Source organism: Cotesia typhae, unplaced genomic scaffold, assembly GCF_013202065.1.
Source record: "Cotesia typhae breed Kobodo isofemale line unplaced genomic scaffold, CoteBio_Ctyphae scaffold_13, whole genome shotgun sequence".
NCBI classification, from domain to species: domain Eukaryota; kingdom Metazoa; phylum Arthropoda; class Insecta; order Hymenoptera; family Braconidae; genus Cotesia; species Cotesia typhae.
In genome coordinates this window covers 4,583,724-4,827,516 of record NW_027423774.1, presented here as the reverse complement: position 1 = coordinate 4,827,516, position 243,793 = coordinate 4,583,724, and the positions used below count along the sequence as shown (strand labels likewise).

Genomic DNA, 243,793 nt, shown 5'->3' with positions numbered 1-243,793 from the left:
CCCATGTACATGTTGTGTGTTGCTGGCTCTCTATTCAGTATTTTCGTAAAATTTTCCCGGTGTCTCTGTTATCGTGTTGGCACCAGCAAGCACACCATCACCAGAGAAGCACACACACGGTGCCAGGGTAGACTATGTTCTACGTTTGTACCTCGTTCGTATTTCGTATCTCGTACAGTGCTATACAGTACATAGTATATAGAACCATCAGCCGACTCCTCGCTCGCTGAACCGGGTGGTTCGCCCTCTTCGGCCCCGGTTCCCCTGGCCACCATCTAACCTAGCGCAGCATCCGCGTTCTAGAGCTCTCGCAGCTCTCGTAATTGCATTTGACGTCGCTACGTTTTTGTTTCAGAGCAGTACGTGACGCTTCCGCCCCGTGAGTAGTGTAGTACTTTCGTACTTTCTCTTATACCCTCTTTCTCTTTCTCTTTATCCAGGTCTTTCTCCATCCTGCTCCTTATTTTCTTCCGAGAGCTTTTACCGAGCTCTCTTAGTTTTCCCGTCGTAGAGAGACTCTCTCGGATAAGAAAAAAAAAAAATAAAAATAAAAACGAGACATAATACAACCGTCCATTCTTCAAACTAACAATTCCAAGTTACTTTTTTTGGTTTTTATTTATCAATATTTTTATTTGTAAAAAAAATCAATTTTTTTTTTTTTTTTAATTTTTTTAGATTTTGCCAGCGATGATCAATTAGCTGTGTCGCATAAAAACAATCGGCTAAATGCTGTAAATAAAATGGTAAAATAGGCGTTATTATATCGAATTATAGTGACAATAATAATCTACTGTCGACACGTGTTGGCCAATTGATTCCACGGCACGTGTCTTCAATAAAACCGCACTTGTCGAAACATCAACTTCAACAATCACTTTTTTTATAATCTAAAGAGGCTATTCATTTATTTTGCCAACAAAATCAATTGTTATTTTTATTACGTCTTTTTAAATTTCAAATATAATTTACAAAGAATTTTTTTAGCTATACTAGCAACCTGCACTCACTATGTGACTTGTGAACTATTAATAAATAAAATTTTGCTTTAGTAAATAATGAATTGCTAAATTACAATGTACTTTCTTAACTATTGACATTTTTAAAGATATAAGCTCATCCCGATGTTACACTCATCAAGAGCTTTTATTTGAGTACCCACATGCATTTTCATATATTTTTCATATATTCATATATATATATAATATACATAAATATATAAAATATATGAAAAATTGATGTGGGTACTCAAAAGAAAGGTCTTGATGAGTGTAATGTCGGGGTGAGATTATATCTTTAAAAAAGTCAATAGTTCAAAATCGATTTTATCATATAACTATCCAGGAAAAAAAAATTTTCTTATTTTCTTCATAATATAAATTTTTTTTTTAATCTCAAATTTTATCATCAAAATTATAGATAACAAAATTATTTTAAAATGATGGAAGTAATTTAGAGAAAAAAATTTATTAATTATAATAAAATAAAATTTTTTAATTATTAAAAAATTTTTTAAAGAAAAGATCTAATTATTACATCACTAAAAATAAAATAATTGTTCTTAACTCTTCATTAAATAAAAAAAAAAAATTAATTTTTTAATTAATAAAAATTATTTGTAAATTTTAGTAAAAATATCTTAAAATTGAGACTTTTACAAAATAAATTTATAAAGTAGAAATTGACCCTTGATTTTAGACTCAAGCGGCGCTTCCATAAGTGGTAAGTAAAAAAATAGAAATTTTAAACAATTTTTACTGAAATTAATGTTAAAAAAAAAAAGAAAATAATTGCAGATAAAGATCAATAAAGCAATATGGAATTAGATGATAAAAGTTGGATTGGTTTTGCATCCTTGGATAGTACGCAGATCAAAGCTGTTCGTAAATTTCGACGAAGTATATATCGATGCACACACTACACATAACCCAGGGGTTTATTTGGGAACATGTGTGTCAGAGAGAGATATTAGCAGAGTACAGAGTACAGAGGTATAGAGTTCACCCAATGGACTCGGTATTTTCGACGGCGGGGGTGCCATATCGGTGGGGCGTGGTCCAAATCTGTCACATTCGCCACACGAGTTTATGCTTTACTCATATTCATCTGGAATACTTATTCAATCTATTGTGCTCTATAAATACGTATCAGTTTTTATTTTTTATTTTGTATTTTTATCAATGTATGCTCAGCATACCTTGCAAAATCTCCATTATATTACTTACAGGTAAACCGAGAATTTCATCAACAAGTCAACCCAGAATTTGTAAAGGATTGAGCGGCAATATGTGACCTTTTATCCTGGCACTTTCATCTAATCTATTAATCTACCCTCGTTCATATCTTTTACAATCTTCAGTCGGTGCATTAATAAACATAGACGGGTACTTATTTATTGATATTTTTATACTTTCACTCCAAGTCAGGGAGATGGAGATAAAAATTCAAGATCGAAGATTCAAGATTATAGGTTTTAGATTGAAGACCTTTTTTAATACTTACAAGCGCTAGACTTGTCTATAAATAACATCAAGTCCATGAATATCAATTCTTGTTATAAAGTTACGTTATTATAATGTCTCTAAATGAACTTTGCAACCATTATTTTGTGATAACATCTCAAATCTTTGCACTGATTTTTTTTTATACATACTTTAAATTTTTTGAAAATTAATGGAAATAGTTTGTAAATTTTGAAGCAAAAAAAAAATTAAATTGAAATAAATTATTTTTAACAAAATTTTCTTTTTAATCTAAAATTTTTATTGTAATTTATTTTTGAATTTTCGTAAAAAAAATTAATAAAAACTTTGATATTTTTTTTAATAGATTGTAAATTATTTTCAATTTAAAAAATTTGTATTTTTTAGTTAAATTTAGTGTCATTGCAAAGATCTTGACTTTCATTTGTGCCTTTTCAAGGTTTCACATCATTCTCACTGATAGTCAATTTATTATGATAAGTATTTAGGCTGAATTCGAAAATGCTCTATCTCTAAATACATAATTAAGAAATGACCTTATATCTCGAGAACTATTGACATTTTTAAAGATATAAGCTCATCCCGATGTTATACTCATCAAGAACTTTCATTTGAGTACCCACATCAATTTTTCATATATTTATATATTTTATATATATGTATGTATGAAAAATATATGAAAATGCATGTGGGTACTTAAATGAAAGCTCTTGACGAGTGTAACATCGGGATGAGCTTATATCTTTAAAAAAGTCAATATTTAAGAAAGTACAGTGAAATTTAACAAATGTCATTATTTAATATAGCAAAATTTTATTTATTAATAGTTCTAAAGTCACATAGTGACTGCCAGGTTGCTAGTTTTTATTAAAAACTTACAATTACTTTTAAAATAATTAATTTAATAAATAAAAATGATTTATTTAATAAAACTTAAATTGTTTTTTCAATAATAATTTTTTTTATAATCTTCAAACCCATAAAAGCCTTTCTAATATCAAACAAAAAAACTTCAGACAATAAAACCTCAATCGTACACTTTTGGTTTTACAATTGGCCGTGTTTTTTATTCAATACAATTTCTACATTGTCCTTAAAATTACAGCGTGGAAGTACGCGTGTCGATGGGCGTTCTGTTTTTACTAAATTTCAATAGATCCAAATTACTTTCATTGGTTATATAACACAATTGACACAACTATAAATTATATACTTCTCACCTCGTAAATTTTTATTGTCGTAAGTTAAGTCGAAAATAAAACCGGAGGACTTGTACAAATTTCATTGGACTTTCATCAAGTCAAATAAAATAAGTGCAATTCCTTACAAAAAAAAAAAATATATATATATATATATATATATATATATATATATATATATATATATATATATATATATATATATATATATATATATATATATATATACGCCGATCAGTCCTCTTAACCCATTAGAGAGCCTAAAAAAATAGTATAAATTATCGCTTCTTATCTCGCTCCTTTCCTACGTAACTCCTGACCCGTCTTTTATTTTTCGGCATAAAATTAACGCAAAAAAACATTCAGTATCCATCGAATGCATGATGAATAAAATAAAAATAAAAATAAAAATAAAAGCTCTTAAAAAAAAAATCAACAATTTTTTTTTCTATTTTCTATCGAGCTTTTTCTTGTTGCTCCGCGAAAAAACTGGTAGATCATCGTGAGGACGTCGAAGAAAAAAAAGTTACCGGGGCAAAAAAAGGCTCCGAGTACCTAAAGCATAAAAAGTAAATAAATAAAAGTGAAAAAGGTAAAAAAGTGAAGAAAATAAAAAAAAAAATAACGAAATGGCAAGACAAAAAAATGATAGAGGATGGGCAGAGAAGAAAATCGCTCGCAGGCTATTTTCCAGAGGAATTTTCATTGGACGACCGCCATATTGAGAGCCGGGATAAAGCACTGGCTCTTCTTGACGTTCTATTGGGCATTTCCATGGCAACCGTTCCCACGGAGCAACCAGTGAGGCCGAGGGTGGATTGACGGCAGTTCCAGGGGTCGGTACCGTACTGCTCCCACCCCCTGGTTCGACGCGCATCCCCCGACATCCTGTGCGGGATAACTACATTTCGCGGACAGAATCCCACAAGAACTCACGGCGAGCGGTGTCCCCGTCTCCGGTCATCCCTCTATTTATCCTCGGATCTCCAAAATACTTGGTATTAACACACTTAAAGTACGCCAGTTTGTTCGAATTGTTTTTTTGTTCGCGTTAAAAATTTTTATTCGGCGATTTATATTTCTCGAGGCCAAGTGCGCGATTCTGAGACTCTGTTGTCTGATGACAATAATAATAGTAGTTATAATAATCATAATAAATAATTTAATTCAATTGGTTACCTCAAACTCCCGCCAATTATTAAGATATTTGAATTTTCAAGGACGTCGCTCGCACTTGCACCCCTCTCTGACCGACTGAGGCGCCGTCTGAATTTAATAAAATTTTAATCACAATTTTTACGGTCACTTTTAGCTTTGTAATTTTTTTTTTTTTTTTTTTTGGATTGAAGTTAAACAATGGATTAAGTACCAAGTGCAGCCACGGCCAAGTGTCAAGCGATAAGTACTCATTACCAAGATATGTAATTGGTGTTTAGTGATGATGGTTGTGCGATTTAATAAATTTTTTGAAAAGTTTGGTTTATTATTGGTACTTTAGATTTTTGTGAGTGACTGTTGATTAATAAGAAACATTTATTATTATTGTGAAGACATTTTTTTCAAAATAATCTTTAAATTTTGGTTAAAAAGGAGAAATAATAATTTTTATTAGAAAAAAATTGTGAAGAGATTTTTTTAAATTAATTAATTTATAATTTTTTTAAAGAAGAAATAATATTAATTAAAAATTGTAGACATTTTTAAAAAATTATTTTAAAATTTTTATTAAGAAGAAATAATAATTAATATCAGTAAAAATTGTGAAAACATTTTTAAAAAAATTATCTGAAAATTTTTTTGAATAAAAAATAATAATTATAATAATTGTTTGAAAATATAAAAAAAAATTTTTATTAAAAAGAAATAATAAATAATAATAGTAAAAATTGTGAAGACATTTTTAAAAAAATTTTTTTGAAGAAGAAACAATAATAATAATTAATATTGATAATAATTGTGAACATTAAAAAAAAATTGTGGTAGAAAAACTATGTCCAGTTTGTAGAGCAGCTGATTAGTGTCTTCTGAAGAAGAAGAAGAAGAAGAAAAAAAAGAAGTGGCTTCCCAAAAGTTGGTAGATTTTTCAGCAGGGACCTCTTCCAGGGTCACAACGGCATCATCCTGGCTAACGACCTATCCGGTGGTAACGGCGGTGGGTCCGTCGGCGGGACCTCTGTAGGCGTAGGCGGTTCTTTGCCGACCACCGCGCTTAGTTTGGACCATCAGCAATTCAACATTTTTCCGGCGATATTTAGTCGGCAACTAAACTTCTCGGCCGCCGCGGCAAACTGCAGTCAGAACAAGCTCATGGATGAGCTCAGGCCGAACTTGGGACTCCTGGGGGTCGGCCTCGTCGAGAATGACACTTTTCACATTAATCATAATCAGGAGAAGAGAAAGTGCAGCAGTGCAAGCTCAAACGAACAGGACTTTGGGCTCTACGGAGTCCATCAGGGGCTTGAGGCCAGTCCTCCTACGCCGGCGGCTACTCCGGGGAGGAATAGCGTCGGGAATGCTACTAGTGTTGGTGAGACACTTTTTGGTTTTTTCCAATAGTTCGTTTAAGCTTTTAAAAATTTCTTCGATTAATTGACGAGAATAGAGTTCAACATTTTTGTGTTCTTTTCAATCAGAGTGATTATTTTAATTATTATTATTTAAAATGCGGGTGGAAAATATAATCTATACAATTTCTCAAATTTTATTATTATACACTTTTTATTTTTTTAAATTCAATTTTTTTAATACAATATAAAGAAGAAATAGATGCCGGTCTGACTATTGATACTTTTTACTACTTAAAACATAAATTTTAAGATTTATTCCGAAACTTTTCTGCGTAATCTTCAATTTTCAGTCTCTAAACAGCAAACTTCTTCACTTAAGCTTAAACTCAAACTTCTTCCTTCTTAGCTTAAAAATTGCAACGTTACTTTGAAATTAATTCTGTAAGAACAAAACACTTGAAATTATTTGAATTAAAATAAATAATTTATTTTTATAAAATCAGCGGGTGGAAAATATCATTTATAAAATTTTTAAATTTATTTCATCGAAATAGACTTTGTAATTTTTTTTTCATTTTAATTTTTTCTACAAAATAAAGAAGAAATACATGATGGTCTTACTATTGATACTTTTTACTACTTAAAATACATTTTTTAAGATCTATTTCGAAACTTTTCTTCTCAATCTTCTTACTAAACAGCTCATTTTTTAACTTAGCTTCAAAATTACAACATGACTTTGAAATTAATTATTTAATAATATAAATAACCATTTAAACTTATTAATTTTTTAAATAAACACAAATATTATCATAAAACAAACAGTAAATTACACTCAGTTTAAAAAAAAATTATTCCATAAATAAAAGCATTTTTTGCTCAACTTAGAACTAATAAATAATTAGTTTTACTATTTAAACCTTTTACTTCAAACAATAATTTCAATAATTATTTAAAATTGAAGTTACAAAAATATTTTTAATTTTAATTTTATTATTTCACATAAAAATTTTTTAAAATAAAAAATTGTGATTGAAAGTCTGACTATTGATCCTTCTTACTACTAAAAAATTTTATTTTTATTTATTTATCTATTTCAATCTTTTAAAAATTTTTTTGTACAATTTAGAATTTTTTTAAATTATTACGAAAGGGATTAAAATATTTTTTTGCAGCATAAAATCTTAATTTTTAACAACTTAGATCTATTTTAGAATTTTCTTTCACTAGATTGTATATTAAATTTATTATAATAATTAAATAATTCAAGAATTAATTTTTTAAAAATAATTTAAATAAAAAATTCTTAAATAATTTATATTTTTTAATTATTTTCTGTTAAAAAACCAATCACAAAGTACTTATCACCTAGATAAGTGTACATATTTATAAAAATGCACAACGAGTACTCGAGATGATGGGGAAATTTCACGGTCGTTGAGTCGGCAAGTGACGGTAGTCTTGTTGCGGCAACACGGGGGGTGTAAACTCGAGACCGAACAATGGGCCCGCGAGACCGACATATGGTTCTACCTGTTGTCGAGTATTGTTCGAGGATGGTCTCTCGCTCATTGAAAGGGACTTTTTTAAACTAATACTCCCCAGCTAGTACGCTATTATTATTTATTGTTGCTATTACTATTCATACAGTCTTCATCCTGTCATCAATCTCATTGTCACGCGAGTCATTTAAGAATCTATTTACTATTTACAATATCTATTTACAATTACACCTCTTAGTACTTCATTCTTCGAGTAGTTGTCAGTGGGATGTCAAGGTGTCATAATTATTATTAATTTACATTAATAAAAAATAATTCAGTTCTTTGTTAAACACAGAAAAAAAATCTAGTTGAATCAAGAAAATAATTTTAAAGAATTTTTCATCTTGATTGAAGACAATTAAAGTCTTCAAAATTATTTTCTTGGTTCAAGAATTTTTCTCTTATAAAAATTAAAGTAGCCGGTATCTAAAAATTTGTAAAATTTTTTTCTTTTCAGGAAAATCAATTCCAAAGAATATCTTTTTATCCAAACTAATTTTTTTTTATTAAGGTAAATTATCCAGTACTTGAACACTTATAAAAATGGGATCAGTAATTAAACAAACTTTTCGAATTATTGTAAAACAAAATCCGTATGCCTATTTATTATGAGTAGTAATTGATTTCTGTAAGTTTCTTCAATTATAAATCAAATCAATTATATTTTTTTTAACTTGAAGAGTTGATATGCCGAGAATAGCCGATAGATGCTATTTTTTCATGAAAAAGGTACTAAACCGTAAACCGAACGGTATCAGGTGTCTTGATCCTTCGACAAAATATACCCGAGAAAATATCAAACAAAATCCATGATAAAAGGACCCAACACGGTAACACGCTTGTAATTGTTTTATTAAAAAGTTTAATTATTTAAGATATTTTGTTCACGGATATTTATTTTGGGGATATTTTGTCGGAGGATCAAAAATCATATTTTTTGCAAAGTCATAAACTATAATTTTTATATTAAATTTTAGCGTCTTTATTAAACTATACTTCCAAATTTTCAAAACGGTACCCAGAACTTGAACAAACTGGGGCTTTATAATTTTAACAGCACTCTAATCTCTAATAGATTTATAGACCAGTGATCAGCATTGTAATTTGCATTAATTACTGCAAATTAAATAAATTTTACAGCTAAAGATTAGTGAAGTTAAAAATTATTAAACGCTATGAATTGAGTTTTTTTGATTTATAATTGAAACTTTGCTTTATCAATCATAAAAAATGTAATTAAAAAATTAAATACAAACCTTGTTCATTTTTAAATCATCATATTAAAGATTCACTGTATGATTTTTAATATTAATGTCATATATTTTATTAGTTCAACTACTGCGGCTTGTCAGAATTATTTGTTCTACTACTCCTCTCATAGTCTATCTTAAAAACGTCAAAATATAAATCTAAATTATTTGCTTTATTTTGCGTTTTAATCAATTTAAAATTGTTTATATTTTCATGAAAATCACTAATTTGAACTAATAATTATATCTTTGTGTCTTAAAAGTCGGGTCAAATACGTTTTACTTCGAAACCTGTTCTACTACTGGATACTTTACCTTAATTAAAAAAAAAAAAAAAAATAATTTTTTTTATTTTAAATCAAGACAATAAAATTTTTAAAAATAATTTTCTTAGCCCAAGAATTTTTCTCTTTAATTTTTTTCTCTATAAATTTATTTAATTTATTTAAAAAATTTTCTCAAAAAATAAATAATAAAATAACAATTTACAATTTTTTCTAAACATAAAATCCCCGAACAATAACCTCAAAGCAAAGTACCGACTGACTATTAGTGTCAAATGTTAGGCTTATTACTCCGCAGTCGGAATTATTCCCTTTGCTGTGACAGTAATGACGGATGTTATAAAAATGACAGATGGTCTTGTTGCCGTAGGCGACCCGCGGTGTCGAGTATCAGTGGCCCCCCGACTAAAATCGCACTTAACATCCCATCTACATACAAATACATACAATAATATTGATTATTATTATCATCAGCATCATCATCATCATTATTACCACCGCCTCCGTCTGGAGAACCGTCTACAGAGCTCAATAAGTGAATAATAAGACTGGATAAAACGTAATCAGGTGAACTTGACCGAGTTTCTGCTCGGGAATGTTTGAATGGGGTAAACGGGGGCAAGGCGCGTAAAGTGGACAGCATTCATCCTCGAACATTGAATCAGCATGTAACATGATTAGGTCATTAACGCCCTAACCAAGTTAGAGTACAGTGCGAGGGACTTGTTTGGCTGCTTGCTCGGCACCTCTATCTCTATCTTTGTCTATCTCTCGCCCACTCTTTATCGCCTCCTCCTTCTGCGCCGTCAACCTGATGACATGCAGATTCGCTCCTAGCTACTTCCGTTCCTTCAAGAGTCCGATGTCCGACCTCCGACCTCCGGCCGTTTGAATAATACATTTTTGTTTTAAGATTTAAATAAACTTTTACTTTTGAGCCGCGAAATATCTTTTGAGAAAAAATAAATTTAATTTTTTTTTTTTAATAATAATATTATATTAATTAATAAAATGTGGTTGTTGAGGTTACGCGGTGTTTGCAGGTGCAGAGGGTGCTTTCAAAAAATTGAAACCCGAGCCTTGTGCCTCAAGTCCGCATATCGGCCACACACCAACCACAGCAAGCTGTCCTACGCCGGCTAGAAGACGACACAGGACAACTTTTACCCAGGTATTTATTTTTAAGTTTGTATTATGATAATTCATTTTTTTATTACAACTCTGATAAGTACAGCTATCAACTCAATTTTTTAATTTATTGTCAGGGATTAAATGATTTTATTTAATTTTTTTATATTTATTAGAAACTTGCCGAGAATTATTAATTTTTTGTTGAAGAATTTTTTAATCAAATTTTAACATAAATTTTGATATTATCAATTATTTAATCAAAAAGGTGATAAACTTACAGGATTAATTAGAAAAAATTTATTTTCTTTTATTTAAGTGATTAAAAATATCGAAAATTTTATATGACACGAAATATTGTGCAAAAAAAATTTATTATCATTTCATCAGATTATTTAATAATAATAATAATTTTAAAAGCTTATAATTATCTTATATATAAATTAATAACAAATTAAATAATCAATATTCATAATTTTGCATTAAAAATATTTTGTTTTGTTAGTGTAAATTATTAATATAAATTCATAAGTGAAACACATTTTATTTTAAAGCGATTAATTATTTTTTAATTAATACATTTATTAGTTGTTATTAAATTTTGTATTTCTTTCCAACGAATATTTATTAAAAGTAAAAAAAAAATTGCTTATACTCAACAAATTAATAAATAGTTTATAAGTTAATTAATTTAGTAATAGATATTGAAATCTTTTATCTGACTTTATTTTTCTACTGTATTAAATGTTTTATATAATAAATAATAAATTACCGAGCCAAGAATCGAACCTGGATCTTCCCGAACACATGTTAAGTGCTCTATCATTTAAGCTACTGCTTTAAAATACGGCTGTTAATTAAGTTAGCATCGACAGAATTATTTCAGAATTAAACGACACTATTAACAATTGCTAAAAAATTAATCAAGTAAAAAAAATGTAATTAAAGCAGAAAATTTAACACTAAAAATAAATTTTTCTGATCTTTGCTTCTAGTGAGTTAAAATAAAAAGTTTTTTTAGTAATTTAAACCTTTAATCTTGATTAAAAAAAATTTTTATCGCATCCAAAATCATAAAATAATACAAAAAAAAAATTACAGGTAGTTGGAATTAATAGATGATGAAGAAAACAATCATGTAATTGTTATTATTGCAATAATAACAATAATATGATTGTTTTCTTTGTCATTTATTAATTCCAACTACCTGTAAATTTTTTTTTTGTATTAATTAAAATATCAAGTAGCCAAAAATAGTCCTAAGATGGCCACAATCGGTACTTTTCTAATAATTTTTTAATCCTGTCAAATAATTTTAAATCATATCTCTTATGGACATTTAACATTGTGAAATAATTTTTAATAATTTCATTCAATAAATTAATTTATTCATAAATAAATTTTACTTGAATAAATTATTTAAAAAAAATAGAAAAAGAATTTTTTGAAAAATGGGTGAAATTGAATTTGATAATTATTGGATTGGGTTGAGCTGTAGTTATCAAAGTTGTAAGTTAATGTTAATGAGGATGTAAATTAAACAGGAATAAATTAACGCAGATTTTATTTCACATTCCTCGCTGTTGATTACATGATTAACGTGTACGTGATGCAGACATTGAGTTAGATTTGTCCGTAGGTATGGACGAGTATGTGTGAATGTGTGGATGGATGTGGATTGTGGATGTGATGTTAAAGCGACGTGCCTTCAAATACGGTTTCCAATTGTTTCGCAGGAGCAGCTGGCGGAATTGGAATCGGCGTTCGCGAAATCCCATTATCCGGACATATACTGTAGAGAGGAATTAGCGAGGAGCACGAAATTGAACGAGGCTAGAATCCAGGTGAGTAGAGTATCCAACTATCCTATAACATTCCATTTAACTCTCATCATTCCTCATATATATATATATATATATATATATATATATATATATATATATATATATATATATATATATATATATATATATTAGTTTATTATTTGTCATCATATCATCCTTTCAATTACTTTGCAATCAAGAATTTTTGTTTTTAGATCAAATTTTTGTTGTTTTAATTTGCAATTTAAGTTAATGCAGTAATTATTCAAGCTTTGGGTTATTTCTTTATTCAAGTAAGATTAAATTTGATTAGAAAAAACTATATAAGTTTTCTATTCTATATTTCATTACATACATTTTAATGTTTTTACATTCTACGGGCAAAATATTGACAAAATTTAAAGTTAAATTTTTTGAGCAATATTGTAATGAATTATTGAGAAGAAATATCATTATAATTATTAAGAGTTTTGATTATTTAACACGTAAAATATAAATTTTTATCGGAAAAAAAAATATTGTTAAAATGACTATCCAATGTGTCCTCAAATGACGTTTCCTTAAAATAACGATCCGGTTTTCTGATTGAGTCAAATATGATTTTATTCAAATAGAATGTTACTGTTATTTTAGTTTTTTTTTTTTTTCTAAATTCAAATCCATATTTTTTATAAATGAAACGATTTGAAAAGTCATTATTTTTACCGGTATTATACATTTTTTTTTTTAAGGCTAATAATTAATTATGATTAAAAAAAAAATGATATGCCCTTTTGGCTTTAGAATTTTTTGGTCTTAGAGCCAAAAGGGCGTATATAAAAAACATTTTTTTATTCACTTTTCTTACAGATCGAAATGTTTTAAACATTCCTAGATTAGTTGGAGTAAAAAAAAATTTTTTTATACTCCTTTTAGTAACGCGATATGTAGTTTCCTCAAATCAAGCAACTGTTTTGTTAACGTGAGAATCTGTATAGTCAAATCAACTAAATGTAACGCCCAAAATAATGATACGGATTGTCATTTTGATGATCTGCTGTATAGCTGAATTTTTCTCTCGGTATTCTTTATAAATTTTTTATTTTGTATTTTTTACTTAAGAAAGGATTTAAATAATTTTTTTTTTTGGCGCGAGATGAAATTTTTATTCAAGAAAATAATTGTTAAGAAGTTTGTTGTTTTAATTCAAAAAGAAAAATTCTTGAATTGAGTAAAATTTGGTTGAAAATCGCAAGACCAAGACGGATTTTTCACATCAAGTTAAAAAAAAATTCTTTAAAATCATTTTATAGACTCAAAAAAAATTTTTTTTATCAAAGTTAATTTTTTTTTATCAGTCCACGGAAAAAAACTGACAAAAAATTGTAATAAATTTTTTCTAGCCTTAAAAACAATCAATTTGATTAAAATCTTAACTAAAAAAAAATAATTCTAAATAATTTTTTTATTTTAAATCAAGTAAAAAAATTCTTGACTCAAACCAAAAATTTTTTAGTTCAAAAACTTTTCTTCTGAATTAAAAATAATTAAATTTATCAAAATGATTTTCCAAACAAAAGATTGTATCTCTTAATTTTTCCACTGAAGTAAAACTTCTTAAAAGTATTAAAAATTAAAAAAATACCGAGTAACTGAAAACTTTTTAAGCAATAAATAAACAAAAAAGGACCTTTTGAAAATTCCAAACTCAGTGACACTGTAGAGTGCTCTTTGTCCTTCTGTCTTACAGTGGGTCTCGCGAGCGCACAGTGTGACTCATTTCGCGTAATTGAATGAAAGACGCGAGTGTGCAGGGGCGCTTAAATTGAATTACCAGCGCAAATGTCGATTCAAGATATATCTCCGCTTGGATATATATTCCCATTGCAACTCTACCCTCTTTCTCTTTTTCTATTTCTATTTCTGCACATCTGATGAGAGACTTTTCCCTCATACTCACCAATAATATTTCTCCTCCCTCTTCCCCTTCCATTTGTGTATCTATTGTATTTTTTTCTTTTAATATTGTAAAAAAATCAGAAAAATCAAGCTGCGAAAAAGCCTGGAAAATAATTGAATCGGGTAAAGAGTAGAATGAGCTTAAGGGCTCGTATAAAATATTTAAAAAAAAGGTAAATGTTAAATGGGATCTCAAAGAGAAATGGGTATTCAAAATAATTTAATGGTCGGCGTGGAGGCAGTCCTCTAGCTCAACCCGCGCTTCCTATTTTACAGTAATACGCGGATGAGAAATTGACAAAACTCCGTCGACGAGGCGGTTGGAGGTACATATTAAAGCAGTTGACGCAGCGTTCCCGCTTTTGATATATAATGCACGGGTGTTGTTTGCGTTAAAAGCCCGAGAACCGCCGTGACTTAACCCTGTTAAACTGCGATGCCAAGTAAAACGCGGTTTGCTTTTACTGATGCACCCACTACTGCCTATATAAGTTATGCACAAAGCATCACTTCCGCACTTCGTCGAGCTATTTCCTATATATTATCATCGTTATTATTATATGTACCTATGCCAGATTTTTAATATTCTTCTGTCCCTCTGCGTCGGCATTTAAAAATTTTTCTTCACTTTTAAATCTTCTTTTGCTTTGATTTATACGAAACCATACACGGAAAAAATTTACTTGATTAAACAAAAAAAATTCTTTAACTAAGAAAATAATTTTTAAGAGTTTTATTATATTTAATAAAATTTAATTTACTTAATTCAAAAAAAATTTCTTATTTTACTAATTTTTTTACTCCAATCAAGAAGATAAAATTATTTACTTAAACATTATTCACTTGATACTAGTTAATCTTTTTTTTTGTGAACCACCCTCGTCAAAAAAAATTTATTTATTTATTTAATAATGCTAAGGCAGTTGCCAAATGGCAAAGTTTACAAAATTATTATTGCAATCGTAAATACAATTTTATAATTTAATTTTAATATGATTTAATTAGGATATATACAGAAAAAAAAAATTTACTTGAATCAAGTAGATAATTTTGAAAAATTTTATCTTCTTAATTTGTGTAAAAAAATTCTTACACTGAGAAATTTTTCTTGATTTAAGTAAATTTTACTTAATTCAAGAATTTTTGGTCTTTATGCAAGACAATGAAACTCTTCAAAATTATTTTCTTGGTTCCAGAATTTTTCTCTTGATTCAACTTAATTTTTTTTTTCAGAGTATGAATTGATAAAATAATTCAAAATGACTGACAATGTTAATTTTTTATAATAAAAAAAATTCTTAAGAATTGGAAATATTCTGAAGTACTGTAAAAAATTCAATTTTTGTTATTTTCAATTTATCTTTTTATATTAGGGTAATATTAACTCTTATATCAATTATTATTCTTAAAATACTTTTTGAACCCGAGTGAAAATTTTTTTTTTAACTAAAAATCGTAAGAACATTTTTTAAATAGATTATTTTACACTTTTTTTGTAAATTTGCGAAATACTTTGAAATTTAAGCAAATTTTAACTGTAATAAATTTAATGTATTTTTTTAAGGTAGTATTATAAATACTACACGTGTCAAAGTCATATTTAATTTACTTAATTCATTTTCCTGTATGCAAAGTCATGATACTAAAATTATCCGACGTTCAAAAATTTTTGATTTTTCCAGATGACTAATTTAATTTTTATTAATTTAGTTTTTTATTAATTAGCGGGACAATAAGCTCTCAATCTTTACTTTTTATTGTAAAAAATATTTAATATGTAAATTTATTTTAAAATTCTAAAATTGTATTATAAATTTTGAAAAAATAATTTTTTTTTAGATATAAAAAATATGACCGGGTGTTTTTATACATTTTAATTAAAAGCTGATAAATTTGTAACACTGGCAATATATGTCTTCTTTTGATATAACACTTGAAAAGTAAAAAAGACGAAACGAAAAATAGGTCGAAGTAAAAGTAGCCTGATAATATGAATATATTAGCAGAATTAATAGAATAACGTTTGAAGTGTGTCATTAAATGAAAGGTAAAAATAAAAGGCGAGAGAAAATAGAGATTGAGAGCTTGAGATTGGCAAGTTCAAATGAAAACTCGACTAATTTGATATCATTGCGGGGCTACCGGATCTCAGTTTTTTTTCTTCATACTTTTTCCGCGTTATAATGAGATTTCTTGTGCGGTGATTCAAAAATTATTCACTCACCGCGGTTAAGTATTTTTTTTAAAACTTTCTGTTTAACTGGAGCTCAGCTAACCAAATTATCCTGATCAATTATTCCATTCGTTTTTTAAAAATTAATTCGGATTAACCTAAAAATTATATTTGCTGATGTTAGAAAACTCTAAAGTTGGAAGAAATTAAATGCCTGAATTTTCTCACTACCACAGATTTTAGTTTGAGCTTAAACCTTTTAATTATTAATATCAATATTTAAATTTTATACACAATAATAAATAAATAATCGTCCTTTAAAATTAACAATTATTTGGCTTCTCTGAATAATTTAACAATTTTAAAATAACTTTTATGGAATCTGCAATAAATAAGAAAGAAGAAAACTTTTTTTAACAACACTGTAGATACTTAGAACTTTATTAGTATCGAGTGTTTTACATATAATTATATCAAGTGCCGACAATACTTAATTTCTGGCTTTTTTGAGCATTAATGAAAGAAAAAAATGTTAAAAAAAATTAAAACTCCATTTTTTAAAAATTATATCTTATTTTAGCAATTTTATCTTTTAAAAATGCTAGATCTTGGTTTGATGGTTTAAAAAAGTCATTAATTTTTGCTTTGTAGCTTATCGCTTCAGTAATAATTTTTAATGAAGTAAAAAAAATTTTTCTTTCAACAATTACATAATAATTATGATTTAAGAACATGTAGGACAGGGAATATTTAAATTTAGAACAAAATACTGGGGCGCTTTTTGACCAAGTAATTATTGAATAAAAAATCATTAAACTTGGCAGAATTAAATAATAGTCCTTCGCAAATTGATTCTTTTAATTTTAAATTTAATCATTGAAAAAAAAATAAAATGATAAATAAATAGGTAGTGCTCGCGCGTAAAACTGCCTTATCTCAGGACCCATCACATAGTCAAGTAAATAAACTTTACTATAAAGAAATTACTAATAAACGTTCAACCAATATAATCTTTGAGAATGATTTAATTTTTTGGTTCTTCTTTATTTTAGTTTAGATTACTTATAGGACAGTTTTATTAATTATTAAAACGCAGCAAGATTAGGGTAGAAAACTAATTATCAACAAAAAATTTCATTTATTATACTTTTATGGAGGCCTCAAGAGAGTGCCAAAAGTAAATTATCTGCTTTAATTTTTTTAAACAGTGTTTGGAGTATTTACAGTCAGTCTGATGACCTCCAGTGCATTTTACATGTGTTTTAAATAAATAAATCGATATATTCAATTGGCATTTGTTTTTACTGGACCAGACTTAATTACTGACATCAGACAGACTGTACTACATTTTTTTAATGTAAATATTTATTTATTTCAAAATGAAATATTACCAAAAAATCAAGATTTCATTTCTTCTCTTCGTATTTTGTTCAAAATTTTTTACTCCCTGTAAATCTTTAGTCCGATCATCATCCGTGCAATTAAACGTACACCTACTGGTTCTTTTTTCCATCATCCATTTGTTGTATTCTGTTGCTCGGATTGGATTATTCGAGGGTGGCGTATCCATCGCGAGCTCGATACGAGCCGAGGGAAGATAAACTGGAGAAGAATCTCGAGTCCTGAGATAGAGATCTCCCTTTACGCGTCTTCTTCAGCTCTCGAGGCCGAGACATTTCAGAGATCTATCTAGGGTGGATAAAATTCGATTTAAAATGGCAGCTCAGATATAATGGCAGCCTCCGGTACATCATCGCCTACCCTTGACTCCCATCTCAATTTTACCATCCACTCTCACACTCGCGCACCGGCCTAAGGCCATTTTATTTATTATTATACGCTATATTTCTTCTTTTTTCTCAATTCCATCACATACTTTTCTATTATCACTTCTGAGTACGCTCTTCAAAATTGTTTTCAAGATTTGGTACTAAAATAAGAGAGAGGTTTCATCAAAGAGACAATTTTCTTTAAGCAATCTTACAATTTTTTGTACAAAATTAAATTTTATTCAGCCAAATAAAATTTATTTTTTCTACAAAACTATTTTTTTTTATTCAAATAAACTTTTCAATAGAATTTATAAAAATTGTAATATTTTTCTACAATTCTTGATTTAATTCAATAATTTTTCGTCTTAATTCTTCAAAATAATTTTTTTGAATGATTAATTTTTTTCAAAAATCAATTTGATACTAAAATAAGAGAACGTATTCATCAAAGAGATAATTTTCTTCAAGCAATCTTAAATTTTTTGTACAAAATAAAATTTTATTGGGCCAAAAAAAAAATATTATTCTTTCTAAAAAAAAATTGTTTTTATTCAAATAAACTTTTAAGTAGAATTAAAGACACAATATTTTAAAACTTTTGATATTTTTTCAATATTATTGACTTTATTTAATTATTTTTCATTTTAATTCTTCAGAATAATTTTTCTGAAAAATAAATTAAATTTTTCTTTAGTATATTTTAATTTCTTCATCGAAAAATGATCTAACTTTTGCAAATAATTTTCTTGTTTAAAGATTTTTCTTCTTTTTAATAAAGTTAATTTTAACATCAGTGTGAGAAATTTGCTTCCAAATGGTTTTCTTTCTGCATCCAACAGCAGTAGACGCTGAAAAAGAAAAAATCTAAAGAAAAATGTAAAACAAAACTAAAAGGTCTGAGTTAAGCTCTTAAAAAAAAAAAAAAAAAAAAAAAAAAAAAAAGAACATTTAAAAAAGTACTATATCTTTATATATTTTAGCAGTACTTTTTTTCTGCTGAAAACTCAGCCAGTATCTCAAGAAGTAGCAAGAGAGTAAAGAGAAAGAGAGTGGATACGGTTATTGAATTACCAACTCTTCTTAGCTTTTCAGTTCTTTCAGGATACGCGTCTCTCAGTACACTACAGACGAAAAAAAAGACTCTTAGGTGGATGTTTTTTACCAAAAAATCTTTATCATATTTTTCCATAAAAAAAATTTCTTCTCTTGTCAACTTTGAATTTTTAGCCGAAATTAAAAATATATTCCGCTTAACTGCGCCATGTTAAATTCGCGGTTCGCGCTTTATTCGGGGGCGCGTTTACGTCCAGAAATGTCAATAAAACGTGCCCGCCAATGGGATCTCACGGGATGACGTCACGCGTTTACTATCGTCCAATAAGCGCAGGGCAACTGAGCTTTTCTCTCTCGTTCGGGAAACTACCAGCCTCTAGTATAACACCCGCGGGCTTTCTTATCCGTCTCTGGTCCTGTATTGTGTACGGGCGATGGAGATGATAATGCTGATAGGTGATGGCTATGCACTGCCCCTCTTTTCGCGGGGGTGTTTCTCTTGGCAACAAAATGATATATAATAATAAAATTTGTCTGCTATGAATATTAGTAACAAAAAAATATCTTGAATTGAGAAATTAATTTTTTTTTTAAAAGAAGAAATTCATTTTTTTGAAGTTAAAAAACCGAAGAAAAAAATTTTTTTTTAATTTACATGAAAGTAAAAATATATACACCGAAAAAGCGAGATACAAAAATTACATTTTATGTTATTGTAACATGATGCTTATTAGAAAAAAAAAAAAATCTGGAATAATTACAATTTCAATATTTAAAATTGAATTTATAAAAATTTTATTTCAAATTGTAATTTTTTTAGTTTTTTATTTTTAAGCGCTTAGTATAAAATATAATTTTAAAATATTTATATTTTTATTTTTATTTAAAAATTTTAAATATAATTTTTGCATTTTTCTTCTTTTAAAATTTCTTAATAAATTTTTTATTTTTACAAATATTAATTTTTCTGTAAAACTTTTTTAAAGATTTCAAGATCAATTTAAAGAATTAGGGTAGAAGTACCGGTTAAGACTATTTTGGCCATTTAATATTTTATTAAATTTGTAAAAAATTTAACTATTTAAGTAGAATTTTTATAGAATTTATGATAAAGTACATTTATACGAATTGAATTTATAAAGTCTTGCGCTTATAGGAATATTCATACAATAATTTAAAAATAAAGTGACCAAAAAGGTACTTCTATTCTATATAAAAAAAATTGAGCTAAAAAATGCATTATTATTATCCCAGTAATTGTAAGTTAATTTTTTTGTTTGCAGGTATGGTTCCAAAATAGAAGAGCCAAATACCGAAAACAAGAGAAACAATTACAAAAAGCCCTGGCACCGATTCCTACATGTCAAGGTGCGATGATGAGAAATATTTATCCAGGTGCTGGAAGAGGGTATCAGCCTTACGCTCACCCGCACAATAGTATCAATGGGATAAATCGTTATCCTCAGGTAAATTTCAATTTAAATTTTATTTTATGAATCGTGTTACAAAATAATAAAAAAATTAATATGATTAAAAAGATGGATACAATAGTAACAAAAATTAAGGGGTATAAAAACGAGCTGTAACTCCGAGAAAAATGATCATATAGCAAAAAAAAAAAAAAGTAAATTGTAGCTTCAAGTGTCTTTTTTTCAGATATGACCATGAAAATTTTTTATCATGTTCGGGTCTGAAGAAATTAAAAAAAAACCACAAAAAAAAATTTTCCAAATTTTTTCTCGCCTTAAAAAAAGTCTACGGGCTTAAAAAAATTTTTTTCCATCATTTCGCTGAAAAGCTTTTTCAGAAAATTGAATGCTCTTCAATTTAACGTGATCAAAAAACCCGTACCATGATTTGCGGCGGAGTTATCATCAGTCAAAGCAAAAAAGTATATACAGTATAAAATAAATACATAAATTATTAATTAAAACTATTTATTATAATAATCATTGATTTAATTTCAATTTATTATTTTTGATTTAACTGAGAAAAAAACTTGAATTTTTCTATCGGTAAAACTTTTCAAAAATGATATACTTGAAATTTTATCAATAATAATATTAAATATTAAATGAGGAAATAAAAAAAATATAAATTAGCTTTCATAGATAATGTAAAATAAAAAAAATTCTCTATGAAATTATTCATCTTGAACCCGCATGGATTAAATATAATTGACGTAGTGTGGCATACACGTGGTTCATCAGTATACCCATGTAACTAAATTGCATTTGTAGGTAATTAGTAGAGCCCGCTTCGGATTACCGAGAGCCTGTCGCTTTAATTGACCCGATAATTTGTACCACCGATACGGATGCCACTGAAAAATTATTTTTCTTTCTAATAATATTAATATTAATATTAATGTTAATATTATTTAACAAGCTTTACAGATTCAATTAATAAATAATAATAAAAAAAAATAATTTATTGCAGATGGGAGCGTCGTCTTATCCAAGTATGCCTCAACCCTTTTCGATGTCGCACTCTGCGTCGAATATGTCGGCTGTAACGGGAATGCGACAAGATGCGATGGGTAATTATCTTCTATATAATTAGAATTTTTATAATTGTGTTTATTAATGCCAAGGCTCAGACCAAATGGCAAATTTCATAAAAGTAGTAAATATATTTGTTAAATTAGAAATTTTTATAGTTTTTATTACGACGGGACACTTCAGTAAAAAATTTTGCGTCAAAAGAATTTGTGTTAAATATTTAACATTTTTATGTGTAAATTTAACATTTATTGTGTTAAAAAATAAAATATACTATTTTTTTAAAAACAAAATATTTAAAATAAAAAATTAAAAATTTTGTAACTGGGATTTTTTTTTTAAAGCCAAAATTTTTTTTTTGCATTTTTCAATCAGATTTTTTTACTTTTATACATTCTCAACTTGATTATAGAAAGAAAAAATTTTTTTAAGCCCCCTTTTGGTTCTACAAAGCTAAAGCTTTTATAAAAGAGCGTATTTTTTTAGATACGCTCTTTTTAGAATTATTAAAGCGAAATCTGAAAAAGGAAAAAAAAATAGGAATTATTTAAAAGCGAGACACTGTAAAATATGTACCGGAAATAACAGTAGAAACTATACAACAAATTGAAGACGGGCTTGGAGAATGATATAAGATATAAGATTCACTCACTCGAAGACGCTCCATTTCCTTTAAAGCGACGTCTTACATCATTTCCTGTACAAAATGGCATATCGCTTTTAAATCAAATCAAGAGTATTCGAGAATTGCTTATCGACTTGCCCTTCTTCCTCGAATTTCCTCTACCCCTTTAGATATCTTCTTTCTTGCCTTTGTCATTATTCTTTATCACCTTATTAATTAAATTCAGTGAATTAATGGCCCTGATCAAATAATTACAACGTAATTTATTTTAATTTATTGGTAAATACTTCGGATAATTATTATTATTATTATTGTTAATATCAACAGGAATGTCTGCAGAAGATGAGTGGTACAACAAAAGCATCTCCGCGTTGAGAATGAACACGGCACATCATCCAAATTTAGCTGCGCCTATGCTTCAATACCAGACATAATTTCCACCGTTGGACACTAAAAATAATATAAATATAAATACAAATATAAATATTTAAAACTAAATAAATAATTGAAATAATACCGATTTGTTCACTGAAAAAAAAATTTTTTTTCGCCTAGAATACAAAGTACTATTAATTCTATTAATTATTATTAATTAATACCTGCCATTTTTTATTGTTTATTAATTATTTTAATTTTAATCTAAAAAAAAAAAAATATTACATCTGTCAAAATAATTATTGCCGACGGGATTAAATTTATGACACTAAAATTAACAGATATTTAAAAATTTTTTTGATTTTTACAACAAATTTATCATTAAAAAATTTCCACTTGTAAAAATTACAAGTGTGAATTTTTTAAAAATAATTTTTCGCAATTAATTTGTTATAAAAATTCTAAAAACTGTTACTCTGATTTAAGAACGTTCATAGACAAGAAAAAGACACCAATAGATTATGGCTATTGGTTTATTTCTCATGCACTAGTGCTGCCTCTATTTACAGACTATCGCTCACTTACTTCCACTCACGTAAAATATCAAAAGTCGCTAAGTTCAAACATTTTTTATAAAAAAATTAATACCGCTCGTCTATGCTAATTTTAATAAAAAAAAAATACTTGTTATAACTTCAATTAAATATTTGTAATTTTTCAAAAAAAAATTCTAAGGAAAATATGGTTGTTATTCTATAAAATGATCACTCTAACTACGATCAGGGTACTGAAAGAAAAAAAAAACTTTTATTAAGAAAATTTTTTTGATATAAGAATGTATGTTCTTGAAAATTTTCAAGAATATATATTCTTAGCTTAAGAACTTGTTAAATTGATTGAAATAATTTTTACTTAATTTAAATAAAGCTTTTTTTTTTTTTTTTATTTATTATCCAAAGATAAATATTGATGCTCTTCTCTTCAGAAATTAATAATTAATAATTGTTAATTGAGTAAAAGTATTTTTTTTCTCAGTGTAGGGAATTTATGTTAGATGTACGATTTTTAATTGATAATATTTCAAAAAATTAACAACGCAAGGAGGATTAAAAAAAATTTATTCGTATAGAGGACACTTAAAAGTACGCGTATACAAAAATTGAAGAATACTGTAAGAAAGGTGATTTTTCACAGGACATTCTTAAGGACATTTCGAAAAAAAGCCGTCTTAAAATTTTTTTGAAATTTTAAGCACTTATACTCATAAGTATCCTCTAATACGCTGGAATTTTTATTCTATATCTATTGGTGTCTTTTCTTGCCGTGGTACCTCCTTAAGCATCGTAAATTTTAGTATTTAAAAAAAAAAAAAAGTGGGAGAAAAAAATTTTTTTTTCAGTGTTCATTAAACATCAATTATCAGTTTGTCAATAAATTTTCTAATTAAAAAATATTTAGAGCGTATTCACCGTAGAAACTTCTACATGTCCAAGAAAGTATAATATTTAATATATAAAACTAGTTATAAAATGTATATTTGTCCCAGCAGCAGACCTCTCTTCTTTTCTTCAATTATTATTTTAGGTGCAATTAATTTATTTACACTTACTATTATTTATTTATTTATTTATTTATTTATTTATTTTAGTTGTTAATTAAAAGAAGAAATGAAGAGAGGCGAGGACTAAGACTGTTTCGTTATTTATTGAAACAACGAAGCAAGTTTAAATAAAACAAAGCTCATTAATTTGAGATTTGAAGCTAATCGAGAATTAATCTGTACATATAATAAATAAATATACACTACTCTTATATATACATATACAGCATTAGCACCCGCGGGTAATAATTTAATAAAATAAATAACAAATAGTATACGCAACTTTTTAAATATCTTTTTAAACAATATAAGACAATTTTCATGAAGAAATAATTTGTTTAATGCTTTCAATTTTTGTAAATGCTGAATTACAATTTAATCTTTTGAGATTATTATTATTGTTATTAATTAATTTGGTTGGATTAAGGGGGAACACCACTGTGACGATCGAAAAAAAAAAAGGAGGTGATTTTCGGGAATTTTTTTGACAGGGAAAATAAAAGAATTTGCGGATCGGATTTTTTTTATTTTATTAAGGGTATATTAAAGATTATTACCCTAAATTTTCATTAAAAAATATTTAATTACTACAAAGTTATTAACAATCTCGTAGAGCACTAAAAAAAATTTCCCCCTCCCTAGTCGGTTCGATAACTCAAAAACGGATCATCTGAAAATAAAAAACTAAATTTTTTTTTAATCAGTAAAGATGTAGTTATCGTCGCACGTACGGAATTTTGAAAATTTTCATTTAAAAAAAAATGGCGGCTGATTGAAAATTTTCTCAATATTCTTACTGTTTTTTTTTTTTTTTTTTTTTTTAACTTGGCTAAAAAAATATTTAAAATAAAAATTTTTTAAATTACGTACGTACGACGATAACTACATCTTTACTGATTAAAAAAAAATTTAGTTTTTTATTTTTAGATGATTTGTTTTTTAATTTATCGAACCGACCATGGAGGGGAAAATTTTTTTTTAGAGTTCTACGAGATTGTTAATAACTTTGTAATAATTAAATATTTTTCAATAAAAATTTAAGGTAATAATCTTCAATGTACTCTTAATAAAATAAAAAAATCCGAACCCTCAATTCCTTTATTTTCCCTGTCAAAAAAATTTCCGAAAATCACCTCTTGTGGTGTTCTCCCTTTAAAAATAAATTTTTAAGTAAATATAATGTGGAGTAAATAAATATACAGTGTGTATATTTATAATTTGTCTTTCCAGTCAGATAATTTACAAATATATCATCCAGCATTCACATTAAAAATATAATTGTTTAAGCAATATATCAAACAAAATACTTACACACATACGACATTAAAATGTTTTTATCAGATAACTTTAACGTGGAAAGAACAAATACAGTAAATAAAGTAAATAAAAATAAACGAGTTTAAAATTTTGATTATTAATAATAAGTTTGTAACATATCAGACACTTTAAATCTTAATAAAAAAAAAAATGCTCTATTGTTCTATTTATCGTTGTAAGTACGTTGAGATTCCCTAAAATTAAGGATTTAAAAGGATAAAATTGTATGAGACTATTAAATATAAAAAGGAATGATTGGGAAATAATAATTGGTATATTGACATATTATATGATTACTCTTTGGGAGATTAGAATATTTTAGATTTAAGTAAGGATCACGTATTGTATGTATGTGTTGTAAATAGCATAAATAAAATACGTTTAATGGTAAAATTATAAAATTAATCTTGTCTATAATCATTGATTTATATTTTGTCGCCTGTCAAAATAAGATAACGATGCTGAAAGTGTAAATAATCTTATCCAATAAATTATTAATAAATAGTAGTTTTAAAAAATATAAAATACGCGTTAAAAAAAAAAGTAAATTAAAAAAGCGTCGGACGATTTTTATCTTAGTTAATAAAAAATTTATTTAAAAGCCATACAATAAAATTAATTTTTAATAATACTCAAAATAGCACACTGAAAAAAATTTTCTTCAGGTAAGAAATAAAATTGTTTAAAATTTTAAACAAATTAATTTCTTGTCACAAAAATGTTTATTTAATTTTTATTTTTGTTTAAGAAATTTTTTTATTAAATTAATTTTTTCATTTTATTTTATTTTTTCGAAAGAAATTTTTTTCTCTTGGTAAAAATTACTAAAAATTTAATTGGTGTGTAATAATCAATTAAATAAATTTAACGAGAATTTTAAAGCTAATTTAAGTTACTTTGGCTTACTTTGGAAACGCAAGGATGTAACTTTAAAAATTAAAAATTTTATTACAATTTTTGAAATAAAAATAATCAAAAACTTTAATTATTTTATGGTAGACTAGATAAAATTTATGTAAAACCTTCTAAAATCTACGATAAGCTACGGTAACATTTTTTGAAAAAAAAAAAATTATCTCACTTACCGACGAATGATGAGATTGTGCTCTGTCCGACGATTACCGTGAATTTAATGGCAGTTTCTAAAAAAATTTCTTTCAGCGTACTTTTAATGAAAAAATTCTTCCACAATACATTATTGCTATTAATTTTTTAAAATAAATCCATCAATTCTATCAATTTAAGTATCAAGACGAATTTTTTACGGAAAAATCGACAAAAATTACCATTTTTTTCAGAGCTAGCAACACTTGAAGGTTGAAGGAAATTTGATGTACGCAATAATCAGAATTAGAGATCAAAGATACAACAGTTGTAAAATTTAAATAAATTTAACATCAACTTCAATGTATTTTTTAAGATTGACAGGAACTTCCTTTAATTTAAATTTTGGTAGTAGTTCGAAACTTACTTAATCTGTTATGGAGTAACATGCTCCCTCTCTGAGATAGTTTAACTGTGTCTCAATTTTTCCATAAGTTCCAAACGAGAGAAAAAAAATAACCGGTTCTATTTTATAAGAAAAAAAAGGACTGTAGTTGCAAATTCAAATTAAAAACTTCGGCTACTTGGCTGATGAAGTAAAATTAATAATTAATATCAAAGGAATTTGAATCAAAATTTTTTTATTGGATAATTACGAAATCTAGAAAGTTTTTCAAAAAATTTGAATTTTTATTCAATAAATTTTATGCAAAATTATTCCATATGTAAATTAAAAATAATACAATTAAAGAAGTGGTTTTTAACAGCAACGGCAAGCGCCATTTTCGCGGTATCCTCCGACGTATTTCTTGTAAATAACGCATTCGTGTAAACAGTTGTTCGCATCTTCAGGAGCGGGATCTCTTCGGTCGCCAACTAGGAGTCTTGCGCATTTAGCTTGATGTGAATCACCCTGCTGTTGGTATGTTCCTTCTTGATAGGAACCATCGTCATCTGTAATAAAAATTATAAAATTTTGATGTTAACAAATAAACTTTCTTTTCGATTAACTTTCGATGTTTGTTTAAATCTTCCGTGAGAAGAAATTATCTTGTGAGTTGAATGCCCTCACACGTCGCGAGAGGTCAATTACAAATAATAGAAACGCATGCGCTAATAGACTCTACAAGGAATTTTGTTTACGATGGAATATTCCATATGGAGAAAATTTTTATATAAAATTAAACGAAAAATAATTGAGGCATGATTTTCAAACTAGCTTTGAAGATTTAAAATACAAACGGAATAAAAAAATAATCAAGTCGATTTATCGTATTTTTTGAGAGTTATAGTGTTAACACCGCCATGTTTAAGCATAAAATTATGACACTGAAGTTTGCAGACGTCTAAAAATTTTTAATTTTTTTTTATTAATTAAATTACAACTAAAAAGATATTTCTAAAAAATTGCACTTATAATTTTTCAAATTTTTTTTTTAATTATTTAAGTGAAATTAAAAAAAAAAAAAATTTCTAAAAATTTTGAAATGTCGGCTAACTTTATTTTCATAGAAAATTTAACTTTTTTTTTTTATTAAATTTTATTTTTTCGGTATAAATTTTTTTCAATATTTAATCGAATCTAATTTTTTAGAAAAAAAAATTTTAAGCTGAAAACAAGCTTCCATTTTCAGACGAACGTAATCCAGACTCTCCGCGTTAATGGCGTCCAATTTATTATTTATTTATCAAATTTTAGTAAATCTATTTTTTTTTTGGAAATTATGTCTATACCTTTACCTCGGGCAGACAATACTGCAACAGCGAAAGTGACCAAAAGTAGAAAAACTAGTAACTTAGCCATCGTAAAAAAATGCTCAAGTTCCACGAAGGTAAAATCTCGAAAGGTTTCTTGCAAGGTGTGATTGCAAACTGACTCAAAAGTTTCTCATCTCGTCCTTATATATTAAACTCGTTCCCGTTATGTGGTATTATAAATGGAGACAGTGTAACTAAGAAAGTAAAATGAGAAAAAAAATCAAATGCCAAGAAAAAAAATATTTCTCAGTGGTTAACAACCGGAATTCTTTTTGTAATTGACGTGATGAGTATTCATAATAAATGAAAAAAAATAAAAATAATAAAAAAAAAAAATCGATGTTATGTACAGCTATTTCTCGTAATTCGAATTGGAAGTTATGGAAATTATCCATTATTTATGATCGTATGCTGATGAAAGACTCAGGGGGGACTATGAAAATTTTCCATTACTTATTTTGAAGCCTTTTAATGCGCAATAAGCAAAATTTTGTTGTTGAATAATTTTTTAAAAAAGTTTGTAATTTTTATTGGAATCGTTGGAAGGATCTGACTACTCGTGGCAATGACAGATTCTTTTTTCGTGCTCTTATACACTGAAAAAAAAAAAAATTTCTTTTTAATAAGAAGTAATTTATTGAAAATTTTAAACAAGTTTAATTCTCAGCTGTAGAAATAAAAATTTTTCTGTTTAAAAAAAGTTTTATAAATTTGGACACAAATTTAGGATGGTAATTAAAATTGTCTATTTAAAATTATTTTTTTCAAATCAAAAATTTTTTTTTTTTTTTAACAAGAAAGTAAATGTGAGAAAAATTATATTTTCTTTAGCTAGGAAATAGAAATTGTTTAAAAATTTCTAGAAATTATTGTTTTGAGACAACAATGCTCACTTTTTTCAAAAGATATTTTTTCTGTCAGTGTAGTAGCTTGCAGGAGCTCAAAATTTCATTTAAAACGATTTAATTTTGATGATTTTGATGATTTCAAGAAAATCAAGAATGAAATTATGATTTTACAATAATTAAAAAAATTAATGAGGCTTGCAAGGTTCAGTTAAATCTTATAATTTTTTTTCAAAATGATAGATCGCTCTAGCAAAATATTGGAACTCTTTTAGTTACTATTAAAAATTTCTTCTGCTAAATAAATCTAATTTTGAGACCAGAAAATCATCGAAAAAAAAATTGTAACCCCTTAGCTTTTGAGAATCTAAAATATCTTCGTGTATGATAAGTGGAGAGAGCGCAAATCACAACACCCCGCGAAGTTGTGTGAGTAAAGCACGAAGTAGTATCATGATTCATGATATTGTGTTATACTACCGCGAGTACTTTTCCACTGATCTTAGCCTCACTCTACAGACATTTACAGGGCCGTAGGTGAAAATGTATCCATATCGAATTTCTGTGAATTTTTTTATACTTTTTGTATGTCCTTACTACACGTGCTGTCATGGTATGGTGAAGAGTGGGGTTTTAAGACTAAGCGCTGAAGGGTTAAGCTTAGATAACCCGTGAAAAAATTTTCTAATCCGGTTATGTTATGTATAATTGACATTATTAAATCTACAGTGAAAAAAACAAAATTAAAAAAAAAATTTTTTGAAAATTTTATTTTTTTATTTTTATTTTATTAACAACCAAACCCAACAGCCGTTTAACCATTAACAGGGTTAATAATCTTTGCAAAGTAATTGTTCTTAAAATTATTTTTGTGATACCAAAAAAATAATTAAATTCATATTCGCATTGCAACAATTCCTTTATAATAACTCGAGTAGGTAAACATTAAAATAAAATAACAAATTTGTGAGAGAAAAAAAAATTTGAGTAATTCTAGATATAATTTATCGCCATTTTGCAATCAAGTTAACTAGCGTTATGTAAAAGCTTGAGTTATATAAAAAAAAACCCTTTTTTCGAAATCTCTTAAACTAAAATGATCGGTACAGAAGTGCAAGAATTATTTAAAAAATACTCTTTTGGAAAATTTTATTTTTGATCCAAATGCGGATGAAATTAAGACTCATCAACAATTCTGTGAATTTATTTTTAATAATTTTAGAAAAATTGAATAATTATTTAAATATTTAAGTTCTACCTATATAATAAAATAAAAAATGATTCCGTCACTTTGGAAAAGAAGCATAATACTTAAACTTGATTATTTTTTATTGCCCGCGACTTTTGATTCATAAAAAATAGTAAAAACACCTTAGTCCATCGGCTGAAGAGGGAAGCCCGTGTACATTTTATGTCCATGGAAAATTCCAACGAATTCTTACGTATTTTGGGTCAGGGATTACGAATATCGTATTTAATTTTATGGAAAATGGTGCAAACAATTGTTATTAACAATTTAATTGTTTAAACCGGTATAACTCAGGAACGGCTAATTTGACGGGGAAGTTTATTTGAAAAAAAGTGTTTAAAATTAAAAAACCAATAAAAAATGTTCTAATCGATTTTTTGATAAAGTTAATATTTTCGAAGATATCGCAAAAAACGATGAATAGCGGTAGGACCTCTCTGTCGCGCGCACGCAACCCGTGGACTCAATCAGCTAACGACGAGTAAAAATAAAATACAAAGACGAAAAAAATTAGAAGCTCGGTGTAGACAAGAGATTAAGAAAAGAAACTTATGAGAGTCATAAAGGAGACTCTACAGAAGATATCTAGACCCATTATCAATCGATCCACCCCATAGACACAGAAAAACAGCCCCATAAGTGGCTATTTTTAGCTAATTTTAACGGAATTTAAGCTTTAAAAATTCATTCCTTAGTGTCCACGGGAGATTAAGAGAAAAAACTGATGGGAATCATAAAGTACACCCTAGAGAAGATTTTCAGGCCTATTATCGATCGATAAACCCCATAGAAACCGAGTAACAGCCCTATAAAAGGGGTTTTTAATTAAATTAACTGAATTTCGACTTTAGAAAATTCAATCCTCGGTGTCCACCTGAGATTAAGGAAGGAAAATCATGGGAATCTTCTAGGACACTATACAGAAGATTCCCAGACCCATAATCGATAGATTAACCCCGTAGACACCGAGTAACAGCCTCATAAAAGTCGTTTTTAAGTAAATTGACAAAAAATTGACTGTTAAAAATTTATTTCTCGGTGTCTACGAGAGATTAAGGAAGAATCCTCATGGGAATAATAGAGTACACCCTAGAAAAGATTTTTAAACCCATAATCGATCGATTTACCCCATGGACACGGAGGAACATCCCCATCAGTGGCTATTTTTAGCTAATTTCAGCGAAATTTCAGCTTTAAAAATTTATTTCTCAGTGTCCATGGGAGATTAAGAGAAAAAAAAACTTATGGGAATCATAGAGTACACCCTACAAGAGATGTCCACATCCATAATAGATCGATCAATCCATGAACACTCAGTAACAGCCCCATAAAAAAACTTTTTTTAAAAAAATTGACAAAAAAATGATAGTTTTTGTTGGTTTTTTACTTTTAAAATTTTTATTTTTAAACAAACTTATCCGTGATAAATCAGCCGTTCTTGAATTATATCGGTTTAAATAATTTAATTGTTATTAACAATTGTACCTACTATCAACGAGCAAAATAACCTAGTTTTCCGTAATCCCCGGCAAATATTGCGATCATATCAGTTATCTGAACCCGGGGTCCTAAAAATGCATACGGGCTTTCCCCTTCAGCCTTAACAATTCTTTCAGTGAGAGTGCACCAAACAGGGTCTATACATTAAGTAGATCCTTTTTTTTTATATATATATCTAAAAAAGTTTTCCAAAATATTCGCAATAACTTGCTCTTTTCCTTCTTTTTAACATTTAATTTTTTCAAACTATATATATTACTATATTTTTACATTTAATTTTTTTAATTATTGTTTTATATATGCGTTTTGGAATGATTCATTATATTTCTAACAAATGTTATTATTATTTGAACTACTCTTTCTTTCAAACTTTTGTTGAAGACAAAAGAATTGAGATGAAAAAATAAAAAATGCGAAACTTTCATCGCCCTAATTACTTAAGTCAAATAACTTTATTTTATCAATAGACGTACAACAGTTGGATCTGGGAGATATTCTTAAAGCAGCTGAAACCTATCTAGTACGGGTTTTATATAAAAAAGAAACATGTGAAACTTTCAACGACTTAAGGGTTTCGTTATTTAAATCAGGCAAAATTACGGTAATAACAGAATTACCTCCATGTAGTGAAGAGATAACATACCATATTCGAAGAGCTTATTATATCACCTACAGTAAGATGTGGATGTTCAGTTCGGAAAAAATAACCTCGATCCTGTAGACTTTGGCTACGAACAAAAAGATCAAAAACTAGTACCAAAGCGAAGCGTATCACTTTATCCACCCATTGACGAATTACCCCCGCCATGTCATTGCAAAAATTGTTCAAGAAAATGTAATTGTATAATTAACGGAATGTTATGTTGCTCTTTTTGCAGGTGTGTAAATGAAAAGAGCTGTCAAAATTACATATTTTGCTCAACAGAATAAAAGCTAGTTTAGTAAAAAAACCTTAATTATTTGTGCAGTTACATTCTCTTCTTTGTATTATTTTTTTTACAGTTACAGAGTCGGTCAGTTGTAAACTAACTGAACTAAGAAGAATATTGGAATACCGAAATTCTGACTTATAAGCTAGAAACCGCTACTTTTGGAGCTGTTTCTCCATAGATATGGGAAGAATCCATCAATTATGGGTCTCGAAATCATCTGTGGAGTCTACTCTATGATTTCCATGAGTTTTCTTCCTTTATCTCCCGTGGACACCGTGGAATAAATTTTGAACAGTCGATTTTCGTTCAATTAACTCAAAAAACGACTTTTATGGGGCTGTTACTCGGTGTCTATGGGATTAATCGACCGATTGTGGGTCTGAAAATTTTCTGTAGGGTGTATTTTATGATTCCCATAAGTTTTTTTCTCTTAATCTCCCGTGGACATTAAGGAATGAATTTTTGAAGCAGAAATTTCGCTGATTTTAGCTAAAAATAGCCACTTATGGGGCTGTTACTCGGTGTCCATGGGGTTAATCTTTTAATTATGGGTCTGGGAATCTTCTGTATAGTGTCCTAGAAGATTCCCATGATTTTCCTTCCTTAATCTCAGGTGAACACCGAGGATTGAATTTTCTAAAGTCGAAATTCAGTTAATTTAATTAAAAAACCCCCTTTTATAGGGCTGTTACTCGGTGTCTACGGGGTTAATCTATCGATTATGGGTCTGGGAATCTTCTGTATAGTGTCCTAGAAGATTCCCATGATTTTCCTTCCTTAATCTCAGGTGGACACCGAGGATTGAATTTTCTAAAGTCGAAATTCAGTTAATTTAATTAAAAAACCCCCTTTTATAGGGCTGTTACTCGGTTTCTATGGGGTTTATCGATCGATAATAGGCCTGAAAATCTTCTCTAGGGTGTACTTTATGATTCCCATCAGTTTTTTTCTCTTAATCTCCCGTGGACACTAAGGAATGAATTTTTAAAGCTTAAATTCCGTTAAAATTAGCTAAAAATAGCCACTTATGGGGCTGTTTTTCTGTGTCTATGGGGTGGATCGATTGATAATGGGTCTAGATATCTTCTGTAGAGTCTCCTTTATGACTCTCATAAGTTTCTTTTCTTAATCTCTTGTCTACACCGAGCTTCTAATTTTTTTCGTCTTTGTATTTTATTTTTACTCGTCGTTAGCTGATTGAGTCCACGGGTTGCGTGCGCGCGACAGAGAGGTCCTACCGCTATTCATCGTTTTTGCGATATCTTCGAAAATATTAACTTTATCAAAAAATCGATTAGAACATTTTTTATTGGTTTTTTAATTTTAAACACTTTTTTTCAAATAAACTTCCCCGTCAAATTAGCCGTTCCTGAGTTATACCGGTTTAAACAATTAAATTGTTAATAACAATTGTTTGCACCATTTTCCATAAAATTAAATACGATATTCGTAATCCCTGACCCAAAATACGTAAGAATTCGTTGGAATTTTCCATGGACATAAAATGTACACGGGCTTCCCTCTTCAGCCGATGGACTACCTTGGCCAGTAAAAAGTAAAGCCTCAGACCACATGTTTGTTCACTTTTTTTATTTTACTGGCCTAGGTATCTAATCCACAGATTCGGTAGAATCTGGCGCCAAGTTCCGTTCAAAAATTCCGTTGTAAACGGAGCACCAGACTACCGACTGTGTTTACTGTTAGCATCACGTTTTTTAGAGGTTGCAAATTTATTTTTAATTCTACGGTCCTTTTTTTCCTTAAATTAGTATTATAACGGTAGTTCATACCTTATTTTCCTGATATTAATTGATTATATGCAATTATAACAATTAATCTGCTTAATATTATTAAATTTAATCAGCACAAACTATAGCAACGCAAAAATTTCGATCCTGACTTTTTTTCAATGGGCAAAGTGATCTGCCACAGACTAAATAATTCGAGAATGCATAGTAATCCTTTGATAGATGGGAAACTACAGTTAAAAAAAGATATTTCGCAGCTTGGATCTACACTCGCCAGGGTGCACTGGTTCTTTCTACATATACTGTAGCTTCAAGTAAACTCCAATCTTGAAGGGACTCACACACATATGTTCTAATGAACTACGGTGATTCGCTTACAATTACCTTCTTATTTAATTGCTTGGATTTACTTTAAACTTTTAGCGAGAAAGTATTAATAAATTCAAATTGAATGTGCCTAAAGGTACGGCAAATGAACGATACGGCTCCGGATGTGTACGGAGCAATATAAATTCCCGGGAAATTCAAATTTTACTCGAAAAACTTCGCATGTATACGGAGCCGTATAATAATAATAATAATAATAATAATAATAATAATAATAATAATAGTAACGATAATACTGAAAATAATAATAATGGTAATACTAAATTAATGACAAAAATAATAGGAATAAAAATATTTATCTCTATTCTTATCATGATTGTTATTAAATCATTAATCATTGAATTATTAAATTCAAAGTTACTTAATTTTCTTTTAAAATTTATCTGAAATGGAAAGCTTCTAATTGATAATTTAGTTCATCAATATAAACTATTCTTCATTTCATACTTATATTTTTTCGTGAAATAAGTTTATATTTTATTTTGAATGATAAGTATTCTTCTTATCACAGAAATAAAAAATGAAAAATAAAAAATTATCTTTTTATTACAAAAATATAAAAATTAAAAAATTAAATTCATCTTTTCATTTTTCAATAGCAAAAGTGCTAGGGAGAAATTTTTTTATGAAAAAATGATTTATTTTTATAAATCAGAATTATTTCGATTCAGACAACGTTGAATATAACTGTTTAAATTAAATTTTTTTATTCAAAAATCTCTGCATAGAAACACTTCTTAACTAAAAATTTAATTTCCAATGTTTCATATTTTTAGACTACACTTAAAAATCAGTGTGATATTTTTAGTCGCTTTCAGATGTCACTACCTACGTTGTCATCCACAGATTCGGTAGAATCTGGCGCCAAGTTCCGTTCAAAAATTCCGTTGTAAACGGAGCGCCAGACTACCGACTGTGTTAACTGTAAGCAGAATGGTATTTCGAGGTTGCAAAATTTTATTTAATTATATGGTACTCCTTTTTCCAAAATGATATATCATAAAAGTAAGTCATACTGTATTTTACTGATATTAATTAATTATAATCAATTATAACATTTAATTCACTTAAAATTATTAAATTTTATCAGCACAAACTATAGTAAGCCCAGAAATTTCGATCCTGACTTTTTTTTCATGGAGAAAAGGAGAAAAGTCACCGCCACAGACTAGATAAAATAAAAATGTGTAGTAATCTTACTATAGATACGCAACTACACTGAAAAAAGTTAATTCACAGCTTGCATCTACAACCACCAGAGTGCACTGGAATTATTTCTACATAAACTGTAGATTCAACGGGATAGCTCATTTAGGTCATCAAGCCTGTATTTTTGATTGTTCATGTATATTTAACATTTGTTCCTACTTCATATTTTTTATTTGTTGTTTAATTAACATTATTAATTAGCTGTATGTATGCATTCTAAATATTTGCACTGCGCATGCGTCAACTTTACGTATATAGACTTTTAGCGCGGTCTTTTGAAAATTATAGTGACAAGCACATCTCATGTGTAAAAAATTAAAAAATTTACGGGTGTAATTTTTTAGGAATTACTATTTAATTAATTCAAATAATTAAAAAAAAATTGTTAGACATCAGCCAATATCAATGTCATTAAGTAAATAAATAAGTAACTAATAAATATTCATTTCATTCTAGATTTTTAAAAATATCGAGAGAATTGTTAATCAATGCATGTACATTTTTTTTTATTTTCATGAATACTACGAACTATTAAAAAAAAAAAAAAAAAAAAAAAAAAAAAATCCATAACAATTAACAAAAATTTCAATACTTTATTAAAATAAAACTTATAATAAAATTATTAAAAACTACACGTTGCCCTTTTGTCCTGTGACCTCTATAATTGAAATTACAAGAAAAATACACTTACTCTAATCACTGTGCTGGTCAATATAATTTTCAAAAGTCCGCGCTGAAAGTCTAAACATAAAGTTGACGCATGCGCAGTGCAAATATTTAGAATACTAATATTCAGCTTATTAAAAATGTTAATTAAACAAGAAATAAATAATTTGAAGTTGGAACAAAGGTTTTTTGTACATGAACAATCATAATCAAAGGTTATTCCCATTAGATAGTGTACCATTCTATGATTTTGTGGTCATTGACGATAGGTTGCATTGTTATCCAATCAAGTGGATTTCAAATAATTGTAATCTTTAGGTGAAAAGTCTTACAATTATGCGCATGGTGTATTGTGTCATTTACTTACAACAATGTCATAATAACAATAACACTAATAATAAAAATTATGAGACTGAAATTAATTATATCGGTAATACCAAATTGAAGTTAAAAATATCATTATCATTATTATTACTGAATGAATTATTGTTATTATTAAATTAATGTGTATTAGAGTATTAAATCCAAATCAACAACTTTTTTAATTCAAAAAAATGTTAAAATTTTTAGTGTATATAAATAAAAATGTAAAATCCCTATTAATAAGATAGTTAATCGCTTTTAACCGCGGAGTTTACGCGGATCAGTCACGTTAAGTTTTTTAATGCTACTAGCTACTATGAGAGAAACAGAATTTCAATTTTTTTATTCGGATTTGATTATCAAAATTAATGAATAAACAACCTATCATATTAGAATAGCTTTGCCTGCATTAATTTATTCATTTATGAATTTTCAATTTTGCGCGGGAAAAATTTAATTTTGAAATTAAGAATGTTAAAATACTTTATAAATACAAAATTTCTAGAACAAACTATCAAACAACTTCATATGTGGATGGTTTTCAAACCTATTCTTTCTATTGAATTTAATTTATTAACTAGACTAAATGCACAACAGGCTAAAGATTGTTTGAGTTTTACTTTCTTCCTTCAGGCCAGCAGTTCAAGATTTAGGCAATTCTCATTGGATAGTGTACACATTCTACGACTTTGTAGTCGTTGCCTGTAGGTGGCATTGTTATTCAATCGAGCGGATTTCAAATAATTGTAATTTTTAGGCCATAGGTATTACAATTATGCGTATGATACATTCTCCCCTTTATTAACAATAATGTCATTGTAACAATAACAATAATAATCATTATAAAAATGAAATTTATTATATCGGTAATGATAAATTGATGTTAAAAGTATCATTATCATTGTTTATCAATACCAAAATAATTATTGTTATTGTTAAATTAATGTGTAGTAGAGCATTAAATCTAGATTAACAACTTTTTAATTCAAAAAAATGTTAAACTTTAACTATATATACATAAAAATTTAAAATCCCCATTGATAAGCTAGTTAATTAATTGAAACCGAAGAGTTTACACGGGTCAGTCACGTTAAGTTTTTTAATGCTACTAGCTACTATGAGAGAAACAGAATTTTAATTTTTTTGTTAGGATTTGATTTTCAAAATTAACGAACAAATAACCTTTTATATGATAATAGCTTTACCTGCATTAATTAATTTATTTACATATTTCTAATTTTGCGCGGGAAAAGTTCAATTTTAAAATTAAGAGGCGAGCAAAAATTACACTTAACAAAAAGATATGAAATCCGAACAAAAACAGTTTCACTGTAAAAAATTGCGCCAAGTCCACGTTCATAAAACTCATCTCAATAACATCTGCACTTTGCAAAAAAATAAGACTCGTTACAATAATTTTCATTCTATACAAAAAAAGTTAAATACAAAAAAATACCAAGAAACCGTCATAATGTTGAAAAAAATTTGTTGAAAATTTAAAAATTAAGAAAAAAATTTTTTATCGTACTTGGCGCGCGTCATTGAGTACCCCAAATTTTTTCGAACGAATTTCAACCCGAGAAAAAACGATTTCGCTTGAATTTATGTAATGTAAATATGTATAATTATATAACATATATATATATATATATATATATATATATATATATATATATATATATATATATATATATATATATATATATATATATATATATATATATATATATATATATATATATTATATCTTATCAGCTCTAATTATATAATATATGATTTCATACATTGTTATGTTTATAGATTCACATCAGTGAAGTATACTCAACGAATTAAAAACACTGCTTACTGGATTAATATCAGTTTCAGTGAAAAAATCCGTTTCGAAAATTTTTTCAGATTTTTAGTGAATATATCTGTCAATATGGTAGTCTGGTGAAGATATCTGAAATAACACAAAATTTTTTAATTCAATTTTTTCAGTTCCGTCATTAAGCTTTCATGAAGAAACTTGATCATGTTTCGTTTAATTGTAATTAACACATTTTGATTGGCAATCACACCGCATTTTCTCAATTTAGTCGGCCATACGTTTTATTTTTTAATCAACTCAATTTTCGCAGTGATTCCACGACAGAGTCAATGTATGCAGGCGTATTCACTTGTAAGCAAATTGCATAACCGAACAGGAGAGGGCGTTTTATTGAAATCATAAACGATGGGCGGAGAATTTAAAAATTTCAAATAAAATACGTATGCCATGTTGATTTTACCTAACTTTTGTTAAACGTATCATAAAATAATATTTCATTAATTACATTTATGCATTTTATAGGTTGACTTACTTATAAATGTTAAAACATTAAAAGGATGTTCATGTATCTTGAAAAAATTTGGGGTACTCAATGACGCGCGCCAAGTACGATAAAAAAATTTTTTCTTAATTTTTAAATTTTCAACAAATTTTTTTCAATTTTTTCAACATTATGACGGTTTCTTGGTATTTTTTTGTATTTAACTTTTTTTTGTATAGAATGAAAATTATTGTAACGAGTCTTATTTTTTTTGCAAAGTGCAGATGTTATTGAGATGAGTTTTATGAATGTGAACTTGGCGCAATTTTTTACAGTAAAACTGTTTTTGTTCGGATATACTATTATAAAATACAGTACATAAAATAATAGCAACATTCTAAATGATAGAAGTAATACCGGTAATCATATTCAATGTCTTGCACGTTTAGATAATTTTTATTTTTTTTTGACTAATCCCAAACTTACACGGTTAGAAATATTTCCACTACTCTATATTTGCTTACATAGCGATTCTTGCTATATAAGCGATCGTTTTCTAAAATGCTCAAAAAAAAAAAAAAAAAAAAAAATTACCAGCAAGTAACTGTTAATAATTATTTCGTCTTAAAATGAAGATCTTTGTCGTGCTTTTGATGACTACTCTTGTGTGTTTCATACAAGCGAGTCAATTCGATGAATCTTGCAGTGAACATAAAGATTGTCAGAGAAAGGACTTGGGATGTTTTGAAGATAAGTGCCAATGGATCCAAAATTACCTGAACAAAGAAGAAGTCCGCGATTCCTACTACGCCACAAGTGAGTGACATACACAAAAAAAAAAAAAAAAAAAAGTTCAAGTCCTATCGCAATACGTTCAAGAGTATAAGCTATACACTTAAACGTATTGCAATGGGACTTAAACTTTTTTTTTCAGTTAAATATTTTTTGTAATATTTCAAGCGCTTACATTAATTACAAAATTTTTGCATTTATCAGAATTGGGTGATCCTTGTATCACAATCAAACAATGTAGCCATGTACCTACGGATGCTGACAAATATGCAACCTGCTACAGTTTGGAATGCATTGCAGTCCAAAAATAATGAAAATTCGTTATTTTAAAATATAACTATGAAATAAATATTCTAAATTCTAAATCACTTCCCAATTGCAAAAATTTAAAATTCTTCTTCCAAAAAATTCAAAAAAATTTTTTTTTAATCTATAGAAATATAAAAAGTATTTTTTTAAAAGCAAATGATTTTTTTTTAAGGGATAGAAAAAATTATAAATTACTTTCCAATTTCGAAAAATTTTAAATTCTCCTTCAAAAAATTCAAAAATTTTATTCAAGAAAAATCTAAAAGCTTTCTATAGTCTTCTTTTCCATGCAAAGTAATTTTTTCCAAACCTGCTCTTCAAATAATCTCAATCGACTCGATCTTTCGTAGTTTTAAATACTTGTTTTACCACTTATCTATTCGATCATTCGATAACTATCTTTAGTCCAGCAAGCGACAAACTTTAACTTTAATTATAATAATTACAAAAACAAATAATGATTTAAGTTGAATTTAAATATATACAGATATGATAACTTTTGATATGGTGTGGTAAAAAATATACAACTTAATAAAGCTTGCTGTATTATTATTATTTGAGTTTTTATTTGTATACCATTTCTGGCTTTTACAAGGCTGATTGTCTCAGCGTCTCCACATATAGTCTCTCTCTATTATCAACGTATGCTCTCCGCTTTTATATTATCAACTCAATCTTTCAACTCTTATTATCAATATATTCTCCACTTTTTTATTATCAACATATTCCAATATATTCTCCACTTTTTATTATCAACATATCTTTCATTATTCTTCATGCGGCTGTGGACCGACTTGTGCTTTCTGTACTGGATTTACCCTATTCCTCACCCCTTTCGATCGGTTGTTGGAATAGTGACGATGGGGAAACCACAGAGAAAACCCATGCCAGTACACAGTTCGGCTACCGGAGCGACCCCCGACGGTTGGTGTTGGAACTATTCTAACAACCGTCGGGGCTCGATCCCTCGCCTCACGGCATGATGTGCGACCGAACTAACGGGATAATGACTTAGTCCGCTCGGCCATCATGCCGCTTAATAAAGTTTTTTTTTTTTTTTTTTTTTTTTTCATCACATATTTACTTACTTAAATAATACTCACTGTATAACAGGAATTTTCAAGTTTATAATATTTTTAATACAACTGTTTTTTAGAGAGACGCTTCATTTGAAGACTACTAAAATATTTAAATAAAAAATTAGTGAGTAAGTTTTATAAGGTATTTGTTACTTAATTATGTAAAAAGATTAATAATCAAAATAAATAACCTTTTTCAAACCAAAAAAAAAAAAAAACCGCTTAATAAAGCTTGCTGTATTTTTATTGTGATAACATACAGGATAATTTCTTCAAGCAAATTTTATCTTTCACTTAAATTCTAATCTATAAAATTTATTATTTAAAGAAGGTCATTGTTAGAATATCCAATTGATATTATTCGCCAATTTTCATCACTGGGGTTTTGTGTCGGCATCATTCTGAAGATCCAAAACTAACTACGGCAGTGGCAATCTCCCTGTTCACACCAGCCACCATCGAATCCCTTGACTGTGCAGTGGGCCGTACAAGCAGCGTCACCCGCTTCCACTGCTGAGAGATCACAGGTATCCCGCGGCAAACGAAGATGCTTTTCTTCTAGCTTCTGCTGAATCTGTTCTTCTGAAAAAAAGAACCTTAAGTTTCTCTAGATCGTAATATTTTAAATAATTAAATTGATGACAAGTAATATAAGCAAAAATCGGCTGCCCAATTTCAAAACACAGTGACAATTTAAAAAAATTTTTTTTATTAAAAAAAAGTTTGCGTGAAAAGAAAGGCATGAAAAACCAAATTAATTATTGGATAATTTTGTAATAAAATATTGTGCGTACCTTCAGCAAGTGCAGAAAATACAGCGACTGCAATTGCGATCAAAAGTAAGAAAACCAACAATTTAGCCATCGTAAAACTTTGAAAATAATATTTTCAGGTCAGTAAAGTTTCTTATGAAGCTCGATAGTTAACTGATTCGTAAGTTCTAGTTTGCCTTTATATATGAAATAGATTTTTGTTGTTTTTTTCCATTCATACATCATAAATCGATTACGGTAATAGTTAAGAGGGTTCCCTAAATATTCAACCTCGGAGCCATTTAGAAAAAAAAAAATTGTTGTTGAAATTTGTTTATTCAAATACATTCCAGCTACGGACGAGGCTAAGAAGTCTCTGAATTTTTGTTTTGAAATAAAATTCCTTATCTTTATAAGTTTTTAAGCGCCAGAAATGAACTGCGTATATATTTTTTTATTTAATTAACTATTTATATATCGATACTGCTATTTTAATACGTCGTATCCCAGAAAATTTGACACATTGAATTTTTTTGAAAAATGGAATCATGACAATATTGTGCAAGTCGTATTAAAATTTTAAAGGTCAAATAGTTTAATTACTATTTTTAAATAAATATTTTCGTTAGTCGAATCTCATTTAATTAATGTTAAAAATAAATTGTTTCTACCGTCTGCTGTAAAATTTTCTAAATGTGGGATACGACGTATTAGAATGGCAGTATTGATATCTTATAGGGATCTTGAACAAATACAAGCTCATCGATGTCATGAATGTGTTTTTTATCGAAATAAAAATAAAATTTGTTTGAGTAATCGCAGGGGGGAAAAGCGATTGCCTTCTTAATATCTGTCAATCAATTGTTTATAATTATGTTTATATTTTATATTATATAATAATTTATTTTTTTAATTTATAAAAATATAAAAAGTATTTATTTAAGAGCAATCTAGCAACCTTGCAGTCACTATGTGACTGCTGTAACTTGTGAATTATAAATAAATAAAATTTTGCTTGAATTAATAATTCAATGAATTGCTGTTAAATATTTTTTCCAACTAAAAAAAAAAAAGAAGTTCATTTATTCAACGTCCATGTGAAATTTTTTACATACTAAATGATGCAAGTACAATTTTAAAAGATCAGACTGTTATAAATCACATCCCAATTTCGAAAATTTAAAATTCTCCTTCAAAAAATTCTAAAATTTTATTTAAAAAATATCTAAAAGCTTTCTATATTCTTCTTTTTTATACAAAGTAATTACTTTAAATAATATTAATATATTTTCCAAATCTGCTTCTGAAATAATACATATTGACTTGACCTTCCGTCGTTACAAATCCGTGTCTTACTACTTACTCATTCCATCAACCGATAACCGTATTTAGTCTAGCAAGCGGCAAACTTTAACTCGCTCTTATCAACTGCAACCCAAAATAATAATAATAATTGCAATAAAAAATAATAAATTTAATTAAATTTAAACTCCGATTATAAACTATAGTATCATTATTTAATATTTAAATAACTTGTTAATTAGCGATTTATTTATCGCTCTTTTTTTTTGTATCAGTCGAGTTTTATCCTCAAGAAGCATCCATGGATGATAACAACGAACTGTACAAAGCTAAATTCACTCTTTTTTGTCAGTATTACAAGTTATAAGCTTATTTATCATCATAAATTTAAAAGTAACTCCCAAATTTTGGTGTGAGTAAAGTAAAATTGAAAATTTTAATTTAAAAAGTTGTCAAAAAGCTTAGAGGTGGAAATAGAAAGATTTGTTCTACTTTTTAGGACGATAATTTATAGTTAAATAAATTTTTAATTAATTTATTTTCTTTAAAATTTGACTTTTTATTAAATTAATGTCATGTAACAATAATTATCTAGGAAAAATTTTACTCTAGAGTGAGAAAAAATTATGGAATATTGTTATTCTTAACAGCAACGGCAACTTCCATTTTCGCGGTAACCTCCCGCGTATTTCTTGTAAATCAGGCATTCGTGTGAACAACTATACACATCGTCAGGAACGGATCATGGATCCCGATCGAAGATTTTTGCACACTTAGAAAAATGTGAATTCTGCATATGTGGCTTTGACTGGGCTGGATTATCATCTGTGATAAAAACCAAAAAGTTTTAATTTATATATTTTCATATAATTTATATATTTTATATAATTATAATTTATATATTTTTCTTTGATCAATATTCCCCCTCTTACACAATAACAAATTTTGCGTCATTGCGTCAAAAAATTTTGTGTTAAATATTTAATACTTTTATGAGTAAATTTAACATTTATTGTGTTAAATTAACACAAAAAAGTTTTAAAAATTTGACATAAAAATTTTTAACACAAAATTTTTTACTGTGTACAGAAAAAGTATAAATTTTTTAAATTCATATATATGTAAAAAATAATCAAAATTAAAAAAAATTTTAAATTGATATTTTAAAAAATCAATGAGACTTAAAATATTTTCGTCGCGTAATTATAGTTACGCATTTAGTCCGCTTGTTGTGGAATTATTTATTAAAATTCTTGATATTTATTAGCTTGTAATCAACATAAAATATAAATATAATGACATTCATTTCAGGGTTAAAATTTATCTATACAATTTCTTATGATCTGTCAATAAGTTCAAATATCATTATGTTGATTAAAGTGAATAAAACATTTAATCAATGATCTTTTGACGTCAATGCATTTTATTTTACATGAACTTTTTAGTGGCTAACTTTATTCGCTCTTTAATAAATAAATAAATAATTTAAGATAGTCTTACAGAGAAAATAAATTGTAAAATCTCTAATTTGAAACAAATCAACAATTTACATACAAAAAAGTATTGTATTTACCTGTAGTTGGTGCAGTCAATACAGCAACCGCCGTTGCAATCAAAAGAAAGAAAACCAAAAACTTGGCCACTGTCAAAAAATTAAGATTTTTTTATAATAATCTCAAATTAAACTAATAATGTTTCTTCCGAATCCCGATTGCTCACTGATTCTTAAATTCTTCTTTGTCTTTATATATAAAATCGATTTCCGTTATTTCTCAGTAATAATAAGTTATAAGTTATAAGTTTGTTGCAGAACGAGAATATCAGACATCGAAACAAGCTGCTTATCCTTGTCTTACTACTGTACATAAAAATAATTAATTTCTAGGAATAACCCCAGAATATCGTTATCAATTTACAGACTTTTAATATTTATAATGGCAAAGAATCTTGGACAGATACTTATAAAAAATTTTGAACGTTTTACTCTTTGTAATTATTTTTATCTAATTAAGTTTGTTTTTCCAATATTATATTTTTAAGTATTAGATACGTTTTTTGATTAAAGAATCAAACAACAGGTCCAATCTTTTTTTCTCTTTGCAGATTTATGAATTTTTTTTAAACAAATAAAACTTTAATAAAAAACGCTTCAATAGAAAAAATATAATTAATTAAGTAATCTATCGAATAGAATTTTTTCTAAAGTTTTTCTTCATTTAAAAAAAATTTACAAAGCTGCAATCTGGTTCTTAATTAAATACTAAAATATTTGTTGATATTGAATTACTAAAGGTGTTAGTAATAAAAAATATACAAATTAATAAATTGCTCTGCATTTTTATTGTGATCAATTGAAAAATAATTGACTGTATCGAATTTTATCTTAAATTTAAAATATAATTCTGAGTATATTTTTTTTTTTTTAAAACGGTCATAGATATATAAATTATCCATTAAATGCTATTTGCGATTTTTTATCACTGAGTAAATTCTGTGGACATCATTACAATGATCTGATTAATGACGGCAATGACAGACTCCTTTTTCACACCAGCCTCCTTTGAATTTCATGGATAGGCAATGGACCGCACAAGCAGAGTCAGCTACCCCGAGTCCTGAGAGAAGATCACAGGTAGCCCGTGGCAAACGAGAGTGCTCTTCTAGCTCTTGCTGAATTTGTTCTTCTGTGAATTTTTAGAATCAAGAAAATTTACATTCTCATTTCTTTGAATTACCCCTGATTAGAAAAATTAATTAAAAACGACCGACAATTTTAATTCTCCATCAAAGGGAATTAAAAAGTATTGCAAAAAATTCAAATTTCGTTTTTTCCAATATTTTTTAATTCGTTTTAATTTTTTTTTTAATCGGGAACATATCACTAGGCAGATCGAAAAGTATGAAAAACCAAATTAACTATTGGATAATTTTATAATAAAATATTGTGTTTACCTTCAACAGGCGCAGAAAATACAGCGACTGCAGCTGCGATCAAAAGTAAGAAAACCAGAAATTTGGCCATCGTAAAACTTTTAAAATAATATTTTCAGATCAATAAAGTTTCTTATGAAGCTCGATTGCTAACTGATTCGCAAGTTCTTACATTCGCCTTTATATATGAAACTAATTTTTTCATTTACATTAAGGAAATGTAAGTTTGCAAAAGAAATAGTGACTGGGATTCCCAAAATAATCAATCACGGATGTAGTCACAGAAAAAGAAAATATAAATGTTGTAGTTTATTTATTGAATAACATTTTAGCTACGGAAGGGGCTGAGGAATCCCCGGATCTTTGTTCTAAAAAAAATTTTCTTATCTTTAACCGTTTATACATAGCGGTAGTTATTAATAGCGACTGAATTTTTTTATTCAGCCGTTTATTATTATTGAAAAGGAATCCCAGACAGACACAAGTTCATCGATGTCATTAATATGTCTTTTATTGATACAATGTTTGTGTGAGGAAGCGCAGTGGGGAAAAGTGATGACCTTTCAATATCTGGCAATTAATTATTTATGATTTATAAGTTTATAGTTTATATTTTATCAACATATTGTATAATAATGAATTTTTTTAATTTATAAAAATATAAAAAGTAAATATGACAAAATAAATTATAAATTGAATAAAATATTCAATAAATTGCTGTTAAATATCTTTTCAAATTTAAAATTTTTACACATTAGATCGACTCGATGAAAGTATAATGAGGATAAAAGATAAAGCAAAAAGAGAAGATGAAGAGCTGATAGAGAAGTCAACATATTGCAAATTATATGAGAAAATAAAAATAGACAAAGATAAAAATTACTACTGGGAAAAGGATAAAATAAGTGGAGAAGACAAGGAAACCTGGGCGAGGGTACGGCGTGGAAATATAGGGATACTGTGTAGATCATTTAAGAGAAAGAAATAATTTAATTTAAAGTCATAATTCAACATAAAAAATAACATTTTAAATTAGATCAAAAATGAAAATTGCAATTATTAGTTTTCATGTTAGAAAAAGTGATTGAAAGTACGATTTTGAAAGATCAGACTGTTATATATCACTTGCCAATTTTAAAAATTTCAAATTCTCCTTCAAAAAATTCAAAAATTTCATTAAAAAAAAAAAAACATTTTTAAGATTTCTATAATCTTCTTTTTTATACAAAGTAATTTTTCCGTATCTGCTTCTGAAACAATCCCAATCAACTTGACCTTACGTCGTTACAAATCCGTGTTTTACTACTTACCCACTCCATCAACCGATAACTGCCTTTGGTCTAGCAAGCGGCAAACTTTAACTCGCTCTTATCAACTGCAACCCAAAATAATAATAATAATAATAATTACAATGACAAACAACAAGTTTAATTAAACATAAACTCCGATTTTAAAGCGTAGTATTATTATTCAATATTTAAACGACTTGTGAATTAGCGATTCATCTATCGCTCTTTTTTTTATCAGTCTATTTTTATTCTTAAAAAGTGTCAGTGGATAAAAATGAGCTGTTGGGTGCTAAATTCACTTGTTTGTGTCACTAGTAGAGGTTAAAAACATATTTATCGTTTAAAAATTTCAAAATTACTCCAAAATTTTGGTGTAAAAAATTTGTTCTTTTTAAAAAAAATTATTTTTATTTCACGTGAGTTATTTAACAATTTCTTCCATTAAATAAATAATAATAATGAATGTAATGATAAAAACTATAAAAAAAATCAACAGGTTCCACTTTGACTTTCCAAGAACCGTAAAAATGTCTTCTCAAATTTCATTAGACGATCGTATGTTAAAGTCAGTCCGTAAAATAGTGCCATCTTTGACCACAACAAAGTACAAGGGCCAGGACGGCAGGATAGGAATTTTCGGGGGTAGTATGGAGTACACAGGAGCGCCTTATTTCGCAGCAATGAGTGCATTCCGAACCGGAGCCGACTTGGTCCACATTTTCTGTACAAAAGACGCGGCAACAGCGATAAAATCTTTCAGCCCTGAGCCAATCGTCCACCCGCTTTTGGACCACACGGACGCGATCCGGCAAATCAAGCCATGGCTGGACAGACTGCACGTGATTTTAATCGGACCGGGTCTGGGAAGAGACGAGAAAATTTTCAAAATAATCGCGGAACTGATAAGCATTTGCCGCGAATTGAAGAAGCCCTTGATATTGGACGCGGACGGTTTGTTCCTGCTCTGCCAGAAGCCGGACTTGATCCGCGACTACCCGGGAGTGATAATGACCCCGAATGCGATGGAGTTTAGCAGACTGGTCAAGGCTTTTCTGGATCGCACGGTCCAGCCGGCTCCGGTTGTAAAAATTTCCGAGCTCAAGCATCTCGCGGACTCGATTGGGAAAAATGTGGTGATAATCAACAAGGGCGCGAAGGATGTCATCGTGGATGGGCAGAAGGGCAGCGAGGCCATAACTTGCGCGACCTCCGGCTCCGGAAGACGCTGTGGTGGTCAAGGAGATCTTTTAGCGGGCTCGCTGGCCGTTTTCTGGTGGTGGGCAATCACTGCTGGGCCTAGTGAGTGCACTATCTCCACTCCGGCTATCACTGCTGCCTACGCGGCTTCCAGGCTCACCAGGGAGTGCAATGCTAGTGCTTTCAAGGACAAACAGCGCGCTATGCTCACTACTGACATGCTAGAACACATTCATCCCGTTTTTACAAGACTTTTTGAAATTAATAATAAGTGAGAGCTTTTTCCCGAGATTTCAAGTTATTTATTTGTCAATTATTGAATTTTTATAAACTTATTGTGTTTTATTGGTTTAATAATTTTTCTCTTAATTCAAGTTATTTTTTTTTTTTTTCAATTTAGATTTTAATTAACAGATATTTGACGATTTTTATAATTTATTTTGACAGATTTTTAGTCTTACGGTTTACAATATTTAAACCAATACAAATTACATTTAGAATTTTTTTTTTTTTGGTAATTTTTCCTAAAATTCATCAAAAATAAATTTTTTTACAAATTTTTTTTTTTTTTCAATAAAGAAAAATTATATTAAAAAAATGAAAAAAATTTTTTAGTTTGTTTTACGCATTGAATACAAAAAAAGAAGTACTGAAAATTGGAGAACTTATGTAGACTCACTTTATTTAAAAATTTCGATTCACAGAAAATTTTATTTAACATTGAAAGTTTTAAAACTCATTAAAAAATTCATTTTTTTTTTTAAATGTTTGTTATAGTAAACCTGTTATTGAATAGAATTATTTGAAGAAAAAACATTAGTTTTTCAATTAGAAAACTAAACAATTGTCTGAATAAAAATTTTTACATAAAGAAATTGTAAAAATTTATAAATGCAAATCTTTTTCAATTTTTTAGCTGTAATTGATTTTCTATCATTAATTATTATTTTGATTTTATTAAATTATAGAAAATTGTTTTTACTAAAAAAAAAAAAAAAAAAATGTGGTACTGAAATCAGTAGACATGCGAGAATAGCAAATTGTCAACTATTTGTTAGTTTAAATATCATAAAAAATAATATTTTTATTTATCTTAATTTAGTCTAGACATTTCTTATTTATTTATATATCTCAGACTCACAAACAGCAATAATAAAATTTTAATCATAATTTTTTAAGCCGTTGTCAATATTGTGTAATTTAGTACAATCAAATTTATATTTTGTAAATATTGTGTAATCTAATAATTTACTAATTATCACGTTTTTTTTTATTTAGCGAAAAATGAAGGATCTATATAACTTTTGAATTGAGGCTTAAATACATTATAAAAATATTAACGCAGATTTTTGATTTTTCTGATCAGAAAATTTTTTTCAAAATTAAATTAATTATTGATGAAAAAACTTTTGAATAATTGACAAATAATTTTTGTCACTTTGCACTTTTATAAATTTTTAAAAGTTAAAAATTTTTGTAATATTATAAATTAAATTTTTTAGATTACCTTCTAATGGAAAAATACCTCGGATGAAGAGTGGAGAGTTATAAAAAAAAAAATAAATAAAATCAAGTCGTTGTTACTTTTTTAAAATTTATTTTTTAGATAATACAAATAATAAAATATTTTATATATGTGGTACAGTTTATAATATATGTTTTTAAAAATAAGAAATACTGGTTCTTTATTTACTTTAGTATATGTAAGATTTTTTAACTCTAAAAATAAAATAGTCTTATAAATTATAGGATTTAATAATAGTAAATAGTAATTCATCAGTTCATTGAAAAATAAGATACTTATTTAAATAATTGTCGAGCTCGTTATTTTAAAATGACTTCTATTTACAATCTGATAAATAATAAATAATTAAAAATTATTGTTGTGATTATATGACAGGTGTATTGTTAATTAGCTCGATATTTTTCCTCACTTTTAATGATTATTTTTTTAATTTTTAAATAGCTCGCATCTAATTATTCTTCAAAATTTTTTATTCAATTAAAAAAAAAATTAAAAAAATCACAAAAGCGATGAAAAAAAAAATTAATTTTTTTATACTAGACTCTACCATAAATTTTCTCATATTTTAATAGAGAGCGTGTCGTAAATAATTAATAATTAATAATTAATTATGACGTTTGTTCAAATAAAACAAATATTGACATTTTTTAATTTAAAAATCGTTCTAGATTTAAAAAATATTAAACTACTTAAGAGTAAAACGTTAATACAGAAGCATGATTCCCTCGTATTAAAAGTGTCGGCGGCATATCATGAGTTAAAGTTTCTAACCATGCCATATACAGCGGGGCCGAAACAGCTCCTTTTCTTGGCATCGGTAAGGACCTAAAAGTAAGTCGTTATTTGTTAAAAAAAAAAAACTGAAAAAAAAGTTCGAGTAAAAAATTTTGAATTTAACCCTTACATTACGACAAGAGTTGACTTGCTGGAATTTTCCAGCAACAGCTCTCTGAGACGCAACTGCCGATTTGTTTTGTCTTTTAATGTTTGTAATTCTAGGTCCGTTATCACGCAGTCTGTTGTGTCATTATCGTCTTGTCTTCTGAAATCAGTGATGAGTTTGTCGAAGAAATCTTGCGTTTCTTGTTTCGGCGGGATACTTATGTCGTCGACTATTTTTAAACTTGTGTATTTTATACGGAATTTGGCCATTATTTCTGCCATTCTGAAAAATTGATAAATATTTTTTTTAATATAATAATTTTTTCTATAATTTTTCGTAATTGTTAGCCTGTATTTCTCTCCAGGCATTGTTTGTGTCTGGAGGGAAAAAAATTGTTGTATTAGACTGGACACACGGAAAGAACAAGATGACACTGAATATCATCCCAGATTATACTCAGTGATATCTGTGGTGAAAAAAATTTCAAATAGTAGCTAGAAAAATCTAGATTATACTGAGTGATATCTGTATTACACTCATTATAATCTGGATTATACTCATTATAATCTGGATTACACTTATTGTAATCTGGATTATACTAGCTACTATCTAAAAATTTTTTTCACTCAGTATAATCTAGGATGATATCCAGTGTCATCTTGTTCTTTTCGTGCAGCCAATAAAAACTAAAAAATTAATAATAATAATAAACTCACTCTTTTTCTTCAGCTGAGCTTTCCTGTTTATGATTAGCTAGGGCAAATATTCGCATTTTACAATACTCCCAATTAGATCTTGTACTTATAATATATGGCAACAATATCGTCAATCCTAAAAAAAAGTACAAAAATAATTTCATTTTATTTTAAGTTGTAAAATAGCCAGAAGTAAATTATTAAATAATATTACCTCCATCATCATAGAGCCACCAAACATCAATAACCCCATTCTTGTGTTTCTTTTCAAATACAGTTATCATTTCGGGCCCTGCTAATATTCCATTCCTTTTTTCACTAAAAAAAAAAAAAAAAGAAAAAAAAAATTTAATACAAGTTCAAAATAATTTTTTAAAATTAAATAACTTACTACAATAATTTATCAGCAATGTGTTTCTTTTTATTCCTAAGCTGATCTCGAGCGCTTAAATTTGTCGGGGATTCCCGGACAGCAGGTCCACTTGATTCGCTGCCTGGTAAATAATGGGACCCAATTACAGGTACACTTTGTACCCTAGTAATCCGACTGCTCATCGACAAATCGCTGTCAGCGTGCATTAGAGTGCTGCCCGCTAAATCGTAGCTGCTTTGTACCAATTGTTCTTCTTCAACGTGGTTCAAAATATTCGATGTGTTTATTCCGTTTGGAAGGCGCAACATCGCGACAGCTAATTTTTGATCAAATGCATTGCTAAAATTTTATTCATAAGTATAATTGTTAACACAAAAATAATATATAATACACTTTTTAGTACATCGCTTGTAAGAAAAGATATAAAATTCTAAAGTTTAAAAATATTTTTTTCAATGTTGGAAAAGAAAATGAAATTTATAAATATCAATATTAAGAGCTCGAATTTTGACTCAATTTTTCTTTTCTTTAACAAAATTAAAAGATCATTTAAAAAGACTTTTAATAATAATAACAATTATTAATTCTGAACTAAACTTACTGAAGTATATTAAAGTACTCCTCGAGATCTTTATGGTTACAAGCGGCCCAGTCGGTTTTAAAGCCCATCAAAACGACATTAGGCACCAATTTACCAACGCCAGCCGCCTGCATCAAAGCAGAGGCTCCTTTTTCGAAGCTCAAATTGCTGATCACTTGGTAAAAACCCTTGATACGATGGCGATTCAGCCATTCATATCCACCGCGTAATCTTGCGAGTCTTGCTCGATAAGATATCGATGCCTATTTATTTAAAAAAAAATAATGTATCGTTATAAATGAATTTTTCAAGATTAATTTCTGTTTAATATAAATTATTATTTTTATTCGATTATCTTTTAGAAAAAAATGCAAGAATTTTTATCAAATGTTCTAATTGAATAAAAAAGCGGTCAGTAGAATTGTGTAGAAAAAAAATGATTAAGATTTATCAATCTTGGAAGATTAAATTATTTATTTTAAATTGAGTTGTTAAAGAACTTACTGTACAAACTTCTCCGGCAATAAGTAGCGAATTATGCTTCGTTATCAGATTCGCCAGATGCAATAAATCAGAACGTTTCTCTGGGAATCCCGAGAGACATAAAATTTGTGGTGCGTAATTTTTAACATGCTCATCAGTTACATTTAACCTGAAATATAAATTCACGTTCAAGTTTTTTATTAAAAAAATTAAAAAATTTAGTCTTTTATCCCCTGATTTGTTTTTCGTTTAAATAAACTGTTTTTTTATTACAATTTTTTTTTGTGTTAAATAAACTTTTAATAAATAAAAAAACAATATTCTATAAACATAAAATTTATAACTTTATCAGTATATTGTCTTCAATAATCCCAAATAAAATTTTTATAACTTGAATGTAATAAAACTGTAGAATATTTTCACTCTTCTGAAGTTAAATATGATATAAAAAATTTCGGTTTTTTAATAACCAGGACTAGAATATTTTAAGCCCTCCTTAATTATATAAATGCCTGTAGTTTAAATTCATTTATCGTCTACAATCATTTTTTGTAAATATTGAAGCTATATACTTTAATTTATTTTATTTAAAAAATAAAATTTTATGTTGAATATTAAATTTAAAAAAAAAAATTGATTTTTTTATAAGATTTTGTAATATTTAATGAAATTTTGGAAATAAAATTTCATACATTTTTTTTTATTTTAGGATTAAAATTTTATTAAATATTCCAAATTTTTAAAAAATTTAAAATAAAGAAATTTTTTTTTTTTAAATTAAAAATAAAAATAATTTTTTTTTTTTTAAATTTAAAGACAAAAATAATTTACCGATAAACAACAGATAGCGCAGTTTTGTAAATTTGCGCTTGAGTACTGCTTCCCCAATTGACATCGGGCTTACTGTAAACCACGATCAAATAGAGCCCAAATATAATAACCAGTGTAATGATAGAAGTAACCCAGTCAATTAAAAACATAAACGCTACGCAGAGGATAAAACCCAGGAGCGACAGCCACGTGTTATAATACTGCAAATAAGTATAAAAATAAAATAAAATACCAAGAATAGTATGAAGAGAAATAAGAACGAAGAAATAAGGATCTAAGTGAATGATTCGATAAAAATGAAATAAAATAAACTTATCAGATTACCTTGAATGTTGGTCTCCAACCAAGAGGTCTAATCAAGCCAGCATGGAAGGTACAGAAGTTTATCAGGGCATAAGAGGCTAAGTAGAAGTTTGAGATAAGAGGAGCCACTGCATTAAGATTCGCTGCAATAAAGTAATAACATTACGTCAATTTTTATTTAAATCTTATTTATCAACGTAATCTCGGTCTAGATTGATCTTGAAAAGATTGCTTAATGACATTGTCTGATTTTATTTTATTAGATAATTAGAGTTGTGTAGAGTAAGAGTTAAATAATCTTACCGATAAGAAGAAAGACCGCCGCGACAATGAATGTCAACACGTAACCGCGGTACGGCTCCCCAGATTTTCCGTATCCCTTGCTGAAGAATATTAATCCCGGGTAAATTCTGTCGCGCCCCAGTGCTTGAATCAGCCGCGGAACTGATAATAAATTCGTTAGAGCTGTTGATAATGTCGCTGCGAAGCATCCAGCATATATAAATGGTCCCCATATTGACATCAATTGCATTACCTGATTAATTTAGTTTATTATTCAAAATATCTTTAACAAAGGCTGCAAATAGATCCTGTCCTTGAGCTAAGTAATCTGATTTTCATTATCAATGTTACTGTTCATTTCATAGACAAGGCTGCCAAATTTTGAGCCGGTATTCGTCTTTTTTTTTAAGGATACACTGAGAGAAAATTTTTCTTTTTAAAAATCTGGGAAATTTTAGACAATTTTATTTCTTTGCTAAAGAAATACAATTTTTTCTCACAGTAACTTTTTTTTCTTGGAAAAAAGTATCTTTAAAAAAAATTTTAGATAGACAATTTGAAAATTTTCATCCAAAATTTTTTTTTCTCAAATTTAGACAACTTTTTTTCAACAAAAAAGTTACTGTAAGAAAAATTTTGATTTCTTCAATTAAGAAATAAAATTGTTTAAAATTTTTTACAAAATAATTTTTTGTCCCAAAAATTTTCATTTTTTCCAAAAAAAATTTTTTTTTCTCAGTGTATAATTATTAAAAAAAAAATGTATCGCTTTATTTAAAAATGTCAGATATTTTTTTCAGTGTTGGCTTGTCTATTTTGAATTAAAGCGACTGACATTTATTAAATTGTTTAAAATTTGCGTTAAAAAAAATGTTTACTCTGTTAATTGATTAAAAATTTGACATAGAAGATATACGAAAAAAAAAATTTTGATTGTTACATTGAAATTCAGACCTAAATATTATTTTTACACTACAAAGAAATTAATCTCAATAAAAAAAGTTGAAACAAAAATTCTACAGATTTAATTAGAATTTAATTAAACGCTTGCATATATATATGTCAGCCTGAAATTTAGTAAGTATGAATGAGTAAGCCGTAGTAACTCCGATAATAAAAAACACACTGAAGTTTTTATTTTATTTTTAAAATTTTCAAATGAGAACTAATTAGCATTAACATAAAAATTATTAAAAAATGTTTAACTTACAGAGAAGCTATTGTGAAGGCCGTACTGACAGTCGATCCCGGGAGTACAATTAACAATAGTATTGTTCACAAATCCACCGGCATCACGTAGAGCCGCGCCGCCAGCGAACAACACAAATGCAACGTAGCTAATCATGGAAATTAGCAGAGACAATAAAGTCCCAATTGGAATACTTTTAGCGGGGTCTTTTAAATCACCAGAAATATTAGCGCCCGCTTGGATGCCCGTTACCGACGGGAAAAATATCGCGAAGATCGAGAAGAAATTGTGTGTCGTGTTTTCAAAGTACCGGTAGTCTGAGTTCCAGTTTTTTTGGAAGACTTCGGTCGAAAACCCGATAAATCCTTTCGCTTTTGCGACTTCGTCGCGCGGGCCAATAATCGTGCCGATCATAAAGTCGAACATTGCGATCACGATTATTGCAATCAGGAAATTTTGAGCCTGGAAATTTTTAATTGTTTAGTTTTAAACAAGTTTCTGGTTTGTTGTTTTGTTGTTTCAGTTTTTGAACTTACTTTTGACTCCCATTCCATGCCGACGGCGCAAATTAGAATCATTACGAACAAAGCTATCGCTCCGATAATTCTTATGTCGTTAACGCCGCTGTCTATTATCTTGAGATCGTGACTTCTCAATAAATCGTTCATTGATTCACAAAAACCGATTGTGTTCATCGAAGCTGCTACTGCGTTCGCAAATGCGAAAACTAGTCCAATAGACGCTCCGAATTCTGGGCCTAACGATCTTGAAATAATGAAATAAATTCCTCCTGAAATATAATTAGTGCATTGAGCAAGCAATGTTTTTTTTTTTAAATAATTAATTGAAATTTTTCTAATTAATTTCATTAGTATAGTATTTTAATTACAGTTATTATTTTGTTAGATATAACCAACTAGATTACGTCTATTGGAAGTTTTTTTTTTTTTATTAAAAAACGGTATTATTAAAATAAATAATAAAATTTAGTCATTAAAAATTTTTTTGTATTTATTTAATGAGTTTTAGAGTACTAAAAAATTTTTTAAGATTTTTATTAAATTATTCAATGATTTGATACTTGATTTTTTACATCGTTCAAAATAATTTTTTCTTCTAAAAAATTTCCGAAATTTTTTTTTCGTAAAATAAATTTCCAAAAAAAAAATAGTATAAGCTCATCCTGATGTTACACTCATTAAGACCTTTCATTTGAGTACCCACATCAATTTTTCATATATTTTATATATATATATATATATATATATATATATATATATATATATATATATATATGTATATATAAAAAATATATGAAAATGCATGTGGGTACTCAAATGAAAGCTCTTGATGAGGGTATGATCGGGATGAGCTTATATCTTAAAAAACGTCAATAGTTATAAAAGTATAGTGTGATTTACATTATTTGATAAAGCAAAATTTTATTTATTTTATAGTTCACAAGTCACGGCAGTCACATAGTGCTAGTTATGAATAAAAATTTTCTGATTAACAAAATTTAAAAAAATTTTCTGAGCTTCCGTCAATTTTTTCCGATTAAAAAAGATTGTCAACATTATATGACGGAATAAAAAAAAAAAAAAAAAAACAGTAGCTAATTATCAATAAAAATTCCGTCATTGAATTCCTATAAAAATGACAAATTGAGCAAACAATAATTGATATATTATTACTGCCCGCGCAAAGCCGTTAAAAAAACATGAAACCGAGAGGAATGAAGAGTAAAAAAAGTGTGTAAAAACAACGAGGTGGAAGTATCGTGAAAATATAAACGAAGCGCGCCTTAATGTAAAAATAAAATAAAGAAAAATAAGAGAAAGAGAAAATAAAAAATAAAGTAAAGATAGTTGTATCAACACACCTCCCTTTACTTCGCCATTAGTACTAATTGCACTGAGACTGAGTGTTGTTATAACGCAGACGAGTGCTGATATGCCGATAATTAATAGCGACCATGATATCCCAGCCTGTGCAACGATCCAGGATAGCCGAAGAAATAACATAACACCCCATATATTAAGAAGACACGGAATCAATACCCCTTGTATCCATCCTAATTTTATTCCTGCGTGGATCGCTTGTCCTGGATTGACAATAGCCGCTTCAACGTTGGTATCCTACGCATTAAAAAGCATACATTTATTTTAAGGATATCCTTACCAGTAATAAAAATATATTTATTATTTTTTCTATTGTTCTGGGTGTTGAAATATTTATTTTTAAATTGGTGTGAAGGATGACTCGATTAAACTCAAAGATTAAGAGATTATAAGTTTATGCGTGAGTCTTTATAAGATAGGGACAGTTAGAGTTAATCAACTCTGTAAATTACCGTACGGTTAAAACAAATAAACGTAAATTCTGTTTATGTTTAAGTTTATATTTAATGGATATATGAGGTGTTACTATTACGTAGGGGAATGAGATTGTGTAAATGTGTATACAGAAAATTACCGGTTAAATCTGACGATATCTAGACACGTCGGGTTTTAACCGGCAGGATTACTTCTTTTTAGTTATTTTCAATAACAGGTTAGTATTCGAGAGAATAATGAGTGACGTGCTAAATTAGCACCTTCAAGCTTTGAGATATTGATTAATTTTTATTAACATTTTATATTGACAAGGATAAATTATTCAATGATAAATTATCAGAGATAAGTAATATATAACTTACTTTTACTGGGTTTCCGTCGTGCAAATCACTTAGAGATGGCCGCTTGGCACGTTTGCTCATTCTGTTTTTGATAGAAATTTTTTAAAATTATCTATACCATTAAAAAAACATGAAAAATTTGATGTTCAGGATAGTCATGTGATAAAATTAAATTTTTTAGTGAAATTTAGTGTCATTGCAAAGGTCTTGATTTGAAATTGTGCCTTTTCAAGGTTTCATGTCATTCTCATTGATAGTCAATTTATTATGATAAGTATTTAGGCTGCATTCGAAAATTCTCTATTTCTAAACACATAATTAAGAAATGACCTTGTATCTTGAGAACTATTGACATTTTTAAAGATATAAGCTCATCCCGACCTTACATTCATCGAGACCTTTCATTTGAGTACCCACATCAATTTTTCACATATTTTATATATTTATATATATATATATAAATATATATAAAATATATCAAAAATGCATGTGGGTACTCAAATGAAAGGTTTTGATGAGTGTAACATTGGAATGAGCTTATATCTTTAAAAACGTCAATAGTTGTAAAAGTACAGTGCAATTTAACAAAAGTCATTATTTAATAAACTGACAGCAATCACATAGTGACTGTAAAGTCGCTAGTTATTATTATTATTATTATTATTATTATTATTATTATTATTATTATTATTATTATTATTATTATTATTATTATTATTATTATTATTATTATTATTATTATTATTATTATTATTATTATTATTATTATTATTATTATTATTATTATTATTATTATTATTATTATTATTATTATTATTATTATTATTATTATTATTATTATTATTATTATTATTATTATTATTATTATTATTATTATTATTATTATTATTATTATTATTATTATTATTATTATTATTATTATTATTATTATTATTATTATTATTATTATTATTATTATTATTATTATTATTATTATTATTATTATTATTATTATTATTATTATTATTATTATTATTATTGACCATCCAGACTGTGATTTAAAATCATCGATGTTTTTTATTTTTTTGGCAAATCTAATACACTTAATTGACCAAAAAAGGGTTGAAAAATTGATTAATGAGCCTAATAATTATTATTGATTTTATATTTGTAAATTTCATTATAACAGTACCTGTAGTATTCCATACGGGGGACCACATCCCACAAGCCGGTTACGCTTAACGACATCGAAGACTTTTTAGCATTAATGTGATTTTGATTATTAGCTTCGTCAGATCCATTTTGATTTTGAAAGCTGTCCTCCATTCCAGTGATCCTGTAAATTTATTTTTTATCGGCTTTAGTATGCTAAGCCTCTACTTATTTATGATTTAAAACTCATCCGTCAGTTTTTTAAATTTTTATGCGCTTATACAAAAAAAAAATTTTTAATAAAATTTGCATTTTTACCAAATTGTCTTCAGTATTTTAAATCAAAGTATTTTACTTTCTTACAAATTCTCTTAAATTAAAAAAAACATTTAAAATATTTGTTAAAAAGTTGAGTTCAAAAATCTTTTCCTAATTTTTTTTTATGACTAAATCTGTAACAGTATCAAATAATTTTGTCTGTTAAAAAAATATATTTACAAAAATAAATAATCACTCGATTATTTATTTAATAAAATTAAAAACCTTTTTTTAACTCTTATATATTATTTACATTATAAATAACATTTTTTATATCGTAAAATTTAAAAATAAATCCCCGAGAGTAAAAATATAAAAACTTTATAACTTCCTTGTCCATAAATTAAAAAAATGATGATTTACTTGCTTTCAAAATTGTCAGGAGAACAATAACGTGCAAATAAATACGTAGACATTGAAGCTCATAATAAACATTAAAGCAACAGTTAAACTTTAAAATAATAAAAAGTAGAATTGTCTGGTTTTGATCCAACATACGCGTTAGTATCGAAGCTCACCTCAGAGACGTGTTTATTTTCTTTGGAGTAACTCAATGTATATTACTGATAATATATGATAATATGATTGATAGTGTTTATATTATTTTACCCATCAAGCTTTATTTATTGTATATTATTTGTTCTGATTTAAAAAAATAAAACAATGGTCAAAAATTCAATAATTTTGTCTGAAAAAAATAAAATTAAAATTTTTATTAATTAAGAAATTTAAAATTTTTAAATTACTGTTTTTTTATTGGGTCTAAGGAAAAATTACGAGACATTTTTTTTAGAAAATTAAACGTTGAACAATTTTTAGTTAAAAAAATTTTTATACGACAAATATTTTCGCGCTAATATTTAAAATTTGGCGCCATTAATTATTAATTATTATTTTGAATTTAAGGCAAATTTAAAATTTATTTTTGTTAATAAAAATATTGTAAAATAATCAGGAAGTTAAGCAATCTTTAAGTGAAATGTCTGCCAAAATAAACAGCTTATCGATAATTTTAATCATTAAATTAAACTCGAAATTTATAATTAAATAGCGGCAGATAAATCTTCCTTTAACGCAATGAATTTAATTAGAAAAAAAGAAATAAAAATACAATAGCGTCTGGATTAATGGGGAAAGATCTCTCAATATTACAAAAAATTAGGGTAATGCAAGGCAAGACCATAAATATTTTCTTTACTTAATATGTATACGCATAGATGTAACTTTTATCTATAAAATAATGAGATGACTGTGTGGCTGTAATAAAAAAAAATATAAATAGATGAGATGTAGGTGAAAAAAAAAAAAGAGAGAAAATATTATACTAAAGTACAAGTATGAATTTATATTAAGGATTTATATGGTAAGGGGCGTATTCTCTTTTGTACTTTTGTCTAAGATACCGATCGATCGATGACGAAAAATTACTTGGTCAGGAAGTTGAGAGTCAAATACATCAACATCAAAGTCTAACACTGTTTTGTTAGATGCGTATATGAAACTGTAATAAGTATAGTGCGCAAACTTTTATATAGATATGAATCACTTTTTGTTGTGGATAAGATGTCAAAATTTTTTTTATTATCGAATATTTAATATTATTTATGGAATTTTTTTTTATTATCAACGTTTAGATACACAAATTTTGGGTTTAATTAATTTTAAAGACAGTTTAATTCATGTATTGAAAAAAATCTGAAAAATTATCCAAAAAATTCAAGTCAATATTTTTTCAAAATTTTTGCAAGAAAATTAAAATAATTGTATAAAAAGTTTTTTATAAATATTTTTTTTTAATTATCAATTTAAGGAGCAAGTTCGTCATAACATAAAAATTTTTTTGCACGGAAATAGTCTCATTACTTATAGCCCGTGCTTTATTGAAATTTATTTTGAATTCTTAAGATATTAAAGTCTTAAGATATGTTATATCAGAAAAAAATTCTCTACACTATTAAAAAAAATTAATTTGATTAAAAAAAAATTTTTTTTTATTTTTTAATCAAGCAAAATTGCACAAAAAAATATTTCTTAAAAATTTCTCTTCTTTACTTAATTATCCTAACAACAAAAATTATTGAATAAATAAATATAATTTATTTTTTTTTCAATTTCAAATCAATTCTTGGTAAATTCTTCTCCGTTAAAAAAAAAAAATTCTTCTATAAAAAAAAAAATTAATCTGTCCTTGCAAAATTCTTCAGATTAAGTTTTTTTTTTTTTTTTTTAAGATTTTACAGGAAGATCTATAAAAAATGCACTCAATATTTTTGTTTTTACGACCTTGAAGATATTTTTATTAATACGTAAAATATAAAATTTCATAACAGGATAATTTTTTTTTAAGACGTCTCGACTTTACGATCATAAAAACTGACATTAATTCCAGACATACCGACTTTGTTTTCCGAAATTTTATTTGCTACTCAACATTAAAAAAAATTTTTTTACGATTATTTTCGATCGAAAAATATGATTTTTTTTTCCCCCTGGGAGTATAAATATTTACAACTTATTTAAAATGAATATTCTATGTACTAAAAATATGCATATATTTATTTTTAAAGAAAAAAAATTGACTTGAATCAAATGAAAAATTTTTGAACCAAGAAAATAATTTTGAAAAATTTAATTGATCTTGAATCAAGACTCAAATAAATTTTTCTTTCTGTGTAGTATATAATAAAAAATGAAGTGAAATTTGAAAATAACTCGATACAATTTAGCCGTAAATTTATTAAATAAACTCCGCAAAATATTTGGCATCAATTCTAAAATTATTTCCACTGCAAGTACATAATATATGTTTGTGTTATGTGATGAATCAGTAAAAGCTTTCATTCATGCAATATTATTCATCCCCCGTTACGACGATGAAGAAGAACAAGAAGAACTATTATATTATATTAAGTAAAAATGAAGAGAAGAAAAAGAAGGATAAAATAAGGAAGAAATAGAGAGAATATAAGGGTCAAGAAACGTCTAATGGAGTTTAGTAATAAAACAAAAGTCGTTAAACTATTTTTTACTGACAAACTTGGTGGTTAAAATTTTATTAAAATATTTCATTTAATTTTTCAAGATAACTCACGTTTTTTCCGAGTCGATTTTTTTTGAATCCTTAGAAATAAATTTCAACGATATTAATAATAATTGACACTTATTTATCACATAAGGCAAAACTTTAAGCTCACTATCGATTTTAGTGGATCGATCCGACCGGAGATTTTTATTAAAAATTTTAATTGTAATAATTTGAATTGTAATAATTAAAGTGATGGAAAATTGAAGCAAAAATTAATAATTAAGCAAGCACTGTTTATGTTGACAATTAATAGAGACACAATATTGTAGGGAAGATCAATGACCGAGAGAAGTTGCGGCGAGGATCTTAAATGTGATCCTAGTGGCACGAGTGAAGTCTGTGATCATGAAACCTCCGTGTTTGTGCTCTGGTTCTGATTCACCCACGAATAATGTTAAAGAAGCATGCGTCGTTGAATTTCCCTTTCTCCGTGTAAAAAAAGGGAAATTCACTATTCACTATTCGCTGTTTATAGCTTGTGATAAATAATAAATAATAATAATAATATTGAAGAAAAAGAAGCCACTCATTTATTGGAAATAAATAACGCTATAATAATTGTAATTACCGACAAATGTAAATACACGTGCGTGGTATTATTTATGGACTCTAAGTTAAACTTTGGTATGCATATGGTATATATTTATACTTGTGCTTATATTCTTTGCCTCGACCTCTACCTCCAACGCTAGAGTATGCTCTTCTTATCCCTACATCCAAAAATAAGCTTATAGTTTTATTATTATTTTTATTTATTTAGACTGGCAATTATTTGACATTGGAATTTTAAATTTCGACAACCCCCGTGATGTCATCAGATAGTTGGGGTTTTACGTCGATTAATTATTCATAGAGTTTTTATTTTGAAGATTTTTTTTTTTTTTTTTTTTTAGAGAAAAATTAATCTCTTTATTTAAATTTATTGATAATTTGAAAATTATTTTAAAAGGTTAATCGAAAGCAATTTTAATGAATTATGAATGGTTACTTTTTTAAGAAATGTTACTATTTTAGAATATGGATTCTCTAAAGATGTATCATAAATTTAATAATAATAATAATTTAATTTCGAGATAAAATTTTTTGTCATAGGAAATTATTCAGAATCTGAGTCAGATTTTTTTTTTATTTACTTATTTATTTTCAGTATTAAGATGTACTATTTTTATAAATTTCCGAACAAATTTTTGCCTAGAATCTAGAGCAAATACTTAGAAATTTTACTCAGTAAAAATTTGTTGAGATTTTTAATTAATTTGAAATTTCCAAAGTTAAATTCATTCCAAAAAATTTTATCTATATTGTTAAAAAAAAACTTCCACGAAGTGAATTCTTATTTTTTTTTAAATAAAAATAAATAAATAATTTTTTATTATTTAAAAATTAAAAAATGCATATTTAGAGATTATTAAAATTAATATAAATTTTTTTTTTAATTTAATTTAATAAATAAATTTTAATACTTAAAAAAAATGACATTAATATTTTTGTTATTTTTATGAGTCCCTGAAAAAAATACAAAAGTAATTAATTTTTGTAACTAATCATTATAAAAATGAAGAAAAAAAATATTAAAATTTGGTTCAATTTTTTGAAGTCAAATTTTTTTTAAAAATACGATTATTATTTACAAACAAACTTGAGATAAATTTTTTGAAGTATTTGTTTAGATTTTTTACAGTTTACATAAAAATAAATTATGAATTTTTATGCAAAAATAAAATAATTAAATTTTCAATTCAATAAATGACAATTGATGAAAAATTTCTCAATAAAGAAAAAAATATTTAAATAATTAGAAATTTATTTATTATATAAAACTATTTCTTATTTATTAAAAAATAAATTCAAAGTCTATAAAATAAATAAACAGTTAGCCTTAAAGTAACTCACGAGCACCACACGAAGGTCTTTAATAATTAATTAATACATTCAAAAATAATTCACAACAATTAAAAAAAAAAAAAAAAAAAAAAAATTATTAAAATTTAACATAACTTGAACTTTAGTTAAAAATTCGTCACCCAAAAAAATTACAAAAAAAATCAATCAGAATTAATTAATTAATCATACCTGCGTAAAAGAGAAGGTTTGCGCTTTTTATTAATTTTATTCTCCATTTTGTCAAAGTGAACAAAAAATTAAAAGCAACAATCGAGAAAAAAAAAAAAAAACAATAACCGAACCGCGGAAACGTGAAATCACGTTCGTGTATCGCGTTTCAAGCTCGACTATCACCTTTTTCAACGTAAACTCTCCAATATATACACTGTTGAGGTAACTTAAAAGACATACATGTACACACGTACAAAGATGTCATTTAGCTGACGATGAGGAAATTCTTTATCGTATCCAGCTGGCCGCTAGGTAATGCACCATCGTTCGTCGTTATAATTTTTTTGTACATTGATACTACTCTACTTCTTCTCAATTTTCCGTCCACGTTTTTTTAGTGTGTATGTACCGTGGGTATTTTAACAATAAACACTTAAAAACATCTAAGAGCCTCATATCACCTTGGCTCTTTTCTAGGTATATCTACCGAGTGATAAGTGCTCTTATTTTTATTTTTACATACTCGATAAAGTAAATTAGATGAAATACTTTGTGTACAAACATAACAGACGCAAATATATATCTACTCACGGGTATATAATTATTTGCACGCTAATTTTCTTATCGGGAAACCCATTATCTGTATTAATCCATTTTCGTTGTTACGTCGTTACGTTATTAAAGGCGAATGTCTGTTTCCCGATGAGATATGTGCGATATTTTTTTATGTAAACGCAAATGTAACGTTAAAATTTTTTTATTTTTGTTTACTTTAAATAATTTTCATTTTTCCGATTTGTAATAGCAAAAATAGTCTTTTTGTTTATTATTTATTTTTTTTCTTTTAAATTTAATGAAATAATTTCCATATAAGTTTTGTTAATAAAAATTGAGTTTTTTTCTTTAAAATAAACTAGCCTTCGATTTAATTTTTCAAATTAAATCCTTCTAATAATTGCAATCAGCCCCTCATATAAATTATAAGTAATTGAATAAATAATCTGCACAACTATTAAATCAACAAAGCTTACAATAACAGGGAAAAGTTACCATTAATAAATATTTTTCTAAGTTGAAAATAAATTTTTATTTCTTATATAACTATTGAACGTACTAAGTGTAAGCTAAAAGTAATAATAAATTTGCGTAATACCCACTAATATTTAAACTCCTAATAAAATGTTTAATTTATAAACTTTATGGTCCAGGTTAATTTCAAAAAAAAATTTTAATATAAATGTAAGTCTTCACAAATAGCCTTAGTTCATCTCTTTTTTCTAGTTATTAAGCAACTTTCTTAATTTATTGTTTTTAAATATAGAAATTTTGGATTATATAAAATCATATTTTACTTAATTATTGTAAAGACGAGACTTAAAGACAAAAAATAAGACTAAGAATCAAGACAAAAGATAAGACAAATTTTAAGACAAAAAAATAAGACTAAATTAAATTTCAATTTTTTGTTAATATTTTTATTTCTCAACCAATAATCACGGTTAACTTCTCCAGGGTTGGTCTTGGGGCAAAACACTTCAAAACTTCTTTTTAGAGAATTTTATTCTTGTCATATTTTTTGTCTTGAATTTTAGTCTTAAAATATGTCTGATTTTTTGTTTTAAACTTTTATTTAATTTTTTGTCTTAAAATCTGTCTTAGTTTTTGTTTGGAATTTTAGTCTTCTTTTTTATTTTGAAATATTGTCTTAAATTTTTTTCTTAAATTTTAGTTTTATTTTTTGTCTTAAAATTTATCTTAGTTTTAGTTTTGAATTTTAGTCTTCTTTTTTATTTAAAAATTTTGTTTTAAATTTTTGTCTTGAATTTTAATCTTATTTTTGTCTTAAGTCCAGAGTTAAAGACCCTTTGGGCTATTGGGCTTAAATAAAGGCAATAAATAAATAACTAACTAAATAAATAATCGACAGTATTAAATAAATAATAAGCCGATACCAAAAAATACCAATATTTACTCGTGAGTATCCAACTTGAAAATAAATAACAAAAACAAGAAAAAAAAAAAATAAAAAAACCAACAACAGAAATGTTGATGGTTTAGTGTCACTCTATTAACTAAAATATATCCATCACCAAATCAGACATTTATACCAAGTGAGTAGAAGCATTTAATAAATAGCCGACCCCCTCGCCGATAAATTGCCAGCACCACTTTTAAGTTAGTTAACCCCGTGGTGAACTTGTACACATAAACAATGGCGTAAGTTTCTTAACAACTATTATCAGAGACACCTTCTATCCCTTACATCATCTTCGCATCTTCCATAACTGTCTCTCTTTATTTTATTCCTAAGTTGAGTATCATCGTACAATATACAATACGTTCGGCGTCTAATTAATTGTCTGTTACAATTACTCACTTCACATCAATAATCGTGACAGAGCGTCCTTAAATGTAAGTCTAAGTGTCATTCGATGATTAATAATTTTCATTTTTATTACTTCCAAATAATCCGCTGAGCTAATTAGTCAATTAATCAATTAGCGCTAACAAGATAAAAAATTTATTTATCTTGATTACATATTTTTAGTCGGCGGGTTATTATTGTTTCCATGATCTCGTTGACTCGGGTTTATTTATCGTAATTTTAAAACACGTGCTGGATAAAATTGGAGTGTCAGAAAAACGTGAATCATTATTGTGTGCTATGGACACTGTACTAGAAATTGCCAGATATCTCAATTGTTGACGCGTTTCAATTTAAATATAAAGACCAAGACGGAGCCGGATGAAACTGCGTCGAGTGACCAATCTTAAGCTTTATAGTGCTTATGTACTTAATCTACATTGTGGAGAATAATATGATACACGCTTATGTATCTACTTATTTTACAGTTACTTCACTTTTATTAGACTCACATTTGTCATTATTCATTATATTGTCTATCTAGTCATTTAATATTTGATTATCTGAGGCAGATTCAACAGAATTTTTTTATCATATATGATAAAAAAAAATTAACTTGAATCAAGACAAAAAAATCCTAAGACAAATTAAATTTACTTAAATCAAGTGAAATTTCTTAGTTTAAGAATTTTTTAACTCAAACCAAGAAGATGAAATTCTTCAAAATTATTTACTTGATTCAAGTAAATTTTTTTTTCTGTGTACTGAAATTATTCGACACTTCACTATTTTTTTTAAACAATAACTGATTGTTTTTTGTAATTTTTACACGTGAAATTTTTTTTCTACAAATTTACTTGTTGAAAAAAAATTTAATTGTCTTAAATTTTGGTAAGATTTTAGCAAGATTTCCCTACTGAAATTTTTAGTAAAATAAATAAACTATATTTTTTATTACTCACCTTAAGTGATTCATGTTGATCAAACAATTAAGTAAATTTAATGCCACTACCAGGAAAAAAACAAAACATAGTAATTATTAAGAATATATTCCATTTAGAAGCTTTAAAGTATACTAAAATGACATTTTATTTGGTATCATAAAAATATCATTCAGTTATTGAGTTATCAAAGACGTATTTAAATGATTTAACGAGATAAGTGATTAGGCGCGTGATAGAAGATAATTTTATTGATTAAAAAATTTTATTTCCCGCGGGGAAAAGAAAAAGTATTCCATACATCTACTTTTTTTTATTAATTACTTAATTATTGATACTTACTACTTATTACTGATATTTTTAAGGTCAGTATTTGATAGTTAATTTCCATTAATTTTTTTCTAGTGTTAAAATAATTTAAGTAATAATTTTATAGATATTTTACACGCTTAATAAACTTGAATGCAAATTTTTATATATTAACATGTAAATTAATGTTAAAAAATTTTTTTCTTGACATTTTTAAGTATTACAACAATAAAATAATAATAATTGCATTAAAATCCTGAAAAAAAATTTTTACGTAATTAATCTTATTATCGATAATTATTATAATTATATTGATAATAACCATGTTTTCAACATAATTAAAAAAAAACTCATTTAAAAAAAAAAATTATTTTAATTAAAATTTTTTTACATAATTATTATAATTATGAATATCATGCAAAAAACGGAAGTGATAAAATGTTAAAAGTTATCATTACCTAAAATTGATGTATTTGCACGGAAGAAATACAATATGACGACCGACTAGTACATGTTAAATAATAAAAATTGAAACAACGCTTCAAATACAAACAATATTAATTCGAACCATTAAAAATCATAGCAATCAATATTTTTATTTCTCCTTTTTTGCTGTAAGATTATTGCTATCATATTCAATTGTTATTAGTTATTGCTTATTACTCTTATTAGTATCATCACTGACTCATAGATCTTGATCAAGAAATTGAAGCGAATTTGTCGCTTTATTCCGATACTCTCTAACACGTTCTATCGTTGCCGTAGTTTATTATAACAGTATCGAATATTCATAAATTGTGATTCAATCGATCAAACTACAGTATCAATTATTAATTAACATGCACGTTATATTGAAATAGAAAAAAATCATTACTTATTTTTTTACATTTTCTTTATTGTTATTATTAATTATGATGATGTTGCAATGCAACACTGTTACGCGACTGAACACGTGGCTTACTTAGATTTTATACATTTTTGAGTGAGTTCTATTTAAAGACCGCAATTTTAGTACTGAATAAATAATAATTTTCTTAGCTCTAGATTTCATGAATAAAGCCTTAAATAACCTGAATAATAATAATAATAATAATAATAATAATAATTTGTTAAAAAAATTTTATTTTTCAAGTGAAACTTAATTTTTTAAAAAAATTTATTAGAATAAAATTTTTAGTAATAAACATTTTTTTTTAGCTCTAAATTTAATAAATAAAAAATTATTTAATATCCTAAATAATGTTTTTTTGTAAAATATTTCAAAGTATTTTTTATTTGAATTTTTTAAGTTCATTGTAATTGTTTTAATTATAATAATAATAATAATAATAATAATAATAATAATAATAATTTGTTAAAAAAAATTTTTTTTTTTCACGTGAAAGTTAATTTTTAAAAAAAATTTATTAGAATAAAATTTTTAGTAATAAACATTTTTTTTAGCTCTAAATTTAATAAATAAAAAATTATTTAATATCCTAAATAATGTTTTTTTGTAAAATATTTCAAAGTATTTTTTATTTGAATTTTTTTAATGTTTTAATAAGTTCATTTTAATTGTTTTAATTAATTGTATTATATTTTACACATAGGTTAGCTGATGAAGTTAGAATTATGCTGACGAAACGTTGTAAATTTTGGAATAAATTTATCTTAACAAGAAAAAATAAATAAATTTAAAAGAAAAAATTAATTAATTGATTTGGTCTACTGTATCCTGATTTTATTCTTTAAAATCCTAAATAATGATAATTCAAGCTGCTACATATATTTAAGAATAAATTAATTAATTAAAAAATTTTCTACAAGTATAAAAATAGCGAATAAACTACAACTTGTTAATCAACTAGGACAATAAAAAATATATTGTAATAGATCAGAACAATTGGGTCTAAAAATACTTGATTATCTTCAACTTCATGAACTATTATTAAACTATTTATATTCTAAAATGTCTAAATAAAAAAAACAGTAAAATTTTTTTAAGCTCAATAAAAATTACAGAATTTAAAATGCTAAACAGTAGATCATAAAAACCTACAATTAGTCAATCTCGGCATTAAACACGAGATCATTAAAAATAAGAAAAACAAATGACGATCGTGATCGTTAGCGTCGCATTAATTTTTCTTCTATTTATCTTCCGTTTTCATTAAACATTTCATTTTGTGTTCCTTGAAAATTAATATCGTATGACGCGATTAAAATACGCTGTATCTACTAACTAATATGAAGACAGCGATGTTTGATTACTTCTGACGAGTCTCGTGATGATAATGACCTACATGTGTAGTCATTTGTATGTCGGATGTAACCCACAATTTCACCTCGTGATTGTGATATTTTATATTAAATCTTTGTCGTCTTCAAAGTTTAAGCATTGTTATGAATTAACATTATCAAGATCCTTGTGAGGACTGCGGTGTTTCATATGTAATAAATATACAAAAAAAATTAATATTATTTTCTTTAATTTAAAAGAATAAAGTAAAATCATTTATTTTTAATTTCCATTTAAAGCTTTCACAAAATATGTCGGGATAAGAATTCAAATCTCTCTGCGCTAAGGATAAAAACTTAAGGACCTAAGGATGTTCTTGGCTCGAGACAATTTGACAGAAACGTTGCCTCAGAATGTTCAGGGTTCGAGTCCGGGCTTGGGTATCCTGTAAAAAAATATTTTATAATAAATTTATTCAATTTTCTGACAAAAATAATGTTTGAAAAAATCACCGAGCCGAATTTTATGGATTTATTTTTTTATAATCAAAATTAAAGAGATTTTAAGCTTTTCTATGCGACAAAAATTAAAAAAATTCAGAGAAGTAATTCGTAATAAAGTTTATAAGGATTATTATCCAAATAAAATGGTTTTAATAATTAAATAAATATAAAAATGATCTAGTGTTTTGATAAAACAGTTAACTTGATTAAAATATAAAAATTTCGAACCAAGAAAATTATTTTGATGACTCAGATCGTCTTAAATAAAGAAGAAAAATTTTTTTCTTGATTAATAATTATGATTTGTAAAAAAATTAATATTTTTTAATATAAAGCCAAAAAATAAATTAAAGTTACTTTTTAAGTTAAAAAAATAATTAATTAAATTGAAAATTAATTTACTTTCAAATAAAAATGTTTTTTTATTGTGATAAATTTTTTTTTCAATGAAAAAAATTAATTGAAATAGAAAAAATGGTTTTTTGAATCTCATAAAAAATTTTAAAACGTTGTTGGTTAAAATTAATTGTTTTTTTGTGTATTGTAAAGAAACTGTGTTTAAAAACATTGAATAAAGAATGACCTCGTTGGATTTCTGTCAATATTTTGATCATAAGCTTAGCACTTTCCGAATATTACAGCTTATATATTTTTATTGTATTCATACTTATAAATCACAAGTTACAAGTCATATAATATAAATATAATTATGAAGACAAATCCATTCCTCTTTAACTGGCCATGTAAAGTAAATGGTAAATGGTAACTGATGCTCAGAACAGAACACTCAGGATTCAACAGCTCTAAGCCAGATATATCCAGTTTAATCCAGTGCCTATACATACGCTATCACCTGGATTCCCCTGGTGTGCAATCCGACATTCATTTTTATTTTTTAAGCCTATTTAATTGTAATATAAATATTATTAATAATAGTACCACCAGCTGTAATGATTATTATTAATAATTTATAGAAAAAAAACCCATATATGTTTATTTCATTAATTCACGAATGACGCACGATTTTTAAGTGCAGCCGCGGACTTCTAAGTATTAGACGCTGTTTTTAGTTTTGGGAATATTTATCAGATTGTTGGGGATTTTTCCGGAAATTACGGAAGTGATATGATTAATTAGAAGGGCTGAAATTGTTAAAGTTAAAGACATTTTCATTATTTTGATAAACATCTTATCAATCTAATGAAATATTAATATTAATAATTTTATAGAATTTTATGAATGGAAAAATTTTATAAATGATTTAATTTGATAAAAAAAAGTTATATAGTTAATTTTTGGTATTTTTTATTAAAAATCAATAAAAATTTGTGTGTGCTTGAATAGTTTTAGTAAAATTTATATAATTGTATCAATTGTGAATGTCAAGTCGGTAATTTAATTTCTGAGATGTGCAAAGTGTGTAGCGACATCTATTTAAAAGACGTATTACTTTTTCACGAAAGATAAAAGACCCAGTTATTGACACTTGCAATTTTATTTTAATTTAAAAAAAATGTCAACTTTAATAAATTAAGAAATATAATTTTTAAATTATAAATTTTAAGATAATTGGTTTTTTGAGAATATTTTACTTTTTTAATTAGAATAAAATTGCAAGTGTCAAATAATTGTGTCTTTTACCTTATGATGATTATATATCATTAGTTAATAAAAGAGATTGTGATAGAATATTTAGAGAGGATATATCTTACACTGAAAAAAAAAAAAAATTAACTTGAATCAAGAAAAAAAATTTCTTAAGCCAAGAAAATAATTTTAAAAAGTTTCATTGTTTTGATTCAAGACCAAAAATTCTTGAATCAAGTAAAATTAACTTAAACTAAGAAAAATTTCTTAGTTTAAGAATTTTTTTACTCAAATCAAGAAGATGAAATTCTTCAAAATTATTTACTTGATTCAAGTTAATTTTTTTTTCTGTGTAGGGTATCTTTTTTAGACACGACAGTAAATAAAGAAGATTTTTTTTAGTACCTCTGTGGATAAGTGAAATAAATCGGACTAGTATCTACTGGGGGTGTACGAATTTCATAAAGTTTATTATTTCAATTGATTAAAAAAATATAATCTTATTCGAGTGTAAGATTTAACAATTCGAAGGGTCCAAATAGTTAAAACTATTCGATGTATTTAAATTTTGAGTCAATACCTAAAAAAATGGATTAAAAGCTTTTATTACGGTTTAAAATTGTAATTATGATGTATAATTGCACGCCTCATACTGCGAAGCGTGTAAGGTAGCGTTTTACTCGCGATTCGTTGAGATCGAGCTATTTTGGGTTCTTTATAAATGTATAGATCATTACTATATTGTACTTATAAAAAAATATGAGCAGATGCACTTCGAAAAAATTCTTAAATTTTCCAAAAGATTCGCTCAAAGTTAACGTTAACTTTACGTCAACATTTATAAGTATAACTGTTGCTCTACTGTTAGCGTAAACTTTACGTCAAATTCCGGCCGCAGGTTTACGTGAACTTCATTTGGCTCGTGCTAATTGGGTACAGTAGTTCCAAACCTAGAAAATAGATGAGGATAAGGGTAAATGCGGTACAGAAGGCACAAGTCGGTTCGCTGCCGCAATGTAAAGCCAGAGCGATTGTAAATGCAGTAACTAAGCAAAATGATAATGCTTAGGGGTGTAAAGGGGCGTTATCATGCCTATACACTAGAAATCCGTAACTAACGACTTAAATTAAATTATCTTACAATTTTTTAAATCATTTTAGAATAAAAATGAGCTCTAATAATTAAAAAAAATATAAAATACTCGGTAAGAGTTTTTTTATGGATTTTTTTCGGTATGTATTTAAATTAAAATTTATTTATTTAATGAATATATACATGAATATACATTTTTATCAGATCATCTCATTAGATGATTTACAAATTTTCTGAATAATTACAATTACATATTTATGGCTACAATAATTATTGTAATTTTAATCCTACATCCTTAAATATTTTGGCAAAGGTGTCTCTTCACTTGAAATCCATTAATATTTATCAATTTATAAATAATACAATGTTAAAAAAAATATATTCATTGTCCGTATCCTACAAATAAGTTCCTAATAATTAATAATTCATATAATATAATACATAAAGATACAATTTGACAATTGGAATAATAAATATTGTATATTTATTGTAATTCAATACTGACGACGTTCAATTTGTATAAATAGTCGTTATGAAAAAACAAAATTGCTATTGAGTATACATTAATTTAATTCTAATGCACTGTAACATTAATAGGCATTTATAAAATACTTTTTCTAATTTAACAAGATAACTAAAGTTCATTTTCTTCATAAATTTTAATCGATCAATACTTAACATACAGTTCAATCTTAGTCGGTAACTTTCAACTTAATTCAAATATTTTATCTTTATATTGTTATTCTATTTGGAAATTAATTTATTCATTAAATATCGCCTCGGCTTTTAAAATTTTTATATTTTATATTTTTTGTTAGAAAATTTTTAATTGAATTTGAAAAGTTTTTTAGTTTCTTTTTTATTCTATTTTAATGTATTTAAAATTTATTTATTTGAATTAATTTATTGAAAAACTTAAAAAAAAAATTATCTTATATTTTTGAAAGATTTTTTTTTCTAAAAATTCATAAAAAAAAAAAATATTAGAAAATATTTATTAAATTAAAAGAAGAATAATTTGATTAAAAAATTATTTTTTGCTCGAATTTAAACTTAAAATTTATTAATATTTTATCAAGTATGAAAAAAAAATTTTTTAATAAATTTTTTATTTTAATTCTGAAAATCGTTGAATAAAAACTGGTTAAATTCTGCCGCATTTAATTATTCAGCGACTAGAATTTAAGCCGACTACGATGAAAGCCAATTAATACTTTTATTATTCTTAATAAAAAAAAATAAAATTTTTTTTTAATGGGACAAAAAAAATAGTAAATTATTAACACGGCCTTGATTGAAATATTTACATAAAAAAAAATAGAGAGTTAAAAAATATGAATAATAACTAAAAAATTAATTATAATTATAATCAATAATAACAATAAAATATAACGAGTATTATCGTTACTTATAAAATCGCTGGATATTTTTTTTCTAATTAGGAAGAACTATCAAAGTTATTAGTATTATTATTTTTACTGTTCAAGTGTTTGCTGTGATTATAAAATAGGCAGTTGGTCTTAAAAATTATACATTTAATTGTATCGCAAACACTCGAACAGCTCACTAATTTTTCACCTATATTGCAATTAATTGGTCAAATAAATACAAAAAATTTTCCCTAATAAATCTCTAATTTAAAAAAATAAATGAAACAATTGAAAAATTGTTCGTAAATCTCACTTTTTTTCTACTTTATAAAAAAGTCATTGAATTAATTAATTTTTAATTAATTACTTTTGTTCTCACAAATTTAATCGTCAAATATTTATGATTGTTGTAATAATATTTTTTTTTCGCAAGTGTAAAATATTTTGTAGATTTATAATATCAGTTTTCATCTTACGGACACTCGATACGCGCGTATATTAATTTTATTAACTAATTTGGCATTGCGCAATGTCGCATAAAATATAAATCGCGTTCTGGAAGCAAAAAAGATCATACCTCAAATTTTTTTTTGCCGAGCAAAAAAAAGGCGTACGTAGAAAAAAAATTTTTTCAGTAAATTTTTACTTTTTTCAAGGTTCCAATTAGAGTAAAAAAAAATTTTTAACGCCCTTTGTACATTGCAAAGCAAATGAGATGTATCTTTTTTCCTTTAAAAACGCGATGTGTCAATTTTAATTTATGTATTATTATTATTATTGGTAATTATATTTAATAGATAAGGTACCCGAGGTAAAAAAAATTTATATTAAATCAGTAAATTTTCATGATAAATAATAATTAAATTTACTTTCTTTTGAATATAATTAAAAAATTACTTTCGACATAAATAAAAATGAAATTAAGTATTTTACTGTAAATAAAAAAAATTAATGGACAAAATTGTATTATTGTCTTGAATCAAAACGAAAAATTCTTGACTTGAAAAAAAATTTTTTTTTATTGATTAAAAATATAATCAAACTTTTCAAAGTAAAAATTTTTTATTTAATTAATTTAATTGTTTTATTTTAATTATTAATGTCTCATATCTAGGCATAATTGCCTGTGAATACCTTATCATAAAAATAGTGTCGGTTTATAACCGATAGAATCGAATTTTATTAATTATTGTTATTAATTAATTAATAATAACAAAAATAATATCAATATTAATCACTTTTTTTATATATTTAATAATTGGTTGATTATTAATAACTTATTGACTTAGATCGTGGCTTCTTGACGCAGGTAGATTATTTTTCATAAAATAAAACTCTTCGATGTTTATTTTATAAAATAAAATTGTTGTTTTCATCAAGTTGATTCTAAACCTCCTCCTGCGAGTTTTGTGGCATATAAATTCAATGCCTAAAAGATAATAAATGTAAAAAATATTTAATCAACAGTTAATTAATAATCAATAATTTATAATTAATAATTAATTAATTACCTTGTAAATAAAAGCGTATTGTTCTTTAGTTTGCACAGCGCCAGCTCGATCCCGCCGTATTGTATAAACAACGCGGGGGACATCGACAGTTCTCGTTATTTCGTACTGCCTGATACCCAGATCTAGAGCAATGAGAGTACCCGTCCTGCCGGTTCCCGGACTGCAATGCACAACAATAGGTCCAGGACCGCCTCTTTGCAAAGCTCGTGCTTCTAGTAGAATTGCTATCAGTCCAGCCGCATCTGTTTGTACGCCATTCGCGGGCCATAAATACCAAATGTGGAATACTTCCCGATAAGTATTATTCTCCAAATTCTGAAACAGAGACATAAATCATTTACGTGACATAAATTTTCATGCATAAAATAGTTTGAATTTTTAAAAAATTTATTTTTTCTTCATTTTTAATAAAATTATTTTTCAAATTATGCTTTGAAATTTTAGTTAGTTTTTAACATTATTATAAACACTGAGAAAGAAAAATTTTTTTTTGGAAAAAATGAACATTTTTGTGATAAGAAATTAATTTGTTAGAAATTTTCAAAAATTTTATTTCTTATTTATTTATTTGTTTAAATTTTTTTGAGGCCAAGGCATGGGCCGAATGGCAAATATATACTAATATATATTAGTACTAGAAATTCAAATTGCGCGCATACGCGCGCGCTCTAATTTTAAACCAATAAGGAATCAGGGTCCATGTTTTCGATACTAAGCTAACTTCATTGTACCATCAATTTTAGTATAGAGGATATAAAATATAAATAATATAAATCAGTTGAAAAAATCAAAAATTTTTTTCACAGTAATTTTTTCAATGGAAAAAATTTTTCTATCTTTGGAAAAAAAAAAAAAAACAATTTTAAATAGATAATTTGAGATTTTTCATTTAAAATTGATTTTTCCTAAATCTAGACAATTTAGAGAACAGATTAAAAATTATTAAAAAATATTATGTACACTGATAAAAAAATTAATTTGATTTAAGAAAAAAATTTTTGGATTAAGAAATTTTTTTTCAAGAGTTTAATTGTCTGAAATCAACAAAAAAAATTGAATCAAGTAAAGTTTTCCAGGTAAAGAATTTTTCTACTCAACTAAAAATTGATCAGCTGTTAAAAATAATTTTTTTGGTTCAAAATTTTTTGTTTAATTAAATAATCTTCTTCTCAGCGTATTATTACGATAATAAAGAAAATTTTTTTTTGGAATGTTCTGGTGCTAGAATATATTTATTTTTGTTAAATTTTTGGTAAAATTCTTAATAATTTGTTGCTTTTATAAGTTTGTCCATTAAATAATTGATAATTGATCCTATGACCGCAAAATTTATTAAAAAAGTACCGAAATTATGTAAATTGTGATTAAAAGTACCAATAAATAATAAATTCCCCGCAGTCATACAGTCTAGTAATAATTATATAATGAAATAAATAAATAATAATGAAAATAAAACAAGTATTAATATATTCCCAAGAAGTATTATAAATAAAATCATAATCATGATCTTAATACCATTAAATAGAAGTATTTAAAAAGCGCGTTAATAAAAACGATCTTCTGGAATGTGAAATGAATAAAAATTATTCATATTAAAAGTGATAGTTGATAATTAAATACCAGGGAATCATTCTCAGGCAGCATAACATAATTAATTATAAATGCACCATAAGAACTCCTATTATCTATAATGGCAAGTATCCTCCTCATGTTTATCATTAATTATGTGAGTTTTTTTAATTACCAAGTGTTAGTTTAATGGACAATTTTACTGGATAATTTTTAAATTGTACAATGACACTCGAAATTTCCTCCGCAATTAGTAATTACTAAATAAGCTTGTTAGCTTAAAACAAAAATATTCACAAAGTTAAAAAATAATTTAACTGTCTCGTGAATAAAATGATGATAAATACCGTTTGTATAACGGAGAAAAAAAAATAGTACCTTCAAATGTATCGTGGAAATAGCGTATTTCTCTTTGGTCTCACGTTTTTTCAACGTCACTTGATAGTCCCCGTAAAGACGATGGCAATCGGTAATTTCTGAGGGAGGAATATACTCGGAACATTTTTCCACCCCGTTCTCGATGAGATCCGTCAGCATTATTATCACTTTAGACTGCTGCTCCCAAATCATTCGCCAAAAATCAGTGACCGTGGACTCCATCGGCGCTTGACACGCAATGTAGTACTTGGTAGCGTTTTTGGGACCACGGACGTAGCTAGCATTTATGTATTCACTCAGAGGATCATTGTTGCTCTTCATGAGTGACACACGTGTCTCCGGTAGAGGCACTACATTTGCGTATCTATTTTTAACTTCCGCACCATGTGGTAACTCATCTATACGTGCTGAAACCTGTGGTATGCTTGTGAACTCCTCGTATATTGCATTTTGTTCATTACAGAATACCGAGAGCACGGCAAAATTTAATGGATGTGATGGAATCACCGTCTAAAAATTTTTTTAAATTATTATTATTATTATTTGGTCAATATATGACTCGAAGATCGGTGTTTTTACTTAATAAACAGTTAGTTGTTATTTTTAGCCTAAATACCCGATCCATTAAAACGGAGTATCTTAAATAAGTCTTAAAATTGTTTGATAATAATTGTTTAACAATTTTAAATTAAATTTAAAAAAGCGTACTCAAACATTTTGAGAAATCGTTTTGGATAAATTTGTCTTTGAATAAAAAATTTTTATTTTTGTATTTTTCCAGAAGATTTTCTGGTGGTATGAGATCTCATACCGAAAAATATTTTGGTGATAGAAGAATAATAAAAATTGAATAGTCTTCAAAATTAGATCGGATATATAAGCTAGAAATAATAACTAACTCTTCATTATTATTATTTATTTTTAATTTTATGTAAGATGTAATAAAAACATATTTAAAAGATAAAATAAAAATCAATTTTAATAAATTTCCGTGTGAAAAAGATCGTCTTAAAAAAGTCGTTTGTTTAAGATCTTAAACATGACACAAACCAAGACTATTTTAAGACGCCAAAATAAAATTTGCGAGTTTTTTTTGAGTACGCTTTTTTTAAATTGGATTTGAAATTGTTGAACAATTATTATCTGACAATTTTAAGACTTATTTAAGACGCTCCGTTTTGATTTTTCGGGCTTTTGTCGTCGTAAGCTCATCTTAAAAAAGTCTTTAAAAATTTTTTTAATAAAAAAAAATTCTTTGGAAAGTTTGAATTTTAAATCATAAAAAAATTAATTTTTTATCAAAAAGTCAAACAATTATTTATATAGTTCTTATTGAATAAAAATAAAATAATAGTTGTTATTGGTTTCAAAATTGTATATTTAAAAATTTTTTAAATTAATATCACTTTCTTCTCGGCTTTAATATAAAAAATACATTTTAATATTAAAAAAAAAAATTTAGATCTAAATTTTTTTTATAAGTTTTGCAAGTAACATTTTTTAATAAATTATTTCTCTAATAATTTATTTGTTAAGAAATCTTAAAAATTGTTATCTGTAAATAAATTTTATCAAAATTTAAATAATTATAGTAATATTAATAATTTATTATTTTTTGAATTAGTGTTTTATTTCTTGACTAAAATAATTGGGAAAAAAAAAAAAAAAAAAAAAAATAATTCTTACAGAATCTTCAAAAGTAGGGTTTCCATAACTACGTTTAGAAGCTCTTGCTCCCTTGCGCCTGACACTATTATAAGCTGAAACGCTGTCCAAACTGTAAGCGTCTAAAGAGACCGGGCGACATCTTTCACCGTAATTGAATCTCGTTTGACGTTTTCTCATGATAAACTGAAAAATTAATAATTAAAGCTTCTAATGCTCGTTATAAATTCTTTTTAAAAAGTACAAATATTACATATGAGAGGATCAAAAGGGAATTATCAATTCTTTTTCATGTAAATGTGGATGCTAATCGCACATATTCCATTAGATGTAAAAGAGCCTTTATAAAACTTTTTCACCCCCACAACTTTTATAATGCGATAGGATTTCATGTGAAACTTTTAATCAAAAGTCTGGTTCCCTTTGAAGAGAACAAAAAGTTGTGGATTTTTTTTTTTTACATTTCAAGTAGTCTTTGAGGATTTAAATTTTCCTTTAACAATGTATGTCAGGTAATGGCTGATGTTTTGTTGAATTAATAACTTAAATACCGTTATTAAATGATGGTAAAAAGTAAAAATTATATTTTGTGTTATACATTTATATATACTCACGAGTAAGCTGGCTAAAAGAACCAGGCACACAAAAGCCACACAGGAAACCACTATTACTGCAATGGCATTTCCAGAATCTCCGTCTTGCACTAATTGAAAACTACGGATCTGCATAATATGTAAAATTAATTAATTTATTTAAAAAGAAAAGATTTAAGAAGTATTTTTTAATTTTTTATCAAAAATTTATTTAATTAGCATTTAAAAAATTTTTATTATAAATTAATTTTTTTTAATAAGAAAATTTTATTGTTGATTTTTTTCAATGAAAAAAAAATTAGAATGAATTAAATTTAAAAAAATTTTTAAAAATAATAAATTTTCATTTAATTTAATAATAAAGTTAAATTTAAAAATAATCAAAATTTATTTTTATTGTCTAATATAACTTTTAAGAAGACAGAAAAGTTCATAATCTGATAAGCCGTACATTTGTTAGGCTTTAATGTAGAAAAGTATTAAATCAAATTTTTGGTTTTTTTTTTTTTTTTACTTAAAATTTCCTTATACTTTTTAACGATAAAGTATGTATAAAAATATATAATTTTAGTTTTATTCAGCAAAAGAAGAGAATGTCGAAGGTTATTCGAAACTATGTTATAAAAACATTCGAAATTTTTTATAACTTTTTTTTTTTTTACTGAAAAAACATCCCGCACGGAAATTCAATGAAAACATTCTCTCTTTTACTATTATTTGAGTTACATGTAAATATTTTTCTTTTGCAATTGTAAATTTCGGGTAAAAGTCAATTGCTTTTAAAAAAAATTGATAAGTATTTAAATATTTTTCAACTAAAAAAAGTAAATAAAATGAACAAAAAAAAATATCTGATATAAAAAATTACACTTTCTTAAAAAAAAAAAAAAAAAATGAAAACATTAGTTTCCTGATAATAAATCGAAAGTTTCCAAAGTATCTAAAACTACTACTCAAAGTGTCCAGACTTTAGTTCTGGTCTACGTACTTAAGTACCATTTATTATTAAATCACAAGTCCTCATAAATCAAATCTATAATATAATATTTACAAAGTAAATCACAAATGTCTATTGATTCAAGAACTAAAAATAGTACCATAATTCATAAATCTTCACTTTCTTCAATTATTAAAATTAAAAGTTGTAATATACTACAACAATTAACAGTTTACGTCACCGATTTCTATCAAAGAATTTTTTTATCATATAAGTTATAACTTATAAGCAATAAGTTTTCCTTAAAAAATGAACCTACCGTCAGACGTGATTCAAAGGGCGCCTGGCTGTACAAATTCGGCAAATTTTGCGTCATAGCCGCATCGAAGTTTCCGTTCTCATCAATCACGTACAGGATAATCGTCGACAAAATCAATTCCATCCCCACGTTCTTCCCTACGACTTCATCGCAGGGGTTCTTTTGGAAAATAATTTGGTTTGCCGACACAGTTCTGTAAACCGTAAATAAAACTACGATAAGAAAAAATTAGACAATTATGCGTAAAAAATTTCTTTATATTGTCCGATATGCCCATATAAAACATTTTATGTCTATATCTGACCATATATGGTCTCATAAGCATACATAAAATTTTTTGATACAGTTTGAGATGAAAATTAGTCACGTTAGGCCATATCTGGACATGTTTGGCTTAGTATGGCTTGATGTGACTCCATATTCCCATATTGGGTCTGATATGGCCATATATGCCCATTATAATTCATAATATGGCTCAGTATACTAATATATAATTTTTCAACTAAATTTAGTTCTAAAAATTCCGACAGGTGGCGCGTGGTAGTTATAGTCTCTCGCTACAAGAGAGTTAATTTTTAAAATATAAGTTTTGGAAAAAAAATTATTTTTTCTTTCTTTTAAACAGCTTATCTGTCATTACTTAATTAATAAGCTGAATTTTGTGCTATACAAAATAATAATTGTCCATTACACTAAAATTAGCCGACGTTTTCAGTTTTTTTATTATTTTTCTTTTGCTAAATTCTTTTGCAATAATTTTATCAATAAAAAAAAATTATAAAAATTTTTAGATGTCGGCTATCTAAATTTTCATATTACAAAAAAAAAAAAAAATAATGGAAAAATCGATGCTATGAAACTTTTTCACGCAAAGTTTGGTACCAAACAAAACAAACTAACTTATCCATTCCAGTGGCGAGTAAATTAGCCAGTGACTGTTTGAGTGCAGGCAAATGTGGACAAATATCAGTCCAAGTACCCTCAACAACAATCCTAACAAGCAACGTGACATCCCCAGGAGTGAACCGTTGAACGTCATCCTCAGTGACAACTCTGACAGTACTTTCAGTAAAATCATCTTCAACACTCGTAGCAACAGTGCTACTCTCTATTTTACTCGTCATCTCATCACTATTTGATCCCGTTGAACTTGTCACGTTCAATGGGTTGAACGTCGGCGTTACCGACGGTGTAGTGTTGAATTCATCCGCTGTCGTTTCCACTGTGTTCATCGTGACAATACTGCTACTACTACCACCTCCACTGCTGCTAATTACTTCAGTAATAGGTATGGATTCCGTCGACGACAGGTCATTAGTTTCATTGCCACTAATTTCTTTCGTAACTTCAATGGTCGTAGCTTCAACCTCCGAACTAATTGTTGTTTCATCAGTATCTTTAGCCGTAGTAATGTAACTAGCAGTAGTATCTGTCAGATTATTATTACTCTCCGTAGTCGTCAGCAATTCATTTCCCGTACTAGTTTCAATGGTCGTAATTTCTTCGTCAGTGCTTTCGGAAGAGACACTGGACAATTTGGGGGTGAAAGTTGTCGAAACATTTCTAACACCATCAGCATCGCCACTGGTGGTATCAAAAGGCGCTGAAGTAGATTCATTAAGCCCCACAAACTCGTATTCCACTGCAGCGGTTGTAATTTCTGTAAAATCGATAGAACTAACCGTGGAATTAAACGTCAGTGTCTTCGAAAAGTTTTCAGATGTCATATTCTCCGGTGCTAAAGTTGTTTCCTCCGTTATAGGACTATTCGTTATTTCCAATTTATTTGCCGTGACGCCGGAAGTTGTTACCTCCTCGTCGACGTCAGAGCTCGTCGCTGCCGGAGAAGTTGAAATTAATTGAACGCCCGGAGGCTTTATGGAAGATGAGTTTAAATTCATTGTTTCTACGGGTTTTTCATAACTTGTTGATGTAGTAGATGTCATTATCGGAGTTGTTGTTGTTAAAGTTGTCAAAGTTGTTGTTGGACTCATCGTCGCAGTTTCATTTAATTCCGTAACATTAACCCGAGGAATTTCATCAGTTAACTGCGTTTCAACGTTGCTCTGATTGATGTTTGCCTCAATAATTGGCCTTTCACTCGTCACCAATTCCCTGTTCGTTGAGTTTTTTTCAATATTCTCACCAATAAGACCGTTACCAGCCAGATCAACCGTGCCTTTACGTTCTACTACTTCCTCAGGATTACGTGGAATGTCATTAACATTGTCTTTTATCTTCAAATTATCGCTAAGATTAAGATTAAGACTGTCATTATCACTAACATCAGCATCAACATGCGTATTATTAACCGGCTCAGGAATTGATTTGACCGAAACAGACGACAAAGAGGAGGAGGATGGCGATAATATTGACGAATCGGTCAATAATTTAGTGGCATTACTCGACCGCTTTAAATTAACCGGCTTTGTCTGAATGTTATTGTCGATAACTACCGACGACTCGGTCACCAAATAATTCTTCTCATCTTTGCTTTTGTTTATCGTATTTTCGTAGGTGTAAATTTCGTCGGTTTCTGAGTTAAAAACACCCGATTTTTTTTTCTCAATTGCATTAACATTAACATCAATATTCTCACTAGCATTTATATTAATCACAGCGGTAGGTGTTTTAAAATATGGATACGGCTTAAAGTCTTTTGTTAAATTGACATCACCGTTTTCTTTAGCAAACCCAGTAGCTTTCTCTTCTGTACTACTGAACCGATTGCCTCCGCCGAATGATATCGTCCAGGCTTTTGGAATTAAGTCTTTTTCGTTGCTATTCGGTTCTTTTTCTTCAACAATTTTCTCCAAATCATCACCATTTCCGCTTACCTTGCCTTCGGTGTCTTTTTCTTCTTCACCGAGGTCCTCACCCTTCTCCAAGCTTTCTTCATTGTCATTTTCACTTTCCTCATCTTCATTTTCTCCAAAATTTTCACTCTTGCTGTTACTCTCAATTTTTTCCGTCTTGTTATCTCCAATCTCCGGTTCTATTAACTCTGAGGGCAATTTCTGCTCTTGAATTCTCTCGGGCTCGCCAATATTCGACCCCAAGCCCGTAGAAGTATTTAGACCCTCAATTTGGTCGAAAGTTTTGAGTTTCTCCACCGGATTTTTTATCAACTTGTGTCCTTTGATCAAAACCGCGTCTTCGTGGATTTCCTTCTTGTGGCTTTTGAAATTCACTTGGGTGTCATTGGCCAGCGAAATCACGCCAATCTTAGGTGTGGTTGCCTCTCTAGACTCTGACTCATCAAAATCGCCTTCCTCGCTCTCGTTTCCTTCAAGATTGAACTCGGCCAATTCGTGGCCGTTCAAATCGACGATTTTGTGGCCGTTGGGCGCCATAAGCTGCTCGAAAAAGCGCTTCTTTGAATGATTGTCTGAATTACTAGATTTTTCAGTCTTTAGCAGGTCAATTTTTAGCAACTTTGTCGTTTTATTGCTGCTAATGTTCGTATCATGGTTGTTGCTTGTTAGAGCTGAATGTTTTTCCTTATAGTTGAATTTTCTTTGGCTGAGTTGCGAGTCACGTGGATCGACACTGGGCTCGGATGTGAGCTTGGCTTCGTTGGAATAGAAAGGTGTTTCACGTTCTCTATCATTTTTCAAGGCTGGCAAATGTGCAAGCACGTCGACTTCTTGATCAGCTAATGTTTTACGTAAGATTGTTGTACTGTTTCCTGGTGATGATGATTTATAATCTTTTGTTGTCGTCGCTCGGGTACCTTCGGGTGCTATCGACACTGTTGTTTCGGATTGGGACTTTGCTGCTGATAGCAGCAGTAGTAGTATGCCTGGAACATTGAGAAATATTAATTAAATAAACAATTTAAAAATTTTATAGCTAATAATTATTAATTATGACTAAATACTTATGGATACTGTTGTCAGTTGGCTATTTTGCCTTGGCATAAAAATTTAATAAATAAATAAATCAAAAATATCTGTTTTTTTTTTTTTTATAAATTTTATTGAACATTTTGGGAATTAAGGTAAGAAAATTTTTAAATATATAAAATAGTTTGTTTTATTTAAAATTTAAATTGTAAGGGAAGCTTCGAAGATATCAAAAAATTGTGAAAATTATTTTTTGGAGGATATTTAATTTAAAAAAAAAATTTTCAGTTGGTTTTTTTGTATTTTTATCTTTTAGAAAGATTTTCAATTTAAAAGCATCAAAAATTAATTTTTGAGAAAAATATTGATGTTTAAATTACTCAGTACAATATTAAGGTACTAGGAAAATTAAGCTTGGTTAAGAGATATTTTTAATAAAAAAAAAAATATTAAAAATATTTTGTGTTAATAATTATTTAAGATTTTTTTAAAATATTTACGAAAATGATTATTTTTTAATGTAAACTAAGAAAATTATAAAAACATTTTTGAGTAATATTAATTTAGCATATTTTGTAAAATAATAATAAAATTATAAAATATATGCTGATATTTCAGATCAATAATCATGTTTTAATGTCAAAGTAATTAAAAAAATATTTAAATTATTTAATTATTACAAAGTAGACTAAAATTATCCGACTATTATAAAATACGGCCTAATTGTTACAGTTTTTTCAAGCATTTAATTGAATTTTTGTTGTTAATACTAAAAAAAAATAGACTTGAACAACAATTAACACGAAAGCTTTTTAATTAAATGTATTAGATATTTAATTTTATTACAAATATATTTTAGCGCAGCCTTATTTCTTAGTTTGTAAAGAAATAGACGAATTTTAAACATATTGTTGACGAGATTTTTAATTACGGACTCTAAATATAAAAATAAAAAATTTTTTTCTATGTTAAAAAATGTCATGCGTAGTAATTTTTGTAAATTAAGAAATATGTGTTTTTTTATTGTAAAATTTTAAGGTATTGATTAATTTTTTTGACGTTTGAGTTTTTAGTTTGACATGAAAATTGTGAATTTTTTATTTGTTTGTAAACACACAGTAGGTGCCTGACGATATCAGAATAAAACTGAAGAAACGTTGGATGTTAAAATAAATGAAATAAAAAATATAATATGATTTTGGTCTACAAAATTCTGATTTAAATTAATTATAGAAGAATTTAGACCTGATTAAAGCAATATTATGAAGAAAGTTTTAAAAATATAAAAAAATTTGTAAGAATAATTTTTTTGTTGAATTTTTCTGATAATTTATTCGTATTTATGTTTTTTAAAAATAATTTTGATTGAAAAAGTGTAAAAATAAATTTTAACTAAAAATTTAATTCTTTTAATTGTTCAGATCTGATATTTATTAATTTCCACAAAAAGTTCCAAAATAAATTTAAAAAATTCTAAGAACACACAAATAAAAATTAAAAATACTTTCTCCAAACAATTTTTTTTCTTTAAAAAAAAAAAAATACATTAATTTAAATGCGAAAAAGTATGACAAACTCATTACAAGTTAAATACGTCGCAAAATTTACATTAAATTTAATCTCAATTCAAGACTTCTACAAATTTAAACGCAACCAACCACATGAGTAAAATATTGAATATCAATACAAAGGCATTGTTAAATTAGCATAGCAAAATGTTAAATATTTAAATTTCGCTCAAACTTTTCTCGACACACAATGACGCAAAATTTTTAACACCGGAATAAAAGATCCCTAAATAGAGAGAAGAGAAACATTGTATAAATCATTAACTGAACCTGACTTTTACTCCCCTAATTTCATCCATGTAAATCAATTCTCAAACCCTACGTGACTTTATAAATTCTTCTGAGTGAATTACACGATTCAAGGAGCAACGTGCTTAATCTTTATTTTTTTATTAAACAGCACAAAGAATATTCACTGATATGACGATGATAATTATTAATTAGCTTCTGAGAACAATTTTTATTATCATTGTTAATTGACGTTTTCAAAGATCATAGATTATAATTAATTATTAATAATTATTAGGACGTATTATATTACTAATGAGTTTCTCATTAATTACTCTAAAAATGTAAGTGTTAATGTTAATATTTTAAAATTATTTACAATGTTTAAGCAGCGTGAACGTTCAAAGTTTCTGAACGAACATAGTTTTAAATACATAAAGTCTAACAGTACTTTGTACTCTTACTTCAGCGAGCCATCGGGTACTTAAAGTTGGCCGTCTACTTTACTTCTCTCATTTTATCTTTATCTGCATTTAAATTTTTTGCTTCTATTTATTTTTTTTTTCGTCATTTAAATGAGGTGAGATGAGCAAATAACGGGACGTATTTTGATTAGTTTTGTTAATAATTTCATTTATTTGTCACGGGACTTTTTATAACTCTATCACATTTTTTTTTAATTTAATTTTTTTCATAAAAAAAAATACGTGTACTTTTAAATTGAATCTTAGAGGGATTTGCTTTTTATGTATGATATAAAAATTTTTAGCAGGTGACGCTTAATATAAATTTTCACCTCTCTATTATATTTTACTGAGATTTTTTTTTTAAGGAAAATGGTAATTTAAATTTTAATTAAATGTCACGTTAGTAGAAAACTAGCAACTTTGCAGTCACTATATGTGACTGCTGTAACTTGTGAATTATAAAAAAAATCAAATTTTGCTTTATTAAATAATGATTTTCGTTAAATTGCACTGTAGTTTCTTAACCATTGAAGTTTTTAACGATGTAAGCTCATTCTGACGTTACACTCATCAAGAGCTTTCATTTGAGTACCCACATGCATTTTGATATATTTTTCATATATACATATATATAAATATATGAAATATATGAAAAATTGAAGTGGGTACTCAAATGAAAGGTCTCGATGGGTGTAATGTCGGGGTGAACTTATATCTTAAAAAATGTCAATAGTTCTTAAAATACAAGGTCATTTTTTAATTATGTATCTAGAGATAGAGAATTTTCGAATGCAGCCTAAATACTTTTCATCATAAATTATCCTGGACAGAAAATTTTTCTTATTTTCTTAATAATATAGATCATTTTACAAAATTTAAGTGACGAATTTAGTGAATATAATTTAAAAAAAAAAATAAATAAAAAAAGTAATATAAAAAATATTTATAAAATTTACAAAGAAAATTTATAATAAAAAAAAATATCCAAAGGTTATTTTATGGAAGACAATCTTATTAAAATTTAAATTAATAAAATTTTTTTATAAACTTCTTTCAAGACCATGGTACAATTAATTCCTTTTCATTGAAACATATTTCTAATTAATCTAATTTATCTAATTTAGATAAAAATAAAAAATTACCAGTCCATATTATTAAGCTGGCATTAATTCTGTGTGTCATTTCAGCGTCCTTTGGATTGCTCCACAAATTCTAAAACATTAAAAAGAAAAAAACTCATTAACAATCGCCGTATTAATAAGAATGAGAATAAAAATAAAAATTAATTGCAGGGCATGGCATTAAATAAAGTCAAATAGACCTGGAATAAAAGGCCTTAATATTTCATTTATAAATAAATTCCAGAAAATAGTAAAAAATAGAGTAGAGTGCCTACTACTTATTTGAAATCTCTGAATAGACGACCTCATTCATAACGTCGCAAAGTGTTTAAATCGTAATGGAAGTTTATACATGTACTGGATTTAAACGTTGTAAAGAGGAAAGATAAAAGATAAAAGTGAAAAATGAGAAATGAAGATGGAAAAGATAAAAAAAGGGAATCTAGTGAAAAGTTAGGAGAAATGGATAGAACAAGTGAGTGCATCCATTCAGATGTAAATATAAGTTTAAGTTAAGTCACTGTGACACATCCGGCAATTTTATATTATTTTATATTTATATAAACATAGAATAATGTTAATTCTTTGATCTACTTTTTTTTTTGTTTAAAAAAAACGATTTTATAATAATAATAATAATCTTTTATTTTTAGAATTTGATTTTAAATATTATTTTTGAAGTAAACAACAATAATAATAATAAAATTATTGAAAATAAAATAAATGTTATTTCTAAAAATTTTTTTTTAATAAATTTAATTTAACTAGAAATTCGAACGCGCTTTGCGCACTTTTGTCTAAATGTTTATTGTCGATAATTTAATTAATCAATATTTCTACAAATTTTACTCATTAATATTTAACCGTTGCTATGGTAATCGTTGCCAAAATGGTCGCCATAGCAACGAAAAGCGACAACATCCTAGATTATACTGAGTGAAAAAATTTTCAGATAGTAGCTAGTATAATCTAGATTACAATGAGTATAATCCAGATATCACGCAGTATAATCTAGATTTTTCTAGCGATTATCTACAATTTTTTTATCACAGATAATACTGAGTATAATCTGGGATGATATCCAGTGTCCACCGTTACTATTTTATGAAATAAAAATTACGATAATAAAATAGTAAAAATTCCCTCAATTTTCTTTCCGTGTATCAATGAATTTTTTTTTTTGGAAAAAGTTTATTTTATAATTAAATTACACTACAGTTTTTAAGATATCGATAATGATAAAACTAAGTGACATAAAACTAATCGAAAAAAAAAAAAAAAAAAAAAAATAGTGCAAACCACAAAGTTAGAATAGGAGTGGGAGATAAGTATCTTAACTATTTATTGGTTTCATTCGCGTATTGTAATTGTGATGATATTATTTCTCGTTTAATAAAGCTTTCATTTATTATTCGTTACACTATTTTGACCTGGTTTTCCCGACATATATTGTGTCTGTTATTAAAAAAAGACATATTGAACTGACAAAAAAAAATTAACTTAAATTAAGACCAAAAATTCTTTATTAAATAAAAATTAACTTAAACCAAGATCACCGTAAACAATAAAAATAAAATTGTCTTTATTTGATAAACATAAGGTCGTATAAGCTTAAAAGGACAATAATTAAAATGTAAATAAAAAACAAGAATTGATTTATTATTTACTATGAGAATAATTTGCAATGCACAGTAACATTGTGATTAGAATATACATACATCTATAGATAATAGAGCTTATGAATTAGCATTGGCATTAGCATTAGCGTAAGACTCTCGACTATATGACTACTCGACAATGAATATAGAACTGTGCTTTAATTCCTAAGCCAGAGTAATCAAATGTAAATTAACCATTAGCTAGTCGCTATTTGCCTCCGCTAATATTTATTGAATTCAATCGCTATCTTCAATTAAAATTATATTAAATTAATTTATTCAAAATTCAAACAAAATCACAAACTCAGTGAGTTATTTTATTAAATTATGTATTTATGTACCGAGGCGAATAAATATGATATGATAAAATATTTATGTCACAAGATGTTCACGGAACTCTCCAAGAGTCTGCTCTACTAACTTGTAAGTTTTCTGTCGTGTATTTCTTGCCACTAAACGAGGCAAGAAGACCGTTAGCTACGGAAGGTGACAATCTATACGTCTATATATATAAATTTTTTTTTGCCACAGAAAATAAATTGTTTTACATTGCACTTTTTCGCATCAATTTTATGGCCTTTTTTTTGTAGAATGTAATTTTTTTTTGGGATGGCCGGTCAAAGTATTAAATTACAGTCGTGGAGATTCAATTTTTTTATGAAAAAAAAATTGAATAACTTATAAAGGTATAAAAAATTAATTATTAAGTTTTTTTTATGTCAATAATGCACTTTAGTCTTCTAAAATAATTCAATTTTAATAATTGAGTCCTTACAATTTTCTTTTACGTTAAAGTACAAAAAAATTATAGTAAAAGACAAAAAAAAAAAACTCAAAAAAATAATTATGATTTTTATTTTAATTATCAAACATTTATTTGGTATCTTATAAAGATCAAAAAGTTTTGAGCAACTTTTAGAGATCGAAAAACGAAATTAAAAGCAAAAAAATTTAATTTTCAACCATTCTTAAAAATTAAAAAAATTTTATCCGAGCCGTAAAAATTTTATTTTTCAAGCTCATCTTTAGAAAGAGCTTTTACAACGTGATAAATTATTTTAATCCCAATATCCGTGCATACAATCGACATTTTAATCAATTTAATCACATCTGACAGCTGTCTAAAGAATTGATAAAATAAATTGATTGATGATGTGTATATTAATAATTAAATTAAGTAAAATATTTATTTTGCAAAAACTCTAAATCTCAAATCACAGAAATTATCTAATTGCTAATGTAACTAAAGGTATTGATTCAATCCTTAGGATATTTTCTAATTACCGAAGTAATTATTAACCGGGAGTAAGATTTAATTAGTAATTAAATTAGTAATTAGTACCATTTATAATTCAATCCCAAAAGTTCCATTAAAACTTTTGTAAAATAAAACCTTTTTTTATCACGATCTGAAAATTAATTGGATTTAATATTATCTGTAATATATTATACATTATATTAAATTATATATAAGATTATTAAGAGCAATCAAATGCCTACTCCGGAATTTGGAGATAACTGTTGACATAAATTAAACCGAGCGCCGTTTTATTGCTGTGTATTCCTAGTAGATTACTCTATAATTACCAACACAAACATAACATGTGGTCGGCACTTTGTCTACTTAGCTTAAGATAATATAATTACCTCGTACTTTCATGTAATTACATACAAGACACGCATTAGCTTTCAAGCTAAATTTAATACTAATCTTAGAACATTAACAAAAAAGTTACTTATTTATTTTATTTTTTTTCTGCTCTTGTAACAAATTAAATTTACTGTTTTTTGTAATGCAGGTTTTTAAAATAGAAAAATTTAACAAAATAAAATAGAAAAAAAAATTCTTGAGGCAATATTTTGGATAGATCCTTTTAATTATCAAAATAAATATAATTTTTGGATATAAAAAAATTTTTAGATGTTTACTATGTATATTTTTTCCATAAAAATGGCTAATTTCATCAAATCAAATTAAAAAAAAAAATTTCAATAATAAATTAAGTGAAAAATTTTTGTGTACATCAAGATCATCTAAAGCCTATTTAAAAACCGATTTACGTTGAATAACGCGAACAAACTTATCGTTATAAAAAAAAAAAAAAAAAAAAAAAAAAAAAAAAACATTATCATTAACCAGATTGTTCTTCAAACAATTAAAATGATGACAATAAAATAAAAAAATTTACAATTATAAAACAATGACGTGTTCGAGCTGAAGAATATGTAGAACAGGAAATATTTAAAATTTGGGACGCTTTTTGACCAAGTAATTATTGAATAAAAAATACCATTTATTTATTTATCAAACAATGAACCCAACAGCAAACATAAAAAATAAAATTCTTGCGCCAAAAAAATTTTGAAGAAAACAAAAGTTGTTTTGGAGCAAGAAGACATTTTTTTGGCTTAAGAAACTTTGACTTCATTCAAGAAATTTTTACTATTTCTTATTTTTTTCTTGATCCAAGAAAATTTACACTCCCGTAAAGAATTTTTTTATTTTCTGTGCATAGCCAGTAACAGGGTTCTTTACAAAATATAAATTTACAAGGTATGTAGTATACAATAGTAAAATTAAATTGTGTGTGTTTATTCGATATTAGACCAACACAAATGCGGGTAGTCGTGTTGCGCCCGTTTAACATAGATTTTGTGTATCTTTTTTGTCATTATAATATTTTGGTTTTTAAACCTCTTTTTAAAATATTTTGTCCAAAATTCTACACTTAGTTCAATATTTTTTTTCTTGAATAAAGTTAACTTTTTTATCGGTGTGTTTCAAATAAACAAACCGATACATTCAATTGGCATTTGTTGTCACTAGTCCAGACTGAATTACCGACATCAGACAGTACATGTTCTTAAGTATGAAATTGTTAATAAAAATAAATAATAAAAAAAAGTCTGAGAGTTTTGTGTTGAGTTATAATAGAACGCGATTGTTCGAAAAGGCGAGGCAAGGCCGTAGCGTATTCTGTCATTGGATAATTGGACTCTAGGTACTTCTCTGGCTATCTGTATTCATACCTAGTTTTATCACTCTCTATACATTCCCTCGCTCTTCGTCCTGCACCCATCATCCATCATATATACAGATTTTTTCTTCTATTTCTATGCGTCGACTATTGAGCCCCATATATATTGCCCCGGCGAATAGAGCGGGCATTAGATATTAGACATTATATACAGATAGCCAGTGTGTAGTTCAGAAGTGTATACAGGCCCACTGATGCAACTCGAGCTTCATGGAATAATGGGTTCATGATTTCACTGGACTACACACACATACACACAAATACACATTAATAACTCACACTGATTTGCTCAGGGTGCGACCAACAACAATACGTTTACTTCCAACACATCACCGCTATCTCTCTTCTACTTTACTCCACACTTAAATCAACTCTCTGTGTGTATCCGTAATATATCATACATTATTCCGTGTGTGTGCTCGCACATTAATACCTAGTGTAGCGTACTATCTATTTTATCATTGGTATTGACGTTACCAACTTCGGATTTGATAATTACATACGATCCTTGTCCCACATTTTCGTAGCCCTCATAAATTTTAAATGTTCCCTGATAGCCACCTTACCTATAACTTACTGTCAATCTACGTCCGCAATTTGAAGCAAACTTGACGGAAAGAGTTGGCAAAGCGAGCGATTACCTATTAGTTACCTATAACTTACTCTGCAAATAGACATCAAAACTTGCTGTACAAGTATTTCCTTCAAATTGTAGTAAAGTTGAAAGGAAATTTAACTACAAGTTTGATTGTTAACTTGTATTCAAGTTGCGGCCGTAGATTTCTGTCAATTTGCTTACAACTGTTGTTGAGTGAAGAATTACCGCCAACTTGATGTATAACTTAACCGTAACTGCTGGGAGTCAACACTTACTGAGAAAGCGCTGGCTATCAGGGTTATTTATCCTTCTTTATCCTTGCAATGTCACGCTTTTTTACTTGCTGGGAGTTCAATTCACTGAACATTGGAACTAATAATGGAGAATATAAAAAATTTCTAATTACTGGCTACGCAAACGTTTGATGTGGCCATGGTGAATCAAAGCCATAGTTTTTACTTCATTTATTGACCTTATTTTTTTTTTAAATATTTTACATGGAATTATATTGCTATAAAATATTGTAATCATTTGCGCAAATCACAGGATATTTTTGTTCTCTTTAAAATGTTAATTAACATTTGTGGAAAATTTTTTATTTGTTTTTTTAGGCAGTAATTTAAGTGGAAATTGGGATTGTTTGGTACTTGGGAAAAGTTAGAGGGTAATTGAGTTTCCTTAATGTGTTTAGAGTTCACTATAATGGAGTAAAATATTAGACTTAAATACGTTTGAGGTTTTTACACTGATAAAAAAATTTTAAACCAAGAAAATTATTTCAAAGAATTTCATTGTATTAAATTAAAAAAAAAAAAAGTTGTTGAATTAAAGAATTGACTTGATTTAAAAAAATTATTTGTTTATTAAATTTTATTGGATGAAAAATTTTTTTTCGCCTAAAAATTTTACTAATTAATTAATTTAAATGAATTAAAATTTTTTTAGTTCTCTTAACTTGACACATAATTAATTAAATGGGAATTTTGAATATTAAAAAAAAAATTCAAGAATAAAAACAGAAAATTATCAACGGACAATTGCTTAACTTTTTAAGAGTAAAAAAAATATGTCCGCGATTGTAATTTATTATCTTTATAATAATTTAATTCAAATCACAATTACATAATTAATATACTAAGTGGCAAAAATAAATTTAAAAATATTCCAGAGCGAGTGTATTAATTAAAACGATAGCCTCAATTTAATTAAATGTTTTATTACCACAGTAAAATGAACTTTGTAATAAAAGTATTTTTTATTGTTATTATTATAGGAGTTGGTTTTATGAATCAACATGTTGAGTACTTTTTACTTAATTTAAGAGAAAGGAGGAATTGTTAAATTTTTCGACCGTTTCTAATTAGTACGGACAATGTCATTTGTACAAAACTTTTCTTTCCGTAACAAGCTTAATTTTTTTCCGGTTTTTTCTGTAATTTTTTAAAAAATTCTCCATAATTTTTTGAGAAAGTACAATAATAAAAAAATTAAATATGACGGAGCAAATATAAAAATATGGATGCAGTTCGTCAAAAAAATTTTTTCTACATAAAATCAGCCCTTTGACCTTTGAAATAAAAAAAAAATTAAATTTTTTCTCTAATTTTGCAAGTAATTAAAATTTGTCCCAAATAAAAAAGTTATTCAATAGAATAAAAAAATTTTCTTACGATTCGCATGATCTAACAGTGAAACTACGGTCTTGCAGCAACTGTTTTATTGCCTCATTTTTTTTTTTTTTTTTTTTTTAATGGTAATATTAATATAAAATTGTTTAAATGTAGAATTAAAATTTCTCGAGAAATTTCAACAGCAATTAAAATTGATAAAAGATTAGACTTAAAAGTAACTTTATCCGTATTTGCATTTCCGAGGTGTTCAATGGCTAATATCGTAAGCCAGAAAATTAACGTACTCAGTAAATATCACTTTCTTCAAACTTTCTCTTTTCCCTCAAATGTACTATTACTATGTACTGCTGGAGTACTTGCTGAGAATTAAATTAAAGTACTCACGAACCGTGGCATGTTATAGTTATAATTTATAATACATAATAAAACGCTATAAGTTTTAATGAACTTACAAAAGTTATAACTTGTAACTGTAACTATTATAAAAATAATTAATCAGTGGGTGATTTTAACCGGGAGTTAAGACGTTAGATAGTTTTTATCACGATGAAATAAAAAAAATATAATTCACGTACATTAAAAAAAAAAAATAGATTGTAGTATCAGGGTTTTTAAGTGATATGTCATTTAAGAAATTTAAATAGAAATGACATATTCGCAAATTAATCAAGTCTTAAGTAGGTGTCTTATTTATCGAATTACTCACAAAATTTTTGAAAAAAATTTTTTTTTATTTTTGTAATTGACTTCAATAATACTAAAGTTAGCCGACATTTTAGACTTCAAATTTTTTTATTTATTAAATTGGAACGTTAAAATATTTTTATTAATGAAATTTTTATTATTATTTAATAAGTATTTTGATTTTAATAATTAATAATTAACTAGCAATGTGGCTGCCGTAAATTATTAAATTGCACTGTACTTTCTTAAATATTGACCTTTTTAAAGATATAAGCTCATCCCGACGTTACACTCATCAAGAGCTTTCATTTGAGTACCCACATGCATTTTTATATATATTTCATATATTCATATACATAATATATATAAATATATGAAAAATTGATGTGGGTACTCAAATGAAAGGTCTCGATGAGTGTAACATCGGGATGAGCTTATACCTTTAAAAATGTCAATAGTTCTCAAGATAGAAAGTCATTTCTTAATTACGTATCTAGAGATATTAAAAACAAAAATTTTCTTATTCTCTTAATAATAAAGATTAATTAAGTAACATTATTAATGTTAATCAATAATTAATTCAACATTGCATGTAAAAAAATTTTTTTCATTTTTCAATTAAATAAAGCATTTAAAAATCACCAAAAAATTTTGAAATTTTTTTCCCTCCAATTTTTACAAAAACTATTTGCGCTCATTGAATCTTTTTAAAAATAAATTTAAACTTCATAATTTAAGACAATGAAATTATAAATATATATATTCACAGGTTAGTGAGAATTTATGAGTATATAGTGTTACATAATTTAGCAAAACGATTTTGATATTGATATTGATTTTGAAATGTGATACTTAATAACAAATCAACTTGTTACTTTAAAAGGCTGATTATCGAAGGTGAGACATATACACTAATATATAGAGTATACGAATTTGCTTATCTTATCAATGGTAGCAGTTACTGTTTAATGTGTACTCTAGTAGTTAAATTTCATGTCGTATGAGTAATAAAACTTTAACCGATTGTCAAAGCTTTTTTTTTTAATTTATGTTAAAAACAATCAATATTTATTTTTGTGTTAAATATTTTTTTAAGAATATTTTAATGATTAACAACATAATAAAATCATTGAAAAAAATAAAAAATATTTAATAAGAAATTAACAATAAAAAAAAAAACGTTGAGTGAACTTTTATTTTATACGGGTAATTAATTTTAATTTTACAAATCATAACAAGCGAACAAAAAAATCAAAACTTGCCATCTGGCGGGTAAAAACATTACTGCCAATTAGTACCGACAATAGTAATATAAATTCTTGTGAGAAAACAAATAAAGCTAGAGTGCTTTTGCTTAAAAAAAAAAAAAAAAAAATTAATTCTTTGAAACCGTAATAATGGTGATAAAAAATGTTTTATTGCGTTATGTGCAGAAGGCACAAATAATAATTGCTGTTATGGATTATGAGACGTACAAAAGTTTGCAAGAGACATTGAATAGTGAGCATTTTCTCACAGTGTAAAAAAGAATTTATAATAAAAATAAAAATAGAATTCACTTTTTCTTTCTATTCTCTGTAATATACATCCCATTGTGTGAATAGAAGCGTTCACGACTAATGACTAATGAATAATGTTTTTAAGCTTAACATTAGCACTCTTCTGCTAAGAGTCTAGACTTTATCAATTATACACCTACATCTGGGTATAAATATAAATATATATCTTATCTGCACTTGTAGTAGTCATAATCGTAGTTGTCTGTGTTTTGTTACCTTTACACACATTTTTATTCATGAACACATATTTGTGTGCTCCATATGTGTATATTAACATACTTGACATCACCGGAAATACAAGTGTATTATAAGTACACGAATCAATTATATTAAGTACACACTTTCCCGAGTTACTTAGTGTAAGAATGAAAGATAGTGTGTCTTCCGATAAGGTAAGTATTTATTTTTTTTTCATGATGTGCCAGTTATTACTTATCGTATCGTCATAACTTATAACTTAGTAATTAAAAATTATTTATTGACGTGTGAATGAGGCTTTGTTGGTATAATTTTCCTCAAATTCACAGAAGGTACACTAAATTAAAAATTGATATAATAAAAAAAAAATTATTGTTTAAAGTTCAATTATTTTTTTAATCAAAACGAAAAAATTTTTAATCTTAATTATAAACATTTTCATAAATATAAGTCCATTCTGGTGTTATACTCATCGAGACCTTTCATTTGAATACCTACATCAATTTTTTCATATATTTGAAATATATGATATTTATGAAATATGTAAAATATATGAACAATGCATGTGGGTACTCAAATGAAAGGTCTCGATGAGTGTAACATCAAAATGAGCTTATATCGTTAAAAACATCATTAATTAACCAATGCAACAGTTATTCTTTTATTATACACATTTTCGTAAATATAAGTCCATTCTGATGTTACACTCGTCGAGAGCTTTCATTTGAGTACCCACATGAATTTTTTTTATATATTTTATATATATGATATTTATAAAATATATGAAAAATAAATTTGATATTTAAAAAATTTTTTTAAATTACTTTTTGTATAAATTCATTAATTCAGTGACGAGTAATTTAATAAAAAAAAATTGTAATAGAGAAAGATTAAAAAAAAAGTAATTTATTTATTAATTACGCGATAACGTTAAAAAGTAAATGACTGTTATTAAATTGACACTGATGCATTGCCGTGAAACACATTCAATAATTAGTAAAATTAAGTGCTTAATTGTTAGATGTATATCTCATTGTAAGTAATTATCAAATATTTAACTGTCGTCATCTATGAGGTTTTTTAAAAAGTACTAACGCTTAAACGCTTAATAAAAATTTGTGTGAATGGTTAAATAAATTATTAAAAAAAAAAATTGTCGGTACAAAAGCTTTTAATTTGAAATAATTGGAGTATTTTAATTAAAAATTTAATATTAATTGTTCTTTTGCAAATCGTTTTTAATTAGAGTAAAAAAAAGGTTTTTTTTCTCCAAATAACAGTACGTTAATTTGTAATTATCGTAGCAGACTTTTCGTTGTATTTATAATTATATTTAAATTATAATTAAATGTAATTTGTTATTCTAAATATTTGGAATTAAAAAATTGTAAATTCATTTGTAAGATAAAAGAAGTAAATAAAAATGCTGGCATTTGTACAAATTGATTGGGATTTCACGTTATACTAATTTATTTTATCCTGAAATGAAAGCGTTTCCGGTTAATCGTCAGATTTTAAACCGAGGGAGAGAAATAAAATTTCAATTGTCAAGAGTGTTTTTTATTTTTATTTATTATCTGTTTTTCCTTTAGTGTAAAAAATAATGACATAACTAAAGATAGAGATATAGATCTATGTGTCGTGATCTTATTTTTATATATGTATAAAAAAAATTATCTAACACAATGCATGCTATATACATCTATAGTTGCACTCGAATACGATCGTACTATAATCAATATATATAGCTTTACTATATACCTTTATAAAAGGATGAGGTGAACATAATCCTCTCTATTTTCTTCCAATCTCTTGACCTGACATTTACACGAATTATTGCATCACAACTTAATACATCTCATATATCTTATGACTTTTCCTTTAGACTTCAATATAATAAATAAATATATATGGTTGGAATCTGTTATATTTATATTGTATAACGTGACTCTACAATTTATAAAAAAAAAATGAAAAATTGTTTTAAATATTTTTCTTCAAAATTTCAATCTTGTGTTAAAATATTTATTTTTTTTTATTTAAAAAAAAATTATAACTTTTAAATGAAGATAGAAAAAAATCGGTTTTTCTGCAACAATAAAAAAAATAAATAATAATAATAATAATAATAAATAAAAAGATTTATTAAAAATTAAATAATGAGATGAGAAAATATAAAAAATACTTGATGAATAGTATTCAAATAAATTGACTTATAATGACTGGTCTTGTAAGATTTCCGCATGTTATTTATTACGACGTAAAATGTTCAAAGTTAGTACTACCAAGGTTTGTACATCACTTATAGATGTTGCATAATTATACTCGACAAATGTATACTGATTTTTTTTGATTTCACAAATGTACATTGATTTTTTTTTATTTTTGATTTTATAAATAAATTATTCTTCCTGTTATCCTTTTATGAAAAATGGTAACTTCAACGATAGTTTCCGGAGGTATTAAATAGAAAATCCAAAAGTGCACGTCTCATAATTTCATTTTCCACAGAAAAATTGATTTAAAAAAATAATAAAATGTTTTTATAAGGCGTGTAAAACTAGAATTAGAATAAAAAGTCGTTTAAAACACGAGAAAAGTTCTATTTTAAGGACGTTCCGTAAAAAAGCTGTTTTTTTGTAATTTTAAAAAAATTTTGAATACTTAGACTCATAAATATCCTCTATATGTAGGAATTTTTTTAAATAGTAATTGCGGGACTAAATTTTGAAATATTAGCATTTAAAATTTGTATATTTTACATACAAATCTTGCGCTGACTAACGTTCAAACGAACGTTTTATTAAATATCAATCGTACTTTTTCTTAGAATTGTTTTAAAAAACTGAGAATTATTAATTGAAGTTATCACAAGTATTTTTTTTATTAAAATTAGCATAGACGAGCGGTATTCATTTTTTTATAAAAAATGTTTGAACTTAGCGACTTTTGATATTTTACGTGAGTGGAAGTAAGTGAGCGATAGTCTGTAAAGAGAGACAGCACTAGTGCGTGAAAGAGAAACCAATAGCCATAACCTATCGGTGTCTTTTTTTCGCCGATAAACGTCCTTAATAACAGAAGGGAATTTTATAAAAAATGCTCCTAATAAAATGGATTTTTTTCTTTTTTTTTACTTCAATTTGGTTATGAATAAAAATCTAAGCTTTCTATTTTATTTAAAATCTAAATTTGTTGTCCTTTATCCTCTAATATTTACATAAAGCTATTTTCGCAAAAGTTTACTAGCCGACCTTTCATAAATTGCGCAGGAGTTTTATATCGATAAAAAAGAACAAATATTATAAAATTCTAGGTATAAGAAATTTAATTAAAAATATTTAGCGATACAAAATAAAATACAAAAGGGATATTAAACGAGAATCGAATTTTAGTGAATTCAATTTCTTAATTCATTGGCGCACAAATATGCTCGTAGCCGCATTAAAGCAAATGAAATTCAAGTAATGAAAGTTTTGAACTAACGAACAGTTACAAATTAAAACGGATTAGCGAACTTAAGCGGATTGGTATTAATTTTATTGAAAGAATAAAACAAATTAAATTTATTTTTACGATCTACAACTGAGCCTGAGTAACTATCGATTCTTCTTTGCATTGAAATTAAATTTACTAATTACTTTAACTAGTTTCATGTTTATTAAAAGTATCGATCGTGAAGGGAAAATTTCTAAAGTGGTTTTATTTATTACATTATTGCTCCCCATCAATATCCGCTTGGAAAATATGTTATCGGTTTTGTCATTTTAGTCTTTAACAATATTATTATTAGAGTAAAGAGAAGTAGAGGTATATTGGAGCCCTGGGGCAATATACACCCTATAATTTTCTTTTAATCGTACGAGAGGAACTTTTAAGTACATTATATTACTTTTGAAAATATTTTATTGATCCGCAAAAAAAAGGCCCGAAAAAAATTGATTAAATTTTTAAAAACAAAATTTATCCGTCACAAAAATCAATAATTTTATTTTTCACACACATGATAAATTTTTAAGAAGAAAAATTAACAATTTAAAAAATTAATACACATTTTTTTTTACCGTAAATTTAATTTATTCTATTTTTTCATTAAATTATAAGATAAATTTTAATGATACGAAAAAATATTTTTTTTTAGAAATTTAATTTTCTTTCAAACATTTTTAAATTATTTTTACAAATTTTTTTTTGGAAAGAATTTTAATCAAAAAGCATCAATTGAATTTTAGTAAAAATTTAAAGATTGATTTTAGATTGAAAAAAATAAACCAAAAAAAAATTATTTTTAGGAATTAAAAAAAGTATCGATATAATTTTTTAAACACTAAAATCTTTAAATGAGTTTTGTAATTTTAAAAGAATAAAAATTATTTTTTTTTTTATTGAATAATCATTTAGCAGAATTTTTTCTCCTAGTAATATAAATAAAAATTATTTCCAGAGTGAATTTATCTCTGGAGGAATTAAATCAATTAAAAATCATCCACTCCGTAAATTTTTTTACAGTGTACCATAAGTACTATTTACTTTTCTCATTTTTTCTCAACTCCAGCAACATGTAATTTGCATAACTGTAAAGTTAAATACAAATTAATTGCCTTTGTGTATTTTTCGAGATCATAATTCCACAACTTGTCAGTATAAATACAAATCTCTCTGTTATACATTAATTTAATATCTCCAGGAATAAAATATTAATAAATTGTAAATTGTATGTTGAGGAAATAAAATTTCAAGGCAAACTATTCCAACTCCAGACTACTCAAGTACATATACAGAATGTACTTCGTTTGCGATCCCCTTGAACAGCGAACGGATGAAAAGTCTAAATAAATTATCCAAATAATAAAATTTTTTGATTTAATCACGAAAATTTCCTCGGAAGTATTTTATTTGAATTTTACACTTGAACAAAATAAAACAAATAAAATATATTTTTAAATTGATCGCCCACATAAAAATAATAAATGAGTGACTCAGTAATACATAAGTGTATTAATGAATGATTATAATATATAATACGAACAACGAATTTAGCCATGAAATTTTTGACCAAGGACAGATTAAATGTTTCCTCAATAAACAATACAAAAATATTTTTTATAAAATTTAAATTAAAAAATTAAAACCCGAGTAATTGCAAAAACAATATAAAAATTTTTTTTTATAAAATTTAAATTAAAAAATTAAAGCCCGAGTAATTGCAGATAAATTCTTGATTGCGTAATTCGTAAACAAAAAAGAGACAATTTTTTTTTTTTTTAATTCTCTGTGACGCTAATGTAACTTAATCCTATTGTGCAGCAGGTCATTTTCTAAAACCAAGTATCACGTTTGTGACATATGTTTAAAAAGCAAAACAAGAGAAAACGTTTACGTAGCATCGAGTTACGTACTGCCCATTACTTACGTACATCAAATGTGTAATGGCCACGACACGTAAAGTTCACTATTTCTGATACTGATGTCTCATTGCAATAAAATTTTTTTGACGCGTCATCAACTGAGATTTAAATGAGTATTAGAAATTTTGGATGAAATAAATTTTTTAATTTTATTATTGCTGAAAATAAAAATTAAAAAAAAATTTATTCAAGAAAATTTTATTTTTATTTTGAAAAATTTATTACTTGAATCAAGAAAATATAATTCAAAGGTCAAGAGTATAAATTATTTATTTAATAAATTTTTTTTTCACATTTAGAAAAAAATAATTTGATAAAAAAAAAATCTTAAAATAAGAAAAAATTTCTGAATCAATTAAAATTGATTTAATTTAAGGAAAAATTTTTTACTTAAATTAAAATGATGCTCTTCAAAATTATTTTTTTAGTTCAAGAATTTTTGTCTCAAAAAAAAAGTAAATTTATTTTTTTTTAATCAATTTTATAAAATTCATAATAAAAAACGAAATTATTCTTAATTAAAGAAAATTGTGATCTTAATTTTTGTGATTTAACTGAATAAAATGTTACACTGAGGGTTTAAAATTTTTTTATAACTTTCAAAATTATTTCCTCCGACTCTCGATCTCGAAACAATTGTAATAATTATGAAAAAAAATAAATAATTCATAATTTGAGCAAAATATTTTGTAATCCACTTAATTCTTCTAAATGATATTTTATTCATGATGTTTAATGAATATTTATACTGATCTAGTATTTAATGGTCTGCTGCTCTTCCTCCTCGCATAGTGTACATGATTCTTTATTAATTATTATTTCATTATTGTTATTTTTATAACAATAACTTGGGAGAAGCATATTTTTGCGTAGAGGATCGGTAATTAAAAGTTCCAAGCACGTAGAATCAGTAAAGTTGTACCTACGTGACATCGATCTCCGAGTTTGAATGATAGATTTTCTTTGTTTTATTTTTATTTTATACATGTTTGTTGTTCTTGCTTATTCCCGTGATTTAATATTGATGAAATTTATTTATCTTTTAATTTTATCTTGTTCTGATCTTCAACATTAGGACAATTAAATAAATAAGCAGCTTGATTCTCTCGCCCTCTATTGGTCAAACGAAAGTATCTCTGTCATACTTGTACAAGAAAAAGAATTTTAAAACGCACTTTACGCATAAATAAATAAATATTTTCCAAAAAAGCGGTTCGCTCTTCGATAAATAATTAAATTATCTCATTTTTTTTCGGAATTTCATCTTATACATTAGTAAAACACGTTGAAAATGAACTATGAACCGCTCGTAAAGTATTTTTACGCCAATAAAAAATTTCTAAAAAGTGATTCCCAAAACCAATAAAACATTACATTCCATTTCTCATTATCCGTTAAAATCAAACATTATACTTGAGCAGCTAAACCATAAACCACCGGCATCAAACTTCCTACCATAATTAAATTAATCTTTCCATTCTCCGCCCGCGAAATATGGAATTTCATGGCCGCGTAATGTTTAATAATTTAACTGAGATTCAAGGCAATTATGAAAAGTTTTTATCTCGGCAAACTTAAAATAAATTAGTTATAAGCTTTAAATTTAGCTCACGATTAAATCCACAGAAAATTTACACATTTAATCAAACAATTATAAATTTTCCAATTAAAAAAATTTTTAAAGTATAATTCAACAATTGCAGTGTTTACAGACAAAAAAAATAGAATATTAATTCTTTGTTTGTCTTTGCAAGAGACAACAAGGATTGTTTATTTACAAGCGGTGTCTCACAAAAATCGCCCAGGGACAGCATATAAAATTTAGCTATTGATTCCACGACAAATATAAATTTTTTTGAGATTTCAGCAATTTAAATTAAATTATAAAATTTTAAATAAAATTCTAGGAACAAAGTTTTATTTTATCTTTAAAAATCAGCAGGCTTTCCGTCACTATTACTCAATTATTGTTTTATTTCACAATCTCATGATATATTCTGATGGATGTGTGATTAATAACCATTAACATTAACATTAACTATCAGCCAAGCGATTCTAATACGATGTTAGTTTCAATTCTTGTCTTGTAATTAAAAAAAAACATATTTTTATCGCAATAAAAAAAAATTATTAAACAATCTTTAAAATGTTTATTGTTAAAAGTTAATTGTATAAAAAAAAAAAACATCAAAACTTTCTCACTTTCCGTGTTTGCGTGTGAATAAAACTCAAAAGAACCTTCCTGCGGATATCCTGTAATTTGTGCTCTTTATTAAATTTGTTTTTATTCTTATCCGCAATTATTTTTCGCACCAAAATTTCATCAATCATTGGCAAAAATAAATAAATACATAAATGATCGATAGGATAAAAATAAAAAAAAAATATATATATATATATATATATATATATATATATATATATATATATATATATATATATATATATGTATACTGAGCATGACTTATTGGATAAAACCAAGCTGGAGAAAGACTAGGACGATAGATGAGTCATCAGACACCACACAGACACCCAATACACTATTTACAAGCCTGTTTGTTCCTTTGTGTATGTTTTCTTCGTACAATACTTTCCAACGTCTTAAACTTAACCGCTATAATATAAAATATACATGTATAGACACAAAGTACCACATCATATATTATAATTATGATAATAATAATAATAATAATAATAATAATAATAATAATAATAATAATAATAATAATAATAATAATAATAATAATAATAATAATAATAATAATAATAATAATAATAATAATAATAATAATAATAATAATAATAATAATAATGATACTTGTAAAATCCACACACAGTTTCGATTCTAGCGTGACCAGACGTTTCTTTGTGCTCACTAAAGTAGTCTAGAGCCTCGTTTATCTATTTAGTTAAATAAATGAATTATTATTTATTACTATCTTCATGTATACATCTATATCTATTGAAATTTAACAATTCTGACTTTTTAGTGACTTAAATATACAGCTTCAAGCTCTGAGCGCTCTGTCAGAAATAATATTTTTACCAGAACAATTAAAAAATTTTTTAATTTTGTTTTTTATTTGAAAAATTAGCTAAATATTTAATTATTGAAATTAAATCAAACTCTTAATTCAATTTTTAAATAATTATTATTTTAACACGTGAAAAAAAATTTTTATATGACCATATATGCTATGATTTGGTCATACAAAGCCATATGAAGCTTAAAAGTTTAAAACAAAAAAATATGCCATGTTAAATGATTCTTATTTTGTTAATTACTTGAATTTACACAAAATGATAGATAAGCTCCTTAGAAAAGTCAAAAAATAATTTTTATTTTATATAGTTTAAACTTAACTCTCTTGTAACGAGACAATTCAGCGACCATGCGCCGTCTGTCGGAGATTTTCAACACTATTTTTTTTTAATTTTTAAAGGATTTTTTTTTCAATTTATAGAACAATATTTTGCTGAAAAAGAGAAAAAAAAATAGTTGTTCATAACTAATTAGTAATTATATATTTTTTTAATTAGTAATTAGCTTTTAACATAAAAAAATTACGTCGATCGCAGCCAAGCTGGTCAAAATCGTAATTAGTAATTACTCTGATAGACATAAAAAATTATTGGAATATTTTTTACGGAAAGTTTACTAAAACATAAAAATACCAGCTTCTAAAATTCATAGAAAACTTCTTCGCGTTAATTTAAACTATTTTTATAAAATAGTAGATCTTGTATTTTAATTTTATTTAATTATTTTACAAGATACTATAATTGTTTATCTCTATTATCATCTAATCTATATTGTAAATTTACTATGTTGTCTCTCATTGTAGTACATCTTACTCTATTATGATTTTAATACGTTGAAAAATTATATTCTGAAATTTTTTTTTTATGTTTTTTGTATCTTCAATCAAAAAAATTTATCTGACTTAATTTATAAAACTGAAAAATTTTTTTGACAAATTGTATTTTAAGGATTTTATATTCTTAATTTTTTTTTTTTTAATTTCAATATATTTAAAAAAATATTAATTTAACACGGTGTAAATTTTTCAGCTTCGTCTTCTTCTGTAAAGAATTTTTTTAATTTGCTTTGAAACGGTCATTTACTTTATTATATTTTTAATATTCCGTATCCTCTTTATTCTAAATATTTATTCTTTACTGGCAGTTCTTGCGAAAGTAATTTCATTATTTTGTTATGACAAATAAAAATTGAAATAAATTCAAAATTAAATCCATAAAAACAAAAAATTTTTTTTGTAAATAAAAAATCGCTAGAAGCCTCAAGTATTTAAGTGGAAAAATAATTCTTCTGACCACATACATATAAAATAATGTCCATGCATAAATTGCGGTCTGAGAAACAGCATAAAATTATATCATTGCAATGAATCTCTAGGATTCAACGACCAAATGAGAGGAGAGTATGTGTGTAGTATATAAATTTAAACGTACGTACATATTCATACACATGTATCGTCATGCATAGAGTATTTATGTGGTAGCATGTGAAGTGATATTCCCCTTGGTAAGTTTATAATCAAATTCCATTGCCGCGTGCCCTAGAATTTGCGCTCTCTTCTCGTTACACAAAACATAATACTAACAATAGTGTATTCAAATATATATATTATCAATTTCACCTTCTATTTGCTAAAATAATTTAATTAATATTATTTAACATCAAATACATTTTAATAAATTATTCCAGCTAAAGCTCCAGCGGAATATTAGCGGTGATATGGCTATTAATGCGCGTAATTATAATTTCTATTATAAATCACTGGAGATACATTGTCATTAATGCCGCGATTTCAAACTTGAATTATCGGTGAAAATTTATGAAAGTCCTTTTTATTTTATATCGATTAAATATATGTTTCAACTTTAGACTCTTGATTAATTTGCTAACTTTTCAAAAAAATAATATCATTTTTTTTCCGTCGATAAATATATATGGTGTTTGTAGTAAGTAGTTATTGAGTAATTTGTTACTGAATAAAGAGAAAGGAGGAATCACTTGATTTTTTTATCTAAGTTTCTAATGTGCTCAGACATATTATAAGTTTTTAATTATTTTATCAAGGAAATCAATATTAGATTTTTTTTAATTAATTAAAAATATATACTTTTTTGTCAAAAAAATTGATAAATATAATTTAAACTCAATTTATCTTTAATAATAAAGACTTACATTGTATTATTTAGTCAATAAATAAAAAAAAAAATTAATAGTTTATTTTAAAAAAATTGTTGATGGAAAAAATAAATATCTGGAAAATATTTTTTTTCAAAACTTTCAATCTTCATTTTTTTTTTTAATTTTAATACAAACTTTCGTTGAAAAAAATTGTTTTATTAATATTTATAATTAATTTGTTTGATTATTTTTAATTATAAAACAAATTTTTTTAATCTTAAATAAAAAAAATTGTAGATTAAAGTTAATAAAAAAAAAATGTTAAAAAATTTTCTTGTCTCTTTTTTTTATATAATAAAAGTGTTTAATTAAAGTTCATAATTTCCGTGTGCATTTATTAAAGATTTCATTATCATCATTATTATTATTATCATTATTATTGTTATTATTAGGATAATATAAAATAAAATGATCCCTGATTAAATATCGGAAACGATTGCTGTTACTTAATAAATTTTATACAAAAACAATTTTAAAAGTTATTTATAATTTATTTTGTTTCTTCAAAGCAATTAAATTAACTCGGTAATTGGAGCAATTGACGTATCAAAAGACCCGATATAACTCACAAAAATACAAACACGGAATATTTTTATAATTCTCGAGATAAAAAATGTTAATTGAATATCAGAATATACACGAATATAAATACAATAAACATGAATATGAACAGGAATGTACAAACGTGCTCGAACAATTCAATGTTTGGATTTCATTTAAAATAATAAGTGTTTTTTTGTCTATCGATTGCATTAACAAGTTATCATATCTACGATTAATACATAATTACCATACGTGTTGGTTTATTAAAAATATTCTTTATAATCGTTTGGCCTTCAATGAAGCTTTGCATTCCTCACTATTTATTTTATCTTTTATGAATTAATTCTTGAAAATATTTGAATTTAAAATTCTCAGTAGCTAGCATAAATTTTTGACTCACCAAAGTACCGATTACCTTTTTTAAAAAATATGTTTTAATTTATTTTTAGGAAAAAATTAATGCAATTGTTTTTTAAAAAATTTTGCGGATTAAAATGGCTCGATTAAGTCAGTAATTAATTAATAATTAATTGATTAATCATTTATAAAAATTACAATGTAATATTTTTTTCATGAAACAATTTTTAAAAAATTAAAAAAAATTTTTAATTTAAAAACAATTAAAAAATATAATTTAAATTTTAATTTCAAAAAAATTAAAAAAAAAAAAAATAAAAATATTTTTTTCCTCAAAAGTAATTTAAAAACAAAATTTTTGAACCTTTACTTTTTTTTTTAAACCTTTAAATTTATAAAAAAAAAAAAAAATTCCAGTGGAATAAAAAATGCTCATTATTAAAAAAAAAAAAAAAAAATTACTAAACACATCCAAACAAACTTTAAATTGGAGTAGATTTAAATTTAAAGAGCCAAGTATGTACGAGCGTGTATTAAAATCCTTTGACATGTCAACCATTAAAAAATGTCAAAATAAACTTGCTCACACCCATACTCACCCATTTAATTAACTCTTTTCAAATATCAAAAAAAAAAAAAAAAAAAAAACAATTTTAAATTAAAACTCCAAAATTATGATAAAAAATCGAAATCTTACCACTCGCAGCCCGCAATTGCAAACATCCCCCGCATAATCCTGTAAACTTAAACGCTTACAAACTCACCCACTAAAAATCACAAACAAACCAAAAATAAAAAACAGTAAACACTAAAAAATTTCCATGGCACAGCGGACGTAACCCATGGCGACACTTGTCCTGTTACCTGGAATTTAACCTGTTTAGAGGCAGGTGAATTTCACCGTAAAAATAATTTCAAAATTTATATTTCGGAGCACAAATTTTTCCCAGCAATTCCCTTTAAATTCTCAATAAAATTAATTAAATAATAAATTATTTAATTTTTAATAGCAACAAAAAATTAAAGTTAACATTAATTGAGCGCACAAGTACAAAGAGTTTGACCAACGTCCGGCGCGATACTAAACTAAAGTAACAGCGAGCAGTGCCTAAGGCTACATGACATCGGTTTGTGTATGTTTTCTACCGCGTACCTGCGATCGCAAGAGTACAAACACTCTACAGTGTGCGCAAGCGTCGATAAAGAAATATATATATATATATATATATATATATATATATATATATATATATATATATATATATATATAGCGTAAATTGTTCAAGTAGAGGAAGAGTGAATGGAAAGGAATAAGTCAAAAGATTTTGAACTCTATCTCAGTTCTGAATGTATGGAACAATTTGTTTCCTTTCCATCGTACAGTACTTACACTGTACTGTACTGTACTAAGCAGTAACATTTGCTCTTTCGTTTGATAACGAAGTGCACACAGTAAAGCATCTCTGACTCTGGCTTAGCTTCGCTTTTCTGGCTCTGGTCTGATCCAGACGCCGTTATTATCAACTGACTTGCTCTTCTTAAAGAATTCGAATTGATGTTCAAAAGACAAAGAGGACAAAGGCATTCATATAGAAAATATTATTCAGATTCTTCGCTTTTTTTCACTTTTTTCCTTCAGTCTTTGGATGAATTCTTTTGTTGATACTCTGGGGCTTTTGTTTGATAATTACGCCGGAATTCAATGAGTTTAAATTAATTTTTTTGAATTATCGAAGTATTGAAGGTAAAAGAGCAGATTTGGAGTTTTATTTTATTATAATTATTGGAAAAAAATTAGTCGATTTTTTGGAATTGCAAGGTAATGATGCTTACCTAAGGGATGTGATTTAATAAAAAAAATTCAATTAATCATTATTTAAATACAATTAAAAAAAAAAAAATAAACAATAAAATGGTTAATTTTTAAGTGATTTTATTTCTCCGAAACAAAATGAATTTTATTAATATTATTAATAAAATAAAAAACTCCAAAGAGAGAATTCTTTATTTTTGTTTCAATAAAATATAAAAATAGTTGTTATTTATTATAAAAATTACAAATTCATCACGAGAGATTTTTAAATTAATACAAATTTTTTTCTTAGTTTGATATAAAAAAATAAACTTTTCGTATTTATAAAAAATTGCGTAAATATTTTTTTTTAATTTCAACAAGCAGCATTTTTTTATAAATTATCTCTATAATAATTCATTTGTTCAGAAATCCTTAAAGATTTTTTTGGAAAAAAATTAAATTTTCTAAAAAAATAAACAATCTTTCATATCTTGAAAATTTCTTCCATAATTTGAACTTCTAACTTAACAAACTATTTTATATATTTATATTATAATAAAAAACAGTGTTCACTGAACTTTTCACACCATTTAGTTTGAAATTTTCTCACCGTCATTCACGCAGTATATAATATAAATACATGAAAGAAAAAGTAAACAGTCAGATATTTTTTATTTAATCAAAAATGTTTGTCAGAAATTCTACGAGAATAATTTTTCAACCAAAAATTTTCCTTTTAATTTTTTAAAATAATTAAAAAAAAATCTAAAGCAGTTGAATTCTCACAGAATTTTTTTGTTTGTTTAAATTATTTAATTTAATTCTAATTAGTCTTGAATCAAATTTATAATTTCTAAAAAAAAGTCATCTTAAAATTTGTAATAGTTTTTGATCGAGTATTTTTTGAAAAACCGAAAAAAAGAAATAACAAGAGAAGAAAATAAGCCCCTGGAGGAAAAAATTTTCAACAGAGTAATTTTGGCCATCGACTTTTATTCGATGATAAAATTCTCGAGGATTATTTGGCCCAGGAGACGCGTTCTTTCTTTTTCACTCCTAGTATATCAGCGCTAAAAATATCCAATGATACAATAATAAATTCTAAAGCAAGCATAAATATTTTCGCTAGTACAATTGTTATTATAAATATTTGTGTTGTGACATTTTTCCAAAAATCTCGCATTTGACCGTTAAAAGGTGAAGACAAAAACAGCAAAAAAAAATTTGTCCTTCCGCCGAGCGTTAACTTTAAATAAATAATTTGTCTGAGTGAATTTAATACATAAAAATAATGAATATAATTTTTTATTTTCAAATAAAAAAAAAAACTACTGCGAATAAATTAAAATAAAAAAAATAGCTCAGTAAAAAATTGTATTGAAAAAACACACTTGATTATATTCCGCAGATATGAAATCAAAATGTATATGTAATTCGATCTGATAGAAAAGCAACGCCTCCTCGAGGCATTTCCATCATTGTATCCTTATATATGTATATATAAATGTACATCTATATCAAAACATAGCTGGTATCGTATCACGACTATTTATCCTTCAATCCTTCTATGGATTTTAAAACTATTTTTTTATTTACCTCTCAAACAATAATTTAAAGAGATTTTTTATTTATTATTTTTATTATTATTTATTAATACAAAAAATTTTGACTCCAGTGTATTAATATGATAAAACAATTTTTTTTAAATTAAATTTAATATTATTAAAAAGGTCTTGACCTGAATTTGTACCTTTTCAATATTTCATATGCTTTTCAGGAATTGTTCATTTATTAAGATAAATTTTCGAACTAGTAAAATTTGTTTTCTTTTTATTATACGTCAAAAATAAATTTATACAATTCAGAGACTAAGAAAAAAATTTTTAAGGGTACATTTTTATCATAAATTGGTTTTGTTATTTTTTCAGACAGTCAATTTTTCTAAATTAAGTTTTTTGAGGAGTTTTGGATAGTTTATTGGTTCTATAAATTTTTTCCGTCACATTTGTCTATTAAATTATTTATAATTTTCTTTTTTAGTGATTGTAATGAGGCTTTGCGAATCAGTAGAATATAAAATCTAAATTTCTAAAAAAATAATAAACTAATCGACTGTTTGGCCTGAAAATCTTGTAGAGGATGCAAAAATGATTCGATTGGTATATAATAATCGAGGCAAATAAATTTATCGAAAGTTTTAAAGCTTAATCTAACTTACACTTACTCTTACGAGGTCGAGGTCGAGGACATTTTTTTTTTTTCAAAATTTCTCTTGTATTATTTTAGTTACATTTACATTTGTAATCTCGATCTCATAAGCCGAGCTTGTAAAAAAAAAAAAAAATACAAACATATCTATTGCATTATCTATTATCTATTGACGCTATCGTTTTGTGATAAATTATTTTTCTATTATTTTTGAATCTTTACAATTATCCTTTATTGTCATTATCATTATTATGTAGTCTCGAAGATTAAATCTACCCGGAAACATATGGCTGTATCTGTGAAAAAAATTTTCACAAGGAATTGTGTCGGGCATCATGCAATTCCGAGTTTAAAAATAACAACAGTGGTGAAAAATTTTTAACAGAGAATTTTGAATCATAAAAACTAGCAGTCACTATGCGACTTAATGATTTTTTTTTATATTTATAATTACTTTTTTTTTTTGCTTAAAAATTTTTGCTTTTTTTTTTCTTCTGGCTTAATGATTTTTTTTTTTTTTTTATATTTATAATCACTCTAATAGTTTGGATACTTTTTAAATAAAATTTAAAATCTTAAGTCCAATTTTCCTGCAACATTCACCATTTCAATGGAAAATCCAAAAAATAGAATTATTTCTTAGAAATTTGACTTTAGCAACAATTTTTTAAAAATTGAATCTTATTTTCATCATACATTCTATTCATATCACTCTTATTATCGATATATGAATAGCCGTATTATGCATCATACTTAAATCTATAAATCCATGTAAATCCCGGGATTAAGTTTATACGGAAGCATATCTAAAAAAATTGATAAAATAGATGAATCCCAATTACACTAGAGAGCTCAAATGCCAGCAGAGTTATCGGAAATCTCTTGTATAGATAAATTTATATTGAAGAAATTTTTATTATCAAAGCGGGTGTATTAACTGCGATGATAAATTAAGGGGCGTACCATGATATATATAAAAATATTTATCAATATAAATAAAACTTTCAGAATTTGATGTATTTAATTTAAAAAAAATAGTTTTACACATAAATAAAAAATGAGCGATATTTATGGCCTGTAAGTTAAAATATTGAATAACTCATGGACTTTTAATTCGAGTCATAAATAATTCAATTACATTTTTAATTACTCGATCTAACAATTATTGCAGCGATAATTAATATAAAAATTAAATAAATTTCCCGTTTTGTTTATAAATTCATTAAAATTTCATTTATTTTCATGCAATATAATGATGCAATTTTTAGATAAAAATATATTAAATAATAAAATTTATAAATTGAAAAAAAAAAAAAAAATTAATATTTGCCATTTTTCAAGCTAGAATGGCTCCTTAATATTTCATTTTATTTTTAAAAATTTTTATTTATTCCTTTCTGAAAAAAGAAAATTTTAAAGCGGTGCAATTGCACCAGAACATTTTATAAAGTAATTATATTAAAAATAAAGAATTGATTAATTAGAAAAATTAAAAAACATTGTGATCAATAAGTGTAAAAACTAGAAGCCTAAGCTCACAGCGTAATTACTTTCAGTATCTCGGCATTAATTATTTAAACAACTGATCAATAAGCTGTCTCAGAGTCATGAATAAAATATATTATCGTCTATACCTCATGTATCTTGACATTGAGATGCAGCACTAATATTATTTTTCGCTAAATAAATTTGAATAATACTTTTCTAGGAAAAAAAAATGAATAGAAAAAAAGATATTTGTTCAAAATATATTTTATTATTAAAAAAATATTTTATTTATAATTATTACAATAATTTTATTCGTAAATTTAATATTTAAATTATCAACTGATTAATTAAATTTTAGAGTAAATTTATTAAGAAAAAAAATAATAAATAAATAAAATTTTATGAGTAAAATGTAAGAACAGACGTGTGATTTCCACGTACTAATAAGAACGGCGGCATATCTCGCGTTAAGGTTTCCAACCAGGCCATGTACAGTGGTGCTGACACTGCACCTTTTCTTGGCATTGGCAAAGTCCTGAATAAACGAAAAATTGTTTATATTTTGTATTAAATTTTTTTACAAAAAAAAAAAAATAAATAAATAAGTCGGTAATGATTGCTTACATAACAATGAGGTTTGAGTCCATTGAATTTTCAATAAGTAATTCACGCAACCGTAAATGTCGGTTTGTTTTTTCGTTCATGGCCAAAATTTCTGATTCTGTAATTTTTGACCCTGAAATATTTTCAAAAATTAATTTAATTTATTTTATTAAGATAAAATTTTTTAAACTAATGTTAAAAAATTTTTTTTAACAAAATTTTGAATCTCGAAGTGAAAAATTTTAAATAAAAATTTTCAAAATTATACAAAAAATTTTTTTTGAACATCAGCTTGAAAGTTTTTTAAATCAACCCGCTAGATTAGTTAGTTTACGACTTAGAGTACAGAGCACACCAGTGCCCGGCGATGCAGTTAGAATTTACTAGATAAAGAAACGGAGTAGGAAAAAAGAAGATAAAAGACAGCAATGTATTCACATATTAGGGATCCAGAGTAGGGATTGGCAGTAATATAACTGCACCGCGGTAAAAGATAACCGCAGTCACGTGGTATTTAGCAATGCATAAAATCACGGAGCTTTGATAAATCTAACGCAAGCTCCGTGGATGAAATTTAAATTCAAATTACAATTTTTTATTTAGTTTTTTATATTAGCTTTTTTTTGCTTTAAATATCAAAAGTTTGTTTTATTATGCTTCAAATTTTAAAAATAAATTCTTATAATTACATTGCATAGAAATTTTGTTTCTTTTGAAAATTAATTAAAAATTACTAGTTTTTATAAATATTTCATCTTTTAATAATTATTTAGGCTGTTTTCAAAAATGCTCTATTTTTAGGTACATAATAAAGAAATTACCTTGTATCTTGTGAAATATTGACATTTTTAAAGATATAAGCTCACCCCGACATAACACTCATCAAGACCTTTCATTTGAGTACCCACATCAATTTTTCATATATTTATATATATTATATATATGTATATATGAAAAATATATCAAAATAAATGTGGGTACTCAAATGAAAGCTCTCGATGAGTGTAACATCGGGATGAGCTTCTATCTTTGAAAAAGTAAATTTTTAAGAGTTAATATGAAGATTTTTTTGTTTAAAATTTATAATCAAAAAAACAAAATCGATAAATTAAAAACTTTTTAACAATATTTATCAACTTAATTTATTTTACAATTTTGAACTTTAACTTTAAACTTGTCTCTTTTTTTCATGAGCTTTAGAAAATTCTTAATACTTTGAAAAAAAAAATTGAAAGTTTGTTACAATTTAAACTGATCTCTTAAAAGCGCTAAGATAAAAGATACTTATGTAATGAATTTTTAATAAATGCCTCCAGCTATCAGCGACATAAAAATACCTTCAAGTTCTTATCGATCCTTCCTGACTACTACGCGAAAAAAGGACTTGACAAACTTCTCTTCATATTTCCATATTCATCAGTGTACTTATTAGAATAATAAAAAATAAAAAAAAAATAATAATAAATAGTTACCGTTGTCAGAAGATCTAGATCTATTCTGATAATCAGCAATCAGTAAATCAAAGAAATTTTTAGTTTTTTGATCAGCAGGCTTCGAAATATTAGAAATAACTTTAAGATCTGAATAATCAATTCGGAATTTGGAGAGTAAACTCGCCATACTGAAAATAATTTTATCCAGAAAATTAATATACTCAAAAAAAAAAAAAAAATTTTTTTATGTAATCTAATAAAATAAATAAATATTGACTGCGTACTTTCGCTGCTCGTATTCCAATTCAGAGTGTCTGTTAGCCAGCGCAAATACCCTTAATTTACAATTCGACCAATGACGTCTTGTGCTTATAATATAAGGCAATAGCAAGGTCAATCCCCCATCGTCGTAGAGCCACCAGACGTCAATGGTGCTTTTCTTTTGTTTTCTCCTGAATTTAGTTATCGAAGTCAGTATGTCTTTGGATATTATAGAAATGTTGTTTGATCTATTCTCTGGGCGCTCTTCGCTCACCGATGCATCTGGGTTGTTGCTTACTTCTGACCTTCTTAGGGTCGGACTGCTGGGCATCGACACGTCTGAGCTACTGCTGGCTGTAAATAATTCAAAATTTCAAGACATCATCGATTAATTTTTTTAATAAAAATTAAATGCTTCTTTTTTTTAAACCTTGGCTGAGCTGAGAAAAACTTTGGTTTCCTCGGATAGTGATAGAACTCTTTTTGTAATTTTCCGATGAGTCGTTCAAGGCTTCGCTGTTGTCAAAACCCTCATTTATACGTAAAATAGCCACTGCTACATGCATATCTAAAGCTTTGCTGAAAAATAACTTGTAGTTAAAATAATTAATTAATTATTTTATTACACAGAAAAAAAATTAATTTGAATCAAATAAATAACTTTGAAAAATTTTATCTTCTTTATTTGAGTAGAAAAATTCTTAAATTTAGAAATTTTTCTTGTTTTAAATAAATTTTACTTGAATTAAAAATAAATTTCTGTCTTGATTGAAAAGAAAAAAATTTTTAAATTATTTTCTTGGTTCAAAAATTTTTTTTCTGTGTATACAATTGAGAGAATAAGTAAAAATTTGTCTCCAGTGACTCCTTAAATATATGAATTTTCATGATTTTATATATTTTTTGGTAACAATAAATTTTTTGGAAGATTTTTAAATATTTTTTTGGTAACAATTAATTTTTTGAAAGATTTTTAAATATTTTTTTTGGTTCTAAAATTTTTGTCCGTCTTGTTTGTCTATTAAATAATTGGTAATTGATCCTATTAAAGCAGTATTAATTTGAAAATTTATATATGAATGTATTGTAATCAAAAATATAAAAAGATCATAAAGCAAAAATTAAAAAAAAATTTATTCAGGAAAAATAATTTTTTTTTTTGATTAAATAATTTTTTTTTCGAGTAAAAAAAATTTACTGGTTCGAGTAAAAAATACTTACTGCATCACATTAAAGTACATATTAAGATCATTTTCACAGCAAACAGCCCAATCTTGTTTGTACCCCATCAACAAGATATTAGGCCTTAATTTTCCTAGCCCGCAAGTTTGAATAAGTGACGTAGCTCCCTCCTGAAAGTTAACCCCGTCTACCACCGTATAGAAGCCTTTTATTTTGTTGTTCTTTAACCAGTAGGAAAATTTGCTCATCAGCGCACTACGCGTCTTATGACTTAAAGAACTCTGTAAAGAATTGATCCAAAAATAATAGAATAATTTATATTTTTTTTACAGAAAAAAAAAATTAATTTAAATCAAGTGAATAATTTTGAAAAAATCTTTTGATTCAAATTAATTTTTTTTTTTAATTTAGTAAATAATACGATTTATTAATTTTACTTTCTTACCTCAACAATATCACCACAAATTAGAAGACTTTGTTTTTTGGTAATATAATGAGCAAAATCAATTAATATTGACCTAGCACTCGGATTACCACTAAGTACCAAAATTTGAGGCCGGTAATTTTTAACATGCTCCTCAACTCGGTCCAATTGTTGGACTGCGTTCAGTGCATTGTTGTAAGTTTGTGCTTGAGTAGTTGATCCCCAATTTACATCTGTTACAAATTTTTACAGTGTAAAATAATTTATTAAAAAAAAAAAAAAAGAACAAAAAAAAATTTTTTTGTCTATTAATTTAAGTTTTGAAAAAAACAAACCTGGTTTTCTGTAAGAAACAACTAAATAAAGAGCCATAACAAAACCAAGAGTCAATAGTGCCGTAGACCATGATATAAGGAACATCACTAAGACGCACAAAATTGCTCCAGTAAGACTCAACCACATATTGTAGTACTAGAAAAAAAAAAAAAAAACAAAAAAAAAATTATTAAAATCACAACTTTTTGAAGTTAAACAACACTTTTATTATTATCTTCTCTATTACTTTTTATTATACTCTAAAAATTTTTTACGTTCTTGATATAAAAAAAAATAAAAAGTAGATTGCTTATTAATATTTACAGAGTAAAAATTTAAAATATTGTTCCAAGTTAACTTCTGACTAAACTTCTCAAGAAGAAATAATAAAGTTTTATAACATTTGAAACTTTAAAATATTATTAATTATAAATCATACTTTAAAAGTCGGTCTCCAACCGATTGGCTTAGCCAATGATGCGTGGAAGGTGCTGAAATTAACGAGTGTATACGCTGCTAGGAAAAAGTTTGATATCAAGGGTGCTATCGAGTTTAAATTACCTGAAAAATTTATTTATAATCATAATAGAGAAATTTCTAATAATAATAAATAATTACACTGAGAGAAAAAATTTGTTTTGAAAAAAATCCACTGAAAAAAGGAAACTGTAAAATTCACTCAGATTCTGGCTAATTTTTATAGTTTCAAACTGTAAAGCGGACATCGGGGTGGCAAAAATATAAAATTTTACAAATCGACTATTGTTTATTACAGTTTACTTTTTTCCATGTGGATATTTTTGTGACAAAAAATTAATTTGTTGAAATTTTAAACATTTTTAAGAAATAAAATTGTTTAAAATTTCTCAAAAATAATTTTTTTTTTTTTTAATTTTTTTTCTCAATTTAAATTTTATAATAAAAATTACCGATCAAAATAAATCCTACGGCGATAAAAAAGGTCAAAAAATAACCACGAATCGGTTCTTTCCCATTTTTGCCGCTAAACCAGGCAATTCCTGGATACAAACGATCTTGGCAAAGAGCTTGAAACACCTTTGGAGCGGACACCAAAGATGCCAAAGCACTGGACAAAGTCGCGGCAAAACATCCGGCGTAAATAATTGGACCAAACACCGAAACTAGTTCGATAACTTGGAAACTGTTGTGAGAACCGTATTTACAAGTGTTTGTGTCGGCGCACTTAAATACCGTGCCGTAATTGCTCCACAGTCTGTCGGTGCCGTTTAAATTATCAATTGAGTAATTACTTATGCTATTATTATTGTTAATTCTATTTATGTCTTCTAGGCGTAGAGAAGAGTTAAATAAAATGTTTGTACTATTTAGCAGGATCTCTGTTTGATTAGACATTATTAGCAAGTCGGATACGTTTCCTGACGCTTGTCTTAATACGCTCCCGCCGACCATTGCTGCCATCAATAAGTATGATATTGTTGTTAGCAATATTGCTAGGATAGTTCCTTTTGGTATCGCTTTTTGGGGATCCTGAAAATTTATTTTATTAGATCTGTATCAGAATTTTTTTTAATCAACTTAAAAATATGTATAATGTTTAAATTAACAGAAAAAATAAGAAAATTGATTTATTGATTTTTCTAATTTTTGAAAATTGTTTATTTTTTTTTTAAGCCATAAGTTCAAAATTTTTTATTTTTTAAACAAAGATTCGAAAAATAACAACAAATTTTTAACTTTCTGCTGAGAAAATTGAAAATTTTGAGGTCCTAAGAAGCTTCCCTGATTATTCCGCTCGAAAAGCTCAAAAATCATAAAATAGCTTACTATTGAAGCTCAGATAGCTCAAAATAACACATAAAAATTATATTTTTGAGCTCGAAGATGGCCTTTTGGGTCAATCGTTTTCCTAATTTTTTTATACACCCTTTTAGGTTCAAGAAATTTTTTTTCTACTTTTCCCACAGATTTACATAGTACAAACTTTCTTTCATTAATTTTAAAATTAAAAAAAATTTTTTTAAACGTTCTTTTAGCTCTGCGGAACCAAAAAAGCATATAATTTAAGATACGCCTTTTTGGTATTTAATTGATAACGCAAAATAAAAAATTTGACAATTCCATTTCAATAGAAAATTCCCAAAAACCAAAATTTACTTAATATAAAAAAAAAATTAAATTACTTTCAAATCGCCAGAAATATTAGCACCAGCAAGAATTCCAGTCGCTGCTGGAAAAAAAATAGCCAGGACTGAAAAAAAATTGTGTGAAATTCCATCATACTCTCTATAGTCCGGTGCAAAATTTTCTCGGAACAATTCAGCTGGAAAATTAACAAAATTACTTAAAGTTACACAATAAAATTCTTCATTTAATAATAATAAATAAATTCACCATTATATCCAATGAAGCCTTTGGCATATTCTTCATTATTTTTGGGTCCAACAAACGTGCCAATAATGAAATCGCCGAGAGCAATAAGTAAAATAATAAGTAAACCAATTTGTGCTTTTGCCTCCCACTCCATTCCTATCATTACTATGGCAAGGAGTACACAAATTGTAATGCAGCCTAAAAAAAAAATACTTTTATCTATCTAAAAAAATTATTCCCGAAGCTTGATCAATTTAATTAATTTAATTTCTTAGACATATAAGTAACTACTGTGGGGACTAGACCAGACCACTTGCAGCCTCAATAATAATTTATTTATTTTTTATTTTGCTTTATTAATCCAAGTACCCAATAAAAATAAAATAACCTATTATTCTGACGTCATAGTGGGCGCAATCGTAGATACAGAGCCCGAAAGATCTCAAAAGATCTTGTAAGCTTTCACAAAAACCGACGACGTACATCGAGCAGGCCACTGCATTAGCCAGGGAGAAAATTAAACCAATTGATCCACCGAATTCTGGACCAAGAGATCGTGAGATCATGTAATATGTGCCACCTACAATTTTATTAGTTAATTAATTTTTATTATTGTTATTGTTGATGTTATTTGGTTTTTACCTCCTTTTATTAGACCGTTGGTGCTTATTGCAGACATTGATAGTGACGTTATTGTTGTCACTACTGTTGTTGTAAGAATTAAGAGGACTGCTTGGCCTGAAAAAAAATTTTTTTTTTTTTTTAATTATCTATATTATTAAAAAAATAAGAAGAATGCTCGATCTCTAGATATATAATTAAGAAATGACCCTGTATCTTGTGAACTATTGACATTTTTAAAGATATAAGCCCACCCCGACATTACACTCATCAAGACCTTTCATTTAAGTATACACATCAATTTTTTATATATTTTATATATTTATATATATGTATATATGAAAAATATATCAGAATGCATGTGGGTACTCAAATGAAAGGTCTCGATGAGTGTAACATCGGAATGAGCTTATTTCTTTAAAAACGTCATTATTTAAGAAAGTATAGTGCAATTTAACAAAAATCATTATATAATAAAGTAAAATTCAATTTATTTAAAGTTAACAAGTAATGGCAGTCACATAGTGACTGTAAGGTTGCTAGTTATTATTATTCATTTTTTTTTGTAGGAAAATTTTAAGTGAAAAAAAAATTAATAAAAACTTTGGAACATTGAATAAAATTTTTATAAAGATTATCTTATTTTCTTCAGAAATTCTAAATTAAATAAAATTAATTGCTTTAACGTAGTCGAAATGAATTTACATATCACAATTTTTAAGATTTTTTGACAAATAAATTATAAGAGAGATAATTTATTAAACTTCTTTTTCATTTATTCAACATTACCGTAAAAATAATTATTTTTATCAAAAAATTAAAATATTTCAAATGTAAAAGAGATCACTATAAAAAAATTCTAGAATCTTCTGAATAATTTATAAATAATTTGAATTTTAATCAAACGCAAAGCAGCATAGAATTCTCTTAAATAACAGAGAAACATAGTTGCATCATTACACAGCGCTTTGAACTTTAATTAAATGAATATTCCTTGTAAATAAAATGCATACCAACTCCAGCTTGTGCGACGACCCAAGATAGCCGTAGAAATAACATAACACCCCAAATATTTAGAAGACATCTCATTAATACGCCTTGTATCCATCCGAATTTTATACCTGTTTCAGGTTCTTTTACGTGAGTAAACGGCAGTGTGCTTGTTGCAGGACCCTTTAAAAATTTTTTAAATAAAAAAATTTTATTCTTAAAAATTTGATAGATTTTTAACAGTAAAAAATTAAAAATAAAAATATAAATTCATCAGTGGATTAGAGTTAAGAACCTAAGAAGATTTTTTTAAACCCGGAATCCTTAGAGAATTAAATAGTTACCGGAACTTAAATCTCTCGAATCCTCATAATTTCATCCAGTTAATTTTATTCAAATGCTATTATAATAACTTATGAAGCAATTTACGTAAAAAAAAAAAAAAAAAAAAAAAAAAAATGTATTACTACTAAAATGTCAAGGTCGCTTTTTATGTTATCTCACTCAATTGATTTCCATGAGCTCATTAAACGATTCACAGAATCAAGAGGCACTTGAATCATTAAAAAATAATAAATTTTTACTCATATTCACGTCAGTTTTCGTATACATATTATATAAATAGTGATTTTATTCTAGACAACTGTACAAACGATTCAACTAGCATATATAGAGCTTTTACGCTCCCCCAGCAGAAGCATTATTTTAAACTCATTTACAAGTTGTTTTAATGACGATTCAAGTTCACGATCAATGGACTAAGAATAGACAAAAATAATTTTTTAATCGGAAGTCATAACATGAAACTTATGCTCGTGTAAAACTATAAATAGGCTCTATCTTGTAAAGTATAAATTGTCCAATTTATTTTAGACTTTTCGAGGTAATAACAAGCAGCGGCGCCGTTATTTGATAATGGAATCTCATACATAAATTACGATTATACAAATATTTGAATTTTTGTGATAAAATTTTTTAAATTTAAATTGTCAGGAAAGAATTAAAGATACGAAAAATTCATAACGGACCTTTTGTTTTTAGGTAATTAAATTTTTTACAAGAAAGTCCTTGTAATTTTTACCATTTAGTTACATTTTAAAATTTAAAGTCATAAAATTTTTAGAGTAATCAAACAATATTATTTTTTAAAGTTTAATTTTGAATTTATGAATGAAATATTAAAGATAAAAAAAAAATGTAAAGAACCTTTTTTGTTTAAAATAAAATTTTCTATAAAAAAAATTTCTATTGATTTTTTCAAATTTTACTGTTTAGCCATAATTCAAAATTTAAAGTCTTAAAATTTTTGGAGCAATAAAAAATGTTATTTTCAAAAGTTTAAACTTTAATTTCTGATCAAAATTAATGGTTAATTTTTATAATTTCAAACAGTAAAAATTGCCATATCAATATTTAATCCATACTATGAAGAGAAGGAGAATTCTCCGTGCAAAAAAATTCTGATTCAAAATGAATTTAAGATTGAAATTCATATTTTGACACAAATATGAATTAGTTTTGAGATTAATCCAAATTTAAAATTGATTTGTAAATAGAAATTAGCACGCCTGTAAAAATATCGATCCTGGTTTAGAATATTAATAAAGACTTGAAAATATTTAGGATAAATTTTATCTATAAAATATTCTTAAGTCTTTATTAAAGTAACTGATATTTATCATTTTGTACCTAAAAAATGATCGCATGATATGTAAAAAGTATAAAATACAAAGTCAAAATTCTTAATTATTATACTTTAACATTTTAGGGAATATTACTGTTTGAAATAGTAATTTATTCCATTTTAAGAATAAATTGTAGCATTTAAATGATAAATATTTCATAGTAATTATTAAAATCACGATTTTACTGTTTGAAATGGTAATTTTAAGCCGTTGGTCATTTTTTCTTTATTTAATTATTATTTAGAGTCGGTTTTAACTGTTGTGGTCATATTTTCGTGTACAAAAAATTTATAATTAAATTTTTTACAAAAAAGGTCTTTATCAATTTTATCATATCTCGCATTTTTCGGACGTAAGCTTCTAGAATTTATAAAGAAGTTATATATGAAATATTTTTATCATTACAGTTTAATCTAAAAATATTCCTCTCATAAAATATAACAAGTACCACACAGCTGATTCAATAACTCGGAGGTCTTCATATTGACCTGTAAATTATTATCCGAGTCATCGTTTATCTCTTCTTGAGAATGCTCTAAGGTCGGTGATTTAATTAGTATCTAATCTAGAGAAAAATAGTAAGCTTTTTTACCTTGCTCCCAAGACTGGGGTTATGAAGTTCATCAAGAGTAGGTCTGTGTGCCGCCTGAATACTCAAAATATTTCTATAATTATCCAGCCGCGGCAATGCCTCGCGTGTCATGTGTCTTAATGATTTTCTTGTCTCCTGCTCACCCAAAAGGCTGGTACGTCCTTCCAAGCTATCTACCCTGTTCACGTGGAACCGCGTTCGCCGTTGCAGTGGACTCAATTCCACATCCTCCATCGTTATTTCTGTGCTACCGTTTTCTTCGTAAGGCATTTTTAGGTTTTTTTTTTATTTTTTTGAATTTTAGTCAACAATCTAAGATTAAAAAAATATACTTGGAAATTTTTTTTTTTTTAATAATTTAATTCTTTTACTAAAATTTTTAAATTAAAAATTAGTCATTCAAAAATCAATCTTAACATTAAAAAATTTATCATTATAATTTTTAATTAATTAAAAATTATTTTTTTTTTAATTAATTAAAAATTAAAATGTGGCTGTTTAAAAATTTTTTTTTAAATTTATTAAAATTATCGGAATAATTTTATTTAAAAAAAAAAATAAATAACAATAAATGAAAATTATTTTTAATTAATTTCTGACGAGTAAGGTAAATGACCTAACAGTGGAATGGATCGGTAAATATTATTTTATATATTTAAACTATGCAGTGAAAATACCACATATTTTATTTTTCCATTTCAAACTTTATATTATATTTACTTTGGAAGTGTTACATTAAATAAAACTCCAAATTATTTAAAAAAAAATATAAAACCATAATTTTTTTAGTACAATTCAGTGTTTTTAATATTCTAGCATCGCATATTTTATTTAAAAAAACAAGTCAAAGTCATAAAATTATTTTTAACATCCAAAACTGAAAAAAAAAATTTTTTTTTTAATTAATTTATCGAAAAAAATTGAAAAAAAAAATTTGAATAAAAACGTACAAAAATAAATTTCACGTAAATTATTCAAGTAAAAATTAAATTTTCCAAAAAACTGAATCAACTTCCTTACTCAAAATTTTCTAGTGGAAGGTTGAATTATTTCCGATTAAAAAAAATTATTTGAATATTTTTAACAGCCCATTTTCTCGAGCAATAAACTGGCGCATCTTTACCTTGAAACAATTAAAAGATAAATAGAGCGTGGGCCTGTCAATTATAAAATTATTATCGCTTACGCCCGATACGAATACAATTACAATAATTACACTGGGATCAGTAATTTGCATCAAAGAACATCGTTCCGCCGTCAAATTTAAGCTTGGGTTATCAATTATGTATTATGTAAATCCACTTTTATCTCGTCCGCAATCTACGACAATTAAATTCAAATTTAAACTAACAAATTCAAAATTTTCACTTCAAAAAATTTCATCACTAAAAATACTCGTAGTAATTTAAAAAAAAATATATATTTACCCAACAAATTGCTCCACTAAAAATAACCATCAATGTTTAATCATAAATTTGATACCCTCGGTAACATTTTTATTTATCACTCCGTAATTGAGCTTTTAATAAAACAATCCACTTAATTGATTTATTTATTTATTTTTATCTTCACATCAATCCAAAAAACCAATTTTTTTTTTTTTCACAAATTTAAAGCTGTGCAATTTTTTTTCGGTACAAAAACTCGGAATTTTTTCCGAAAAATTCAATAAATTTAATGAAATATTTTTTTTTTCACAAATTTAAAGCGATACAATTTTTTTTTCGGTACAAAAACTCGGAATTTTTTCGTTATTTTTCCATAAAATTGAATAAATTTAATGAAATACTTTTTTTTGAAAATTCTAAGGGACAAAAATTAATAAAATAACTGTTAAAAAATGCACGTGGAAGAAAAGAAGCGGAGGTCTATCCACTGACACTGACAACACACGTGTGTAACTTGAATGAAAGTTAGATTTCAGTTAACAATGCTACGCTTCGAGGCCTGAATATCCCCTCGGAACCCTTACTTACAATAACCGCGTACACACACACTCATGCCCTAACATACTCATTGTAAGTGTCTAGTGTAATGTAAATGTGTGTACGTACAAAAGAATTTGTCTATATTTTATAAGTAGTTGTGTAGGATTTATACAGCCAAGTATAATGCAACAGCGTGCGCTACTGTTAAACTAAATTCATAAGGATACGCGCATAAATGAATATAATACTCTACTTACCACATGTTCCTTTCTGCTTTAATATAATCTCCGATCAAATATATTATATACTAAATATAAAGTAAAAAATTTTACATTTTATTGCAAGGATGTGTGTGTATCCTTCTGTCCTTTGGAACATTTTTTTCCACGCTAATCTTTTTGCAGCCGGTCTAGTCTCTGTATTTATTTTTTTTTTTTTTTTACTGATAAATTAATTTTGCAAGTGGTAAAAATTATTTTTGGCACGACCGCTTGTAGTGTGTGCTATTTCAACTCTTGTTTACGGATTTTAGGAGTTACTGGGTTAGTAGTCAGTAGTATTAGCGGAGAATATGGTTACTTTTGTCGGTGAATGTATATTTTTATTGATTTTAACTACTTTGTAGGGAGAGTTTAGTTTAAAACAAAAAAAATAATATTCTTATTGAGTAAAGTCAAATATTTGCAATAAAAATTAATTAAATTGAAATAAAAAATTTTTTTTTAAAGAAAAATAAGGGGTAAGTTTTAAGAATAAAATTTTTCGACTATTTGTTCAATCTAGATGTATAAATAGAGTTTATAAATTTTTATGAGATTGTAAGAGAAATTATAATCATAATTATTTTAGATAATTGCAATCAGAGTGATTATAATAATTGTAAAATTATTTTTATTAATTTTAACATTTTTAAATTTGTAATTAAATGTATTTATTATTTTTACTTAGATATTTGGCCATCAGGCTTTGGCATAAATAAATAAATAATTTAAAGTTTTATTTTATTAATTGAAAAAAAATTTTTTATTAAAACAAATAAATAAGAAAATAAATAAATAAATAAATAAATAAATAGATTAAAGAAAAAAAAACGAAAAATTTTTGCATCTTTTAATACAATCAATTTTTTTTTTTTTTAAATTTAATTACGATAATTTTAAGGTTTAAATTAACTCTTCTATCAATTTAAAGTGAGAATTTTTTTTTACCAAGTAAATTTGATATGTCAATGAATTTTGCAATAGGTCTCTGCTTTGTAGTCAATTAAAAATAATTATGTATCAAGCTGATAGCATAAATGCGCGATAATTAATTACAAACAGAAGCAAATTGTAAAAAAAAAAAAAAATATCAATGATGGATCTAGGTCATTATTCGCGATCAATAATCTCGAATAATAGAAAAGTTCATGAGTAGTTTGTTTTTAATTTGTTGATTTTTTGTGATTATTATTTTAGTAGGGAGAGGATTTTTGTTGTTATAAGTTTTGACGGCTTCCGTTGGGTTTTAATTATTCATTGCAATGGTTTTAATAAATCTTGTTTTTTATAAGTAGATTTTAATTGATTAAAAATAAAGTTATTATTATTTTGATATTCTACTTAGTTTAAAAAATTATAATGACTTATATTAATTAATATCTAAAATTTACAATCGTTCTTTATAAATTATAAATAAAAAAAAATTTTTTTTAATTGAGTTTTATAATTATAAAATATTTTTAATAAAAATAAAAAGATATATATGACCGTAAATTTACTTCTGAGTAAAATAATATTTGATTCAACGAGCCAGCATCTTATTTGTAAGAAAAAAAATAAATAATCAACATTGTATTGAAGAAAATAAATTAAATTTTCATTTTATTAAAGTTGCTGACAGCAAAGAAATTTATCTGACCTTAAAAAAAAAAAAAAAAAAAAAAAAAAAAACCCCTCTTGATCTCGAATTTCAAAGAAAATTTCTCAATAAAATCAACACCGAAATTGAATAGAAAAATTCTAACCTGAAAAATAATAGATCAAGCGAACTTACACTTGAACTGGATAGGACTAGATGATCAAAATTCAATACTATGATACGATGCTTAAATTCTTGGAGTACAATATATAATTCAATACAATGAACTTCTTTGTGTACGATAATATGTACTTCAAATATTTATAGCACAGAAATAATAAATATTTATTGTTTGAAAGTTGTTGGATAAAAAATATTATTTGTTATGAAAATTTAAATGAAGATTGAATTACAGGAAAGAAATGAATTAAATAAAATTTTTGAGATTTCAGCTGTCCTATTTTACAACACAGCAATAACTTATAATTGAAGTTTTCGGATTTTTTAAAGTTTGTCTTAGAAGAAATTTTAATACGACGAATGATGTACATATTAAATTTAGATGTCAAGTAAAATATGTTAATAATACAATTTTTACGCTAATTTAAATAAATCTAAAAAGAAAATTAGATTTAAGTGATTAATATTTAATTTAAATTTAAATTGAATCGAATTTTTTGCAAAACTTGGAAAAATAATAATAATAATAATAATAAATTGATAAAAAATTTAATTTTTGGATTAAAAATGTAATGAGAAAAAAAATTTTTTCATGATGATTTAACTGCAAAGTTGTTAGTCATTAATCAAGCAACAAAATTCTAATTAGAGCAAACAATTAAAAATGAATTTTTTTGCTTAAATAATGATCGAGATACTGATGATCAATGTAGGTAAATTAAATGTCAGCTTTATAGATATAAAAAAAATTAGATTACAAAATTTATCTATTACTGTTTTTTGAAATTAGCGCAGCCGATTAATTATTTAAAAATAAATACTCTAATTATTAATAACAAAAATTTTATTGACGCCTTAAAAATTAATTAATTAATTAATTATAATAAAAAAATTAATTATCACCCAGTCCGGTAAAAACAAGATCAATAGCAGCCTGTACATCACCATTAGTAAATTCAAGAGCTTGAATATTAATAGTATCATTTTGGAGCCCGATTTCGTGCATTTGAGCAAGCTGTCTGTCGAGATTATTTCCTGCCGGCAAACCTGCTGCTGCTGCTGCTGCTGCTGGTGGAGCAGCTGGATTAGCAGAAGTAGCTGATTGCAAAGCTGGAGAGGCTGCCTGTACTCCACCAGTAGAGGCGAAGGCTTGTTGCATCGCTTGGGTAAACATTTCCGTAGTAATGATTCCAGAATTGTAGCCAATCCCTATTGATCCCGAAGACGAGGAGCTTGAGGGGGGTGGTGCCGATTGAGCACCAGCACCGGCACGTGCTAGAGCCGTGGCTAATTGCGCGGTTGTAATTGCCATTGTGCCGGTACGCGATGATCCGTTTTGATGATGCGCTGAATCTGATGATTGAGACGAATCACCCGCCATCTCGTCGTCGCTCAAATTATCCAGGCTGTAGGAGTACGTCGTTGACGCCGCGTTCATCGCTGATGACGACGGCCCAGCTGTCGCCGCTGCATTGTGCGCTTCTTCGTGAACTGCTGCTGCTATCAGTTGCGCCGCTTCAATTAACAATGGGTGTAACTCTGCAATTCTAATTTTTTAAATTTATGAATTTTTATTTATGATATTTTTTTAAAGAAATTTAAAAATTTTTATTTATGTTATTTTTTTTTTTTAATTTAAAAATTAACATGATTTAATTTTCGGAAAATTAATATTATATTTTTTTTTTAATTTATTAGAAATAGAATTTAAAAAAAAAAATAAATTTTTGTTATTGACAATTTTTTTTAAATTGTCATTAAAAAATTTTTTAAAATTAACATGATTATTATTTTTTTTTAAATTAATATTATTTTTTTTTAATTCATCAGAAATAAAATTCTTAAAAAAATTAGATTTACTTTTATTGACAATTTTTTGTTATAATAATAACAATCTTTATTTACTAGCAATTTGCTATGTAATTTTTATATTTAAATGAAAATTTTCAAAACAGTTTTTTATTTAACATGACTTTATGTATTAATATACAACAATTATATATTAATCTTTGTTTAATGTTCAACCATCCTAAATAATATTAGCATATTTTTTCAATAAAATAAAAATGAAAAAATAAACTCTATAGAGATCAAAATAATTTTACACTTAATAATAATACTAATTAACAAATCATTAGTACCTTTTAACAGTGTCATAGTGAGTAAAGTGGGCCATAAGATCAGGATCTTGAAGCATTGCTATTGCTACCGAGTCTTCACTGAGTCCAGGAGTCGTTAAAATAATATTTTCAATGACTTCTGGCCGTTTGCTCAGACGCTAAATTAAAAAAGAAAAAAATTAGTTTTGAACTCATAAATTTATGTTTAAAAAAAAAAAATTTTAAGATTAATGATATTTATTTTTACTGATTTATAATTGTAATAATTTTATAATTTAATAATAACAACAAACTTACGTGTAATGCACTTTTCAACGCTGGATTTTCATTGAATGACCTGAAAGCAGATGCCAATTGCAAGATACTTTCCTCAGGAATAGACTTTGCTGGAACTGGTAATTCTGGAGCCTTTTTCTTCAGCACGTGAACCATTGAGCCGCTTTTCAGACCACATGACTCTAAGGTAACGTCGTCTTCAAGTATGCAGCCGCAGTAAATAAGTTCTGTAGAAAGAAAACACACAATTAATACAATTTATTTATTTATAACCACAATCATGACCTTAGACTAAAAATAAAAATTAGAAATTAAGTTTATGTATTAACCTTGAACTGAAATTTACTTTTTTGACACACATCAGCTGATCTTTAAAAATTTTTTTACTTTTATCATTAATGACATTAAAGTTAGCAAAAATGATTTTTAAAAAATTGGATTTTTAATTTTTTTTAATTTCTAAATGTCAATTTTTTTTGTCATAATTTATTTATTAAAAAAAAATTCTAAAAATTATTAAATATCTGCTAAATTTATTTTTAATTATTATTAATTAAATTATAATTTAAAAAATTTTAAAGCAAAATTGCAATTATAGTTTTTGAAGTTTTCTACACGTGGAATTTTTTTTTTTAATTAAAAAATTAAAAAACATTTTGCTAATTTTATTTTACTTTTAGGTGAGTTTAATACTCCAAAAAAAAAAATTATATAAAATAATACATACCAAATGAATCCTTGGGAAGCTCAATTTTAGAAGCAGTTTCCATTCGCAAATTTTCAACTTTAGCTTGCAAATTAATGTCATTTATTTTTAAAACTTTTGACAATCCAGGAATTAATCTGACACCGAGTAACAATTCCGTAGCCATTTTTTTATTTATTTTAAAAATTTACTTTTTATTTAAATAAAACGAGTTTCTTGAAGAGATTGAGAGTTAATTTTATAAATTTAAATGAACAAAGAAATGGCAAGATGATATTTGTTTATTGTGTACTTTTCATGACCCAGTAGTCAATAATTATATAGAAATTATACTGGATGTTAAAAAATTTATTTAAGCACGGCCATTTAAGAATGGAGGTCTTAGAATTGAGCGCGCATGTAGTTTTTTTTTGGAACTAACTTTTGAGATTCTTCAATCGGTAATACAGGTGGCACAGTTGTTACAATTTTTTTATAATTTATTTTTGACAATCATATGGTAGTGTAAACAATGAAAAAACTAGAGAAAATTTATGTTTAACAATTTTTTAAGAATTTGATAGCTGTAAAGTTATTTTTTTCTTCAAAGATTTACTAAAAAAAATTAAAAGCAAAGATATGAAAAATTGCATGATTAAAATAAAAAATTTTTATTATCTAAAATCAGCTGACATATTGAGTATATGTTATAAAAATATGAAAATAAATTTAGTAGATATTTAATAATTTTAAAAATTTTTTTTTAACAAATAAATTATGGCAAAAAAAAATTATAAAAAAAATTGAGATTTAGAAATTTTAAAAAGCTCCAAATGTAATTTAAAAAAAAAATTTTTTGGAACAAATTTTTTTGTTAAAAAAAATTTTTTTTAATTCTTTAGTGACTGCTAACTTTAATGTCGTTATAAAAACTAATTAAACAGATATTTGATGAGTATTAGAATTTTTTTAACAAATTAATTATGGTAAAAAAACCGACATGTAGAAAATTAAAAAAAAAAATAACCTTGCAGTCACTATGTGACCTTAAAAAGGCACAAATTCAAATCAAGACTTTTCCAATGACACTAAATTTCACTAAAAATTCTGATTTAATCATATGACTATCTTGGACACAAAATTTTCCTTATTTTCTCAACAATATAGATTACAAATGCAATTTTCTAAAATTGCTATTTATATACGGTTTTGTTTAATACATAAGAATAAAAAGTTCTGTAAAATTTTCACCTGTAAAATTAATTTTACATTTTTTTTTCCCATTTATTTGTTAAAAAAAAAAACTAAACGAATGTCTATTAATTTTTTTCTTTTTATATTTTAATAAAAAAATTAATTTTTCGATATTATAAAATATGTATTTTTATGGTCCCATACAAATATATCATTTCACTTTATAAATATATAATTTTCAATAACTTTACATTCAAATAAAATATAAATATAATTTTAATAAAAAAATCTAAATTAAACAAAAATAAAATAATATTTCCAGACCAAATTACAATAAGAAAAATTATTTAATATAATTGTGCTCACGTGAGCACGATATGTTCACTAATTAACTTTCTCTTAAAAGTAATATTTAAAAAAATACTCAACAAAAACTCTGTTCGCTTTTGGTTTTTTACATACTGTGGAAGTAAATGCGATAGATAAAATTAATAAAATAAATATATAATAAATAAGAAAAAAAAAATAATTATTTAAAAGTCAAGCTTAGGACGTGTCTTAACGTAAACATATACAACAATTAGGACAAATATTGCAGCCAAAGTCGGCAATACTAATGTAAATACTCTTTGCTTATTTTCTAAGAACTCCTTTTTGCGCTCTTTTTTCTGCTTATTTGTTTCTTTCGTTTTTCCTTTTAATTGCCGCATGGTTGCTCTGAAAAATAATTTATTTTGTGAATAAATTTAGAAAAATATTTATTTATAATAATAAGCTTAATAAAAAAAGTTTATTGATTAAATTATAAGCAATATGTTTGAAAATTTTTTAAATTTTATTTATTTAAAATTCAAATAATTATTTTGAATTTATTGAAATTTAAATAAACAATTATTTGAATTTTTTTTAATTTAAATAAATAATTATTTGAATTTATTTAAATATAAATACTTAAATTTAAATAAATAAATATGTTTGAAATTTTTTAAAATTTTGTTGCTTAAGAAAAAGTATTGATAATAAATATGTAGTTCAATTCTAAGGAAGCAATATTGCAATTAATTAAATTTGTCGAGGTGATTTAATTATATTATAGTTAGACGTAATTGTTACCTGTAATTGAAGCTACGTAGAAGTTATTATTAAATTAATAAACTGCACAATATTATTGTGAATGGAGTAAATAATTTGACAACAATTTTATGTTGACGTGTAGGTGTTTTTTACACAGTATTCAAAAATTTTATGACAGTAAATTGATAGTTGAAAGATATGGTATGTAAAGGTAGATTTTTAAATAATAATAATAACGGGTGGTTGACACGTAGCTGAGATTATTGGTGTGATGTCATTTCCGTGAATTTACTAGAAATTGCGTCGCGGGTGTCTATTTCTTAACTTTCAAATTTTAAGTTTTAAACTAATTTAAAAAATTAATAAAAATTAATTAGCCGACATTTAAAAATTTTTTAAATTTATTTTATTGAAAAATTATTTAAAAAAAAATTAAAAGAAAAAATTTTCGTATGTAGAAAATTTTTAAAATTACACATGCAATTTTTTATAAATTAAATATTAAAAATAAATCAAAAAATTAAAAACGTCGGCTAATTTTATTATTATAAAAAATTAGAGGAATAATTTAGAATACTTTAGTATTATACTAAAATTAGCCGGCAACGAAAAATTTTGATTTTTTTTTTATTAATTAAATTAGCGATAAAAAAATATTTTTAAAAAATTGCACATATAGTTTTTTAATTTTTTTACAAGTGGAATTTTTTCTTTTAATTTTTTTGTAATAATTTGATTAATAAAAAAAATTCTAAAGAAGTTTAGATGGCGGGTAACTTAATTTTTTATATAAAATTTCTAAAGAGATTTAAAAATTTTCTTTATTGATTTTTAGGGAAAAATTCAGAGACATTTAGAGAAAAATAAAAAATAATCAGATGACTGCTAATTTATGAATATGAATTTAGCAGCAATCTGATAATTTTTTAATAATTTATAAATAATTAATTTGTTACAGAGGAAATAGTATAAAAATTTTTTTAGATTTTTTTTACAACTATTAAGTTAAAGTTAATCTAAAAATTCTCAAAAATTAGCTGTCTGCGAAATTCACCCTCATGTTAATTTCAGTGTCATAAAAATTTCTAAATTATGTAATGTTAATAATTGCAGTAATTACTGTAATTACTTAGAATAAATTTAATAGATGGCAATAGCGTCAGTATAAACTACGCAAGTCATACCAGTATGAATTGAATACTCAGACATTTGCAGCACTGACCATTAAAGTACTTCAGTATGATTACAATACACGTGTAATGGTGTTGATGTATGAAACAAAACTAAAAAATCATAAAAAAATAGTAAGCTACCACCAAAAAATATCAAATTCAAAAAATTTAATCAATAATAACTATTTCAATTATGTCACTGTCTTGACACAGTTTTTACCCGCTTTTGTTGTAATCATTATTATTAATGGAGTAATTGATTAAAATCGATTATATAATAACTGATAATGGTAAATTAAATAATGTGATATTGAATAAATTCAAATTGTGTCATAAATATTCAAAAATTATGGGCTGCACTTCTTTTTATCAAACAGTAAGTGCTCTAATTTTTTTTTTTAAGTATTAATTTTTTTTTTTTTTTACATGACAGAATTTATTTATTTGTTCATACATTTATATTGATATATGTATAAGAAGTTAATTGATCGTGTGGGACTTTCCACAGGAAATGAAACAGTTTGACAGATGATTAATTATAAATATAAAATAAGTAAAAGAAAATTAATTTAACAGATATTTTATTATTTTAAAAATTTTCGTAACAAATTAATTATGACAAAAAAAAATTGATGTTTAAAAATAAAAAATGCGATTTTTTATAAATAATTTTTTAGAATAAATTAATAAAAAAAAAATATCTAATTGAATTTATCTATTCAAATTTTCTTTCATTTATTGTCCGTAATTTTGAATACTTTGACTTAATTAATAATTTTATAATAAATAAAATTATTATTACTATCAAATTTAAATTCTAGAAAATTTGAAGTTGTTAAAAATTTTTTTTCAACTCTTATAAATCAAGTATATACTGTTATCTTTTAAACATTATTATTTTTATACGATAAATTATTTAATTCTCTCAATTTTAGATAGTTTTAACATCTCTTTTTTTTTATCATTTATAAATATTTTCATCCCAATTAAATTATTAAAAAAAAAAAAACTACATGTACAAATATAATGAAAATCGTAAGTTTGAATTTTTCAAAATATTTTTCTGTGGTAATTATTTTATTATAAAAATTAAAAAAATTGTCAGATATATGTTTAATTTTTTCTAAATTAACCAATTTAATTTTTAAAATTTCTTCCTTATAGAAAATTAATTAAAATTAATTAAAAAAAATTTTCTTTATAAAAAAAATTTCTTATTTTTTAATAAAAAATTTCCCAAGCCTGTACTTAAAAAAACTTGGCACTAATACGACCTTATAATTCCAGATAAAAATCAATTAAAAAAAAAAAAAGTACAAATGAATTGGACTGAGAAAAAAAAATCATCTGATTTATTAATCGCAACCAGCAAAGATGACAAATCGGAAGAAGAGCCATCTCAGACGACGTTAAAATCATTGCTGCACTTCACAGCAGACGACAGCAGAGAATTTATCTGCGGATGGGGCGCCGCGGTGATAAACGTTGGCGTGACGTATCCGATGAACAAAATAATATTCCGGCAGATCCTTGAAGGAGTTCAAGTAAGCGCCGCAGTGAGACAACTCTCGAAAGAGGGCATAAGACTGCTGTACCGCGGAATTTTACCGCCTCTCTGCCAAAAAACACTGTCGCTCAGTATAATGTTCAGCGTCTACGAAGGGAGCAAGTCGCGGATTTACTTTCTAACTCACCAGCCAATTCTATCAAAGGTTTTAGCTGCCAATGTCGCTGGAGGCATCGAAGCCATCCTGATGCCCCTCGAGCGGGTCCAGACTCTGCTCCAAGACTGGCGGTACCACACCAAGTTCAAGAACACTTCTCACGCTTTTAAGTACTTGCTACGCGAGTACGGAATCTGCGAGTGCTACCGAGGGCTGATGCCGATCATCATCAGAAACGGACTCTCCAATCTGACCTTCTTTTCTCTAAGAGACTTATCCAAAGACTACGTCGGTAACGAACACACCCTCTTTCACAACTTCCTCTGCGGCGCGTTGATCGGCGGATTCACCAGCACCGTTTTCTATCCGATGAATATCGTTAAAATTCACATGCAGACGAAAATTGGCGGAAATTTTGATAAAATTTTTGTGACACTTAGAGATTTGTGGGTGATAAGAGATCGAAAGATTACTAATTTTTATCAGGGTGTTCATTTAAATTATATGAGGTCGTTTGTTAGCTGGGGCGTCATTAATGCGGCGTATGATTTTTTAAAGTCTGTTATTTTTTGATTATTTATTTTGTACATTTTTTCTGTAGATACTTAGCAAATCTTTTTATTAATTTACATATTGATTATTATTATTATTTTATTAATAGCAATTAAATTCACGAACAATAAATTTATTTTTGTATATAAAATAAATTTCAACGTCATATTTTTTCATTACAATATAGGAAATAATAAATTATAGAATAATAAATTTTTTCAAATGGTTTACGACTGCCGTATTTATTGTTTAATTATGTAAAGTGTATTTATTTATAATATCGAATATAAAACTATATAAAGATTGAATTTTTTAATAAATTATTGTATATGTAAATGTAAATACGAAATTTTTTTAATAAATTGTAAAAAATAAATTAATTAAAATTAAAACAAATTTTTTTTTTACAAAATATTCTGATTCATTGATTATAGAAATTATTTGCATTTTTAGGTGAGAAAAAAAATTTAAGAATGAATTTTTTGTGAATTAAAATTTTTTTTAGCTTGAAATTCTTCAATATTTATTGTTCAGTAGTTTATTAAGGTCAAGGGCGCTTTTGTGAAGATCAATTGCATTTAATTCATTAATCTGTTAGGTAAAGTGCAGTATAAAAGGTCAGTTAATGATTTTTTTCAAGAGCCGTATGATACTGCTGTACTTATTTTAGATATTTATTTTTTTATTTCAATAATTAAGTAAATGAAAAATATACATGTACAATTTTTACATTTTTATTTATTATTAAGTAAACTCGGAAAATATTTAATTTTTTTCTTCAAAAATTTTACTGTACATTTTAATATACCCTTAAAATTTTAAAATAATTCTTACAGAAGTTTTTTTTATTTTAATTCCCAAAAATTGCCTTTTTTTAGACTGTCATACTGATTGTGCTCCTTGAGAATGAAATTTGATATGAAAAAAATTTTTTTTTACATTTTTGTGCTTCAAAAATAATTTAATTTAAATTTCAACCAGGATTTAAATAATTAAAATTAAATTAGCCATCTGAAAATTTTTTTAATTTTTATATTGAAAAAAAAAATTGACGTGTAGAAAATTTGAAAAATTTTGAGTGCAATTTTTAAAAAATGTTTTTTATTAATTAAAAAATCAAAAATTGCAAAATGTCTGGTAATTTTAGTATAATTTAAAACAACCGCGCGAATCTATCGAGTTACAGTATTTGCGCAGAATTTGCTCAGTATTTGATACGCGTGCATGTAAATATAATAGTGTAGACTTACAACACATATATCAGGGAGTATTTCACCCAGTGCGCCGGTCCACAACTCACGGGGATGAATAAAAAAAGTTGGTAAAAAAAGGGATTAGTGTAGCGGTACATATGCACTCGTAAGTCTCGTTAGCGGTGTCAAGTAATATAAAAAGTCGTCAAGTATCGGCATTAAAAAAAATCTGGTTAAAGCATGGATAAAAAAAGTGTCTCTTTGACTGCTAAAGTTGTTATGTCAAAAGCCTACCACCCCGGATGTGCTCCTCGGCTTAATTACACCGCGCACTTTTAAAACGAGCTAAAAATCTTGGCATTATAAGAATCGATATAAGAGACCCTGGAGCTCCTGTCCGTGAAGTACCTGAGTTGGATTTTTTATTTAGTCAAACACCGTCAGACGATAGAACATGTCGGAGTGTGCGAGTGTAGTTACCCTCAAAATGTCATTAAATCTACGTGCTTTTATCGCCCTTAAATATGCGACCGATAATTTTATGTTAGTTGTGGTATAATACATATAATGAAAATAAATATCACCAAAATGAGTACTCCGATTGAGGAGAAGATTGATCAGAAACTTAAGGTTATTTTTTGACATTTTATCATTATTATTATTTAATGATTTTTATTTTCGATTCAAATTAAACTAAAATCGATGTAAACTTACCAAAAATTAATCATTATTATTGTTATTTAATCATTTTTATTTTTTATTAAAATTTTTAGATTTTTAATTGAATTTTTAATTTTTTTAAATTAAACTAAAATTATTATAAGCCTACAAAAAATTTATTATTATTATTATTTAATAATTTTTATTTTTAATTCAATTTTTTATTTTTTAAATTAAACTAAAATTATTATAAACCTACAAAAAATTTATTATTATTTAATAATTTTCTATTTTTAATTAAATTATTAATTTTTTTAAATTAAACTAAAATTAATACAAACCTGAAAAAAATTTTTTTTTTAATTTTTATTATTATTATTATTATCGCTTAAATTAACGATCGAATCGATTAAATTGTTCTTATTACCTATATTACACTTTATTTAAAATCGATAAATCGTGAGAATTTAATTTATAATTTACAGATCATTATGAACATTACCTTCCTAAAGAAAGGTCTGTAGTTGTCATCACACGACCTAAAAAAATAATTAATGAATCGCTTTGTTTTTTAGGTGAGGACGGGAATGGTAACAGTTAGCGATGGTAAAAGTAAACCGATATCTATGCGACTTTATTTGTCTATGGAAGTTTTAAAACTTCAGAGAGAAGATTTAGAGGTAATTAATATATTCCATTTCATTAATTCTTGTAAATTTTTTTTAGTTATGAACGGCAAGAAAAAGTATCCTGAATTCATTATTTTTTTTTTTTTTTGTATGTAAAAGAGCACAGGGAAATTTATCGCAGAAGGCTGTGATGAATTGAATTAGAATCTCTTTGGAGCGATAATAAATCAAGCGCATTAATTACTAAATAACGTCCAGGGTAATGGGCTAAATACTATCAGTTTTACTGCGATGTTTGGTTAAATATTTATACAGTAGAAAAGACGGTTTTTTTTTATAAGAGTTGGGAAAAAAATTTGAAATTTGATTGATTTTTTTGTAAGTTTATTTTATGGATTTTAATTACGTTATTTACTCAAATAAATTGTTATTTTTTAATTATTAATTTGAGTTCCTGAAAATTAATAGTTTTATAATAATTATACACTTTTTTTGCTCGACGGGCAGAAAGCGTCAACTTTCGGCCCGCTGCGCTAAATGAAGTTGCCACTTTCTGCCTTCGTCGAGCAAAAAAATAGCATACACTCCTCGGGAAGTAAATAAGAAAGCCTCAGATCACATGTTTGTTGACCTCGGCTTCGCCTCGGCCAACAATTACATGTGATCTGAGACATTTCTTACTTTACTTCCCTCGGTGTGTAATATACTATTTTAATCAAAATTTATACGGATAGAATTTTTTTTAAAACAGAAATAATTAATATTAAAAATCTCCGTAAATTTTTCTAATAAAAGATAATTTAGATTTTATCACTGAAGCGAATTTTACACGAAAAAAAAAATAAATAGTTCCCAGAGGACGACGTCCTGTTGCAGTATTGCAGTATTTACTTTGTCCGTGTAGAGTTGATGGTGCCAAATTTTTAATTTGTCAACTGTAATTTTATAAACTGGCTTTTTTTTTTTTTTAATAGAAAGTATCACTTGAATTTTTAATTTTTAAATAATTCACAATTTAAAAGTTTGAATAAATTATTTTAAATAAAAATTTCGGCTTTTTTTTTTTTGATAAATTTAAATTAAAAAAAAGATCTCTGGTTGTGATTCAAGAGAAATATTTTTGATTAAAGAAAATTATTTTAAAGAGAAGCGGTTGTCTCGATTCAAGAATTTTTCGTCTTGAAATTTATTTTAGAGATATTCAATTTAATTTGACAGAAAAATTTTTTTTACATTTTTTAAGACTATTTTAAGATTTTTAAAAAAATATTTTGCAATTTTTTTAAGACGATTTTTAGATTATTTTAAGACTATTTTAAGACTATAATAATTTTCTGGAGCTGTTGCTGCAAACAAACGACAATTTTAAGACAATTTTTTTTTATACGGGTTAGATAATAAATTTTCAAATGAATTTTGCTGACAAAACTTATTCTTAAAACGTATGACCGGAAAACTCATTTAAATCTACTTCAAGTATTACTAAATTAACAAATCTCGAAATAATCTCCTGACTATTAAATAATAAAAATCAATTTCTATAAAAAAACTAATAAAAAATAAAGTTCCATTTACTAGTAATCGATCCTTGTAATATTTAGAGTCATAACTCGGCACATTTCCGTTCACCTGTAGACAATCGATTTAACTTAAATAAAAATAAATCAAGTAGATTGATAAAACAAAACAAACTAAATATAAATCTAAACAGTTGATAAATAAATGTAATCAGCAGGCAGTAAATCACAACAAACCACCGCTGGATTCGAAAGAACGCATGATCCAGATAACTCGGCAAAAAGTTGGTGGTTTGGGGTTGAGCATAAAAGGTGGTGCTGAGCACAAATTACCGGTACTGATATCAAGAATTTACAAAAATCAAGCCGCTGAACAGTGTGGCCAGTTGTACGTCGGCGACGCTATTATCAAAGGTACTAACCAAGAGCCAGTAAATAAATAAATGAATACATAAATAAATAAACATGGAATACGTGTCAATTGACTTTTTAAAATTTATTATACTTTTAAATATAGAGTAGTCGATATTGTATTCCATGAATACATAATATTCAATTGTACTTCATGTTACTCACCATGCTTTTATAACTCTTTCTATATACGTATATTTGTATTGAATTTCTATTTTATTACAACTTGACATTTACTCAATCTGAGACGGACGGCATATTTTATTTTATTTAAATATTTATGTCACATTCAGTAACAAGTTTTAATTGTTTCAAATTTCAATTCTCGGTTGTTTTAGTCAATTAATTTGTAATTAGTGATTACAATTCATTTTATAGTTCGGAAGGAAAAAAGTAAACTGCAAAAAAATGAACAGTTTCAAATAAATAATTATTTTTAATAATTTTATTTTTTAGTTGAAGAAATAAAAATTATTTAAAATTTTCAATTAATTTTTTGACACATAAATGTCCATAATTTTCAAAAGAAAATTTTTTTTTTAAATTTAGTTATTTGTTTATTTATAAATCGATGCTTATTAACTTTATAAAAAAATTTTAATTAATAAACTACATTAAACGACTTTTAAATTTCATTGCTATTTAATTTGCGAGTAATTAGTTATTTGATAGTTTAATAGTTATTTGCTAGAATATGATAGAAGTAAGTTTAAGTTTCGACCTTGTGTACATTTGGTCTCATCAGTGCGGTGTATAGTGCCGTGCCAGGGCACTTGCTCTAGCCTGCTTGTACTGTGTTACGGGGACAAGGTATCGTAGTAAAACATGTTCCATTTATCTATGTACTGTCACTATATACATATTACATACATATGTTGTCGGTTGAGGATTAGTCCTTTTGATCACTCAAGTAAGAAAGTTACATTTATTATTATATATTTACAAACTAAAGTACTGGAGGGTAATAAGTAATAAGGCTTTGCTAAGGGATATTTCCGATAAAAATTTAAAATATTTAATTTAATAAATTTTTTTATAATTTTTTTTTTTTAATAAAAAAAATCATAAAATTATTTTTATGATAAACGCTCGGAGAAAATTAAATTATTTATTTATTTGTTTCTTTACATAAAGACCCAACAGCAATTGCCATTAATTAAAAATTTTTTGATTAAATTTTTTTATAGGAAATATTTTTTTTAAAAAATTTAATTTCTAGTTCATCAATTTATTGATCAAATAGATCTACAATAACAATTTTTTCAAATAGTAATCAATGTGGAATATAATAATAATAAAAATTTCGAGTCTTTTGCAGCTTTCATTAAAATTTTTGACAGTATCAAAATTTTGTACTTTAATTCTTCACATCAAATTAATTCTAGGAAACATAAAAGTAATTTAAGCAGTTGCAAGTATTTTTTGGCAAAAAAGTTAAAGCCAAAAATAAAATACATTATTTGTAGACAATTTTAATGACAACTGTTATTGTTATTGCTATTTTTTATGACTTTTTTAGTAAATGGAGAGTATATAACGGCGTGCAACCACGACGACGCTGTGAATATTTTACGCAATGCTGGGGATATTGTTGTGCTTACTGTGAAGCATTACCGCGCAGCAAAGCCTTTTCTACAGAGAAATGGTAATTTTCATGTTTTTAATTTTCACTAAGAAGGTTAAAAAAAATTTTTGTAAATTAAATTCTTTAATTTCAATGATAATAAAAATTCAGGATGTAGAGACTAAAACAGTCATATTAATATCTCTGTTATAAAAAGAATAAGCAAAATTTTTAGTAGTTAAGAAAGTACAGTGCAATTTAACAAATATCTTGTGAGCTATTGACATTTTTAATGATATAAGCTCATCCTGATGTTACACTCATCGAGACCTTTCATTTAAGTACCCACATCAATTTTTCATATATTTACATATATTATATATATGTATATTAGGGTGGGTCAAAAAAATCGAATAATTTATTTTTGACTTTATACTCTGAAAAATAGGTTCGTAGACACCTAAAAAGAATTCTCTCCAAGTATAAGCTCTTAATTATAACGGGAAGGTCCTCCGCTTTGCGGGTTTCTATTTTTTTCGAATAATCAGATAAAAAAATTTATATCTCGCTTCCAACTGCTTGGAAAAATATTCCGGCATAGATTTTGTGAGAAATTGAATGCTTTACAAAAAGGTCTCTTATGACTTTTTCAAAAACTCAACCGATTAAAAGATATTCATAGTTGAAGTTTGGCTATTTTAAGGAAAATATTCGTTTTTATTATGAATTTTATAAGTCGATGAAAAAAATTATTTCGGATTGCGGAACTCATGATTTTGTAGGAAATTTACTGCTCTACAAAAATGGTCTCTTATGATTTTTTGATTAAGTGAAGCCGTTACGAGATATTCATCGTCAAACATTAACGAATATCAATATTTCCAGTTTTTGATCAATAATTCGATAAATTTTAATTTAAACTATGAGTTTCAGGAAAATTTACATAAATTTGAGTTTCGATCGATAAAGAAATGTTATAAACAATTTTTTTAATATTGTTTTCAGTCTTGAGCTTGTTTGATTGCATTAAAACAAGAAATTAGAGCATTTTTTCGACATATAGCCAATGATTAGTTTAATTTGAAGTGAATGACATATTTCTTTGTCAAATTTAATATGAAAAGTATTGAATCAAGTGAGAAACAACCAGTATTTAACTTTTTTATAGATAAATTTTTTATTGAATTATCAATTGCAATATAATTGTCTATATTTTTAACATAACAGTACGCTATTACTATAAATAATTTCTTTTATTACAATTTGGGAATGTTTTTGATGTTCTTTGACAACTTGTAATAAGTACTGGAATTGTTCTTCATTTTTTGTCAAGCATTGATTATATTCACTGACTAATGCAACAGCTCGCTCTGCTGAATCATTGACAACTTTTAGTTGTTGAAAGTATTCTTTATTTTCGAGATAACTCTCATTAGTAGGCCATAATTCAACATCGACATCAAGAAAGTCATACGGTAGATCGAAGATTTTGAAAAGATTTAATGACTTTTTAGACACAAAGTCACTCAGAGTTCTCTGCGCCAATGAATTCAAATCTTTTTAGCAATTACAAATCTTTTAGCTTTAGAATCTGTACCTTCACGAGTATTAACAGCTTCAACAATACGTTTTTTTACTTCTAATGGAACGCCATCGTCAAACAGTGATAAAATGGCAAGTTCATCGCTCAAATACCATAAGTGCGAAATCATTTTTTCACACGTAGCTGAAGAAATCAAAGGATTGATATGTTGTACTCCAATAAATTTTTCATAAACTGCAAGTCATGATAAGCAGCAGTTGTTGCAGAAGTTGATGAAAACCAAGCTTTTAAATACAATGTGACTATAAAAATACAGAAATGACGAAGACCATGCAATTCTTTCTGAGAGAGTTTGAATTCATCTCTGAATAGATACATTTTCAAACTATAAATGGCCTTAGCCATCCATCTAGCATGATGAACAGCACCAGGACGTTTGAAAGAAATCTTTTCTTGAGGCATTTCTCCAAGGAAAATCAATGATAATTCTAATAATTCTTTATCTAACTTATTATAACATTTCTTTATCGATCGAAACTCAAATTTATGTAAATTTTCCTGAAACTCATAGTTTAAATTAAAATTTATCGAATTATTGATCAAAAACTGGAAATATTGATATTCGTTAATGTTTGACGATGAATATCTCGTAACGGCTTCACTTAATCAAAAATCATAAGAGACCATTTTTGTAGAGCAGTAAATTTCCTACAAAATCATGAGTTCCGCAATCCGAAATAATTTTTTTCATCGACTTATAAAATTCATAATAAAAACGAATATTTTCCTTAAAATAGCCAAACTTCAACTATGAATATCTTTTAATCGGTTGAGTTTTTGAAAAAGTCATAAGAGACCTTTTTTGTAAAGCATTCAATTTCTCACAAAATCTATGCCACGGAATATTTTTCCAAGCAGTTGGAAGCGAGATATAAATTTTTTTATCTGATTATTCGAAAAAAATAGAAACCCGCAAAGCGGAGGACCTTCCCGTTATAATTAAGAGCTTATACTTGGACAGAATTCTTTTTAGGTGTCTACGAACCTATTTTTCAGAGTATAAAGTCAAAAATAAATTATTCGATTTTTTTGACCCACCCTAATGTATATATGAAAAATATATAAAAATGCATGTGGGTACTCAAATGAAAGCTCTTGATGAGTGTAATATCGGGATGAGCTTATATCTTTAAAAAATCAATTTGTACTCAATTAAATCATATTTGACCATAAAAATTGAACAGAAAAAGAAGAAAAATTAGATAACGCAACAAACGGTGAAGTTGACGAAGAATGGGATTTACCTAATAAACGATCTCTTAGTCCCATAAGTGGTCACAGTAGACACGGCTCAAATACATCAGCTTGCTCGACGAATTCCAAAAAATGGATCGACGTTCTTACTGGTAATTTATGTCTTCAAAAAAATATCTTAATATATTTTTAACAGATTAAAATATAATTCCAAAAAGTAATATTAAAAATTTGAATCAAAATTGGTGTAATTATACATACAATTATTTATAACTCAGACTACATATGATCTCCTTATGATAATCACTTTCTAGTACCACTGATGATGGCTTACGTGACCCGTTACATATTTGGTACGGATAAGTTACGTCGCAATGCGTTTGAAGTACGGGGATTGAATGGGGCTAGGACTGGAATAATACACTGTGACGATAGCGCGATATTGAGTCAATGGTTGAAATTTATAACCGACAATATCACTGGTTTGACGCATTTGCAGGTGACGATTATATTAATACCATTATTATTAGTTTCATCGTTGTTGTATCATAAAATAAAAATTAAATTACTAATTAATCATTAGATTTAAGATTTTTGGTGAAAACATTAGCCTAGAAAAATTAAGTAAAAATTCTAAAAGACATTATATTTATAAAATTAAATTTAACAAAATTTTTTTACGACCAATATTTCCGCCGTAATATCAAAAATTTGATACCATTAATTATTAATTGTTATTTTGAAATTAAGAAAAAAATCTCAGTTTAAAAAAAGTCCTTTCAAAGTCACAGAAGAAATTTTTAAATTAATTTTGGTTCTGTCAAGACATATTTGTTAAATTAAAATTTTTAATTTTTATAATATAAAAAATTTTAATTTTGAATTTAGAAAAACTCTTAAATATTAAAATTTTTTAATGATTAATAAGTAATAAATACGACTTGATAAATTTTAAATCAGTATAAAATTTTTCCATCATTTTTTTTTAAAAATAATTTTCTGTTTGAATTTTTCCGCTCTTTATTAAAAGGATTAACAGTACTTTTTTTATCGGGTTTTTCGAGAAATTAAATTTACATGCTTCTGCGACGCTACTTAAGCTAATTACCTCGAAAACTATCTGACACAAACAAAATTTAGATTTATTCGAGAAAAAGAAAATAAAATAATCGAGTGAAAAGTTAAAACACGCTTGTACCTCTCGGATTTAATTCGAGAAATTTTAGATTACCGTTAAGTTAATTGAATTATACTAAGCGAATAATTACTAAATTAATCGCCGGCGCTCGATAATTTCATCTCCAACAACAAAATGTAAAGGAAATTATTACCCAGTAGCGGAAATAAAATTAATGATCCAATATTAATAATTTTTTCATACAGATGAAACTTTACAATCGTAACTTCGGGGTTGGTGAACGAATTGAGTACATGGGATGGGTGAATGAAGCCGTGAGTAACAGCAATCAACCTTGGCAGAGTTACAGGCCAAGATTTTTGGCACTGAAGGGTCCAGATCTTCTTCTATTCGAGACACCACCTGTAAATAATTTTTTACTTACTTCCATTAAATTTTTGAAAAAAAAAAAAAAAATTTTTTTTGACAGACAAGTGAAAGCTAATTAAAATTTAATTTTGTCTGAAATAAATTACAGTGCAATATTGGAGATTGGTCTCGGTGCGCACTGACGTTCAAAGTTTACCAAACAATGTTCCGAGTAATGCGAGAGTCGGAAAATGTCGATGAAAGACAGCACTGCTTTCTGGCGCAAAGTCCTGGAAAAGCGCCGAGATATTTAAGTGTTGAAACCAGACAAGAATTATTAAGGGTTGAAGCTGCGTGGCACACTGCTGTCTGCTCAGCTGTTACGCATCTCAAAGTAATTACTATTATTATTGTTATTTTTTTTTTATTTTAAACTTTTTTAATAATAAATTTTTAATATCAATCCTAAAATAATTTTTTTTCCTTTTTTTTAATTAAAAAAAAAAATTTTTTTTATTTGTTTTTTTTTTTATTGAAATAAATAAACTTAAAAAATAATAATTTAAGTACTAGAGCTCTCAATGCGTAATTTAGGAGATCCAGGATCGATCCCGATATTTTTTTTTGACTTTTATTATTAATTAAACAGCTTCATCAGAGTTGTAAAAATTAATGCCGAAAAATTAAATATAAGATTTTTTTTTTATTTAAAACTTTAGTTTATTATCTCTCTCTTGATCGTTTATTGACAGGTAATTATCGTGCAACTCAAATAATGTCTAATTTAATTGCAGTTAGCTTACTACAGACCTTAATTAGTCGTTCATATTGATCGAACACATTTGATAATATTTTCCGTTGATTAATATCATTTTTAATTAAAAGAGTTTTTTTCTACAACGACTGCTATGAATCGGATTAAGTTTCCAGAATAAATAGAAATTGATTCATATATGAGGGATAATAAATGAGTTTCTGCTAAGATTATCACCAGGTCAGCTAAAATATTCATGAGCTGAAAAATATAAGGTTCTTATTGATACTGATGGCTTGGATAGTTTAAAATAAATTTTCTGGTCTGCGAATTAATTAAAATTCAGTGATTGGAATTACATTAAGGAGGTGATTATAGAAATAAAGCAAGAGGTGTAATATTGATGTTGGGTAAAAAAAAAAATAAGAAATCAATTTTAAATTAAAGCTTACTTCGTAACTGTACAGGGAAAATCAATTTGGGAACTGAGAATAAAATTTTCTTGGTTTAAAAAAATATTTATGAGGACAAATAATTATTTAAAAAGTTATTAAAATTTTCAAAGATATTTTCACGCAGATTCTTTCAAAATTTATTTTTAAATTCTTGTCAAGTAAATTAAAATTATTTTATATTTATTTTTTGTTCGAAATTTTAATGATTCAAAAATAATTAACCGGGTATCAGGCGTCTTGATTTTTCGACAAAATATCTAAAAAAAAAAAAAATATTCCCGAGAAAATGTCCCCGAGACTAAATATCACAGAAAATCCATGATAAAAGGGCACAACACGATAACATGCTTATGTGTTGGTAATTTAATTATTTAAGATATTAAACGATAATAGAATAATTTTATTATTAATGAATCTTTTTATCGTAAAAATACGGTAAATATTATCGTTCTGAGTAAAGCGAAAAAAAAAAAGAAATTTTATTTTAATTAAGTAAAAAAATAATTTTTATTTAAGATTTATGAAAAAAATAATTTTTATGTAAAATTTATGAAAAAAATAATTTTCATAAAAATTAAAACAAAAATATATAAATTTCTCTTGAACTTTTTTTAAATACCATTTTTTTGTGTAGCAAACCTTTAGATTATTTATTTAATTTATTTTTCTTATTGTAAAAAAAAATTTAATTATTTTTAAGAGCAATTTTTAATTATTTGTATAATACTAGCTTTAAATAAATAAACTAATTATATTTTCAGTGCAAGACGTTTTTAGTAACATACAATGGCAGAAGTGCAGGCTTAACATTAGATTGGACACAAGGATTTTCATTATCTTACGAGTGTAGCGGTGAAATAATATGGAAATTTAAATTTTCACAATTACGCGGCTCTAGTGATGACGGTAAAAGTAGGCTTAAATTACATTTTCAAGAGTTGGACAGTATTGCAATTGAAACAAAGGTAAATACACATTTTACCATTATAATTATTATTTTACTTATTACATTCTCGACCATATTATTTAATTAATCTCATACTCTGCTCACTGTTTTTACTAAAACTAAAATTACTCACTGTTTTTTTTTCTCAGTTCAAATAATTCATAATAAAAATAATAAATTTTTACAGGAATTAGAATGTCCACAATTGCAAAATTTATTATTTTGCATGCACGCATTTTTAACTGCCAAAGTTGCGGCAGTAGATCCGACATTTTTGACCTCAACAACACCATAAAAAAAATGCCATAAATGAAATTAAAAAATGCGGCGATACAATTAAATAAATAAGGTATTTAATTTTAAGAATTTTATATTTATGATTTAAAATTTGATACTTGTAATGTCCAAAATATTTAAGAGAGAATTTTTTAATATATTGTAAAAGGAAATTCGTACAAAATGGATGGATGCTATTTCTATGTAAAAAATTTTTTTCAATTTTAATTATTAAATTTTTCAATAAAATAAATTTTAATTAATTTTAACTCTCTTTTTAAAAAAATGCATTCTTAATAATTAAATAACATGCAATTTAAAAATATGACCATGGTGGCAACTTAATAAAAAATTACTGTACACATAAATTAGTAATATTAACTTACAATTGTGTAAAAAAATATTTTGCGACTACGGTACTAAAAATCATACATTGTCACTTCATCGTAAATCTCAAAATTCGTATATTTTTGTGCAATAAAGTCATTTTGGATGGTAGAAAAATAAAATCATAAAACGCCGAAAAAAATCATCATCATCTATGATAATTAAATTTTAATCTAGCGGCCTTTACAAACTAAAGTATTCGTAGTAATTAATGATAATTGTAATTAAATAAATATTGTACTGTATAATTAATTGATTAATTATCTGTAATGGTGTTTTTTTAATTTATTATAAATTATAGAAAGTGCCTAACGTTAATAGTATTAATTTATTATTTATTTTATTGAATTTTTCATGGCATAATTGATATATTTTTTTACTGGCACTTTTGGATTAATAATAATAATATGGTGAAATTTGAAAAAAAGAAATTTGAGATGTAAGAAGAGTTTTTGATGAATTTTGTTAAACTTTAATAATAAAATAGATATTTCAAGTGATTTAATGGGGTAATTGTATTAAATTATAATAATGAGGTGTTACCATGGTCAAAAATTTAGCGTAAAATAATTCAAAGAAAAAATTACTTATTCTTAACGATAAATTTTATTAAAATCTCTTGTATCAAAATTTTGTTAGTTATAAACTAGTCAAATTTTGTGTGAAATTTGCATTTGTAATATTTTAAAATTTCTAAATGTCAATTTTTTTTATAAATTTTTTTTTTGCCATAATTTATTTGCTACAAAAATTCTCAAAATTATCAACTATCTGCTAAGTTAATTTTCATAAATATTTTCACTTTAAATTTTTCAAAAAAAAAAAAAAAATTCAAATTTTTAAATTATTTACATTCAAAGAATTTTGTAGGAATATTTTTTCACACAAAATATTTTGAGTAAAATTAAATTGAAAAATTATCAAAATAACATCTTTAATAAATTTCACCCTCTAATTACTAATATTAATGTCAATGAATAAAAAAAAGTAAATTTTAACAATTATAAATTAAAAATTTTGATTATTTTTCAATTTAAAATTTTCTTGATTAGTTTATAATAATTATTTAGCATTAATAAATTTTTTAACTTATTTATTAATAATTAAATTACCAATTCTAATTAATAGTAATTGACTATAAGTATCGTTTTTTACTAGTTGGCTAATAGACTAATTAATAGTAATAAAATGACTAAAAATTAAACAAACTAGCTAATATTAATAAATTATAAATAAATCTCGACATCAAATGAACAAATAATAATAACAACAATAATAATAATAATAATAATAATAATAATAATAATAATAATAATAATAATAATAATAATAATAATAATAATAATAATAATAATAATAATAATAATAATAATAATAATAATAATAATAATAATAATAATAATAATAATAATAATAATAATAATAATAATAATAATAATAATAATAATAATAATAATAATAATAATAATAATAATAATAATAATAATAATAATAATAATAATAATAATAATAATAATAATAATAATAATAATAATAATAATAATAATAATAATAATAATAATAATAATAATAATAATAATAATAAGTTGTCAATTTCACTGCAGACGAGGATGACTTTCTTATGCAAATTGTACATAAACATGAAAATGCGCATAAGGGGTCATTCTTGTATAAGGCAGCAATATATGCGGCAAGAACCCTTGGTCTTGGAGAAATAAACGCTCTTATGGAACTCCGAAAGGAGGAATTTAAGAGCGTCATCAGGAACGCCGAGGAAAAACTACTCCTTGGCGAACTGATGGACAAGTCCATGCACAGCGTGTTCTTTAAACACGTGCGTGATCATGGCTTGTCCATCCAGCTGACGTTTTCCTTCTTAAAGTCAGCGGGCCTGATGTCCGAGACTGAAGGGTTCATATTTGCCTGCCAAGATGGTGTCATTAACACTCTTGAGTACCGTAGCAAGGTGCTCCAGGTGCAGCTTCCGGACACGTCCTGTAGGAGGTGTAGACAACATCCGGAGACGCTTATGCACCTTTTGTCGGCATGTCCAGTGCTGGCGAGAGGTGCATATATCCAGCGTCACAATGCTGCCCTGAGAGTACTGTACTACTATCTTCGTCATTGCTACGGTATTGACGTGACACCAGTGCTGCCTTATTTGCCAGGAGATATTCCCCAGGTTGTTGAGAATGACAGTTGCAAAATTTATTGGAACATGCCATTTGCAACAACCCGGCGGATAGATCACAACAAACCTGATATTGTGCTCTTCGACAAGGCCACTCGTGACATTTATGTCATTGAGTTCTCGGCCCCGGCTGAATACAACATCTCAGCCAAAGAAGAGCACAAAAGACAAATATATCAGGATCTCCTGTTTGAAATTGGCAAACTTTACCCAGGTTACCGTGTCAAGCTTGTCGTCCTGATTGTTGGCGTCCTAGGAGGGATGAAACAGTCTTTTGTATCCTCACTTGCCAAAGTTCCAGCTTGCTTATCAAAAGCTGAGTTCTTGGCAGTTAGGATGCAGAAGGCTGTTTTACTTGGTTCTCTCCGTCTCTTAAGGGAAATGACTTTGGCCTGCTGTGATCACTAACCGCCTTGTTGTGCGGAGTGGTCCAGCAGTAACGGATGGAGCTCAGGCTGGGCCCTCGGAGAATCGGACTCCGGGGATAACCCCCCTGAGCATTTAATAACAAAATAATAATAATAATAATAATAATGAAGAAACGAGAAAATGGTTGTATGATTGGTTGTATCGAATGCAATACAAAACTACTCAAATAAAAAACATAAATAAAACACTCGAGAAATTATAAATAATCGTATTAATTTTTAATAATTAATTTATTAATATTTGTATACATAACGATGATGATAATCGAGTGATTTATCAAGGACTGCACAATTATATTGACTAGATAAATTATTAAAAATAATATTTAATTAATGAAGGTGCATAATATATATTAATGTTCGGAAAAAATAATTATAATTCAATAAATAATAAATAATAAATAATAACAATAATGATTATAATATATATGAATATAATAAAAGAGAATGAAGTTCAATTTTATTCAAGATCAATTATGATGCCTGATTATTACAAAGTAAAGATAAATTATAAATATTAGAAACATATCCAGACTGTAAGTCCAATTTTGTTGTTATTAATTATTTTTATTTATTTGAATAATATGCTTCCTCGACTCTTGAATCCTGTATTAAATATTTAACAATGTCTTTTTTAAATTTAATTAAAAAATTTTAATTATTTATAATTTTTTAATGATTTAAGCACTTAAAATATACTTGAGTCTTAAAATTTATTTAAATAGTCAATATAAAGCGTTTAAGAGTCAAAAATGTATAAATAAAGATGCTTAATTTTAAAAGCTTGGGCAATAAAATGTGCTAGAGCTCTCGCAAATTAAAAAAGAACACAAATAAAATTAAATAATTATTATTATTATATTAAAAAAAGAAATAAGTAGATTATTTAGAACTGCCGAGGTCGTATAATTGTAATGTTGCTTATATTCAAGTTAAAAAGATTATATTCGCACGATCTTATATTTAAAAATATAGTTTATCTGTTATAATGTCTATCCCTTTATTGACAATATGTTTTAAAACAAATATATTATATCATTGTTAGAAAGTTATTGATTTTGCGTTTTTATTTTTTAAAAACCTTCTTTTTAAGTTTTAAGATCTAAAGTCGCTAATTTAGACAAATTTAGTGCTCTTTAAAGTAGTTGTCGTGGTACAATATTTTCAAAAAATTAGATACTTTTTCATAAATTGTTGAACTTTAATCCGTTATTGATAAATAATTATACGGTCGAAAATTTTTTTAATTTTTTTTTAAACTCACAAAAAATACATTAAATAACTGTCAATTTTTGGAAAGTTTCTGACAATTAGTTTTTTTTTTTTTTTTAACTAAGAAACTGGTACAGAACTGCAGAGAGCGTATGCAATAATTGTTAAATAAACAATTTTTAATTGAATTCAAGTCAATCGACTTCAAATTTTTAGGGTGATTGTATCATCATGTCCTTAATAATTATACGAAAATTTTGAATTTTCTGACGGTATGCTTTAACCATGACAACTACCTTGTAAATTTTACTTGATTAAATAATTTTTCATCTTGATTTAAGTCTCTTTTTTTTCTGCACAGAAAAAAAAAATTAACTTTGATCAAGTAAATAATTTTCAAAAATTTCGTCTTCTTGTTTAAGTTGAAAAATTTTTAAACTAAAAAATTTTCCTTGGTTTAAGTGAATTTTACTTGATTCAATAATTTTTCATCTTGACGGTCAGCAGACAGTCCTGTGACCGTCACGTGACGGTCAAAAAGGACCTGATGGTTAGGCTCACATTACTAAGCGTGGCTATCAGGGTACTTACCTGATGATTCTTCGACTTCTGCCTATCCAGTACAAGCTTCGTCAGTTCAATACTATTTCAACAGCCAATAACACAGGTGTCTTCAATTTCACTGTATAGATAAAGAAAATTACATTCAAGACGTAGTTATTTAATTGCAAAAAATTAAACCATTAAGATCAATTCAGAGTAAAGAATTTTTAATAAATTTGTCTATTTTAAAATATTAACTGAACAAAATTATTTCAAATTGTTACTAAGCCAAGTACAGCCTAAAATTTTTGCGCGATTAATTTTCACATTTATTTTATTAAATAAAAGAAAAAACGCGATCTGTAAAAAAAATAAAACAATTTACTGTTTCAAGCAATAAAATCTTCAATTGTGTTATTTTTAATGCGAAAAACAAAATATTGACTGTAAATACTATATGTGTCTCAAGAATCGATTGGAAGTGTGTCTAAAAAGCGCGTGCTCGCGTTAAAAGGATATTTGTATTTTTATAGCAGTATTTGTTATGTTAGACGTCTCATTAGAGGCCGGTGAATGTACTTGTTTATTCTTAAACTTTTATTTTTATTCTAGCTCTCCTAGGTGCAGGATGTCGAGAAAGTATGACCTCTAGTAGTCGATAAACTCAAGGATCAACTTACACACTCTGGAGGAGCCAATTTACTAACTATATACGAACTTTTCTTTTACCCTCAAGCTCCAGTAAACTGTCGGAAAAAATAATTGTCAATAAATCTTAAATGAGAGAATTAAGTTATCGTCAATGCCATTAATCATCAATCATTTAAATTTAAACTTTTACCTATAAATTAACGTTGATTTTTTTACAAAGATTAAAAATTTTAAGATTTATTGTTTGTTTAACTTTCGCAGTTTCGAGTTATTGAAATTATACAATTGTTTAAAGTTTTAATCACTCAAAATGCAATTACAGAAGTGGTTTCTCATCGCATCTTCTATCTTTGTTATTCTCAGTTAAAATCCATTCTGCTGAGAAGTTTTAAACTCCTCATGATTATCATCGAGCTGTTGAAGTTTGATTGGAGATGGATGGAATCGAAATAACGAAAAATCGTGAATAATAAGAGCCAAATCTTGAAGAAAACTTTAATTGATTTATTTCCAATCTTCTGTATTTTGTATTTTAGTTTCAACAGTTCAGAAGTCAATTATTCATCGCTGTTTTTATTTTTTATTCAATTTTTGTTTATTTAAAGTTTTAAACACTTGTTAAATAAAAATTACTTGGCTGAAAAGACATTTTTAATTTTTTTTTTTTTTTTTTAATGACATTTTTTAATTTTTTGAGCGAGTTTATAAATTTGGACGAACAGATTTTACTAAAAAATTTAATGACAAAAATTTTGATTAGAAATCTATTATTGAAGCTTTTTCAGTAATTTTTTTCTAAAATATTAGCAATTAAAAATCGTACATCTAAGATGTATTCCTAATTATTTTCTTGAGCGAAAAAAAAATTTTTTTTTACAAGTGTTACGTCGAAAACGCAACTAAAATTTAATTATTTTTATCCTAGCCGTTAGGCTAATAGATAAGGATCTGAAGCTTTATAGGAAGGGGTTGAAGTTATAATATAAGAAAATGAATTCAATTTAATAAATATATTATAAAATTATCATACAAAGATTTGAATTATTAAAACAAACATAAAAATCTTAATTAAGAACTTACTTAAATGTCATTGTTACCGTTTCTTTACATAATTGAAATTTACTTTACTAACAATTGTTTTTTTTTTAATCTGACGCGTGGTTTCATTAAAACTTATAAAAACTTTTTCGATGTTAACACTAGGACGTCAGGACAACGAGAGATATTTTTGTTGAAAAATCGTAAAGGTGTCGAATTTTAGGGCGTTACTTATTTTTACTAGATGGGAGAAATAATGTCCAATTATTTTTCTATTTCCTTGAGCCCTTGCCCTCTCTCTTAGATTTTTCTATAATGTTGCATGAGTCCCCTCTACTTGGGTCAGAGTACAATATCGCTTCTCCTTTACTCTTATGCTCTATTATACATCTATGTATTTGTGTATACGTAAGCGCATTTATGCATAGACAAAGACATACATGTGTACTATTTTACATTAAATTATTTACTGTGACCAAATTTTTATATTAAATTAGTTAGATAAAAATTAATTTGTGCATAGATTACAAATTGTCATTAGTTTTTAGATCTAAATTTTTCTTTTTATTTAAGTCGTTATTTTATTCGAAAATAAAGAAAACATTTATTTATTATTTTTTTTTTGTTTAAACTTAAATTATAGTTATTAAATTTTGTTCCTTAAATTATCAACATATATATATTTTTTTTTCTTCTGTTGATACTAGAATTATCATAACATTCCTTTTTATTTTTTTCTTTTATCATTATTTACTTTTATTTTATTTAAACTATTGTTTATATATACATTTATTTTGTTATCGAAAACTTCTATTTCGGATCTCGACAAAGTTTAAAATTCTATTAGGGTATTTTATATTTGTTCAGGCTCAAATCCCTTAGTATGGTCAGGCCCAACTAAAACTAAATTTTTCAAATAAGTTTCTTTCAAAAATGCTATTGATAAATTTGAAGATAACAAAATTTTAAAAATAAAATAAATGTATGTAATTAGTTGTAAGAACATAAAATTATTTATGAATAATTAAATTCTATTTGTTATAAAATAAAAATGTCGGACGTTAAGTCCGACATAACACAAGAAATTTCACTTATTCCAACAAAATTAATTCTCTTGCTTTAAGAAATACTCGGTCTTCCTTCAGACACCCGAAAATTTTCTTGAGCCAAGAATTTTGTTCTCCAGTCAAGAAATTTTTCTTTCTGCGTGAATTTATATTTCTATTTTTAATTTTTCACTTTTAAAAATCTATCAAATTTTTAAGAATAAAATTTTTTTATTTAAACAATTTTTAAAGGGTCCTGCAACAAGCACACTGTCATTTACTAACGTAAAAAAACCTGAAACAGGTATAAAATTCGGATGGATACAAGGTTAATTTTTTTATAAATGAAAGAAAAATCCTTCCTTCAGAAAAATCTGTCAAAGGACAATTTCTCTACTCTAGAGAAAAAAAAACTTCGGCTCACTTAAATTATCAAAAATAAAACAATTGATTGCGGAGTGTAAGTATTGCGCAATCAATCATACAAAAGTTTCATTGACAAATTGCTTACCCTCGCGTAAAAACGTAATCGATCATTTCTTTTTTCTAATTATCAGTTTAAATGTTGAGAAAAGCACATTTGACTTAGCTACCCTCTGCGTTTATTGAAATCTAAACCACTCCAATCAAAAATCACGAGGGTGTAGTTTTCCTTACAGTAAAATTTCTTCCTCCAGTTAACAAATGATCGATGAACCCTCTGAAATATAAAATAATTTGTTTTATTTCCACAAATATTGCCGAAGAAAAATTATGCTCATTCATCTTGATTTAAATTTCGTAACTCATGATTTATAATTGTATTTTTTATGAAAAAAAAATAAAGTATTATTTGAAAACTAATATGAAAGAGTTATTAAAAATTTTTCATTACAATTGTTGATATTAATCCATTTCCATCGCATATTTGCAGTCAATATTGGCACTATCGGAGCTCTTGGGCAGAATAGGTGAAAAGTTACAACCCACGCAAATATCTCGACAACCCACGTTTGTTATAGAGTAGAGCATACGCAGTAACTTGTGTCCCCTGGTATCTACCAGTTACATCCTAGACCGCGAACTTGAAACTTTCGCAAAACTTTTTCTTGTTTATCTTTAGTTTTATTTTTTATTTTTAGTTTGTAAATAATTCAAAAACTTTAATATTTTTTTTTAACTTGCAAATAAATTATTAACTTTTTTAAAAAATCATTATTTGTTTAAATTATTCCACCAATCATGATGCAACGCATTAAAGATTGCTTTACGATCGAAAAATTTTAAATTATTTTGAATAGAGAGAAAAAATGTGTAATTTTTTATTAATTAAAGGAAAATTTGGAAAAATTTACAAGATTACGACACAAAAAAAAGGTAAGTGAGATTAAAATAAAAAATCCAGTTGTTGAATTGATTAAATAAAATCTCGCTTCTATTTATTTTCAATCTGCATAATTTAATATATTTCTATACCATAAATGAAAGGAAGAAATGAGTTGAGTTGAGTTGAATATAAATAATAATATTAAAATAAAAAAAAAAAATAAATAATACTAAGGGACTTCTGTGCAAAAATAAAATTATACTGCAGCGAAGTAAAATAAGAAGCAAACACCGACAGGAGCCGAAGTTTCTCCCGTGATAAGGAGAAGAGATCGATGTTCGCGGAGACTCGAGAAGCCCCACGGTTTCACGGGTTGCTTTCTATTGTAAAATATATATTTTTTTTTTATTTACATTCGTCTTAGTTTTGTTTTGTTTATTTATGATTGTGAGATTGTTTGGCGAGTAGTTGAGCGAAAAAAACAATGAAAGAAGAAATAAAAGGAAAAGTGAGAAAAATGATTGAAAAAAAATTAACATGAATTAAAAAAAAGAATAAATTTTTTTTTATTTGGTTCAAAATAATTTCTTTCTTTATAATTTTTTTTTTTGGTTAAAAAATTTTCATTTTTAATTGAGAAATTTTTTTTTTTTTCAGTTTGTAGTAAATTGTTATTAAATATTACTTGTAACATTCCGTATTATACGTAAGCTACGCTTCGAAGTTAACTGGTGATGAAGAATTCTGTTTCGCAACCACAAAATCCTCTCATTAACAGATATTAATATCTCTTTGAAACACAACGTGTCCTTGGTGAGCTTCAACTATAACTATTGCTACAACTATAAGCCGATTATAATATCTAACTAAACCCGATCGCTGTATTATTAAGTACTGTTCTCTAGAACTAGTATATTGATCAGGAATTTAAAATCTTACTGATAAGAGTTTTAGATTTATTTGTGTTAGATCCGTTTACGGGAAATTTTTTGACAAAAATAAATCACTGAGAAGAAAATGAGAAAATCAAGCACATATTTTTTTTAAGTTAATTGATAAGTTAATTATTGATAAAATTGGAATCGAAAGTCGTCATTAAGACAATATTTTATGAAAAATTAATTTTTCAAGATTAAATTCAGCTATTACAAAAATAAATTAAATGAATTTTTAAAAGCAAGTAAATTAGTTATTTTCTCTAGGATATAAATTTTGGTATGTAGGAATTAGAATTTTGTTAAAATATAAAAAAATTTTGCTAAGATTCCCTAGATAGATACAAAAACCTTCCAAAATGGATTCAATGATAATATTAATATTTATATTTAAGAAAAAAATTTTTTTTTTGAATTTGCTTCTAGAAGAAAGATAATTTACTCTTGATAAAAAATTTTGAATTTCTCAAGCCAAAAATATTAAATTTTTGAATCAAGATATATAAAAATAATAATAAAATTTTTTTTTGTTATATTTAGTAACACATAAAAATTATGGAGACATAAAAAATATAATTTTGAAATAAAAAAATAGTAAGCTTAATTTTAAAGTTGACATATGCCTCAAAATGAACTAATCTATTCAATATTATACTAATATACAATACATGAAGTACATAGATAAGATTAATATAGTAGTGTAAATAGATTTGAGCGGTATGAGATTATATAAAGGCAGAGTAGAGAGTAGAAGTTGTTTTGTACAATATCACAGGAGAATATGTATTATATATATATATATATATATATATATATATATATATATATATATATATATATATATATATATATATATATATATATATATATATATATATATATATATTAGGGTGATTAAAAAAAAAGAATATTTTTTTTTCGTTTGGTACTCTGAAAAATAGGTTCCTAGACACCTCTAAGAAAGCCTCTCCAAGCATGAGTTCTTAATTGTAACGGGAAGGTCCTCCTTCTTACAGTTTTCTATTTTTCTTATTATCAGATAGAAAAATTTATATCTCGCTTCCAACTACTTGAAAAAATATCTTGTTCCTTAGATTTTGTAGGAAATTGAATGCTCTACAAAAAAAGGTCTCTTACGATTTTTTCGTAAACCCAACCGTTTAAAAGATATTAACGGTTAAAGTTTGATTATTTTTGGGAAAATTTTTTATTTCTTATGAATTTTATAACTCAATGAAAAAAAATCATTATGAATGATGAAACTCATAGTTTTGTAGGAAATTTACTGCTCTATAAAAATGGTCTCTTATGATTTTTCGATCAAGTTGAGCGTTTACGAGATATTCATCGTCAAACATCAATGCATATCAATTTTTCTAGTTTTTGATCAATAATTCGAAAAATTTCAATTTATTCTGTGAGTTTCAAGGAAATTTAGACAAATTTGAGTTTTTATTATAAAAGCAACTCCTATAGATGTTTTCTGTTCAAAAATTCATTTGAAAGTTTTTATTCTAATAATATTTTTTTCAATTTTATCTTTAATAATTTAAAATCTTAATCGCGTTGTCATTTATTATTATGAAATTTGTTCAGTGCGGATTTTTAAATTGTTTTTCACAAAATATACATAAAATTTTCGTTCGAGGGGATTTTTGTTTTGAATTCCATTTCTTCTTCTGTTTGTCTTCTGAAACTAACGCCATTTATGTTTTTACTCTCAACTATCTTCAGTATCTACCCATTTAATACCGTATTTTCAGTGTTCCTAAAACTGATCATCTTGAATACGTAATAAAATAATTCATTTTAAATAAGTCTTATAATCATCACATAAATTTATTTATCATCAATTAACCTACAATGAATAAAGAAATACGTTTTATCGGAATACCTCTACAAAGAATTTCGGAACGTAAGTTACCAAAAGTGAAAGAGGTTATGCGTGTGTTTTTCTACCAACTTAAAATTTTAAAGTATTCAATCAAACAAAGTGCTAAAAATTCAGTTGACCAAGTTATTGAACTGTGGAGAAAAAATCAGATTCCAACTAGTGGAGCTCCTAATGCAGTCAAAAAATTTCTTCGCTATCACAGTCAATGGTTAAAATTACAAAAAAATTTCGATAAAAAGAATTCAGCGCAAAACCAAAAGGAAATGAAATTTCAAACTGATCTTGAACAATTATTCGACATTGTGAGCGAAAAATCCTTAAAAGTGCTTGATGATAATATTAGAAAGTTGTATTTGGATCAAAAATTCGGTACCCATATAAAGAGATTCTTTCTAATAATGTACCTGTATCAAACTTAACCACAACTATGATGGGAATAGATGAGAGTAGTAAGTATCTGAGATATTTAATTATTATAAAGTCAGGTAGTAGTGTAACTTTTCATAGATGACTAGATGACATTTGACTAGACAATTTTTGGAGTCCTTTCTTAATTATTTGTCATCAAAATGAATAAATTCTATACATTTTCTTCGTTTAATTTATAAAACAGATCTTATTCCAGACTTAGATCAACCGTCTACCAGTCATGCGATTGTTCCAAGTGAAAAATCAGAGTCGTTCTCTACGTATACATTAAGTGGAGTTAAAAATTTTGGATCTGATTCAGAGTATGAACCTCCAATTCCGACAAAACGAGCAAAACTTGATGTCTTAACTCCTGAAGTCATTTTTGGACTCGACCGAGCTAATGTCAGCAGTAGAAATGCGATGTTTATTATTGCTCCGGTTTTACTAGCAGTAGGTATTAAAATTGAAGATACAACGCTCAGTTATAGTTCAATTCAACGAGCTCGTATGCTTCAAAGAGAAGACATTGCTAAAGGACTTAATGACAACTCTAAGACACACGATAAATACGTTGTGCATTGGGACGGAAAAATGCTGAATGACCTTGTTGGATCAAAATCTGTGGAACGGCTACCAGTTATTTTAACTGCATTTGGTACCGAACAATTACTTGGGGTTCCAAAAATGAATTCTGGGACGGCAGACAATCAAACATCAGCCATTTTATCGACATTGAGTGAATGGGGTATTACTAATTATGTTAAGGCGATGTGTTTTGACACGACGGCAGTTAATACAGGTAACTTATCAATGATAATTTAATCTAAAAAATATTTAATTATTAACGTTCTAGTTTAATTTTTATTGCTTACTGAATTTCACCTTTGAAATTATTGAGAATTATTTACTCATTTGGATTTTAAATATAATCTACAATTTGTTGAAAATATTAAATTTAACGATAGTTATCTATTTTCTTTATACAGGAATTCATAACGGTACATGTAAGGCAATTGAAAAGACTTTGGGAAGAGAGTTAATCTGGTTACCATGTCGTCACCACATTTTTGAGATCATATTGAGAAGTGCATTTGAAGTATATTGGCCTGTGTCATCTGGGCCAAACGTACCAATGTTCGGAAGATTTAAAAAATCATGGGATGAAATAAATAAAACTAATTATAAATCTGGAATTGAAGATACTGTTGTTGCTGATATCATTTTGGATAAAAAAATGAAATATCTAGTTTAATTGCACAATCCTTACAGGTATGATTTAACTGCCATTTTAAGAAAAAAATTTTCTTGTTTCTGACAAATTTTTAATTGTTTTTGATAGTTACTACAACCCCGAGATGACTATAAAGAATTGTTGGAATTGTCGTTGATTTTCCTTGGAGAAATGCCTCAAGAAGAAATTTTTTTCAAACGTCCTGGTGCAATTCATCATGCTAGGTGGATGGCGAAGGCAATTTACAGTTTAAAAATGTTTCTATTCAGAAATGAATTTAAACTTTCTAATAAAGAATTGGACGGTCTTCGGCAAATTTGTATATTTATAGTTACACTGTATTTAAAAGCTTGGTTTTCATCAACTTCTGCAACAACTGCTGCTAATCATGACTTGCAGTTTTTGAAAAATTTATTCGAGTACAAAAATATCAATTCATTGATTTCTTCAGCAACTTGTGAAAAAATGATTTTGCATTTATGGTATTTAAGTGATGAACTTGCCATTTTATCATTATTTGACGATACCGTTTCATTGGAAGTAAAAAAATATTGTTGGAGCTGTTAATACTCGTAACGGTACAGATTCTAAAGCTAAAAAATTTATAATTGATAAAAACGATTTGAATTCATTAACGCAAAAAGTCTGAGTGACTTTGTTTCTAAAAAGTCTTTAAATCTCTTTAAAATCTTTGGTTTACCATATGACTTCCTTGATAAAGATATTGAATCGTGGCCTACTAATGACAGTTACATTGAAAATAAAGAATACTTTAACCAATTGAAAGTTGTTAATGATTCAGCAGAACGAGCTGTTGCATTAGTTAGTGAGTATAATCAATGCTTGACAAAAATGAAGAGCAATTCCAATACTTATTGCAAATTATCAAAGAACATCGAAAAAACTACCCAAACTGCAATAGAGGAAATTATTTACAGTAAAAGTGTACCGTTATGTTGAAAATATTGAAAATTATATGGCAGTTGATAATTAAATAAATAAATTCTTCGATAAAAAAGTGAAACACATGTGAAACACACTAAATTGAATTATATATTTAAAAAAATGCACTAATTTTTTTTTTTAATGTAATCAAACATGTCCAAGACTAAAAAAACTAATTAAAAAAATAGTTCATAACATATTTCTATTCATAGAAACTCGAATTTGTCTAAATTTCCTTGAAACTCACAGAATAAATTGAAATTTTTCGAATTATTGATCAAAAACTAGAAAAATTGATATGCATTGATGTTTGACGATGAATATCTCGTAAACGCTCAACTTGATCGAAAAATCATAAGAGACCATTTTTATAGAGCAGTAAATTTCCTACAAAACTATGAGTTTCATCATTCATAATGATTTTTTTTCATTGAGTTATAAAATTCATAAGAAATAAAAAATTTTCCCAAAAATAATCAAACTTTAACCGTTAATATCTTTTAAACGGTTGGGTTTACGAAAAAATCGTAAGAGACCTTTTTTGTAGAGCATTCAATTTCCTACAAAATCTAAGGAACAAGATATTTTTTCAAGTAGTTGGAAGCGAGATATAAATTTTTCTATCTGATAATAAGAAAAAATAGAAAACTGTAAGAAGGAGGACCTTCCCGTTACAATTAAGAACTCATGCTTGGAGAGGCTTTCTTAGAGGTGTCTAGGAACCTATTTTTCAGAGTACCAAACGAAAAAAAAAATATTCTTTTTTTTTTAATCACCCTAATATATATATATATATATATATATATATATGTTTGCATTCACACCAGCTCGCACACTGTAGAGTTGTCTGGCAATATGTTCAACATTACAGTTCTCTTAGTGTACCTCGTACACATTGTTTGGTCGTCTCTCGTAATTATTCTGCAAGAATGGTTAACACCGTCCGAGCGAAGCTTTCTCGTTAAGCTTGCGGACCAATTATTTTGAAAGCATTTTCATAATTAAATCCATTATTACTTAATTATTAATACTAATTGATTTTCGGTTAGTTCTTTGCTCTCGTTTCCACAAACGCCAATTCCAATTATACCATTAATTAATAAATCATCCACAAAATTTCTCTCGATTAAATTCAATAATGAAATATTTTTTTAAAAAAAAAAAAAAAAAAAAAAAAAAAAAAAAATGACTAGTTTTGCATCTTAAATTCAAAATTTCGCTTGATATTCACGGGCGTTATTTTAGAGTGACATATTTCAGAATGAAATGGAAAAATGAATAATATTTTTCGGTGGCTGAGATTCACGTTGTGGCATGTGTCATGCAGGATTTCACTGGTTCATCTTAACCACATACATATGTACTCATGTGGTTTATTTACGTACCCATACATGCACGTATTAAGTATATATAAGTTGAAATGTAAAGGGTAGTGGGTGGTGGGTGGTAGGGTTCCCAGTATCAACACAAGTGCGGTGTTACTGAGAGCTTAGTAAACATCGCCCATTCGAACATATTGCGCTCAATGTCTCTCTGCCTCTGTCAGATGTCAGGTACCAACCATTCTACTGTAATACTAAGCATTCTACAGTACTCAACGTTTTATTATTATTTTGTTTTATTTATTTTTTTTTTTTGGTCAATAAAACATAAAACAATAACCGCGAAACCATTTTACTATTCAGTTTGTGATTTTTTTCTATTAAATTATTATTATTATTTATTTATTTATTTATTTATTTTTATTCTAAAAAAATGATCTCTACGCGAAAAGAACCAGATGACACTGGATATCATCCCAGATTATACTCAGTGATATCTGGATTATACTTATTGTAATCTGGATTATACTGGCTACTATCTGAAAATTTTTTTTCACTTAGCATAATCTGGGATGATATCCAGTGTCATCTTATTTTTTCCGTGTATCCAAGCCAAATATTCTTGAATTTACAAAATTTGAAGGAAAAAAGTCAATTTAATTTTTTAAAAATAAAGATCTTTACATCATCAAAAAAAATTATTTCTGTATAAAAAAATAATTAACAGAGCATAATTGCTACTACGTGTAATTTTTTTTAACATAAAAAAATCTTTTTAATTTTATAATCAGGATTTGATATTAGTATTGCAAAAAATCACTATTTAATTAAAAAATGTACAAATATATTTGAGAACCAAGAAAAATAAAATCTTGAACTAATTTTATCGGCCTTACATTAAAAGAAAAAAGTACTTGAATAAAAAATATATGTACTTCGTCAAAAATCAACAAAATTAAAATTTTGAAGAAAAATATTTACTCGAGCTGTCTTTTTTTTATTTTTATAATAAAAATAAAAAATAATAATAATGATAATAATGAGTTAACTGATGTATTGCAGAATGTAAATGAATCCTTCAGTCATGTTACAGCATAAAACATTTGAATTAAATAGTATGGAGCCTAAGCTTCTAATTTGATATTGGAACAGATCCTTTAGAATTTATAATTGAATGTTCGACCAAGTTTTCCATCTACCACTTTTCATATTTATTTTCCCTACAGATGGTACCACAATACTGTACTTAAAAAAAAAAAAAATAATAATAATAATGCTAATGCTAAAAAAAGAGTATTGAACTTTTTTGTTAAATAAAATAAAATAAATTTGTAAAGACAGCTTTTCAAAAGCAGGCGCGTCTCTAAATCCAATTAATCGAGTTTCTGCGGTTTTGAACGGCTATTATTCATCGGTAGACCATAGAAAAATCTGTGGAAAGAAATTCTTTGTCGTAAAATTAAAAAAAAAAAAAATGTAATGTTTACAATAAATGTACTAATTTTTAATCAAAGTTTGACATTTTTTTTTTTCTACTTTTTCATTATTAGCAAAAAATATTCAATATTGATATTAAAAAGTTTTTCTTGTAAATCCTTGTGCTCTATACAGGAAATTTCCTCTGCAAGAAAGCTCGTACTTTAAAACTAAATCAAAGAAAGTTTAGTGCATAAAAGTGTCGAATATATTTTGTCTACAACTAAATAGAGAAGTATTGCACAAAAGTCGAAAATTTCGAAACATTGTTATATTATATCACTTTTCTTTTTTTGTTTTTTACAGTTAGTTGGTGCGAAAGTTCTAAGAGAAAATTTATTTTGTACGAATGCAATAAAAAATATTAAACTTGAAAAGTTTCGTCGACACGTCACCGCCACATGTTCTTTCGGATGATTTTTCTACTAATAAATTAAAGAGTCAAATAAAATTATTACATTTTAATTATGAAATATTTAATGCAAAATTCGTAATAAAAATATTTCTGTTCAATGTGTGGCAAATAAAAATAGAGAGACCTCACGACTACCCGAAGTATCAACCACTAACCCAATCGCCGAGAGGCGAGTGAAAAATATGAATTCAAAGTGGAGCTTCGGAATAAGAAAAATAAATGTGAAATTCTAAAGAAAATCAATTTTTCTCGACAGAATCACGGCTGTGCATCCCTTCTACTTCAGTTTGCACGTTCCTATTCTTGGTACAGAATGACAAGTAACTTGAAAGCCGATACTGCTATAGAAATTCTTGGACATTCTCTTGTTCAAGATCACAACACTATACATAATAAATTGCTGAGAAAATTCTGGTTCGTAAAAAATTTATTGATGGTATTAATATTGAAAGAGTATTTATATACTATTATTATTATCATCATCACAATTCATCCTTTAATATAAAAAATAATTTCTAAAGTTTTTAATTTTTTTTATAAAGTTAATGATTAAATAAAAACTTTTTATAAGTTGATAAGAATAAAAATCTGTCAAGTAATCTACTTAAGGAATAAAATAAATTAATTTTATTTTATATCACCTCAAACTTAACTCTCTTGTAGCGAGAAGATTCAGCGATCAGTCGCCTTCTATTGAATATTTTCAACACTACATAAAAAAATTCTCTTTTTTTCTCTAAATTGTTATCGTTGAAGTTAGAACTCTGTTCAACAAATAATTGTTTTACTAAATTAGAATCTTTTGCAATAAAATTAATAATTCGTTGAATTTTTTATTGTAATATTCGTTAATTATTCAGTAATATTAATATTAATTAATTAAAATTTGTTTAAGTGGTAGTGTGATTGTTGCAGGACCCTTTAAAAATTATTAAAATAAAAAAATTTTACTCTCAAAAATTTGATAGATTAGTTTATCTTATTTCATTAAACACTTTTTTATTATTTTTTCATTACCGAGCGACAATTGAAAGCTTTTGATAATTTCTCTTCATTCAATCAACATAATTTTTGTATCTCTGTCTTGGCATTTTCAAAAGAACGAAAGTTCTTTCACGTTAAGCTCCTTACTGCAACTTTTGATAATGATAATGAGTTCCTTAAGTATGATTAGTATAATTATAAAACATACGATGTAATTGTGACTTTTTTTTTTAAGCCATCTTAATATGGAAAATGATGTCCATTAGTTAGAAGGTCGTAAATAATCTGCGTAGCAACAAATATGACAGATAATTTTTTTTATAACGTTTTACATATTTCACTTGGGTATTCAGGTTATTAGGGACAAAGACGCAGGATTACGCGACTAGAAAGTAGTATTATATCATAAGTTGTATCTTTACCGGCGAGCTTTTCTATGAGATAATTACTGTTTTTAGCTATAGGCTTTAATACTTCCGTGAGTTGTCTCTGATTCATAAGGATTAAAAGTTAACGCTGGTAACATGAATTTAGTGACAAAAGATATTTGATAAGATATTTTCAATATTTAGTTATCGAATAATTTTTTTTTGCTGAAATGAATTTAAAGCGAACATATGAAAGATAAGGCTTGAAAAAAGCCGATTAAAAGATTGAATATTTTTTTTATTTTTTCAATAAAGCTTTTATTGATTCGACTTGAAATTTTTTTTGCGATTAATTAATTTAAAAATAAAATTTTTCCAGTCACAAATTTACCAAATTTGCAAAAAAAAATAAATTATAAAAAAATTTTTTTTTACCGCGTTAATTTATACATAAAGCTTTAGATAAGAAAATTACATTTTTATTTTATGTAATGTCAATACCAAAAAAGCTGAAAAAAAAAAATTTGAAATAAAATATAAAGAGTCAATAAGTCATTTACAATTTTTTTTCTCTACAGTTATAAATACTCAACTTTTTGTTCTTCTTTTCTTTCAATTTAATTTTCACTTACTTTATACGCGTACCGCGGTATATTGGAAAACCATCAGATGCTTTCCGTTAACGTATTTTATACACTCTTCGGTTTCTTGTACAATATTGTAAAATCCTTTTTTGACGTTACCACAAATTAATTTCCGTGCTACTTTTTTTCTTCCTCTTTTTCCTTCATCGGACTCTTTTTTTTCTTCTTTATTTATTTTCACCAACTATTTCCTAGATCCTATTATTTGATTGTTCCATTCGATCTATATATTCCTTAATTAAATTTACGAGTTAAATATCTTTTCGCCATATGAATTTAATAAGTTAATATTACATTAAAAAAATTTATTTGAATCAAAAAAATAACTTTAAAGAATAAATATTATAAAGTAATTGTTAAAATCGACTATTATTTATTACATTTTACTTTTTTCCGTGTAGCTTTTCGGAAACTACATAGCGCTAAAAAATTGAACTTTCTGAGCGACTATAACGAAAATGTATTGTATGAATTCCATTTTTTTTATTTATCTAAAAATTTCACACAATTCTAATCCTGATTAAAAGCACCGTAAGATTGTTTTTCATTTTTCCTTCATATATAGCTTTTTTCATCTCTTATGGCTTCTTTAAATAAATCGCGGTGAAAATCCAAGGTGATAAAGACTTAAATCATACATTGCTCGCGGATAATCTACAGAAGAAGAAAAATGTCATAAAAAAATAACGGGATTATTGGAACTGATGAGAAACCCTTTCAAAGTAAAGATACTCCGTAGGGATTTGCTTTCACTAGGCGACTCTTTAGTTCTGCTGGAGGAAAGTCACAATCAGGAGCTTTTTGCGATTCCATAAGTCTTTTGTCGAGACTCCACCAGCTAAGACGTCTACTTCAGTCCTATTAATCACATCTTCCTTTTATTCCTTCACCGTTTTACAATTAATCTCCTTTCAAACTTGTTACAATTTATCTGATCTTCATTTTTATCGCCCTGTTTAGTTACCGTTCAAGACTTTGATCTAAGAGCTGTTTACTTATTATTTTAAGATTATTTTTATAAGCAACAAAAAATTTTTTTCAAGCTTAGTTTGCAGAGTATAAGCTTTTAATCGTAAAGTATTCCAAGAATTCGGTCATAAAAAGTTGGTGTAAATTGTCTATTAAATTTTATTATAAATAACGCACTAAATTGTTGCATGACTGGCTTATACGACGTTAGTAAAAAGTTTATGGACAAAAATACATAAATCTCATTTTAATAGCTGAGATATTTATTCAATAGAAAGCGTCTCTGCATAAAATAATATTTGAGTTTATTAAATATTAAATATTTTATTATTGAATGTTAAAAATGTTAAGAGAGTTCAAAGTTTGAGAGTGTTTAAATTTTTTTATAACAGAAAACTGCATTAAAAGAGATTCCAAGTTAAAATTACGAATTTTGTGTAATTTTTTTATTTTTGATAAGAAAAAAAAATAATATTGCAGTCAATTTATTTATTAAAAATTTTTTTAACATTTTTAGAATATAAGAAAAAATTTTTGAAAAAAAATTAATAAATTTAAAAAATTAAAAATTTAATTTTTGATAAAAAGTATATATTATTTTGAAAATTATTAGAGAAAAATTTTTTATCTAAATTATTATAAGAATAAGCAAAACTGTGGCCAAAATTACGATTCTAGAGCAGTTTTTTAATGCTTTACAATATCATGTAATAAAGTTAAGAAAGTTATAGGCTGGTGAAGTAGAGGGATAATAAGAACGAGAAAAATAAAGTAAGACAATCGGTCTTGGGTAAATTCGTCTCACAGAAAAGATAAAAAAATTAAGCTCATTTATTCAAAAGTTATCTTATGTATTTCATTCGCTCCTTCTTCAGCTCAAGCATTTAACTAAAATTAATAGCAATTTATTACTTTTTCTTTCTTATTTTATTCTATCTAACAGAAAAAAAGACAAAGCAAGCCAGGGTTGTCATAAATATATCAATGTCGCATTTTGGTGACTAGAAAAAAATTTTTATCTTACAATGTGTAGATATATCGCGTTACTAATGCCAGAAGGGCTTGTTAATCATTTTTTTTCTTCCAAAAATTTGAAAATTAGTACAATGTACAAATTTATAAGAAAAAAAATTTTTTTTTGACATACTCTGTTTTAAAATTAAAAAAAAAAATTTTTAAAGCCAAAAAGCGTTCATAAGCCGATTTGTCATTCACTTTGAATAATTATTGATAACAAAAACTGACAGTAATATCAATAGTCAATTATATATTTCTATTTATTGATTTATTAATGAATAGAATTTTGTATTTTATCGACGTGTATAGAATAGAATAAATATATTCATTGGGAGCAGGGTATCCGTCTAGATGTTTCGTGCCTAGAAATTGGAAGTCGATGCCATGAAATATCCTCTCTTATTTGTATGCTAAACGACGATTAAAGCACGTACTTGCTATTCTTCTTCTTTTCCTCTAACTAAATAGTACAAACCTACACTATTGCATGTAGTACAAACACTGCACACCGTATTTAATTTTTTATCGTAAGCTCCCAAGTATCAAGCAGTTGCAATTAAAAATTAAAAAAAATTTTTTTTTTAATTTATAATAATAATAATAATAATAATAATAATAATAATAATAATAATAATAATAATTAAAAAAATTTTTTTTCATTAATAATAATAAAATGTTTATAAACAATGAAGATAAAATGAAACAGTTGGCGCGAGTTATCATGCAACCGTTAATGGTTTAACTATTGCAATGATACTTAAGCCGTTTATTTTACCTCCACTCGCATACGGTAAATATAATATATGTACATATAGATGTAATACCTAGTTTATGTGTTGTTACATCTACAGATCCATTTACTACTGGCTCTAATGGTTCTATCATGTAAATTATTGTCGCTATAAACTTCTGCTGTACTAAATTTTTTACCCAATAAAAAAACCGATATATGAACCTACAAATTGTTATTTTTTTCAGGTACATTATGACCGTAGATTAATTTTTTTTTTTTTAATACTTTTTTAATTATTTCAATGATTCATGAGTGAAAAATAGGATTTAATTAATTATAGATTAAATTTCAAAATAAATAAAATTTTTTTTTGGTGGAAAAACAAGATAATTTTTCGGTCTAACAGAAACAATAAAAGTAATACAATTTTAAGTAATTGATCGAAGAGAATAGTTGTTTGGAGAGTAATAACCTCCTATTTTTATTTGGCTAGACTTTTTGGCGCCCGGCAGTAGAGGGTGAACTGACTGCTCTTTTAGTCACCCTGAAATGCTTCTATTCGCTTCTCGACTGGAAACTATCCTGTGTATAAATGGCTTGGCTGGTTTTGCTGCTACAGCTATCACCGGGTCTACACTGCTGCTGGAATAGTTACTGTGGTTATTGCTGTTTTGCGACAAACATCGATCGGCTTCCACAAGCTACTACAAACCAAATCCTAAACTACTGAGTTTACTACCATAACCTCGCTTTCTCTACTATATATTTCTTACTCACTGTATTTACTCGAGACTCCTATATACATATATATTTACAAATATACATATATATTGAAACGCTTACTAGTCCAGTCTGATAACAAGCCCGTCACATTTCATTATGTAATGCTGCGATATCGCTGACACAAATTCCATTTGAACGACGATTGCGAGTCGGAAATTCTCATCGGTTTGTTATATTTATAAGTATATATATATATGTGGAAGACAAAATTTTCATAAATATGTATTGCGTTTCCTTTCGGAGTATATAAGGAAGTTTTTTTCAATTTTACACGTTTGCTAAATTTATGTACCAATTACCATCAATTAACTGGAATAATAAGAATTAATATTTTTTATTTTTACCATCATGCGCCAAGTTTTAAAATGATTAAAAAAAAAATTATAATTGTAAACAGATGTAAACCAATGGATTAAATACTGATGGCTCTGAGGGAGCTTAGGTTATATTCCAGAGTCAAATAAAATTTTTTATCTATTCATCTATCTATAGTCCTTCTTAAAATCCGGAAATCAGTCCCAAAATCAGAACTATCCTCACTAAAAACCCTTACTTACGTCTTAAAATTAAATTAGTTACAAAAATAGTATAGTCTTCTTAAAATTCCCTTCTTTATTTCTTAAATTAATGAATTAGTTCCTAAAATGAATAAAATTCTTACTGAAATTAAAAATTGTCCCAAAATTTAGAAAATTTCTTAAAATTATTTTAAATTCGTAAAATTTTTTTAATTTATAAAATTTATTAAAAAATTAAAAATTTTTTTAATTTATTAAACAATTAAAAAAATTAATTGTTTCATTTTAATTAGTAAAATTCTAAAAGACACAAGCTAAAATTTTTTTAATTAACTGCCAACATTTTACCACCCAACAATAGACCTTATCATAATTTTAAAACAATTGTGTCAGTATAAAAATCAAAAAAGTATCAGCAATACTAGAAAAAAATTAATTATAAATTTTCTGAGGTCTCAATTTTATCTTTCTGCTTTCTACCCTCGAAGAAAGGTCATTCGTGTGTATATCTCGAGAAAAGAATTTTTCTAAGATCAAATCAGATCGTTAAGCGAAGTAAAATAGGAACAAAGGATAAAGTGTCGAGTGAATTTTCCGAATTTCGTAAGCCGTTTACAGTGCGATGCGTGGTATGTGCCCGAGAAATTCCATGGGGTGGGTGGTATCTTATACGTGCCAATCGGATGGACAAGCAACTTAGCGGACCCTGCAATAATCCACGGATACACAATAATCCTCGGGAAGTTAACACACTACACACTCACACATGTTTACTCTGAAACTTTTGAAAAGAGTTGATAACTTTAGTGTCGGTGAGTGCTTGTGTGTGTCTTTCAATCCCTTAGTATCTCACGGAAGAATTTTTTTTCGCACAAAGTGCGGCTCCATCTCCTTGCTTTCCACGTGAGGAAATCCGACGCTGGCTGACAGCCAGATAATGCAAGAAAAGCACTTTAAAAGCTCCTTGGATTTAACAAGGATTACGTGAAATGCTGATTAACAACAATAACAAAAACAATATTAAATATTTTTATTTTTTAATTATAAACATTTGAAAGATAATTAGTTTAAATGAGCGAGAAAAAAATTAATGTTAAATATTCCGACGTCAAAGTTCTGTCTAATATTAATTTTATTTTCTTCAGAGCCAGAGGACTAAAAAAATTACTACGAGTTATAACTTGACGTCAAGTTATCCTCGAGTTAAGTTTACATAATAAGAGAGCGAGAGTGCCGTGGGAAAAAAAGTCGATAAAAAAAAGCCACGTCAAAGTGACGAGAAGGGGATTTTACATACAAATGAAATGTTTAAAAATTATTATACATTTGTTGAAGCTCGAGAAATGAATCTTTTTGATCTCTAATGTCTACTGCATCACCATCTAGTAATAAGGGTAATACTTTTTAAATTATGCAAGTAAAATTTACCGGATTCTCCCGTAAAATAAAATAAAAAATTTAATGCAGCTCATCGTAGACATAGAATTATTTTTTTTTTTAAATCTAAGACTTTTTAGAGTCGTAAAATTTTTGACTGTGTACATAATTATTTTAAAAAATATTTGATCAATTTCAGTAACTATTTTATCGATTCTTGTGAGTAATTTAAGAATTTTAGCATTTTAGGATTTTACTGATTTTTTTAAATACTTTAAAGATTTAAAAAAAATTTTTTAAGTTTTGGTGACCTGCACATTGACTTTAATCACTAGTGGCTGATTATGGTACCAGTTTACTACTTGTAGAATAATTAGTCAGTATTCAATTGATTTTAGCAAATAGTTTACATCTTTTAAAAGTAGCTACCTTCTTAATGAAGCTATCTGTCTTTAATTATCTCTAATCAGTTCTCAAAAATACAATTTAAATAAAAAAAATTTCTCAGTTATGTCTATAAAAAAAAAAAAAAATAAATAAATATTTAAAAGCAAATTTATAGAAAGTAAACTCGATACATAATTAACACCGCAAACATATATTAATTAGCGTTAATGAGCAATTAGAATATTTATCCTGTTTAAAGACCGAGAAACAATCTCGAGTTAATTTCTTCTGCTAATTAGTTCGACTCGAATAATTGAGTATTAAAATAAAAATTAAAATAATGAAGAAAAAAAAAAAAACAGCAATCGAGAAATAAAAAACTCGAGAATACTTAATTTGATATGTAATAAAAGGAACTCTGATATAATCCCCCAGTAGATTTATTATTCTAATTCCAATTACGTAAAAAAAAAAAAAATTACAAATTATTCCAGTAGAATTTTCTTCCAAAACTTTTTTTTCATCATCAACTCGCGTTCTTGTTTATTCCAGGCCATAAATTCAACGTAATGTAACTACCGACAGAGTATCGAGGAAAATATAATCAGAGGAGTTTAAAATTTAAAACAATTTAATTTTTTTTTTCTGAAAAAAAATACAATGTTAATTTGTAAGTATGTAAAGCGGTTGAAATCGCTTTAAATTTAAAAACAGGACGAAATATATATATAAATGAAGATACATAGTTGTAGCTATAGAGTGAGCTCGAAAGAGTTTATAGGTAGAGTTGATACAGTTGTCCTGGGCGGCTTGCGCAAGGACCGAACGGGGATGAGAGATGGAGATGGACGAGGGGTGGCTGGGTCGCGGTTCCCGTCGCTTTGCGATAACGTCGACAGCCCGTCGTCGAGCGGCTCAGTAGTACGCTACCACCCACGCACGTAGTACACACGCTCATCCACGTGTGATCGCTGATCGGTATTCGGAGCTTTTTTTTCGATCACCATTTTCCAGTTTTTATTTTTAATTATTATTATTTTAATTTAAAAAATGTAGTTATTATTTTGTTTTATGGATGGGTCCAGAGATCGATGCTCGCGAACTTTTCGAGTGGCCATTTCAGAAGTCAATTAACGATTATGGTAAAATTTAAGATGAAATTCAAGTACTAATTGTTCTTTTTGTTGTGATTTTTTTGAGGGGTTTTATTGCTTCGGTTAATTTTTTTTTTGGTCATCTTTAGGAGTTACGTTTTATCGTAAGTATGTGTGTTGAAATTTATTTATTTTTTTTTTTTTTAATTAAAATACATTAAAAAAATTTTTAGAAAATATTAAAATAATAATTAAATTTTGGAGAGTTTTTTTTTTAATTTAACAAGAGTTTTTGCATCATGTTTTTATCTTTTCTTTTTTTTATATTTTAATTCGAGAAAAAATTCAATTAAAAATACATTACTTAACAAAAAATACTTTACAATTTTTTTAATGGGAGTATATTAATAGTAGGCTTGATAAATAATTTTTTTAAATATAATTTATGCTTAAAAAAAAAAAGAAATTGAGATAATTAGTATTAAAAAATAATTATAAATCAGAAAAATTTTTTAATTTTTTTAGCGGGAAATTCTAAAAGAAAAAAATAAAAATTACGGAGGAATAAATAAATAAATATATTTTTTTTGTGTGAGAAATTCATCACAATGTATAATTGGCTAAAATCCTGCTTTAATTAAAAAAAAAAAACAGAAAATTAATGCCAGTAATTGATTGAAAAAATGAAAGATACTAGTAACATACTTCTGTGCGAAATTTATAAATACACTGAGAATGGAAATAATCTTCTAAGAGTATTTTGTCCGATGAAGTTCTTTGAAAGTTTCATCCAAGACCTAAGAGGGCTAGAGTTTTTTCAACAAACCCCCTGGCCAATCTCTTTGTAGACCGCGTTTGTAGCTTTTATCAGGAATTTTTTCTTGCTTTTGCCTTTACCTTGGTTCCTTTGATTTTATTCCTTTTACGCTTCTTTATTTTCATTCCCAAGCGAATCCGGGAGCCGTCAAAAAGAACCTCTATTCTTCCGGAGTTGAATTAAGAATTCGCTGTTTTATGTTGATACATAATAGTATTTTTCGAACACAATTTTGTCGAGATGCGGATGTACATTTTCAACTTTCATTACATAATCATGCGATAGAAGAACAAATGGTCCTATTTTTTTTTCCTCTTCTGCTAGTTACACACGACCGTAATTGGCAACAAAATTTTTTAAGTACGCAAATTTCAACATTTTCAATGAAAATCTCTAACTGCCTCCTATTGTATTTTTTTTTTCTACCAGATGGCAATTTTTGAGTTAATATTGTATTATAAAGGATGAATAGCTGTTAATGATAATTGTACAGATAATCTATAAAATATATGTCTTTATATCAGAAGTAAGATGCTTCGGAAAATGTTCTGAGCTAGATGGAAAAGATCGAGTCCGAAGCAAAAGTCGATGAAGCGAAAAGCACACTTTATACTAATATCAAGTCATCCTTTGTAAACTACCGAGACTATTAAATCTTTCTGGAGACCATTTCATTCCAAAATCTGTCATTATATCACTTTTATCATTTTATCTCACATCTTTCTTTTTATTCAATTTTAAAAAAAATTTTTAATTTCCCGTTTTCTGCTTTGCTGTAAAAAATAAAAAGCTTTTAAATAAAAAAAAAAAATGTTATAAATTTCAGTGCAGTTTTTCGAAAGATAAAAAAAATAATTGGGGTAAAAATTTTTTGTACATTGTCGAGTGAACGACTAGATACAAATTGTTGCTATCAATTGATTCGTTTTTTTTTTCAAATGATAAATAAATAAAATATAAAAAAAATAAAATTTATTTTTCGAGTTATTCATCAGAATTAAAAAAATTTTTTTAGTAAATTTATTATTTAACACAAGTAATTCAATATAGGTATGTAAAAAAATTGCTGTGTATTTATTTCATATGTAAACGGAAAAAAGGAAACTGTAATAAATAATAGTCGATTTATAATAAGTAATGATCAACTGGAAAAAATTATTATTAGTCTATTTCAAACAGTAATATTTGCCAAGTCAAAGTCAAAAATGTTAAAGTATACACAAAAAAAAAAAACAAATTTCTTGCGCCAAGAAAATTTTAAGGAAAAACAAAAATTATTTTGGAGCAAGAAGAAATTTTCTTGGCTCAAGAAATTTATCTTGTCTTCAGAAACTTTGACTTCATTCAAGAAATTTTCAATCTTCCTTGATATTTTTTTAATCGAAGAAAATTTACACTCCAGTCAAGAATTTATTTTTTTCAGTGTAATAATTAAGAATTTTGACTTTGATATTTATCGTTTCGTACCTTAAAAATGATCGCATGATATGTAAAAGGTATAAAATACAGTTACTAAATTTTTGATACAAGCAACGTCAATATTTACAAAGTAAAATGGTAAATTTTGAATGCAACGCTAAAAATTAAACTATAATTATTGACTTGCTTGGACTGGTAAATATATATTTTAAGAGTAAAATTTTTACTGTTTCAAATGGTAAATCTCATAGTGTAGACTATATATTGAAAAGACAATTTTTACTGTTTGAAACTGTAATTTTTTAAGATAAAAGATTCGTTATTTACAATAGTAATAGCTACTAATTATATTTTAAATATTGAATTTTAAATTGAGGCTTTTACACTTTCTACATTAAGTTGTGTTATATTTATATTTGTGCCACCCCAATATCCGCTGTATTATTTGAAACTATAAAAATTACCCGGAATTTTACAGTTTACATTTTTCCGTGTAAATTAAATGCATCCATAAAATTCAGTTGGGGTATTAAATAATTTATTGAAATATGAAACTCAACTACACTTTATTGATATAAAAAACGCTTATGCATAAAAAACATTTCGATAGAATTCAAACGAATACGATTCAATAATAATTGATGGGCACGATGAATGTAGCTTTTGAATATTCATTTGATTTACCGTGATATAGAAACGTAGAAATTGAATATTATTTTCAATGTCAATTTTTTTGCCATTATTTTTATTCTGTATTTCCATCAATCACAAAATAGTTTTTTTTTTCTCGATTTTTCGTCCTGTCATTTCAGTTCTTTATTTCAATGGTGACACAAATGTATTACCTGTTATAGATTTTGTAGTAGATGTAGATATACATTGAGAAAAAAAATATATATTTTACCATTTTCGAGTAGTTACTAAATCCAGATCAATATCTTGAACCTGAAAAAAAAAAAAAAAATAATAAAATTTATTCCTTTGAGAGGTTTTCTGTGAAAAGAAAAAAAGCTCAAAGAATTACCGACTGTATGAAATCATTACGACAATAAACTTTCAACGGTCTTGGGATTTCCTCTGGATTTTACTGATCCTTTGTTATTCTAATATCTATTGAACGTTTTTATATAACCTTTTTTTTGGTAATAAACTTTTTTTTTTCGTTCCTAAGATTTTTATAACTTTTCATTCGTATTAAAAAAAAATAAAGTATTATTTATTTTGCAGAAATTAATGACAGAGAGGAAAAGTCTAAAATTTTTATTTTGTTAAATAAAAAAAAAAAAAATTATTTGATTCGGAAGTAATATTTTTTTCTCATAATTTTGCTGAAAAGTTTGTGTAATTGCTTTAATAATTATAATTACTCATCATCTGAAGTATTAAATGCAAAACTTCAAGTATTCAAGTGGAAAACTTGAAAAACTACCCTGATAGCCACCTTACCTATAACTTACTGTCAATCTACGTCCGCAATTTGAAGCAAACTTGACGGAAAGAGTTGGCAAAGCGAGCGATTACCTATTAGTTACCTATAACTTACTCTGCAAATAGACGTCAAAACTTGGTGTACAAGTATTTCCTTCAAATTGTAGTAAAGTTGAAAGGAAATTTAACTACAAGTTTAATTGTTAACTTGTATTCAAGTTGCGGCCGTAGATTTCAGTCAATTTGCTTACAACTGTTGTTGAGTGAAGAATTACCGCCAACTTGATGTATAACTTAACCGTAACTGCTGGGAGTCAACACTTACTGAGAAAGCGCTGGCTATCAGGGTACTTGATATGTTTTTTTTTACGAGCCATTTTTTCAATATTGTCCGTCGATTGTCACTGCCATCCCTATTGTTATATTAATACCGGCAGAGTAGAGAAAGTAAATAGAAAAAAAGTGTCGGAATTATTAAACCCGGTAGATTTGGGTTTAAAATATTTATTTAAATCAAACGAAAGGGATAGGCTTATGTGAGATAAAACTGTAAAGCTGATAAAAAAAAGAGTCAGGCCACTCTCAATTCATTAGAATTTCCAAGTTTGGGTTAGCAATATTTTTATTAGATTGTAATAAGACTTTTTAGATTTACAAGTCAAATATTTTCCGAGATTACGTTACAAAATTTTTTTTTTGATAAAAATAACTTGAAAATCTTTGAGTACTTTTTGAAACATCGCGAAAAATATTTTAGAGAAAAAATAAACGTAAATATGGTTATTAAATTGATAAATTTAACCGTATTGACCAGCAAAGGTCAATATCAAAAATATGTTTGCTTCGGTAAGCGAATTACGATGGCTCGCCGAAACTGTAGCGATTGATAATTCATAATGCATATGATATCACCACAGTGTCCTCTGTTATTTACAATCACATTTTTGTGCACAATAAAACTCATAAACAAACCGTGAAACGAATATATGTTTACACGCATGCATGTGGTAGCTATAGCCAAAGCACTATTTAATTTTCATACATTTCAAGTGGCGACATACGTTAATTAATTCTACTCGTGCTCACGCTCATTCTACTCCGCCTCCAAGCTTAGATAAGTCACATCAATTATAAACATTTACTGTTAGGTATGTTTGCTCATAATTAATTTAATCTCAAATTTAATATTACAATTCAAGGAATTTATTAATTATACATTATAATCCATCTAATTATTCATTAAATAGTAAAGGGTGTTGCATTAATAATGTTTTAAGTAGAATCAATTTATTGTTGTGTAAAATAATTTAATTTTCAAAATTTGTTCAGTGAGAAATTTTATACGGCTGATTTTAATAGAAGGCCTGACATTTTATTAATCAAAAATTTATTTATTAGTTAATTAAAGTAAAAAGCTTCAGAAGAATAAAAATTATTTTTTTTTAATAAATTGTTACAATTTAATTTATTAATTTTATAATCCCTCATTTTGGATTAATTAATTTAGATCTTATTTTGCACGCCTCATAAGAAAAGCGTTGAGGTAGTACTCTACTCTCTATCAAAACTTAACTCTCTTACAAGGAGACAATTCAGCGATCATACGCCACCTGTTGTAAATTTTCAGCACTAATTTAAATAAAAAAGTTATAAATTGCATTTTTTAATGTCAGTTGAAATTGATAAAGATTTTTTGCAATTGTCGCAGATGTGATTAATTAAAAAATGAATAATTAATAAAGTTAAGAAAAATCAACAAAAACAAAAATTAACGCATTGAGATAAATGATGCATGGTTATTAATAAAAGTAATGAAAGTATAATTAATTACTATAGTTATGAAATTAATTATCGAGATGGATCTTTTGATTTCGGTAAACTCCGGGTGAGTTATATAATGTGAGGGTTATTAACAGAACAGAATTCGTGTGCCGGTTGGACGGAAATTGAAGTTCGGAGTGGCGAATATGCATTAGTTGTTATAATTAGTGAGTTTCTCATGCTAATTAGAATTTGCTCTGCGATTTATATTGACAGCCTTTACGGCACTCAAAGGATATTATGTTTTGACAATAGATCAATTGTGTTCATAAGCTACGCAAACTTCCTATTTAGTACAACTCAACTGTATATTTCGCTAAAATACTTTAAATGATAATTCAAAAATATTTTGGTCAGTATTTTTGGCTTAAATTCAAAATAATATAATTTAATTTCATGTAAAAAATGTCTTATAATTGTTTTTAGGACCAATAATAAAGCCGTAGTTTCAAAATTAAGATTTTTAAAATTAGCTAAAATTTGAATCATTTATTATTCGTTAATATTAATTTTTTGGAAATTACGGTAAAAATATTAATTGAATAAAAAAATCATTAAAATCATATTACAAAAATAAAATTGACTTTAAAAGTTCAGGAAAATAATAATAATAATAATGATAATATGAAAAATAATAATCATTGACGATAATTACTTTTCTCTTGGTTCGATTGACAAGTAGGGTTTATTTCAATATCTTTGTAATCCGTCCTCGACATTTTGCTGGCATTAAAAAAAATTACTGAAGGGATTATTGATAAAAAAAAAAAAAAAAAAAAAAAAAAAAATTAGCTTAATCTCTTCGTCATATGGGTTTGATTAATATATAAATTTACTGCAGTGATGTAAAGAAGGAGAGAAGAGATGATTAATTAATTAAATTTCATAGGGTTTAATATACTTCATTAAATTATTTTAATTTAGAAAAAATGTTCAAGAGGCTTTTGGAATGACGATTAATCGAATTATTATTGAAATATTTAGGAGAATAATATTAATTATTTTTTCACCGGTTTATTCGATAAAATGGGTTACTTTTGGTTAAATTTAGTGTCACTGGTCATTGAGAATGTCTTGACCTAAATTTGTGCAAATTTCAAAGTTTCATATGCATTTTTAAGATCGTTAATTTATTGTGATAAATTTTTGGAGTATATTTATAATTATTTTCTTCTCTTTTAAAAAATATGGAAAATTTTTTGACAGGCATATTTTTATTTAAAAAAAATTTTTTATATTTAAATTTGTCATCAGAAAAATTTTTACCTGAATTTGTGACTTTCTATATTTTTTGCTGATCTATTTATTCAAATTCTTCGAGGAATTTTGAATTTGTCCATTAAATAATTACTAATTGATCCTGTGACAGCAATGCTACAACATAAAAAATTATCAGTGAATGATTTTTAATCTTTAATTAATTTAATTCATCCCGAATGAAATTTACCTCAATAATAATGTTATTTTTATTATTTATAAAAAATTTCGAAATAAAGTAAATTTATTATTTTTGTTTATTAAATAAAAATATAGTTAAAAATTATACAGAGTGACTGCAGATTAATTTTCAGCATTATTTATTTATAAGCTATGAAAAATTCAGGAAATAAAAAATTGCACGCCTCAAATGGCCTTGTAAATTTTTGGGAAAAAAAATGATTTTAAAAATGTGAAAATTTAATGAAAATACTATTCAGTGAATTTATTTTTGCCTAGGTGAATTTCCACGAGTAGTATGGCACTACCGGCATGCGGTTCACTCGTGTTGGTCAACGGAAATCACCGCCAGCCGCCATTACCGCGACGTCATTCTGAAACTCCAGCGGTACGTTCAGCACGATCCAATAATAATTGGAACGAAATAGTTTCCCAACTGCATAAACTCCCCTCATTTTTTTAATTTCATCTTTCATTCCATTCCAGTGTTTTACTTTAAAAAATGAGTATCATACCCTCAAATATGAATTTCCACAACTCGTCAGCTTAGCTTCTGCCTCATTTAATCCCAACCTTGGGCAGCTAAAAATAAATAAATATAAATATAAATGTAGATAAAATTTCCAGTAAAATCCTCCTATTTTTATTTTATTATTTTTTCATGATTCAGGAGTTTTACAATTTCACACTTGGATAAATAAATACTGAGTAAATTGATATCTATTTTTTTCCATAAATCTTTTTCAGAGTTTCTTAAAAAAAATATTCATTTGAATTTTTTTTATTTTGTTTAAATTTAGTTGAGTAAAAATTTATTTGTTCATTTATTTATTTATTTATTTTTTCGATAATAATAAAAGAATCAAGAGTTTTTGTACGGACGATTAAGTTTTCTGGTACGAAAAAAATCCACCGATTTTTATTCAATGCTTTAGAAAGATCAATCTCATTTTTTTTTGTACCTTTATATTCACAAATTCATATTTATATGGATGAAATATTGGGATATTGTAAAAATTTATTCAGACATTGAAATATAAAATATAAAATTGAAGAGCTATAATATGTATACTTTAGTACGTCAATTGTTGGATCCTCAAAAAGAGATAAAAAATTCAACAAGTTAAAGCTATTCAGTGGAACTTATCAAATATTTTTTTACGTTATGTTTATCATATTTTTTTAAAATGTAGTCTATAATAATAATGATAGATGGATGCGTTGATAAAAAAAATTGGGAAAATTTTACAAGATAGTAAAATTAAAAAAAAATGATTTTATCGATTCAAGAATTTTTTTCTAAATTTTTTCTTTCAGTGTAATTTTAATCAAAATATTAATTATTAAAATATTTAATATTTCCTTTGAATAATATATAATATGTTAACAATAATAAAATTACATTCAACAGATATTACAAAGAACACCACCCCCAATACCGATCCGTAAGAAAAATGAAAAGCCAATATTCATAACGGAGAACCGACGGAAATTCGAAGGAAGAAAATTCAGTCTCGATGCAAATAAACTCGATAATTTAGTACCAGAGCGTCCATTTCAATCAATATGGAGGCAGCACGAGGACATTGGTAATAAAAAACTCATCGACCTTGAGTCAACATCGTCCGTACCACAAAGCAGGCTCGAGTGTAATACCGTGCATCAGCACCAGCATCAGCATCAGTCCGCATCAAAGCTCCCAGCAGCTGTCGGCGTCTCGGAAACTGCTGAGACTCGCGACTTCGGCGCTCCGAGCTTCGACAAAACAGGAGGGGGATTCCTGCCAGAGGCTTGCGAGGTGGTAACCTTTAAGTCGAGCTTTGAAGAGCTACAGAAAGCCGCTCGCGATCTCGATAAGAGGCTTCACGAGGAGATCATCATCGCCGCTGAAATTGCTCGCTCCACCACCGCCGCCGCCCAAGCTAATCAACCCAGGCTCAATAATGGCTTTCCCAGAAACCCAAGGTAATTTTTTTTTCATTCTATTATTTATTCATTCTTCTTCCTAATTTATTTATTTATTTATTTTTTGTCTACACAACTTAATTATAATTTACGAGCTTCAGGATTTTGAGGCACAAAGTTTTACTTGCATGCAGTTTAAACTTTTCAATAGTCGGAAATTAAGGACCCTCATAAATTTGCTGGAAACTTTTTCGAGGCTGCCTAAACCTACGATAGACCCCTTAAATCTCGTCTTATCATTTTGTTTTTATTAAGTACGGCTATATATTTATAGATAATGATAATAATATGTTCAAAGTTTGTCGTTGAGAGAAAATTTATTATTTTTTATTGTTAATAATTTAAGCCACAAAACTAAAATTTCTTTTTGCCATGCATCATCGTCTCGACCTAATTGAATTTTTTTTTATTGCTATAATAATTTAAAATTAATTTTTTACGACCCCGTCAGCTTAATAAATATACTGAGGAATTAGTTTTCTTATTAAAATTCAGCGATAAATTTTCATTTATATTTTATGGTGTTTGGTATTAAAAAAATTGGATTTTTTTTGGAATTTATGAGATCTAAAAAGGGTTGAGTGAAATTTGCTCCAGTTTTTTCAATGATTTGTTGATGAAAAATGCGTTAATTAAATGTTATCAATATTATTGAAGTTTATAATGATCATGTACTTCGGAAAATTAATTACTGAAGAATTTTGATTCAAATTATTAATTGAAATATTTTTAATTATCGTTTCAAAATTAATTAGTGATCAAGTATTACATTAATTTTTAAATAAAGATCAATTTGTATGAATTTACTTGATAAAAAATTATTTCCAATTTTAATTTTATTTAAATTATTCCTCAAAATAATACTACGGGTAATTTATAATTTTTAGTAAACAATTTTGATACAAAAAATTTTTTAAAAATGTTTTTAGATAGAAATTTTAATAAAACCAATTTTTACTGAGGTTTCGACGAATAGTAAAGCTTAGTTAGAGAATATTTGTGATAAAATAAAAAATATATAATTTGATAAATGATTTTTCATGTTAATTATTATTTCAAATTCAATTTTAAAAAAGCGTACTTAAAAATGTTGCGGTTAGAAAGTCTAAAAATTAATTTTTATAACAAATTTGAAAACCAAATTTCAAAAACTTGCTCTCGAAATTTTTTTTTGGCGTCTAAAAAAAGTCTTAAAATAGTCTTGGTTTGTGTCAGGTTTAAAATTTTGAACAATTTTACTAAAAATTTAATGGAAAATTTTTTTTCCATTAAAATTCTTTTCAAAAAAAAAAAAAAAATACAAAAATATCAACAGAAAATTAAATTTTTTACAAAAATGTATTTTTACAACTTTTTTTGAATCTTTAAAATTTCGCTCATAATTTGACTTTCAAATTGGTAAATAATTATGAGTAAAAAAAAATTTCTTTTAGAAGTTTTAAATTTTTATAAAAAAAATTTATCAAAAAATTTTTTTCCACCCTTTAATAATTATAACTTCAATTTTAATTAAAAACTTTCACTCGTCAATTCTTCCTTAAAGTGCCATTAAAACTTCTAAGTAAAATCGAGACAAAGTAAAACAAAAATAATACAACACAAAATAATCTTCAGCAAAGTTCACTTGAATGAACTCGTGTTTGTTCGATAATAGACTACGACGCTCAAAGTTCGAACTCGATCAGGAGGAAAGCCACCAGGACTTGGAGAAGAGATCCAAGTTTGAGGCTCTGCAAGCTGCGTCAAGAAATTTGGAGAAGCGACTGCAAGGCGAGCGTGAGATCCAGCAGCAGCAGCTGGCCAAGGGGAAGTACAACTCAGACATGGAGAGAGCGAGAAATATATTGCAAAGTAATTTGCGGAAGGAGCGAGTCGTCGAGCGATTAGAGAAGTTGCCAAAGGCCACTCAGACGAATTTGCCGCCTCCTCTCAGCTCTATTTGCCAGAACTCCTACAGCAACTCTTCCTCCAACAGCAATAACATTAACATCGGCAACATCAATAGCTTAAACAATAACAATATCAATAACAACAAGCCGGGGAGCGTTAGGCAAGACAGCAATGTTTCCTCAGACAGTTTCAGCCAAACGAGCTCGCCAAGTTACACCAGCAAAACCATGGAAGCACCTCTTTTGCCGCACAAACATATTTTTAGCAAAATTCAAGGTAATTTTTTTCGATTTCTTCATTTTTTTTTTTAAATTATTTAATTTTAATTTAATGTAAAATATTAAAAAAAATGGTCAATTTTCAATTTTCAATTGATGGACATGAGAATAAAAAGAACTCACGACCCTTCAGGAATTTCGTAAAATTTACGAACAGATAATTTGTAGGAAAATGATCTAAAAAAAAATTACAGTAATATTTTTCGATAAAGTTGATAGCTTTGTTAAAAAATTGAAAATATCTTAAAATATTATCCATAATTGTTTTAATCTAAATAAAAAATGAAAATTTTCGATTCGCAACTACTAAATATCAATATTAAGAGTTCAAATTTTGGTAAAATGTTTTTGGTGTGATCTTCATAATTAAGAAGGTAAAAAAAATTATATCATATGATAAAATGGGCTTTTAAAGTTCAATTTAGTGTAATTAAAAAAGTCTCGACCTGAATTTTTGTCTTTTAAGGATTTAAAAAATTAAAATTGACTGAAAAAATAAAAAATAATTTTTTTTTCTATATAAGCCCTTTAGGGTATGTCAAAATTCAATTTCCTTGGAAGATGCTTTAAAAATAGAATTTTGAGTTCTGATTTTAACTGAAACCGTGTTTCGGCATTTTCTGAGATACTTTTGGAGTCAGACGATTTATTTAATTTTCATAGGATTTTTTGACAAGAACTTTGTTTAGGCATTTCCGGTGAAATTTCAAAATTTGACCGAAAGTGGCCAACTCAAGCTCTTGTTTAAAATTCTGTACAAGTCAAATAAATCTTCTCACTCTAAAATATCTCAGAAAATGCCCAAACACAGCTCCTGTTGAGAGCAGAACTCAAAATTTCAATTTTAAAAAATCCTCTACGAAAATTGTATTTTGGCACATTCTAATAATTTAGGAAAAAAAATCTAACATCAAAAAGAGTGTGTATAAAAAATATTTACATTTTTAAATCGTTAAACTTTCCGCGTCAAAATTTGAACGCCTTAACTGCAGGCCGCTAGTAAATAATAATAATTTATTGCGTTCAAAAAAAAAGGTAAAATATCAACCACAGAACCCGAACCACCAGGAAGTCCAATTACAAAATCGATAAGTACACCAGCAAGCTTGCAAACAATCGTCAGGTTTCATAGCGGCAGCAATATGTCTTTGCATCACAGGGTAAGAAAATTAAATTCCACTTGTATTAATTGTGTCTCTATACTCAGCAACATTTAAACTCCTCAAGCTCTGTCTGAGTTGCTTGACAACGCATTTAATTAAATATACACGTACGTGTGGACGTATAATATAGAATATGCTTCTGTCGACGGTTCAATTAACTGAGGAAACCTTTGGGCTCCCTTTTGCTATTCACTATTAACTTTTCTTTTTAATTTATTGTTCATCTAACATTTAAATCATCACCACTTTCAAGCTTTAGTTGATGTTCATGATTATTAAATTGTAATTAATGATATAGAATTTTTTTATTTAAAATATGTTCGCTTGTTGGTTTAAGATAATCCGAGACATGAGAAGACCTAGCAGTCATTATGTATCTCGAGGAAAATTACGCTTTCGCATTGCTCAAATTTTAATTAATGTACTCGCTCTTATCGCTATCACCGGTGGCTTCTTAGTGTACTTTAAAAGTAAGTATTTTTTGCTTATTATAATTATTTTTGTTGTTGTAAATTTTTTTTAGGGATGCAAAAAAATTTAATTTAAAATCTTTGCATTTTTTATTAAAAAAAAAAAATTAATTGTTTGTTAAATTTTGTCCATTTTTTTAATCAATAAATTAATTTATTTTAATTAATGAATTTTTTCCAAAATTTATAAAATTTATAATTAAATAAAAAATAAATTTTTGTTATCCTGTGATTTTTATAATTAATTAAAATATTATTAAAAATTAATTAAAATATTTTATTTAAAAATAAATTACTGTTGTGAATTAAATAAACAAAATAACAATTAAAATTCTGCAGCAAATCCACCAGGCAGCATTAAATTTCCGAATGAAACAATTAAAACACCAGTAGTAATTTATTCACCCAGTGAAATATATTTATCAGAACAAAAAAATCCAGCGCCTGGCATTTGTCTTCCAGTCATCGTTACTTTTTGCCTCTATCACAAGGTAAGCGTCCAATCTAAATGAAAATTTTTTTAACCCAAAAGTCACATGCTCAATTGATTTCAGTAATTGAATTAAAAATTTATCAAGATATACTAAAAGTAAAGTAAATTAAGTAAATAAAAAAAAAACATTTAATGGTGCAATTTTTTTCGCACCGACGAACAGAAAATCGTTGAAATAAATTTGTTTTTTACGGTTTAAATGTCTGAGAGAAAAATCTGAAAAAAGAAAAGTTTTCAAATGAAAATTCGAGGTTGACATTTTTCACGACGGAATCTCAAGAATGGCGACAGCGACCAACTTATACTTTTTTTTTTTTTCCACTCTGTCGTGGCATTAGTTGCACGCGTTCCCAGATTTTAGCACGTACGACGGACTCGACTTTTCTTTTTTGCATCCAAGTATTTTAAATTCATAAAAGAACTACGCCCACATAAATAATTTAAATTTTTTGAGGAAAAAATCCAGACGTAAACAAGACTAATTTAATATAATTAAAAAAATAGTTTAGGCGCGAACTAAAGCACGATTTGAATTCGATTTTTATTGTAGCTGGGCAATTAACTGAAGCTGTAAAATCAGTTGATACCCCCGATCACGATTGTGGGCTTTAGTATTCCAGAAGATGAACAATTCAATTTACAGCACTAATGATCACATTTATCGTTCCATCATTCGTCCAGTTTCCAGTTTAGAATTCACGATAGAACAATAAAACTTCCTACATTTCTATAGGCCCTTTAATTACTCATTCAAACGTTGAATTAATGCTATCATTGTCATTATTTCCATCCTTTCATTTGTAAATGATCTGATCGCAGTTGAAGATTATTTTAATCTCGAAATAATGATTCAGATACGCGCTAAAAAATTTATAGAAATTTTTTTTTTAATTTACTGATAATTTTTGAAGTTTATGCAAGTAAAATTTACCGGATTCTCCTGTATAAAAAAAAATACAAGATATCACTGGGTATAATCTGGGATGATATCCAGTGTCATCTTGTTTTTTCCGTGTACAGTGAAAATTAATGGTACTTATTTATATTTCTTCACATTGTATTTGTAAATAATTATTTGAAAAGTTTTAATTAGATCCAGAATTGTGGAATGTCCCACTGTTATTTTTTTAGGAAAATTTTATAAAATAAAATAATTCATTTCGATTTATTAGAAAAATATACTTAATTATGGTATAAGTTATCACTAATAACAGGTAACTAAAAACATCAAAAGTCGGATGAATTTATCAGAGAAATTGTTTGCTGAGTTTTAATTAAAATACAAAGAGAATGTTTAATAAGTTAGCTTAACAAAATAATGCCGAAAGTGAAATGTCTACTTAAGGTGCCATACAACTTCACCGTTTTTCCGAACTACATGGGTAACTTCCAACAACGTGACGCTCAACATGAGCTGGAGAATTACGAGGCAGTCGTGGATGTCAGGTGCTACGAGCTTGCAGCATTGTTTCTTTGTAATGTCTTTGTTCCCAAATGCGGGCCACGTGGTCAAGTTGTACGCCCGTGTCGCAGCCTGTGTAATGGTAAGCTGTGCTACCAAATTAATATAACTTAACTGAGAATTAGAACTATTTAGTGAACTAAGTACTGGTATGTTCAATATGTACTCGAATGAAGAAACTTGTACGGTTTCTGCTTCTAGAAATGACTAGAAGATGCGGATTTTTCCTCACCGTCTTTGGGTTGAAAATGCCGGATTACCTGGATTGCGATTTTTTTCCTGAAAACTCGGATCCTGATGTCTGTGTTGGGCATCGGGAGGTTATTGAGGCCTCAGAACGGGCCAGAAAACCAAGTAAGTTTTTGTTAAAAAATTGTCTGTGTCCATTTTTAAACGGCAAAAATTAAATATAAAAAAGTAAGTACTTAGCATCTAAACTGAAGCTTCAAATTTTGAAGAAATTTTTTTTCAATGTCTAGAACAATATTTATGAGTGTTAGTGATAAAAAAAACACCCTAATACTCAAAAATAATTTTTTGAATAATATTAGTACCAAAAATTTCCGACAGGTGGCGCATGCTCGCTGAATCTTCTCGTTAGTGGAGAGTTTATTCTGAGGAATTAAGCTTTAAATTAAAAATCGTTTTTAAATATATCAGAATAATTATAATAATTAATTTTTATTATAGTATTTAACCATACATGGCCACATTATCCCATATAAAGCCGTATTAAAAATATTTGTAGGTAGATTAAAACAAAAAAAAATTTTTTAATTTTAGCATTAAACTTTTTTTATTCCGTAAAATTTTACAAAACTAATAATAATAATAATAATAATAAAAATAAAATAATAGTGATTATTAAAAAAAAAAAAAAAAAAAAAAAGTTAATCCCAACAATTGGTCGTAATTCGTCTGATAACAAAGTCTTGGACGTAACTCGAGCATTTAGGTTGGCATTGATTATCAATCCAGCGATACCCCTTAGCACACTTTGACCAGCATTGGTTGCCAATCCACACTTTATCAGCCGAACAAACATTCTGGCATCTGCCGTAAATAAACCTGATTCCAAATGGGCATACCCCGGATTCTGCTGTAGGTAAACAACGCCCGTTAAGCCACGTGGTGCCGTCGGAGCATGGCGGCTGACAATTTCCGTTGTACCAACGCCATCCGAAAGAACATTTCTGCTCGCAGACGCCGTTGTTCCAAAATGCATTATCGGAGCAAATTGGTCGGCAATGATTGTTAATCCATCGCGAACCCGCTACGCACTTGTAGCGGCATAAACGCTGGCTCGATAAATCGTCGCAATCGAATGTTTCTAGGTAGCTGTTGAAATCAAATGATTCTATTCTGTTGATATTCATGATGATTAATGTGTTTATTATCAAGACAATTCCAATCCAGCATTTCATCTTCAGATAAATTCTGTAATAAATTAATTTATTGACTATTTTTATTCATATTTTTACACTTGCTATTTTTTTTTTTTATTGATAACAATCGTCTAAGGTTATACTGCACTGAGAAAAAGCTTATAGACTCAAAAATATTTTATTATTCGTACAGAAATAATAATTGGATTGATTGTGATTAAAATTTAATTTTTACAACGATTAATTTACTCAAAAAATGGATTTGAGAATTTTTTACTGTTCATAAAAATCAAGAAAAAATTCTTGAACAAAAAAAAATTGTTAGATTATAAATTTTTTTATTTAAATCAAGAAGATGAAGTTCTTCAAAATTATTTCCAGTAATTTTTATTTTTATGCACCTTCTCCCTTTTAATTAGATAGAAAATTTTTTCTATCTCTTCTTTTATTTTAGTTTGAACTATTTTATAATGAAAATAATTTAAAATATCTTACGGAGTGAAAAGTAGTAACTTTATAAACAGCTGAAAAATTTTTCTTAAGCTCAACTTTTTCACAAGTAATTCTTTACTTAATAACTATTTAAAATAAATTCCATTCTTATATACCTGTGTTCACGCGAATAATCAGAAGAATAATAAAAATAATATCTGTGTAAGCGAAACGTTGATTGAAATTCTTTCACGAATTTAAATTAAATTCGATTCCAGATATCTCACGTCTTATTTTTATAGTTATTATTAAAATATCGTAAATTATAATAAGATTATTTTAAAATCCGTGATCTACATTATGAATTAAAATTAATCTAATATTTTTTGTTTTTTTATACATTTTATTTTGCACAAAAAAAATTATTTAATGAGCGCTAATTTTTAAGCTTAACTTTTTTTTTGTAATTAAAATCTCATTAACATGAACAAAAAGATTATTTAGTTTTTTTTTTTTTACGTATTTCCATTATCGGAACTTTAATCCTATCTATGTAGATATATTTTTTTATTCTGAACTGAAATTTGGCATTATTATTATAATTATCAGTCTAGTTATTCATTGACACAAACACTATGAATAATTAATGAATTTAATCGATTTGTTGCATGTTATTTATAAGCGATTATAATTAACGAGAAGGTAATTATGGTTACATATTGTACCGATTAAATTTGTCGTGACTGCAGTGTCATCAAGAGTAAACATTCGCTAAATGTTTTACATAGGTCACGTTATGCCGCGTAAGTTGGTGATTTATTTTTTTACTTGGTAACATGAAACCGTGATTAAGGTGATAAATACGTGCGACAGTTTTATTTACAGATTATGAGTTTTCATAATTTTTATTTCAATAATCGAAGATTATTAAATTACTTGGAATTATTTTTTTTTACAAGAATATTCGTGCTCTAAAAAATGATTCGTTGGTTTTTTTTTTTTTTTTTAATTTTGGAGTATTTTTGATGAAAGATAAAAAATTTATAATTAAATAATGTGATCATTATTTTGTAAAATTTATTTGATTAATTCAGACACATCATAACAAAATTAGCTTAAAATTCAAGAATAAAGATCAATGTAATAGATTTTTTAAAAATCTACCTGATAAAAAATTTTAATACTTAACTAAAAATGTTTTTAATCAAGACAAATTTATTAAAATTTTACTAGCACTTGTGAACTATAAATAAATAAAATTTTGCTTTATTAAGTAATGAATTTTGTTTAATTGTACTATACTTTTTTAACTATTGATGTTTTTAAAGATAATAAGGTCATCCTGATGTTACACTCATCAAGAGTTTTCATTTGAGTACCCACATGCATTTTTATATATTTTTCATATATAAATATATAATATATATAAATATATGAAAAATTGATGTGGGTACTTGAAAGGTCTCGATGAATGTAATGTCGGGGTGAGGTTATATCTTTAAAAATGTCAATAGTTTACAAGATACAAGATCATTCCTTAATTATGTATCTAGAAATAGAGCATTTTCAAACGCAGCCTAAATACTTATCATAATAAATTAACTGGGCACAAAATTTTTCTTATTCTCTTACTAATAAAGATTACGCTAAATTTTCTAAAAATTTGAGTTTCAAACTTTAATCTAATAATTTATTTACCTTGTAATAAATTTAATTATTCAATTATTTGCAAAATTTCAAATTAATAATATTGTAACATCTTATAAAAATGAATTCAAAAAATTTAAATTAATAAATCGAATAATTACCATGCAATTGCAAACATGTGACGTAAATAAATAAATAGAGTTACATCAAATATAATATCTCGTCCTCATATTGAATGTTCTACATTTCTTCTCGATTAAACGTCGAAGTAAATCTAACAGCTATCTCGTAAATAGAATCTCTAAATAAAGCTGTCACGCTAAACGGCTATATAGCGAGCAGTCATACAGTGAAAAAAAGTGGTCGCTTAAAAAAAAAAGTAGTCCAAATAAAGTAAAAGTAAAAGTAAAAAAAAAAAAAAGGGTAGCAATAAACCCTAGAATCAATTTAAAACTAAAAGAGTCTCTCTTTCATCAACAGCAAAGTAAATTTATTAAAATTTCCGTGTGTACAGAAGCGTCATTGTATAAATTTAAAAATACTTGGAACTTTATCATCGGCATTGCGAGTGAATGAATTTTCACAGACTATCAACTACTCTCTACTAGTGATACTCACTACTGCACTATTCTGTACTATTTTTTTCTCTCTATTAAATTCATTATTTGATTTTCTCGTTTGCAGTTTGCATCAGTGGTTTTCAATGCGACAGTACCAGATGCATTCCGCTCGATTGGAAGTGCGACGGGCACGTGGATTGCGCCGATCACAGTGACGAGATTGGATGCGGGGATTGCGCCCTTTCTACCTCCGTTATTACTTCTACTACTGTTTCATCCCAATATTCTTCAGTTATAGCCAGTGATACTAATAATAATAATAATAATAATAATAATAATAATAATGAGGAGAAAACAAAAAAATCGACAATGTATGATTTGATTGACAAGCCGACACTTCATTGCGGCGAGAGAAGATGTATGACAGCTACACATGTTTGCGACGGTGTAATGGACTGTCCTTGGGGACAAGATGAGAGAAATTGCAGTAAGTGTTTTTCTTTTTAACTTTTTATCCAGAAAAAAAATTTTTTTAAGATAACACTTTGCTTTGAAACTTAAAAAATCGATTTTTTTACATTGTTATTAAGTAAATTGACATTTTTAAAGAAATTTAGCTAGTCTAAACTTAAAAAATAATCGCATGATATGTAAAGAGTATAAAATACAGTTACTAAATTTTTAATGCAAGCAACGTCAATATTAACAAAGTAAAATGGTAAAATTTTTAAAAAATAATTAAAAATTTTTAATATTTTTCTCAGTTCGATTGAGCGAAATGAATGGAGACAACGGCAAAGGACGACTACAAGTTTACAACGTTAAAAATGATACTTTCGTCCCGGCTTGCATCCCTAATTGGCACTCATCTCTGGCGCAGTCTATTTGTAATCTTCTAGGATATACGTGAGTCTACAAAGTTATTAAAAATCGATACTCACTATCTTACATTGTTGTGATAAAACAGACTCTATTGAAGATGAAGTTTCTTTTTGATCCGATAGACATTGAAAAAAGTTCTTTATATTGAGATGGAACATGAATCACGAATCTTAAATTTAACATCTATCATTTCTTTGAAGATTTTTCAATCAATAGTTTTTATATGCGCAGTAAAATTCTTTCGGTAATTGCAATGTTACTTCTGATCAGTACGATTAAAGAAGATTAAAGAAAAAGCCTGTTTGTGAAATTATATTCGTTTGAAATTTATACGAAGGCCATTTTGAACTTTTCTGAATAGTTTTTAGTTAAAATTGTCAAATGTAAAATTTTTAATGAAGAAAAAAATTTATTGATTAACTTTATTCAATTTTTAATTTTTTTTTTTATTAAAATCTTTAATTTTAAAGAACTATGCTTGCTTAAAAAAATTAACTTAAAGATTAACGACAGAATTTTCTAAAAAAAAATTTAAGGATTAATTGCATATTTTTTTTTTCTATAAAAAAATTCATTTAAAAACTAAAAAAAATTTCATAAAAATAATTTTTTTTCCATTAAAAAAATTTAATTAAACGATTTTAGGTAATTCTAATCTTTAATTGATAATTCGTAACTTGGACTTGAACAAAGATTCAATAAATGCTACATTATGATCGTAGCGAAACCAAATAATTCTAAATATATCTCTAAGCTATAAGTTTAACTGGATATTATTGTCTCAAATTTTTTGGGCGTTATTATTATACTCCAAAATCAATACCCGGATCAAAAAGTGGACTATTACATTACCTCCGTGCACACGGCTCGCCAATAATAGCAATGATCGATTTAGAAACTCATTATTAACAAGCGTTCAACTATTCCGTCAGTTTTGACAAGATATCAAAGCTGCGATAACGTAGTATGGATGCCTTCAAGCATAACACTGTATGATAGATCGATACGGCTATATTACAGCAATACCACGGTGGCTTATCCCGAATCTAAACTTTTGATAGCTGCTTACAATATCCATTCATATATAACATTGCTACCCACATTTTAAGGGCTACAAATATATATTTGATGTATATCTAGCGAATGGGTCAGGATTTATTAAATAATAACATTCAATATCAAATTCGCTGTTGGATTTATTTATTTTATAAAAATTTACATGTAAAAGTACAATGTAAATACCCGGAAAAAAGTAAACAGTAAAATTTACTCGGTTTCATTTTTTTTTTTTTTTATTTAATTATTATTTAGAGTAATTATTATTTTAACTGCTGTGATCATATTGCCGATTTTAACTGTTGGGAGTGGTACGTTGGAGTTTTTTTGGGTTGTGAAAATCTTAACCTACGCGGCAACGGAAAATTGCCAGGGCCAAAATTTTTGAAAAATTTTATTGATAAAAATTTGTTAAGAATTTAATTTAAAAAAATTTGTAAAAAATTTAATTGAAAAAAATTTTTTAAATGTTTAATTGAAAAAAATTGGTTAAAAATTTAATTAAAAAAAATTTGTTAAAAATTTAATTTAAAAAAAAATTAATTCATAATTAGTTGTTAATAAATTTTTCCATCGGTGAATTTAAAATTTAAAAACGAGTAAATTCCTTTGAGCTTCCGCAGCTTTCATTAATTGCATCCATAAATTGTTTAATTATGTTGAGCAAATAACTACTCCTTGCTTCATATATTTGTTCACCAAATTATGTAGAGCTACAAGTATAAAGTTTAATCCTACATTCAACACCTACATGAGATGAATGCTTTATTTATTTTGTGTGATATGTTTCCGAAAGTTTTGAATCAAACGCGGTTCTGCTTTACTGAAACTTTTACTTTATTTTTATTATTTATTTTAAACTAAATTAAAATCATAGAGTTTAATTTTTCATGTTTGCAAAAAATTTATAAAGACCGAAAAAAGCCATAAACATTTTTTATGCCGAAAGTCCTAATTTTAACCACGCAAATTTTCGTCTATTTATTGATAAACTTTCAATGAAAAGTCCTTCGTCCTATTGTATGTGAATTGTATGTAAAAGGCATTATATGTATATTGTATGTATATTATACAATGGATATTGTATGTATGGATATTGTATGTAAAAGGCATTTACCTATATTTTCTCGTTTTACACCATTCAAATTCAAATTTACCAATTGGATTATTTGTTGGCGGATAAATTTTCTAATATCGATGTTTTGATTAGCATATTGTTCAGCTTTATATTTTTTAGGAAGTAATAGTACAAAAAAATATTATTTAAGTAATCTTGATAAAAATATTGTAGAAATTGGATAGATTTTTAAATACAAAATAAATTTTTTATTTAATTATTTTCACATAAATCTAAGATTTTTAATAATCAAGCTAGACAATTTGTTAATTAGAACGTCAATAGGTCCATATATGAATTTTGATACGTCAGATAAACCCATATGAGACTATATTATGATATATCTGCCTTGATATGGTTTAATATGGGCTGATATGACTTGTAATATATAATAAATAGTAAAATATGCCCATAGAAATTTTTTGATCAAAGTTAGTATTTAACACAACCGACAGGTGGCGCATGATCGCTAAATCGTCTCCTAATAAGAGAGTTAAATTTAAAGAGTTATATATTGAAATAAAAATTACTGTGTTTACTCAAATAAAGAACCTATCTGCTCTATTGATTCATATTCTAGACAATTACTGAAATAATTTTTGCTTAATGATTAAAAATCTTCAGTGAATTATTAATAATGTCTTGTAATAAAGTTATCATAGTGTTATAATGAAAAGTGTAGATTTATGAAATAAAAATTCACTGCTTTAATAAAAAGAAACGACCCTATCACGGGCTACACTAATTCTGATCTTAAGTCAATTAGTCACAAATCATAAATCATAAAAGTAGGCTAAAGCACTTATATGAAAAAGAAACTTCCCCTTTATTTTGATCCCTCGGCAATTCGACACACTTATTCTTTTAAAAAATTCTAGAGTCACAGAATCATCATCTCTTTCTATGAAAAATAACGACGTAGCAGTAAACGTACCGCTGATAGACACGTCTCAAGGATGGCGACTGGCCCAGAAAAGCGAGCGGAATTTATTGCAAGAGCTGCAATCGTGTACTAATAAAGAAGATTATCTAACAGTTGATTTGTCCTGTTCTGAATATGGTGTGTAAATATAAATATTCTATAAATATTTATATCTATGTTTTATCTGATGATATATTTTATGAAACGACGAAATAGCGTGCGGAAGAAGACGGTATCATTACGGGAATCTAAAAGTTAGATCACGTATAGTTGGTGGCGTAGAATCAGCACCAGGAGATTGGCCGTTCCTTGCAGCGCTATTAGGCGGCCCTGAAGAAATTTTTTACTGCGCTGGTGTCCTAATTTCCGACCAATGGGTGCTGACAGCATCGCACTGCGTTGGAAAGCAAGTGTTTTATTTTATTTTAAGAAAAAATTTTTTTAATCCAATTATCATGACGTATTTTTATCATAAATTAGTTTCAGTCACTCTAATCTGTCTGACTGGACGGTACAACTGGGGATTACGCGACGGCATGCCCATTCGTATTTTGGCGAGAAGCTTAAAGTCAAGAGAGTTGTGCCGCATCCTAATTACAACTTGGGGGTCGCTCATGATAATGATGTCGCGTTGTTTCAATTGAGCAAACGAGTTGGCTTTAATGAACATTTGAGGCCTGTTTGCTTGCCGAAGGCCAGTGTTGAACTGGCGCCTGGTACTATTTGTACTGTTATCGGCTGGGGTAAGAAAGAGGACACTGATGGTAAGCATTTTTATGTTCTAGTTCGCCGGATGATAAATGGTGGATATTGATTGGTTCTTTTTTGTTGATTATAGGTTCGCAGTACGAACCAACAGTTAACGAAGTTAAAGTACCTGTTTTAGAAAGAGAGCTCTGTAATGCTTGGTTAGAGCACAAGGAATTGAATGTTACCGATGGGATGATTTGTGCGGGTTATCCGGAGGGCAAAAAGGACGCTTGTCAGGTAAGTTCTTTTGGTATATTTTTTTTTATTAAGGGTAGGTAATGGTAAAAATTTGGAAATTCAAAATCATGAAATTTTGTCGGTAAAAATTTCTCAAACTAGAAAATTGAACGCGCTTCGGTCAGAATTTTTATTATTGACAATTTCATTGATCAATATTTTTATTCATTAATATTTAACCGTCGCTATGGTACGTCAAAGTGGTCACCATAGCAACGAAAAGCAACGATAATGGAAACATCACATCAACTTTTAAATTAAGGATTTTAAAATTCAAATTTCTTGACGATGAAAATAAATAAATAAAATTAATTAGATTAAGGTTAAAATTTTTCTAGTTATTTTAAATTATCTAAAGTTCAAATTTTTCAAAGAAATTCCATTCAAAATTTCAAAATTACATCGTTTGAAATTTACAGACCTAAAAAAATTTTGATTTTTTGCGATCCAAATTTTTAGTTTAAATTGTTAAAAATTTAATTAATCAAGTTTCAAATGGCTGAAGGGTTCAAAATTTTGGTGTTAAATTCTTCAAAATTATCAAAACTAAATCGATCAAAGATCAAAATATTTAAAAGTTCAAATTAGTGAACTCAAATTATTTAAAACTCAAAAAATTAAATTGATCAAAGTTAAGAATGTTTAATAGTTAAATTGTTTAGGTAAAATTTTAAAAAGTTATAAAAATTAAATAGCTTAAAGTTCAAATTATCAATTTTGGTAGTCCAAAACTCAAAAATCTCAAAAACTACCCAATTTGACTATTAGTAATTTAAAATTAACGCGTAAAGGGTGATTCGGGTGGACCACTTCTTTGTCAATCAGAAGACGACGAAGAACGTTGGATCGTCGGAGGAATCGTCAGTTGGGGAATAAAATGCGCTCATCCACGTCTACCTGGCGTCTATGCTTATGTACCTAAATACGTACCCTGGATACGTGAACAAATAGCTAAGTATTCATCCAAAAATTTCGGCGACTAATTATTCAAAAAATCAAAAATAAAAAAAATTTTTGATTTAATAAATTCTTACAAAGCGACAATATAATTTCTTATTTATAGTGAATCAATTATGATAATTGTATCAAAAAATTGTCTAATCATCGATACTGCCGCTAAATATCATTCGCGATTCATTGTAACATTTATATAATAATAATTAACAAAATAGAGTATACAGAGAAATTATTTAATTGGAAAATGATTAATTATTAACGACAATAAAATATTTTTAAATAATAATATTTTGGAATATTTTTAGGATTGATATAAAGTATATGATAATTTATTACTAATGATTAATGATTAATAATTGAAGATTGAAAATTTAGCAAAGGCCAAAATTGAAATTCTTGGCTTGAGATGACAATGAAATACTTTGAAACATATATATTTTAAAGATTTAATTATAATGATAATAATTGTATGATTAATCATCGATTAGAATATTAAAAACAAACTATTTACATATTTAAATATTATTATTAAAAAGTTATATCTATTTATAACTAATGAAGAAAAAAATCAGTATAAAATTATTTTCTATGGATTTAATCAACAAAAAAAAATGATATATACTTTTGGTAAATGTTAAGTAAAGCGATAAAATAAATAATAATTAATATTTGAAAATAATATGCATCTAATGCATTCAAAAATAATAAACCGATAAACGTTTATTCAAACACTGTCTATATTGATTATAGCCGTCACAAAGTGACATAGCGAAATTTTTGATTAACGATTAAATTGAAACGATTCTTACTGTACAAATTTTTAAGGATATTCATTTATTTATTTATTTATTGGAAGTATATAGTTATAGTAATGGTTGTAAAGTAACTAGATTTATAAACTGTAGTTTGCTATAATGTCAATATGAAAATTAATAAAATTTTGGCTGATCGTTTTTATCGATCAAGCAATTTAGGATATTGTCTATTTTTACAACATAGAATCGTTTCAAAGTCACACAAATACATTTATACTTTTTTTATGATCAAGACAATGGAAAATTTATTTGAATGTTTTTTAGAAAAAAATTTGTTTTAAATTAAGAAAGTGAAACTTTTCAAAATTATTTTCTTGGTTCAAGAATTTTTCACTTTGATTCAAGTTAATTTTTTTTCTGTATACAGTTTTATTATTTACCATTTTTCGGTAACGGAAAAAATTTTAAAACTTTTTTTTTTCAAATAAATTTCCCCAAAAACTTCAGCTTAGTTAAAAAAAAAGTAAACGAATTGTTATTTAAAATTTGTTTACTCAAAAAAACATAAATATTAAAATTGTTTAACGTTATTTCGAAAATTAATTAATAATTCCATTATTTTATTTTTAGTTTTCATTTTTAAATTTAATTAAAAATTATTCTTCTTTGATTTTGTGTAAAAAAAAAAAAAAAAACAATTCAATAAAATACATACACAAACCATAAAACAATTTTCTGATATGGTCTGATAGAAAAATTGGCCATATCTAGCTTAATATGGCTTCATAGATCAACAAATAGTTTTTTTAATCGAAAATAGTTCCTTAAAATACCAACAGGTGGCGCACGGTCGCTAAATTTTCTCGCTACAAGAGAGTTCAGTTTAAAAACTCAAGTATCAAAACAAAAATTATTTTTTTCACTTTCTCAATGAGTTCTACATTTTTCTACAAAATAAAAAGATAATTGAGACAAATATTCTCCATAAAATTTATTTTCATTCCCATTTATGGCCATACAGATCATATTAATCCATATCAGGCTAGATCAAGCCACATCAGAAAAATTTATCACGGAAAATATATAAAAAAAAGTTCGTATACAATTTTCAAGTATTACAGTGTACATAAGAACAATTACAAACAAAATTGCAAGTATATTAAATACTAAGAAGTAAAAAAGCTTTAATTTACTCGTCTGGTAAGTAGTTAGAGCTTGGATAAACGCAATTAATTAATTACTTAAAAAAACAAAAAATCTTTTTGAGAAGTTAATTAAATAAACTTTTTGAAAAGAATTTATTGTTCTGGCTTCATAGATGCTGTATTAATTAATCAAATATATAATTATATAATATAACAAATATACGACAATAAATATGAATATAAGTACATTTTATTATAGTATAAATATGTTGACTGAATTCTAGGGATATGAATTACACCTGCACTTTTTAATTCGCACTTTTTGTTTAATAAAATTGATAGTAAATTTTTAAAATGTTTATTGATATACATTATAAATATTAATATAAATTTGATATAGAAATATATATATATATATATATTATTATTATTTGTTATTGGTTTATAACTCTATAATATAATGAGTCTTATTAGACAGACATTAAATTTTTCTAAGACATATTGTTGGTAAAAAAAAAAAATAAAAAATATTTTTATCGCCGGAATTGTTTTTGATTGTTGATTAAAAAAAAATATTTATGACCGCGCTTGCGCATGACAATAATTGAATGAAATAAAATCGGTCTTCCTTAGTATCCAGACAACAATTAATGATGAGAATATAGATGATAATTGATAATAATCGACAATACTGTGTGAGCAGACAATACTTAGGGTTAAGAAAATGTTCCGAAATGGACAATAAATATTATAAGTTTAGGTTTAAGGATAAAATAATAATGATAATTAAGTTAAGTAATTTATAAGCTCGGGTGATAAGATGTAATAATAAAATTATTATGATTAGTTTACAAATGAAGCAAAAAATTTGTATAAAAATTGAGTAAACAAGTGTTTGATAAATAGTAGTTTAAGGTACTAAGTCTATTTGAAGGTCTAGGGAGTTACAAACATTTTTTTTTAATTATTATCATTAATATAATTACTTAGATGCCGTGAGATAGATAAAATTTCGGTAAATGTGTTGCATCATTATTCAAAATATTCACAAAAAATTATTTTACATTTTTACGGCAATTGGTGCTCGGAAAAATTAAAAGTTTAATTTAAAAGCTTTCTATTTTAATTTTATATAAGAGTGATTCTCTTTTTACAATGTAATTCTTATAAAATCTTTCATACTTACGATTTATTTTCTTTCTCTCAGTGTCTGTAGAAAAACCTTAATATTAAAAATATTAAGTTGCAGGAAAATGGAAAAATACATACTTGTGATACAAAAACAATATGAAATTCTTTTATTTTTCACAAACTAAAAAATTCTAAGTAATTTTCTAACGCTTGGCTATTGTTAAAACAGAAGTGTTGCACACAATCTAGATTCATGTCATACTAATTATAATTAAATAAAATTAATGTCATAATCGTAAGTAATATTTCAATAACTGATAATTTTTAATTAATAAAAGATAGTCAAAAGAAATAAAAAATAATATAGTCACTCCTGTCAAGTCAATGTTAATTACAAGTCAAATTATACATTACATGTACAGTATTGAAGAGATTTAAGTAATAGTTCTTAAGAAATAAGTTAATTATTATTAATAAGTCATTTAATGCAGTGAATAAAAATATTTATTGTTCAGGCAATGATTAACAGATTTTATGAAATTTTTTATATTCGATAAAATTTTAATACAATTATTTTTTTTTTTTTTTTTTTAATCAAACATTTAATTTTTACTACCAACCCGTAAAAATTTTTTTATATGGCCTTATACGCCTACATAGAATTTTGATGTTTATATCTGGCTTAATATGATCATATATGCTGATATAAATTTTTGAATCAATCATAGTTCCCAAAAATGACGATAGGTGGCGCATGGTCGCAAAATTGTCTCACTACAAGAAAGTTAACTTTTAAAAATTAAGTTTTAAAATAAAAATTAATGTTGCTAATATTGTAAAAAATTTATTCGTTGATAATTTTTAAATTAATAAATTTTTTTTTGTAAATTACTTTAATTAAAATCAAAAATCCTCAAAAAAAATTTTAAATTAAAAAACATTCTTTTAAATCCACACAAATAGCCTAAAAAAATTTTTTTTACGGGTTTAATAAAAAATTTATTAATAAAGTTATTTGTTAGTTTATAAAAATAATTATTAATCAAAATAAATTTTTATACAGGCTATAAATATTTTATTTAGAGTTGAAAACTGATAAAATATTTTATTTAAAAAAATGTTGCAGTGATCATATAAAATATATTTATATTAAATTATCTATTTAATTAAAAAATGTTTATGCCTGAGTAAACTTGGTACAGCTTTAGGATACTTATAAGAAAAAAACGAGTATTTTCTTACTGAGAAAACAAAACTCGAAAAATAAAGTAATCTATTTGATAATTATAACGTAGAATTAGGTAAAATAAAATAATAATAAAAATTTATGGTGCATAGATCTAAATAGATTTGTTCCAAAAATAAAAATATAAAAATAAATAATATATTAATATTTACAGAGATATTGACATTGATATTGATACGTAAAAATTAATTGTGGAGTTTGTATTGTACTTGATAAATATGTTTGTGATTAATATACAAATACATGCATCGTGCATTTGAATTTATATGTGTACAATCAAAGCGTAGATGAACAAATTATATAAATGATAAATAATAAGAAGAAAAATATATTAACTTATATATTGTAATCATAATTTATAATAACTTATAACATAATATATATTGATATGATGCATTTATGTTTGAACAATATTTAGTAACAAATGTTGAGTAGTTGAGAACTTTTATTACGTTATGCAATTCCAAAAAATTTAATAAAAAAATTTTTTTTTTAGTTTTTGATTTGAGATACTTCCAATTTTTTTACAAGAGTCAAAAAAATTGTAAAATATTTAATATCTAGTTCAAAATAATTTTTTTCATAGTTTTTGACTATTTTTTGACATGACTTTAATGTAAAAAATTAGCTTTAGCTTTAATTTAATTATAAAAATTTTGAAAATAAATTTTTTTTTTTAATCAGAACAATTTGATAAGTTTATTAAATTACAGTCATGAAAAAAATTTTTTTTAACAAAAAATTGATTGAAAAAAACAAGTTAATTTTGTGGTTTTAAATTTTAATAAATTTAAAAATTTTTATTGGAAATAATTTATGAAATAAAATTTTATTAATGAATTGTTATCGACTCTGAAAAAAAATTTGGAAATAATTCAAATTAATAAATCAATAAAATTAAAAAAATATAATAAATATAAAAAAAAATAATTATTAATTATTGTAATGAAAAAGTAGAATAAAAAAATACATACATGTATTATTACTGTGATGAATATACATCAGCTTTAAATGAATAAAAATGATAATAATTATTGTGTGATTTAAATGCTTAAAAGGTAGAAAAATTACGAGCCATTTTTAGCGAAATTTTATTTGCAGTCTAAAAAACTTTGCCGATATTCATTAAATTACTATTGACAATAATTAAAAATTGTTTCAAGTTTGAAAATTCAAAATTAGATTTATTAAATGACTAATTGAATAATTTGAAACAAGATTGATTAAGTCGTACTGTAGTTGAAAGACAATAAATTTATAAATTTATAATCAGATAATACACTTGTAATTGCGTAACAAGTTAACATAAATGTGTAACTGTGTCAATGAAAAATAATAATCGATATATATAATAATAATAATGGATAAATTTAGTGTAGAAAAATATTATTAAAGCGAGCAAAACACTCTTGCAGGACGAGAGTTTTTGAGAGTAATATTTCAGATGGAAGTAAAAAAAAAGGACTACAAGAGTGTTAAAAAAATATTTTTGCCGATTTTTTTTTTTTAAAAAAAATTGATTTGAACTTTTAATGAAGAACAATTAAAAATAAACAAAAATTTTGCTAAACAATGAAATTTTAATTAAAATAATTTAGTATTTTTAAAACATATCTTGAGAATGATAAAATAAAAAATGGAAAATCTGCAAGAATATATTACACAAAAATTAATTAATTAAAAAAAAAAAAAAATATGCAAGATGAAAGACGTCATAACATGTATGTATGGTGTTAAAGTAATGTATATGTGTTTAAAATAAAGTAAATGGTTAATGTACAAATGAAAGTAATTTTATTTTTTTTACTGTTATAGCATCCTGTTTTTTTTTTTTTTTTTATTACTTTTTATTGTTACTTAAAAATCTAAAATAATTAAATCGATAAATTTCTCCTTATCGTTATAATTACTGACAATTTTTCGAGTAAGTGCTTGAAGTTCGAGTTTTAATAGCAGGTCGATGTCATTTTTTTTTTTTTTTTGAAACGCAAGTTATTATGTCGTATAATAAAAATTTTTGAGCTTATCTTTAAAAAACAATTAATTTTATTAGATCGCTGTTAATTAACGTTTTGCAATAAAAAATAATTTTCTATCTTGATAGCTTTCATTTAATCCTTAATTGTATTTTTTTTTAAATCGGAACTAAATATTTTATTGAATAAAACCTTAGCAAAAAATCAAATAAAAAAATATGATGCTCCCTCTGGCGAGGGTGTTAAGCGGCTGTTAATTCACAAGTTGGACGTTCTTGACTACTTGAACTATCCCGTCAGGGACAGGAAAACCTTAGAAACTGAGAGTACGGTGGATGCGGCGCGCTTATAATTGACTTAAACCTAAATTCCTTCCTTGCCGAGACTGGGGTTCAAACCCAGATCTTCCAGATACTTGTTAGACGCTTAACGAGCAAGCCATTGGCTAGACATTGAATCGCTATGAGAAATTTTTATAAATATGCAGTAAATGTAATGCTATGACACACATGACTGACAGCGTAAAATATATACCTAATTTAGTAGTTATACAGTTTGGTACCACTGTAGTAAGACCTGAGCGTGTGGGGGTGTATAACATACACTTACGCGAGTATGTACGGCTTATTTGATATTTATGAGTTCAAATACTTCTAAGATGTTTTGGTATTTGTAGTTGTGAATCTTTTCACTTGAGAACATATTTTTTATGCATTTTTTTTTAGTGAAACAGAATTTTCTGAAGCATTTTAATCGTTTTGAAAAACTTTTTAATCAATCTGATTTTACTAGATTTTTAGAATTGATTTATCGTTGATTAAATTTTGAGTAACAAAAGATTTTTCACTCAAAAAGAGACAATTAGAAAGTTTTATTATTAATTCAATAATTTTTTTCCTTTTTTAATAATTGTTAAAGCCAATAACAAAATTAGCAAAAAATTTCTGGACTTAAAAAAAGGTTAAATTATTATTCGATATTCTACTGAGCTTTAAAACAGCAAAATAATTAATGGTTCCTTTTGCGAATATGTCAGGCGACTGTTTATTCACAAGCTGGATATTCTTATCCTCTTGAACTATCTCGACACAGGGCGGGAGAGCTTACAAACCTAATAGAGAGCAATGACAGCCTGGGGCTCAACCTAATCCTAAAATCCTCCTATGCCGAGACTGGGATTCGAACCCAGATCTTCCAGTTACTCATCAGTCGCCTAACAAGCAAGTCCTATCAATCGGATATTGGACGGAGTCGAAAAATCATTATATATTCAGTAGATAGTACTATAACTGCAGCGTTCACAATATAAAGTATATAATCAGTGACTGAGTATGCTTAAACTAGTCTTAGTATAGATCATTCAATATGTGCTTATATGTAATTGTTTTATCGTTGATTAAATTTTGAGTAGCAAAAAATTTTTCACTTGAAAAAAGAGTTAGAAATTTTTATTACTAATTCAATAAATTTTTTTAAAATAATTGTTAAAGCTATTAACGAAATTATCAAAAAATTTCTGGAGTTAAAAAAAGGTTAAATTATTATTTGATATTCTTCTGAGCTTTAAAACAGCAAAATAATTAATGGTTCCTCTTGCGAATATGTCAGGCGACTGTTTATTCACAAGCTGGATGTTCTTGTCCTCTTGAACTATCTCGACACAGGGAGGGAGAACTTACAAACCTAATAGAGAACAATGATAGCCTGGGGCTCAATAGCATTGGGTTTAACAGCCTGGGGCTCAATAGCATGGGGTTTAACAGTCTGGGGCTCAATAACATGGGGTTTAACAGCCTGGGGCTCAACAGCATGGGGTTTAACAGCCTGGGGCTCAACAGCATGCGGCTTAACAGCCTTGGGCTCAACAGCCTGGGGCTCAACCTAATCCTAAAATCCTCCCATGCCGAGACTGGGATTTGAACCCAGATCTTCCAGTTACTCATCAGTCGCCTAACATGCAAGTCCTATCAATCGGATATTGGGCGGAGCCGGAAAATTCTTATTTATTCAGTAGATGCTACTAAAAGTGCAGCGTTGACAATATAAAGTACATAGTCAGTGACTATGTACTTTATAGACGATAAATTTGATTTTCATAGAATTTTTTAACAGAAGCTTAGTTTGGGCACTTTCGCTGAAAATTTAAAATTTCATAGGAAGAGCCTGATTGAATCTTCTGTTACAAATTCTATGAAAATCAAATAAAGTAAATCGCCTCTCACTTCGAAATACGTCAGGAAACACACAAACGTAGCCTCTGTTGAAAGCGGAACTCAAAATTTTAATTTTAAAAGGTTTCTCACGGAAGTTACATTTTGGCACACCCTAACCCACACATATCTGACGATACATTCATGAGGATACATTTCAGGCCACTGCAAATACATCTACGAATCAAAAATACTACATCAAAACATATTATTGGAATTTAATATCATGCATATTAAATGATCTATACTAAGCCTAGTTTAGGTATACTCAGTCACTGACTATATACTTTATATTGACAACGCTGCACTTTTAGTAACATCTATTGAATATATAAAAATTTTCCGGCTCCGTCCAATGTCTGATTAATATGACTTGGTTGTCAGGCGACTGACGAGTAACTGGAAGATCTGGGTTCGAATCCCAGTCTCGGCATGGAAGGATTTTAGGTTTAAGTTAAGCCCCTTGGCTGTCAATATACTAAAGATAGATTTGTAAGTTCTCCCTTCATGTGTCGGGATAGTTCAAGAGGATAAGAACGTCCAGCTTGTGAATAAACAGTCGCTTGACATACTCGCAAGAGGAACCATTAATTATATTGCTAATTGAAACGTTTTTGATTCTTAAAAATAAATTTTTTATGTAATTCTATATAAGTGACAAATAGGAAAACAAATTTTTGATAAAAAGTAATAAAATTTTCGTTTATATTTTATTATTCCAGTGCAAATTTACATAAAAGTTCAAAACAGTCTTAATTGTCTCAAAATTTTTAACAGTTTCAATTGATGTTAAGTTAACAATAATTATATAAAAATCAAATTAGTTTCCTTCAGTTTCCCAGTAAGCTTTCATCGAATCAAATACAGAAGTCGAGTTGCTGACTTTCATTTGAGCAAAATATAAATGATCAGCAGTTTCATAACTTCCGAGAATCTTGAAATTATCAATCAGAATTTTTTTGAACTAGAAAAAAATTATGAAGTGTTTTTATATTGAAAAGTTTGATTGGTTAATGAGAAAGTGATTTTGATATTAACCTTATCGAGCTGTTGTTTATTTGTAATGAACTGCTCAATTACTGTACAGAAAGAATCGACGAAGTCATGGAAATGTTTCCTAAAAATGTGCACAAGAAAGTTGAACATTCAAATTTTACTTCACTAATATAGATCAAAATTGTATTCATACGAAATTGTTGAAAGTGTAGCTTACATGTCATAAGTTACTTTTCCATGATTAGTAATGAAGCCGGTTGGAGGGTCGACATTGTAGTCATTATACCTAGAAGTAGTTTTGATGAAAATAATGAATAATAAAAATATTGACAATATTAAATTTACATTCTGTGTATAACGTCTTCCTTGTGGTCAATAAATCGGATGATGGTGGCCAAACCGATGGTGCTCTGTTGGGCAATTTTTATCAAGAAATACCATGGATTGTGTCCAGAGCACTTTTTCGGAGCCATACTCTCATTGCGTCACTGTTTTTTCCATTAACGTGATCGTTGTCGAAATTGGTCAGCACGATTCATCTTGAAAGTTTTATCAGCATTTATTGAGCAACCGAAATTAGTTGAATATAAATACAGGGTTATTAATTAATTATTAATCAAAATACTTACTCAGAAAGCACAGCAGGCGAGTTTATCTCGGAGTTGTAATTAAAGTTGATTTTATAACCCCCTGGAGGGATATTTTCCGCGAATGAAATTTTCAAGATAATGTTCTCGTAAAGAGAGTAGTCATCAGTTGTGTAAATTTCGTGATTTGCAGTATTTTCCAGTTTGATTCCACCAATATAAGTAACATTTTCCGCGCTTAATATTATTACTTTGCATTCGAATTTTATTCCGATATTTATTGACAGTTCCCCGTTTCGTTCTAAGTAATATGATTGAGCATTGATAATTGGTTCTTGAGGGTCATTGTACTTCGAAATTGGCACGCTTTCATAAACCAAACAGATTTCAGTGCATTCACAACCACAAATGGTCAATAAAAAAAGCACTCCAAATATTGATGCCTTCATTTCTGTATTAAATAAATTTTCTTCCGACGCTAATATCTTTATTCTAAAAATGATTTATTTGTAATTCAACTGTCTTTTAAAATAAAAAAATCGCTACTTACGAAACTAGATTGCTCAGTATTGCTCAATGACTCAAATTGACTAGCGTTAATGTCATTTAGTCTTTATTATATATCAAAGCTTTGTCCAATTAATCTTTAGCGGATTAACGTATATTTTTATCGAAAATTTACTTCTGTAGAAATAAAAAAAAAATACAATAGGTGACAATGTATTAAATCTAATATCCAATTAAAACGTGTATCGTATTTTTTCTATCACATTGTTATCGGCAGATTTTTTCGGACGTCTAATAAATTAAATTTCATGACACGTTCCTAAAATGTGCCTCAATTAATAAAAAAAATTACTGTACAAAAAATCATTAATCTTAATGAAGAAAAAAATTTTATTTTGAGTCACTTAAAAATTGTACAATTAATAATTTTATAATTTATCTTCTGTTCCAAAGCAGAAGTTAAACATTTTTAATTAACAAGAATTAATAGATTAAAAATTATTTTATTTTAATACTAAAAATTTTATCAAAAATAAAAAACTTAACTACCCGATAGCGAGTATGTTTAGCGACTGTACACTCACAAGCTGGCTGTTCTCACCAAATTGAACTACACCGATATCATCGGCGCGAATTTCTTAAGCTAATAGCGTTAAAGCCCTATTCTTACTATCTAATCTCATCACGTCTTTTACTGAATCTACTTTTAATGACTCCCCTCCAAATGAAAGAAGCCTATCGCATAACCGACAATACCGGCGCCAGGATTCGAACCCAGACCTCCCAGAGACTTGTAAGTCGCTTAACAAACTAGCCATCGGTCATGTTGTACTAAATTCTATCACAAATAATATATATCCAATCTGTTCAGGTCTATAGTTTGATGTTAAATTTCTTCCTTTGTCATTAGAAGAAGTGTAGTCATTTTAATCATTTAAGTTTATTTATTTAGAACATAAACTGTTTTCGGTATTTACAATATTTGTATAAAATTAATAAATATATGTTAAGATTATGAGTTTGGTTAGATTAATCATGAATTGATGCAATTAATTAATTCACTAGAATAGCTGATTCATTACAAGAGAGTTAAGTCAGAAGTTTTGAAAAAAAAAAAAAAAAAAAAAAAAAAAAGATTTTTGTGACAAGAAATTAATTTGTTGAAAATTTTAAACAATTTTATTTCTTAGCTGAAGAAATAAAAATTTTTCTCACGGTAAGTTTTCTGTTGAAAAAAAGTTTTCTAGATTTAGGAAAAAACATTTTGGATGAGAATTTTCAAATTGTCTGTGTAGAATTGTTATTTTTTAAATCAAATACATTTTTTTATAACGAGAAAGTTACTGTAATCAATCGCTCTTGTAGATACTGTAATATAAATCAGAAAATTGAATATTTTGAGCATAGAAAGCTGAAGACGCAGTTGTAAAAAATTTTTTATGATGATAACGTTAATCATGAAAAAAAAACGAATAAAAAGAAAAGTTTTCGATAAAGTCATATTTATTCACACTATTTTTAAACAGTAGACTTTTGAATCTAAAAGTTTGTACTACATAGCATTCAAACATGTTTGTTTTTTATAGAATAATTTTGTAGAAGTTACATTAACAATTTAATAACCAAATTACTTTTCTTTAACATTCCAGTAAGTTTTCATCGAATTGAATACGGAATTTGAGGCATCAACTTTTATTTCAGTAAAGTACAAATACTGAGCTACTTCTCTGCTTCCAAGAATATTTGTATTATCGTACAATATTTTTTTGAACTAAAAAAAAAGATGTAATTTTAATATTGACATGGTTGATTAGTGAATAAAAAAGAAGTTTTGATACTAACCTTATCGAGCTGTTGGTTATTTGTAATGAACTGCTCAATTACTGTACAGAAAGAATCTACCAAATCTTGGAAGTGATTCCTAAAAAAATAAACAAACAAGGTGAAAATTAAAAAATTTCCTAAAAAATATAGATCAAATTATATTCATATACTATTTTTGAGAATATAGTTACATGTCATAAGTTATTTTTCCTAGATTGTTGATAAAGCCTGTTGAAGAGTCAAAATCCTTTTGGTTATGCCTAGAAAGATTTTCAACAAAAATTATGAAAACTATGTAGAATATATTATTGAAGCATGTAAGTATGAAAAATATTAAATTTACATGCTATGAATAACGTTTTGTTTGTTGCCAATAAAATTGATGATGGTATCTAAACCGATGGTGCTCTGTTCGGCAATTTTAATCAAGAAATACCAAGAATTTTGTTGAATCAATTGACCACTAACAAACAACGTGATTAATTCATGCAGTATCTCATACTTCGATGAGCACTTGAGTGCATAGAGAATGGTTTCGTCCTTATTAATTAAATATTTCTCCAATAATTTTTCACAAGTTTCCTTATCAGCACTGCGAATCCCTGCACAAAGTATTTCTTTTCGGATGTCCTCCACAAGTCTGCATCAAGAAACAAAGGAAATTTTTTAGAAGAAACTAAATTATTAAATGATCGATATGGTAACGAAGTGTAATGGCAAACTGACGGATTTTTAACGGGATCCGCGAGCCAATTTTTGAGTTTAGCAAGTGAATAGTTTCTGCATAACGTTGAATCGTAGAAGCAAGTCCACTTTATAAACGCTATTTTATTGAGTCTTTCCATACGATCGTCATCATCAACTGCTGCATCTGACAGATACTTACGTTCTAGTGGGCCAGATAACTCCAAAATCATATTCTGCAAAAAATAGCAAGTTATTTAAAACTTTCGAAGAACTCCGTTGTACTCCCGATCGAGATCACAAACTTTGAAGGTATATTTCGATAAAAAGTAGTACGTCTTCTCGTACAAGACTCGAAAAATTTGAGTGTGATTTAGTGCTTACTTTAAACGGTTCGTAGTATTGAGAACCAGATATTGAAGAGTATTGATATAAACGAAACATTTTTTCCCAAAAAGTCGCCCACGGGACATATTTCGTTTCAACCTTGAGATATCTCGCCAAATCAAAGGCGATACTGAAATTGAGGTATCCAAATTCAGCCAAAACAAATGCATCGTCAATAAGTTGAGCGCGGTTCAGAACATGAATTTTTTGGTAATTTCCAGACTTGAGATACTTAGCAATCAGTTCCCAATTTCTATCATCATAATTAACCCGATAGTAGCCTGCAAATATAGATTCCGAATAAAAATACCCCGGGAATAAGTTACTTTCCCAATAAAAATACACACCAAACTGCTGTTTGTTGCATATGAGCCATTTGTCAGGAGGAGGTGTTACAATTTCTAGCGATTCCATTTCTGGATCAAGCCAATTAGTTACGGTGGTATCATCAAAATCAGCGTCATCTTGAGTTGCGAAATTCAATGGCTGCCAGTTTCGCCTCAATGAAGTCGTGTTTAAATATCGTATAAAAGCTGACTGCTTTATAATAGCACTGTTAGCCTGATAATTCCTTTCAATCGTAACTACTGGATGTCCTTTATAACTTTTCCAATTTTCAATTATTTCTTCGAGTAATTTTTCTTTATCTTTTGATATTTGGATCATATAAGAAATAAATGATTGAGTCTTCCCTCGGTTTCTATACATTTGTATTAAATTAATTATGAATTGCACTTATGATGGCAACAATAGCGAAATTAACTTACTTTTATAACTTGTTTAATTTTATTCTTACCTTTCTTCCTGAAAATTGTTGACTGCAGCCTTAAAATTGGCTTCGCCAATAATATGAGCAATCATTCGAACAATAAATCCACCTTTGATTTCAGGATTACAAAATAATATTAATAAATTACTATTGTTTTAAAAAAAGGAAAAAAAAAAAAAAACACAAAAATATCTTATTCAACAAACCGATAGGGAAATGTTTTCTTCCTACACCAAAATTGACTCGACCAAAAATGAAATCTTCATCGAAAATACTAAATCGTTGCTTGATGACGAATAAATCCATCAAATTCCAGTGATTGGTCGCCTGAACGTAATTAAATATACAGGAAACTATTGTATTTATCTTAAGATAGCTGATGGAATATACAAGGGAGTCTTTACCTGATCTGTTATGTAGTATACTAAATATTCTTTAAGTTTTCGTATGAGTAATTGATGTTTTTTAAGTTTATAAAATTTTTCATCACTAAATGCTTGATTAACCATAATCTCTGCGATTAAACGGAATAATTTTTCGTTATTATCCGTAGCAATGTTATCTTCGTTGACGAATGTTTCCTCGCTGAAAATGAACCGATCAGTTGAGCAATGGAGTCATTTTTGAAATTGAGAAGAAAGAGAAGAAAGTGGAGCAGACCGATTTCCAAAAATTATTTCTAACTATTTAATTTGCAGACTTTAATATTAATGAAGTAAAAGCTAAGAAGGATTGAAAATTTTTTTAAGCATTCACTGGAGCTCTACCACTTTCTCGCTCTTTTTCGACAATCGTTAAAATAGTGTTCATATTACTCGACATAAATAAAATCTCCGCAACGATGCTTGGACTTTGGATTTTTGGGCACCACAACTAAGTCCAGTTTAACGTACTTGTTTTGATTATACGAGAAACCGGTAAAGTTTTTAAAAGCTTCCAATAATCTTTCGACATTTTTCACTAAATATTTCCCATGGCCCAGACCACTTTTTCGGAGCCATACTTTTATTGCGTCACTGTTTTTTTCATTAACGTGATTGTCGTCGAAATTGGTCAGCACGATCCATCTTGAAAGTTTTATCAGCATTTATTGAGCAACCGAAATTAGTTGAATGTAAAATACGAGGTTATTAATTAATTATTCATCAAAATACTTACTCAGAAAGCACAGCAGGCGAGTTTATCTCGGAGTTGTAATTAAAGTTGATTTTATAACCCCCTGGAGGGATATTTTCCGCGAATGAAATTTTCAAGATAATGTTCTCGTAGAGAGAGTAGTCATCAGTCGTGTAAATTTCGTGATTTTCAGTATTTTCCAGTTTGATTCCACCAATATGAGTAACATTTTCCGCGTTTAATATTATTACCTTGCATTCGAATTTTATTCCGATGTTTATTGACAGTTCCCCGCTTTTTTTTAAATTATACGATCGTACATGAGAATTAGATCCTGTATCAGTATTCTTCAAAATTTGCACGTTGTTATAGACCGAGCAGATTTTAGCGCTTACACAACCAAAAATTGACAGTGGAATAATTATACCAATTATCGATCTTCTGACTCCCATATTGAATCAATTTTTCTTTGATACAGACTAATTTAATTTGAAGTCGAAACAATCGGTTGTTGATAATTAATCATAAAAATAACAAACTGCAAACTATTTTTTTTTATATCTTTCTGAAATTAGCTTAGAACACCTGAAGCAACAGACAGTCACGATAATTTTTATGAAGTTTAATTTTTCTAGCTACCAATTTAGCTTTTCTTGGCTTGTAGAACGATGTCGAAGCTATTTGTACAAAAATACAGACCAATTGCGTATCATGACCTCTTTGAAATGTCCCGTTATTTGGATGTGTACCCCTCTACTACGTTTCTGTCTCAAACTACGAATAACAACGTTGCTAACTGTCACAAAAAAATTATAATATTTGTTATTGAACGATTTCGTAATACTGTCACGTGGATTTATAGAGATAATTATTTAATTGTGATACAATTATGTTGAAACAAATTTGTTTTATGATTAAATTTCACCAATTTTTTCGTATAGCAGGTATCAAATGACTTAGCTATTTTTTAAATTATTTTATCGCAGATAATTTCTTTTTTTTTTTTTTTTTTTTTAATTCTTATCTTACAAGTATAATTAAAGATCATCAAAGTTCTATCAGATGTCATCAAATTCGATTTGATTGATTTTTTTATCAATAAAGTCGTTAGAATTTAAAATTAATAGTGTTAATTACACATTTTAAAAATTAATTGCATTACTAAAAAATCAAATATCAAAAATAAGTTAAATATTAAATATGATTTTTGTTTTTTGTTCATTGTATATTTTAATTGGCTGCTTTTAAAGTTGCATACAAAATAAAAATCTACGAAAAAAATTTTGCACAAGCTTGTCATGTGTTATTATTCAAAAACTTGATTTCAAAATTTATTTCAAACATAATTAATACAAAAAAATTTTTGAAAATACATTTACTACGTTCTACGCTTAAGTTGGTTTCAGATTTATCAGTCAGTAGTTGACTTCCAACAGATACGGTTAACTTAACATCAAGTTGGTAATTCTTCACTGAACAACAGTTGTAAGCAAATTGGCGAAAATCTACGGCCGCAACTTGAATAAAAGTTAACAATCAAACTTGTAGTTAAATTTCCTTTCAACTTTACTACAAATTGACAGAAATACTTTTACAGCAAGTTTTGACATCTATTTGCAGAGTAACTTATAGGTAATTGCTTGCTTTGTCAATTCTTTCCATCAAGTTTGCTTCAAATTGCAGACGTAGATTGACAGAAAGTTATATATAAGGTAAGGTAGCTATCAGAGAGGGTATAAAATTAACTACAAATACCGACAGTAGATTTCCGCCAAATTATCATCACGATGGCTATTCCAGTCGATCACTTACAGAAACCACTCATATCCTTAGCCAACATTGTATCAAGTACCAATCTTTATTGTTAGATAGCGCTACATTCATAAATTTTTAAATTACAACTCCTATAATTGTCATGTACAAACGCAATGATTATGTATAATGTCAATCACTAATATGTAAACGTTGGCTATATTGGTTTAAACCAACGCTTTGTACCTTACATTATTTTTAATTAAAACAAAAAAAAAAAAAAATTTATAACCCCTAGCTATATTAAATTACCCAAAGCCGTTCTAATTTTCCTTAATAAAAAAAAAATCAAATCATAATCTTTATTTCATTTTATTTTTGTTGACTAAAATTCTAAAAAACTCCCGCTAACATTTATCAATAAAACTTTTACAACAATTGGTATTAAGCACCCGACGGTTTTTAAAAAATAAATACAAATTACTTCCATCCAAATCACTCAATTTTTATTTCAAGCTTATTCAAAATTATTTTCTATTTTTTAGTTTGATTTGTTTTGATTTTTTTATAACTCTAATTAATCAATCCAAAAATAGTATTTTACTCACCCACGCGCAATGAATTACGCGTAAATAAATATAAAACTATAAAAAAAAAAAAAAAAAAAAAAAAAAAAACTACCCAATCATTTGTCTTTAAAACCGTAAATTGACGATGCATAAAAAATTTTATCAGCTGATAATCCGGTGATGTTTTATAAGATTAGCTTTCATTGGCTTACAAGGGTGAATTAATTAATGCTCTGGAATGTAATAAAATCGACTTAGATGTCAACGTTCGCCAGCTAACAACAACAACAAGAACAACAACTGCCAATTCTATTAGCTACTTTCTTTCTTGCTTACTCCCGTACGTGTCGCTAAAAGTTTAATCAAAGTCAGATTAGCTCGCGGGGTGCAAACGAGAGCAGTTGAAGGGTCGCAGGGGCAAAGGGGAGTCAGTCTGGGATTTTCCTAGAGTTTTATATTAAACACGGCTTCATTAAGGGTGAAAATACCCGGTTACAACTTTATTTTTTAATTTATTTAATCATCTATCCCGCTGTATCCCCCTTTTCCCCTTTCTTTTTGCTCACTATTTCTGTCCGCCGATTTTGAATGATTTTGTTAAGAAGATTTCTCTTAATATCGATCAACAGCTAATGAATCTTTCTAACGATGCGATGATCGAGAATTTGGATACGGAATAATTTAAATATCTGTACAAAAGGCAGGGGTGGGTGACAAGTGACTCAATTTATGTTTAATCTCAGTAATCCTGGAAGTATCGCTCTTTAGATGTCGACGAACCCTCGTATTTTACAGTCATGGTCTCTGTTGGCTTGTTTGTGATACTCTGGGGTATGGATCGATAGTTTCAGTTGCTATCCGTTAAGAATATTGATTTATTAATGATTTTTTTTATTAATTACTATGTTATTTTCTTTTAAAAAATTTTCATAAAAAAAAAAATAATAAAAAATCAATTTTTAAATTTATTTTGAAAAAAAATCAGCAACTTTGTTGAAAAAATGTTTAATTTGTTGAAGAAATATTAAAAAGGTTTAACTTTGTTAAAAAAATGTAAATTTTTTAATTGAAAAAGAAAAAAAAATATCCAAAATTATTTTTTCCCAAATCTATAAAACTTTTTTTTTCCACAAAAAAATAAGTAAGAAATAAAATTCTTTAGAATTTTTAAATGAATTAATTTATTATTACATTGCTCATTTTTTGTAAAATACATTTTTTCTTTTAATGTAGAAAGAACACTACAAAAATTTGGTAAATCCAAACGTGCATGCCTCCAGCGCTCGTGTATTACATAAATTTATCAAACTAAAGCTTCAATAAACAGATGTCCAGTAATAAATTTTATGCTATTTTAAATTTGATGAATCGAGAATATTTAAATGCGATATATGCCCAAAATTTTTTTATATTTAAGTAAACAATTGGAGCTTTACAATATTTATAATAATTTTGATAGCGATGATTCCAACAAACATTTTAATGTCAAAATAATAATAATAATTCCCAATAATAATAAGAGTCCATGAATTCCAAAAAATTTAATCTATAGATCAAAGGTGATTCTCCATTTGGATGTTGCATATAAATAAATGTTAATATAAATATAAATGTTAATAAAAAAAATATAAGAACGCGTAACCGCGCAATAACGAACCCCATGCTGCATAGTACGGAAAGAGAGTGTATAGAGCTGTAGGTTGACACACCCCCGTTTTTGTGTTTATATCGAGGGTTGCCGCGAGCGACAGACTTCCACCCCCAACGTTGGTTTAACACTAATGAATCTCATTTCCATGTGATCCTAACTGATTTACAAGATCTTTTGCCCTTGTATTTTTGATCTGATAAATTGTTCGAACTGTACATAGACAATATAAAATTTTTTGTCAAATTCAACACTAAAATTTGCATTAAGAATATTTAGTACTGTCTGAAGTTTCTTACGTTTATATTAGTCTGATTTTTTGAGAAAAAAAAAAATCTAAAATTTCGAGTTTTAACACCTAAGAGTGAATTTTATTCTTGTTTATTAAAAAACTGGATGTAACAAAGGATCCAGTCAAAAATGAGCTAATCCAGGATTTTATTAACATAGCTTGAATGGCTTCGTCGAAAGGTCATGATTTTTTAATTTCTCTGTCGAGATTTTAAAGTTTAGTGTTTTTGTCATCCACGAGAGTATTATTATGTGTGACGTTCTCAAGAGTCTTTTAGTTCTTTTTTTGATTTTTTTACACACAACAGGTTCACGCTCGAGGGGCGTGGTGCCCTCGAGGCTTTCGTGGTTCCTGCTCCGCCTTTTCAACCTCTGTATTAACATTTTCGAGATCCTTATCGCGGATAAAAATTTTCATCAATGTTTATTTGTTATGTTTGTTTATTTATTATTTATAGCAAAGTTTTTTCGTGATAAATCACTATTACTGTAGAACAGGAATCATACATGTATATGATATCGTTCAAATCCATATATAATCACATATGATAAACATGTATGATCACATATGAACATATATGGCTATTCATGACCACATGTGATATTTAAATTGATATATGATCACATATGATGATCATATATGGCATTAATGAACACATACGATCACATATGACCATATGTGGTGTCTAAGCTGACATATCGCTACAAATAACGCTATATAATGATCTCCAGCTCGATATATGATCATATATTATGAATATATATGACATGAATGAAAATGTATGACATTAAAAGGCCAAACATGACCACATATGATGTTTAAATTGATGTAGGGCCGGAAATTATCATATATAATGCCTTTGGATTGATATATGATCACATATGACAAACGTATATGACATGTTTTAAAATTCATGACCACACATGGTCACATATGATGTTCAAAATGACCATATGGCCAGAAATGACCACATATGATGTTCAAAATGACTGTATGGCCAGAAATGACCATATATGATGTTTGTATTGATATATGACCAGAAATTATCATATATCATGACCTATTGATTGATATATGGTCATATATGACAAACATATATGACATGTTTCAGAATTCATGACCACATATGGCCAAAAATGACCACATATGATGCTTTTTGATTAATTTATGGTCATATATCGTGCTCACGGTCATATATAACATGTATGAGAATGTATGGCCCCATATAACCACACATGATCATAACATATGGTCACATGTGAAAATTTCAAATATGTATGGTCACACGACCATATATAATGACATTTCGCCAGATATATGATCACCTACACGTATCTGCAAAATATTTTTTCAATTGAAATGAAAAATTTATAAATTTATCAAACGAATTTAATAATGTAAATAGAATAACTACAAAAACTACCAAAAAATTATTATAACTCATTTTAATCGATGCAATTTAATTATTTCATCACCTATCCTCGCCCCAGTGAAGCATGAAGGGTATCCTCTAGAGCAAACAGCGCCAACCACAAATCATTCCTAATCTAATTAAAAATTCGTCCTAAGGACATTAAGGGGTATACGCATTTAAGTTATAAATATATATGAATGAATCAGTAACAGGGACAAGCCCCAGTACATTTCGTTGTCCCATAGTTTTAATATTCAATCCCGTTAATATATATGACCTTGCGCGTTAAGATTTCGAACACGTGCGGCGGTGACGCTGAAAATGCTTGAGAGATCATTTTATAATCCCTTGGCTTACCAACAGGACTAAACAGCGAGCCTAAATAAAGTATAAAATAAGGGCTGGGGTTTTCGTATTTTATTTAATCCTAAATGAATGTTTTTACGCTTATTCTCTTTGCCCAGGATCTCTTTTTTAATGACACTATAAGTTGACGTAAACGATTCTCAAACTGTTCGGTTAGCTTTATGTATTGCATAGTTTGTTTGCTTAGGACTTGGGGCACGTGTTTTTGTTTACTTAGTCGATGCATCGTATTAGAGTTTTAGTTCGGTTAATTTAATTTGCCTGAAATCAAAAAATAAATTTACTATCTGGTAAAATCGACCTTTTTTGCACTTCTGTAAAAAAATTTTTTGTTGTGGCTACACATGCGCCCTCTGTTGGAGATTTTCATCAATACCTTTGATCAAAAAAATTTTTTACAAGCTTCAAAAATAAATTTTTATAGTTCGACAGATTTTTTTTTATCTTTTACAAGTTTAATTTAATTTCTAGCCTTCTCACAATAGACTTAAATAGTTGTTAAATTTATTTCCCCTTTTTTACGATTTTCTGTTCAACAGGTATAGCCAGTCGAGTGTCAATCCAACAACAGGTGTGTTAAAATAAGGTAACCTGTAAATTTTCTGATTTTGTATTTTCACTCCTCGAAAATTTATGCTTTTTGGACACATATTTATCTACAATAAATAAAGTTACCGCTAAAGTGGAGATTTCGATAAAAAAAATCATTTTAAAAAAATATATATATTTTCTAGAGTGTTACAAAAAATCCGACTATTATAAAATAGCTTAAATTTATTGTGGCTGGTGCCTAAAAAATTTTTATAAATTGGGATACAACGCGAAGAACATAAAAAATGAATATTCAAATTTAAAAATTAATTTTGCAAATTCTTACGATATTTCTCCGAAGATATGACTGAAGATCGTCCTTATCTTGGATTCAGATCTATTATTATATTTTTCAAATGAATCGTTTGATCGTAGGCGTGGCAAGTCAAACAGATCTAAATAATAGTCTCTACAGATATAGGACCGTCGTGTGTATACATTTGCTTAAATATAGATAGAATTCATAACTAAATTAATAATTAATATGAATTTTTAAACTTCAAAGTTTAGAAAATTTATGGAATTTTTTTGAGTCATATTTATTTTTTTTAACAAAAAAGTAACGGATGATCTTTTTAATCAATTTCAATTTTACTTAAAAAATCATTTTTTTTTATTTTGTAGAAAAAAATTTTATAATTATAAAATAAACCTTTTTTTTATAATCAGGATTCGACTTTTCCTCTTAGTGTGAGGAATCACCTCTGAAGGGGACCAAATCCCGTAATCCGGCGACCGGTAATCCGTAAAAATCGACAAACAAATCTCCAACGCTTTGTTACTCTGAAAAACTCCTTCGCTTTATCTTTTTTTGCACCAACAATCACACTGTTCAGTGTTCAATCTTCAATGTTCAGTGTGTCTATTTATTCTTGCAATAAATATCCCTTAAAAAAATATTATTTCATCCACAGGTTCCTTATAAGTCCTCCGAAATCTTTACAATAATCCCTTACCAGACAGTGCATCGTATTTCGACAAGACTATACGTTACAATTTTATGTTTTTTCGTTTAAAAAGAGACCAAATACGGAAGCATACTGAGTAAAAAAATTTTCCGTAAATTTGAACATAAAATTTTTGAAAAATAAATGTAAAATTTTTGTAAATTTTAAAAGAAAATTAATTTTAAAGTATCAATTACCAATTCTTTAATGGACAAATTTAAGGAATCATAAATAATTTTTTAGGGAAAAGTTTTTTTTAATATTTCAAATTATTTATCGTTTTTTGAGATTAAAATGAACATGTTTTTTAATTTAAAAACTTGATGGTTTAAAATTAACTCACTACAAATGAGACGATTCTGCGACCATGCGCCACCTGTCGGAGATTTTCAACACTATCTTTGATAAAAAATTTATAAATAGATGTATGACCACATCATTCTTGATGTGGGTATATTGAGCCATATCTGACCAGACATGGTCCTGAATTGGTTAATTTCCATGCCAAGATTTATTAAAAATCATACATGAATATATCAAGCCACATATGGACATAGAATTTTTTGCTATAGAAATTTTTAGTACATAAAACTTAAATATGATAAAATCTGAGCTGACAAAATAAAACTCGGTCAGTGTATCTAAGTAACTTTAAAAAAATTTTAAGCATCACTGAAATTTAAACCCGAACTCTTTCCACAATAACAAAAATTTTTCTGTATAAATAACTGGCTCTTTATCTCGGTCCTTACTTGGATTTCACTTATTTATACACTCCGCCGCAGTAATACAGTACAAGCTCGAAGAGTAAGAAATCGGTAGGACAAAAAATCGCGACGCAAGCCAAGAGGGTTAATGTCACCCTGAGTGCGGAAACTTCCGTTTCTCACAGCAGGAAAACTCCTTCCTCAACTTTTTCTCTTCTTACAACCGAGGCCATTCATCTTAAGAGAATTTATTACTATACACAGTGAATATTCTATAGTATAACAGAAAAACCGCTCAAATTCTTCCCTATTCAAATTTACTTTACACTACTTTATCGTCCCCGTAGCGCATAATGTAACACCAGAGTCCTCGTTTTAATTAGAGGCTATTTTAGTAGATAGCCCAATATAAATCTACAGTAAAATTTCTCGCAAGCGTCTCAATAAATTTTCCGAGGGTTTTCCTGGTAACTGGTGACCGACCGTTCGGTTAAGGACCACACCCGTGGACACAAAAACTGGGAAAAATAAAGAAATAATAAATAAAGTAAAACGGTGGTAGTCTTCAGCTATCTGTATCTTCACAGGATCTCTGTGTTTTACAAGCCAGCTGTGTATCGTCCTCTATTGTTGGTCCTTTGTACCCGCACATTGCACTCGAGTGCTTTGGCTTGACTCCACTACGCTACTTCTATTCGTTTCATTTTTATTAGTTTATTCCGTGGATAAATGCATATACATACCACATTCTTTATTTTCTGTTGTTTGAATTCCAAAATCTAGAATCTGGATTCTCTACAAGGCATTCCTCACTAAATTTTTTAACGCTTTTTACAAAAACTCCATCTATATGGGCGCTTGTAAATATATTATATTTTTCGAGGAGAAATGTGAGCGAATGAAAGATCTTCGCCGACATGTATATATATATATATATATATATAGACATAAGATACAAAATATAGACGGTACTTTCCCTTTTGCTTTATTATTACTATCTTGAACGTCAGCTCAGCTTTTCCAGATTATGAGCATTTCTTTATTCTCTTCTTCATTTCTTTGAATTCTTTTACCTGGGCACTCTTCTTTTCACGCCTTGTTTGTTTTCTTTTTTTTTTACAAAGATTTTGTTTGTCACTAAGAAAAAATATGATTAATAAAATAAGTGCAAAATTTTAATTGAAATTATTTTTAAAAATAAAAAATTTAATAGTTTCATTGACAATTGGTATTTTCTTAATAGTTAAAATTATTTATGAGAATTAAATAATAATACTGAAGTTAGCGGTCAGCTGAAAGTTTAAAAAATTTTTTCAACAAATTAATTACAATAAAAAAAATGCTTCTAAAAATTTTCGTCAACTTCTAATAATTTTTTTCGTCATAGAAAATTACAAACAAAAAAGAATTAAATTGGTTCAAGTATTTTTCTTCAAAGTATAAATTTGGCTTAAAAATATTTACATTTTTCTCAATTAAAAAAAAAAAAACATTACACTTGAATGTATAAATTTTAACTTTTGACTCAATTGGAAGGAGGTCTGAAAAAACTCTAAATATCTTCATTTTCGGACAGAGAATTTTACTTTAAAATGAGGTGCATTATATTTTACCTAAGTATTTTATTTTCTTGGTTTAAACCCCTAATTGCCTACATATAATACCAACTTTTTAAATTTTTTAATTATTAACCAGTAAATGTCTGCAATACTACATAAAATCCTAATTACAAAATTAAATACATTTTTTTATTAATAACAATTTTTGCTGACAAATTTTAGAGATTAAATGTGATTAAAATTACACACTATATTATTATTATTATAAATTCTTAATGATTGATTTATTTATTTATATTAATTATAGATTTACTAAAAATCCTAATCTTATTGCTAATAACAATGTTTTGAAGCAATTACATCCTAGGAGACTCAGCGTTCAGTGTTTAGATGTGTATTATATCTGCGGTGAAAACCGGACAATGTAACTGATCGACATCAAGGGACACATCACAGCCAGATGTTTCGGAGCACGCCCTCACTTTCATCATTCTTTTTCATAAACTTGTCACTCATCCACCTCCTATATTTACATATTACATCCATCCTTACATCTAAACATTACACTATCATAATATCTACAATTTATAGTCAGTATAATTAATTATAATTACCAAAAGTACTCATAAATAATTAATAAATAACACAACCTAATTTACGGAGTAAAAAAAAAATTAATTCGATTATTTATTAAAAAAATACGAAGAATTTTTAAGTCGAGAAAAAAATTTTTAATTAAATTTTCTTGATTTAAGCAGAAAAATTCATGAAATAAAAATTTTTTTTGACAAGAAAATTCTCCAAAATAATTTTCTTAATTCACAAATTTTTATCTTGAATCAAATTAATTTTTTTTTTAGTGCAAAAATTAAATTTTAACTAATAAATTTATTTACTCAAAATAAATTTTTAATTTTTTTCAAATAAATGTTTATATTAAAAAAATTTTAACAGCCAAAAATAAAGTAAGATTCGGATTTCTGATACGCGGTGATAAAATAAACGTAATTTTTTATAAGATGAAGATGAGTAAGTGAATACACACAATAAAACAAGATATTAATTTTGTAGATACTATCTAATTGTTTATTCGAGCATATAAATAATAATCCAAAGACACAAAATATATTTATATACATTTATGCTTCATAGTGTAATTTATTTCGAGCTCTCGGCCGTAAATTTGATTTAGGAATTTTTAAAGACATTTATAACGGACGAAGACGAACTATATCTATGGTTATGATACACATTCTTTATTTTTTATTTTTTTATATTAATATATTAATATATATATATATATATATATATATATATATATATATATATATATATATATATATATACATATATATATATATATATATATATGGTGTGTTGTGATTTGTGATGTATAATAGAGCAAGAACAAAGCTTTTCTCGGGTAGTATTATATACACGATCATTATTATAAATCTCATGCGTTTATTTTTGGTATATAATAAATTAGTAAAAGACGTTCATCAATTCTATGATGTGAAACCTATAGAATGCTTAAGAGTCTAAAACATCATCCGTCCATCAAAATCAAATCGTTTTGTATATACATGAACCTCCGATAGTGATGGATGATTTTTTCTTTCCTAATTCACCTTCTAGCATCCAATTGGTTTCGTTGGTGCTTCAGTTGTTATTATTGTTATTTATTGTTGTCAGCTACGGATATTTCTAAATGAGAAAAATTAATAATCAATTCATTTAAATTAATGGTTTCTTTTTTTTTTATAAAATTATTAATTAAGACGTGAAATTTTTTAATCGATTCTCTTTTAAATAAATTTTTTTTAATCAAAAAATTAAATTAATTAATTCAGTCACTTGATAATAAATAAATTAAATAGACATTTGGTCGAAATATAAAATACATTTAATTTAATAAAAAAATATTTTGTGTTAATTTTTTTAAGTAAATTTTCTTTAAAATTAGCAAAAAAATGGGCTATATTTTGGCCATATTTATTATAATTAGACGGCTTGTGGTAAATTTTAATCTTAAAAAATATTTTAAAACTTATCAGAATTATTTATTTACACGGAGGATAAATTTTAGTACAAACAAGTGTCCTACGATTTACCACAGGATGGGAGATAGTATAGAGAGTTCAATAGATAGAGATATCGAAGTGTGGCAAATGGAACTACACTTGTTATTTTCACTGCAGTTTATTTTTTGTATAAAATATCAATATACATTACGTAGACTGGTAAAAAAATTATCTTGGTTCAAGATTTTAGCTCTTGAGTCAAGTTAATTTTTTTATCAGTGTGTAAAACACATTACGTATAATATAGACATATATATTCTGGTTCGTTCTAGTATAAATTCATATATAATTTTCTGATCAAATTTAGTGTCAAAAATTTCCGACAGATGTCGCATGGTCGCTAAATCATCTCCTAACTAAAGAGTTAATTTTTCTTAGACAAGTACTGGATTAAAAATAATTTTTTTTCCCCTTATAAAAAACTTATCTTTACTTTTATCAACTACTTGACCAATTTTCTAAATTTTACACAATAATTGACGTAGAGATTTTTTATAAAATATAAAAAATTAAAAATTACTACAATAATCTCATTTATATCTTGATGTGGCCATGTAGACCATATCAGAAAATTTTTTCACCTTCACATTTCTCTTATTACCTTACTACAAGTATTTAATTTTGTTTTTGTTAACAACAAAAATAATTATCAATCATTAATGTTTTAAAAAAAAATATTTTTAACTGATGATTAGCGTAAAAATGTATCAATAATTTTTTTTCTATTAAAAAATTCTCATTTTAAAGCGCCTTTATTATTTAACTTTCCAATAAAAATATTTTTTTAATTGTTCCCAAATAAAACTCGCCATAAACCTCGGAAACAACAATAGAAATAAGACACACGAATTATTCAGTCGGCCGACTCCGTTATTGTTTTACCCACATCGATAAATGAGCGAATCAAACATTGGTTCATGTATACATTATTATCACGATTGCAATCATTATTATTATTGTTACTATTATCATTATCAAGCTCAGTGGTGCGTGTGTGTGTGCCACGAGTGTATAATGTACAGTGTATCGATTGCTCCGCCCCCTGCTGCGTAGTCATGACGACACACCCTGTCCTATCTAACCCCTGTACAATGTAGACTATACACTAGTCTAACCTCCAACTTGGACGTGTCCTTCGTCCTTTTTGCTCATCCTTTCCCAGTACATGTATTAGTATCTACTCTATGTACTTTCTGCACTAGCTCACGTCAACTTACCGAAAGGAACTCCCATTAAAATAAAAAATACACACTCGACTGCCGAAGTAAATTTTTTGAAATAAATAATGAAAGTAAAAAATAAAAACTCATCGTAAAATAAAAAGCAGGCCCTTAATTTTTTTTTTTCTAAATTAAAAAAACTTCTTTACAAATAAAAATCAATTAAATAATTCATTGTGTGCAAAAGTCAGAAAGGTTAATGCATTGTCATATTTTCAGGAAAATTTTATTATATTTTTTTCTTAAGTTAAAGCCATTTGATTCGTTTTGGTATCAAAGAATAATAATATCATTCAAGATCACGCAACCCGAGAATAATAAAGAATAAAGAGCGGGATGAAATACCGTGGCTGCATGGGTTTTTATTTGATGCAGGACCTTAACCTACTCAAATGATTTTTATTTTAAACGGTACTCATCCACGCCCCAGGAATAATGCCCGGTACAAGGTGCGAAAAGGCACTTTGCCATCCTCGCCTCGATTTAAAATGTCACTATGAAAACGTGTATATAACACGCCTCACACATTCTCTACGGCTTATTTCGCCTACGCTATACTCTAACACGTCAAATACTCACTCGAGTATTATATTATATTATTATACACGTATATATAACACAATTCAACATCAACAACAACAATAACAATAACAGACACAGATTCAGATATATATATATATATATATATATATATATATATATATATATATATATATATATATATATAGAATGATAAAGGAAAAAACACCGTGGAAAACTTCAGCGGGACAATGAAAAAAAAATTGTGAGTGTATCATTCGGTCGTTTACGTTATGAACCTCTTTGGTATATATATATTTATATGTATAAAAGATTTATGGTACGTGGTCGTTCATCTTTTCCGTTACGGTCTATCGTCATGTGTTTCATCGCTTTTGTATTTATATTTAACAATCTTTTTCCGATTACTATTTATTATCGGTTATTGCGGGATTAGAAAATCCGTAATTAGATCAAAATTGATACGCAGGAAAGTAATTGTCAATTTTCCGGCCGAAATTTTTGCTTAAATTCTAACGAGACCTTTTTTGAAAAGCCAAAAAAATTAATGGGATTGAAAAGAAAAATTTTGAATAAAAATTCCTTTTAGTTGAAAATTTTTAAGAAATTTTTAGCTGTAGAAGAATTTTTTGGTTGAATTTTAAATTAAAAAAGTATTAAAATAATTTCATAAGTTTAATAATTAAATTTTTTATTTTCTATAAGAATTTTCATAGAAGTTTTGAAATTAAAATTTTCTGGATCATTTTTGTCAAAGTTGTCAAGAATTTTAAAACAAATACTTATCTACAATATTAGTTAAAAAATTAGTCAATTAATTTCTTTTATAATTACCGTCGAACTGTAAAAAAATTTCATGGCAATTACAAGGCGTGAGAACGAGGATCAAAAATCTAGATGATGAATTATCAAAAGTACACTTAATAAATTTTTTTCACACCAGGATAATTTTTGCTTAAAAAAATTTAAAAAGTCATAAATAATTACCTGAAAAAAAAAAAAAAAGTTTTTCGACGAGAAAATTGATTAATTGTGTTTTCTCATTGGAATTCAATTTTTCATTTCGTGGGAATCCGGTGAACAACGAAAAGTCATTAAGAGCACAATAATATTTTCAAGTATCGAAAAAATACAATAGTAATAAAGTAAGTAAAATTTCCGAGAAAAAAAGTACAATAATTCAGCCGGGATTTTGACATTGTAAAGTTTTTTTAAAATCTCATATAAATATATATATACACAATAGCGCGAACACCTGTCCAGGTAGGCGTAGTCCGAAATGAACGATCCACTTCTCAGAATGGGCCCATGAAAGCGGCTCCAGCTTGTCTACTAGGATCAGGATCATTCGGATCCTCAATCCTCATATAGTCCTTAGTCCTCTTTGCGAGCTTTTAATGAGTTTTTTTGACAATGCATTCCAATCCGATCTTTTTTAGCTCGCTTTATTAATATTTTATTTATTTTACTACTTTGAAAAAAATAATTTCTTCTGAAAATTTTCAGTTTTGAGAGTAAATTTTTTTTTAATTGTCCGTTACTGCGTTTTGAGATGTTCAACTGCAGCTTGAAAGTTAAAATCGTGTAGGCTCTAAACAGTATGAATTTTAGAACAGGCCGCTTTATTGATACACATATTTAACAGATTCGCAACACACCCAAAGAAATGAAGGCCCAGAGAAACAGAATTGCGAATGAAAATGTGTGTGCGAAACAGCAAACACCTGCAAAGATCTCACTCGAGTGACGGATGACCACATCGCATTTCGCGGCTACATATCTCCCCAATTTCTCGCTGTATAATTCCCGTAAAGTCGTTTCAGGGTCCTGATGGGGGTCCAATGGGCTCTTTTTGCTCAAACATTTTTTTACACAGCCGTTCTGTGCATATTATTAATGTGTCCATCGAAAAAGTCCTAATGCGATAATTTCAAGGAAAATTACGTCCAAAAATCCAATGATTTTTTTTTTATTTTATTCTTGTCTTATTTTATAGTTTTTATTATTCTAAATATGTATCGTTGTAATTGTTTATTTTTTGCCACGAGAATTGTCTTAGTGTGTGGGTTCTTCGGACGATTAACTAAGGCGGGAGAAGTCGATTATGATACTCCCGGGTCAACAAGGCGATTTGATACTTTGTCAAGTTTATGTCTGTATAAAACAAGAGAGAGACGGCTAGAGGAAATAAAGAGGAAATTATTGCTAAACCACCCTCAACCGAGCTCATAACTAGGCTCGTGGGGCTGCTTCTGACACGTTCATCCCCTATATTTCTCTATGCCCCATATAACCCACGTGGACCTTAACAAATACTCTCTCTATCGCTATCAAATCTCTCTGGCTTTTAATTTTGTCACTTAACTGAATAATTATTGTTGTGAGTTATAATCAATAACATTTAGACGGCTCATGCAGGAATGATATATTTACTTTGAAAGTGGTATGAATATTTATCGTAAATTTTTTTTTCTTTTTTCATTGTGCTTTAACTTAATAACGCAAAAAAATATTTTTAAAGTGAATTTTTTAAATTCGTCATATTTTTTAAATACCCGCCAAAAAAATTTTTGATATTGCTAAATATTCTTCTACATACTAAAAAAAAAAAAAAAAAAAAAAAAAAAAAAAAAAATTATTATTTTGAAAAATTGAGCCCGTAATTTTAATTCTATATTTTTTTTGTCTTATTATCTAAAATAAAAATTAAATTACTTATAGCAATGTTAATACATTAAAAAATTGGCCTACTATTCATATATTTATTTCCAATTTAAAAAAAAAAAATTTTAACACTAAAAATTAATAAAATGGTTTTTTGAATTTTTCTAAACAATATTTTTTTGTTACAGAAATTTTAAAACAAATTTACCCCAAATAAAAACAAAACTTTTTAAAATATATTTCACTTTTAAAAAAATTTTTTATTATTTCAATCTCAGGGTATCGAGTTCTGAAAGCATTACCATAAATAATGGAAGCAATCACTGGTCGGAGGGACAAAGAATAAAGAATCATCCCCAGAATGATACCCTCGAAGCTAAATCATAATCGTCCGTCTAGAATTGATCGTCTAATATCGCCTCGGTATATTATCTCTTTCTATTCCGTGGATAGTAATTTCGAGTATCTTGATCTTTATCACGTTCATTTTTCTGTCAACACAATAATTCAAGCCCTCAGTATTTTTTACACTCGCAATAATCGTGTGTAAAGAGCACACATAGATAACTAGTGGATGATATAATATACAATATAAAGAGTAGACTAGTGGGAACTCTATGCTTATGTTCCATGCTTGGTGAACTCTCTATGGGGATTCACTGATTTCCGGATGTTGGCATAGACCCGAATCACCGGAGGGTGTGAGATTCATACTGTACATATTATATATATCAAATACTAGATATCATTTTTTATTTGTCTATAAATAAAATATAAATGTTAACGCAATAACTTCTTGGCTTGAAGAAAGTAGTTAATTTTTTTTCATTACTCATGTGGAATCAATAATTTCATTTTCCATAATAAAATTGATTAAAATAAAATACAAAAAATACTGATTTAATTGATGGATTTTTCTTGAGAAAATTATCTTGATCTTATTAAATTCTACTTGACTTTAGAATTTTTCGTATGGATTAAGAACAATTAAACTTTTAAAAATAATTTTTTTGATTCAAGAATTTTTCTCTCGAATCAAGTAAATTTTTTTTTCAATGTAAATATAATTCTTACCAAGCAAAAAGATATTATTGCCGTAAAAAATAATAACAAACATATAAATATTAAATATATCCAATAATGTTGTTATCATGATCCGAAAAATTGACGTAAATTGAAAACAAAAAAAAACATCCCCACTGTAGTGTAAAATTTTTTTTTAACATCTGAATCAACGTGTGCAAACGCTCGAAACCACGCCGCGGTTTATTTATCCTAGTACACGCTTCTCAAATTGATACCACCAATACCTCAGCTCTACCCATCTGCGCAATATCAATTAGTTTTCTCCTCCAAAACATTAATACATTTTTAGTTCGCTGCTAATAGAGCTCTACTGAAACCCTAAAATATTCATTTGATTTTAAAATCGAGCTATATAATAACAATTTAAATAAGTTTCATAAAAAGACTAACCTCGTTATCTAAAAATACACTGGACTATTTGATTTTAAATGAACGATAAAAAAACAATGTTCTATTTAGAGATTAAATATTTATATTTATCTAGCGATAGTTATCGTCCGTCGTCACGTCAATGATAATTAATTGACGCTACGGTACCAGATGTAATGATGATGCTCTACTTCGTTATATCAATTATCAATTAGTAAATATTGTCTCTATTAATTTACTTTTCATTCTTATAACTATAATTTTTATCATTATATCATTTTTAATGTCAAGAAAGATGTTTACGATTATGATAAAAAAAATTCATTTATGGAAAAATTCCTAAATTTTTATGGCCTTGATCTTGATATGAAGTTATATATAAGGACAAGTATGTGATAATTTTTCAGTTAGTTTTAGTTTTTTTTTCTTTAAGAGAAAGTTTTTAATTGGGAATTTATTGAGAATGAAATTAAATGTGGAAATGATTGTCAGTGTGTTTTTATTTATTTTTATTGCAATTAATTCACAAGTAAGAAAATAACTTTTTTTTTTTTCGTAATAAAATTAATAAAAAATCATTTTTTATTTTTTATTTAAGAACAAATTATTACTAAAAAAATTGTTTTATGAAAATTTATTTTTTTTAAATAAAATTTTTTTTATAAAAATTTGTTTGTTGATTTATTACAATTAATTATTGAAGTTAAGATTTTTAGTTTTGCACGACTCATGATGCGAAGCATCAGAGTGCTTTACGATCAAAAAATTTTTTTCGTCTCATTTCAGCAACTATTTTGATTATTATAGCCATTTTAGTTCGCGGAATCAAGATATTTTGTACACTATTGTCAAGATTATTCAATGAAAAATAATACCATACTTTTTAAAAATTGATTTAGTGTAATAGAAACTGAAAAAAAAAATCAAAAGAGCTCAAAAATTTTCCTGTACGTCCAAAAAATCCATCGATTGAGTTAATTAATTTTTTTTTAAAGAATTGTAGGTCACCAAATGCGAATAGCTAGGTAATTTAGTGTCGTTTATTGACAATTAATAAAATAAAACAAAAATCAGAAGATTGTATATCTATATATGTATATTGTGTACATTTATCCCACTAGAAGCACTTGCGCATTATCGTGCTATTTTAGCTGTTTTATATATTTTTGTTCTCATTGTTTTCCAAACTTTTTTAATGATATTTTTAAATTTTATAACACATTGTGATTATATCTTACAATTCAGGTATTAGGAGATGACTTTTCGAAGAACTGGACATCAAAAATTGATTTTGCAAAAGTAAATGCCCTAAGAATTGTTAAATCCGACAACCCACTGCCTCCAGGTTATCTCAAGATGGTTGTGAAGAAAATTTACGAAAGAGAAGAGCTAGAACGTAAAAAAGTAAGTTAAAAGAAACATTGTTTGATCTATAAATTGATTTAAAACAATTTTTTATCACATAAATATGAGGGAGACAAAATCTCCGTTATTCTACTGATGATAAAGATAAAGGAATTTTTTTTTGTACAATAATAAAATTTTGTTTAACAGCTAGCAAATTCAAGTGGATCTTCGCAAAAAACCAAACTGTTCGATGACCCAAAATTTAAAAGATTCGCATGCGACTACTATTTCACTCTAAAAAATGTAAGAATTTACTCATCAAAATTATTGATCAAAAATTTAAATTTAAATAACTTTCATCATGAATTTATTTCTTTCAGTCACACCATTTGTCCCGAATTAAAAAGATTAAGATTTGCAATAATTTAATCGATAGACTAATGAAGATGGTCTCGAAAAGATTGTTATACCATTCATCAGGTAAGCCGTCTTTAATGATGGATTCATCTGGAGGAAATTCATCAATAGTTTCAACTACAAGTGCTCCCCGACCCAGTTCGACATCTTCAATAATTACTTCAACGGAATCTTCGGCAACTTCGATATCCAAACCGAACGAAGTAATTACATCGACAACACTGTCGTCAGAAAACCCATCACAGATGCAAATGGTGAATAACACAGAATTAGTTTCACCGAGTTCTGTGAAAACTATGATGAAAAATGATTCATCGACTGCAACAAGTCCACCAGATATGAAAGATTTCGATGCTGAGAAGATATCAAATGATTCAAATCATTCAATCATTAATGCAATGAATGAAGTTAAAACATCTCATCCAGGAGCAACGATTAAAAACATAACCGACGTTTCAACATCATCAAGCATGGAAACTTCTCCACCAATTGCAGAATTAACACCAAAACCCTCAGATCATGATTTGAATAATACTGATATGAGTAATTCAGCTATCCAGGTACCCAATGATACGAAAAATATAACATCTGATACGTCTGGAACATTTGAATCTTCAATACAAACTGTCATAAGGAACTTTTTTCTCTTTACGCCCACTTTGAACAAAATCAACTTAACTGATTCGATGTCACCACCAAAAGCATCTTCAATAAATGATACAATGATCAATAACCCAGATAAAGTCACACAACCAAATCCAGTAGCAGCAATTGATAACACAACCGACGTTTCAACATCATCAAGCATGGAAACTTCTCCACCAATTGCAGAATTAACACCAAAACCTACAGACAATGATTCAATGACTACTTTCATGAGAAATCCAGCTGACTTAGTACCTGATGATTCAAATAATATAACATCCTATACGCCTATTACATCTAAATCCCCAATTGATATCATTAAAATGCTCAATATGAACAATATTAATTTCACTGTTTCAATGACGACAGCAAGCTTTCCTATAAATGGTACAATGATCAATGAACCGAATAAAATCATGCCGTTGAATTTGACAGCAAAAATGATAGTAAACGGCACTAACACGACATCTCCTATCATCCTTCCACAGTTCAACCGAAGAGATGGATTCGAGGATACTTCTGATATAGTATCTTCAACACAATTTCCGATTGATATCCTAATGATGAATAATTCCCACATATTGACACCTCTTGATTCCACAAAAACAGATCCTTCTACTGTTCTTTCTACAAACAATCAAACGGAAAATACGACTTCTGTCTCACCACCTACAATTACTAATTCAGAAAATTCTACAACTTCGAAACCATTAGACTCTTTGACAACTGATGATCTGATGTCAAATAAGAAACAAAACTCAGCAACTTCTGATACAATTCCTGCTGACTCTTCAATCGAAACTTCAACAATGTCATCCAGTCATCTTGCAGCTCATGATTCTGAATCTCAAGGAACGGAACCATCCAATATCCCAATCACTACCGACTCTACTGTGTCATCATCTGATACTTCAGCGAAGGATCCTCCTTTTGCTACTACAGCAACAGATGCGGCTAACGAGACTAGTTTTGATGACTTAACTCCACCTCCGCTATCAACAAACACATCTTTGAATTCTTCAAAATATCATTCACCAATCAATCAAACTTCAGATTTAAATCCTATGATTCCTGATATCCCGTCTTTCAATCATTCTTTAGAAGCTCCTTTAGTCCCAGGATCAGACACTAATCTCATGAATCAGACTACATCATCAAGTACTTCTGGACCACCTGTATCTGATAATCAGATTAAATCAACGACATTACCACCTCAGCCAATCAATTCAACAAACATTTTCTCAACTACTCAGGTCCCAATGATTCCCATAGTTATGACCATGGTTTCCTCAATGAATAATCATTCTAGCATTGATTCTTCCATAAGAAATGAATCCATGTCTGCTAATGAATCTTCCACGATGAATCCATCCGATTCAATTCCAATCATTCAAACATCAGATTCAAACAAAATGATTCCTAACGTACCATCGCCTCATCCTTCTTCGCCAGAATCTGATTCTAACGAAAAACCCACGACACTACCACCCCCACCATTTATTTCTGTCAATGTTACCTCAACTACTCAAATTCCAATAATTCCTATAGTTATGACCATGTCACCACATCCTATCAATGATTCTTCCATGGAAAATGAATCTAATGTCTCTAATCTTATCACCACAACTACTCCATCAAATTCTATTTCAATTGATGATGATTCTAGCCGTACAACTCCTAACGAACCATCCAAAAATCTTCCATCTAATCCTCAAAATACATCTTCAACACATTCCGATCCTTCGCAACCTCTTGCAGTAACTCCTGTACCACATGAAAGCGGAGCTACCCTTCCTTCTGCTGATTCTTTCGCAACTTCTTCATAAATGTCAACAATATCCTATTTGAAGATCCTTTGGGAGTTTACTCTCCAGAATCTTCCGAAGCATCATCCTCAGAAAATGAAGAGCCAGATTCTTAAGAAATTGTTTCTTCAGAATCTTCCAAAGTGTCATCTTCAGAAGATGTAGACCCAAACTCACCATTCCGTTCACAAGTAGTTGGTCTCATCCTCTAGCCACCCATTCTTTCATCAATTCATTAGTTTGTAATTTAAAATAATAAAAAAATGTAACTAAATAAAACATAATAAAGGTTGTTCTCGAACAAAACAAAAATGCATAATACATTATTTTTTTCCGCCAAAATTAATAACGTAATTACTGTATTCGTATAAATTTAAGTCTGATGTTCTTTGTATCTTTCAATGCTCATCTGAAATAGGTATGGAGAATCCACATATATCCTGGGGGACGCGAGTTTAATTGATGAGATCGTTAATACGTTCAATCGACTCATCCATCGAGTCTTTTTAATGTTTTGCTTCTCCACATCTCTCAGTCGATCGTCTATCCATCTCGCGATCCGCGACCACCCGATGCGTTTCCTGTGTTAATCCACGCTTCGTCTGCTTCTCTCTTTCTAACATTCATCGATATCTCCAAATGTATCTCTATCATTCTCTTTATTCTGTTGTTCCTGTATTCACATAAATATTCCTCGTTTCTTTCAATCAACATTGCTCCTTGCGATTTATCTTCTTTTTTTTTTTTTTTTTTTTTTTTTTCAATATTGCACTTACCATAACATCACTAATTACCAGTTACCATTGTCGATCACTAGTTTCCTTAAAACTTCCAACTCAATGAATTTTTTTTTTACAATTCTAAGATTATCTCAATCAAATTTATGCATGTATAAAAAATTTCTCAATTATAACAGGCAACGACATTAAAATTACGATTACTCAAATTGCAACAGTAGTGATACAAACGTCGGATGATTTATTTATTATTTAAAACGAGATTCGTTAACTATTAACAAATTTTATTCAAATGAAATATCCAAATTTAAAATCCAAATTTATATGAAAATAAATTTGTTCATATTAAATACATATTTTAAAATTACAAAAAAATTGAACGCGCTTTTGTCAAAATCTTTATTATCGACAATTTAATTAATCAATATTTTTTAAAAATTTACTCATTAATATTTAACCGTTGCCATGGTAGTCGCTTCCATAGTAACCGTTGCCATAGTAACTGCTACTATGGTAACAGTTGCCATGGTAACCGTTGCCAAAGAGGTTACCATAGCAACGAAAAGCGCAGCAATTAAAACGTCAAATCAACTTTTTGATAAAGGATAAATTTATTTAAAATTCCTTTATAAAAAATTTGATGTATGGCAACGGTTAAATATTAATGAATAAAATTAATAAAAATATTAATTAATTAAATTGTCGATAATAAACATTTAGACAGAAGCGCGTTCGACTTTCTAGTTAATTTAAATCAAACAAACAGTTTTCTCAATAAACTAATTTTTCCTTGTACGACTTAATAATTGACGAGCACATTTTCTATAAAATAAATAAAAAAACAAAAAAAAATATTTTCTATTACTACAAATAGCCCGATACAGCCATATATGACTAGATGAATCTATATAATAAAATCGGCCATATCAAGCTATCACAATTAAAACCAATTAAGTTAAAACCCCCATATCAAATTTACAACGAAAGCAGGCAAACAAAGTCGAATACAGCACCAGATATCAATCACGATTTTTATTGTCCATCCACGCGTCCTCTGAAAAAGAGGACTTTATCTTTATCATCAATATGTATATATATCAAGCAGCCTTATTAATCCTTGAAAGAATAAACAAACATCTATATAAGTATAAGATAAATGTGGTTATATTATAAGTAAGCATGCTTATGGTTATGTAGGGACATTTTAGCGTGGATTTAGCGGCAATAGTTAGAGATGCCAATAAATATGTCTTCGGTGGTCATCGCTCTTGGCATGCAATATGTATGTGGCAATCGGAGCTCTGGGATCACTATCCAGCATCCTACATCCCAGAGAACGGTGACACACGCGAAGGTCCCTTAACTCTACCTTATATTATATTAGTCAGGCTTCTTCGTTCTACTCATTATGTCGCTCCCTGGATCTTGTCATTTGATCGAACTTAAGCTACTGGTTACGGCAAAAAAATGTCTCGACGTATTGAGACGAAATGTTGCGCTGGTGATCAAATCAATTTATTTATCCATATATATAGGTATATGTATATCCATCCACATATCCATACATTTAATGGGAGATTAATGTCCTCTGAAGAAACGTGAGAATGCAAGCAAAATTGAATTATTTATTGATTGCTTATAAATTTATTAACTCGCAGTTCCGAGTCGAGAGTTCAGTACTGAGTTTTGACGTTTACTTTACAAGCTCTTCGCAGTTTCATTTTTAGTCATTGTGGTCATTGAAAAAAGTGATAACATTTTTTTGGTAAATACTTTTTGATTTATTGCCCTTTGAAGAGGATTTGTAAATTTTTTATTGTAGAATTTGAAATATTTTTATTATTAATTTAAAATTACACAAGTCAAAAAATCAATTTTTTTTCCATTTTTACTTAGAAAATTTTTTTAGTTAATTTAAATTAAAATTTTCACAATAAAAAATTTTTTTTGAGCTTTTTAAAGAAAAATATTCAAAATTTTTAAGCTCAAAAATTTTTATTTTTATTTTTAACAGAGAAATTCCTTTAGAAAATTTGAAAAATCTAATTTTTTTCATATTTAGGAATTATAATTTTTTAAGAGTAAAAACTAAAAAAAAAATATATTTAATGTTTAAACTGATAAAAATGAGGAGGAAATTTTTACTGAATTAGTGAAAGAATGAGACTCTGTACGGAGTAAATTTGGAGTATTTTTTAAAAGAAAATACCTTTTGTAGAAATTAAAAATTAAAAATCATTAATTTTTTTTCAAATATTAAAATTAATTTGTTCAAATTTAAAAATACAAATTTTGTAATTTTCAATCGAATAAAATTAATTTGTTTGATTTTTATTCAATAACAAAAAAAAAGAATTACCTCCAGATAAAATAAACTAAA

At 26.8% G+C, this 243,793-nt stretch overlaps 16 protein-coding genes across 20 annotated transcripts; 7 read left to right on the top strand and 9 right to left on the bottom strand.

Moving 5' to 3' along the window:
- The first annotated feature begins 5,974 nt into the window (after positions 1-5,974).
- On the top strand, positions 5,975-22,714 carry LOC141535038 (homeobox protein unc-42). Its single transcript, XM_074254779.1, has 6 exons — positions 5,975-6,209; positions 10,311-10,438; positions 12,132-12,239; positions 20,438-20,620; positions 21,594-21,693; positions 22,608-22,714. The coding sequence occupies exons 1-6, from the start codon at positions 5,990-5,992 to the stop codon at positions 22,712-22,714; spliced, it is 846 nt and encodes a 281-aa protein (XP_074110880.1). The 5' UTR covers positions 5,975-5,989.
- Positions 22,715-40,129: 17,415 nt separating this feature from the next.
- On the top strand, positions 40,130-41,217 carry LOC141534894 (uncharacterized). The gene is made up of 2 exons (XM_074254516.1): positions 40,130-40,380; positions 40,561-41,217. Exons 1-2 carry the CDS (start codon positions 40,194-40,196, stop codon positions 40,665-40,667), a joined length of 294 nt encoding a protein of 97 aa, XP_074110617.1. The 5' UTR covers positions 40,130-40,193; the 3' UTR covers positions 40,668-41,217.
- Positions 40,930-43,486, bottom strand: LOC141534895 (U-Asilidin(12)-Dg3b-like). Of its 2 annotated transcripts, none has more exons than XM_074254517.1 (2): positions 42,539-43,486; positions 40,930-42,326 (listed from the first exon to the last, which is right to left on the bottom strand). In XM_074254517.1, exons 1-2 carry the CDS (start codon positions 42,606-42,608, stop codon positions 42,160-42,162), a joined length of 237 nt encoding a protein of 78 aa, XP_074110618.1. In that variant the 5' UTR covers positions 42,609-43,486; the 3' UTR covers positions 40,930-42,159. The 2 variants fall into 2 exon arrangements, with proteins under 2 accessions (XP_074110618.1, XP_074110619.1); XM_074254518.1 differs by having other exon boundaries at positions 40,930-42,323.
- Positions 43,487-46,119: 2,633 nt separating this feature from the next.
- Positions 46,120-46,932, bottom strand: LOC141534867 (sapecin-C-like). The gene is made up of 2 exons (XM_074254474.1): positions 46,751-46,932; positions 46,120-46,482 (listed from the first exon to the last, which is right to left on the bottom strand). Exons 1-2 carry the CDS (start codon positions 46,818-46,820, stop codon positions 46,316-46,318), a joined length of 237 nt encoding a protein of 78 aa, XP_074110575.1. The 5' UTR covers positions 46,821-46,932; the 3' UTR covers positions 46,120-46,315.
- A 1,248-nt stretch (positions 46,933-48,180) lies between these two features.
- Positions 48,181-50,890, top strand: Naxd (NAD(P)HX dehydratase). Its single transcript, XM_074254026.1, has 3 exons — positions 48,181-48,434; positions 48,515-49,486; positions 50,718-50,890. Exons 2-3 carry the CDS (start codon positions 48,546-48,548, stop codon positions 50,764-50,766), a joined length of 990 nt encoding a protein of 329 aa, XP_074110127.1. The 5' UTR covers positions 48,181-48,434; positions 48,515-48,545; the 3' UTR covers positions 50,767-50,890.
- Nkcc (sodium potassium chloride cotransporter) lies at positions 50,884-67,614 on the bottom strand. 3 transcript variants are annotated; one of them, XM_074254025.1, is made up of 16 exons: positions 67,598-67,614; positions 60,208-60,351; positions 59,058-59,118; positions 58,242-58,497; positions 56,896-57,149; positions 56,381-56,821; positions 55,192-55,423; positions 54,910-55,031; positions 54,586-54,785; positions 53,776-53,923; positions 53,293-53,534; positions 52,710-53,030; positions 52,533-52,636; positions 52,340-52,454; positions 51,645-51,905; positions 50,884-51,565 (listed from the first exon to the last, which is right to left on the bottom strand). In XM_074254025.1, the coding sequence occupies exons 2-16, from the start codon at positions 60,339-60,341 to the stop codon at positions 51,430-51,432; spliced, it is 3,027 nt and encodes a 1,008-aa protein (XP_074110126.1). In that variant the 5' UTR covers positions 60,342-60,351; positions 67,598-67,614; the 3' UTR covers positions 50,884-51,429. The 3 variants fall into 3 exon arrangements, with proteins under 3 accessions (XP_074110126.1, XP_074110124.1, XP_074110125.1); XM_074254023.1 differs by lacking the exon at positions 67,598-67,614 and adding an exon at positions 65,644-65,812; XM_074254024.1 differs by lacking the exon at positions 67,598-67,614 and adding an exon at positions 63,577-63,919.
- A 7,175-nt stretch (positions 67,615-74,789) lies between these two features.
- LOC141534536 (uncharacterized) lies at positions 74,790-112,209 on the bottom strand. The gene is made up of 10 exons (XM_074253931.1): positions 111,972-112,209; positions 111,805-111,874; positions 90,237-90,306; positions 83,887-86,788; positions 82,987-83,179; positions 81,752-81,859; positions 81,159-81,323; positions 79,473-79,982; positions 77,526-77,840; positions 74,790-77,443 (listed from the first exon to the last, which is right to left on the bottom strand). Exons 3-10 carry the CDS (start codon positions 90,274-90,276, stop codon positions 77,390-77,392), a joined length of 4,287 nt encoding a protein of 1,428 aa, XP_074110032.1. The 5' UTR covers positions 90,277-90,306; positions 111,805-111,874; positions 111,972-112,209; the 3' UTR covers positions 74,790-77,389.
- A 4,643-nt stretch (positions 112,210-116,852) lies between these two features.
- On the bottom strand, positions 116,853-129,151 carry Ncc69 (sodium chloride cotransporter 69). Its single transcript, XM_074254234.1, has 18 exons — positions 128,484-129,151; positions 128,077-128,376; positions 127,057-127,368; positions 124,803-124,962; positions 123,811-123,906; positions 123,557-123,748; positions 123,190-123,366; positions 122,979-123,118; positions 121,746-122,325; positions 121,256-121,377; positions 120,837-120,972; positions 120,523-120,734; positions 120,117-120,358; positions 119,326-119,474; positions 118,919-119,249; positions 118,674-118,822; positions 117,223-117,334; positions 116,853-117,133 (listed from the first exon to the last, which is right to left on the bottom strand). The coding sequence occupies exons 3-18, from the start codon at positions 127,324-127,326 to the stop codon at positions 116,998-117,000; spliced, it is 3,204 nt and encodes a 1,067-aa protein (XP_074110335.1). The 5' UTR covers positions 127,327-127,368; positions 128,077-128,376; positions 128,484-129,151; the 3' UTR covers positions 116,853-116,997.
- Positions 129,152-131,536: 2,385 nt separating this feature from the next.
- On the bottom strand, positions 131,537-134,413 carry LOC141534708 (ubiquitin-like protein 7). Its single transcript, XM_074254235.1, has 4 exons — positions 134,127-134,413; positions 133,421-133,626; positions 133,145-133,281; positions 131,537-132,550 (listed from the first exon to the last, which is right to left on the bottom strand). The coding sequence occupies exons 1-4, from the start codon at positions 134,269-134,271 to the stop codon at positions 131,896-131,898; spliced, it is 1,143 nt and encodes a 380-aa protein (XP_074110336.1). The 5' UTR covers positions 134,272-134,413; the 3' UTR covers positions 131,537-131,895.
- Positions 134,414-135,443: 1,030 nt separating this feature from the next.
- LOC141534636 (single-pass membrane and coiled-coil domain-containing protein 4 homolog) lies at positions 135,444-136,569 on the bottom strand. The gene is made up of 2 exons (XM_074254103.1): positions 136,392-136,569; positions 135,444-135,995 (listed from the first exon to the last, which is right to left on the bottom strand). The coding sequence occupies exon 2, from the start codon at positions 135,986-135,988 to the stop codon at positions 135,812-135,814; it is 177 nt and encodes a 58-aa protein (XP_074110204.1). The 5' UTR covers positions 135,989-135,995; positions 136,392-136,569; the 3' UTR covers positions 135,444-135,811.
- A 1,026-nt stretch (positions 136,570-137,595) lies between these two features.
- Positions 137,596-140,567, top strand: LOC141534388 (mitochondrial nicotinamide adenine dinucleotide transporter SLC25A51). The gene is made up of 2 exons (XM_074253719.1): positions 137,596-137,900; positions 138,812-140,567. The coding sequence occupies exon 2, from the start codon at positions 138,844-138,846 to the stop codon at positions 139,759-139,761; it is 918 nt and encodes a 305-aa protein (XP_074109820.1). The 5' UTR covers positions 137,596-137,900; positions 138,812-138,843; the 3' UTR covers positions 139,762-140,567.
- A 542-nt stretch (positions 140,568-141,109) lies between these two features.
- Syn2 (Syntrophin-like 2) lies at positions 141,110-153,072 on the top strand. Of its 2 annotated transcripts, none has more exons than XM_074254005.1 (10): positions 141,110-141,563; positions 142,169-142,273; positions 143,958-144,153; positions 145,670-145,795; positions 148,502-148,663; positions 148,826-149,010; positions 149,895-150,053; positions 150,167-150,391; positions 151,968-152,171; positions 152,340-153,072. In XM_074254005.1, exons 1-10 carry the CDS (start codon positions 141,501-141,503, stop codon positions 152,445-152,447), a joined length of 1,533 nt encoding a protein of 510 aa, XP_074110106.1. In that variant the 5' UTR covers positions 141,110-141,500; the 3' UTR covers positions 152,448-153,072. The 2 variants fall into 2 exon arrangements, with proteins under 2 accessions (XP_074110106.1, XP_074110105.1); XM_074254004.1 differs by having other exon boundaries at positions 143,955-144,153.
- Positions 153,073-184,253: 31,181 nt separating this feature from the next.
- On the top strand, positions 184,254-203,464 carry LOC141535311 (uncharacterized). The gene is made up of 17 exons (XM_074255179.1): positions 184,254-184,282; positions 185,950-186,043; positions 187,067-187,620; positions 189,275-189,786; positions 190,824-190,948; positions 191,289-191,421; positions 191,761-191,912; positions 193,260-193,458; positions 193,578-193,730; positions 197,525-197,670; positions 197,749-197,887; positions 198,165-198,306; positions 201,334-201,515; positions 201,594-201,783; positions 201,864-202,141; positions 202,216-202,364; positions 203,156-203,464. Exons 1-17 carry the CDS (start codon positions 184,254-184,256, stop codon positions 203,345-203,347), a joined length of 3,369 nt encoding a protein of 1,122 aa, XP_074111280.1. The 3' UTR covers positions 203,348-203,464.
- LOC141534942 (uncharacterized) lies at positions 194,150-195,336 on the bottom strand. Its single transcript, XM_074254592.1, has 2 exons — positions 195,257-195,336; positions 194,150-194,813 (listed from the first exon to the last, which is right to left on the bottom strand). The coding sequence occupies exon 2, from the start codon at positions 194,798-194,800 to the stop codon at positions 194,267-194,269; it is 534 nt and encodes a 177-aa protein (XP_074110693.1). The 5' UTR covers positions 194,801-194,813; positions 195,257-195,336; the 3' UTR covers positions 194,150-194,266.
- An 11,921-nt stretch (positions 203,465-215,385) lies between the features above and the next one.
- Positions 215,386-217,834, bottom strand: LOC141534969 (aminopeptidase N-like). Its single transcript, XM_074254643.1, has 9 exons — positions 217,745-217,834; positions 217,566-217,647; positions 217,117-217,469; positions 216,767-217,050; positions 216,425-216,618; positions 216,042-216,338; positions 215,890-215,958; positions 215,717-215,795; positions 215,386-215,645 (listed from the first exon to the last, which is right to left on the bottom strand). Exons 2-9 carry the CDS (start codon positions 217,628-217,630, stop codon positions 215,502-215,504), a joined length of 1,485 nt encoding a protein of 494 aa, XP_074110744.1. The 5' UTR covers positions 217,631-217,647; positions 217,745-217,834; the 3' UTR covers positions 215,386-215,501.
- Positions 217,835-236,890: 19,056 nt separating this feature from the next.
- LOC141534415 (uncharacterized) lies at positions 236,891-240,982 on the top strand. The gene is made up of 4 exons (XM_074253758.1): positions 236,891-236,991; positions 237,708-237,866; positions 238,017-238,112; positions 238,190-240,982. Exons 1-4 carry the CDS (start codon positions 236,926-236,928, stop codon positions 240,695-240,697), a joined length of 2,829 nt encoding a protein of 942 aa, XP_074109859.1. The 5' UTR covers positions 236,891-236,925; the 3' UTR covers positions 240,698-240,982.
- The last annotated feature ends 2,811 nt before the right edge of the window (positions 240,983-243,793 follow it).

Excerpts from the sequence above, each read along its gene's own strand:
- LOC141534388 (XM_074253719.1), top strand. The coding sequence starts at position 138,844 with ATGAATTGGACTGAGAAAAAAAAATCATCTGATTTATTAATCGCAACC.
- Naxd (XM_074254026.1), top strand. The coding sequence starts at position 48,546 with ATGTCTTCTCAAATTTCATTAGACGATCGTATGTTAAAGTCAGTCCGT. Across the intron at positions 49,487-50,717 it reads CTTTTTGAAATTAATAATAA|ATTACCTTCTAATGGAAAAA; the intron begins GTGAGAGCTTTT and ends TAAATTTTTTAG.
- LOC141534894 (XM_074254516.1), top strand. The coding sequence starts at position 40,194 with ATGAAGATCTTTGTCGTGCTTTTGATGACTACTCTTGTGTGTTTCATA. Across the intron at positions 40,381-40,560 it reads CGATTCCTACTACGCCACAA|AATTGGGTGATCCTTGTATC; the intron begins GTGAGTGACATA and ends TGCATTTATCAG.
- LOC141534942 (XM_074254592.1), bottom strand. The coding sequence starts at position 194,800 with ATGAAATGCTGGATTGGAATTGTCTTGATAATAAACACATTAATCATC.
- LOC141535311 (XM_074255179.1), top strand. The coding sequence starts at position 184,254 with ATGGATCTTTTGATTTCGGTAAACTCCGG. Across the intron at positions 189,787-190,823 it reads TATTTTTAGCAAAATTCAAG|GTAAAATATCAACCACAGAA; the intron begins GTAATTTTTTTC and ends TCAAAAAAAAAG. Across the intron at positions 202,365-203,155 it reads GCAAAAAGGACGCTTGTCAG|GGTGATTCGGGTGGACCACT; the intron begins GTAAGTTCTTTT and ends TAACGCGTAAAG.
- LOC141534415 (XM_074253758.1), top strand. The coding sequence starts at position 236,926 with ATGAAATTAAATGTGGAAATGATTGTCAGTGTGTTTTTATTTATTTTT. Across the intron at positions 236,992-237,707 it reads TTATTGCAATTAATTCACAA|GTATTAGGAGATGACTTTTC; the intron begins GTAAGAAAATAA and ends CTTACAATTCAG. Across the intron at positions 238,113-238,189 it reads ACTATTTCACTCTAAAAAAT|TCACACCATTTGTCCCGAAT; the intron begins GTAAGAATTTAC and ends TATTTCTTTCAG.
- LOC141534969 (XM_074254643.1), bottom strand. The coding sequence starts at position 217,630 with ATGATTGCTCATATTATTGGCGAAGCCAATTTTAAGGCTGCAGTCAAC. Across the intron at positions 217,051-217,116 it reads ATGCAACAAACAGCAGTTTG|GCTACTATCGGGTTAATTAT; the intron begins GTGTGTATTTTT and ends CTATATTTGCAG. Across the intron at positions 215,646-215,716 it reads ATAACCAACAGCTCGATAAG|TTCAAAAAAATATTGTACGA; the intron begins GTTAGTATCAAA and ends CTTTTTTTTTAG.
- Ncc69 (XM_074254234.1), bottom strand. The coding sequence starts at position 127,326 with ATGCCTTACGAAGAAAACGGTAGCACAGAAATAACGATGGAGGATGTG. Across the intron at positions 120,735-120,836 it reads TGTTTCTTACAGAAAACCAG|ATGTAAATTGGGGATCAACT; the intron begins GTTTGTTTTTTT and ends AATTTGTAACAG. Across the intron at positions 119,250-119,325 it reads TTTTTCTCAGCTCAGCCAAG|CCAGCAGTAGCTCAGACGTG; the intron begins GTTTAAAAAAAA and ends AATTATTTACAG.
- LOC141534536 (XM_074253931.1), bottom strand. The coding sequence starts at position 90,276 with ATGACACACAGAATTAATGCCAGCTTAATAATATGGACTG. Across the intron at positions 83,180-83,886 it reads CTCGCCACTGGAATGGATAA|AACTGTGTCGGCAAACCAAA; the intron begins GTTAGTTTGTTT and ends TACGGTTTACAG. Across the intron at positions 81,860-82,986 it reads CCTTTGAATCACGTCTGACG|ATCCGTAGTTTTCAATTAGT; the intron begins GTAGGTTCATTT and ends CATATTATGCAG.
- Nkcc (XM_074254023.1), bottom strand. The coding sequence starts at position 65,690 with ATGGAGAATAAAATTAATAAAAAGCGCAAACCTTCTCTTTTACGCAG. Across the intron at positions 57,150-58,241 it reads TAATGGCGAAGTAAAGGGAG|GAGGAATTTATTTCATTATT; the intron begins GTGTGTTGATAC and ends ATTATATTTCAG. Across the intron at positions 52,455-52,532 it reads GTGGCTCTATGATGATGGAG|GATTGACGATATTGTTGCCA; the intron begins GTAATATTATTT and ends ACTTTTTTTTAG.
- LOC141534867 (XM_074254474.1), bottom strand. The coding sequence starts at position 46,820 with ATGGCCAAATTTCTGGTTTTCTTACTTTTGATCGCAGCTGCAGTCGCT. Across the intron at positions 46,483-46,750 it reads ATTTTCTGCGCCTGTTGAAG|AAGAACAAATTCAGCAAGAG; the intron begins GTAAACACAATA and ends AAAAATTCACAG.
- LOC141535038 (XM_074254779.1), top strand. The coding sequence starts at position 5,990 with ATGGATGAGCTCAGGCCGAACTTGGGACTCCTGGGGGTCGGCCTCGTC. Across the intron at positions 20,621-21,593 it reads GGATAAATCGTTATCCTCAG|ATGGGAGCGTCGTCTTATCC; the intron begins GTAAATTTCAAT and ends AATTTATTGCAG. Across the intron at positions 21,694-22,607 it reads AATGCGACAAGATGCGATGG|GAATGTCTGCAGAAGATGAG; the intron begins GTAATTATCTTC and ends TAATATCAACAG.
- LOC141534708 (XM_074254235.1), bottom strand. The coding sequence starts at position 134,271 with ATGGCTACGGAATTGTTACTCGGTGTCAGATTAATTCCTGGATTGTCA. Across the intron at positions 133,627-134,126 it reads GCTTCCCAAGGATTCATTTG|AACTTATTTACTGCGGCTGC; the intron begins GTATGTATTATT and ends TTCTTTCTACAG. Across the intron at positions 132,551-133,144 it reads CACTATGACACTGTTAAAAG|AATTGCAGAGTTACACCCAT; the intron begins GTACTAATGATT and ends TTAAAAAATTAG.
- Syn2 (XM_074254004.1), top strand. The coding sequence starts at position 141,501 with ATGAAAATAAATATCACCAAAATGAGTACTCCGATTGAGGAGAAGATT. Across the intron at positions 150,054-150,166 it reads TTCTATTCGAGACACCACCT|TGCAATATTGGAGATTGGTC; the intron begins GTAAATAATTTT and ends AATAAATTACAG. Across the intron at positions 152,172-152,339 it reads GTATTGCAATTGAAACAAAG|GAATTAGAATGTCCACAATT; the intron begins GTAAATACACAT and ends AAATTTTTACAG.
- LOC141534895 (XM_074254517.1), bottom strand. The coding sequence starts at position 42,608 with ATGGCTAAATTGTTGGTTTTCTTACTTTTGATCGCAATTGCAGTCGCT. Across the intron at positions 42,327-42,538 it reads ATTTTCTGCACTTGCTGAAG|AAGAACAGATTCAGCAGAAG; the intron begins GTACGCACAATA and ends TCTTTTTTTCAG.
- LOC141534636 (XM_074254103.1), bottom strand. The coding sequence starts at position 135,988 with ATGCGGCAATTAAAAGGAAAAACGAAAGAAACAAATAAGCAGAAAAAA.